The sequence below is a fragment of the Prionailurus viverrinus genome, chromosome A2, assembly GCF_022837055.1.
Source record: "Prionailurus viverrinus isolate Anna chromosome A2, UM_Priviv_1.0, whole genome shotgun sequence".
Lineage (NCBI taxonomy): Eukaryota > Metazoa > Chordata > Mammalia > Carnivora > Felidae > Prionailurus > Prionailurus viverrinus.
The window spans coordinates 54,599,220-54,884,058 of NC_062562.1; the positions used below are offsets into that span (position 1 = coordinate 54,599,220).

Sequence of the window (284,839 nt, forward strand, 5' to 3'; positions counted from 1 at the left end):
GGGGGGACCACCGTGAGCTCCATCCTTCCCTGACCCTCAGCGAGTCTCCACAGCATTCCGCTCCAGTTGCCCACAGCAGTATCCATGTCCGAAGCTGGCTTGGTTGGCAGCCTTCCCCGCTTGGTCTTACTTGGACACGCTCTCACCAGTGCACCCTGGGTCCCCTCCCAAGTCAAACGCATGCACTTGAAGCCTTGTCTCAAGGGTTTGGCTCTAAGGGAAACCAAACTGAGGGGGAAATATTTTCAAACAGGCCCAAAGGTGCTTCCGAGATCCCTCTCTCTCTGTCCCCCTGAACTGAGAACCCCTTCAGCAAAGTCCTGGAAAGGCAGCCCCGCACAGCATTAACTCCCTCCCAGCGACTCCACCGGCCAGCTGTGTTACCTCAGATAATCTACTTAAGGCATTTGGGCCTCTCCGTTTTCTCACCTGTCAAGGAGGGAGCCCTCCCTTCTTCAGCATTGTGGATTCCACGAGAGAACCCTGGACTCACCCTGGATGGACACAGGCACTGAGCAAAAGTCAATCTATGATTTAAAAAAATGTCAGGAAGCATTACCTTAATACACATGTCACAAAACTTTTTGTCAGACTCTGTTCTCATTTACTTGCTATGTAGGTCACATAGCAAGGAAATGCCTAAAATGTACCATTTAATGGCCATTTATTAAGCTCCTTTTCCCTTAGGCTAGAATGATGTTCTGGAATTATAGATTAGAAAGACCCTTGTTCCCTACTAGCTGGAAGAGAGACATATAAACAAATACTACAGTGTGAAAAGTGCTCTAAGGTGGGGACGTGGGGGTTTCGGCTGCTGGGCCCATACTTGGTTGGCCTCTGGTTGCAGACCCCTGGTTTCCCTCCAGAAGCTGCCCTTCCCCATTCTAGACCCTCCGGCTCCAGGTGTTGTGGCCATGTGACTCAGGCTGGGCCAGTCAGAGCTGTTGATCCCCTGGCCGCGGTGATTGGTTCAAGGATCAGCACGTGACCAAGCCAGACCAAGGAGACTCAGTTTTTTGTCTCAGGTGTGTCTGAAGCCACAACGCTACCACCTGCTCTTTTCCATTACACAAATCAATGAATCCTCTCCCTTGTTTTTTTTCCTAAGCCACCTGCTACCAAGAGTCATGCCCTTTGTGTCAGGTCCGTGCAACACACAAAGGAGGCTTGGGGCAGGAGGTCAGCCCCTGCATGAAAGGGTCTGGAAGGCTTCCGAAGAAAGAGACGTATGATTTACGTTTTGAGGGATAAATTGAAGTTTGTTCTTCAAGGATCAAGGCGGGGAAGGGCATTTGAGGCAGAGGAAGTGACACGGCAGTGGCACGCAAGTGGGGCCTGGGAAGCTTCAGTGTGGCTGGAATGTGGGACATAAGAAAATGAGGCGGGGTGGCGGGGGTGGGGGGTGGGCGCCCTGGTGGCTCAGTCAGTTCAGTGTCCGACTTCAGCTCAGGTCATGATCTCACGGTTTGTGAGCTCGAGCCCCGCTTTGGGCTCCACACTGACAGCATGGAGCCTGTGTGGGATTCTCTCTTCTCCCTCAATCTCTGCCCCTCACTCACTTGCACGCTCTCTCAAAAATAAATTAATTAAAAAAAATACATTTAAAATAAATTACAAAAAAAAAAAAGGAAAATGAGGCGGGGAAGTTAGATGAGGTCAGATTATAGACTGTTGAGTGCCAGTCTTGCGGGGAGGGGAGTGGGGGGGGGGGCGGGAGAGGGAGGAGGGACATTTCTCCTGTGTGTGGTAGGCAGAAAGGAGAGTGGATCAGGCCTCACTAGAGCTGTGGAGGCTTAATGCGTGTCTCTTGTCGAAAGTGCCCCCCCCCCCAAGCAGATATCTTAAGCGTTTAATATGCTAAGATTTTAGCTGGGAACACAGTGAGCAGGGGCAAGGCTGAGATCTGAAATACCTTGGAGAAGCTAATCATCTGTCCCACCTGGGCAGCGAAGATTAATAAAATGCGGGTTTAGCATTCACGCGGTAGAGGGGCGGACAGGGTAGGAGGAAGGGGAATGGGAGATGTGGGTGGCAGCTTAAGTGTCTGCTCCATACCTCCAGCACTTCCATTCTGCCCTGGGAAGACAGAGGCCGGAAGTTACTAGGCCACCCTCCTTGGAAGGTACCATGGCCTACCTTCCTTGGTGCCTCCCACTGAAGCAGGCTTCTCAGAAACCTCACCCCTACCTCAGTGGCTTCTCAAATCCACATAGTCCTCCCGATGACATTTTAGCAGTGCTTAGACATGGGTGCCTCCCATCTCCTACTGTCAATGGGAGACCCCTAAGAACCAGGACTTAGGATCTGGAGCAAAAAGTCTGAGTGGGTTGCCTAAGGCCACACAGCCCGGAGTTGACTTCAACTCCGTGTGACTCGGTGCATGATCCAGGACCAGCAGCGATATCATCTGTGAGCTTATTAGAAATCCCTGGTCCTGGCTCTGACCTACTGAGTCAGAATCTGCATTTTAACAAATCCCTAGGTGATCAAAGTTTGAAAAGCACTAGGCTGCACACTGCACAGAACTAGCCAAACAAAAAGACAGAAGAAAAATACAACAAAAACAAAAAACAAAAAACAAACTAACTTTGGTTGGATTGAAAAGAGGGAATAATAAAGAGTTGGGTTTTTTTCTCTTCCACATCTCCCAAAATGTGGTTATATTACTTTCATAATGAAAAAAACAAACACTTAAAAATTAAGAAAATCTGAAACACAAAACCACACACTGTTACAAAACTAGTAAATTAAGAAATGGTTATTTGCATTTAAAAATAGGCCCCATTTTCGGTCTGTTATTACTTTTGGTTTAATTCCTCCCTCCCTTTAAAAAAATATACTTCTGCCTCCAAAGCCAGAAGCAGAGGTGCTTCAACGGCAGGCTTGGGTGGGGGGGGTCTGGGTGGCTTAGGTCATGATCTCATGGTTCGTGGGTTCGAGCCCCGTGTCAGGCTCCGTGCTGACAGCTCAGAGCCTGGAGCCTGCTTCAGACTGTGTGTGTGTGTGTGTGTTCCTCCCGCCCCCTCTCAAAAATAAATAAAGCTTAAAAAATAAAAAAAAAAAGGGCAAGCTTGGGCCTTGCCCTCTTGGGAATGGCCAGTGTAGGGAAGGACATCTTTCTGTCTGCAAAAGGAGCTCATTGTTATAATGTAGGTCTTATCACAAGTGAAAAGAGATGAGCTTGTCTGGCTCAAATGAAATGAAAGACCATGAGTGATAGAAGCCTTAGGTGTGAATTGTGATTTACCTTTTCTCCGTGATGATCTCCCTTCATGAATGCCTTTTCTGAACACAGGATGAGGACCCTCCCCTTTCCTGAACTTCTCAAGGTTTTCAAAAGCCCCCAAACTGCTGACTTTACACTTGGCCTCTTTGCCTAGTTTCCTCTTACTCGTCCTTCAGCACTCAGCATGAATGTCACTTCTCAGGGAAGGCTTCCAAGACCCTTTGGTCCTGTACTAGGCAAAGCTCTTGATTTTAAGTGGTGGAAAAATAAAATTAAACTGACTTAAGCCAAAAACAGTGACTGTTGGTTCAGATAACAGAAAAGTCCAAGGGTAATGGCTTCAGATAGAGCTGGACTCATCCCCAGGAAGCTGCCTAACGACAGATCTCTCAACTTTCTTCTGTGGGGCTCCAGGCTCAGGTAGGCTGTCCTGGGAGGCACCTCCATGGCAGACCCAGATTTTCTACCTTTCCAGTTTAGAAACCCCAGTGCAGAGAGAACTTGCTTTCCCTAAGTGTCCTCACAAAAGTCCCAGAGTTGAATCTCATTGGCCAGATTTAGGTCATATGCAGATCTTTGACCAATCATTGAAGTGGTCAGGAAGTGGAATGCTCTGATTGGCCAGGATCATATCCCTACCCTCAGCTCATCCCCACCTGAATCACATGGGCTGATGAAAGAGAAATATGTTGGGGCACCTGGGTGGCTCAGTCGGTAAAGTGCCCAACTCTTGATTTCAGCTCAGGTCATAATCACATGGTTCATGGGATCAAGCCCTGCATGGAGCTCTGCACTGGCAATGTTGAGCCTGCTTGGGATTCTCTCTCTCCCTCCATTTCTGCCCCTAACCTGCTCTCTCTCTCTCAAAATAAATAAATAAGCATTAAAAAAAAAAAAGAAAGAGGGGGCGCCTGGATGGCTCAGTCGGTTAAGTGTCCGACTTTGGCTCAGATCATGATCTCATGGTTCGTGAGTTTGAGCCCCATGTCGGGCTCTGTGCTGACAGCTCAGAGTCTGGAGCCTGTTTCAGGTTCTGTGTCTCCCTCTCTCTCTGACCCTCCCCCGTTCATGCTCTGTCTCTCTCTGTCTCAAAAATAAAAAAAATAATAAACATTAAAAAAAATTAAAAAAAAAAAAGAAAGAGAAACATGGGCCCCAAATGAAAAGTGAGAAAATGAGGGCATGATGCTGGGTGGGCAATAACAACAGCAGGTTACAACAGACCTCCTGTTACAAATTTTCATAATACCCTGCCATTTGCCTTTATAACATAAGCTGGATTTAAAAAACTATTTGAGTTAGTTACTTGATTAATGTCTGTCTCCCTAACTATTGTGAAACACTACGGGCAAGGATTATGTGTGCTCACAGAAAATGGTATTCACAATGCCTGACATGTGGTAGGTGTTCATCAAATATTTATTGAATGAATGGACTCTCTCTAACTGCCTTAACAACAGCGAGGTTTACTTACATTCGCCAGAGGTGATTCTGGAATGCTGGTAATCAGGCTCCCCATTTTAAATCAGATTTGGCTATTGACACAGCCGAACCTCTGTTCTAGCTGTGCCCCAGGATTATCTGTGCCGTGGAAATGCTGCTCTGCAGAACTGGGGACATCTGCCATGTGGCCACTGGCAACTAGAGACTCTTGCTAGATAGTACAGCCCTGGGTGGGGGGTGTTGGCAGCAGACAGGATGGGGATAGAGGGGGAAGATTTTAAATTCTGCTGCATTTGCACCTGACATCTGAAAGTGGACTATCTCAAGCCTCACAGCCTCCTTGTATGGTAATATAATTACATCCGCTTATTTCAAGGGAGAGATTGAGGTTTAGAATAGCCCACAAGGTCTGCCGGCTCATACCCAACACACTAGCACTTAAATCTGAGTCTTCCAGACATCAGCTATGCCACTGGTTTTCTGCATGACCTTCAGCAAGTCTCTTTACCTCTGGGGGTCTCAGTTTCCTCACCTGTAAAATGCACGAGTATCCTCCCGTGAAGAGACTGATGTGAGATGATATGAATTCTTATGTGCAGAGATCATATGAATACAGTGTGCAGAAGTCTTGGGCAAATGGCGGACATTGTCTTCCCCTCCCTATAGATGTTGTTCTTTAGCTAAGTTGAATATTCCAAGTGCTTACCTAGCTGTAACTGAAGCAGAGACATGAGCTAATGGGGGAGGGCAGTAGGGGGGAGGGGCCTTCTTTGCATTCATCTAGGTAATGAAATTCACACCTGACCATAGCACATGCTTGTCACTCAGGACACAGTCCAAGAAATAGCCTGCCTAAGGGTAGCACCAGGACTTTCTTATCCTTAGGAGTCCCCATAGCAGTCCAAGAACTAGTCATGTTTGGTCCTCAGGTGATGACTTAAGTCCAGGAAATACTATCTACATGGGGCAGGTGTGGGCTTCAAGACTCATGTCACACCAGCCAGTGTCTCTTGTAATAACAGCTCCATATACAAAGCTTCCAGGGTGCCTGCAAAGGACACACCCAGTTTCAGGGGTCTTTGTATGTGGGAAAGCTCAACATTATGGCTTCCCCTCAGGCACATTCACGGTCCTTCTAGTCTGGATGCAATTCACTGGCCAAGAGCCATTTTTGACATAAGCAATGTTGCCTGGCAACACAGCCAACATTCTACCTTTTTTCTGGTTTCTAGGGTTAACAGAGCTAGTAAGTTAACCCAAGGTCAAATCTGTTCTTAAGAGAAGGAAAGAGGGGCACCTGGGTGGCTCAGTTGGTTAAGTGTCTCACTCTTGATTTTGGCTCAGGTCATGATCTCACAGTTTGTGAGTATGAGCCCCTCGTCAGGGTCTGTGCTGACAACGTGGAGCCTGTTTGGGATCCTTTCTCTCCCTCTCTTTTTGGCCCTCCCCTGCGCTCTCCCTCAAAATAAATAAAATAAACATTAAGAAAAAGAGAAGGAAAGAGTTTTGTTAACCTTTTATTCACAAATATTTACTGATATTTCCCCCATACATGTGAACACACGCGTGCACACGCGCACACACACGCACACACACACACACACACCTGCCCTATCCCTGAATTCTTTGCTCTCTCCCCATCTTCCAGTGCCATTCATTTAGTTTTAAAATTCTAAACTTTGGGGTTTCAAGTGCCAAGAATTTCAGAAGCTAAGATATTTTAGTTTGAAAAGTTAAGACTTTTGAGTTTTAGGAGTGCCTGCCTGGATGCCTCAGTCGGTTAAGTGTCTGGCTTCGGCTCAGGTCGTGATCTCATGGTTCATGAGTTCAAGCCCCGTGTCGGGCTCTGTGCTGCCAGCTCAGAACCTGGAGCCTGCTTCGGATTCTGTGTCTCCCTCTCTCTCTGCCCCTCCCCCACTCTCACTCTGTCTCTTTCTCAAAAGATAAATAAACATTAAAAAAAAAAAAAAGACCTTTGAGTTTCAAATCCCAGGAACTTTACATTCCAAGGCCACGGTTGATGAGTTTCAAATGCCATTTTGATTCTTCTGAGTGTGGCCTTTTGGGTTTCAAACATTGAAACCCTGAGTCAGAGCATAGGTTCATGTTCTAATTAATAGATTTGGGAAAAACAGATGAAGAGCCAGGTGACCTGGGCCTCAGAATATTGAACAGTTTCCTGAATTGAGGAAGAGGGGAGGAGAGGCCATGAAGAGGGATGAGATTAGCAGGGTCCACACAAGGGGCCCAACGCTGAAGGGTCTGGCTGTCCTCATCAGTACCCTGTGAGGACCATTGTTTGAAAGAGCAGCAGGAAGGACGCTGTGCCCTGAGGCATCTCTTGGCTCTATCTGACTTACCTATATGCACAGCCCCCTACTTGCCCACACCAACTGCTGTGGTGACAGTGCCTGGAGCCTAGCAAGCCACTGGTGGCCTGGAGGGAGGCCTGTGACCCTGCACTTGGGTGGTTCTGAGAAGAGCCCACCTGTGGTCTCCCCGCTGGGTGGAGCAGGGGGAAAACCCAGCCCCACCCTCCTGGAAGTCCACACCCCACAAAGATGAAGCCTTAGTTGTTGTGTGTATGAGGGAGGCAGATGGGACGTCCTAGTGAGGAACACAGTTTTTCGGTGCGACAGGGGCAAGGTCATTGATTCATTCAACAAATTGTCTTACCGCTCTGAGCACAGGTTCTGGGGCCCGACTGCCTGGGACTGCCAGTTCCGCTGCTTCCTGGGCAAGTTATTTCATTTCTTCATGCTCGGTTTCCTCACCTATAAAATGGGGACAAAACAATACCCGCTTCCTGAGGTGATTTTGAAATCTAGAAGAATTTGTATATCTAAAGAACTTACCAACGTGCCATGCAGCTAGTAACCACCCCACCAACGCTAAGTACTATTATTACTGCGCAACAGAGATTTCTCAACGCACCAGGGGTACAGGAGTGAACAAACAAAGGATCAGCCACACGGAGCTTATGTTCTAGTGAGGAGAAAGAGGATATAACCCACACAAAACCAAAATCTTTCTTTGAAAGAAAGATAAATCTAAGGCACCTCTTTTTCTCGCTGAGCTCTGGCCCCTCTGGGATACATCATGATACAACAGCAGGTGTTCCAGCACAGGCATCCAGTCGGTGCTCACTAAAAGGGGCTCCCCTCCCCGACTTGCCAGCTCTCCTTGCTGCTGCCCCAGTGCCTGGCCATGAGCTGCCCCTTCCCCGTTGGAGAACCCTGGAGCACGAATCACAGATACAAAGGAAATTCCCAGAAGCACTGTTCCCACCAACCAGATGTCCCCATGCCTTTCTCAAACAGATTAGTGTCCTAGCAACTGGAAGAGGGGGGATATGGTCTATTTGTCTCTGGAAACAGAATGGACAAAAGATATTTGTTTAAGTTCAACCTTCAGGGAAAGTCCCACAGCAGGAAAGGCATTTGGTGAAGAGAACTTTGGGTTCAGGCCACCCCCTTCGTCACCATCACCAGGTCACTGTCCTGCTTGGAGAGCCCTCAATGACTCCCTGTTGTTATCAGAGCAAATAGAATGGGACTTTTGATCTTCTCCACTAGGCTTGTTCTCTTTCTAGCCTCCCAGCCCCTCTCTTCCTCCTCTAGATTTAGGGTACCCTGTGCACCCAGAAACCTGGAGGCCCTCCTTGACCTCTCCTCCACCCTCATTCTCATATGCAAACCATCAGCATATTCTGCTGGCTCTGCCTCCGGTGTACTCTCCAATCTGTTTACTTTTGTATCAGTTACCTAGCATAACGATACCGCTGTGTAACAAACAGCCATGGACCTTAGTGCCTACAACAATAAACATGTTGTGTCTAGGATAAGCTAGAGGTAGGCTAGGCAGTTCTGCCAAACTTAGCTGGGCTCACTCATACGTCTGGGGATTGTTGGCTGGCTTGGGGGCCGGGGGGTGCATCTAAGTTGGCCGTGGCCTGGGACGACTCCACATGTCTCTCATCCTCCACCAGGCCATCCCAGTGGGTGGCAGTGGCAGAGGCACAGGGCTAGCACAAGCTCATGCCTGTTTTAGCCTCTGCTGATGCCACGTCTGCTGACATCCCATCAATCAGAGCAAGTCATGCAGCCAAGCTCAGAGTGCAGGCGCCAGGCGCTGCAATGGGTGAGGCTACAAGAGGGGTGAAGTACTAGGACTGAATGGTGCTGACTGCCCACCTTCTCTGCATCCTTGCTGGCACTGCTTTGTCTCAGGCCACTAGATCATTTCTAGACCCCTACCCAGCCTCCAACTGCCACCCCACTTTCATCCCTCTTGAAGTCCACTCCCTTGCAGAATGGACCTCACCCAGACTCCCAAAGAATCTTCTAGAAATATAAATCTGATCATGTCTCTCCCCTGCCTAAAACCTCTCTATGGCTTCCTGTTACCCTTAGGGTGAAATCCAAATGCCTTATGGGGACCTCCAGAGCCCTTGGGATAAGGCTTTGCCATTTTTTTTAGCCTCGTTGCCAACCACCAGCTCTTGCCTCCTAATCTTCCAGCTGTCAGGGCCCTCACTCAGTGCCTCATGTGTCTCATGATGGCCTTCTCCTTGTCAGTCAAATCTCAGCCTAAATGTCAGCTCTGCTGAGAGGCCTGGCCTCATCATCCTCCTGATTTGTTTTTTCCTCACCACTCATTGTATATCATATGTATTTTGACTTTTCTCCCATTTTCTTCTCCCCTTCCCATTAGAATTTAAGCTCCTGAAGGGCAGGGTCTGTGTCGCTCTTGTTGACCTTTTATGCCCTGAGGCAGTGCATAGTAGATAGTGGCTATGGACTGAATTATGTCCCCTCCACAAAATTCTTTTTTTTTAATGTTTATTTATAATCTTTGAGGTGGGGGGGGGGAGAGAGAGAACAGCAGGGGAGGGGCAGAGAGAGAGAGAGAGTGACAGAGGATTCGAAGCAGGCTCTGTGCTGACAGCAATGAGCCTGATGTTGGGCTCAAACTCATGAACCTCAAGATCATGACCTGAGCCGAGGTTGGATGCTCACCTCACTGAGCCACCCAGATGGCCCTCCCTCTACAAAATTCTTACTTCAAACCCTAACCCCAATGTGATGGTATTTGGAGGTGGGGGCTTCAGGAGGTAATTAGGGTTGGATGAGGTCATGAGGGTGAGTCTTCATGACAGATTAGTGCCCTTATGAGATGAGGTAGAAACACCAGAGCTCTCTTTCTCCATGGAAGCCATTACAGATGGCCATTAAGGGGAGAGGCCATTAAGGATGCAGTGAGAAGGTAGCCATCTCCACCCCAGGGAGAGAGCCCTCACCAGACACTGATTCCAGTGGCACCTTGATCTTGGGTTTCCAGTCTCCAGACTGTGAGAAAATAAATCTTGGTGGTTTAAGCCACCTAGACTCTGGCATTTTGTTGTGGCAGCCCTCACTGACAAAGACAATAATCACAGTGGATGAAGGTCTAACATTAGCATTTTTTATTCCAGCACTCAAGGCTCTTAATATCCTGTTCCTGCAAAGACATGAGGGAGAGGGTGGGAGGGGGGTGGAGAGCAGCTGGGGTCTGGCATTAGGCCTATCCACTGGGATGGGAGCCACAGAGAGGATGGCAGCTCCGGGGTCTGTATAGACACATTCCCCAGCTCAACATCCAGCTTAGCCAGGATGGATAAGTGACCAGTAATTTCTGAGCCCAAACCTACCCCAGGGACATCCATTCCACAGATTTCTCTTGATCAGCTTACTCTATGCCAGGGACCAAGCTAGGCCTTGGGGACCTCTTCTTCTTCATTTAGCAAATACCCACCATCTGTTCTGCACGAGCATGGGGCCAAGTGCAGGGAACACTCTTGAGGCATTTCTCTGCTAGTCTTGTCTTGTGGTGACCCATTTACCTAGCTGTCTGTGTCCCTCACTGGCCTCCCAAGGTGCTGGGTCCGTGTCTGAGAGATTCTGGCACTTGCGGGCCTGGCATACAGGAGCTGGAGAAAGGAACACTGACTGAAAGTGAAATGGACCCAAATTTGCCCTCCAAAGGCCCTCCAGAGGCAGTGAGAGTCTGATCACTAACATACAGTATGACAATGCTATCCTGGGGACAAAGCGAGCTCAGACGTGGGGACAGTGCTTATCTCACAGTGGGTATCAAATTAATATTTTGAAGTCCCCACTCTTATCTCTCATGGCCCTGCTCTGGCCAGATCTCCATCACCAAAGTGGTGCACTCCACGCGCCCCCCCCCCCCCCCCCACCGGCTTCTGTGAGTGCTAGCTGCTGACAGCTCTCAGCTGCACCTTTCCACTGAGAATGGCTTTCAGCCAACAGGAGCCTCCCTGGGGAATTTCTGGGAAGTTACATTCTTCCCATGGGATGGTGGGACGATCCCCCCTGTAGCGCTCATGCTCCAGAGCAACTTGTGGGATCAGGCTGAGGCTACACTTTTCCTGAAACCACATCCTTGAGTGATTTCTTTCCTGCCTCCTCCTGCTTCCCTCCCCCACCCCTTTCTGATTACAATTAAGCTCTCCCTAGATAAACACATGTACAAGAGTCTGGCTAAGGCTTTGCCTCAATGAAACCTAACCTAAGATAATGCATTTTCTTTCCCTCAATATACACTTTATGTGATGTAAGCCTCTTCCAGGCCTGGACTCCAAAGCCCTCTTAAACATTCCTGCCTCCTGTTTCCTTTTCCCCCAGCTTAATGTATACGACCATGTGGGGATGGTGGGGTCACTACATGGAAGAAAGTTGATCTTCGAATCACTGCTGGGAGGAGGTGGTTTTGAACTTCAAGTAAGTGAGAAATAAACTTAGATAGTGGAGCCATTATGCACTTGGGTGTCTGTCTGATACAGTGGGAAATGTTACCATAACTAATACATTTGGGTTTCAGTCATTTGTATGCCCTGGCTGATGAGGTGGAGGGAATGTGAGTTTTGGAGTTGGACAAAGTTTGGGTTCCAGCTCTGCCACACTTTACCTCTCTGAGACTCAGTTCCCTCATCTCTAAAGGAAAAAAATGCAAACCCTCATCTGAGGATGATTATAAGCATTAAATAAAATCATGCTTTCGCCCTAGTACAAACTTGCAGGGATTGATAAATGCTAGTTTTTTTCCCCAAAAGGTTCACGATCTCATCACCCCGAGTTCTAGGGGATGCGTTCACACTGTGTGTCCTAAGCCTAGGCCTAGGCCTCTCCCTGAGCAGGCTAGGCAGAAGGGCCCATGGCTAACATGGCATGATGGCTAATTTCATGCGTCGACATGACTGGCTGTAATGTGTCCACACATTTAATCAAACATCATTCCAGGTGTGTCTGTGAGGGTGTTTCTAAATGAGATTAACATTTGAATCAGTAGACTGAGTAAAGCAGGTTGCCCTCCCCAAGGTGGGCAGGTCTCATCTAACCTGTTGAAGGTCTAAATAGAATACTAGGCTGAGTAAGAAAGAATTCTTTTCCTCTCCCTGTCTTTGAGGTAGAACGTAGGTCTTCTCTTGCCTTTGGACTCAGACAGGAATTCACATCATTGGCTTGCCTTGGTCTGGACTTCTCAGCCTCCCCTGCCCATGCTCATAAATTCTTATGAGCCAATTTCTTAAATATGCATATAAGTATATATATAAGAAATTGGCTCATAAGAATAAAATCTTCACATATACACACACACACACACACACACACACACACACACACACATCCTATTGGTTCTGTTTCTCTGGAGAACCCCAACTCATTCGTATGAGGTTTTTCAACCAGCCTTCATTGCTGGCACACACATCACACACTGTCACCCATATGTGCCTCCTCCCTTTCAGTTATCTTTGTGGTCACTTCCCCAGGACAGGCCTCCTTATACTCATTTGGACCATCTCAAAAAACCCTCACTGGTCTCCCTGTTTCTGATCTTGCCTCTCCAATCTATCCTCCCCCCAAACCACAAGAATGATGTTTCTAAAGCCCACATCAGTCCATGTTATGCTTGTACTAAAAAAGTTTCTCTTTGGGGCGCCTGGGTGGCTCAGTCAGTTAAGCGGCCGACTTCGGCTCAGGTCATGATCTCACGGTCCGTGAGTTCGAGCCCCGCGTCGGGCTCTGTGCTTACAGCTTAGAGCCTGGAGCCTGTTTCGGATTCTGTGTCTCCCTCTCTCTGACCCTCCCCCATTCATGCTCTGTCTCTCTCTGTCTCAAAAATAAATAAACGTTGAAAAAAAATTAAAAAAAAAAGTTTCTCTTTGCTCACAGCTCCCAATTTTCTCATCTGTAAAATGGGAGGGTTGAGAAGATGAACTCTATGACTCCCAGATATTTGTTTTCATGATTTGGAAGTGTGGTCCTCACCCTTTGGGCTGGCAGCAAAGGTACGCTCCTCATCTGGTCTAATAGGGCTCTATTATTTTTCTCCTGTGACTCGTGTATGCAAATATTCTGCTCCATTCAAACTGTTGGGCTCTCCTGACTGTCACTGGCCATTTGGCCATGTTGCTCATGTCCTTGTAGCAGGCCAGCTCCACCTCCTGTGGAAATCTAATTCTTTTCTTTTTTAATTTATTTTTATTTTTATAAATGTTTTTAATGTTTATTTTTGAGACACACAGAGAGAGACAGAATGTGAGTTGGGGAGGGGCAGAGAAAGAGAGGGAGACACAGAATCTGAAACAGGCTCCAGGCTCTGAGCTGTCAGCACAGAGCCCGACATGGGGTTCGAACTCAGGAACGGTGAGATCACAACCTATGCTGAAGTTGGACACTTAACCAACTGAGCCTCCCAGGCTCCCCTTTTTAAATTTATTATTTTTTTAAATTTATGTATTTATTTATTTTGAGAGAGAGAGAGCATGCGCATGGGAGGGCCAGAGAGAGGGAGAGAGAGAGAATTCCAAGCAGGCTCGGACATGGGGCTCGATCTCATGAACTATGAGATCATGATCTGAGCCCATAACAAGAGTCAGACACTTAACTGACTGAACCACCCAGGAGCCCCAAAAGCTTTCCCATTCTTAAGGGCCCAGCTCAAATGCTACCTCCCTCATGAAGCCTCACCTGAATTTCAACAGGATGTGACAGGATTTCTCCCACTCTTTCAAATCCCTACTAAATTATATGGTGGAAGTCACAGTGACTCAATTAGCTGTGTTTTGTGCATTAGGCACAGCACCTGTACTTAGTAAGTACTTTAAAAATATCTATTGAGGTCAGAGGAGCCAACATGGCAGAATAGCATGGAAGTTTTTTTTTTGTCTCGGGTCCATGAAATACAGCCAGATAAACACTAAACCATCCTGCACACCTAGAAAACTGATTTGAGGATTAACACAACAATATGCACAGCCTGAACCACAGAACTCAGCAGGTACGCTGCGTGGAGAGGTGAACTGGGGAAGAGAGAAGCCGTGGAGGGCAGGTAGCTGTTTTTGTGTGTGGAGAGAGGATGGAGCTGGGGCAGGGGGGATGTATGGGAAAAACACCCCCCCCCCAAGCAGCTGGAGAGAAAATGGAAAAGTGGAAATAGCTGCAGGGACTGAACTAAAAATGGAGAAAGGAGAAAGGAGAGGGTTTAAATTCCATTAAGACTCTATAAACAGGGGGAGCACAGAGGCTGAAACTCTGCAGCTCGATACCTGGTGGTGCTCTGGTGGGAAGGGCAAATCCCCAGCAGCAGAGTGGGGTCTGGGGGACTCTTCGGGCCACAGGGGAGAGGAGGTTCCCCTGCTGGGAGGACATCTGGTAGAGGCGGTGTGGCCCCCACACAGGCAAAGGTACCAGCAGACCCCGGAGAACAACCACATTCACCGGTGCTGGAACAAGGTTGTCAAGGGCAAAGCCTGGTGCCAGATGTGTGTTGTGATTTTCCATAATCCCTGAAATGTTGCTGCTACTCGATCACGTGAACTTTTTCTGGGGCGGGCTGGCACCCAGCTGCAGTCTCTGGGCACCAGCAGCAGCACGGTCCTGTAAACGTTCCTGGGTGCGGCTGGCACCTGGCCATTGCTCAGTGAGACCCTCCCACAGAAGGTCTCAGCGGGTCAAAGCCACAGACCCTCAGAAGTGAGGGGTCAGGAAACACTGCTGCATCTGAGATAAAACTCAGGAGGGAGGTGCCGCCTGGCAACCTGATGGCTTGGTCACGGACAGTGTAAAAGCAGGCACTGAACAGAAGCTGGAGACAAAGGACAGGTGCGAGACTGCTGGTCGGGGAGAGCAGAGTTCTGATACTAGAGACTGGGTAGCCGGGGTTGCCATTTTCACCCCTCCCCATGCATGCGCATACACACCTATAAACACCACAACAATCCACCCCAGTAAGCTAAGCAGCTCCATCTAGTGGAGAATGGAGCTGTTACACTAAGCCCTGCCAAACTGGGCCAACCTCGCTCTTTATGAACACCACAAGTCTCTCCACCTGCTTAGCTTCATAGTTTGACTTCTACATGAAAAAGATGTAATTTCAATCGTATTTCAGTATGTTCACTGGTCCATCTATTAAATTTTCTTTTTTTTTTCTTTTTCGTTTCTTTTCTTCTTCTTGAATACAGAAAGAGAAAAAATTTATTTTTATTTTCAATTTTTATTAAAAATATTTTTCTTTAATTTTTTTCTACTGTATTTTTTATTTTTTGTAAAATTTTCAAATTCTATTTTACTTCCATCATTTTATTTTATTCTATCTCATTGTATTCATTTTTTTCAAACATTTTCCTTTTTTTCTTTTTATTTTCTTTTTTTTTTAAATTTTTTCTCTTTTTTTCCCTCATCTATCAAGCTCCTTTCAACAACCAGACCAAAACACACCTAGGATATGGCATCATTTATTTGATTCGTGTGTGTGTGTGTGTGTGTGTGTGTGTGTTGTTTTCAATTTTTTAATTATAATTTTTTTTACCTTATTAATTCCTTTTCTTCCTTCAAAATGATGAAATGAAGGAATTCACCCCAAAAGAAAAAGCAGGAAGAAACGACAGCAAGGCACTTAACACAGATACAACCAAGATGTCTGAACCAGAATTTAGAATCACGATAATAAGTATACTAGCTGGGGTTGAAAACAGATTAGAATCCCTTTCTGTGGTGATGAAAGTAGTAAAAGCTAGTCAGAATGAAATAAGAAATGCTATAACTGAGCTTCAATCTAGAAAGGATGCCATGGTGGCAAGGATGGGTGAGGCAGAGCAGTGAATCAGCAATATAGAGGACAAACTTATGGAGAATAATGAAGCCCCCTCAAAAAAAGAGGAAGACTAAGGCAAAAGAGCACAATTTAAGAATGAGAGAAATCGGTGACTCATTATAAAGGAAAAACATCAGAATCATAGGGGTCCCAGAAGATGAAGAGAGAGAAAAAGGGGTAGAAGTGTTATGTGAGCAAATCATAGCAGAAAACTTTCCTAACTGGGGAAAGACACAGATATCAAAATCCAGGAAGCACAGAGGACTCCCATTAGATTCAACCAAAATCGACCATCAATAAGGCATATCATAGTCAAATTCACAAAATACTCAGGCAAGGAAAGAATCGTGAAGGCAGCAAGGGAAAAGCAGTCCTTAAGCTACAAGGGAAGACAGATCAGGTTTGCAGCAGACCTATCCCCAGAAACTTGGCAGGCCAGAGAGGAGTGACAGGATACATTCAATGTGCTGAAAAGGAAAAATATGCAGCCAAGAAATTCTTTATCCAGCAAGGCTATCATTCAAAATAGAAGGAGAGAGGAAAAGTTTCCCAGACAAACAAAAAATTAAAGGAGTTCATGACCCCTAAACCAGCCCTGAAGGAAATTTTAAGGGGGACTCTCTAAGGGGACAAATGATGGGAAAAAAATAAAGACCAAAAGCAACAAAGACTAGAAAGGACCAGAGAATACCACCAGAAACTCCAACTCTACAAGAAACATAATGGCAATAAATTCATATCTTTCAGTACTCACTTTAAACATCAATGGACTAAATGCTCCAATCAAAAGACACAGGGTAACAGAACGGATAAGAAGACAAGATCCATCTACATGCTATTTACAAGAGACCCACTTTAGACCTAAAGACACCTTCAGATTGAAAGTAAGGGGATGGAGAACCATCTATCATGCTAATGGCTGACAAAAGAAAGCTGGAGTAGCCATACTTATATCAGACAATCTAGATTTAAAATTTTTTTTCAATGTTTATTTATTTTTGAGAGACAGAGAGACAGAGCATGAGTGGTGAAGGGGCAGAGAGAGAGGGAGACACAGAATCTGAAGCAGGCACCAGGCTCTGAGCCACCAGCACAGAGCTTGATGCAGGGCTTGAATTCATGAACAGCAAGATCAAGACCTGAGCCGAAGGTGGACACTCAACCAACTGAGCCACCCAGGTGCCCCCAAACAATCTAGATTTTAAAATAAAGACTGTAACAAGAGATGAAGAAGGGTATTATATCATAATTTAGGGGTCTGTCCACCAAGAAGACCTAAAAATTGTAAACACTTGTGCTCCAAATGTGGAGCACCCAAATATATAACTCAGTTAATAACACACATAAAGAAACTCATTGATAATAATACCATAATAGTAGGGGACTTCAACACCCCCACTTACAGCAATAGACATATCATCTAAACAGAAAATCAATAAGGAAATGATGGCTTTGAATGACACACTGGTCTAGATGGACTTAACAGATATATTCAGAACATTTTAATCCTAAAGCAGCAGAATATACATTCTTCTCCAGTGCAAATGGAACATTCTCCAGAATAGGTCACATACTGGGACACAAATCATCCATCAACAAATACAAAAAATTGAGATCATACCATGCATAGTTTCAGACCACAATTCTATGAAACTCGAAATCAACCACAAGAAAAATTTGGAAAAGATAACAGATACTTGGAGACTAAAGAACATCCTACTAAAGAATGAATGGGCTAACCAAGAAGTTAAAGAGGAAATTAAAAAGTACATGCAAACCAATGAAAATGATTACACGACAGCCCAAAACCTCTGGGACACAGCAAAGGTGGTCATAAGAGGGAAGGATATAGCAATCCAGGCCTTCCTAAAGAAGGAAGAAGGGTCTCAGATACACAACCTAACCTTACACCTTAACGAGCTGGAAAAAGAACAGCAAATAAAGCCCCAAACCAGCAGAAGACAGGAAATAATAAAGATTAGAGCAGAAATCAATGCTATTGAAACCAAAATAACCAGTAGAACAGATCAATGAAACCAGAAGCTGGTTCTTTGAAAGAATTAACAAAATTGATAAACCACTAGCCAGTTTTTATCAAGAAGAAAAAGGAAAGGACCCAGATAAATAAAATCAAGAATGAAAGAGGAGAGATCACAACCAACACAGCAGAAATAAAAACAATAATAAGAAAATATATGAGCAATTATATGCCAATAAAATGGGAAATAATAAATAAATAATAAATAATAAATAAATAATAATAAAATGGACAAATTCCTAGAAACATATATGCTACCAAAACTGAAACAGGAAGAAATAGGAAATTTGAACAGACCCATAACCAGTAAAGAAATCAAATTAGTAATCAAAAATCTCCCAAAAAACAAGACTCTAGGGCCAAATGGCTTTCTAGGGGAATTCTACCAAACATTTAAGGAAGAGTTAACACCTATTCTCTTGAAGCTGTTCCAAAAAATAGGAGTGAAAGGAAAACTTCCAAATTCTTTCTATGAGGCCAGCATTACCTTGATTCCAAACCAGACAAAGACCCCACTAAAAAGGAGAACTATAGACCCATTTCCCTGATGAACATGGATGCAAAAATCCTCAAAAAGATATTAGCCAACTGGATCCAACAATACCTTAAAAAAATTATTCACCATGACCAAGTGGGATTTATACCTGGGATGCAGGGCTGGTTCAATATCCATCAAACACTCAAAGTGATTCATCACATCAATAAAAGAAAGGACAAGAACCACATGATCCTCTCAATAGATGCAGAGAAATCATTTGAGAAAATACAGCATCCTTTCTTGATTAAAAACCCTGAAGAAAGTAGGGATAGAAGGATCATACTTCAAGATCATAAAAGCCATATATGAAAGACCTAATGCTGATATCCTCCTCAATGGGGAAAAACTGAGAGCTTTCCCCCTAAGGTCAGGAACATGACAGGGATGTCCACTTCACCACTATTATTCAACATAGTATTGGAAGTCTTAGCCTCAGCAATCAGACCACACAAAGAAATACAAGGCATCCAAATCGGCCAGGAGGAGGTCAAACTTTCACTCTTCCCAGATGACATGATACTCTATATAGAAAACCCAAAAGATTCCACCAAAAAACTGCTAGAACTGATCTATGAATTCAGCAAAGTCACAGGATATAAAATCAATGCACAGAAATCGGTTGCATTCCTTGCACCAATAATGAAGCAACAGAAAGAGAAATCAAGGAATCGATCCCATTTACAACTGCACCAAAACCCATGAAATACCTAGGGATAATTCTAACCAAAGAGGTGAAAAATCTATACACTGAAAACTATAGAAAGCTCATGAAATAAATTGAAGAAGACACAAACAAATGGAAAAATATTCCATTCTCCTGGATAGGAAGAACAAATATTGTTAAAATGTCAATACTACCCAAAGACATCTACATATTCAATGCAATCCCTATCAAAATAACACCAGCATTCTTCCTAGAGCTAGGACAAACAATCCTAAAATTAATATGGAACCACAAAAGATCCCAAAGAGCCAAAGCAATCTTGAAAAAGAAAACCAAAGCAGGAGGCATCACAATCCCAGACTTCACGCTGTATTACAAAGCTGTAATTATTAAGACACTATGGTACTGGCACAAGAACAGACACTGAGATCAATGGAACACAATAGAGAACCCAGAAATGGACCCACAGATGTATGGCCAACTAATCTTTAACAAAGCAGGAAAGAATATATAATGGAATAAAGACAGTCTGTTCAGCAAGTGGTGTTGGGAAAACTGGACAGCGACATGCAGAAAAATGAACCTGGATCACTTTCTTACACCATACCCCAAACTAAACTCAAAATGGATGAAAGATCTAAATCTAAGACAGGAAGCTGTCAAAATCCTCAAAGAGAAAGCAGGCAAAAACCTCTTTGACTTGGCCGCAGCAACTTCTTACTCAACATGTCTCCAGAGGCAAGGGAAACAAAAGCAGAAATGAACTATTGGGACCTCATCAAAAGAAAAAGCTTCTGCATAGCGAAGGAAACAATCAGCAAAACTAAAAGGCAACCGACAGAATGGGAGAAGATATTTGCTAACGACATATCAGAAAAAGGGTTAGTATCCAAAATCTATAAAGAACTTATCCAATTCAACACCCAAAAAACAAACAATCCAGTGAAGAAATGGACTAAAGACATGAATAGACACTTCTTCAAAGAAGACATCCAGATGGCCAACTGACACATGACAAAATGCTCAACATCACTCATCATCAGGGAAATACAATTCAAAACCACAAGGCTCGAACTCATGAACCTCAAGATCATGACCAACTGTCTGGATGCTCAACCTGCTCAGTCGACTGAGCCACCCAGGCACAGGGGCAGTCCCAACTGCTAAGCAGTTGTTGCTGTTGTCATTTTAATGTGGACATATTCTTTTTTTTTTTTTTTAACATTTATTCATTTCTCGAGAGACAGAGACAGTGCAAGCCGGGGAAGGACAGAGAATCCGAAGCAGGCTCCAGGCTCTGAACTGTCAGCACAGAGCCTGACGCAGGGCTCAGACCCACGAACAGTGAGATCATGACCTGAGCCGAAGTCTGATGCTTAACCGACTGAGTCACCCAGGCGGCCCAGTTTGATGTCTTTTTATCGATTCTGGAAAATTCTTGTCATTATCAGAACTATTGCTTCTGCTCCATGCTCTTTGTCCTCCTTTCTGCGACTCCAATTCCATATAGTTAGACCTCTTCACCACGTCCTATACATCTCTCTCCTGTGTTTTCCATGATATTTCCTCTTTATTTTTGAGCTATTTTTCTGCATATTTTTTACTGACCTATCTTCAAATTCACAGATCCTCTCTCCAAATTTGCACAATCATCTGCAAACACATTGGCTGGGTTCTCGATTTCAGTGATTGTGTTTTTCTCTTGAATTTCCAATTGGTTATTTCTTACAGATCCCAGGTCTCTGATAAAAATTCTTCATGTCTTCTTACATCTTTTGAACATATCAATCACAGTTGTTGTAAAGTCTACATCTGATAACACTCATATTTGGGTCACCTTCGGGTCTTTTTCGATCAGTTTTATTTTTTTTCATTTTGGTTTGTTTATTCATGTGTCTGGTTAAGAAAAAAAAATTTTTTTTTTTTTTTTGTCTAAATTGAACGCCAGATATTGTGCATGAGAGGATCTTCATGTTGTTACGTTTCTCCAGATAAGACATTGCCCTTTCCTGTGACAGACCTCGAGTTGGGGAATGTTGTCTTAAATCCAATCAGAGGCTATGTTGATTCAAGTCTGAGTCATGATTTTTCTAAGTCTTGGTTTACCTGTGCCTCCTCCCACCTCCCAACTTTCTCCTGGGGTTTAACCCTCATTCATCCCAACTGAAAGGTTGGGGTATATCCCACGACTCTTTGGTGCAGAGACCTCTGTGGATTCAATGAAATCATCCTTTGGGTGGGCCCCTGTAGCTGGGGAAAGGGTCAGACTTCCCACAGCATGCCCACCAACTGGTCTTTTTAACAAAAGGTTGGGGCAGGGATCAGGCCTTTGCTTTGCTGAGTAAGATGTGCAGGTTTGTGTCTGGAGCTGAACTTAAGGGATGAGAAAAGAAAGACTGATCCCGGCTCCTGCACGTTCCTCCTCAGCATTCCCCAGGCTGTGTGGGGCCTTTCCCTGAAGGTCTGTGGCTGAACTAGGTAGGTATTTAAGAAGAGTCATTTCCACATGACTCAGATGCTGGGCTGCCTGGGGCTCCCAAGCCATTGTTCTGGCCCGCACATTAGCTGCTGCTGTTTCTCAAAGGGAGCTGGGGGACATTTCCCACAATGACCACTTGGTGGTGAAGTGTGGGGAAGAAGTTGGCTTCTGGGTTTGGGGAAGGGCACAAGGAGAAGGTAAACTCTAGAGTCAGAATGCTTTCTTTCCACCCAGGAATATGATGTCTTCCCCAGCCTTGGCTGGACCATGCAGAGAACTTCAGACTCGAGGAAAGAGGAACAAGAGAAGATCCAGTTCTCACTCGGCCCTATCTCACTGAGTGGCGTTGGAGGAGTCATTGTCCCTCTCTCGACAGCATTTGTCAAGAGCTGCAGAATAAGAGGGTTGGGCTGAGGTTTCTTCCAGGTCTAGGCACCTGGGATGCCTTCCACCGAATGCCCCAGGCCCCAGACCTCCTCTCATCACAGCTGCCCTGCAAGGTTGGGGGTTATGAACCCCACTTCACAGATAGGTAAACTGACAGAGAGGTACAGTGACCCACTCAAGGTCACACAGCAAATAAGCTGTTCCCATAGGATGTAAGCTGTGTAAGAGCAACGATTTTGTGGAATGCCTTGCACGTAGTAGGTGGTCAACAAATAACCATCGAGTGAATGAAACAGTGGAGTGGAAATTTGAACGTAGGCCTGAGTGATTCTGAAGCCGTTGCTGTTTCCAGTGCTCAGTGCCGCTTCTGGGCAATCTGTCTGGAATTATCTGGATAATTTTCTTGGAAGAGGAAGGATGTATAAAAATGGAGACTACTGATTCTTTGATAGCAGTAATCAGGGAGGAGCAAAGTAAAAGCTCAGGATGTGGTGGAGGCCAACCCCAGACTCAGAGCGTGAAAAGAGAAGCGAGGCGTGAGGTCCTGTTCAGGAGCTCAGACCAGAACACAGAGGCTTTTCTGGAGCCCTGCCGGGGTCCTGCTGTAATTGCAGAGTAATTGTTAGTGGGTGATTGAACGTAACCTTCCCCCAGAGGGCTGCTTTGCACGGTGTGATTACCTTTGCACAGGGTTCTCTGAACTTTTGTGGTCTCACACTTTACTCGTAAAACAATTGGGAGCACACACCCCCAAGAGGTGTACGTACTTATAAATTGAATATATGCACCATGCTCAATCCATATATTAAATACCAGGAAATCTTAAATAAAGAGAAAGATAAGTAATGCTAGCTCCTTCCCACACCCCAATGGTTTGCTCAGCTCCCATACGTCATCAGACCAGACCGGGTTATGCTCTGCTGCCCTCCCAACCAAAGGCGGTTAGGTTCCCACGAAATGCAGTCAGAGTTGGGAGTCAAGAAGGTTCTAGTATACCAGCCCCAAGCACTCCTGGAACCGAGCATGCATGCACCCCTTCTCGCCTGAGAGCCCTGGCGGGGAGGGAGCCTGGAAGCCTGGGTGCAGCCCAGGTCCTGTCACTCCTTGGTGAGTAACCTTGGCTGAGTTCTGTCCCTGCTTTGGTTCCCACCCTACCTCCTGCACAGGGACCTGCTCAGAGGCTGTGGGGTGGGGAGCACCATAACCGAATGTGCTGGGCGGTGGGCTGGGTCTTTGAGGAGGACCCATGCCCTGGTCACCAGCGAGGTAGCAACAGGCCAGCCAGGCCTTCGAGTCAGCCGGACCTACTTCCTTAATAGGCACCCCCCTGCAGTATCTGTTGCTCAGGGGACCTCTCCCATTTCTACGGTATTAAGAGAACTAGTAATGGTATCTAACACACACAGACTCCACTATGAACCAGGCACTGAATGCTTTAACGGAGTAACCCATTACAACCGCATCAGGGAGATGTGGTCAGTATCACCATCCCCACTCTACAGATACAAAGACTGAGGTACAGTTCAGAAAGTCACCAGAGGTGCAGTTTGGAGGTGGATTTGAAACCAGGTCCCTGGTTCTGGAGTGGTCCGGGTCCTAAACCACTTGGCCACACCCCCTGTTACTCCTGCTCTTGCCTTCATTCATTAATTAGCATCTCCCCCATTCTTGGGCCTCTTCCTGTTTCTATTCTATGTTGCTCACTCGCTGTCATTCTTGTTACTTCTTCCTGTCTGTTACTCCCCAAATATTCTTCTGTTTGCACACTGTCTCTCTCAAATCTCCCTACAGTAGAAGAGCCTCTCCCATTCCTAGTGAAGTTCCTCCTGGTTGGGCTGCTATTATTTTTCTTACTACCGTTCTTTTCTTTTTTTTTTTTTTTTAAGAGCAAGAGCACTAGTGGGGAAGGGTCAGAGAGAGAGGAAGACAGAGAATCCCAAGCAGGCTCCGCACTGTCAGCTCAGAGCCTGACGTGGGGCTCAAACTCACAAACTGTGAGATTGTGACCCAAGTTGAAATCAAGAGTCAGACACTTAACCAACTGAGCCACTCAGGGGCCCCTTTCTTACTACCATTCTTTAAATTTTTTTTTTTAACGTTTATTTATTTTTGAGACAGAGAGAGACAGAGCATGAACGGGGGAGGGTCAGAGAGAGGGAGACACAGAATCTGAAACAGGCTCCAGGCTCTGAGCTGTCAGCACAGAGCCCGACGCGGGGCTCGAACTCACAGACCGCGAGATCATGACCTGAGCCGAAGTCGGCCGCTTAACCGACTGAGCCACCCAGGCGCCCCCTTACTACCATTCTTAATGTTACCTCTCCACACATTGCTTCTCTTCACTTTCTACTGCAACAACTTTTCTTTTTTTTTTTTTTAATTTTTTTTAACATTTATTTTTTTAACGTTTATTGGGAGACAGAGAGAGACAGAGCATGAGCATGGGGGTGCGGGCAGAGAGAGGAGGAGACACAGAATCCGAAACAGGCTCCAGGCTCTGAGCTGTCAGCACAGAGCCCGACGCGAGGCTCGAACCCACAAACTGCGAGATCATGACCTGAGCCGAAGTCTACTCGCAGATTCCTTGACATTCCTTCCACGAGAGGTGGTCTGTGCCACCTCCCTGGAATTTGGGAGGCTTGTGACCATTTCAAGGCTAGCCAGCAGTGGTGCTCCGTGACTTCCGAGGGGATGCGGCTACCACCTTGCGCTACAGCACACCTGCTCTGGCACACCTGTTACGACTCGGTTTCCATGAGCCCTGTGTAAGAGATTCAACTGCCCCCAGGTTTCCATGCTGCAAGGAGGCCCAGGCCACATGGAGAGGCCACTGGTAGGTACTTGGGGTGACAGTCCCAGCTGAGCCCAGCCTTTGAACCATTCCAGCTTGGGCACCAGTGAGTGAAGAAGCCTCCAGATGATTACAGTCCCAGCCTTCAAGTCTTACCTGCTGGGGCTCTGATATCATAGAGCTGAGACAGCCCCTCTGCCCTGCCCAAATTTCCTGCCCCATAGAATTCATGACCATAATACACTGGTTTTTTATGCCACTTAAGTTTAGAGTGGCCTGATTTGCAACAATGGTTAACCAGCACACTCTCCTCTCAATCAAGCCATCCATCCTCCTAAAATCCTTCTCTTTCTCTCGTGCCGCGGCCACTTCTCTCCTGTGCCCTGCTCTCCTCCCTGCCTTCCTCTGCCGGGGCCTCCTGACCTTGGCGCTGGTATCTTTGCCTCTCCCTTCAGCCATCCCAGCTCTGTCATCCTCTGAGCAGTGGGCAGTCTGGCTGTGGAGCTCATCAATCTGGGTGCAGACAGCAGTGATTCACAATTCTGCTCGCTTCCTTGTCAGAAGCTCACAGCCATTAAGACAAGTTCTGGAGTCAGCACTCCGCAGACTGGGGCCTGAGTGCGGATCTGCCCCTCCCTTGCTCTAAACCTCTGGGCCTGCGCCCTACTTACTGAAATGATGAATAATTCAGAATTAATACGGGGCTGGGATATGATGCATCTGAGGGTCTTAGGAGCATGAACAGGTGATAAATATATCAGATGGTCTGTGTGGGCAGTGCTGTCTGGTGGTGCTTGGAGCTGGGCAGATCTCGGTTTAAATGCAGTTTGGACAACTCTTGGCTGTGTGACCTTGGGTAAGACAGTTAACCTCTCTGAACGCCAGTGCCCTCCTTTGTAAAATGGGGCTAATTATACCAACCTTGCTGAAGTATTGGGGATGTAAGATCGCCTAAAAAGCATACGCTTTCCATACAAAAGGGGTACTTGTGAAAGCCAAAGTTTAGGTGGCTTTATTGATAGGGTCAAGATGGCTGGGGTTCCACCACTGAACTATCTTTTGGAATATAAGTACCTGACTCCAGCCTTACTGGACCCTGTTAGGACAATATGATGATCCTTAGTTTGCAGATGGAGAATCTGAGGCTCGAAAAAATGAGGTAATTTGCCCAAAGACCTACAATTAAAGATTGACAGACCCAGGATCCAAGCAGAAGATGCCTGTTTTCTTCCCAACACTCATGAAGGGGAGAAGGGCTCTGCACTGACCACCACATTCATATTTCACTCTGCTGATGACTAACAAGAACCTCTCCTTCTCTGAGCCAGGTGCTGGAGAGAGGGCGTCCAGGCAAATGGGCTGACTTCCTTCGTCAGGGAGGAGACAGCTTTTACTGAGGTATAGATGTTTCTTAATATTGTAAACATTTATTTAAAAAATTTAGATTAGGGGCACCTGGGTGGCTCAGGGGGTTGAGCATCAGACTTTGGCTCAGGTCATGATCTCACAGTTCATGAGTTCGAGCCCCACGTCAGGCTCTGCTGACAGCTCAGAGTCTGGAGCCTGCTTCTGATTCTGTGTCTCCCTCTCCCTCTGCCCCTCCCCTGCTCATACTCTGTCTCTCTCTCTCAAAAAATAATCTAAAATTAAATTTTTTTAATTTTAGATTATTTTTTGAACAAGTAATGCATTTCCAGGGTTCAACATTTCAAGAGGCACAAAAGGGGATTCAAGAGGCACAAAAGAGGGAGGGGATTCTCCCTCTCCCTCCTGCCCCTGGCCACATGATGCCCATTCTCCAAGGGACCAGTGTTTCCATTGGAGATAATTTTCCACATACTTGAGCAAATACGAATGCAGAGCCTTCCCTTCTACTTACTGAACATATTATAAACACTGTTCTTCATTTCACCCTTTTCCAAAGAATGTCCTCCTCCTTTTTTAGGGCAGTGCAGTACTCCTTTGACTGGATTGTACACCCCCCTCCCCTTTACCCCCCTACCCCATTCCCATAGAGAAAGCAAACTGACTTCTGAGGATGGGACCCTCCTGTGCTCCTTCCCCTGGCTATTCTTCCCAGAATCTCTGAGACCTGGTGAACTTGACGGCTACCAGACAGATGGAGGGCAACTGTGGTTAAGGTGCAGTTGACAAGGCCTACACCAAGACCACCTTCTCCCTACTGGCCTCCAGCGTGCTGTGTGTTCGCAGACAGGCCCCGCCCTCTCTGGGCCTCGCATGTCTCCTCTACAAGATGCCACCCAGAGGCCTCCCTTCCAGGGCAGGTGTGAGGACTTCTGCGGAGGGTCCTAGGCCTCTTACAGGCCCAAGGCCAGGGTGCACTCACTCACGCAGATTCACTGGTTCATACATTTATTCCTTCACTTATTTACATATTCCTTCACCCATGTATTCACTGATTAATTTTCTCATTCATCAATTCACTAACTCATTCATTCATTCGCTCACTCATTTTCTCACTTCTCTATACACCCGTTTATTCACTCATCCACTCACTTCTTCACCCATTTGTTTACGCGTTCATTGTTTCACGCATTCACTCATTGACTAATTCGTGGTGATTATCGTTATCAGGATGTGGCCCGGAGAGCCCCGAGGTGGGGAGGTGGGAAACGGGGGCGGCGAGGGCCGTGGCAAGTGGGCGGCGGGGGCGAGAGCGAGCGGGCCCCTCGGGGTCCTCCTCCAGCCTAGCTCGCCGCGCCCGCCCGCCCCCGCCTGCCGCCCCGCCCCGCCCCCAGCGCCGGGGAAAGCGCGCGCTCTCGGGGAGCGTCGCTGCTCAGCCGCGGGCTCGCGAGCCGAGCTGAGCGCCTGGCGGCCGCCGGGACACCCCCGATCCTCGGCGGCCGCCCATGCCCGCCGCGCCCCGGGCCCGCGGCCCTCCCCAGCGCTGCGCTGCGCCGCCCGGCCCGGCGGGGGCGGGGCCGGGGCCGGGGTCGGGCTGGCGAGGCGCCGGGCCGCAGGGCGGCCGCCGGGATGCGGGGCTGGCGGAGGAACCTAGCGCTCTGCCTGCAGCGGCTGCCGGACGAAGGTAGGACGCGGCTGCTGCCCAGGCCGGTGAGCACCGGCGCGGGGCGCGGAGGGCGGACCCAGCGCAGAGCTGGCCGGGGGCGCTCGCGGAGAGTGTCCGCGGGAGGCGAAGGGCGGGCGGCCGCGTCCGAGGCGCGGAGCTTGCAGGGTCACCGCAGGACACGCGGTGCGGAGCGGAGCCCTGCCGGGCAGACCTGCGGGGGCGCTCGGCAGGGCGCGTGGAGGTGGGACCCGGGGCAGGGCGGCCGCGTAAGGCTGGAGCGCAGGCTCTGAACCCTCGAGGGCGCAGCCCCCGACCCGCTCGCGAGTCTGGTTCCCGGAGCGAGCCTTGGCCGGCGCGCGACCACGTGCCTCCCGGCTCCCAGGGAGTTTGTCGGGGGTCAGAAGGTGCCGGTGCTCACCGCGGGGGACTTCGGTTCCAAACGCTGCAGTCGCCGGGACCCAACTTTCCTTCGCACGCCCGGCAGCACCCCCGCGCCGACCCTACAGTGTGCAGTTGGTCAAAGTTGCGGGGAGGCTGGAGGTGGGAAGGGGTGCGGGGTAGCGGAGAGATTCGGCCGCACTGCCCCCGACCCGGGCTTGGCCCTGCCGCAGCGCTGCGGCGCAGCCCCCTCCGCCGGGGCGCCTCCGGGGCTGCTCCACCCCTGTACCTGTTGTCTGTACCGTCCTGGCGGTGGGAAGAGGAAGAAGGACCCGCGCCCAGGCTCTGCCTCTGCTGAGGAAAGTTCGGATTCAGTGCTAATCAAGAATTGATAGAACTCTGAGTCAGGGGCAGAGTGAGGTGGGAATGGCAGTCGCCCACCCTCTTAGCGGGGGCCTAATGGCGGACTTACTGGTACCGCGTACTGTGCGCCCTGGAGCCTAACATCTGCTTCTGTGTTTAACCTTCACAGCCACCCCCTCTGGAGGGCGCTGTTATTCCTTCCACTTTACAGGTGAGGACACTGAGCCTCAGAGAGAGGAAACCTGCCCAAGGTCACACAGCCTGTAGGTGATAAAGCTGGGATGTGAACTTAAGTCTCTATGGCCGGCAAGATTTTGGTGGGCCAGGCCTCCCTTACGTCCCTCTGCAAGTTGGGCCTGGTTCAGTTCATAGGAAAGGATCCATTTCCAGCCCTGGCCATAAACCCTGTGTGGGGCGTGGGGGAGGGGAAGAGGAGGGTGACAGCTCATCCCTGCTCCTCCTGCCCTGTCCCCAGGGTTAAGTCAGATCTGTAACCTCTGCCCCACTGTGGCCCTAGGTTCTGAGGGCCTGGGAGCAGAGTCTGTGGAGTCTCGTTTAGACCCTCATCAGGCCTTAGCCGGTGTGGGCAAGACCCAGGCAGGCCCATAGCTCCGTCCAGTGGATTGGGCAGACCTTCCACTCTTAATCCAACCTGAGTTGGCATAGCCGGTGCCCAGGTTTCCTTCCCTGGGAGGAGGAAGATTGGATAAGGCTACCAACAAGGAGGAGATCTTGGAGGAGTGCCCCTATTCAATGGAGCTGCCCCCGAGGAACAGAGGAGATTAAGGAGGAAATCTTGGAGCACCTGGGTGGTTCAGTCCCTTGAGTGTCTGACTCTCAATTTCGGCTCAGGTCATGATCTCATGGTTAGTGAGTTGGAGTGTGCAACCAGTTTGGGATTCTCTCTTTCTCTCTGTCTCTGTCTCTCTCTCTCTGCCTCTCTCCTGCTCACGCGCTCTCTCTGAAAATAAATAAACATTAAAAAAAAAGAAAGAAGGAAATCTTGCAGAGCCAGTGTCCATGACCACCCTTCAGTGTGAGCTTGGCCCTTCAGGAAACAGGGCAGCTAAACCCCAGGCGTGTTCTGTGATCTTGGACAAGTCATTCCCCCTGTTCTGAGGCTCACTTTCTGTATCTGTAAGGGGAGGGCCTAACGCTCATCCTACGGGATTCCTAAGGGGATAAAATGAGGTCTCAGTCCTGGCGTAGCACATAGCCCAGGGCAGGCGAGGAAGCGGGGGCTTTGATGTCCTGAAGAAAGGATGTTGCTCCCTTGCTCCTGATCTGCACTCCCCACGCTGTGTGTGTATGTGTGTGTATGTGTGTGGGGGGTGGGGGTGGGGGGTATGGGTAAGGCACGTGGGTGGTGTGTGTGTGAGGTGTGCATGAGGTATATGGGTGTCATGTTTGAGATGCATGTGGGTGTCAATGAGGCTCGCGTGTGACATGTATGAGGCACGTGGGTCTTGTGGTCCCTACAGTCATTTTGCCTGCCACTGGCCACATCCATTGAGAGGAAGCCACTTCTTTCCTCAATGCCAGGAGGTACCCACCATTTGAGTTTTCCTTGGAAAATCTTACTTGAGATTGATCCTTGAGCTCAGCACTAAATCAGAGTGTGGCTGATGCATCTACCGGTGCTGGCAGGAAATTACTGTTTTAAAAAGACAAAATCCCTGGCTTTCTCTGGGTCATGGGAACATTGGTCCCTGTGGGCTGGGTCTCAAATGAGAGACTTTGATACATGGGTCCAGCTTGATAAGAGGCTCATGGCGAAAGGTCAGTCAAGCCCAAGAGTGACAGAGAGAGATATGCAGAGACAGGGTTGTAGACCTGTCATCCTCAGAGAAGAGCCAGCGGGAGGGACATTTTGAATAAATCCGGCTTACCTGCTTATTCTGTGGTATAATTTAAGGCCCTGGAGGAAGAAGTGTGGACTTGGAGACCGGACTCATGTCCCAGACTTAGGCCCTCTCCACTTGCCAGCTTTGTGACCTTAGGCATACTATTTACTCCTTCTGGGTTTCAGTCGTGGTTGTTGTTTTCAATCCATAAAGTGGGAAGGGTGATTTTGCAGGGTGGTCTTGAGGAATCAATGTTAATGTCTCCTAGTATAAAACCTGCATATAGTAGGTGCTCAAGAAATGCTAATCCTGTTCTTGGTCTTTTTTGATCTCTACATCTACTTTAATTTCATATTTGGGGAAATAATCTGGTGCATGAGTCAGTGGAGAACTCAGGACTCTGTGTAGATTTCTGGATTATGAGCCTTGAGGCTCTCCACTCCTAGGGTTTGGGGGATCCGATCAGGTTGTGTCTGCCACGTGGCTACTTGAATCTACCATCTGGCCTTGCCTAAGGAGGTTGGCCAAAAGCGTGGTTATGCTCCCCCCATGCTTGCACAGCACATGCATCCAGACCACTCTGCAGTTTTTGGAACCTAAAGTAGTAGTCATGTCTGTTGAAGAAAGACCTGGGCAGCCACTGGGATTGGGGAACTCTGATTCCAGCTTCATGAAGCTTCTGAGTTTGTGTGTGTGTGTGTGTGTGTGTGTGTGTGTGTGTGTGTGTGTGTGTGTTTGTGCATGTGCACGTGTGTGACTTGTGTTCTAATGAAATTCCACCTTAATGTTTGTGGTCCTGTAGACAGTAACACATTTTCTTCTATTCACTGCAGTAAATGCTTCCAGAGCTCCCCCCCCCCCACCTCCCCTCCACCACCCCTGGGCTCTGTGTGGGATCAAAAACATGAAAGCCAGTCCTCAGCTTCAAGTTGCCCCCAGTCCGTCAGATAACAAAAGTTCAAGGTGCCCAGTGCTTGGGGAACGTGAAGTTGAAAGCAGCAATTCTGAGTGGGCAGGCTGCTCAGAGGAGGGGGCTCTGCAACCCGGTGGAGGTCAGTCTTCCACTGGCAGATCCTTCCCGTGGTGTGGCCTGATTAATTTTCCTCCTTATGCCAGTCCTTTCTGCTTTCTAATGGACTCTTGGAATGTGAGCCAGGAGGGTTAATAGAAGTCATCTCGTCTTATTAGAGAGATGGGGAAATACAGAAGCAGTGAGGAGGAAATGACTTTTTATTCATTCGATAAGTATTTATTGGGCCCTGTTCTGGGGGCTGGGGCTATGGCCATGAACAAGAGAAAGACCCTGCTGTAAGGGACTTCACATTCTAGGAGGGGGAGACAGAGGACAAGGAAACATAAATAGGGATGGGACAGTTCTAGAGAGTCATTAGTGAGATGAAGAGAACGCACGAGCAGAGTAGGCGATGCCATGGGGAGTCCCAGGGGAGGGGATGTCTTCAGATAGGGCAGCCAAGGGTGGTCAGGGAAAGAAAGGCTCTCTGAAAGGTGGCTTTTGAGCTAAGACTAAAGATCAGGAGGGCTCAGGCATGCCAAGAACAGAAGGCAGATCTAGTAGCCACGGGAACAACCGGTACCAAGAAGAGGCCTGATCTGCAGGGCATAGTGTGGAGAGGACCAATTTGACCTGTTGGAGGAAGAGAAAGGAGCGAGAGAGAGGGGAGTGATAAGAGAGAAGACTTGGAGTAGCCAGATCACGAAAGGCCAGATCACTGTAGGGGAAGGAGTGTGGATTTTATTCTGTGTTGGGAGCCATTGGAAGCCTTGACCAAGGACTTGGACTGGCTCCGAGGATGAGCAAGGTTTTGAGTGATAGAGATGGCAGTGGGGAGAGGCATGCCAGGCAGAGGAATGGCATGAGTAAAGGAGCGGAGGTGGGAAAGCTGTAGGGGCTGAGGCTGCCAGACAGGCAGGAACCAAAGGCATTGAATGCCGCTCTGGGGAGCTGTCTAGGGTTCTGACAGGCGCATCTGGTATCTCTGCAATTGTGGACTTTGTGTGTGTGTGTGTGTGTGTGTGTGTGTGTGTGTGTGTGTGTGTGTATGTGTCCGTGGTACCCAGCTAGCTGATGTGTCCCTGTGCCGGTTACCTAGGAGACAACAGGAAGACGATAGGGTGGGATCTGATTGGCTACTGACTCCCGCTGCTCATCTCTCTGTCAGAACTGCAGGCAGAGGTTACAAATGGTCCATGCGGGCGTGCCAAGTGCCGGAAGGGGAGCTGTGAATGTTTGTTGCCCCGAGTTCTGTGTGTGTGTGTGTGTGTGTGTGTGTGTGTGTGTGTGTGTGTGGTTGCCAGTGAATGTGTGTGCAGCTCTTGAACAAAGCGACAGCATCTGGGGCTAATGCACTTCCTGCTGGGAAACATCTGTTCATTGCCTTAAATCAGGTAGTGGGGGCCCAGATAAATTTAAGAAGAATCAGCTAGACTTGGGAGAGGATCTTTTGTTTGGTTTTAATAACTGCAGTGTCAACCCTGGAGCTGATTTTCAACATTTCCCTGTATCGCTAAAAATGCAAATAGAGCTTTGAGTGGCGGAAGTTATGTCCCGTGACATGGACTGTGATGTCAGTTTGCAGAATCGCCTCCCCCACCCCAGCTGAAAAGGTTGGTATTAGATTGTAGGTCTGTTTTTTTTTTCCTCCTCTCTCCTTCTTTAGAACAATAATATCTTTTTCTTCTACTTTGTGGGTAAAAGGACAAGGAATCCACACTTTAACTTTGCTTGGGAAGGGGATTGGGAAACAAACAAATGAAACCCACCAAAGTGTTTCCTTTGCACCTGACTTCCTCAAACAGCAGCCCAGATAGGCTTGGGAAAACAAAATAAAACAGAAAAACAGCAACAGGAACAACAATAACAACAACGAGCTCCGAGGCTGCAGAAGACTTAGCATTCTTAGTCTCTCTTCCCCCACTCCTGCCTCCCACCTTACAGGGTTTGGCAGATGATACAGGTAGTGAAGAGGAAATGAGGATTTCCCTCCTCCCTGCTCCCTTGGTTTCTCCATACTGTGCTCAAGTTTTAACGTTCCACGTATGAGGAGCCTCCTCTGCCTGTTTGTCCTTGAGACAAAATGCCATCCTTTTTCCTATTGGAAACAAATCATACCAGACCTTTCATTCATGTCTATTTCCCATGTCTCCCTCACCATGGGTCAGAAGTGTTTTATCTGAAACACACATCTGGGGATGTTTTCTATCTGTTTACACATTATTCATATGCTCTGTTACTTACAGGAGGGGCCTCACCCTTAAATGCCTAAAGGGGCAAGACAAGTAACCCAAAAGATGAGTGAAGAAGGCCCCGGGGCCTTTGCACTTGCTGATCTGTCTCCTGGATTGATCTTTTGGCATATACACAATTCACTCACTTCATTTAGATCTGTGCAATTGTCTCCTCCTCAGAGAGGCCTTCCCTGACCATCCCATCTAAAATAGCTGCTTTTTATCCCCGTAACTTCCTTTTTCTTTCCAGCATTTTGTGCTGCCTCACCTTATATTATATCCTTGTTATATCTTCTCTCCCACTAGTATGCAAGTGCCCTGAGAGCTGTGGCTGTGTCTATCTTGTTCTTCATTTTATCCCCAGTAACCAGTACCTTGCCTGGCAATTGCTCAGTAAATATTTGCAGATGAAGGGAGTGAATTGGGTCTGGGGGACAGAGAGTGTAGACTTTATAGGAGCTTGGGCTCAGCAAGCCAGACCTGATTTTTCTAGGGAAGCTAAAAACTCAGAGTTTTACATGCCACCTACCAATTTAAAAATGTTAAACACCAATTCAGACAGACTCTGAGGGTCAAGAAGGACCTCCCTTTGGAGTAAGAGGCCTCTCATATTCAAGGCTCTTTGCCATTTGGCTGCGGTAACCTTTCTTCCCTCCTTAGTCATGCACAGACCTTGTTCTGCCCCATGTCTGAACCTTTGCTTAGGCTGCCTCTATGCCTGGAGTGCCTCTCCTCTGCCAACTTCTTCACCCAGCAAAGTACTGCTCCTCTGGCTCCAACCTCAGGCCAGACCAAGGAGCAGCTTCCTGCCGTCCCCCTCCTCCTGACATGGCAGAATTCGTCTCTCCCACCATGTTTCTGTCCTAGCCTCTTTCCTGTGGGAGCATAACTATGCTTACTCATCAGTCTCCTCTGCTAGACACAGAGGTCCCGGGGCAGGAGCCCTGTCCAGTCCCATCTGTGGGTGTGCAGTACCCAGCTCAGGGGCCGGCATACAGTAGGTGCCCACTAAGTGAGTGGGAAAATGAAATAGAGAAAGGAAGGGGGAGGCACCAGCCTTTCTGTGCACCTCATGTGAACTAGGCCCTGGGCTGACCGTGTTTGCATCCTTCACTCTCAATGGCCTGGTGACGAGGATGTTGAACTCGGGGACCCCTGTTGAGCTGAACAGCTTCTCCCTGCCTGGTAGGCAGTCCTTGCCTTGTTCCATTCTCTAAACCAGCCTCTGGGACTTTGCCTGAGTTTTGCTTTTCTTCTCTGTAAAGTGGGAGCATTAACAGCCTCTGGGAGAGCTGTCACGGGGATCCAGAGATGACACATGGGGGAGGGCTCTGCCAGCTATGGAAAGGGGCGCACTCATGTGGCGGTGACTGGCACAGTGAAGGCAATGGCCAGTTACTTCCTGGGCATGACTGTGCCTCACCTGTGTGTTCGAGGAGTCTAAGGAAATACTTATTCTTGTTTTCATACATCTTTTCATTCTGCAATTTCTTTTTGTTAAGTGTTTGTTTATTGAGAGAGAACAAGTAGGAGAGGGGCAGAGAGAGGGAGAGAGAATCCAGAGCAGGTTCCACACTGTCAGCACAGAGCCTAACGTGAGGCTTGATCTCACAAACCATGATATTCCGACCTGAGCTGAAATCAGGAGTCTGCCCCTTAACAGACTGAGCCACCCAGGTACCCCTCGTTCTGTGCTTTCATCATTAAGCCCCTACTCCATGCCAGGTACCTCTCTTTTACCATTTTACTTCCTATTCCCAGAAAGCTGACCGCCTTTAGGCCTTGTTATGGCCATCTCAACATTTGGGAGCCTGAGGCACAGAGAAGTTAAGTCACTTGCCCAAGGATGCACTGCTAGGAAGTGACAAAGCAGGATTTTTACCCCAGGAATGTCTTTGTCCCTAGCCAGGGCTCTTTCTCTGCCCCCAGACTGCTTTCTTTGGAATTTTGTTTCCAGGAGTCACAAGCAATGAGGCACTTAGAGAAGGGGCATGGAATTCTGCCTGGGGTGGGGGCATTGGTGCTGACCTCTGACCTGGGCTTTACAGAGCAAGTGTGAGTGGCCAGGTAGGAAAGCCGCAGGGAAGGGTACGTAAGGCCAAGAGATAGGTCTGTGCAAAAGTACAGAGTTGAGAAAAACCTGGTGTGACCATAGTTGTGCAGGGTGGCTGCATGTGCTGTGTGTGTGGGGAGGGTGGCACGATTCTGGCTGGAGACAGATGGTGAGGGTAGAGATGGCTACACCCTGGTCACAAATGGGTCTGGCTTGACCCTGACAGTGGCACACACACACACACACACAAAATTGGTTGTCATTAAATTTTGAGTGTGTGTGTGTGTGTGTGTGTGGGGAAATTTGACATTAAAAAAAGAAAGATATCTGCAGCTTTCTTCAGAGGATCTGGTAACCTCGGTCTTACATTTCTGCTGTGCCTTGTGGACTGGGAGTGTGCTTGCCGTACTCCCCATCTGGCCGCTGATGCATTCACTTACTTGCTCAGCCTTAGAGGTGTTTGTGTTTGAGACCTTGAACTCACCCAGTAAAGGAGTTTGAACTTCATCATCTTCAGGCAGCTGAAGCTGCTGAAGGCAGCTTTATTTTTTAAAGTTTATTTATTCTGAGAGAGAGAGAGAGAGAGAGAGAGAGAGAGAGAGCGAGCAGGGGAGGGGCAGAGAGAGGAGGACAGATCTAAAGTGGGCTCTTTGCTGACAGCAGAGAGCCCAACACAAGGCTTGAACTCATGAACGTGAGATAGCGACTTTAGCTGAAGTTGGACGCTTAACTGACCGAGTCACCCAGGTACCCCCAGCCGAAGGGTTTTAAAGCAGGAGGGTGGCATGTTCAGGAAGCACCTGCTGACTGCTGGGGGATGGGAGGCAAGGTGAGGCAGAGAGACCCCCAAAATGACCATGTTAGGAGAACTTGCTTGGTACTTATTCACACTGTCTTTGCTTCTCCTGATAACTGTGCATGGTCAGGTGATCAGCCTTATCAGAGGAGGAAATAGAAGCTACAAAAGCAGATGCCATGAAAGAAAGGATTGAAAAATTGGACTACGTAAAAATGTAGAAGTGATGTAGGATGAAAGGCACGATTGACCAGGTTCCAAGACAAGCCACAGCCCAGGAGGGAAGGTATTTACAACATACATCACAGGTGAAGACTAAGAGCCAATGTATATCAGGATCTCCTGCAAATCAATAGGAAAAGATACACGGTCTAGGAGGAACGTCATGAATTCAAGCAGGAAGTTACTAGAAGATACACAAATAGCCAGAGAGTGAATGAAAAGAAGGCCAATCTCAGCATTTTAGGGGATTATTGTACTAGCATGAGGAAAATGCTCACAGAAATAACAGCACAATATCAATTTGAAGGGGAAGTTAAAAAATTCATAGCATCTAGTGTTGGTGAGATCCTGGGGGAAGCAGAAGCTGACATATGCAGGAAGGGGAAGCATATAGGAGGGCAGTCTGACGGGTTATCTGTCAATATGGAAAATGCTTACACCCTTTGACACAGCCATTCCTTTTCTAAGTATTGCAAGTATTTTCTAGTCTAGGGAAGAATCTAGCACAGATGCATAAGGCAACACGGACACAGACGTTCACTGGGGTGTTAATAATGGAGGGGTGGTTCAGATGTCAGACTCCAACCATCTCAGTGGTCTCTCTCTAACCTGTGCTCCCATTTGCCAAGCCCCGCCTCCACCTTCAGCTGAAGGTACCTACCATTACCTGTTGGTAGCCCTACGCATACACGTTCTCTCCCTTCTTTTTACACAAATAACGGCACACTGTCTGCAGCTCTCTCTTTTATCATGAAATACGTTGTACATAACGAGGAGTGTTAAAACATTTGTGTTTTTCAAAGAGCAGCAATAGACCCCAGGTTGAGAAACAGATTGCTCCCAGCACCCAGTGCCACACGGCTCTCCAAAATATCTGTTCGGATTTATACTCCCCTTTGGGATTCATGTAATTTTACAGAAGAGAAAAGGATTTGAGGTGGGTTTGCTGGTTCAAGGTCCCAGAGCTGGACGGTGGCTTTGGTTTGGCCTGTGGCCTGTCTGCTTCACAGGGATGAGGTTGTAAGCAGGGGGACATAGGCAACAGAATGGGCCAGATGTGGCAGTGGACAGATGTGGAGGGCCGGGCCTGGATGACACTCAGGGATTCCTCCTGGCCTGGGGGGTTATGCTAGTGCCTTTCACTGAGCTGAGGGGGGAGGGGCATGCAGGGGTAGATTTTAGGGGGCTGAGTGTGAGAGATCTGCTAAGAGGCCCCTGTCCTGGAGGCCCCCAGATGGATGGCCCTGGGAGCTGGCAGCCCAGCTGGGGAACCTCATAGAGGGGTGCCCTTTGAGCAACCATTTTTCAACTGTATGAACAAATGCTTCCCTTCTCTAGTCCAGTGAGGGTAATTTATCCTAGGGAGAAAAATGAATTCTCCCAGGAAGCTTCGCTGCCAGAGACCCAGGAGCCTCAAATTTACTGCTTGCCTTCTGTGCTGATGGGACTGGGCCTCCAGATTTATGTCTGGGGGTTTATGGGCGGCTGGCTCTGGTTGGCAGGAGTCCTGGGGGACAGGCAGGGGGACAGCTGTATTTTATGGTGAGGCTGGGACCCAGGAGGGTGTAAATCACTGTGGCCTCCCAGGAGAGGCCACCTGCCTCACATGGGTGGGTGGGAAGGAGCTCAAGCTTGTCTGAGGACAGCAGAGAGGACCCTCCCTCAGAGGCCACTTTGTCCAGCTTCCCAGCTTAGGTGGGGAGACTGTGTCCAGAGAGACAGAAAGCCCGGGTCCCATGAGAGGCCAGGGTTTCCCCAGACCCGCGGGGTCAGACTCTGGTTTGAGTGGTTTGCTTTCTGCTGTTCTGCTTCTTTCAAAGATAAACCAGCCCAAACCACAGACCTCCCTCTGACTGAGTGCTGGCCGCTTGCTGGCAGTCTGTGCTGACCAAGACCTCAGTGGTCCCTGCCGTCTAGGAGCTCAGAGACTCCGCTGGTGGTCTCCAGAGTTGGGTGTGGGTGCCACACCCAGGACAGCCTCTTGAGGAAGAGGCTGGGAAAAAATATGAAGAGCTTTAGCTTACGTTTGTTTTCTATCACATTTTCGTTTTCCCTGCTTTTGTCTGTGTTTACAATGTGAGTGATATACAGATATGGTAACACGTGGGTAAGTCATAAATAATACATGTGTGTTATTGCAGAGGAATGCACAGACGTTTTTACACAAAGGGGGTGCAAGACCAGGAGGATTTGGGGACCATGCCCTGCCCACCTGCTAGACTATAGTTGTTGGAAGGACCCTGGGATCCTGGGCTGGGGTCTCCCTTGCTTGCAGGGCCGAGGGCAATATGTACTGAGCACCTACTAAGTGCTGGGCACAGGTGCACCCTTTTCTGTCAAGGCCTGGACTCCACAACAACAGTGGGGGACAAGGGTGGTGAACATCATTTTACAGACCATGAGACTGAGGCCCAGAGAAGAGAACGGATTTGCCCCATTTTGTGCCTGAGCTGGGATTCTTTTCTCAGCCCTCCTATTGACCATTTTCACAGTTCTTCCTTTTTCTGTCTCCCATTAAAAAAAATAAGGGGGCGCCTGGGTGGCTCAGTCGGTTAAGCAGCCGACTTCGGCTCAGGTCATGATCTCGCGGTCCGTGAGTTCGAGCCCCGTGTCGGGCTCTGTGCTGACAGCTCAGAGCCTGGAGCCTGTTTCAGATTCTGTGTCTCCCTCTCTCTGACCCTCCCCCATTCATGCTCTGTCTCTCTCTGTCTCAAAAATAAATAAATGTTAAAAAAAAAATTAAAAAAAAAGACGTATAGAATGTTCATTGGGTATTTAAACCATTTTAAATAATTAAACACAGCAATACCAGTTAAAAAAAAAACACATTGCAATGTCCCCCTTTCTCCATACTACAGCACTAACATGTCATGTACATACTTTTCTGGCCTCTTGCTGTCATGAAATAAAACTATTCTTAGGGCACCTGCGTGGCTCAGTCGGTTGAACATCCAGCTTCGGCTCAGGTCATGATTCACGGTCAATGAGTTCCAGCTCCGCGTCGGTCGGGCTCTGTGCTGACAGCTCGGAGCCTGGAGCCTGCTTCAGATTCTCTGTCACCCCCTCTCTCTGCCCTCCCCTGCCTACACACACACACACACACACACACACACACACACACTCTCTCTCTCTCTCTCTCTCTCTCTCTCTCTCTCTCAAAAATAAACATTAAAAAAAGAGTATCCTTTTATACTAAGTTACTTTCTCTCTGATGGAGTATGCAATTATTGTTAAATATAGACCATTTTGGAAAGATAAAAAACCAGGAAGAAAACTAAAATCATCCTCCATCAACCCACCATTCAGAGACAACTTTCCTGCATTTCCTTCCAGTCTTTTTTCCCACTGTCTACTGTCATTGAGATCATATGACATATACCATTTTATGTTTTTTTTCTTTGCTTAGTTTTGTAGGATCAGCTGCAGAATGCCACATGGGGTGTCTGTACCAGGCAGATTTTATTTACCTGCTCGCCCATGGTTGGATAATAAGGTTGTTTCCAGCATTTTGCTGTTACAAAGAAGGTTGCTGTAAGAGTCCGCTTTCCTGGGGTTGTCATCAACCTTGATGTAATTCTGCATGGGCTTTCTCCCCCTGCAGATGTTATTTCTTACACTTGTCATTTTTAATGGCCATGTAATCTCCTGGAGTGTTGCTATTCCTTATGTTCTAGGCCATTTCACCTTCTCCATATCCCACCAGGCTTCCCCACTCCCTCTGGGAAGCCAGCTCCTTCCCCAAATCCTCCCCCCACCCCCGCTCCCCCTGCCCAGCACCTTCAATGCAGGGACCCAACCTCCAGTGGGGAGGGGAGGGCTGTCATCTTGCCCACATCCCAGACATTTGCTGCCTCCCTCCTGCTTGTGTCCCGGTCCTGACACTCAGACCCTGTGTTGGCGGATGCCTTCCTTTCTTCTTTCACTCTGTGGTTGTTTAACTATGACCTACCATGTGCTAGCCACTGTTCTAAGTGCTGAGATACAGTAGTAAATGAGACAGAGTCTTTGTCTTTATGGAACAGGGGAGATAAGTCGTAAACAGGTGGAGACAAGACAAGAAAAGGGGATAAGGAGACAGGAAAAGGGGATGAGATGAAAGAGGGTGATAGGTGGTCAGGGAGGACCTCCTGGAGGAGGTGACATTTGTTCTGGGACCAGCCAAGGGAATGCCTGGGAGAGGAGGACTCCAGGTGGAAGGAACAGCAGGGGCAGAGGCCCTGGGCACATTCTGAATGTTTGAGGAACGGAGGCCAGTGTGGCTGCAGTGTCATGGGGGGAGCACGAGTGGGGCCGGCAGGCCCGGCTGGTGGAAGGAAGGTGTTCGGGTCTCCTCTGAGAGTCATGGGAAACCTCCGCAGTGCCTGGCGCACAGTAGGTGCCTGGTTGGGTTAGCTGCTCTTATTGTTGTTCCCTCTTCGTGAAGGAAGTCAAGTTGTAAGACTTGCTTGTCCCAGAGTGCACCGGGGCTGCTGCCTGGCCTCCTTCAAGTCTGACCTGTCCCCTTGCTGCAGCTCACACCTGTTCCTTCTGCACATCATAGTCCCACGCCTCACTTGGCCCCAGAAGTGGGGGTCTGGTGGGCCTGTGTTTGCTCTGAACTATCCATCTGTGTGAAATGGGCAGATTCTGCCTCCTGGGGCTATTGGGAGGTTTTGCTGGCACCTTGTGGGGGCTTATTAAGGTCAGCTCCGAAGATACTAAATTAAACATCTTAAAAAATAATATTTTATCTAGAAACCTCTATAAAGTTTGTATGAAGTGGGTGGGTGAGCCCTCTGCAGCGGCTCTGGACCTTCAAGCTCCCTGGAGGGAGGTGGCCGGTGGCCCCTATGGGAAAATCAAGAGCAATTGCATCGGATTCTGCACTTAATTTAATGAAAAGGCACTGCAGGGAGGCAGAGGCAGTGAGGCAGTTAGGGAAGGCTTGTGGGCTTGGGCAGGAGCGATTCCAGGGAGATTTATGATGCTTCATAAAAGATTCAGATCTAGGCTGAGCTTGGGCGGTGCTGGGCTCAGTGCTCTGGGCTCTGTCTCCACAGCCTGGGCGGCAGATGGTCTGAGGTTCCTGGTGGCGATGATTGCCGTGTGACCCTGGGCAAGTCATGGCCCCTCTCTGGGCTCTGCAGCACCATTTGCCATCCTGGGTTCCCTCCTCCCCCAAGATCCTGGACCCTACCCTCCTGCCCGTATCCCACCAGACCTGCATTTTACAAGCCTTTCCACACTTGGGAAATCCTCTTTCTCATAGCCTGCGTCCTCCCCTGCCCAGTTGCTTTTCCATTTTACAGAAGAGAAAATTGAGGCTCTGAGAGGTTCTCTGGTGTTCCCAGAGTCACACAGTGACTGGGGCAGGGGTGAAGTCTGTCTGGCCCTTTTAGCAGTGGAGTCAGGAGCTTCCATGGTGGGCTGGAAGGCTACTCAGGATGGAGTAGCCACACAGCCCCATGTGGAGCCTGACCTGTTGTGTTTTACTTTCCCATTTAGCAGAGAGGCGTCAGGAAAGTTAAGGGACCAGTGTGGACCCCAGGGCAACTGGCACCAGAGCTGGGAATGTAGTTACCTCCTGGTCTGGCCTTTCTCCCCGCACACTGTCGAAGTCTTTGGGGCTCCTCCGGCTTTAGCTCAACCTCTCCATTCACTTGCTGTGTGAGCCTAGGCAAGCGACCTAATATGTCTGAGCCTCCGTATCTTCATCTACAAAATGAGCATGGTAATATGCCCATCTCCCAGGCTTGCTAGGTGGAGGGAACCTGCTACTGGTAAGTGGCCTATAACAGTCCCCAGTATCCCATTTTCATAAGAAGATTATAGTTCTAGAGCTGCTCAAGCCCTGGAGAAAATCATACCAAAAAAAGGAGCCCTTTCTTTTATAGTCCCAGGGCTTGGCTGGTTGGGCCCCTCCCGAGGCAGCAGAGGAGGGAAGAAACGTATTGTAGGCTGGTGGTTGCAGATGGCAGGCAGCTAATTTATTTACCTCTTTCTAATAAATATGCACGACACATAAATAAAATATTTCGCTCGTAGTGCCCCACCCGGATCCAGGCAGGCAGAGACAGTCGGCCGTGTGGCTCTGAAGCAGGCTCTGTGGATGTGTGTGTGGAGTCTGGCAAGGGGGTTAATGAGCTGATTATTCCTTCTTTAACCTAATTTTCTGTCCCATATCCAGCAGCACCCAGAGTTCCTCATTTTGGAGGTGCTGGCCTTCTCCTCCAGACCTCCCAGCCAACACCTTTTGCTTCCCTGGAGCAGGGCAGGACTGGACTGGACTGTCCCAGGAGATAGCCAGCTCTCTATCAAGGATGCCACCAGACTGGTTCCTGTTCTGTGTGGGAGTTGGACCAGGGGATGCTCAGAACCTCTCTGGAGATGGCTTGACCACTTTGGAGGGCCTACTTTTTTCCAGTTCATGCACTGGTGCCTTGGCACGGGTCCCAGCCTCCACATCGTCCCTGCTACAGTCCGTCCTCCCCTGCGCCCCTGACCCAGCTCATCTGGGGCCCAGGAAACCCAGTAATAAGACAGAGTAACAATGCATGGAACTGCCATCCCCAGAACTGAAAGAAGAGAAGAGAGGGTGGCTGGGTGACTGTGACTCCATGAGTAGGGCAGGAGAGCAGGGGCAGCCCATGGAGTCAGAAGGACCAGGTTCCATCCCTGCTCTGCCATTTTTTCAGAGACCTTGGACAAGTTGTCTCACTTCTCTGAGTCTTTTGTCTTCATCTGTGAAATGGGCACAGCGTTGGTATTTACCTGACAAGGTTATTGTGAGGCTTGTTCTTTCATTCGCTTGACAAAATGTTTACTGAGCAGCTGCTATGTGCCAGGAACTGCCTTCGGCCCTTGGGGATACCATTAGGACAATAAGGGGATACCGTTAGGACAATAAGACCTTGTCCTAATGGACGTTCCAGTGTGCGCACCAGCCAAGCACCATGTTGGCAAGTAGATGTGCACCCTAACAGCAGGTTGTAGAATGAAAACCAATGAAGTAGAGTCAGGGCACAGAGATGGTGGAGAAGCTCTCTCAGTCGCAGTACTCAGGGAGGGCCTCTCTGGGGAGGTGACGTTTGAGCATATACTTGAACGAGGAGAAGGAGCCAGCTCTGCCAAGAACTGCACAGGCAGAGGGAATGGCACATGCAATGGCCCTGAGGTGCACACAAGTCTGGCATGTTCGGGGAAGGCCGGGGCTGCAGGCACAGTGAGATGAAGCAGGTGGGTGACACGTCTGGCACAGGTCTTGGCACAGGGCAAATTCTTGGCGGGAACTCCTTCCCGCCACCCTCCTGCTTTCTTGCTCTCCCTGGACTGCTCAAATACTCCATGTAATCCAGATGGGAGGGTCAGGTTCCTAAAACATCCAGTATGGAAGGGTTTCATGACTTGTCCAAAGACCCATTCCAAATAAGCCTCAGTCCCATGAGTAGCCTGTGGTCTCTGTGCCCAACTTGCAGCCATATTTAGCATATACAGTCAACAAAGGGCTCATATCTTGAATATATAAAGAGCTCTTATAAATCAACAAGAAAAAAACCCCAGACAACCCAGTAGCAAATTGGACAAGAGACTTGAATAAGTGCTTCATGAAGAAGATCCAAATGACCTGTAAACATATGAAAAGGTGTTCAACATCATATCACAGAGGGAAATGGAGATTAAAACCACAGGGAGATACCCAGCAGAAGGGTTGACATTAAAAAGGCTGACAATACTGAGTGTTTGCGTGGAGGAGGAACAGCAGGACTTTCGTGCACTGAGAGTGGGAGTGTAAATGTCACTTTACTAAAGATTCCCTGGAGGGATGGGGACCAGCTTATATCACACCCCAAAGAGTAACATGGAGTCACATTCACCCGGCCATCCTCTCTCTCTTCCAGCCTGTCTCCCTGGAAGCCCCAGTGCTGGGTCCCTTCTCCCACTCCTTCTCCTTCCCCTTCACAGCCTTTTCTGTGTTGCCCTGCTCATCAGCTTTGCTTCCAGGCTTGCACACCAATGTCCAAAACAGAAGCCAGGCTCTCTCAAGGCTGCTGCAGGAGGTGTTACCAGGTTACAAAGTACGGAAACCCAACCCCCACTAGCCTAAGCCAGGAAGAAACCTTAAATGCTCACATCAGCTTCAGGAAGGGCTAAATCCAGGGGCTCAAAGGATGATGTCACAGCTTGATCTTTCCATTCCTTTCCTGTCTTTTCTCTGTTCTGCTGGCTTTGCTCCAGACTCATATCATTCTACATTCTGGTGGGGAAAGAATGTACAGATGGCTCCAGCAAAAGTCCTGGGGCTGTGTCCCATTGGACAGTATTGGGTCACATGTGTGTTCCTTAGTCAGTCACTGTAGCCTAGAGAGTGGACTGCTCTGATTGGCTAAACCTGGCTCTGCCCACCTTGGAAGCAAGGTCAGCCCTGTGAAGTACATGGACAGTGGAGGAGGGGGTCTCCCCAGAACAAAATCAGAGTGTTGTTACCAGAAGAAGGAGGTCTGGATGTTGAATGGGTAGAAACAACCAATGTCCACTATGGGGGCCTCAGTTCACTTGTATGAGGAGAGAGGGCTCAGAATTTATCAGTCAGGCGTCTCCAGAAAAACAGACCCAATAGGAGATCTATCTGTCTATCTATCCATCTATCCATTTATCTATTGAAAGATTTTTTAAGAATTGGCTCACATGATTGTGGAGCTGGCTTGTATAAATCTGTGGTGTAGCTCGGGTAGGCTGGAAACTCAAGAAGGGTTTCTGTTCTGCAATCTTGAGGCAGAATTCTGTTTTTTATCTTGGGAGAACCTCTGTCTTTGCTCTTAAGGCCTTCAACTGATTGGGTGAGGCCCACCCACAGTATGGAGAGTAATCTGCTTCACTCAGAGTCAACTGATTGTGGGTGGTATTCATATCTACAAAATACCTTCATAGCAGCTTCTAGCCTGGTGTTTGACCAAACAACTGGGCACCATAGCCTAGCCAAGTTGTCACAGAGCAACAAATGTGTTTATTTAAGTTAGTATTATATGATAATGTAAAAGTGTGTTTGTCCCCTTCCCACCTAAGGCTAGGAGAACCATTCAGGGAAGGACAGGAGAGGCTACATGGCCTCAGCACAGGGAGGAGAACCTTCTGGGGCCACCAGGACCTTGGGTGTGGTTTTCAGTCCCTATCATACAGTGTTGGCTCAGCCATCTGCTCTAGGTGCTGGACTGCAGGGGTGGCCAGACCAAGCCTCTGTCCTGCAGCATCCCCAGGCTAGTGAGGAGGCAGTCCTCCCCCTGGGTCCCCTGGGCTGGTAGGGAGGCAGTCCTCCCTAGAAGATCCCCAGGCTGGTGGGGAGGCAGTTCCTGCATCCAGCATGAAGTTTCGTGGTGGGGTCAGAAGCTCTCCAAGTGCCCTGACATGAGGTGATTTGGCCACCAGCCACTGTGCTGAAAGGAGGGGCATGCCAGTCACTGATGAGAGAATCACCATAATTAACAACAGAGGAAACTGTTACATACACATGGACGAGCCCTCCGCTTCCCAGGCTGGCACAGACCACAATCCAGAGGAATGGGTGGAAGATCTTGGGGTTCCGGATGCCTCTGCCATTCCAGAGCCGTGAGTCCCCGGGAGCTGCTCCCTTCTTGGCACTGGTCTCCCAGTCAGTGGGATCCTGGAGAAGTCATATTTGATGAGGGCCGATGGCATGCCTGGTGTTCAGCCCAGGGTGAAGAGTTTTGCGGAAACTGAGACTCCAGGAGGGAAAGTACTGCTTTGCCCTAGGTTGGACAGCGGGGTTGGTGAGGGTAGGAGGCTGGGTTCCAGCCCAGGTCAGCCATGCCAGAGCTGTGGTATTCTTACTTTCATGGGGGGCAGGGAGAGGAATCCCAACAGAACCTGTACTGCTGGGATCTTGTTTTCTGTACCACCCATAGAAATAACCACAGTCCTTTCCACCTGTAAAGTAGTCTCCAGTCTGACAGAGTTCCTGCATGCCCATTGGTATGTGATAACTCATCACAGACCAGCTCTGGGAAGTTTTCAAGAATATTGTCTCAGGAACATTTAAAAAAATAGTAACTTTATCAAGGATAACTTACACACGGTAAAATACATGCATTTTCCGTGTATGGTTTGATACGTTTTGACAGAGGTATGTACCTGTGTAACCACCACCACAATTAAACACAATTGTACACATAGATAATTACACAGGTATAATTAGAGCATTCCCATCACCCCCCCAGAGTTTTCTTGTGCCCTTCTCAAATAGTTCCTGTCATCCTCTGTTCCTGCCAGACCCAGGCAGGATCTGCTTTTTGTCACTGTAACTTAGATTTGTCCTTTTTTTGAAGTTTTGTATAAATGGAATCATATAGTATACAGTTTTTGTCTCTGATGTGTTCAGCGCATTCATCGTATTTTAAGATCCATCCGGGCTGTTGTATGTGTCCGTACCTTGTTCTTTTTCTTGCTGAGTGTATCCAGGGAGTGGGTATACCCCCGTGTCTTTATCCAGTCTCTTGTACGTGGGCGTTTGGGTGGATTCTAGTTTGGGGCTGCTGTGACCCATGTACAAGTGATTGTGTGAACGTGTTTCCATTTCTCTGGGCTTATTCACTAAGTGTGGGATACTGGGTTGTTGAGTATATGTTCAACATTTTACAAGAAATAGGCCCATTTTATGGATAAGGAAATCGAGGGTCAGAGAAAGCAGCTGACCTGGGTCACTTAGTACACAAAACCAGTCCAGCTCAAAGCTCTTTTACCTTGCTAGTGACACAGCTAAGAAAGAAGAAAGAAGAAAACCCCGCATTAATTCATAAACTTTTACTGATACCTACATATACACCATTTCACTTAATCCTGACAACAATCCTGTGAAATAAATCATAATATTGTCCCCATTTCCCAGGTGAAAGACTGAGGCTCAGGGAGGTAACATGATTTGTCCGAGGATACCAGCGTGGAGTGGTATAGCTGAATCTCCAACCCAGTCCTCTGTGCTCCTGGTTGTTGCTCTGCACCAGTTAAAGATACAGAAAACAAAGACATGCTGTCCAGCCCAAGGCCATGGTGGATATTGCTAATGGATGGCCATGCTCTTTCCTGCTGACTCAGCCTCAGAGACTTTTGTTTTTTTAACACGTGACCTCATACAACCACTCATGATGGATTGGAGACAGCAAGCAAGAGAACAGTCCAAACCAGCGCAGGGTCCAGCCCTGCCTTCTAGAAGGGCTGCTCACCAGCCTGAAGCCTGAGCCAGGAGGGACCCCAAGCTCAGACTGTCTTCACCCCACAGGCCCCAGGGTGAGGATGGGGCCATTGCTCTGTTGCAGATAGTCAGAGCTGAGAGCAACTGCCTCATCCTTAGCCAGCCCAGCAGCATGGGGGCCACTGAGGGATTGAGGGACAAAGGGGCAGAGGGACCCATTAGGTACGTCCCGCTTGGAGCCCCAGCCTCACATGCACCCTTGCAAGCTGGGTTTTTATCACCAGTTCTCAGAGGCGGCAGCTGAGACCTGAGGTGGAGAAACTGACAAGAGATAGTCAGAATTTGAACCCAGCCTGCCCCAGTGCCCACACCCCCTCTGCCACATTGGCTGTTCTCCTTTTGCTGGGATTTCTCTGGCTACGGCCTAAGGGCTGGGACTGGTTTTACTTGGGCCTGGGGTGTTGTTAACTGGTCAGTATCTGTCCAGACGTCCTGTCTGCTGAGATGTATTCCGAATGACTTTTTGTTTTATTTTGATAAAGCTTTCCTGAGTAATGGAATGGACAAGCCCTGAGGTGAATGTCAAGAAGGGAAGGGCCTTCTGGGCCAGAACAACAGCCCAGAGGTGAGAATGTCCAGACTTTGACTGGAGAGGAGACAGGGCCTACCAGTCTGGATATTGACATTTTTGACTCTGCTGAGTGGTTGGGAGTTCATGGGTCTCTCTCCTTGTCCAGATCTCTCTGTCTTTGTCTCTTTTTTTTTTTTTAAGTTTATTTATTTACTTAGAGAGAGAGAGGGAGAGAGAGAGAGAGAGCATCCCCAGCAGGCTTTGCACTGTCAGCACAGAACCCCATGCAGGGCTTGAACTCACAAACTGGGAAACCATGACCTGAGCCAAAATCAAGAGTCAGACGCCCAACCAACTGAGCTACCCAGGCATCCCTGTCTCTGTGTCTGTCTGTCCCTGTCAGCCTGTCTGTCTCTGGATCTCTCTGTCTCTCTTTAGTTGTCTTTTTTTTTTGGTTACAAACATGTTTCAATTTTTCAAGGATCTCCTAAGAAAAACACAGACCATTTGCCTCTGATCTAATCTGTCATGAATATCACTGGTAGAAATAATCAACACAAAATAAAACTGACATCGGCTAAAATTGTGCACAGTAAGAATAGTTATTGACCTAAAAATTGACAGAAGAATCAAATCCCCATGCCAACACTAAGATCTACAAAAATCTGACCTGAGAGAATCTGGGTTGAGAGGAGTCACGGCCAGAATGGGAAATCCCTGGTGACAGTGGCCCACAGGCTGTAATATGTGCTATTCACAAGGGAAGTGATGAGTGAAATCTTCATTACAAATCTTAGTTAGGAAAAGACTTGATCTCAATGAAATCGACCTCAATAAAGCAGAAAATGGCAATAGAACAATGTGGCAGTGGCTTAACTACACTTTGTGGGGAATTAATCAAAGGTTTAAATGGGGTCTTCGGGGCTTATGCCAGAAAGCACTTCCTCATGTTCACCCAAGTCAGTAAAGTTAGTGTGTTTGTATTTGAGATGTCCTTGCTGTCTAATGGGGAGCCAAAGTGGACCACACCATCTGGAGAGAATATTGTGGTGCCTTGAGGTGCTCAGTAAATGCTGAGCAACTAGTGGGGTGCTTTTGATAGTCCTGTGTTGCTCGACTCTTTGTACCCTGGCCAGACAGCATCTCTAAAATACATCACTTCCTCTGACCTTTAGCAGCCCCCCACTGCTGCTAGGACCGAGTTCAGCATCCTCCCCGGTTGCCCGGTGCTGCTGGCCCTCCAGCCACATCCCTCACAGCTCTCTTCCCATGCCCTCTGGGCTCCAGCCACACTGGCCTCCTTTGCTTCCTTGGGGATAACGAGCTGAATGAGAGGTAGTGTTGCTCAGCGGATTCAAATTCAGTCTCTGCTACTTATGAGCTGTATGACCTTGTGCAGGTTTCTTATTCTCTCTGAGGCCTGGTTTCTTCCATCTGTAAAATGGGAATAATAGTACCTATATCAGAGTGTCATCATGAGGATGAACTGACTTAGTGCAGGAAAGCCTGCCCTGTGGGAGTGCTCAGGGATGTTCGCTCTTATTCCCACCTCAGGACCCTTGCCCACGTTGCTCTGTCTGCCTAGGGGGAAGAAGGGGCCTTCACTGGTTCACTCCCACTAATCCTGCAGACCTCACCCCAAGCATCTTTTCTCCAGGAAAGCCTCTCAGAATTCCGTTATGCCCTCTCTCAGTGCTGAGCTGTGCTGATCTGAGCTTGTCCGCTGCAGTGCCTGAGCCTCAGGGCCATGGGCCGGGACCTGCCCTCCTTCTGTCCCCAGCACTGCCCTGGGGTGATCTACAAATCAGGGCCCGCGGGGGAGGGTAGCCCACTCCCACCACGATGGCTGGTGGGTTGGAGACTTGTCGACACCAGCCTGTCCTGGCTGAAAAGGAGACATGACATCCACACGTCTACCTGTGTTCTGTGGCTCCTCACACACAGGGTGGGCCTGAAGGTTCCCCGGTCCAGTCCCCCAGCCTGGGCTCTGGGGAGACAGAACAGTCTTGGCAGATGCCTGAGCAGATGCCAGCTGCCTCCCTGATGGCAGCCCCTTAATCGCTTCCTCCCATCCTTTTTGTTTTCCTTAAGGGGCTGTCAGCCTGGCCTGGGGTCCGGGGTGGGCACACAACACTGCCAGTTCCCCTGCAGTGGCATCTCAGTGACTGATGAACTCCGACCCACCCTCCCTCCCGGTTTCCCCTGCATCCGGGGTAGCATCTGTAAAAAATTTTTTTAATGTTTTTATTTTATTTTTGAGGGTAGGGGAGTGGGGGAGGGGCAGAGAGAGAGAGGGAGACACCGAATCTGAAGCAGGATCCAGGCTCTGAGCTGTCTGCACAGAGCCCGACGTGGGGCTTGAACTCACCATCCATGACATCACGACCTGAGCTGAAGTCGGACTCTTAACTGAGTCACCCAGGCACCCCCAGGAGCCCACAACCACTCCTGATACAGCAAACAGCTCACAGGGCCTGTTTTTAGGGCACCAGCTTTGGCTGAGGACCCACTGTGGACCGGCCCCTGTGCTGGTGACCCGCTGGGGTCTTAACACAGATGCTCCTCACCACTCAGCAGCTGTGATGGCCAAGCTCGCTTTGAGAGGCAGGGCCTGCCAGTTGGGGGCTGGCTCTTTGGGCTTCTCACCCCAACATGCCTCAGCAGATGTGGCCCCAGAACCTTGGAAATCAGGATCCCCCGGGAGTGGAAGTGGAGGCATGTTTAAAATGCTCATCCCAAGGCCCAACCTGGACTGAGGAGTCAGCTCTGCTGGGCGTGACTAGACACACTTTTTCCGCCTTTCATTGAAAATCGTTAAACATACATGTGGGTATAAGATGGAAGTGTAGTGTAATGAATGATGAAAATCAACCACACCCTTTAACCACCCTGGTTAAGAAATAGAATATTGCCAGCCTCTTGAACGTTCCCCTCGGGTTCATCTCAAATTGTATCTTCCTCCCTCCTCCACCCTAAGGTATCCACCATCTTGACTTTTTGATTCTTCTCTTGGCTTTCTTGATGGTGTTGCTACCTTGTATATATGACTACACGGTAGAGTTTGTTTTCACCTGTTCTTAAACTTGATATAAGTGAAATCTTAGTGTTGGGGTTTCCTGAGTGGCCCAGTTAGTTAAATGTCCAACTTTGGCTCAGGTCATGATCTCATGGCTCATGAACTTGAGCCCTGCATCAGGCTCTCTGCTGTTAGCACAGAGCCTGCTTCAGATCCTCTGTCTCCCTTTCTCTCTGCCCCTCTCCTACTTGTGCTCATGCACGCTCTCTCAAAAATAAACATTAAAAAAAAATGAAATCTTAGTGTGTATCTTTCTCTGTCCAGCTTTTGTCACTCAATGTCAAGTTTTTGAGACCCATGCATTGTGCTGGTGTAGCGGCTGTATTTCCTTCCGTTTCATAAATATGCCAGTTTTTACTCATCTGTTTTACTGATGGACTTCAAGGTTGTTACCAATTTTTGACTCTTATGGAAAATGCTGCTATGAATATTCTTTTTAATTTTTTTTAAAGTTTATTTGTTTTTGAGAGATAGAGACAGAGCATGAGGAGGGGAGGGACAGAGAGAAAGGGAGACACAGAATCCGAAGCAGGCTCCAGGCTCCAGGCTCCACACTGTCGGCACAGAGCCCGACATGGGGCTCACACTCATGAACTGTGAGATCAGGACCTGAGCCGAAGTCGGATGTTTAACGACTGAGTCACCCAGGCGCCCTGAATACTCTTGAATGTGCCATTCGGGCAGTCAGGTGAGACACATTCCTATTGGGTACCCCCCCCCCCCCGCCTCCTTCAAGTGCAGTTGCTGGACCATAGCATATTCATGTTTTTAACAGCTTTATTGAGGCACATTTTCAGGTATGCATATTTAAAAATTTCAATAGATATGGCCAAACTCCTTTCCAAAGTAGTTGTACCATTTTACATTTTCAGCAGCAGTGTGTGAGAGTTCCAGTCTCTCCACAGCCTCACTAATACTTGATGTTTGTCAGACCTTTAAAAAAAATTTTTTTTTCTGTGAATTTATATTTGTATCCAGCTTCCTAGGAGATTCTCATCCACTCAGAGGGAGGTCTCAACTCTTGCTGGACATCAGAATTGTCTGATGAGCTTTAAAAATACAGACCCTGAGGCCCTGCTGGGTCATTCTGAATTAGTGTCCTCCCAGGGTTGGGGGCAGACCCATGAAGCTTGAACAAACCGTGTGCTCCCTGATGGTCCCCTACTAGGAGCTCCTGCCGCATTAGCCTCCCTGCCAGCCTTGCTGACTTGAGGTTTCAGAGACTACTCTCGATCTCCGTCTGTTGTGCTTCAGGCACTGGGCCCCTTCCTTCTGGCTGGAGGCCACGGTTTCTGTCCAGCTGCTGAATGTCTACTGTCCATGGTATACAGGGACCTCTGGGAGATTGAGGTGGGGGTAGGAGGCACTGCAGCTCTAAGAGCCCTGGTTCCCATGGCAACCTTCTTAGACCCATCCTCAGTGATAGCTTTGCCTCTTCTGTGGGCCAGCTTTAGGGAGGGGAGACCCAACAGGCACCCCTTAAGAGTAATGGGTGACACCAGAGATTACAAACTACAGGTGCCTGGCCAGGGATAACACACACACACACACACACACACACACACACACACACACACACAGAATCAGAACATCAATGCCAGCTGTTCTCAACTGGGGGTTTTGTCCCCTAGGGGCAAATGGGGACATTTTTGGTTGTCACAACTGGGGAGGGGATGTACTGGCATCTAGTGGTAGAATTCCAGGGATGCTGCTAAATATCCCCCTACAACAAAGTACCATACTGTTCAGAATGTCAGTAGTTGTAGAAGCTGAGAAACCCTGATCTAAAAAAGGTTACTTCCATTTCAGCGCGCATAAAAATTTTGTGCCATTTCAAAAGCTAAACTTTTATTTCACAGCTTTATCTTATGTTGAATTACATGTTGGGCCAGGTATCAGCTTCTTGTCACTGGCTAGTTCCTCTAAAGCAGTGCTTCTTAGACTGCCTGGTGAAAGGCCAGTATTTCCTTTTTAGTTTCAATCTATTAGAGACTGATAAATGTGAAAAATACACCAGCAATGAACTATTGGAAAATGAAACAAAACAACAAAGACATGAAAAATCCAAGCCACTGATCAGATGCTGGCATGTTGTGGCAATGGCAGATTGCTGTAACAGTCTCTGTTCTCTGTTTCTAACTTACCTGTTGCTGTCCATTAAGAAATAGTTCAAGAAAGGCCCTGGTCCACAGATTGCACTTTGTGGAGCTCTGCTCTTAATACGGCTGAGGCTGTGATTGCCTCAGACTCCCTAATCCAGGCCCCAAACAGCTCCAACACCTTCCAGAATTTCTTTGTACTCTGTGCGGCCCCCCACTCCCTCTGACTTTCTTAGGTAGCCACCTCCCCTGCTGTCTTGGCTCCCAGACCCACTGATATCACATGCTCTCTGCTGGGGACATCCCCAAATACGTCTCCTCCCTGAGGGGAGATCCGGGGCCAACTGTCAGTCAGGGTTGATTCTGTCCGCGTAACGTGTGGAGGCAGAGCTTGGCGAACAGTGCCTGGTGGGGCAAACTGGAGGCAGAGACCCCTGGGAGGCAGTGCTCCAGAGAGCGAGGCCCTAAGGTAAAGGCTAGAGTGGCAACAGGTCAGGCTTTGCTCCTAGCCAGTCCTGGGCGCAGCCCCTGGCTCTGCTGCTTACCAGTTGTGGGACCTGGGACAAGTCATTTCTCTTCAGTGAGCAATGGTCATTTCATTAACCCCCTGTTTCCCCTCCACCCTCACAGGGTGGATGTGAGGATCTGGAAGGAAGGTGCATATAAAGGTTGCATCTTGGAGCCAGATCCTAGGCAAGAGCCCCACACATACAGGAGGAGGAGGGGAAAGAGGAAGGCTTCTGGTGCTACCAGAGTGTGGCCAGGTGTGAAAATGATGGCATACTTCCACATTGGTTGGGGAATAACTGCTTCCCAAGTCCGCCTCCCCCAAGTGTCTCCAGGCCTCTCCCCCAAGACCCCTGGATCTCCCATGATCCAGCAACCAGATGGTTAATGCCTTGCCCAGAAGGGCCCTGGCCATCCTGACTGGCCAACACCATCACCCTGCCTGCATTCCCTGTGCCTCTGGGAGTCTGGTGGCTCAGAAAACATTCCCTCCTTCCTAGGCCTCAGTCTCCCATCTGTAAAGTGGGTGGGCTGCATTTTGGACCAGAAGCCCTCTTTGGCACAGTATGATTACAAGAATTCAACCTTCAGCAACTATGTCATTCAGTCTATCTCCTGGTTTCAGGGGTATTCATCTTTTTCTTCTCCTGAAGTCATAATCCCAGGCAAGCAGGCACGACTCAGTCATGGCTGTCACTCCTGAATTTGTGGCAGAGAGAAGGCCTGGAGTTCACTGTAAATGATAGAAAAAGGTGTGAGGCAAAGCTCCGAAGGTAGGGACAGTGGGGACAGCCAGGATGGAGTGAGGAGGCTCTTGCTGTGTCCCCTGCCTGGGATCCTGATGGCCCTGCTGCTGCCTGTCCGGCACTTTCCATACATTTACCCCCACAACAGCACCATTTAGTAGGTGAGGAGCTGAGGCACAGAGAGGCTAAGTGATAGGCTGAAGGTCACACAGCTAGTGAGGGCAGAGTGGGATGGGAACCTAGGTCATCTATTGTACCCTGCTCCCCACTGCCTCCCCTTGGGAGGTGTTTGAAGGTTGCTTCTGGAAATATTCCCCTGGCTACCTCCTCTCTTTCTCATCTGTCCTCACTGAACCCAACCTGGCCATCTATCATCTGTCCCTGTGACCCCCTTGATGTCCTTTGAGACATCTACTCATTCAGCTCCAGCCACACTGGCTTCCTTGATGGTCCTCAAACATTCCAGGCACAGTCCTGCCTCAGGGCCTTTGCACTGGCTGTATCCTTTGCCTCGTTTGGAGGTCTGCAGGGCTGGGTCCCCCAGTTCCTCCATTTGTGTAAAGATTTGCTCAGAGAAGTCTCTGCCCCAACAGACAATTCTCTCAGCCTACTTTATTTTTCTTCAGTGTGCTCATTTCAACTATATTCTGTTGCATATTCTGTTTACTGTCTGCCTCCCCTAGTAGAATGTAAATGTTACATGATTTATTCTCTGCTGGAGCATAAGAGCTGCTCAGCAACTCTTTGGTGGGGGAGTGAATGAATGATGGGGTACAATTGAATGCGTGGGGTCTGGGAATAAATGGTACCAGATTGTCATGACTATAACCATTATTATCTTTCTCTCAGTGCCTCTGCTGCCCAAGCCCCAGGCAGGCCCTGGTTTGGGGACAAGAAGATCCCCCTTCCCCTGATAAGAGTGGTGACCCCAGTCTGACCCCAGGTTTTCCTTGACTCTGAAGTGGCATCAGCCTGAAACTCTTGCTGTCTCCTGAGTCCCTGGATGCTACGTGACACAGTAGCCCAGAGGCATGCAGTGTCCCCAGGGAAGGCTGTGGCACTTAATAGCCTCATTAAATCTAGCCATGATGGATGGTCAGCCTCACTCAACTGGAACCCACGTGGTGGCAAGGACTTTGATTGACTTGTGGCCAGGATTCCCCTTGGAAGCTTGCTCTCTTCTTCCCTGTAAATATTTTTCAGTGTCCCAGAACAGATCAGGAGGGTACTTGGAACCAAAGGTCCCTGGTTCTAGTCCCAGCCCTGTCTCCCCAAGGCAGAGGCATTTCCTGTCTAAATGAGGACTTTTTTTTTTTTTTTGGTTATTTATTTATTGAGAGAGTGAGAGTGTGTGTGTTTGCAAGCAGGGGGAGGGGCAGAGAGAGAGGGAGAAAGAGAGTATCCCAAGCAAGCTCTCTACTGTCAGCACAGAGCCCGATGTGGGGCCAGGTCTCACCAACTATAACATCATGACCTGAGCCGAAACCAAGAGTCAGACACTTAACCGACTGAGCCACCCGGGTGGCCCATAAGTAAGGACCTTCTGAGAAGCCCCTAGTCAGTAAGGAATCCAAGCCCCGCTTGAGTCACCAGCCCCAATGGGCACATCAGTTTAGTGGGAACGGCAACCCTACTGGGAGCCCAGCACCTTGGGTTGCAGTTCTGACTGCTGTCTGGGGTCTCTGTGACCTTGAAGTTGTTTCTTCCCCTCTCTGGGCCTCAATCTCCTCACCTGCAAAGTGGAGACAAAAGCCCCTCATGTGGTACCACGCCTCTCCAAGGACGGATCCAGTCTTTGCCCCCTCCCTTTGATTCTTGCCTCAGTTTCTGAGATGTGGGTCTCACTGGCTATTGCCAAGGGGAGAAGGCGGACAGGATACCAGCATACGTACCTGTGTGTCAGGTGGATTCCCCACAGTGTGGATGGGGAGAGGAGCCCAGGGTCAGGGAGGGGTCCCACCCCATTTGCCTCTCGGTCCAGGCACCTTGACCGTCTGGCCTGCAGGGATGGCCACGTGGTGGGAAACAAGGTGGGGGGGCGCACAGACCAGCGTTGCCAGAAGTGCACCAGAGCCCGGCCGTGGGCTGCGTGTGCCCCAGTGCTCACTTTGCCACGTTTGCTGTATTGAATCACACCCACCCACACGTTCGCACGGAGACCATAACAGAGGCGTCTGTGTTGAGAAAGAACAGCAGAGCGGGTATGAGGGTGGGCTTGGGACCAGCCCTCCTGGGTTCAGGCTCAGAGCCGTGTGACCTTGGCCCTTTTCCTTGCTCCATGTGCCTTGGTCTTCACGTTCATGACACGAAGCTAATCATAGTCCCCACCTCGTGGGGTGACAGAGAAGGTTATTGTGGCAAAAGCCGGAACAGTGCCTACTGCAGAGTAAGACTTAATACACGTTGGTTATTTTTATCCCCATTTTTTCAGACCGGAAACGGCAATCTGAAAGCCAATGCCTGGCGCGTAATTAGGAGACAGGTCTTGCTCTGGGAGCCCTTAGAGGCCTCGGACCCGCATCATTTCATGAAGCTGTCACAACCACCTGGTGCCCGGGTGATGTTGTGCCCCCTTTATGGACACAGAAAAGTCCTGGGCCAGGCAGCACAGGATTTGAATCCAGCACTGTTGGCCTCTACACCTCCCCACCAGGCTGTTCTCTACCTAGGACTCGGTAGGCAGGTATGGGGGCCGAGGCCCAGGAGTCAGGGTGGGAAAGGGCGCTGGCTGGGCCTGGCACATGGAGCCTCTGTAGGGCCATAATTGTGGCATTTCTGTCACCTGTGCCCAAGGGCCCCACAATTTAATCTGCATACTCGTTAATGGTGCCTGCCCAAGCATTTGCTCCCAATTATTACGCCGTGAAGGCAGAGCCAGGAACATTAACAGGCGTGCCACCTGTTTCCTGGCAGGTGGCCCTGTTGGTGCACCTGTCAGACAGCCGCCCTGGCCCATGCCGAAAATGCTTGGTGGCATTTTATTTCTTGGCTCAGAAGTGTCTCGGAACCGTCACACAGATGGGCTGCTTCCCCTGGCTGGGTCTGAGTCTCCCGTGGGGTTGCATTCTGGCTCTTGGCCTTGGAGCGGGGGAGGGGGGGTCTGGTGAAAGTGAGGGGGTCCGGAAAAGGTAATCCCCGCTCTGCCACTTGGAAGCTGTGTGATGCCAGAGCAGTCACTTGCCCTCTCTGAATGTCAGTGCCCCATCTGTGTTACAGGCCAGCAAGGAGGCAGTGATTCTCCACCCTGGTACCCAGAAAGTTTCTGATTCAGCCTTAGTTGTTTTAAGCTCCCCAGGTGATAATCACCAGTGATAGGGTGAGGCTTGATACCTGCAGAGCCCTGAGCTCTGTGCCTGGCGTGTAGTAGGGCCCGGTAAAGGCTGTTTCCTTGTGACACAAGCCCAGCCCTTCCAGTTTATAGGACATTCTCACCTCTCGTCTCCGTAAAGCAGCCTAATGATTGTCCGAGCTCTTGGTCACTGTCTTCATTTTACCAGTGGGGAAACTGAGGCCCAGAGTGGGGAAGGGACCACACGAGAGAGTGCGGGTTCCATCTTAACTAGCCCAGGCTTTCTCGACCCCAGAGCTCTTGCTCCTGACCCAAAGAAAGGACTGTCTGCCATTCTGCCAATGTTTAACCCTGGCAGAAGACCAGAAGAAGGTGGCTGGACCTTCAGAAGCAACCAGATTCCACCCATGTTCTCACTGTTTGTGTCCCCACCCCAGTCCGGTGGCCATTGGTGATCCCTGGCCTCCAGTAGGGCCTCCTCCCTGCCTCCACCCTCCCTGCCCCCCCAGCAGCCATAGGATGGTGCTAAATCATGGCCGGACCATGCCCTTCCTCTGCTCCAAATGCTGCAATGGCTCCCACCTCCCTCAGGAAAGCCAGAGTCCTTAGGAGGCCCTGCATTATGCCCCCTTCCCCTCCCCTTGCATACCCCCTTCCTACTGCCCCCTCCATCCTGGAGCAGGCCCCCCCACTTCATGGCTGCCTCCCTCTTTTCAGCCTTTCTTTAAATGTTACCTTCTTAGTGGGGCCCTTTATGACCCCCCCTCCATTTATTTTTATTTTTTTTTTGAAATTTTTATTTACTTTTTTTTTTAAAAAAAATTTTTAATGTTTATTTTTGAGAGAGAGAGAGAGAGAGAGAGAGAGAGAGAGAGAGAGAGAGACTGTGAGCAGGGGAGGGGCAGAGAGAGAGAAGGAGACACAGAATCCGAAGCAGGCTTCAGGCTCTGTGCTGTCAGCACAGAACTCGACACAGGGCTCGAACTCACAAACTGTGAGATCATGACCTGAGCCAAAGTTGTACATTTAACCGATTGAGCCACCCAGGCGCCCCTTAAATTTTTATTTACTTCTACATGGCACATATAACACAGGAATATCCCTGGGGCATTTTAAAGGCAAAATCTCAGACTTTTTTTGTTACATGTGTATCTTCAATAGAGTTTTTCCTAAGTGTAATTATAAGAACAGCATTAACCCAACCAAATTAAGCAGAATCTCTCCACATCAGCTGATACTCAATCCTTGTGCAGTTACCCCTGTTGGCTCCCAGTGTCTTGTCACACTCAGTTTATGCAAATCTAAGGTCCCCAGATTGTATTTGGTTGATGGGTCTCAATTCTCTCTTAATCTGTAGCAACCACCTCCCCCCACCCCGGTTTTTTTCACTCTAATTATTTCTTGGGATAACCAGGTTGTTTGTCTTGTGGAAATGCCTCATGGTGTCATTTCATACATTCTTTTGTCCCCTGTACTCGCCGTCAACTTGTATTCGAGTCTAAAGCTGGATTTGGTTCAGGTCTAATTTTGTAGGCAGGAATATGTCATGGGTGGTGCTGTGGGCTTCCTTCCACATCCTATCAGGAGGTACACAATTCCAGAATGTTCCACTTTGGGTGATGCTAAGATTGGTCCAGGGGGCCAAATGCTGTCTGCTTGTCTCTCTGTCATAGGGTCTCTTTCAGCCTTCCACGGATGGTCAATGTTGCATCCTTTATTTCGTGAGGACTGCAGAAAGGTGGTTTTCCAGTTCTGTTATTTCCTCTGCACTTATTTGCTGTGGTTTTTCTGCTAAGAATGACTTTCCCTTATTAGGTCCCCCCCAAATACCATTCACACGAGAAGACAGGATAAATGCTTCATTTTTTACCTTCAATATCTGTTTATAGAATAATGAACTGGTGCCTTAACTACCTCCAAAGGGATCAGTGAGATTTTTTTTTTTTCTGAGAATCACAAGCACATGAATTTGTACACTTTGCAGTCATTATTCTTTCTGATGCTCAAAGTGACCCAGATTAAGCCGGTGGGAGCCCCCTGAACCTGGCTTCTGTGTCCCGTCGGCCTGTCCCCATCAGACTTGGAGTGTTTGCTTACTTTCTGGTGCCAGAATGTGTTCGAGGCTCATCTTGTACTATCTCCTCCCCAGTCCTGGAATCAGCCACTTCTCCGGGGGCCCTTGGGGGCCCTTTTAGTGGGAAAAGATGTTTAGAGACGGTAGTCTGGGTTCTGGGGATACTACCCCCTTACTACTTTCCCTCTGTGCCCCGATACCCCTCACCCCGCTCTATTTACTTCTAGCATGTTTCAGCTCTAACATACTGCAAATTTACTTAATTATTACATTTGTCATTTCTTCTCTGCCCGCCCCCTCCCCCCCCCCCCCGCCCCCCACCAGAATATCCATGAAGGCTTGATTTTGCCCATGGCTGTATACCTCTGGGCCTGGCACACAGAAGGTGCTTAATAAATGTTTGTTGAATGAGTGAATGGATGGATAGATGGCCCTTGTCCTCCCCCTCCCCAAGCCTGGAGAAGTAATGAAGAGGGGTCTGCCCCACCCCCACCCCTCCTCTGCCTGCAGAGCCTCAGGGCCTCTGTCTTACTTAGATGAGTAGAGCTGGGAGGCAGAAATGTCACCACTTGGCCCACAGGGAAGAAAGGGCCAGCCCCAAGAAGATTAAAGGCATGTCTGATGAGATGTTAATTTGTTTCTGGTAGCAGGCGGGTGTGGCAACAGCCCTGGCCTCTGGGGCTTTGTGAGGCTGAGAAGGAATGGAAAAGGCAGAATCTGAGGGTAGAGGCTGGTCTGCATCCCTCTGTGATCGGTGTCCTTCTCTTAGCCCATCTTTGAGTTCTGTCCGCTCATTTTTGAGAGGGTCAGATGTCCACGGCCAGCTTGGACCTGAGCTCAGGCCTCCTGACTCTCCCTCTGGGCTGATCTGGTGTTCACCCCTGGTTTCCTCTCCTCTGAGAGGTCCTGTGCTCTCCCACACTGTCCCTGTGGCTGCCATTTCTGCAAAAGGAGCCCTGTGAAAATCTGGGGGCCACAGAAGGGAGGTGCCTGGCAGGTGTGTCTGAGATAACAGACAAGCATTAAGCGCCTGGAAACCAGAACCCCAGATATCCATTCCTGACTGCGGACTCTGCTGTCTGCCAGGCCAACTGCTCGCTGGAGGCTAGGAACCCATCATGCAGCTGAGGCCTCCTTCCACTGCCTCCCTGACCGGCCCTGAAGGCAGCTTGGAGATATGAACATATCACTCCATGTTCTGTTCATCATTCCCTCATTGTGCATTTGCTGAGTGCCCGGTCTGTGCTGGAATCTGGGACTCTTAGAGGAGGGAGGCACTGGATCATCCAGGACTCTTTTGGGTCCAAGTTACAAAAAACCCAACCCAAACAGGCTTAAGCAGAGAAAGGAATTTATTGGCTAAAGTAACTGGAAAGGGATATTGCCGACTTAAGGTGTGGTGGGTTTCAGGTGCTGAGAGGACCACATCATCAGGGTGTGATCAGCCTCAGTCCTCCCTCCCCTTTCTCTCTGCCACCAGCAGCTCCAGACTGACACTGTTTTCTGTACCCACGGCCCCCTCAGGGGGGAAGGAATTTCCCTTTCTGAGTAGTTTCATCCTAAGTCCCAGAATAATCTCTCATTGGATCGACTTGGGCCATGTGCTCATTCCTGAGCCAGCCACCAGGAGTGGGGTGGGAGTGTGCCATCGCCAAGCTCTGGGTCAAGCGCTCTCCTTGGGGCGATGGGCGGTGGCGCCAGCTCTCCCCACACTGAGTGCGGGGAGCGGAGGGGCTCCCCAGGGAAAATGGGTGATACTGCTGGAAGAAGAGGAGCAGGAGGCAGAACAGCGGGGGGCCCCCGCAGATGCCAGCTGTCGGAGAGCTCACCACCTGGAGAAGCTGGCCTGCGTGAGCCTGGGGAAAGGTGTTTATTGAGCACCTACTGTGCTCTGATAAGTGGAGTCATTGTTTCCTCCCTGGGGCCCCAGGAGGTGCACATTCCTGTCCCCTGGGTTCAGATGGGAAAGAGACTCAGAGAGAAGCAGCACCTACAGTCGGGAGCCCTTAGTGTGCAGGGATCGTGTCCTCCTCAGCTCTGCTTTTGGTATAGCACCGAGCACAGAGCCAGCGAGCTTCTCAGGAGGACCTGGGTCTTCTGGGACCCAAGGAGCCACCTCCCAAATCAGCTCCGAGCGGCTGGGCTGGAGTGACTTCTGGGTGTATCCTCTGTCTTCGAGATGAGGCCTTGAACTTGGGAAGAGATGGGGAAATAAACTTACTCCTTCCCGCAGTCCTCCCTCCGGGGCTCACCACAATGCACACAGGCCCACTCATAGGGACTTTTGCCTTGTGCTCACCTCTCTTGGCTCCTTTTCTTTAGGATAAATTCTTTCCCGGGCCTCCGTGGTGGCTCACCTGCCCTGCTCATTTGCCTGAGGTACCGAGGTCCATCTCTTAAACCTGAACTCCACTTAAACTGAAGTTGGGCCTCTGCTACACCTACCAACAGCTCTCTTAATGAGAATGCTTACATGTAGTATTTATTGAGCGCTTACTGTGTGCCAGGGGTTGTTTTGGGAGCTTTATGTTTGCCCTATCTTTTTTTAATGTTTATTTATTTTTGAGAGAGAGAGAGAGAGAGAGAGAGAATGGGCAAGGGGCAGAGAGAGAGGGAGACACAGAATCCAAAGCAGGCTCCAGGCTCCGAGCTATTAGCACAGAGCCCGACGCAGGGCTTGAACCCACAAACCGCGAGATCATGACCTGAGCTGAAGTCAGATGCTTAACTGACTGAGCCACCCAAGCGGCCTTATGTTCACCCTATCTTATTTCCTCCTCACAACATATAAGGTCTTGACACACTCCTGTGATTGCTCTCCAGGCCATTTAACATCCTCAGGCTCCCTGTCCCACCCTGCCCTGAGAGCTTCCTTTCTTCATCTGACCCGTGACAGTCCTGGAGGCAGGTGAGGTGCGGTCACTGTGTCCATTTTGCAGCTGAGGAAACCAAGGGAAACTTACCTAAGGCCACACGGGCAGGGAGTTTCCAAGCTGGGTTCCATCCCCAGGTGTGTGTGTGTGACCCCAGTGTCAACGCTCTGGCTTGGCCGACCCACCTCTCTATCCATGTGTGGCTCTGGCCCGGGGGACGTCTTCACCTGTGGGGCCTGGGACACTTGCAGGGCATCCTCCAGGGTATACTGGTGACAGGAAACCCTCCTAGGCCAGGCTGCTGGATCTCACCACCCCCCCCCGCCCCCGCTGCCTCAATGCCCTCTCTGTGCATCCTTATTTATTGTACTTTCCATGTGTGCCTGAAACTACTGGGGCCATTTATCTTCTCACCAAAGGCAGCGACGGAGGTGGGGGCAGCCTCGTTCTTGGCCAGAGTTCTTGCTCTGGACTCGGACTGGCTGGGCTCCTGCCCTGGCTCTGCTGCTTAACAGTCTGCGTGGCTCTGGGCAGGGCAAAGCCGGCAGGTGCTCAGTACAGAGCCTGGCACACAGTAGAGGTTTAACAAGAGCTCCCTAACAGCCTGGCTGTGGTGGTGGCATAGTCTGGCAGCTGGTACCAGACTCTGCCACTTACATGCTGTGTGAGCCTGAGGCTGTCTTGTACCTCTCTGAGCCTCAGTTTCCTCATCTGGGAAGTGAGGATGATCCTAGGACCACCCTGGTGCACTGGAAGGCTTAACTAAGATGTGCATGGAAAGCACTGGATGCTTGACTTTCTTGTCTGACCTTAGCCGGGCCGTCACCTGGATGGATTTCCTGTCTCCACTCACACACAGGTGTTGGGCTGCATGTAGAATAACCATAATATGAATAGTTGTGTTTTATTATTTATCAAGCCCCTACTGTGTGCCAGGACTCAACTAAGTGCTCTGTGCACAGGCTCATAGAGGCCCCACTGTATGAGAGACAGGAACTGTTAGCCCCATCAGTCAGATGAGAAAACAGGCTCAGTGGGACACACTGAGCCAGGATTCGAACTCAGGTCTCCAGAGACTTGTGATCTCTGACTCCTCCCCTCACTGTTTGCTAGGTCAGAGCTTTTCTGTTCAGCAAGAGGAAGGAATACCAGATGCACTTATTGAGCTCTTGCTGAATACCCGGAGCACTCCTCGTTACTCCCATCCATTCCACTCAGTCAGCCAGCCGGGTGGATTCTCTCTGTTACAGACAAGAGTCATTGTCGGAATAAGGAGTGAAGAGGCAGGGCCTACGTCTCATCATTATGCACCAGTGACCCCATCGAATGCCTGTGCTGAGTGTAGGGGACACGGGACAGGTGGACCCTATCCTTGTTTCGGGGAGCTCCCGGTTTCAGGGGTGGGTAGTCAGCTTCAACCTAGTATGAACAGAAAGCATTGAGACCTGATAGCAAGGATTTCCAGCCATCAGGGGTCTCTGAAGTCTGAGCAGACCTTCCCAGGCAGAGAAGTTCAATGGTGCCATGCCAGATAGGACAGGCATTTGAGGTGGAGGACCCTGCAAGTGCAAAGGCCTGGGGCATCAAATAGCACCGCCTGGGGAAGGCAGAAGGAGGGGGATCTGCAGATTTTGGCAAAAGAAGGGGTAGGCAAGGTGAGCGCTTTGGGAGAAAGAAGACTGCGGTTTTGGGCCGGGTGCCCCATGAAGGTTTGCCTCAGGGTTCGGAACGCCCTGGTGCTTCACTCCCTAGCTGGGGCTGCGGTGGAGGAAGGGACTTGCTGCCACAGATGCCACTGCCGATGCCACCGCTGCTGGCTCTGGGGAGGATTATCTATTTTAGCAACTCGGGAGGGTGGAGGCTGGGAGCGCCCAGCCTCTGCCAGTTAGCACAGGCGGCTCCGGAGCGGAGCGCACAGAGGAGCGCCTGGCTCCAGGAGCGCAGGGAGGCTTGGGCAGGTCGTGTCCCTGGCCCTGGGCCCCGAGGGCCCCGAGGGGCTGATGCTGGCTGTGTCGCTCAAGTGGCGGCTGGGCGTGGTGAGGCGGCGACCCAAAGGTACTGAGTGGGGAGATGGGCAGGGGGCAGCCTGGCTGCCTGCCCAGGGGCTGGGCGGCTGGACCCGATCCGGTTGGAAGGCGGAGGCTGAGGGCTCCTGGGGACCTGGGGCCTCCTTCCCTGCCCCGTCTCTGCCTCCACCCCATCTCTGCTGGCACTGTTTGGGCTTTGCTTCCGTTCCGGGTTTCTTTCTGAATCTGTGTGTGTGTCTGGTTTCTCTCTGCCCAGCCGGCTCTGTTGCCTTCTGCACCTCTCCATCTCTCGACGGTTTGTCCCCGCACCGCCCCCACCCCCCCACCTCTTTGTCTGGCTGAGTCTCTCTGTCTCTCTGTCCATCTTTTTTTTTTTAATTGTTAATCTAGTCTCATGGACCATATTGTTTTCAAATTGTTGTCCTCTGTCTCTCCATCTTTCTCTGCCTCTGTCTCTTTCTGTTCTCTGCCTCTTACTGTCTCTCTCTTTGTCTGGTTCTCTCTCATCTTTGTTTCTTTCTGCCCCAACCTGTTTTTTCCTTGTCTTTCTCTCCCCTTCTGTCTTGTTCTTCTCTCTCTCTCTCTCTCTCTCTCTCTCTCTCTCTCATGGTCCCTATCTGCATCTGACTGTCTCTCTTCCTCTCTGCTTTCCTGTGTCACAGTCCCTTTCATTGTCCCCCTCACATGGCATGTCGCTGATGGCCTTTATTTTCCCTTCTGTTTGGGGCATGAGGTTGTCTTGGTCGAGCTGGGCCGGCAGGGTTGCTGCGTGTGTGTGTGTGTGGGGGGGGGTGGGGGCCAAGGGCTGTGTGTGGGCATTCAGGGCCGGGGGGCCGTGGGTGGAGGCAAGACTTGACCCTGGGTGACATGGAGTGTGTGCTGAGCCCCACTGTGTGCAAAGCCCCATCCTGCACAGGCGGCTCCAGGAGGGGGCCCGGGAGGGGGGAAAGGCTGAGGGGTGAGTCGGGGTCAGAGTAGTGTCCCCAGCTGGGAGTCAAGCTGCCCAAGCTGTGTGACCCTAGGTTTCATCTGTGGCTTCCCTGTGCTGCCATCTGTCCGTCGACAACATGGAGGGGAGGTGGGAGACGGTGGATTCACAGTTTTTATGTTGCCGGCCTCAGAACTAAGAATAATCATGCTGTTAATAAGAGAAACAGTCAGTGACATTAATTCAGTGCCACTGTGTGCCAGGCAATACATTCACTTAGTGATTCCTCACAACAGCCCTGCAAGGTTGGTCCCGTCCTTATCCCGATTGTGTAGACGGGGTAACAGGCACAGAAAGGGTAAGTGGCTTGCTCTAGGCTACACAGGCAACACTCAGAGGCTCTCTCAAGCCAGCTCTCCTAACTGCCATGAACATTTTCTGGACTCGGAGGAGCCTACAAACAGAGGGGCTGCCTCAGGAGTGGTCAAAGGGTAAGGTAGTAGGGTCTTTGGGGGTATCAGAGGGACTCTAGGCTCTGTACTTGCCCTCAGGCTGCTGCTGGTCTGACATGTAGAGGCCTTTGTCAGTCCCTTCCGTACAACAGAGCAGGAAAAACTTGGAGAGTATCAGGAACAGAGCTTCCTTTGGGGCTTTCCAGGGACTCCTGTGTTGGGACCGCCTCCAAGGGAGAAGTCCCCTGCCCCGTCAAGGCTGTTGTCCTCCTCTTCAGGTCCACAGACCCTGAGAACCGGGTGGGATCCTCCTAGGCTGGAGGGATAGACAGATACATCCCGGGCTGTCCTCGGGTTTTGGAGAACAGCCAACTAAATACTGTGGATCAGGCTCTGCCCCCTTGGAGGTGGAGAAAGTACTTGTATTATCCATAGCCCACCTGGATTCAAATGCTATCCCCGTTCTTCCTTCCTGTGCAGCCCACTCAGAACCTCAGTTTCCTCTTCTATACGATGGACCCAGGAAAGGCCACCCTTCAGAGATTGCAGTGATGATTGGGGAAGACTAGCGCAGAGCCTGGCACACAGTAGACACCTGGTAATTTTGAATTTCATGTAGCCACTCGCTTCCTACTCCCACCCCAGCCATATGCACACCACTGACCCCAGGGTGGTGTCTGGGACCAGCAGACCTGTAACAAAACAGAGGGGGGAGCGCACCCTAATTGGGGGCACACGGTGTGCTGGCGTGTGCCAGGCTCCTGTCTGACATCTCTCCACTTCTTTGCCGGGGGCTCTGTCAGAGGCACAGGGAACTTGTTTTCATCCATTTGTGAAAATGTAAAAGCTCAAGGGAGAAGGATTCAAGGGGGGAAGATCGGAGGAAGGGGAGGTGTTTCTTCCGTTTATGTTTCCAAAGCATTTTTTTTAATGCCTAAGGGCACATCTTCCCACTTCTAGCCGGTATTTTCTAGCAGGCCTTCCTGTCCCCTATCTTTTCTGGGTAAGACCCTTAAGTTCTTTACCCTGTGATTGTTTAAGGGTGGGGGTCTCTGGGCCTTGCGGCCAGATGAGACCCCTCCTGTGTCCCTCAGACTGGGATTTGAGGCTTTGCCCAGATTTGTGAGCTGTACTCCCCGCCCAGACCGGGACTGGAGACAGGAGGTGTTCAGTCCTGACTCAGCTTCCCCAATTTTGGTCAGGGGTCCGAGGTGAGAGGAAGCACCTAACGTGCATGCACAGATGGAAACACGGCCCTGCTCCATCTCAGACAGCCCTGACAGTGTCTGGATGTCTGCATCGGGACAGTGAGGAAACGGAGCCCTCGGGGGTGGGGAGGGGCCTGTGGCACTGGCCTGACTCTAACATGCATGTCCTGGACCCCAGTGCCTGCAGAGGACACAGACATTCCCAGGCCACTGTGCCTTCTTTCCTAGCCTGGGCATAATGATGGCATCACCCCAGAGGATTCTGGGCTATCAGATCAAGGTTTCCTATGGGGCTATGCTTGGGCCTTTGCGGGCATAAAATGGTCATGTTTGATTCAAAGAGTGAGGGATTTTGTTTGCTGTGTGTGGATGTGAGGGAGGAAGGATATACAGAGCACAGGACCTGGAGCCAACAGCCAGGGATTTATCCCAGCTGTGCAACTGGGCCTAGTGGGCCTCAGTTTTCCTGTCTGTAAAATAGAGTTAATATTAGAGCCTTCCTCCTTGGGTAGGCTGCAGGGACAACTGAGGTGAAATTTTCAGAGTGCTAGGTGTCAGGGCCCCTGAAGGAGATCACTTGCAGTTCCTGACCCAGAGGGCTTGGGGGAGGAGGAAATGATGTGTAGATGATATTGGCACTTCAGTGCGATGGGGTGGGGGCGGGGGTGGATGGGTCCACTCGGTATCTGGAGAAGAAAGAAATGCTTTTGCTTGAGGGAGGTCAAGGAAAACCCCTTCTGAATGGAGTTTTTAAGGATGAATAGGAGTTTGCCAGGCAAAGGGACTAGCTAGCACAAATATCTGAAGCTTCAAAGATCTGCCTCAGGGAGCTGAGAACTTTGTGAAGAGTGTAAAGAGAGAAGGGAGCCAGGGTGGAGGAGGCAGGAGGTTATGGAGTTGGGACTCTGTCCAGAGGTCCGTGGGAGCCATGGAAGGTCCCTGAGCAGGAGAGAGGGGAGAACAGCTTTTTGTGTTAACATAGGCTCTGGCTACAGTGCAGACTACAGGTGAGGATGCAGGGAGGGGACTAGGGTGGGGTCCAGGTGAGAGGTAGGGAGCTAGGGCTCTAGGGTAGGTGGAGTTGATGGATGTTGAGGCAGTAGACTATGCTTTGCCATTCACGATTTCAACAGGTATCTGTTAGCACCTGTTGTGTGCTAGAACTACTGTTCTAGGCCCCAGGGGGACATGCGGTAGGGAACTAGATCGACCTAAATCCGGGCCCTTGTGGAGCTGACATTCTAGCAGCGGGAAAGCAAGAAAATGTATGGCGGTGATACGTGTGTGCAGAAAAATAAAGCAGAAAGAGGGGATGGGGTATGTGGGTAGTGTGTGCGGTTTTTAGTGGTGTCTTCAGAGAGGGCCACACCGAGAAGGTGACATTAGAGCAAAGCCTTTATGGAGGTGAGGGAGGCCACATGGCTGTCCAGGGGAAGATGTGGCTGGCAGAGGCCGCAGCCAGTGCAAAGGTCCTGAGGTATGAACATGTTGGTTGTTCCCAGGCTGGCAAGGCTAGAGCAGAGGGGCTGAAGGAGGACAGAGGGTATGGGCTCAAAGAGGTTCTGAGCAAGGGCGTTATTATCTGGCCTCCCAGGCCCGGGTGAGGAGAGGGGATGTATTAGAGGAGCAGTGGGCAATTTTAGGGATAACAAGGTTATCCCAAGGTTAAGGACAGGAATCCCTCTTGCTGGCTACATGGCACCTCCTGGGCACAGGGAGGGACTGTGCCTCACCCTCCCGAGCTTTCTCTGCCTGCACCCCCTCCATGGTGCACATCTGTGATGAATTATTTACTCCTTCCTTCCCCTCTGTAATGAGGCTCTCTATCTCGCCTCCACATCCGGCTCCTGGCATTTCTCACAGTGCAGCAGCTGCATTGGGGTCGCACATCTGACTCCCAATGGGGAAGCCAGCCCCTCCCTCCAGTGCCTGAACAGCTCCCGGCTCCTAGGCCTCTGCCCTCCTCCATGCCCAGACTGGGGAGGGCACCAGAAGTTTAGATCAACTGCAGTGTCTCAGAGACCACGGATTTCTTTTTTTTATCAAGAAGGCAGAGATAAAGTGCAAACCTCTGGTCCTGTTCTTTGTTCCCCAAGCATTTATTGAGCACTTACTGTATGTCAAGTGCTATGCTGAGTACTTCACATGTACTTTCTTATTTTCACAACAACCCTGTGAGTTATGAACTAAATTGCCCCATTTTGCAGGTAAGGAAACTGAGGTCCAAAGAAGAAGTGACTTTCCAAGGTCACACAGCTAGGAAGGAGATGGTGGAATCTGTGCCCTGCCCCTGCCCCCCAGGCAGTCTGACTTCCAAGCCCAAATGTCTCACCACAGGGGCATTTCTCAGTGGTCAGTTATCTGGCCGCCCTGCCAGCAAGAAGGGACCCCTCTGTTGCATTCCCAGCATGTGGCTGCTGGTCTGTCTTCCCCAGGCTCCCTCAAGGTTCTCCGCCCTCTCTCTGCTCCCCCTGCCCCAAGACAGCCCTGTGGAGACAGCATTGGCGCCTCCCCAAGATTGCCCTTCCAGGCTAAGTGGCCCCATTTCTCAGGGTCTCTCACCCCTCCCCACCTGGTCACCATCTCTGTCCATGTCCCAGCCTGTGTGTGTCCCTCTTGCAGGGCAGAGCCCAGAGTTGAGCCCAGGCAGGGTGTGGGGAAGTCTGAGCAGGCTGGGCCCTTTCCTGATTCCGGGCAGTGAACCGTCTTGATGGCACATTCACCTTGCCCATGTCACCCACCAGAACTAGTGCCAATCTTGTCAGTTAATGTCCCAGCATTGTCTCCATTTGTCAGCTTGAATGCTCAGTCCAGTGGGACCATCTGCCTGTCTTAATTGCCCGGATAATTGTGAAAGCTGCGGGCCCTGTCTCCCTTCCTGGGGAAATGGCCTGATGGAGCAGAAAGAACATCCATTAGACAGGAGACTGAGGCTGACTCTACTTTTTGGGGTCCTTCAGCAGGTGCTTGCTCTTCCTGGCTTCAGTTTCCCTTCTGTGCCCCCTGCTGTGCTCTCCAGTGGCTGGAAGCCCCCTCACTGCCTTCCCCCCATCCACCCATTTGCTCTCCTTGGGCTGACCTTCTGTCTCCAGCCCCCACATTTCGCCGTCTTGGCCGAGGTGATGGTGACTCATAAGCAGATGTGTGGGCAGGTAGGCGGGCCAAGGGAGGCCACACACTCAGCAACCTCTCACAGCCGCACAACTGGGGCAGTGGGTCCCTGTGGGTGACCTTGGGGAAGGTCCTTGCCACTTGCTGAGTCTTGGTGCCCCGTTTGCAGAATGAGTCTGTTGAGGAAGGTTTGTTTGAGATTTGGAAAAGGTTGGGGATCCTTGAGTCTCAGACAGAGACTGGGGTGAGGGGGTCCCAGGTTAGCTGAGGTCAGAGCTGAAATAGCACCCAGGGACCACAGGTCCAACCCCGGCTCCAGCCCATACGTGCACCCCTGTTTTACACATGAGAGGGTTGAGGCCACTTTTGCTGAAGGTCACCCAAGCAGTCAGAGGTAGAGTCAGGACTTGAACCCAGGGCTCTGCTAAGGCTCCCACGGCACTACTGCTGGAGGAGGCGATGCTAACAGGCTGGGAGGGCAGTCTAGATTGTTCCTCACCACTTTGGTGTCAGGCTCATCTGGGGATAGATGGGCAAATAGGGTGGGACATCTGGTGAGTGGACAGAAGTGGGACCTAGAGGTGCCCGAGGGCATTGGGAACCCAGATGAGGCATCAGCAGCTAGAGGATCAGGGAAGGCTTCCTGGAGGAAGGGACAGCGGGCAGCCTGGGGGACTTGCAGCATTTGGCCAGGCAGGCAAGGGATGAGGGAGGGGACGTTCCTGAGGGACCATGAGTGTGAAGGCTGGGAGGTGGAAAGGGCTCAGGTTGTGTGATGTTGGGGATGGGGGTGGGCGACGCTGGAGAGGTAGGCAGCCGGTTCTGCACACGGTTTGGCAACCTCCCAGTGGTTCTTCCTAAACAGCACTGAGGGGCCGTGAGCCGTGGGAGGCCTCAGCTGGCAGGCAGCAGGCACTGGCCCAGGAATCTCAGTGTCAAGCCTTGTCCTCAAACAAGTGGCCCACCCCCAACCCTGCAGGGCCCCCCCACCCCACAACTCCCCAGTGGGAGAGCTGCTGCCCGGATCTCCTGGGATATTCATGAGCTGTGCGGGACCCTTGGGTGGGCCTTCCCAGATCATCACCCTGCCTGAGGCGCCCCATCAGCCCCTGCCTCCAGGGTTCTCTTTCAATGTTCAGGCTCACCAGGAGGCCACGAGATAAAATGAGGCTCTCACACAAAGCCCTTTTGAGAACGTGTGGCTCCCAAACTGTGATTAAGGCTTTGGAGCCAGACACCTGCATATTCCTCAGTCTCTTGCCCCTCTGGACTCTAGTTTCCTTATCTGTGGAAAGAGGTGATTATCCCAGCCTCGTGGGCCTGGTGCAGATACACTGGAGGTAAAGGCTTGCCGAAATCCATAGGGATTGAAGATGCACTTGTGAGCATGGCCCCAGAACGCTGGGATGTGTGGACAGCCACACATCCAGGGGAGGCCCTCAGGATGGGATGGTTGCTCGTGGGACCATGCGGTGGAAGCCACATCCAGATCCTGAGCGGTGGCCTCCCTCTCTTGCCAGGGCTCAGAGGCCATGGCCCGGGTCCAGACAGGGCCCCTGACTCTCTGTGGGGCAGTCCTGGGGCAGGGGGTCTGGGTGCCCCAGGGAGCCACAGGAAGCCACAGGGAGGCAGGCTCCAGCTCAGGATAATGGAGCGACTCATCCTTTGACTCTTCAGGAGTTGGGTGGCTGCTTAGGAGGTGGTGAGCTTTCCACTCGTGGAGGTATACTAACTATATCAAACAACAGAAAACGTTTCTGTGTTGATGTGTTAGAGGGGATGAATTATTGCTTTCTTTTCCAACATAGCAATCTAGAGATTATGCCTAATCACCATTTATTTTTCATTGATTTATCCTAGCACTTACTGTGTGCTGAGCTTAGCCCTGGATATAGGGTTGAAATCAATAAGCAAGATAGCCGGGGACCCCTGTTTAGTGGAAAAGAACAGGTGAGCAAATGCATCGGTGGAAAGACTGGGAGGAGGTGAAGGGGACTCACCTAGTGTGGTCAGCGTGGGCTTCTTGGTGGAGGCAGCATTTAGGTTGGGCTGTACGGATTTTCATCTTTAGATGTGGGGAGAGACTTCCAGAAGGAGGGAAAGGCCCATGTAAAGGACCCGAGGAGGGAGTACCTGATTCTGACAATCTGTCCCTTGGCCTGTACGAGCTAGGGTCCTTGGCCCAGTCCCTTCTCCTCTCTGGACCTCAGTTTCTCCTCAAATGGGAGCAGCAGGGCTTTTGAAAGATTCTGCAGTACACTAAACATCAAGTGCTTGGTATCCAGTAGGTGCTTTGTACATGTTAGACCTTTTTTTTCCTCTGGGGCATATGCATTTGGACAAGGGTAATGCTTGACCTAGAACGTGGAAGGTGGGATTCCAGGCATAGTGCTCGCCACAAGGCTGAGCCCCAGTTCAGTCTCCTACTCCACTCTGTCATTCTAGGGCACAGCTTGAGGGCGGTGCCTTCCCCTCCCACATCCTCATCAAATACAGGGGGTGTCGCTGTAATCAGGCTGCAGTGTGCAGAAGCTCCACCCGCTGCTCCTGACAGCTTGAGACCATTCTTCCCTAAGTGTCATGCATGTGGTGGCCACGGTGCAGGAATGCCCCATTCAGTGCATTCCCTCCTCCAAAGCAGGTCTCTGTGTCGTTGGGACCCAGCCCCACTTGCCGGCCCAGCCCACCTGCTCTTTTGGGTCCTCTGACCCCAGCCATACTGGTTGGTGCCTTTCCCTACATATACTGTGCACCTTTATACCTCCCGCCCTTTGCCTAGGCTGTCCCCTCTGTCTTGAATGTCGTTCCTGCCTCATCTTTGAGTGTCGGGTTCCTTTGTCCCTCGAGGCTTGGCTCAGACACCACCTCTACCAGGCAGCTTTCCCTGACTCCTCCTCTTTGGCCCCCTTTGCTATGTTTGGGCCTATAGCAGATCCTCTTTGGGTATAGTTCCTTCTGCAAGAGATGCTGATGTTCTGACATCACATGTGACGTTCTTGGCATGGAGTAGGCCCTGCGTGAGCAGTTGCTGGGCCTTGAACCTGGTCTTTTGACACCCAGCCCAGGGTTCTCCCCGGGGCAGGGCAGGGAGGAGCCGTTGCCAGGGTGGCATTGACCTCCTGAGGTTGGAATGCATAACACTGCTCTTTCCCAGGGCTAAGCCCTGACAACTTGCCCATTTATTTTTATGTTTTGCTTTTTTTAAGTTTATTTATTTATTTTGAGAGAGAGACAGAGAAAGGCAGAGAGAGAGAGGGAGAGAGAATCCCAAGCAGACCCTGTGCTGTCAGCACAGAGCTCAATTCGGGGCTCAGGCCCACAAACTGTGAGATCATGACCTGAGCTGAAACCAAGAGTCAGACGCTTAACTGACTGTGTCACCCAGGTGCCCCATGTTTTGCTCCCTTTGCTTGAAAGGCAGTGAGAGGGCAGGTGGGCAGAGTCAGAGCAGACTCTGTGGGGAGGAGCATGACGGGGGGTGGGACTGAGGTCAGCTGAGGCCCTCATCCTGTGCAGTGACTCTCTTAGCACCCAGTCCAGTTTGTTTTCTAAGGCAGTTATCCCTTTCTCCCTCTAAACTCTTCAATGGCTCCCCAGTGTCCTCAGGAGAGACGCTGGGGTTCCAGGCTTCCTGCCTCTAAGGTGCCTTTCTGCTTTCCTCCCCTCTTGTCCCCACCTCTGCCCCATGCCATCCTGACCCTGCAGCCCATTCCATCTGGCCACCATTTGGAATAAGATCACAAAAGACCCTGCTAAAAACCCTTCAGCAGCTCTCCTCATGCCCAAAGCAGAATCTTGACTCCTCGTCTACCCACCAGCCTCAGCTGCACTGGCCCCCAATGTCTCCCTTTCCCCTTCCCATCCTTCACCTCTGCCTGAACAATACCTGCCCTGAGAGGCTCCCTGACCACCCCTGCCTAGTGCTGTCCCGGCTCCCCTCAGCACCATCTCATTATGTATCTATACTTGTGTGTTTTTCTCCTTTGACCTCTGCCCCTCCCCTGAACTGGCAGCCAGAGAGGTAGGCTCTACTCATATTTTGTTCACTGCAGAAAGCTTAGGCCAAGCTTAGATTCTAGCTGGTAGTGGGTGCATGATAAATACTCTTTGAATGCGTGAGTGGCCAGAGAGACAGGGCAGGGCTGTGATCACCCTAGCTACCTCTGTGGGCCCCGTACTTGACAGTTTTCTAGGTGTTTTGTTTATTCACCGAGTTTCTCACAAGAATCCTTTGAATGGACAATCTCATCAATACTTTAGAGGAGGAACCTGAGGCTCAGGGAGGCCCTCTGCACGGTTGTGGCCTCATGTCATCTTTTCCAGGAGGGAAGCCATTGCAGGTGTCGGGAAATACAGAGGGCAAGAGGGAGCCTTAGGGAGATGCCCTACTCACAGCCAGGCCTGGGCTGGTGCCTCTTGACCCTCTCCAGTTAGGAGATTCTCAGAGACTCCCCAGGGGCAGCAGCGTGGCCCTCCCCCTCCCCCCACAGTCCTTTGTCCTTCCTGTATCTCTCTGGGCTGGGGAGAGGGCTCCTGAGTGTGCCTTTCTCAGGGGGCTTGGGGTTGGGGTGTTGGTGCAGATGGCATCAGGAGTACCTGGGTTCAGATCCCGGTTCTTCCTTCACCTTCTGTGTCAGAGCAAGGGGCTTCCCTTCTCTGGGCCCCTGCTTTTCATCGCTGAAGTGCGGGTGTTGTGGATGAAGTGAGGAAAGATGTATACAGCGTTGAAAGTCAGGCCCGGCACACAAAGTCTCTGCACCACCTGGTTCTGTGGTTCCTCTCACATCCCAGAGCCTCCCCCTTCCCTAGTCTGAGCACACGGCCTGTCGCCCGGGTCCCCTTGGCTGGCATGCCGCTGTGCCCTCCAGGGCTGGAGGAAGGCTGCGGTGAAGGGTACTGGCAACCGGCAGGTGTCTGGGGCCACAGCCTGGGAGCCGCCCACCGACGTGGCACTACCCCCCCGAAGCTCTCCCTAGCCCGCCCTGGAGTAGCTGAGGGACAGTGGGGGTGTGTGTGGAACAGTGTGGCCGGAGTGGGGACTGCAGCCAAACAGCACCTCCTAAGAGGGGGGTCACTCGTGCCTCGCCTGTGGCTGCTGGAAGGGCAGGCTGGGTCTCAGTTTCCCCAGCTGTAAAATGGGGACCCACCTCGTGGAAATGTTTACCAGCCAGGCAGCGGGCCGCGATTGTCCTGGCCTGGCCTCTGGGGTGGTTTGAGGAGAGGGGGAGGAAGAAGCAAGAGAACAGCAATAAAGGGTTTATCTGTCTTGTCTTCAAATCGCCGTCTCTGCCTCGTTCCCACCCAGACTTCATTTCCGGCTGTCCGTCGGGGAGGGTGGTGGTGTTGGCAGGCTTGGTACAGCTCCCCTGTGGTCATGGTGGACTCAGCCCCGGGGTCTGAGAGGAAAGGTGGAGGCTGGGGTCCAGGCTCCCACTCTGTGCTGGTGGGGGTCCCCAGACACGGCCCCATCTGGGTCTCGGTTTTCCGTCCCAGTTGTGGCAGTCACTGCTCCTGGGTGGGCGGGGTCCAGGGGTGCCAGGAGTCCCGAAGGGTGTCCTGCAGGGACAACCTGACACGCCAGAGAGCATCATGCCAGTGGCACCCTGTTAAGAGACACTAAGATCTGTGTCTCCCTCTCTCTCTCTGCCCCTCCCCTGTTCATGCTCTGTCTCTCTCTGTCCCAAAAATAAATAAATAAAAAAACGGAAAAAAAAAAAAAAAAAAAAAAAAAAAAGAGACACTAAGAAGGGCCCCGCAGGCCTGGCTTCGTGTAGGGAAGAGGTCATGTGTGCTGGACAGTCACAGTTTGTGCAGCCCTTCCAAGTCTCTTCACAGAAGTGACTGGCCCGGAGTCACATCATTCAAGGGTGGCAGAGCCGGAACTCGAACCTGGGTGCACCTGACCTGTGTGCTCAGCCACCTCCAAGTTCTTCCTCTCTGGTCTGTTTCACAACATTGGTATATGAGAGTCTTGGTGGGAAAGTGGACGGATAAGTGCTTTCTGACTTATTAACATGTGGTCTCCCTACCCTAGGGGGTGGGTGCTGTATGGTGAGGAAGCTGAGGTCCACAGAGGCTTGGACGCATGCCCCAGGTCACACCACAATCCATCCTCCAGTTGTCTTACAAAACCTAAGGACGTGGGGGTGTCAGGGCCTCCGCTGGCCATGGAGGGTCTGCCCACCGGCTCAGTGGCCCTGCCACCTCCCCTAGGTTGTCCAGTCTTCCTGTCTGCCCATTCACAGTGCTGGAAACATGACTGGGAGCTGCTGCCGGCCCGGATCCCTAGCAGGCCTGGCTTCTAGCCACCTTACACACCCAGCAATCTGTCCCCTTTTCCCTCTGCTTCCCTGAAGTTTGGCAGCGCTCATTGGATGAGAGGGGTCGTCTTTGGATCAGGACCGACAGCAGCTTCGCCTGCTCTCAGCTCCCAGAAGGGACCCTTGCTGCTCACTGCCAGGCCCCCCTCCCTTGTCCCTCAGGTGGTGCCGCAGGTCTGAGGTCCTTACAGAGCCTTCTCACTCCCTTGCTCTATAACCATCCTTGGCCCCCGTTGCCTACAGGATGAAAGCCAGACTCCTAACAGAGCACTTCTCAAACTTCTATGTGTCCCCTGGGGAGCTTGTTCAAATGCAGATTCTGATTCAGTGGGCCAGGGTGGGGCCTGAGAGTCTGCATGGCTGAGGAGCTCCCCTGGGAGGCCTTAGTAGACCCTTCACAGCCTGGCTCCACGTGCACTTCCTGTCTGGTCCCCTCATTTCTCACCCAGGATTGCATTCCCCGACACACACCTGCAATGGATTTTCCCTTCTTGGGCACATTCCCTCTCATCTTTCAAAGTCAGACTCAAAACGCTTCCTTGGTGGAACCCCAACAGAGCCAACTGCTCCTCATCTGCACTTCCGGAACCCTTTACTAGCCCCTGAAATCCTGAGAGGCACACAGCAGTGACTTTCATTCTTTTTTTAAAAAAATTTAAAGTTTATTTACTTATTTTAAGAGAGAGCGCAAGTCGGGGGCACAGAGAGGGAGAGAGAAAAGCAAGGCTTTTCTCGAACTCAAGCAGGGCTCGATCTCATGAAACCGTGAGATCATGACCTGAGCCAAAACCAAGAGTCCGAGGACTCTTAGGTGTGAACCTGGCTCCACCCTCATAGCTGGGAGATCTAGGGCAGGTGACTTAACCTTTGTGCCAGATATTTATTTAAACCCTGCCTTGTTCTAAAATGGACCAGCACTTGCTTCCAAACCCACTCTTGGATAAAATCAAGAGGAAAATGTGCTCAGTGGGATGGCAGGGACAGAGGGCAGAGGGAAGACACTGTTTCCCACCTGTCTCCTGGTGTCTCGGTCCCCAGCGCCTGGCACAGCGGGCATTCAGAAAAACACCGCACGGAAGCTCTCTCATAACCCACGGCATGACCTTTCCAGGAGCTTCTCATCCACAAAAGTAAATACCAAAGGAGCAGGAAGAGAGATCGCCAATCTTCATCGCTCATTTAAATGCATCTGTGTGGCGAGCAAATATTTCCTTACAAGAGGGGACGGATGTAGCTCTAAAGGCTTGTACACCATGCAGCTGGCCCCTCAGGGAGCTGTAAATAAGGGGTGAGGGGAAGAGGGTGAGAGTGTTAAGGGCGGTTCACAGGCTGAGAAGGGCCACGTTCCTGCCTGGTATGGAGCTGGGACTACCCCAAGGTGGCCCTTAGCGTCCTGCTCATGGTCATTGAGAGCTTTGTCCTGACTATTGCTGGGTACCATGGACCAACCCGAGAGCCTGCACCCCCCCCTTCCCTGCCTGGCTTGATTCTCCCAGCAAATTCCTCCCAATTCAGACCCCCCTCTCTGACCCAGTGCTCACTACCCCTTTAATGGCTGAGACCTTGGCCTCACTTCTGGCCCAGTGAGCTTGACCTGGAACCTGGACCCTGCCCCCTGGGGTACATGTGGAGTCACCCTAAGAAGAAGGCAGCCTTGGGAAGTGGGCAACGGGAAGGAACCTAGAAGAAGCCCCCAGTCCCCAACCACGGTACTGTACGTTTTCATTTACTGCAGGACACAGAACAAACTGGAGCCCCATTTGTTTCCGTGTATCCAGGAAACTCTCCATGGGAGCTGGGACCTCATCTGTGTTGCTCTCTTCTGCATTCAGCAGGAGTTAGGCATACAGGCTATTGACACCCTGTGTCCCTATCACCCACCTTTCTTCCCAGCACCTGTGTGGGGTCTGGCCCTCAGTAGGTGCCCGCATACACTGGTGGGATGGAGCGCAGAAGCAGCTGGGAGGAGGGGCCTTGTGTGTCCATCAGGGTTGGCAGAGTCAGTCCTGAGCTAGCGTGGAGGAATGTAGGAGTGTGCAGGGCTGAGGCCCAGCCGGGGCTGGAATTCTGACCAGCTGCTCCTGCCCATCAAGCCCAAGGCAGGCGGATCCTTTGCCCATCTTACTCTGTCTTCCCCAAAGGCTGGGGGAGTGCTCTATGGGGCAGGCTGCTGGGCTCATCCTCCCCGGGCCCTCCCTTACAGAAAAGGAAACTGAGGCCTGGAGGAGGTAGTTGGAATGTCAGTGGAAGAGCCCCAGGGGGCTCTGAGCTCAGAGATTTCTAACGCTGAGTCCTGCAAATGCTCTTTGGCATATGGCTGCACTTTATCTGGCTTATGTCCTGGGATTCTGTGCGAGATTCTGTTGGAATCTGCTACTTAAAAAAAAAAAAAAGTTTGGAAGGCACTGTTCCTCTTTTCTAGATGGAAAAACTGAGGCCTGGGGAGAACAGTCACTTACCAAAGTCCTAGAGCAAGTTAGGAACAGAACTGGCTCCAGGGGTCCATCTGCTTGGGGACCCAGCGGGAGGACCCAGACATGCCATCTTCAGAGATCCCCACCCAGACTCAGACCGTGGGCCCCGGGGGGTGTAGAACCACATCCAGGAGCCAGTCATACAGTGGCCGTGTCCCCTTTAAGCAGAGAGCCGCCCGCTGCAGTGGGTGGACTCGGTGCCCAGCCAGTGGGAGCCGTGAGCTTCCCTCCCACAGCCCCTCCCCGGGGAGGGTGAGGGAGGGCTGAGCAGCGTGGCTCCCGAGGGAGTTGGTGGGCAGCCGAGGAGACAATAGCAGACATGCTGTGTGGGCTCAGCCGGGAGACCCCTGGAGAGGCGGGTGAGTAATGGGAACCTGTAGGCAGAGTGATGGGACTGAACCCTCCAGAACTGCTGCCCAGAGAAGAGACAAGGATGGCCCCTCCCTGGAGACCCAGAGCCCCGAGAGAGTGCAGGGCTGGGACACCCGGCCCCCGGTGGGCCCATGAGAGGGCTGCTGTCCTGCAGCCAGGGACTGAGTCCCCCAGGCTGTCCCCTGTCCCGCACAGCAAGGGCAGCAGGCAGATCTGGAGTTCCAGAGGGCAGCCCTCAGCCCCTCAGAGGTGCCTCAGGGAGGTGCATCCCCTCTCTGCATGGGCATCAGCTGGGGGGAGTGAGCTCCCGGCCCAGAGATGTGAGAGCAGAGGCTGAGCTCAGGGTGGTGTGGAGGGAGCTCCTACAGTAGGCGGGAGGCTGCACTCCTGGCAGGAGGCAGAAGCCCCGGCCCGGCCCGGGGTCTGGCTGGGGAGCCCCGGGGTCCTGGGAATGCAGTGGGGCAGGTATCACACAGCTTCCACATTCCTAAGTGGGCCCAGGATGGGCGCTGTGGCAGGGGCTCTGGAGCAGACATGGTTGCTCCATCTGTCCGTCTGGCCGCCTGTCTTTCCAGCCTTCTCCTGCTGGGCTACCTTCCTAACCCTGCTCCTGCCCTACCCCTGACCCCAGCCCGAGCTTATCAAGAGCCGGGAACCGGTCATCCTTCACTCAGTGCTCTGGGACTACCCCTGTCAATCCCTTCCCACACTCAACATACTCTTAATGGTACCTCTTTGAAACAGTTCCGAGGGTAAGGGCTGTGGTCCTAGTGGACCAATGGAAACAGGCTCAGAGAGGGGTGGTGGCCCACCCAAGTCCCCACAGCTACAGTACAGTGTCCAAGCAGGACTAGCCCCAGATGACTTTTATGGCACAGCTACCTCCATCTTGCTTCCGAGGGCCCGGTGAACTTAGGCTCCCACCCCGCCCCCCCATGGCAAGGGGCAGGGACAGGGTCACCCCCCGGCCCCCAGATAATAACATGAATAATGTAGTTAATAGCTGTTGAGATGTTACTCTGTGCCAGGCTCTGTTCTAAGCTCTTTCTGTGCATTTTCTCATTTAATTTGCACAATACTGTGAGTTTGGTACTGTTTTTCTCTCCATTTTCCAGCTGGGGAAACTGAGGCATGGAGGTGTTAAGTGACTTGTCCAAGGCTACACAGCCAGAAGTAGCAAAGCTGGGATGTTCCCCATGTGGTCTGCCCCGGCTTCCTCCCGGTGACTACACTGTAAATGGAGGCATTGCTCCCCTGGCCTGGGTATATCTGTCCTCTTGACCTAAGGCCCAGGTGAGTGGGGTGACCTTGTCCTCCGGTGGTCAGAGCCACAAGTGCAACAGCGCCCTGGAGACCTCCCCTGGAGCACTGCCAGGGAGGTTGTCTTCCCTCACCTCATGGGCCTCATGGGCCTGTGGCCTCCACCTAGGCTCAGGTCTCAGCATTGCCTGCCTGGACCTTTGCCCCAGTCTCTTTCTTGGCCTTCCAGCCTCCACCCCACTTTCCCATCCTGCCCTAGGAGGGAACTTCCTAAAACTCAAATCTGATCACAGCTCCTTATCTTGGCATTCAAGGCTTATCTTGGCATCTCCCTGGCTTTTTCTCTTTCTGTTGACTTATTGGGCCCCCATCCTCACCACAGCAGCCCCCACCCTAGACTCCTTCCCAGGCCACAGAGCCTCTTGAGTACACCTGCCACATTTGATGTTCAGCACTAAGGCTTTTTTTTTTTTTTTTTTTTTTTTTTTTTTTTTTTTTAGAAAAGTCCAAAGGTGGAGCTTAGGTACAGTGGGATCCAGGTGCTCAGTTTACATCATTAGGACTCTGGGTCTCTGCTTTGGTTTAGGCAATCTTCATTTCCAGGCAGACTCTTTCCTTTCCTTGAGGTGCCCAGAGGGCCCCATAACCTTTGAGCTTAAGGTCAACCAGGTCAGTCGTCTCTAAGGAAAGAGAACCTGTTTCCAATAGTTCCAGCAAACATCCCAGGGCCAGCTCTTGTTGGCCCAGCTTGGATCACATGCTCACCCTTGAATAATCACTAGGCCTCTGATTGGCTGGCCAGGCCTGGTCGAGTGGCCTCCCCAGGAGCAGGGGAGACAAGGATAGCCAACAGGTGGCCACTCCATACACCCTGCACATTTTGCAGGGAAGGCTGGGCTATAAGAAGTAAGGCCACTTGCAGAGCTCCTCAGTGAGAGCCTGGCTTGGGGTTGGGGTCTGTGGAATGCACTACCCAGTGCCCTTTCTCTGTCCCCGATGGACTCCTGCCTGCACATGCCCTGGGAGCCTCGTTCACCACCCACTAACCCTAAGCCCTTGCAGAAAGAGATGTGACCAGGGTTGGGTGCACTGGAGGCCTGAATGCGGATTTTGGCAGGAAGCCCCACCCCCAGCCCTCCCAGTGTTCACTCCCCTCTGACTCCTGGCCACAAAGTGGTCTTTGTTCCCAGGGCCTGCTGGGCCTCAGTGAGTATCGCTTGGGCCTGGGAAGGCTCAGGCAGGGTATGCATGTGTGTTGTAGAGATTGGGAAGGGTAGTCCTTCTGCTGTGGCCTGGGCTGCCCACTCCTCTGAGGGGCTCTCACCATCACTGCCTGGATCCTCTGTCAGGCCTCACCTTCTACTGCATGGCAGGGGCTATGGCCATGGGGCAACCCCAGGCCCTCCACCACAGAGGCCACAGTATGGATCCAGGGAGGCCTGGATTGGCATCCTCGCTCTGCCTCTTCCAATTCTATGACTTTAAAAATCTCATGCCACCTCTTTGACCCCCCTTCTCCTACTCTGTAAGTGGGAATTGAATTCCAGATTATTTACTGAACACTTACCGTATGCCATGCTTTCCTTCCAGGACACAGCAACCAAAACACCAGCCCTCTGGAGCTGACATCCTAGTGGGCAGAGGAAGATAGTAAATGAGATCACTAAGTTTTTACAAAAGTGAGATCTGTTAGATGGTGTTGAGTGCATGAAGAAAGATACAGAGTAATGGAGGTGTGGGAGGTGGTGGTGGGGTGCAGGGTAAGTTCAAACAGGATGATTGGGGAAGATCTTCCTGAGAGGATGACATTTCCACAAGTTGCTGAAGGAGGTGAGGGAGGGAGTTTTGTAGATGTCTGGGGAAGTGCATTCTGGGCAGAGGGAACAGTCGGTGCAAAGGCCGTGGGGTGGGCACAAGTCTGGTGTGTGGAACAGCGAGAAGAGCCGGGACCTGGAGTGGAGGGAGCTGGCGGAGGGACGCGTATCATCTGGCAAAGTCAGGGAGGCCGAGGGACTGTCACTTGTGGCAGGAACTTTTGCTTTTACTCTTCACGGAGTGAAATGAGTTTTTACTGCTCTAGGCAGCCACCGCCAGGAAATAAAATGGTTTCATTGGTGACTCCCCAAGACTGTCATAGGGTAGGAGGAGGTAGGAGGCTGGAGGGGGCCCATGACTAGGAGCTTAGGAGCTGTGTAACCCTGGGTAAGTCCCTTAACCTCTCTGTGCCTCGTTTTCCTCATCTAGAACATGAGGATGATAATGGCACCCACCACATAGGATTATCGTGAGGATAAAGCGGTACTAATTTTTAAAAGTTTATTTGTTTAGTTATTTTGAGAGAGAGAGAGAGAGCAAGCAGGGGAGGGGCAGAGAGAGAGAGGGAGAGAATCCCAAGCAGCACAGAGTCCCATGCGGGGCTCGAACTCACAAACTGTGAGATCATAATCTGAGTCGAAAACCAAGAGTAGGATGCTTAACTGACTGAGCCCCACCCAGGCGCCCCTAAAGTGGTAATAATTTTAAAGTTCATAGAACATGGCTTGCGTTCAAATCTTGACCCTGCTTCTTACCATTGGAAGTCAGATAACCTCTCTGTGCCTCGGTTTCCCCCTCTGTAAATCGGGAATAATGATCATACCATCTCAGAGGGTAGTGAGGATTAAATGAGATGATGCTTATAACGTGCATAGCACAACACCCAGCACTTCATCAAAAGGAGTTGTTACCATTATTAATCTATGAAAACTTTTCTAACGAGGTCAGTAACGGGGACAGGGAGAGAACTCCCGTGTTTCATGGCTTGTGTGTACCCTATAATGTTAATTAGATTGCTCATACCAACCCATGAGGCGGGCCCTCGCCCCCCACTGTGCAGAGTAGAAGCCTGAGGCTCAGAGAGGAGAAGTGGCTGGTCCTAGATCCCTAGCCAGTGGGCAGCAAGGTTTAGAATCAGACTCTGAAGTTGGCCTAACTCCAAAGTCCGTCCTTCCTTTTTCCATCGGACCAGCCATGCCTGCAGAGGTGGGAACAGCGGAGCTGGGGCCGGTAGATCCCGGGTGGCCTGTGGGAGCAGTGAGCGGCTGCTGCCCCAGGGTCAGCAACGGGCCCCTGAGTACTGTACTTGAATGCAGTCAACGTGGGGCCCAGAGGAAAGCGGGGCCCCCCTTCTCATCAGTGCGGGGCTGGGCTGGCCCCGTTGGTGGCTGGCTGTCACGCAGTCATTTCTGTTCCCCCCAGATTGAGCCTCGGAACATGTGTTTTCTCAGTGGACCCCCTCAGAGGCCGAATGCTCCCTCCTGGAGACCCACAGAACCAAGCTCAGTAGGCCGAGTCTGCCGCCCCGCCCTCCCGCGCCCCTTTCTTGCTTAGGCGGGATCCTGGCACAGGCAGCCTGGCTAGGGGCAGACTTCCTTTGCCCTTTGTCAGAGCTCAATAGCTCCCTGGGGCCCCAGAGAGATGGGGATAATGAAGGCGAGTTAGCAAAGCTTTCAAGAGAAATAAAATAAAAAAGAAGCCCACCCACCCGCCCCTGGCTGCAGCGTGGGGCCTGGGACCAGGTGTATACCCTGCACTGGGCACTGCGTGTCCTCGCTCCCTTCTGCTCCCTGACGGGGCCAGCCCGCATCTGCCGGGACAGGCTGGCTTCGCTGCGGAAATGCATTTCCCTCTGAAGCGAGTTCTTACAGGACGAATTGACTGAAGGCAAAAGCTCATAATTGCCCATTGCTGGAAGGAGGAGACAGGAAAAAAGAAACACGCAGATAAAAATATCTCTGTTTTTATGCACGTTTCCAGCTGAAAATTGGTGGGAAAGATGTTTTTGAAAAGCCTTCATCTCTAGGCATATAATTACCAAGTCCCAGAACAAAAAAAAAAAAAAAAAAAGACAGAGCGGGAGAGAGTGAGCACGTTGTGCTAGGGAGGAGGACAAGGGTCTGAACCCCCATAGAATTTTCTATAAATAATTCCCTCAAATTCTCAAGACTGGCTTGGCTAGAGCCAGCAGTGGGGGGATACACCCCCATTTTATGGATGGAGAAATAGAGACTCAAGTCACGCAGCCAACTGAAAATTCTGGCCTTGCCTTGATTCTTGGTTTGAAGGCTGCCTCGGTTTCCCCCCACCCTGGATGCTCATGAAAGTGGGGCACTGTTGGTGAACAGGCATCAGCAAATGTTGTCGCATTTTTCATGGGTGCCTTCCTGAATATGGTACGGGGTCTTGGCTATCCAGGAGCCTCTTACCCAGCAACTGGCTGTCTTGAGTGGCCTCAGTCTCCAAGAGAGGTCATCAAGGCCACACACAAAAATGCACACGCCTTTTCTAGAGAAGAGTCTCTCAAGTCCCAGTTTATTGCCCACTGACTCTTTGCACACAGTCGTATGAATTTCAGTTCGCAGCACACCTGCCAGCCGGGAAAAGAGATGGCTCACAGCCTGAGCCCAAAGCCAGCAAAAGAATTGTAGAAGGGAGGGAATTGGGGTCACTCAGGGTTGAGACAGGTGGTCCTGACACCTCTTTCCCAAGGGGGTCATTGTGGGCCGATGTGGCCCCGTATGGTTCAGTGGAGCAAAATCTGAATATTGGGGTGTGCAAAGGGAGGAGAGGCCACGTGGAAGGCACACGTGGAGACACCCCAGGACATGGGTTTTCTCTTTCAGAGCCAACATCCTGCAGCCTCTGCTTCGGAACCCAGCAGATCCCACCGTTCCTCACTCTAGGTTTCTAGGTACTTTGTTTTTGATATCAGGGCCCAGAACACCACCTTAAACCCACTGTTGTCTCATACTCCATTCTTGGGGATCCTGCTGCACTGAATTTGGTGAACTTGACCCTCTGCTTTCCCCGTCCTTTCCTTAAGAGATAATCTCTCCCCTCCCCGCAACCGCCTCCCTGGAATCAAACCTGGAGCCGGCAAGCTTATCTCTGGTCCTCCCAGGACAGCCCAGGAGAGAGGGATTTTCCAGTGACAAGAATCTCATTTGCAGGAGATAAGGCCAATTTTAATTCTGGAATTGCCCACAATGAAATACCAGAGATGTTCGCTGTCACAGAGTTGATAGAAACCAGTCTTTTTCATTTTATTAGCTCAGAAACATCTTGTTGAATCTAAATGAAGTGCAAATTAGGGAACCGTTACAGGAGGCATTATACTTAATGGTGTGTTGCCTCAATTGGTGGTGGCTTGTATGAACAAGGGCCTGGGGGATGAGGTGGGGGCAGCTAGTAAGGAAAGCTGCTGGGGGCCCAACTGCGGGGGCCCTGGAAATGGTTTGGGGCTCACCTGCTATCTGATTTGTATTTGCCACCTTCTGGCAAGCAAAGGGAGCCTAGCCTTGGTCTGGAAAAGCAGAGCGATGGGGGAGCTGGGTAGTTTCTCAGTGGCTAGAGCTACAGGTGGTGAAGGGGCTCACCTTCCTGAGGTTCTGACTATGCTGTGACCCCAACCTCCTGCTGAACCTGACCCAGCCCCAGCTTGAGCCCCACTCTGACTCTAGAGCAGTGATTTTCAGGGGGAGGGTGTTGGGTGGGGGCACTATTGCCCCCTTAGGGGACATCTGGCAATGTCTGGAGTCATTTTTGTTGTCGTGAGTAGGGGTGGGGTGCTACTGGCATCTAGTGGTTAGAGGGCAGGGATGCTGCTAAACATGGTACAGAGCCCCCCACCATGTGGAATTATCTAGCAAAAAAAAACGTCAATAGTGCAGAGGTTGAGAAACCTGCTGTAGTTTGACTGATTCTTTTATTTTTAATGTTTATTTGTTTTTGAGAGAGAGAGGGAGACAGAACGTGAGTCGGGGAGGGGCAGAGAGAGAGGGAGACACAGAATCCCAAGTGGGCTCCGGGCTCCAAGCTGTCAGCACAGAGCCCGACGCGGGGCTCAAACTCACGAACCGTGAGATCATGACCTGAGCCGAAGTCAGACGCCCAGCTGACTGAGCCACCCAGGCTCCCCCAGTTTGACTGATTCTAGCTGAGCCCTGACCTTGGCCTAGCCTGACTCCACCCCCTGCTGAACCCTAATCTGAAAAGGACCTGGCTGGGATGGGATTTGTGGCTTCTGCCCCTTGCAGGGGCTAATTCCTCATCAACTCTGCTTCCACGTGCCTCCGCAGAGGAGTGAGAAGGGAAGATGGGTGCTGGGAGTTAGGTCTTGCCATGGCCAGAGGCTTGGGGAGAGGAGTGGCCTTCCCACAGCTGGTGAATAGCTGAGCCGGAGCCTGCACTCAGGATGGGTTGAACCCTGAGCACATCCCCTTAACACTGGGCCAGGCTGGAGCTGCCTGAATGAGGGCAGCAGGAGGGCTCTTCTTCATAGGTGGGTGGGGATGTGTGCAGGCTCACATGAGGCCTTGGAGACCCATGGGACATGTCTGGTGCTGGGAGGGGTGGCTCCCGAGTCAGCACAGGAGAGCCTGCCAGCCTGATGGTTTGCCAGTTGTCTTTGCCCATCTCAGTCTGGTGCTGAGGAAGGACCTGGAGAAGGAGTGTGAAAAAAATAACCTGGTTAAGGGGGCCGGGAATGTGGGGTGACAGGGGCAAAGGGGCCTGGGGTCAGGTCCTGGCTCTTGGCAGAAGCTTCCTTGGCCAAGAACTTTGCCCCTCTGAGTCTCAGGTTTTCTCATCTGTCAAGTGGAAGTGATGGTAACATCTCCCTCCTCCCAGGGTTACTGTTAGAAGTAAATGAGATATAGGGGATGGTGTGGATGGTTGGTGCATGATGTGTGAGCCCCCCTTCCCCCCTGCTGCCAGGGCATAGAGGAGAATCCAGAGTATGCACAGTGTCTAAGACAAACAAGTGCTGCGGAGAGGCAAGGGCTCAGGCATTATCACAGAGCAGGTAACCTGAAACCTTCCAGCTTCAAACTCTTTTGAGATGCACAGATAAACTCATAGGAAATGAAGAGGGTGCATTGGAGAGGAGATAAGGGCGGCCTTCATAACCACTTCTGTCAGTTTTGCACTGGAAGTCTGGCCAGTGCAAAAAGGCAGGTAAAAGAAATAAAAAGTATGACATTTAGAAAGAAAAAAAACCTGTCATTTTTCACAGACGACAGAAAAGCCCAGAGAACCTACAGATAAACTATTAGAATTAATACGGGAGTTTTAAAGGTCAGTATACAAAATCGACTCTGTTATTATATATCAGCAACAAATGATTAGAAAATTAAATTTGAACAACAATCCAATTTACAATAGCATTAAGACACTTCAAATATCTATGAATATATTTAATGAAAGATGTACATGGTCTTTGCCCGTGGAAGTATACAATATTCTTGGCAGAGATTAAAGAAGACAAAAATAAATGAAAGAGTAGACCATGCTCATTGATTGGAAGACCTGATATTGTAAAGATGTCAACTGTCCACAAATTGGTCTGTAAATTTAGTACATTTCTAATCAAAAAATGAAGAGAAAGCTGAAAACCAGAAGGATGCATGTAGGCTGATAAGCTTCCTTACTGGGGGGGCAGCAGGAATGAAGGTGTTTGCTGGTCTGGCAACCAAAGGCTTAGGTTTTAATAGCTTAAGGATACAGGAGATGATGTCCCTATATCTTCCCTAGTTGGAGCTCACACCCCAGCATAAAGCCAGGACCTTTAAAAAGACATACCCTCAGCGAAAGTGGGGACTTGGAAAATACCCACCCATCTACCAAAGAGAGAGAATGTCTGTCTCGGCTAGGTCTTGAGATTTGGGTTTCCGAGATGTGCCCCTGGTATCTGTTGAAGGTTGTAATTCACACTACTCCCCTGGTTCCAGAACCCCTGAGCCAATATTTCTATAAATAATGCCTTGGCAGGCACTGAGGGAAAGGAATTGCAAATTCTCTCTGGACCCTGGAGGGACCTGCCTTCAACCAGGCTGAATAAGATTCCCACAGGTGAAGCCCTACTAGACATGAACTCACAATCCAACAATTACCAAACATACAAGGAAGTAGTTCACCACGAGGGAGAGTCATCAGACATCCCAGACAGCAGAAACACCTCTCAAGAGTCTGAGATAATAGAAAATTGAGTAATAGATGAACATTGCAAAGATTTAAAATTATTAGAGACCTGTAAGGTGCACTAGATAAGGAAAGAACAATATATGACAAGGATATAAGCAAAAGAACCAAACACAACTTTCCAAAACCAAAATTGTACTCATTGAAATTAGAAACTTACTGAAGTTGGGAAAATTTGAATATGGAGTGGATTTTAATTAGTAATTTAATAATGAAGGAATTAAAAAAAATATTTATTTATTTTGGGGCACCTGGGTGGCTCAGTCGGTTGAGCGTCTGACTTCAGCTCAGGTCATTATCTCACGGTTCGTGAGTTTGAGCCCCGCGTCAGGCTCTGTGCTGACAGCTCGGAGCCTGGAGCCTCCTTCAGATTCTGTGTCTCCCTCTCTCTCTGCTCCTCCCTGGCTCACACGCTGTCTCTCTCTCAAAAAGAAATAAAGAGGGGCGCCTGGGTGGCGCAGTCGGTTAAGCGTCCGACTTCAGCCAGGTCACGATCTCGCGGTCCATGAGTTCGAGCCCCGCGTCAGGCTCTGGGCTGATGGCTCGGAGCCTGGAGCCTGTTTCCGATTCTGTGTCTCCCTCTCTCTCTGCCCCTCCCCGTTCATGCTCTGTCTCTCTCTGTCCCAAAAATAAATAAACGTTGAAAAAAAAAATTAAAAAAAAAAAAGAAATAAAGATTAAAAAAAAAATTTTTTTAATTAATTTATTTTGGGCAGAGCACAAGTGAGGGAGGGGTAGAGAGAGGGAGACAGAGAATCCGAAGCAGACTCTGTGCTGACAGGCTGACAGCAGTGAGCCTGATGTGGGGCTTGAACTCACGAACCGCAAGATCAGGACCTGAGCTGAAGTCAGACACTCAACCAACTGAGCCACCCAGACGCCCCAGAAATCATTTTAATTTTGTAAGGTGTGATAGTGATATTTTTGCTATTTAAGAAATGTGTTCCCACTTTTTTAATGCATACTGAAATATTTAGAGTGTAATTTCATCATATCTGGGGTTTGTTTTAAAGTATCTCAACATAAAAATACATGGGATAAATATGACAAAGTGTTAATAATTGTTAAAAGTAGATGTTGGGTAAAGATGATTCATTATACCAGTGGTTCTCAAACTTCAGTGTGACACAGAGTTGCCTTTGCAAAACACAAAATTATTATATCTACACAGAGGAATCTGGAATATATAAAGATTTGATAACAAGAAAACAAACAACCCAATTTAAAAATGAGCAAAAGGTTTGGATAGATATTGCACCAATGAAGATATATATGGGTGGCAAATGAGGAAAAGCGTACCACATCATAGTCATTAGGCAAGTGTGCGTTAAACCACAATAAGAAGGGCACCTGGCTGGCTCAGGCAGGGAGAGCATGTGACTCTTGATCTCAGGATTGTAAGTTTGAGCCCTCACTGGGTGTGCAGTTTACTTAAAAATAAAGTCTTTAAAAAAAACACAGTAAGAAGCCTCTACATATCTGTTAGAACGACTAAAATTAAAACAACAACAACAACAAAACAAAAAAAACCAATCCTACCTGACATTGCCAAATACTGGTGAGAATGTGAAGCAACCAGACCCCTCCTACATTACTGGTGGACCCACAAATAGTGCAGCCACCCTGAAAAGCAGGTTGGCAGTTTCACACAAAGTTAACCTCATCCTTACCATGTGACCCAGAATCCCATCCCTGGGTATTTACCCAAATGGAACAGAAAGTTATGTTCAAACAAAAATCTGTATGCAAATATTTATTATGCCCCCTGTGAAATTGCACCAAACTGGGAAGAGTGGAAACGTATTTCGGTAGGTGAATGGCTAAGCAAACAGATGCATCCCTGCAGTGGAACATCTGTCAGTAATAAAGAGGAACAAACTGGGGCTCCTGGGTGGCTCAGTTGGTTAAGCATTCGACTTCGGCTTGGGTCATGATCTCACGGTTCATGAGTTTGAGCTCCTCATTGGGCTCTGTGCTGACAGCTTAGAGCCCGGAGCCTGCTTTGAATTCTGTCTCCTTCTCCCTCTGCCCCTTCCCTGCTTGCTCTCTCTCTCTCTCTCTCTCTCAAAAATAAACATAAAAAAACTTTTTTAAATAAAAAAAGAGGAACAAACCACTGATCCATGCAAAACAGGAGTGAATCCCAAATGATTATGCTAAATAAAAGAAAGTAGACTTAACAGCCCACATACTTACTACATGATTCTATTTATATGGCATTCTAGGGAAGCCAAGAGTATATATAGAGAAAACATCAGTGGTAGTTGGGGGCTGAGGGTTGGGCAGGGACTGGTTGGTTACAAAGGGGGAAGCAAGGGAAAATTTTGGGGGTGATGGAATTATTCTAAATCTTGGTTGTGGTGGTCAGGACACATTTCCCAAAACCCAGAGAAGAGCACATGACAAAGAACTTTAATGTCTATAAAATTTAAAATATAGATGAAAATGTAAGTTAGGGTAATCTACTAAAACACGTACACATGCAGATTGCTAAACCCCCATCCTCAAAGTTTCTAATGTCCTACGTCCTAGGTGGGACCCGAGAATCTGTTGTTTCTGACCAGCTCCCAGGGGTTGCTGGTGCTGCCGGTCTAGGAGCCATGCTTTGAGAACCTCCGCATTGTACTATTCTATTTTCGTTATGTTTGAAATCTGTGAAAACTTCTTAAAGTGAGCGTTTTCTAGAATTAAAGCTAAAGGAGACAGACTTCTCGGAGAGTGTTTTCTAGAATTGAAGCTAAAGGAGAGAGACTTCCGGGAGAGTGTTTTCTAGAATTGAAGCTAAAGGGGACAGACTTCTCAGAGAGTGTTTTCTAGAATTAAAGCTAAGGGAGACAGACTTCTCGGAGAGTGTTTTCTAGAATTGAAGCTAAAGGAGAGAGACTTCCGGGAGAGTGTTTTCTAGAATTGAAGCTAAAGGAGAGAGACTTCCGGGAGAGTGTTTTCTAGAATTGAAGCTAAAGGGGACAGACTTCTCAGAGAGTGTTTTCTAGAATTGAAGCTAAAGGAGAGAGACTTCCGGGAGAGTGTTTTCTAGAATTGAAGCTAAAGGAGAGAGACTTCTGGGAGAGTGTTTTCTAGAATTGAAGCTAAAGGGGACAGACTTCTCAGAGAGTGTTTTCTAGAATTGAAGCTAAAGGAGAGAGACTTCCGGGAGAGTGTTTTCTAGAATTGAAGCTAAAGGAGAGAGACTTCCGGGAGAGTGTTTTCTAGAATTGAAGCTAAAGGGGACAGACTTCTCAGAGAGCGTTTTCTAGAATTAAAGCTAAAGGAGACAGACTTCTCGGAGAGTGTTTTCTAGAATTGAAGCTAAAGGAGACTTCTCGCGGGCTGCCAGAACATCTGAGAATGTGAACTGTAAACGATCAAGTGCAGTCCTCGTGAATGAGCGCTGAGTGGGTCCATTCGACTGAGTTTGCTCACGGTCAGCCCCGTCTCACCTGTGCCGTGGTGCCTGCATGGGAGAGAGTTGCCAGTTCTGGCAGTTGTGCAGGCACAGCCCCCGGGTGGTGGGGCCCCAAGACCTGTGCTCTAATCCAGATGGCGTGACTCCCCAGCTGTGTGACTATGGGCCTGAGTTGTCCCGCTTGGGGCCTCCGCTTCTCTATCTATACAGTGGAATGACACTCAACCACAGGATGGCTGTGAAGCCCCAGTATGTGGTGGTGTTCAGAAGAAGGTTATTCCACTCAAGGGCAGAGATGGAGCCTCCTTTGGGAGGAGAAGCCAGGAGGACCGCCCCCCCGCCCCGCCACCGCCCAGCAGATTCAGTCGGAGCCGGTGGCAGGAGGGAACCCCTTTTACAGGTCACATCCATGAAGCAGAAGAGTCCCAAGGCAGAAAGGTTTCACCTGCACGGAAATGAAAGTGGAACTCAGGGCCTTTTCTCTTTCTTGCCTGCAGATGATGGACCTTACTCCAAAGGGGGCAAGGATGCAGGAGGGACCGATGTGGCCCTGGCATGCCGCAGACAGAGCATTCCAGGTGATGAGCCTCTTCCCCTTCCCCTTTCTCTGTCCTGGAGGCACAGGTGGCTCAGAGCGGGGGGGTCAGACGGCAGTGGCTCTGCCGATAACTCACTCTGTGACCTTAGACCGGTCACTTAACTTCTCTGATCCTCTTTGTGTAAAAAGGAGATGATCTTACCCAGCATTTTGCAGCCAGGTGCTCTGTTTACCAAGTGTGGGTCTCATTTGTATTGGAGCTGGGGGCCTGGAATTGTGCCATACTGCCCACTCACCCCCCCATCTGTTGACAGAGGAGTTCCGCGGGGTCACCATGGTGGAGCTGACCAAGAAGGAAGGCAGCACGCTGGGCCTAACCATCTCAGGTGGCACCGACAAGGACGGGAAGCCCAGGGTCTCCAACCTGAGACCGGGGGGGCTCGCAGCCAGGTGAGGATTGGGCTCCGTGGGGCAGGAGGAGGCAGGCAGGGGCCAGCGGAAAAGGTACCAGGGCTGTCAGTAAAGCCATCAGTCAGTTGTTTCCAGGAGCGCCCCAGTGCTCCTTGGAGGGAGGCCTCCGGTCGGTGGTGGCTGTAATTCTAGGCCCCAGCTTCTTCTTTTCCCCTTTACTCAAGGGGCTGGCTCGACCACAGCATCCCACTCTTGCCAGGCCCTCCAAGCTTTTGCACATGCAGTTAACTTGCCAGAAGGTCTGTTCCCCACTGGCAGCCTCCTATTCATCCATCCACACTGCCTCTGGGAGGCCCCCCGTACCCCAGGCTCAGGCGGCTCCTCTGCTCTGCTCGCATGGCCCTACGTGCCAGTTCTGCACACATCACTCTGGATTTTCCTGTCGTCTGGCCTATGCGGGTCCCTTGGATCAGGAGTTCCATGAGACTTGGGGGTTAGCTTCTCTGTTGCCACCTCTCTGGGCCTCACACAGGGCAGGCATCGGTAGCGTCCAGTTGAATAGAACAGAAGATTAGTGGTTAGAAGCCAGGGTGAGCTCTAGGAAACAGCAAATAAGGAGATGATCCAGCCACTCTGTGGGCTCCTCTGAGGCTGGTCGGAGCCTTAACTATGAGGGCAACACCCCAGCAGGAGGAAAAGCAGGCAGGCCGGCATCGGGGGAAATGCCAGGCCTGGGTGTCAGACAGGTGTAGGTTAGAATCTGCACTCTCTTACTGACCCGCTGTGTGACCCTGGACGATGTCTGACCTCTCTGAGCCACTGCTTCCCCATCTGTGACATGGGGATTCGGAGATCATAAGGATTCAACCGAAGAGTGGGTGTGAATGCTGGCACCTTCACCATGCATGTGCTCTGGCCTCCTTGCTCCCAGGAGTGACCTGTTGAACGTGGGCGACTATATTCGGTCAGTGAACGGGATCCACCTGACCAGGCTCCGCCATGATGAGATCATCACCCTGCTCAAGAATGTGGGCGAGCGCGTGGTGCTGGAGGTGGAGTATGAGCTGCCCCCGCCCGGTGGGTGCCCTTGGACGGGGAACTTTCTCCACTGCCTTAGTCATGGGTAGACACAGCTGCCTCCCTGCCAGCACCTGGGTGGTGGGGACCAGCTGGGTGGGTGGGACCTGAAGACCGGCCTATGTCACACCTAGGGACTTCGGCTGCAACTGCAGTGTGGTGTCACCAGGAGGTGGCAGGGCCCTGTTTATAACCCGTTGTCATTTTTTACATGTAGCGTCCAGATTTCTTCCTCATGGCGGGGGGGGGGGGGGGGAGGATGGTTTGGGGAATGGGGACTGAAACAGTTATTACCAGCCCTACTGGTGTCTTCACCCCGCCAGCTTGCACAGAGTACAGTGGGCAAGGGTTTAGCCTAGCTCTGAATTTTCAAAGCTGGTCTAAAGTCTTAAGATTTGAATGACTGGAATTCAACCCTGGCCTGAGCCCATAGCCATGGACTCACGTCTGAGTTCTGTCGTGGTCTCTGCGTGAGCCTGGGCAGGCCTCTCTCTAAGTGGGTGTTAAGGTGAAGGGTCCCTTGAAGTCTTGCTTGTCCTACCTGTAAACTGGGGTGGGGGGAAGTTTACCCTCCCTGTAATCTCTGTCTGGTCACCCAATTCTCCCAGAATGAGCTTTGGGGATGTCTGTGGCTTGGTGATGTGACTGAGGTACTCAAAGGAGCCCTCTATTTCTCCCCAGCCCCTGAGAACAGCCCAGGGATCATCACAAAGACAGTGGACGTCTCCCTGTACAAGGAGGGCAATAGCTTTGGCTTTGTCCTCAGAGGTCAGTGTAAGAGTCATACTTGGGGCCAGTAGGTGGGAAGGAGGCTACTGCTAATTCCATGTGTGAACACATGTTTTGCTTTAATGAGGTTGTAGGGATAGGTATATGGATAGATAGGATCGCTTCTTGCTTCTGACTCTAAAGAACCCAGGGCCATTAAGTCAAATGTTAAATGGAAACATTTGCCAAGCAATGAAGGGTGCATGATTGCTGGGAGTGAGATTGAGAACAAAGTTTGGAGCTGCCTAGCAACCAGGGCAAAAAGGGAAGTAGGATGAGATCATAGGAAGGGAAGCAAGCCATTTAAGAAAGGATTTCGGTCACGTTCCCTACTTTTTGTTCCAGCTCTGGGGATTTACGGTTGGTATCTTACAAGAGGGCCCGTGAATAGAAGGGACAGGTCCTAAAACAGATTTAGTTAAGGGAGCCTGTTTAGGGGCTGAGTCGGGGCCTCTAGGCATCAGGGAAAGAGTGGGTAGATGACTGATTCCTCTTGTTGAGTTCTGTCCAGGGGGTGCCCATGAAGACGTACATAAGACCCGCCCGCTCGTCCTGACCTGTGTCCGGCCTGGCGGCCCTGCAGACAGGTGAGCCTGAACCAGAAGAAACCTTACAGCCTTTCCCTGCCCTGACTGCCCCCAGCTCCTCTGTGAAGAAGGCAGACCAGAAACCACTGTTCTCTAGATGAGCAAACTGAGGCTCAAAGAGAGGACACACCTTGTTCAGAGTCACTTGGACTTGTTGGTGGAGCAGGACTCAATGCCAAACGGGAGAGACCCCAAGATCTTTCCTCCCCAATAACCTACTGTCTCAGGGGTGGGGAGGGAAGCAAGCCTTGGTGTTATGTTGTTCTTCCCTTCCCTGGCTTTCGTTTTCCCCATCTGTGGATTGGGGCGGATACTACAGCCCCTAGGAGTTGCTGTGAGAGATTCGGGGGCCCTGTTAGCAGTGCCGCTATGGCCTCTATAACGCAGCCTCTGGAGTCCTGGCTGTGCCACCCTGCCTGGCTCTGCCTGGGCATAGCTCAGAAGGACCAGGCAGGCAGGGCCAGGAGACGAGAATGTGGGAGACGAACGTGTCCGGTTCCCAGCACCTGACCCCTGACCTCCCCAGTGGGAGAGTCTTGGCCATTTTAAGAGAAGCCTGGAACGGCCTTGTCAGAAATCTAAACCCATTCTTGGGACAGAGGCTGTGATGAGCTATTCATAGAACCTCCCAGAATAGCTTTGGCCATCTGTTGGGGCAAGCACTCCAGGGTGGAGATTTGACCCAAACCGAGGTGAACCCCCACTCAGGCCCCTCTCCCGGGGCCCCTGCTGAATTTGTTCCCAGGTGCATTTGTCACCAGGCCAGAGGAGCCTGAGTGGGGGCAGTGAGAGTGGACCTCATGACGGGCAGCATGAAGCCTCCAGACCGCCCCGCCCCTGATGCTGTGTGGCCCTGACTGGGCTGGTGTCCTTTCTGGGCACTGGCATTCTCTTGTATCCCTGGGCATCCCCACTCAGATGTTCTAGGGTTGAGCTGGGGCTATGAATTTATTAAGCACCGAGAAAGGGGGGAGCTGTCAGAGCTGGTCGCTGGTCCCAGCTATCCTTACCTGCCCGCTTCATTTATTCAGCCGCTTACCCATGGACTCCCTCCTACGTTCCCTCACTCATCATTCCGTCCCTTTCTCCTTCACCCACTGCCTGCCCCTCTCTGTCCCCCATGCCCCAGCCTTTCCCAGCACCCTCTCGGGAGGGCTGTGCACAGTGCTCATTGAGGCCGGGCTGGCTGACCAGGCCCTTCCCTGCAGGGAAGGTTCCTTGAAGGTGGGCGACAGGCTGCTCAGCGTTGATGGGATCCCGCTGCACGGGGCCAGCCACGCCACTGCCATGGCCACGCTGCAACAGTGCAGCCACGAGGCGCTCTTCCAGGTGGAGTATGATGTGGCCATCCCAGGTGAGTTGGGGGTCTGAGGACTAGGGTTGGGGCAGAAAGAGGCCCAGGGCTTGGGGCAAGGGGTAGCAGACCCAAATCCTCACCACTGCAAAGGCTCTGTGACCTTGGACCAGCACCTAGCCTCTCTGAGCCTCTCTGGGCAATAAAGATTATGTGTCAGGCATTGTTTGAGGCACTGGAGATCCAAGTGAGAGCAATACAGATGAGGCCTCTGTTCTCAGGGAGCTCACCTTCTGGTGGGGAGAGGTGGACAGTAAACAGAATAAATCAAATATGGAAGGCGTCAGATAGCAATAAGTGGCATTCTAAAAATAAAGAAAACATCAGGGAGAGGTGGGAAAGGCTAGGGGAGAGAAAGGTGATGGTGGCTGGACCAGGCTGGTTGCCTGGGAAGCATAGATAGGTTGCATTCAGGAAATATGATAAAAGTCGATTTGGTCTGATTTGCTGATGTTTGGACACAGTGGCGGGGGTTGGGCAGGGGCGTCGAGAGCACAAGGAGCTAGGTTTTGTGTTTAAACCACTGGGTGGGTTAATGGGGGTGCCGTTTTCTGAGATGGGAAAAGGTTGTAGACAAATGGCAGGCTCTCCATAAGTGGGAGCACCTTAGTGTTGTCTAGCAGAGCCGTGGGGTCAGAGCCCCTCAGAGCTGAGTTCCTGACCCTCCTCTGCTGCTGAGTGTTTGTGTGAACTTGGACAAGGCCTTTACCTCCATACGTCTCAGTTTACCCGTCTGTAAAATGGGTACAGTAATCCCTCCCCGGCAGTGGGGGTTAAATTGAGATAGCCGACTGAGGCTGGGGAGGCAAGCGTTCAATATTTGCATTTCGAACTCTTGTCTCCTTCCACGTGCCAGACACAGTGGCCAATGCTTCGGGGCCCTTGATAGTGGAGATAACCAAGACGCCTGGGTCCGCCCTGGGGATCTCGCTCACCACCGGCTCCCACCGGAACAAGTCAGTCATCACTATCGACCGCATCAAGCCGGCCAGTGTGGTGGACAGGTGAGGCACACTGGGTGCTGCCCCCGTAGTGGCCAGGGATGGACGGGGGAGAGGCCACCTTGAGCTCTCTCTGGCCAGACCAGCCTCCCCTTTCATTCTCCCGCCCGGCCAGGAGTGGGGCCCTACATGCTGGAGACCACATCCTGTCCATCGATGGCACCAGCACAGCACACTGCTCGCTTCTGGAGGCCACCAAGCTCCTGGCCAACGTGTCAGAGAAAGTGCGACTAGAGATCCTGCCAGCACCCCAAAGTCGGCGGCCCCTGAAACCGTCAGAGGCAGGTGGGTCCCCTTGGAGGGTCTCAGCCCCCAAACCTGAGGGCAGATGGGGAGGATTGCACAGGGTCCCAGAGGCCTAGGACTGTAGCCCTGGGCAGGCTAAAATTTACCGGAACAAATGTCCACTCCCATGGGGAAGCTCAGACTGTCAAGTGCAGCAGCCGAGGCTGGGCCGGTGGGGCAGAGAAACAACCTGAATGTTTGAGTGTTGACAGTCTGCTGGGGTGGGTGTCCCAAGGCTGTTTCTGTCACTCTTTGTATTAATAGAAATACAATGGCTAGACCAAGGTTGGGGACAGTCCTTCTGTGCTCTGTGCTACTCAGAGCTTAGATCTGGGGCTCAGCTTACCGTCCTCAGCAGGACCAGAGGGGGCAGCCAGTCAGTCAGGAGGACCGAGAGCCCTGCCTTTTGAGGAGTTGGGGGCTCCCAGACCAGAGCAGAGAGCTGGGTGCGAGGCAGTCCAAGAGCAGAGGAAGCAGGTGGTCTAAGAGACCAGAGGGCAGAGCTGAACTTGGGGCAGGGAAGTGCCTCTAGCATTCCAGACCTTGGGCTTTGGGTTCAAATGCCAGCGCTGCCCCAGCTGAACAGCCTCTGCATCTCTCAGCCTCCGTCGCCTCGTCCGTAAATGGGAGTGAGGACCCCACATGCACAGGCTTGGGAGAAGTTAACCGAGGTAGAGGATAGAGCACAGCCCAGGGGTGTGAATCCCAGCCTGGCACACCCGATTGATCATCTGGGAGAGAAAGAAACCCCTCAAATAAAATGCGGGAGGCAGGTGTTGGGGAGGGTCCATCTGTGTGGTCTCTGCCAGGGTCTGAAAAGGCCCCATCAAGCCACAGCCAGGGCCTGACACGGAAGGCTTTGGGGCTTGAGCTGGAGTCACATATGGAGCACCTGCTGTGGGCTGGGGCTTCCCATGGGTCACCTCCTTTCATCTAGGGACGAGTCTTGTGAGGTCAGTATTGCTGTTATTCCACTTTCCAGAGGAGGTTGAGGCAGCTGAGGCTCAGAGAGGCACCCCTGAAGTGCCTCATGAGGGCACACGGCTGCCAACAGCCCTCCTGGCCCTTGTGGGCCTCCGCTAGGTGCCAGGCACTGCTCTAAGCACGTCCTATGTGGTAGCTCGTTCACATCCTCCCCGTTATCCTGGGAGGCAGCCACTATCTTAGCCCCATTATACAGATAATGGCAGTGAGGCACAGAGGGGCCAAGTGGCCTGTCTCAAGGACCTGGCAGCTGGCTCCTGAGTTGGCTTGTGTGCCGTGCCCTCCCTGTGTGGGATGGAGGTGCTGCACAGGGGGTGGAGTCACTGGGCTGAGATAGCTGGGTTCTCACTCATCCGTCCATGGACACGTTGCACCAGGCTGGCCCCCCTGAAAGCCCCACAGCAGAAGGAAGAGCCAAGGCGGGACCTGGGGCAGTCTGGGAGGAGGCGTTGCATGGCAGCCGGTTTAGAAGATCTGGTGGGGCAGGTGGGGGAGGCAGGATCGCTGGAGTCCCGTGGGAAGCAGATGGAGGAGAGTGCAAAGACTTCATCTGGGGGTAAAGCCTGCGGAAGTTTGGAGGGCAGGGGGCGGGAAGCCAGAGCAGCTTCAGACTGCAGTGCAGGGGTGAGCAGACCTCGGCCAACTCCTCGGCCCTGGAGCATAGGTTGCCTCGAGAGCCCAGCATGGGGCAGAAACAGCCAGACCCTAGTGCCCCCATGTGCTCAGCCCCTGGCCAGGGCTGCCCAGGCCACAGCACCGCAGTAGATCCTAAAGGCGCAGGGGCCCAGTGAGGTCTGCCAGCCGCGCTGCCCAAAGCTGATGGGCCAGTTCTCAGGCTGGGCCTGCTTTCCCTCCCATCCTTGCTGCCGCCTGGCTGAGAGCTGAGCACAGTGCCTGGCACGTAGTGGGGGGGTTCAGGACACATGAGCGGCATCCGAATGAATGCCTGGCTTGGCTCTGGGGAAACTCGGGCTGTCTGGTCCTGCTCTTCTCGCTTCATCCTGCAGATGGGAGCCTGCCCTCCAGGGGGGCGTGGTGAGTCCAGACTCGCTCAGTCCCTAACACCTGCACCTCTGTCTCCTCTTCCTTGGGTCACAGTGAAGGTGCAGAGGAGCGAACAGCCACATCGCTGGGACCCCTGCGTGCTCTCCTGCCACAGCCCGCGGCCCGGCCACTGCAGGACGCCCACCTGGGCCACACCTGCCGGCCAGGACCAGAGCCGATGTAATGTGCCCATCTCACCATGGCTTGTGCATGTTTCATAGGGGAGGAAACCAAGACGCAGAGAAGTTAGGGGGTCTGCCCGGTATTACCCAGCACATTAGTGGCGACATGAGCCTGGCAGCTGGGTTTCACCAGGTCTGTGAAAACCCTGCAGTCTTTGAGGCCCAGAGTGGGAGAGACTTACCTGAGGTCACACAGCCAGTGGTTGAGGTGAAAGGGGGAGTGCGTCCCCGTGTCGCCTTGTGCTGGGGTGGCTGCCTAGCACCCACTGTGTGGCAAGGTGGCAGGCCCTTCTGGGATTCACGGGGCTGTGCTCTCATCTCCCCAGCCTTGTCCTCGACTCCCTTTTCCTCGCCGACCATGAATCATGCCTTTCCCTGCACCAACCCCAGCACCCTTCCCCGTGGATCCCACCCTATGAGCCCCCGGACCACAATGGGGCGGAGGAGGCAGCGAAGAAGGGAGCACAAGAGCTCATGTAAGTAAACCATGGGCTCTTCCCTCCGCTTTGAGCTACATGTATGCCTGATCCTGAGAGATTTGCCGAAGAATGGGGGCATTTGGGGCAGGGCCCCAGTTCTATGTTTGTGGGGTCATTAAATAGCATGAGTGGTATGCCAGACTGCCTTGGATGGTTGGGTAGGTTGTGCAGTGTACAAGGATGCACCTGATGAGTACCAGTTGCTTTGTACATTTATTATGGAAAATTCCCAGCAGGTGATAGACCTCACCATCAAAGAGGCACCTCACCTTAAAGTGCCTTGAGGAGAGGATACCTGAATCTGAAAAGCTTTCCTCTTTCAGATTTGCACAAAGGTCTTGCAGGAACTCCATTTCATTTTCTTTCGTTCTGGATTCGTTTTGATCCAAAGAGAAAGTGTGAGCGTGGTGCAGCTACGTCTTTACCGCTTCTCTGACATTTTTTAATTTTCCCTAAGACAAAGACATGTAGGCCTGAGGCTAGCCATCCAGCATGTGGTAATTTTCATGTTCAGTGTGTATGTATATATACACATATGCGTGTAGACATACACACATATATACACACACGTATAGATTTCTACTTACCTTTTGTTTATAGGCATTTCTATTTGCAATCACTGTATATGTAGTTCCCTTTTGAAATGAAGGTATAAGTATTTTAAAAAGTGAGTGAATGTAAAGACAAATAGTAGTGAATGATAATGCAGGAGACGTGTGGAAATAGCAAAAGTCACGAGAATACCAAGAATTTTGAAGTCTTTCCTGGGAAAAGTCCTTCCTTTGTTGACGTAGAGAGTTTATCCAGCCTTCTGCTCTGTGAGTTGTAGAGGCCTCCAGGAAGGATGAAAGGTTAACTGGGCCATTTGGAATTGAACCAGGTGAGGGAGAAGAGGAATACAAATCTCCTGGAAAGGAGCTAAATAGGGTTATGAGCTTCCTGGAAGCCAAGGTGAAAATGGAAACATTTCAGAGTCAGATGAGAGATTAAAATACGTCTCTACCAACCTCCTTTGTCAACCACCAAAGCTGGAGGTGTGTAGGTAAAAAGATTCAGAAATGCTGTTCATAGGCAGGGGCATGTGGAGGCTAAGGGCTCTTGGGACACCTTTACCTGTCCCTTTCCTAAGACGGATGACTAGTAAAGTATTATTATTATTATTATTATTATTATTATTGATGATAACCATTAGTTAATTAGTTAAACGTTTTGAACACCTCCTATATACCAAGCACCATTCTTGTTATTAGGGATGGAACTATGAAAATTATAGCAATACAACATATGCAACAATATAATATATTACACAGATTGTAACATGTAATATAAAGTATAACAAAATAGTAATAAAGGCATAATAGTATAATATAATTCATAATAGAATTAAATATAATAAATTATATTTAATACGTAATGCCTATTAATAATACAGATATTTTTATATCTGGAATATAAAACAATATATATTAAGTAACATAATGTATCAAACAGATATAAAATTTTCATATGACCCAGCAGTTCCACATTGATATATGCCCAAGAGAAATGAAAATATGTCATGTCTACCCAAAAACTTATACATGAATACTCGTAGCAACATTATTCATTTTAGCCAAAAGATGGAAACAACCCAGATGTCCATCAAGAGATGAATGGATAAGGGCGCCTGGGTGGGTCAGTTGGTTGAGCGTCCAACTTTTGGTTTCGGCTCAGGTCATGATCCCAGGGTTGTGGGATCGAGCCCCGCATCGGACTTCTCACTGAGCATGGAGCCTGCTTAGGATTCTCTCTCCCTCTCCCTGTGCCCCTGTCCTGCTCTCATGCACGCTCTCTCTCTCAAAAAGAGAGAGAGAGAGAGAGAGAGAGAGAGAGAGAGAGAGATGAATGGTTAAAGAAAATGTGGCATATTCATACTGTGGGATGTTATTTAGCCTTATAAAGGAGAACCTTGAAAATATTATGCTTAGTGACAGAAGCCAGACACAAAAGACCACATATTATAGGATTGCATTTACAGGGAATGTCCAGAATAGGCAAACCCATAGAGAAGAAAATAGATTAGAGGTTGCTTAGGGCCGGGAGAGATGGAAGGATCTGGAACACTAGCTAAAAGGAATGGGGTTTCTTTCTGAGATGATGAAAGGATTCTACATTTGATTGTGCTGATGGTTGTACTACGTTGTTAATATACTATAACACACTAAGTTGTACACTTTAAATTGGTGAATGCTATGTTAGGTGAATTGTATCTCAATAAAGCTGTTACCAAAAATAGCATAATACGTATTATGGTATTATACTAGCATTAGAACAACACTAACCCAACGTAACATCATAATCGTCTGTTTTACAGAGGAGTTTACAACATCACATCACACATCACAATCCTCTGTTTTACAACATGGCAGTCCCAGGAGCTGTCTCCCTTAATCCTTGTCACGGCCCTGCTGGGTGGGAATCCCCCGCTGTGCAGATGAGGAGAGCACTGCCCAGAACAGGCTGTGACTCCCTGGGCCACTCACTTGCCCGTCTGACTCCAGGTTCTTGAGCCTAGGAATGGGTTGGTTCTGGCCCGAAGGGCTCTCTGGGACTGCCCACCTGACAGCCATGCCCACCTGTCCTGTAGTGTCACTGGCCTCCAGCACAGTGGGGCCAGGGGGACAGATCGTGCACACGGAGACCACGGAGGTCATACTCTGCGGAGACCCCCTCAGCGGCTTCGGCCTCCAGCTCCAGGGTGGCATCTTTGCCACCGAGACCCTTTCTTCCCCTCCGCTCGTGCGCTTCATCGAGCCCGACAGCCCAGCAGAGAGGTGAGCCAACTTCCCCTGCCCCACTGGGCCTGCCATTCTCCAACTCAGGGCTCACAGACAGCCAGGGAAACTGAGTCACATGCCAAGCCTGGCTTCACAAGTGTATCTCGCTCCACCATCCTATCAACTCCGTCATCAGCCCCACTTTATAGATGAGGAAACTGAGGTGCAGAGAAGCTGATGCATTGCCCAGGGTCACGCAGCTTGTGAGTGCCCCAGGACTGGAACCCCTGTCTGCCTGAAGCCCGAGTCCTCTATATACATATCCTAAGGCACGCATCACCCCCCTTGGGCAGACAGAGAAGCCGAGGCCCAGCAAGTTCACTCCCTTAGCCAGAGTCACGTGCTGAATGACCTGAGGATGTACAGCTGGTATAGGGCTGAGCTGGGAGTCATACCCCGAGCCTGCCCCTGCATGGCATTCCTGTCCCCCAGGGATAACCGTGCTGGTAACAGAACTTCTTCTCTCCGCGGGGCTGCCCGGGATTCAGGTGTGGGCTGCTGCAGGTGGGAGACCGGGTCCTGTCCATCAATGGTATTGCCACCGAGGACGGGACGATGGAGGAAGCTAACCAGCTGCTGCGGGACGCGGCGCTGGCCCACAGGGTCGCACTGGAGGTCGAGTTTGATGTGGCAGGTGAGTGAGTGTCCCTACCTCCCCCCTCGCCCTTGGGGACCTTGTGCTCCCTCCTGTCCTGTGCTCTCGCCCGGTGCACGTGCTCCTCCACCCCCACCCCACCCCCCCTTGCAGCGACCCTTCTGCCTGAGCGTTGGCGGCGTGTGCCTGAGCACCAGCACCAGGAAGGCACTGGCCGGGGAGGCAGGAATTCTGCACACCAGTGGGAGCGTTGATGAGGGAGTTTTGTGCCGAAACAGGACCGAGGGAGGGCAGAGGGGGGCTGAAAACATTCCCTGCCCCTCTGCAGGGCTTAGGCAAAGAACCCCACACAAAAACTCAGTTAGACGTTCTGGTCTTGTGATTTCGACATTCTGTGACTTTGGACACTCCCTCCCACCACCCATCCTCAGCTTCCCCAACTTGAACTGGTGAATAGAGTCCTACTACAATGGATATTGTTGGGTTAGATGAGATAAATCGTGCAGAAACACCCAGCTAAGGCCCGGCACGTAGTAGGTGCTTGGTAGATTGTTACTGGGTCTGAACTGGGTTCAGCCTGGGCGCCAGCCCCAAATCTGCTCTGACCAGATGGGTTGTCTTGGGCAAATGCCAGCTCACCATGCCTCAGTTCCCTCATCTGTCAGGTGGAAGACGCAGGATGGGGTTGGGACGGTGACTTTTTGCAGTCTCTCCCAGCTGGCCTACTGGGACTCCCTGAGTCTTCTCCCTCAGGCCTCACATGAGTCCACGTGTGTTTGCCTGCAGAGTCCGTCATCCCGAGCAGCGGTACCTTCCACGTGAAGCTGCCCAAGAGGCGTGGAGTGGAGCTGGGCATCACCATTGGCTGTGAGTCCCTCCCCGCCATGCAGTCCCCACGCCGAGTGAGCCTCCTGCTGGGGGAAAGAACACACCTCCAGCCTAGAAGAGGGGGGTGCTCCAGGTGGGAGGGCTGGCTTGGGTTCCCTCTGCCTGCAACGCTCAGCTCTGTGTCCTTGGGCGACACCCTAGCCACTGGGAGCGTCAGTTTCCCATTCTGCACAATGGGAGTTTCCTGGCCATGTGGCTCTCCCAGTGGGATTAAGTGGCTTGTAAGGCACCAAACACATGGGCCAGATTGGTTTTTTATTTGTTTTTTGTTGTTGTTGTTTTTTACCTTCACATTCCCAGTAGTGGGAGGATGAAAACAGAAGAGTAGAATGCACAAGCATAGGGACCTTCAGAACCCTCCCATGGCTTCATCCTACTCTGAGTAAAAGCTGAAGTCCTCACGGCTGATGAGGCCTTTGTGATCTGGTCCTAGTGATCTCTGACTTCATCTCCTGCCATCCCTCCATCATGCCCCACCAGCCACTGCTGGCCTCCTGGTTGATCCTTGAACATACTGCTCCTTCCAGCCTCAGGGCCTTTGCACTGGCCGTTCCCTCTGCCCTCTTCCCCAGCATTTGCTCAAATGGCACCTTTGGAAGTCCTTTCCTACCACCCCGATTTACACTTGCCCTACCCTCCATGTGGCCCCTTCCATACTTTCTTTTTCTCCACAGCATGCTTTATCAGTTGACAAATTATGTACAGTTGGCCCTTGAACAACATGGGTTTGAACTGTGCAGGTCCACTTAAACGTGGATTTTTTCCGATAAATACAGTACGTCCTGTAAATGTATTTTCTCTTCCTTACGATTTTCTTTTTTTTTTTTTTAATTTTTTTTAACGTTTATTTATTTTTGAGACAGAGAGAGCCAGAGCATGAATGGGGGAGGGTCAGAGAGAGAGGGAGACACAGAATCCGAAACAGGCTCCAGGCTCTGAGCTGTCAGCACAGAGCCCGATGCGGGGCTCAAACTCACGGACCGCAAGATCATGACCTGAGCCGAAGCCGGCTGCTTAACCGACTGAGCTACCCAAACGCCCCCTTTCCTTACGATTTTCTTAACATTTTCCTTTTTCTAGCATACTTTATTTTAAGAACATAGTATGTGATACATATAACATACAAAGTACATGTTAATCAATTGTGTTATTTGTAAGGTGTCCATTCGACCGTAGGCTATTAGTAGTTAAGTTTTGGGGAGTCAAAAGTTAATATTCAACTGCATGGGGAGACAGCACCCCTAACCCCCACATAGTTCAAAGGCCAGCTGTACTTTAAAATGTTGTTGATTATCTGTGTCCCCCACCGGACTGGTAGCCCCAGGAGGGTGGGGATCTTTGTTTTGTTCACTCTCCTTCTCCCTTGCACATACATAGTAGAGATTCTAACTGTGCCCTGGGGATCCTGAAGGGAAAAACGTTGGGATAAGGGGTGGAGACACCCCCCGGCTGGCTGTAGCATTGCCACCCCCACCGCCCTGCTGAGGTGACCTCCTGGCGAGTGTCCACTCTGGCCAGGGCAGCACACACACTGGTAGGCTGACCCCAGGTCAGGCAACAGATGCTTGGACCTCATTCCCCAGGGAGATTCAGGGAGCCCCAGAGAACAGAAGACCAGGATTGCAGTCCTTGTGTGAAATGATCCTCAGTCCCCACCCTGGGCTTGACAGAGGGTGACTGCAGCTCCTTCCTTCCCCAGACTCCACAGTCAATGGAGGTGGAAGTTTAAGCACTCTGGGAGGGGAGAAGCTGCTTCCAGCCCAGGAACCTCTGGGTAGGGCTGCCAGATACAGTTGCACAAGTGGCACATGACACAAAGATGCCCATTTGAGGTAGACTTACAATTTTATTACATCAGTTGGAAGAGGTGCCCTTGTCTCATCTGCAAAGATGCCACATGGGCTAGAAGAGGCTTCTACCATCTGGTCACTAATGGGAAAACCCATCCGCCCAGATGGATTCTTTCTGCAAGAAAACTTAGCTATTCATGCAACAACCATTGTCTTAGGTCACGTTTCCCCAGAAAGAGCTTCTTAGACAGAGTTATGTTCCGGGGGTTTGCTGAGAAGGGCTCTTGGAATCACCACCTGTGCGAGGTGAAGGATGTGGGGCTGGGCAGATGGAGGAGCTGGGTTGTGATGCGACCACAGCAGGTGGCTCAGCCAATCCCACGGAGAGCCCGAGGGCCAGGAAGGCTTTGGAAGTTGTCCTGAATGAGGCTGGGAGCCAGGCCTTTGCACTTCTGTTGGACCCGGCTCTACCCAGGAGCTGCATAACCTTGGGTGAGGCTGTTCTCTTGGTCAGAGGCAGTTTCCAGAGAGGGAGCCCCCTGCGGGCCATTCAGCTAGCACTCCCTGCAGATGGGAGAAGGGAAAACTCAATTGTGGAAGGGTCACCCAGTTCCTGGGTCGTGGCCCTGTGCCAGGTGGGAGTCCCTGACACAGCCTCTGAAGGAGTTCGCAGTTTGCTGGGGGATGGGCTGAGCAGAAGGGAAAAGCGCTGATGTGGACTGAGCACCTGTTATGTGCCGGGATCCATGTTAGGTTTTGCTTTGTCTAGTTTGATCTCATGACATCTCCATGAGTTCTGTGGCATCCCCCCCATTTTACAGAGGGGAAACTGAGGCAGAAAGGGGGCTGATTTGCTCACGGTCACCCAGACAGGAAGCAGTGAGAGCAGGACATGCTCTAACTCCTGACCCCTCCAAACTCCCTGAGGCTGAGGTGGTCAAAGGTCAGATTCATGCTTCTCCCCCCGCCCGCAACAGCGACCAGCAGGAAGCGAGGAGAGCCCCTCATCATCTCTGACATCAAGAAGGGCAGCGTGGCACACAGGTAGGGCTGGCCCTGGGCACAGGGCAGGGGGAGTAATCCAGGGGGAGTAGCGTGTGCCAGCCTCTTTCTGTCCCCCACCCCTGCTCATGCAGGACCGGCACCCTTGAGCCAGGCGACAAGCTTCTGGCCATCGACAATATCCGCCTGGACAACTGCCCCATGGAGGATGCTGTGCAAATCCTGCGGCAGTGCGAGGACCTGGTGAAGCTGAAGATCCGGAAGGACGAGGACAACTCCGGTATGGCCCCTGCCCGACCCTGCCGCCTCTCGGTCCACCCCCGGATGATGCGTTCCCAGCTTGCAATTTGGGGTTCCCTCTGGCCAAGGAAGGAGGGAGGCAGGCTGCTGGTGCAGGCTCCTTGAATGAACAGATGCAGGGAGGACCCCAGCACAGATGTCTCACCATCCCTGGGGCTGCCTGGATCCTCTGCACCCAGCACAAAGCCTAGCAGAGGGGACCCCCAGGGGGCAGCAGCGAGCGGAGTGGGCGGGGCAGGGATGCCTCAATGACTGCACCCTGCAAGGGCAGTGTGTGAGTGAAGAAGTAAAAGCTGTGACACCTCTGAGGCCAGACAGGTGACAGAAGTGAGTGAACTGGACAGAAGGTAAGAAAAATGTATACAGGTTGGGGAGGCAGTAGGGAGGGGTGAGGCTTGTGGTCCCTGGAGAGCCAATCCCTTATTCAGAGAGGCAACTCCTACCCTGGGAAGTATGCTGTCTTGTGGGCAAAACTTCTAAGTTTTCTTTTTTAAAGAAAGCTGGAAATCTGGTTTCTTCTTCTCATTATTGTTATTTTGTGTCATGCATGAAATTTATATTTTAGAGTGTTGGGTTCATGGTGTTTGGGTGCCAGAAAACATTTCTGGAGGCAGAAGATGGCATCAGGGTCCCCGGGTTGTGCCATCCAAAGTCATGGCAGGAGTGAGTGGGTGAACTAACAAATGAGTGAGTGTGAGTGGGAGTGAGTAAGGACACCAAGGTGTTGGGGGCTGGGGGCATCCATCTCCTGGGTCCTGCCCCACTGCACCCCGCCCTGATAGGTGCCACCTTTGCAGATGAACAGGAGACCACAGGTGCCATTAGCTACACAGTGGAACTGAAACGTTACGGGGGTCCCCTGGGTATCACCATTTCGGGCACAGAGGAGCCTTTTGACCCCATTGTCATCTCAGGCCTCACCAAGCGTGGTCTGGCTGAGAGGTGAGCCAGGGTTCTGGGGGGGATGCATGGGGTGGGTCCAGGGACCCTCATGGGGCAGGGGTTGTGCTTTGAGAACAGCTGAAGTGGATTCTGACCTTGGTTCCAACGTTGACATTCTGGGTGACATCAGGACTGTCCCTTCCCTCTCTGAGCCTCAGTTCCACAGAGGTAGACCAGCCCCTCCCTGGCTGACCTCTCCAGCTTCAGTAGGTGCCAGATAAATGTATGCCAACTCTCCTCTCTCTCCCAGCGTGGAGATTCCTGGAGATTTCTGGAAAGTCAGCATTGTGAGCCTTTTTGGAGCACCTGCTGTGTGCCTTCAATCCTGGCACAGCATGGGGCTTTTCTGCAGGCATTATGGGCCCCCCTGCTGTCCTCTCCTCTGGGGAAGGTGTGAGAAAGAGGGTGCCCCAGGCTGGCCAGACTGGGGGGAGCAGGTGAATCTGGGGCCCAGAGGTAGAACAGGGTCCCATGGGGGTCACAGGGGGTGGTCCCAGTCTGGGCGAGATGCAGCTTTCTCCAGCCACTGAGAGGAACTGGCTGTAAAGGGAGAGACTGGGCAGGTCTGGAGGGGGCAGGCTGGGCCCCTGGGGGAGGACACAAAGCAGGAAGGGCCACGTGGTTACGGGGTGCCGCAGTGGGGGGCTGAGGAGTGTGGTTCCTGGCTCCCTGTTGGTGTCCTTGCTCCCGGGCGCCCCCTGCTGGCCCACTCCAGGGGCCAGTGTGGATGGTTCCCACCTGAAGTATGTTCATCTACTCCCACGTTTACTGGGTGCCTACTATGTGGCGGCTCATCCTGGACGCTGGGAGCACAACAGACAGTCCCCCGTGCCCTCACTGGGCTGATTTAGCTTAGTGCTGTCTAGCTGCAGTGTAATGCGAGCCACACATTTAATTATCAACTTCCCGGTAGCCATATTAGAAAAATAAAGAGAAATAAAACGAATCTTACGTATGTATTTATTTCGACACGTAATCAATATACAAATGATTAATGAGATAGTTTACACTATTTTTTAAATTGTGTCTTCAGAATCTGGTGCGTAGTTTGCCTAAGTCAAGGTGTCTCAGTTTGTGGCAGCCACGCTATGGGGCCCAGTAGCCGCAGGCGGCTGCCGAACTGGACAGACCTCCCTCCCTCACTCAGCCCGGCACCCCCCTGACTTACTCAGTCCCCTGGACTCCTGGGGAGCTTGGTGGGTGGTGCCCACCTGCAGCTGCTCTCCCTGCTCTCTCTCAGGATCCCCTTCCCCAGCCCGATTCCCAGGGATACCATTTAATTGGCCAGGCATGTGCATGTTTAGAAAAGCTCCTCAGGTAATTCTAATGGTGTCCAGGCAGAAACCCACTGGACCGGATCAATGCCTTGCCAGCCCCTTGCATCCCCTTGTGAGGTCGCCTAGGCACCCTGTGCTCATTCTCTGGGTGAGGAAGCTGAGGCCCAGGGAAAGGGAAAGGCTGTCCATGGAGAGAAGCATGAATCCCTTCCACCCATCCATCTTTCAGTTAGAATTAGGTAAAGTAAGTTTATCACTCTCATTTATGGGCTCCAGATCACGTGGTAGTTGACAGCTGCTCTGCGTGATTCAGACCGTGCTCAGAACTCATGCTTCACCCTGCTTCCAGAACCTGCCTTTACAGTCAGGCAGGATAATCCCTCCCCTCCCAAATTCTAGACTTTGCCTTCTGTTGCAGCTGGGTTTGATTGAGGTCCATCGGGCTTGTGCCTTGGGGTTCCTGAGTTCCCTGAGGGCAGACCCCCACCCTGAAGCCTCGACCGTGTCTCGTTCTCTGTCCTGTGCCCCCTCCCCAGGACTGGCGCTATCCACGTTGGGGATCGCATCCTGGCCATCAACAGCGTCAGCCTCAAGGGCCGGCCTCTGAGTGAGGCCATCCACCTCCTGCAGGTGGCTGGTGAGACTGTCACACTGAAGATCAAGAAGCAGCTAGACCGTGAGCCTCACCCCACCACCTGGGGGCCCTCAGCCCATGTGGGAACCCCTCTGTGCCCAGCCTCGTGGAATCCCCACCAAACCCCACAGAGGCGGGAAGGCATCTGGGACAGCTGAGGAGGCGGGACCCAGAAGGGTCACAGCTTGTATGGGGCAGAGTCTGGGCCTGAACCACCCACTGTCTTCATCGCCTCCTGCCTCTCACAGCTGCTCGTTATGCCTTCGGGCCGTACCTGTCCTTTCCTCAGTTTCCCCCGATTTGTACCCTGTACCTTGGCAAGCGAGGCCACTGCCCGCCATGGAAGGAGCCTTCAGGGTCTTCCTTCTGACCCGGGCCCCACTGTTGCTCACCCTGTGACCTTGGGCATGTTGTGCACACACAACGCCATGGGGGCTCCCTGAGGCCCAGCTCAGAGAACTCAGCCTCCGTTTTCCTGTCTGTGAAATGGGTTTGCCCATTGGTGCACCACCTCCCTCATATCAGGGGGCCCAGCAGCAGGCTCGGGGGGAGTGCTCAGTGCCTGTGAGTTCCCAAACCAGACTGAAGTGGGGAAACTGAGGCTCACTGAGCATCTCTGTCTCTGAGGTCAGAGGCCAGTGGCAGTGACACCCCCTTTCCATCCCAGGCCCCCTCCCACACCGCAAGTCGGGCAGCCTCAGTGAGGCCAGCGATGCAGATGAGGACCCTCCAGAGGCACTCAAAGGGGGCTTGCTGGCAGCCCGGTTCTCCCCTGCCGTGCCCAGCGTGGACAGCGCCGTGGAGTCCTGGGACAGCTCGGCCACAGAGGGGGGGTTTGGGGGCCCAGGTAACACTTCATCGCCTATAAGCAACATGCTCTCTCTGGGCCGCCCCAGCTGCCAGGCCTTTGTAGGGGCTGCTCCTTCTGCCTAATCCTTCCTCCTCCTCTCCCAGCTCCTTCCTTCAGGGACGCTTCCTGGAGGCAGACCCGCCTGGGCCACATCAGCCATTCCCAGGGCCCCTCACTGCTCAGAGCATGGACCCCAGGCCTTAACACATCTTTTGATTAGCATCCATAGCACCTCAGCTGGCTATTCAGAGTTCCCCACTCTGAGGTTAGGGACCAAGCTGGCCATACTTCTGTCTTTGTCATTCCCAGCCCAGTGCCCTGCACACGGCAGGTGCCCAATCAATGTTTATTGCATCCGTGGAGTCCTGGGCAAAAAAACCCCTTCCCACCTCATCCTGCAAGACCCAGCCTTAAAGTGGACACCTCCAGGCCACCCTCTTAGGACACGAGCTCCCCTGCCCATGCGTGTTGAGACCCATAGGTAGCTTTGGAGGTTGGGGGCATTTGACTGCAGCAGCTGGCCTTCTGGCCTCTGCAACACAGAGCCACAGGGGCTCCCCAAGGCCAAGCTCAGAGAACTAGTGGAGTGAGGCTTCTAAGTGCCCTCAGGTGGCTCCCAGCCCCTGTCCTCATTGTCTGTATATCTGCCTTCCCTGGGGTCTCAGCTTCCCCATCTCAAGTACTTGATTAGTATCTCTTAGCTTACTCCTGGGGCAGGGTCGTCAGAGCTCCCAAAGGCAGGCAGAGAGGAATGGTCAAAATAGTGAAAGTCCTTCCTGTGCAGGGGCAACTGGGCGAAGCTTGATGGAGGCGGGACAGGGTCCTGGAGCTGTGGTCATTAACTCTTCTGCTGGGTGATTCAGAGTGTTCTGGGTGGCGGCCGGGCCCTCAGGGGACTCTGGGTAGTCATGCAGGTCCAGACGGGGCAAAGACCTATCCACGGTCACCCAGCACAGCTGGAAAAGGGGCAGAAAGGAGGGTGAGCTATACCCTCTCAGACACCCCCCTCTCCACCTGCCAGGCTCCTACACTCCACAGGTGGCAGCTCGGAATGTGACCCCCCAGGAGTGGCGACCCAGCCGGCTGAGAAGCAGCCCCCCACCCACGGAGCCCCGGAGGACAAGCTACACCCCAGCCCCCACAGACGAGAGCTTCCCTGAGGAGGAGGAGGAGGAGGAGGAGGACTGGGAGCCACCAACTAGGTCTGTGGTGGCAACGCCATGAGGGAGGAGGCAGTCACGGTCTCCTGGCTAGGATGGGGAGGGTCCCTGTGCCACCGTAGGGGGGCAGCAGAGGAGTCTTGTCTGGCTCCCGAGGAGGGTCGCTTCCCAGGAGAGAGGAAACGTCGGTCAGAGCTGCCTCGGCCTGGCTGAGATGGGGATGAGGCTGTGCTGAGCAGAGGGCACTGCCATGGCAAACGTGTGGAAGGTGTTTGCCTTTCTGAAGTCTGCTAATCTCTCGTTCTCAGAAGAAAGGCAACAGACTCAGAACTTGAACCCGACCCTCCTGACTTAGCCCAGATTCCTTGACGGCCCCCCTACAAGGGCCTTCGGGTCACAGGTGCCAGCCCTGAGCTGTGGACGTGATGGGTTTTGTAGTGTTGGCTTTGAAGGGCACGTTGTCACCCCTGGAGGAGGCCCCTGCGGAGAACAGGCCCTGTGGCTGTTCCTCACTGAGCCCTAGCCACCCCTCCCACATCTGGGCTTTCAATCAGGCACTTCCTTCTGCCTACTCTCTCCTGACCAAGGCCTACTGTGCCTTGAAAACCCAGGTCCTGCCTCTGGGAAGCTTCCCTGACTTTTTCAGGCAGAAGGCATGTGAGCCTCCTCATGGCACTGGCCGCCTTGTGTCCACCTGATGCGTTCCCTGGCTGTGGTCCCTTCTGCTAAGTGCCTGGCACCCAGGAGGCATTCCTGCACACTTTGTGAAGGAACCGCCAGCTCCTTAAGAACAGGGGCGACACCTTCTTTACCTCCGTAGCCGTGAGCCCTGTGGATGGAGCCCTGGCTCAAAATATTTGTAGAAATGATTTGAATGGAGAGAATGTCCTTCAGCCTCAGTCTTCTCATCTTTAAAATGGGAAGGGCAGGAGGCAACTATCATGCATCAGCCTCCCTGAGTCTCCCTAGGAGAGAAAAGCTGGAGGGCCTTTATAAGAAAGTGCTTTGCAAATCATACTTTATAAGTGGCCAGGACTTTGTAGGCGGCAAGTGGCTTTGTGAACTATGAAGCGTGCAAGTGTGACTTGGTATTATTCTATCGCGCCTCAATTTTAGAGTGATGATGGGCTCCTACACCCTGTGACGGAAGCCGTGGGGTGGCCTAGACCCTTCCCCAGCACAGACACGCCATCTCCATCCATCTGTGTCCTTGCTGGCTCCAGCTCTGTCCCTGTCACTGTGCTATGATGCCATGTGTCTGGGTGGGGCCAGGGGCCGTCCTCTGGGGCTACACCATGGATCTCCTCTCTGTCTATCTGTCTGTCTGTCCGTCCGTCTGTCTCTCTTCCCAGGCGTCCTGTGTCACCGCTCTCCACCCCGTCTCATCTGCCCCTGTTCTAACTGGCCACCGACAGTCCTGGTCGCCCCTAACTGCGTCTTCCCCCCATTCCGTGTCACCAACCACTGCCCCGGGGCCCCAGCACTGCCACCGAGGACGCCCGCCTGCCTGCCCGCCCGCCCGCCCGCCCACCCTCTGGCCCCTTGAGCCCAACGCCGGGCCCTGGGGCCCCGAAGACTCCTCAGGCCCCAGCCCGCCTGCCCGCCCATCTGTCCACCAGGAGTTGACGCTCTCTGGTTCCTACGTTACAGCCCAGCCCCTGGCCCTGCCCGTGAGGAGGGCTTCTGGCGCATGTTCGGGGAAGCCCTCGAAGACCTGGAGTCGTGTGGTCAGTCAGAGCTGCTGAGGGAACTGGAGGTAGGGCCACCCACCCCGCAGACCTTCCTGGGGGCACCTGTGCATGGACACACTGACGGGCATGCCGTAGGAGACAAGCGTGTTGATGGGATCCTGCCTGCGTGTCATGTGTGTCATGCACTCACCCGGCACCCGCCATGTAAAGGAGTCTTCACACATGTGCGGACACATACACAAGTGTGACTGAGAACACTGTGGTGTGGCGGTTCGAGGTGTATGCACATGTGAACCTGTCTGGTATCATGTGTGCATTGGCAGCATGCGTGTGGGCATTTCAGAGCAGGTGTGTCTGAGTGTGCACAGTTAGATATGCACAGGGACAGTTTTGGTGTCTGTGTGTGCATGTGCAGTATGTGGACATGGTTGTGGGCATGCCCTGTGGAAGCACGTGGATGTCAACATCAGTGACAGCACAGGGGATCAGGGTCAGGGGAGCTGAGAAGTGACTACAGCTTTGTGTGAGGTCAACATTGCCCACAACAGAACAGGCTGCGCAGAAGGTCTAGGAAAGATCCAGCTGGGTCATTTCAGAAGCTCCTTCATACTCTGAGAGCGATAATGTAAACCTCTGCTTTACTTGTGCTTTTGGCCCTAATATTGTTGACTAGGGCCTTTTTTTTTTTTTTCTCCATCAGCCTTGCTATTTACTATGCTCCTCAGAGAACTAGTTTTTGGCTTTGTTAATTCTGTCTTGTGTTTCATTGTCTCCTATCTTACTCGTTTCTGTGTTTAACTTCTTTGTGTTTCAGTAATGATACTTTTCTTGGTTTCTTAGGTCCTTAATTTTCAGTTTCCCTTGTTTTCTACTATGGTGCATCTTAAGCTATGATTTTACCCATAAGTACTGCTTTGGCTTCATCCCACAAGTTTTGATTTGTAGTGCTTTAATTGATCATTCAGTTCCAAATATTTAAAAAATGTCTAGTACAATTTTAGTTAGACCCTTAACGTATACAGAAGTGGAGAGGTTTCTTTCTAGTATCAATTCTAGTAAATGTTTCGTGTATGCCTGCAAAACAATGTGAATTCCCTTTTTTGGGTGTAGGGTTCTCTGCACATCAAGATTGTTCATAAACTTGTTCAAATCTACATCCTGATGAAATGTTATATGCTTTATTTATCTTCGTGTGGTTTTTTGTTATTGTTAGTAGTATGATAAAATCCCATTGTGAGTAGAGATTTGGCAAATTCTTGACATTCTGTCAATTTTTGTCTATGTCAAAATTTGTCTGTCATTAAGTGCATGATGGCTATAACTTCTTGGTGAATTTTTCTTTTTGTTATTAATCAGTATCTCTATCCCTATCTGCTTTCCACTTTAAATTCCATCTTTCCCATAATAATATGGCTCCACCAGCTTTATTTTAGTAATGTTTCCTGTCTTTTTTCCAATTTCTTTATTTTCAAACTTACTATGTTACTAAGTTGTACATTTCTCATTTTAAGTGTATCTGTTGTATGCTATATATAGCTGATTGTCCCCCCAAGCCAAGGGTCTTCTTTTAAGGCAAGTTTAGTTCATTTATTCTTTTTGTGATTACTAATATAAAGTTATTTCTAGCAAAGAATTTATACTTTCTATGTATCCTACTTTCTCAATACGTCTGATCTACTATCTTAACTTTTCTTGTATTGATAAATCTCCTACTCCTGCACTCTTTCCATCATGAAAAAGGATATTTTTTATAATTTTTATTCTTTTAGTTATTATCCTTAATTCGTTTTACCTTTTTTTTATTTTAGAGAGAAAGTGAGTGTGAGCAGGGGAGATGGGCAGAGGAAGGGGGGAGAGAGAGAGAGGCAGAGAGAGAGAGAGAGAGAGAGAGAGAGAGAGAGAGAGAGAGACTCTTAAGCAGGTTCCATGCTCAGCATAGATCCTGATGAGGGACTTGATCCCATGACCCTGGGATCATGACAAGAGCAAGAGTTGGATGCTCAACCTACTGAGCCACCTAGGTGCCCCTGTTTTACTTTTTATTTATTTTTAATTTTTTTAACGTTTATTGATTTTTGAGAGAGAGAGAGAGACAGAGCGTGAGTGGGGGAGGGGCAGAGAGAGAAGGACGCACAGAATCTGAAGCAGGCTCTAGGCACTGAGCTGTCAGCACAGAGCCCGACGCGGGGCTTGAACCCATGAACCATGAGATCATGACCTGAGCCAAAGTCGGACACTTAACTGACGGAGCCACCCAGGCATCCCCCTGTTTTACTTTTAATATTGAATTTTTACATTTAATTTTTTTATTATTACAGAAACCAAACAAGTGGATGGTGCAAAATTAGATAAACAAAGTAAAATAAAAAATGAAATAAGCAGAGTAAAACATAAGAACAAAACAGTCTCATCACACATAGATTACCACTGTTACTGCTTAAGTGAGTGTGTATGTATTTTTAGGATAACAAAACCATGATGTACATGCTCTTTTATATGCTTTTTCAGTCAGCTACTCTGTTTTTCCATATATGGAAATAATCTCCTAATATATTTTCATCTCTTCTAATAGCAAGGTCATAGGTTTTCACAGTTGACCCCAAATTTCCCTTTAGGTCTGGTCTGGCTAAACTAGTCCCTAATCCATGCTTGGCACTTGGTTTTTATGCCTTTTCAGTCTCTCTTAATTTTAGTCCAGTGCCTTTTGAACGATGCTGACATAAAATTTTTGTTTATCAAGATAAAATTCACATAACATAAGATTTACATAATGTTATGGGGCCCCTGGGTGGCTCAGCTGGTTAAGCGTCCAACTTCAGCTCAGGTCATAATCTTGTGGTTTGTGAGTTTGCACCTGCGTCGGGCTCTGTGCTCACAGCTCAGAGCCTGGAGCCTGTTTCGGATTCTGTGTCTTCCTTTCTCTGCCCCTCCCCTGCTCACTCTCTCTCTCTCTCTCTCTCTCTCTCTCTCAAAAATAAATAAACATTAAAAATTTAAAAAAAAATTTACAAACCGTTCAAATGTAAATTAAATATTAAAAGTAAAAAGAATGAATTAAGGATAATCACTAGTAATTCAAGGGCTTTTATAGTGTATTCACAATGTTGTGCATACATGACCAGAACATTTCTAACATCCCAAAAAGGAGTCCCACATCTCTCAACCGCTGTTCTGGATAGTTCTTATAAATGTAGTCATGCGGTATGTGGCCTTTTTTCATTTAGCTTAATGTTGTAGAACATATCAATACTTCATGCTTTTTATGGCCACATAATATTCCGTCCCATGGATAGACCATGTTGCTGACTTTTTGAAAAGACCAGGCCCGGTGGACTTTGCCTTGAATTTTTTTACCATCTTCACTTTCCTTTTTTTTTTTTTCTTTTTTTTTTTTTTTAACAAAGTCTAATCAGTGCCTTTGTCCTCCTCCTGAATGAGACAGGCCCTGCAGAATGCTTCCATTTCCCTCCCAACTCCTCTCCCCACTTGTTTATAAAGTTGCTCAAAATTAGTTTTGTGGGATTTTAGTCAATACTCATTTACTGTTACTGGTAATTTCTGTGCTCACCATTGTTTCTCGCATTCCATGTTTTCCGTCTCAGTTCATTCTTTAAGATCTTTTAGTGAGAATCTTGAGGTGGTATAAACTCTTTTAGGTTTTGTGAGTGATTTTATCTTACTTATTTTTACCAATAGCAGGGTAGCAGAGTGGTTAAAACCTTTGACTTTGAAGGCAGACTCTGAGTTCAGATCTTAATTTCTCTTAGCCTCTGCTTCCTCACCTATAAAATGGACCAAAGGAATGGTAGAATGGTGTTTGCTTGTTTCATAGGATTGTAGAGAGCAAAATGAATTCTGTGGGGACAGTCCTTAGACTTGAGCTCGGCACAGAGTAAGTGCCATTCGGTGCCAACAATTAGTATGCTAATTGCTGGTGTGATCGAGGACCTCCCCCACCTCACCCCTGCCCACACTCAGACTGAGCCACAGGAGGCCAGGGACCAAGACTATGCTGTTCACTGTTGTGACCTTGAAGGCTGGCACATAGCAGGTGTCCATAGATGCTGACTGCAGACGGCGAGCCAACAAGCATCTGAATGAAGCTCTGTGTGTCCTCAGGCATCCATCATGACGGGCACGGTGCAGAGCGTGGCCCTTGAGGGCAGGCCTGGCCACCGGCCCTGGCGGAGGAGCCAGGAGGTACGAGCGTCCCCTGAAGAGACACAGGAGCTGCTTGTGCCGACACCCTTAGAGATGCACAAGGTGGGCACCGGGGCTGGGCACGGGAAGCCTGGATGGGTGTCCCGGGGCCGCGAGGACTCACCAGGGGCTCCCGAGGGGCTGCACCCCTCTCTGGGCTTCATTCTCCACCACCAAACACGATTTGGTATTAGACTGAGTTTTCCAAAATTCTCATCATTTGGGTGATACACACCCCCACCCCCAATGATACACACCAGGCTGCTATTAATACATTTCTTTAAGTAGACTCACTTTTTTCCCACTTAAGTTAGTGTGTGTGTAAGATCTAAAGGCATTTATATAGAATACATGTATATGTAGTTGTATGTGTGTATCTATATATATCACTTCCTTAAAGGAGAAGCCAGCCTCCCTTGCCATCTGTAGGTTACTATATAGAAAAACAGAGAAGAAACCTCTCAGCTGGTAGTCCTCAGAAGGCTCAGAGCCTCTTGGTAAATTGGGAGAGGAGCAAGTGTTAGAAGGGTGACAACCCGTTGGTACCCCACGGAGACTTTCTTCTGGGTGGAAGGGAGAGGATTGAAAAAGAACTGAGAAGGTACCCTATCCCTAACTTCCCCTTTGTGACTGGTGCTGGGAACCGGAGGATGTGCTGCCATGCAGAACGCAAGGGGGCGCTGTGGGACAAACGCAGTGAAGTGTGGGGAGCACAGCTAGGCGGCAGGCTAAGTGTGTGTCCCGCACCAAGGGCTGCTGTGAGGGGCAGGGGACAAAGGTCAAAGCTCCAGGGACCTCCTCCTCCTTCCGCTCCCAGGTGACACTGCACAAGGACCCTTTGCGGAATGACTTCGGTTTTAGCGTCTCCGATGGCCTCCTGGAGAAGGGAGTCTATGTCCACACTGTGCGCCCTGATGGGCCAGCCCAACGTGGGGGCCTCCGGCCCTTCGACAGGGTCCTTCAGGTAATGCTGGGCCGGGGGCACCATGGATAGCGTGACCTTTCTTGCCTCATGGTGGAGAAAGAACCCTGTTTCTACCCTGGCTGAAAGGCCTCAGGCAGGTCGCCTCCCCTCTCTGAGCCCCAGCTTTCTCATAGAGCAAAGGGAATGACAGGCCCAGTCCTCTAGTCAGGTTAGGTTCAGTTGTGTTGCAGTAACAACCCCAAATCTCAGTAGCTTAATGCACATGAACGTATACCTGTCCACAGTGGGCTGGCATAGGCTTAATCCACCCAGGCTGATGGGGGCTGTACCCTCTTGTAAATACCTTAGATGACGTGACTTACGAGAAGCGACTGGAACATCACACATGGGTTTTTTCCTGCCTTCACCCAGAACACCTGCTACTCCCCTTCACAGCCTATTGGCCTTCCGGAACTAGTGATGTGACCTTGCTAACTGCAAGGGAGCCTGGGAAATGTGGGCGAGCAGATCGAAAGCTCTGGGACAGGCCTGGCCCAGCCACCCTGCACCGCCTTTCCCAAGCCCCAGCTACCTTTGTTCCCATGATGTGATTTCGGCTATATCAGTGCTACATTTTTACTAAATACGTTTCCTTTCAGTGCAACTGAAATTTATTTTGAAAGGAAGCTTTTCGTGTCAATTAGGAATGAAAACCCAGCACCCCTTTGCTTGACATAAAAGATCAATCTAAAATAAAAATAAAACAGAAACAAAGCAATGTCACAAAATTCTAGGCAGGAAGCTGGGTGTGTGGTCTGCTCTTTTATGTTAAAAAAAAAAGGGAGAGAAGTGGGTGTTCGTGGAGTGGGAAGGAGGTACTGGCACCCCCTTTGGGGTTTCTCTTTGATAAAACCTAACCAGAAAGATTGAAAGAGAACTAAATGAAGGAGGACTTCCTCTCTAGGAGTGTTCTAGATGTACTCTGTACCTGGGCTGGGGCAGGGCCCACGCTTCAGGAAGTCCCACGATTCCCACCTACTTTAGCCCAGGCTCAGCTAATGCCGTTCTGTCCCCTTGGCTGTATACTGTGCAGGTCAACCACGTTCGCACGCGGGACTTCGACTGCTGCCTGGCGGTGCCACTCCTGGCCGAGGCAGGCGATGTCCTGGCACTGGTCATCAGCCGCAACCCGCTGGCGCAGAGCAGCCGAGCCCCGCGAGCACCAGGCCCCAGCAGCCCCCGGATGCTCTGAAGTCAGCATGTGGTCTGGACACCCCAGGGGCTGCCCGAGTAGACCCTGACCCCCAGACTTGTAGCTGGGCTGGAGAAGTGGCCGCTCACTTATCCATCTGTCCGTCTGGCAGGCTCTGAGCCGGGGACCGGACTCTGTGTCTATTCTCCGGTTCTGTGGTGCCTGGAGTCCCAGGCAGTGATGTCCCTGTGCCAGCTGGAGTGACGTCTAGGTCTTTCTCCATGTTGGGGCTCCAAGATGCCCAGAGGAGCCCCACTCAGTAGGGGCTGAGACAGGCTGCTCAGCTGGGAGAAGAGGGGCTGGGGAGCCCAGCTCCATGTAGGGAGTGATTTCTCCCAGCAGAGCTATGGAGCTGCCAGGGAGGAGTGAGCTCCCCATCCCAAGAGGTGAGCAAGTGGGAGCTGGATACCCCCAGTGCAGTCATGGACTGAGGTATGAAGCATCCGGGCAGTGGGTCCACACATGCTCAGGTAGTTTCCCAACAGGGGGAGAGCATTTAGGGTGTTTCTTGTTTTCTGGACCGCTTCCCACCAAGACAGATGCCACTCAGTGTGGGAGCCTAGCCCCTTCTCTTCTCCAGCATTCTGGTGTTTGGGTCTCACTGGCATCCCCACTGGAGAGACTCTGAGCTGGGATGGCTGAAGCCCAGGAAGCGTCAGCCCGCTGACTCTGAAAGCGAGTGGTTTTCTTACTTCGGCATCTCTGGTCTGAAGCCTCTGTGATTTGAGACCACAGTGCTGGGCCCTTTGGGCAAGCTCAGTGTGGCTTTGGGCTCTCAGCCCCTCCTGCTGCTTTTGTAGGGTGCACAGGCACAGATCCATATGAATACACCCCTCTCAGGCCAGGTCCCACACTGCGGGAGGGAGTCATTTGGAACAGACGACCCAGGGGTTTCCATTCATCTGCCATTCCAGTGGAGATGGGAAAACCATGGAAGTATGCCATGTTAGATGACACAGCTCCTCTTCACTATCTAAATTAGTGAAGGAGGAGAGACAGGGAGAGGGAGGCACAGAGATAGAGAGGCAGGCAGGAGAGAGATGGGCCGTTTTCTCTCATACCCAAAGGCGACAGTGTCCAAGGTGGTCATTCAAGGAAGTTTATTCCCACTTGAAATCTGGAAGCACCAGCATCCCTTAAAATCATTGTCCTCGTTTTCCACAGACCCAGAAACCCTTTTGATTTTGAGAAGGGCACGGGCGGCCTTCACCTGGTGGTCTGGGCTGGGGCCTCAGGGATGGAGGCGGGCAGGGAGGATTCAGTCAGGTCTGGGGATTTGCTTTGCTCTTAATGGGGGTCTCAGGAAAACGGGGCACCCATTCCCATCTGCATCCTCCATGCTTCCCTCCAAGGGAGGCCCCCAGAAACTCTTCCACTCAAGGGACAAGATGGGGAGTCGAGAGGCCTGTTCTTTTCACCCTGGGTTGCTGCTTGGTTGCTCCATGACCCCCTCTGGGTCTGGTCTGGCCCTTTCTGGACAATCAAGGGGTGGACAGTCTCTGAGCAGGTGCGGGCCTCCCTGTCATGGCCAGAACCAGGCCCACTGGGCACCCCACCCACTCTCTCCCTGGGGGCCTGCTTTCCCTCTCCTCCCTCCAGTTTCCCATAGCCTGCCCTTTCCTGTCTTCCCTGGAGAGCCCTTCATGCCACGGCTGGACTGTCCAATGCCTCTGCTATCTTGGATTTCTGTGTGAACATCCACCCCAGGGTGAAAGGGCACTGCCCACCCATCACAGGGGCACTGAGGAAAAGCCAAGAGCCCTCAGCTTGGGGGTGTGGGGGGTGACACAACAGAGACATGGCCACTGGCAGCCACAGCTGTGTGAACTTAGGCAAGTTGCCCAGCCTCTCTGGGCCTCTGTCAAGTGACAGGGCTAGACAGGACATACTCCCAGGGCCTGTCAGCTTGGGAAAGCTGCATCTGGCTGCAGGTGAAGGAAGATGCGTTCTGACCCGTCCAGTGCTCCCGTTTTCTCGGGCTGGAGGCCTCTGCCATTTCCCCCAGACGTATGCAACCGGGCCCGGCAGGTGGCCCCTGGCCGTGGCCGGCCTTCTCATATGCAATATTTCTTCTGGCTTCTCATGGGGATCATAGATCCCAGACTTGACATTTCCCGACACCCGTCCCCGGTGAGCATCCTGCCTGCCTATGCATTTTGGGTACAGCTCCTGTGACATGTCCCTCCCACCCTCAAAAGCTGTATTTTTCTCTGGCTGAGATTAGAGCATATTCCTTGTAAAGTATTTTTCTACATGGGGTTTTCTTAGAGCTCTCGGGAAGCACATGCCAAGGGGCTGCATTGCAAAGGCCACTGGGGTCTCTGGGGCCCACGCGTAAATCCGTTCTGCCAGGGATTGCAATGACGTGGGAGCTGGGGGTGGGGTGCCATTGGGATGATTTTTTAAATAAAGTTATTTAAATGCAACTGGACTGGGGTGTCTGCCTTTTTCTTTCTTTTTTTTGTTTTTTATTATTTTTTTGATCATAGGCTGGCAGTAGCTTCTGTTTGGATCTTAGGACATCTTACCTGTTTCATTCATTCATTCATCCATTCAAAAAGTCTGCTTGGACTATGCATTGTTTTCACCCCTGGAAAAACAACATGAACAAGACGGAGGAGGTCCTGTCTGCATGGGGCTTATAATTCTAGTGGAAAACAGACAATGAACAAGGGAGTACATTGTAAAGAATTATATCAGAATGAAAAAACAAAACAAAACAGTCATGGGGACACAGTGGAGGGTGAGAGCTTTAGCTCCGGGGTCACGGAAGGACTTCTCTGAAGAGGTATTTGTGGGGAGACCTTAAAGACAGGAGCCAACCCTGTGGAGACCGGGAAGCAGTGTCCCAGGCAGGGGGCACAAGTGCGAAGGCTCTGAGGTGGGAATGAGCTTGGTGGGTCAAGGAAGAGAAAGGAGGCCCAAAAGCAGAGTGGGGAGACCAGGTTGGAGGGTGCAGGGCCCAATGGTGAGGGCTTGGGTCTGGACTGGATTTTATCCTATCTGCAGGAGGAAGCCGCCGAGGGAGGTAAGTGGTGGGTCTGCTGCATGGAGCCACTTTATCCTGGGTGGGATCTCACTGATGTCCTGAGTCTTCACTGGGCATCCAGGGCAGGATGGGCCCAGAGGGCACAGCCAGGCCTCACTAGGGGTCCACAGCTCTGTGGGGGCAGATGAAGAGCTTCTTCCCATCAGCTATGCATGAGGGAGTGAGCCCCCATCTCTGGAGGTGTGTTTAGCCAAAGGCCAGATTGGGCACAGGGTACCTCTGTTCTCCCTAGTGCCGGGCGATAGACTCTGGGCCCTTCTGAAACAGGGAAGAGGGTGTGGACAGGGCCAGACCTAGAGAGGTACCCCTGTGCTACAGACTGGCTTCGTGCAGGCGCTTCTGTGTGCTTTTCAAGAATTCTCTGGATTCTCCTACAGCCTTCAGAGGTGGTTCTGTTAGCCCAGTGTCATAGGTGAGGAAATGTACAGAGAGGTTAAGTAACTTGCCCTAAGTCACACAAATAGTAAGGGATGGAATACAAGGATATAAATACAAGTTATGGCCAAAACACACAGGGAGGAGGGAGGTGGACAGAGGCCATCAGAAAGGCCAACAAGGGACGCCTGGGTGGCTCAGTTGGTGAGGCATCTGACTTCGGCTCGGGTCAAAATCTCACAGTTTGTGGGTCTGAGCCCACGCCGGGCTCTGTGCTGACAGCTCAGAGCCTAGAATCTGCTTCAGATTCTGTGTCTCCCCCTCTCTCTGCCCCTCCCCCACTCACGTTCTGTCTGTCTCTGTCTCAAAAATAAAAAATATATATATCAAAAAAGAAAGGCCAACAATCAGAAAAAGCTGGGGGAGTGGCATTTTATTCTAACATCATCTATAAATAATGAGTTTATATTACTGAGGGGCACCTGGGTGGCTCAGTTTAGCTGAGTGGCTCTTGGTTTTGGCTCTGGTCATGATCTCAAGCTCCATGGGATTGAGCCCCGCACTGGGGTGTTCTCTCTCTCTCTGCCCCTCCCCCACTCATACATACTTGCTCTCTCAAAATACATTAAAAAAAATGAGTTATTGAGAGATGTTTGGTCTGGCGAATTGGAGAAAAGGACCCAGGAGGCTTCCCTAAGTTTGCCCACACACTGATCTGTCCAAAATAATTGACCTGCACTATGATCCCAGCAAAGCTGAACCCCTCTCCTGGCCTCAGTTTCCCCACCTATAACAGTGAGTTGAGCACACAATTCCCAACGCAGAGGACCAAATACTTCCTGTACCAAATACTTTCTGAGGTCCTGAGGGTTCTGCCTTCTGAGGCCCCAGAGTCTGTGGCGTGATTTTTATTTGCATCCCTCTAGGGCTTACGCTCCTCCCTGTAGCCTCCCCCACTCAGGCCTGGCGGTCAGAAAGCCCGTTTGGGTGCCAGTAACTACTGGTGCATGACCTCTAATCAGCCCGAAGCCTTGATAAGGGGCAGTAGTTTATTCCAGGTGGGGAAACCGAGGCTCAGGAGACTGATGTGAGGTGTCCCAGCCATGTGGGGCGGGGTGCATGCCGGGTGGGCTTCAGTCCCCAGCATCAGGGGAACCAGCCCGGAGCAGACCCAGGACAATTCTTTCAAAGACTTGCTCTGTGCCCCTGAGTTAAGTGTACCCCTCTGTGAGCCTCTGCCTCAGTGTCTCCATAGACAATTACCACCCCCCCCACCTTTTTTTTTTTTTTTTTTTGGTAGAGAGAACACAAGCAGGACAGGAGCAGAGAGAAAGGGAGACACAGAATCTGACACTGAGCTGTCAGCACGGAGCCCAACACGGGGCTCGAACTCCCAAACCTCGAGATCATGACCTGAGCCGAAGTCAGACGCTTAACTGACTGAGCCACCCTCAGGCTCCTACAAGACCCACCTTTGATGAGCATCCTAGGGCAGAACTGAAAGCCCTTTGTAAACTGTTAAGGTGCTTGCCAAACATGAGGAAAAACAGCCTCATCAAAACAGAACCAAGGGCACCTGGGAAGCTCAGTTAAGTGTCTGACTCTTGACTTCAGCTCAGGTCATGATCCTCTCGGGTCCTGGGATTGAGCTCCCAGTCGGGCTCTGCACTGAGTGTGGAACCTGCTTGGGATTCTCTCTCTCTCTCTCTCTCTCTCTCTCTCCCAACTTGCTTGCACATGTGCACACTCTCAAAAAAAATATTAAAAAAGAAAAACACAGAACACGTGTTGGATTTTAAAAAGGAAATGTTTATTTTCATGTTATAAGGTGATTACAAACTCCTCTAAAAAAAAAGCAAAGATGAATTTAAAATATCGATATACATATTTATCTAAAAAGCAAAAGAGGAAAAGAAAAGCCCTGCAAAATACAGGGATTCATATCATAAAACATTTATACACAAAAGCTTGTATACTGCAAGACTGAATTACACACCAAGGATCTTATTCAAATACAAATTCCTCCTCAGAAGAGTCTCTCGTTGGTTGATTTTTTTTTTTACAAAAGTTTAAAATATCTTAAAAATATTTTGAAGTTTTAAAAAAAAGTCCTGATGAGCCAGACATATTTCTGGAAGGAGGCAAGACCCACGTTCTCAGCTTTCTCTTGTGCTAAATACAGAGTCACAGTTGCTAGGGATTCGAAAATTAAGTGGGTAAAAAATAAGGGTGGGGGGGGGGAGAAAGAAATGGAGCCAACATCTCAATTGGAAGCCAAATATATAACAAGATTCCTCAGGGAACTGTCAGAACACGTCTGTAGTGACACCCACCAAGAGAACAATGAAACATAGCTTCCGATTAAAACAAGAGCAGTCTGAGGGCCAGGCATTAACAGGGCGTTGGGGGCGAGGGAAATGCTGTTCTCTGGCTTCCAGGTTGCCCACACCCCTCTCTGCGTTTTGATATCTGGGATGTTGTTTGGTTTGTGCCTGTTGGATTTTTGCACCGGGCTATTTATAGCATTCACGTGGACAGCCCAGCCTGGGGCTGCCTGACATTGGGGCTCGGGGCTGGATGGGACCTCTAGCCACCTCAGGGTTTCTCTTGGGTCCCTTCCTGGCCCGTGTCTGAGGCTGGAGGGGAAGGGAGGCAGTGTCTGCCTTTAGCCCTGGCTGCCCAGAGCATTTCCCCGACCAGAGGGGCAGTGCTGGGGAGATGCTGGCTGGGTCCCGGACCACTGTGCAGTGGCACCAGATGACACAAGATCACCCTGTGCTAGGCTGAGGGTGGCTCACTCCCCTTGGACTTTGCCACCTTCTCTAGGGGTGCGCTGGGATCTGGGGTAAGAATGAGGGAGCAGAGGTACAGAGAGGGGGCCGTGTCACCCAGAAATCATCCAAGGCCACTCACTTCTCTGCCTGGGAATGTCCCTCGTGGCCTCAGGCTAAATCCTGCCTAAGGGATTCTGCCTCTTGCACACCAACCGGCTTCACTGGGCCTCAGTTTCCTCACGTGCCATAGGGAGGTCAGCTCCTAGCTCACAGAGGGCTGTTGGGTGCAGGGCCAGGGTGAACGGGTGCCACCTCTCCTACCAGAGGGAGGGCAGTCGTCGGTCCCACGGAGCCACAGCTTGAGGTCCAGTTGGCCCGAGGATGGTGAGAGGATGGGGGGTGCTGCTCTCCTCGTCCCTGAACGCTGGGGGGACAGAGCGCTTCCTTTTTCATAAAGGCTCGTCTTTGGTCTTCAGGGAGAACACTGGGGAGCTACACGCGCCACTCGTCACACACCCTTTGGAGAACCTGCAGCCAGACGGACTCCAGACAGCCCGGCTCCAGTCCCTGCTTGCCGTGCCCAGCTTCTTCCTCACAGCAGGTCTCATTTCCCCATTTTATAAGGGCGATGACCGGGGAGGCACTGACCACGCAAGACTGCCCACTGCGGGGACCGACACGGCCCATGCCAGGCCCGGCGAAGCATCTCCCTGGGCGAGATTTATCCTGAGGCCCTTACCCATTTCTGCATCCTAAAACAAGTTCTTTAACCACTTCCCTCGCTTCCCTTCCAGAGCTGGCCTGCTGGGCTATCTGCGGGCACTGGAAATTCTAAGCCATCCCAAGGCAGAGAGTGGGCGGGCTGCCTGTTCTCCAGAGACAGGAGGACCAGAGTCATGAGCTCCAATGACAGGTTTCCTTTATGAGGAGACATAGAAAAGTCACGCACCATCACACCTTGTACTCACAGAGCCAAGTTCTGCGAAAACACAAGGGCGAGGGGAGTAGACAAGAGGGTTCAATTGGAGACAGGTGCACCGGGCGATTGTCGAGGAGCGGGCTTGGGGAAAGTGGCTGACCTTCCTTCCAGGCGGGGCCTGGGGACTTGGTCTGCATGTGTCTTTGGTCTAGAATTTGGTCTGCGAATTTTATAAGAGGAGAGGCCTTTCCCAGGCCATTTCCAGAATGTTGCAATTTGCCTACCAACCCAAAATACTGTAGCCTTTCACCAGAGGGGAGACATTGTAGCCTGAAATGGCCACAAAATGCCCAGGCAGCCACAGCACGCCAGGCCCCCCTCGACCCCACGTGTCACCTGTCCCCAATCGTTGACAGTGGTTAGTTTACTAAGTTCCATGAGACAAAGGAAAACAGGTCACATTGCTACTTGGTAAAATTAGGAAAAAAAACCTGACAAAATCAAATCAGACACAGCGGCAACCATAAATACATAGAGAAACAGGAACACAGAATTGTTAACAGTTTGGAATAGGACTGGGTATTGTTTGGCAGAGTATACGCTTTGGAAACAGTGAAATGTGGATGCTTGCCAAAGAGAAGAGGTTCAGAACTGCCTCTGCTCCTCGGACCCCAGAGGCTCCTCCCCTCCCGAATCTGGGGAGAAGGTTCCAGGATTCAGAGAGCCCCTGCTCCGAAAACCCGAGGTGGACCACTCTCCACGCCCCACGAGGCCGTCACTGTAATTTGTGCGTGACAATGTGTCATATTTAGACTCTGAACTTGGAAGTGACAGTTTAAATGGCACAGTTTAGGTCCAAATGGGGGCTGGGGTGGAGACGTGTCCGTCTTGGGATTTTAAAGGTGGAGTACCTTCCCTCCTGGTTCAGAGAAGACAGGCTCTTGGGTAAGCCAGTTCTGGGGTGCCAGCCCCCTGAACAATCCCACCCTTCTAGAAAATGCCCTCTCACCTCCTCTCTTCGGTCCCCACATAGTATGTATCTAACACCAGCTACCGCAGGAGTTGTGAGGAGTTTCACCATCTCCCGAGTCACCACCAAGGGCTGCTCTTCTGCCTGAATGGGGAGGAGGGTTTGGGAGCACTTTGCCCAAGTCAAAGATCCAGGGAGGCTCCAAAAGCACTCTTGGCACTCCCAGCTAGGAGCTGGGGCAGCCCTGAGCCGGGAGCGTGTCGGGAGTTTCCCAGCCCCTGGGAGACGAGGACAGAGCTGAGCGTGGATTGCTGAGGAAAGAAAAGCACCCCTCCCTGACACCATTTCTCTCTGAACGCCTGGGCCCACACCCTTTGGTCCACTGGCTCACCCCTCGTCCCTCACCAAATACATTATGCTTCTCTCCTACAGGCAGCTGAGAGAGAGGTCAGCGGGGGGCCGGCCAGAACCTGATAGAACCCCATTAAAACGCAACAGACCCATCCGTGTGAGAGTCGGAGCCCTGAGACCGCTGGCGGCTCCCGCAATGCCGGCCTCGAACTCTAGCTGGGAAGCCGTGGGACTGCAGCCTCCCGAGGCCTCCTGAATGTCGGGGTTCCATCCTCACCAGCACCCTCTTGGGAGCTCTTACTGCCCCCGCTCCGATGAATGGTTCTGACAATCGATCTGACAGTCCTTCTGACTATCCACCCTCCATCTCAAAATAACAGCCGGGATTTTGCTCTTGGTGCAACGGTTTCTAGAGAATCAGACTTTGGCTGTAAGGCCTCACCTGTCAGCTGTAAGTCAGTCCCTTGACTGGAGGCGTTGATTCACTATTTTGGCATCTCTCTTCTTGGCTAAGACAAGTGTAATGAAACCTCTCCCTGTGGCCCTCCTTTCTCTAGCCCCTCTGGGTCAGGCCGGCTGGTGGGGCCTCCCCTCTGCTGTATGCTTCTATCTGAACCAGGCTGGGAAGGTACTACACCTTTAAAATGGGTCTCCCGTCCAGGAAAATTCCACCCTGTGTTTTTGGGGGCAGAACTTTCTGCCAGCTATACAAGCACCGAAGAATTGCTTTTGAAAACGAGATCTGTTGCTGGCAAGATCGATTCAAGTGGTAAAAGTGTATGACAATCTCTAAATGTATATATAGTTATATGTAAAAAAAAAATACAAAGAAAAATTTACCAAGTTCCCATAAAATACATCTAATTCAATATGAAAACTCTGCCTCGTCCCGGACATCCGCCGGTGGGTTTTCTTTTTTGTATAAAATATCCCCAAATCAAAACAAAAAACACATACACACGATGCCACACACACACACACACGCACGCACGCACACAGAGTAACATTTTCTGTGACAATTAAAAAAAACAATCCTAGTGCAAATAGAAAGCTCTGTAAACCTGGTCCTATGAGAATCTAATGTTAGTAAACAGCAGGGAAGCAGCCCGTCCGCCCGAGCACCCGAGAGCTCACATCATGGTCTCTACTATGATGTGGGTCGGTTTCATGAGAGCGCCGTTCACGGCCAGGCGGGAGCTGTAGGGCGTAGCTCCCTCGCGCTCCACGGCCCAGCGGTTGGGTTCCCTCGGGGTCAGCAGGTACTTGAGTCTCTGGAGAAGGAAGAGGATGGGAGCAGAGAGGAAAGTCAGGCGTCCTAGTTCCCCTCTTCACCACAGCCGTCTATCCCCTCCGAGCCCGGCCAGTTTGCTATTTGGCCTTTGGCAAACTAAGCCCCTCTCTGGACCTCCCATTTCATCCACTAGCAAATGAAGGAGTTGAACTAAGGTGCTTCTTCTAAGGTCCCTCTGGGCCCTGAATGAGGGCAGAATTCCTGTCAATAGTTTCCTTGGCCGACCCCTGCTTGCACACCTCAGGGACAGGGGGACTCATACCGCCTGGCTCCGACTTCTTTCTCCTACGAAGCTGAAATCTGCCTCCTTGTAATCCCCATCCCCAGATTTCTGCAATTTGTATGCCCGAGGTAGGAAGACGGTTATGAGCCTCCCCTGGCTTCCTACCTTCCCCAAGGAGAAACCTCTAACTCCTCAGCCACCTGTAAACTACATTTCCTGCCTTCTTGCATGGCCCTCCCGTTCTCTTGCAGGTATCTAGTTCTCCCTGCTGGGGGCTCAGAGACACTGCTCGTGTCTGAGGTCCTCAGAGAGGGACCGGAGATTGGACTTCATGAGAGTTGTCCCATCACTTTGGGACAGGACGAGTTTCATCCTTCTGTCTGGTTGCCTGATTATAGAAGCAGTGAGGGAAAGAGCCTTCCCGGGACACCCAGAAGACCCACAGCAGATTTGGGACTGGAACTCAGGGCTCCTGACCCCCAGCTTTCCCCTGCCAAGTGTCTACTCAAAGACTTAAATAGGAAGCAGCTGTGAATAAAAAATCCTCTCTTTAGACATTTACATTCAACTTACGTATATTACAATTTTTAAGCTGCTTATTAAAAGCTACCATATCTCATTTCTTTTTTTAAAAAAATGTTTTTAAACATTTATTTATTTTTGAGAGAAACAGAGACAGAGTGCCAGCTGGGGAGGGGCAGAGAGAGGTAGACACAGAATTGGAAGCAGGCTCCAGGCTCCGAGCTGTCAGCACAGAGCCCAATGCAGGGACTGAACTCACAAACCGCGAGATCATGACCTGAGCTGAAGTCAGACGCTTAACTGACTGAGCTACTCAGGTGCCCCAAGAGCTACCATATTTCACTCGAAAAATCTAAATTTAATTTCCATCTGCTCTTAAAACCTTGCAAGATCTGGCAACTAGTAACAACAGGCCAGAGCTGAGCACATGGCTGCCTGCTGCAACTTTCGATCGCCTTCTCCAGGTCCCTCCTGACCCCGAGTGAGTCCTTCCCTTGCCCAGGTTCCCCGCCTGGTTCTGGGGGAACCAGCCTGGAGGCCCCAGGGAAAGGGTAAGGGACAGAGGGCCAGCAGGAGAGCAGGCTCGGCTCCCTGTCATCATGCTGCCTCTCTATACAGCTGTAAGCCCAGAAGGTGGGACGAGAGGCAAGCAATGCCAGACAGCCACCCAGGACTCCACGTATATGGGAGGTGCGAACAGAAGGGGAGTCACCCCGGGACGGAGCTCTCAGTTTACAAGTGTGGCTCAGGGAGAAGCTCATGGCTGGGAGCGCAGACGGGAGGTCGAGGGGCACGTGACAAACAGATGGATGGTGGCTCAAATGCCTTCAGAGGACGGCGCTTTGGCTATCCACCTGGCTTGGAGGCAACCGTGAGGTGCAGGTTTGGGAAGAGGCCTCACCCACACCCTCCTCCTCCCCACCTCCACACCCTCCTTCCCTCCCCGCACCCCCCCCCCCCACCCCGCCAAAACCCATTCTCATCAAACCTCTGAACTTGGGATGGAACAATATTTTAAAATTAGGCTTTGAAGGGACACAAGTTAGTGTAAGGTGTCCCCCAGGGTTGAAATATGTGGTTGCTGTGGGCAGAGACCAATTGGAACAAACATCCAAGACTGTCTGCTCTGCCCCAATTAACCCGTTAGTTTCTGGGCAGTAGGGACATTCTGGATATTCCCAGGGAGGGGCTGGGTTTGCAAGAGGTAACGGGGGGGGGGGAGGGGGGAAAGGGACATGTGGAGGGCTCAGGACCGTAGCAATCACAGATCTGTCCCCAGACCCCGTATTTCAGGATTTTCACAAATGACAGGTCCTATCAGCATTCTGGCTGAGCGCTGGGGTCCTTCCCTGTGTCCTCTGAGAAATTACAATGGGTCCGATGCTGCAGGAACACCTCAAGGGCCCAAGGGCTATCCCAGCTCAGACAGACCCCGGCTTCGTGGCTTCATGTTTTCCTCCCAGGCACACCCTGGCCTGCTTCCTCTGTCTAGGGAAGGCTGGTGCCTTCTGCCCAGCCACCCCTCTCCCCCCACCAACACCACCTCCAAGCCATTCCTCTGCCCACAAGGAAACCGGCCCAGCCCAAGGGGGAGCCAGGGCCCCAGGACATCCTGGCTCCAGATTTTTAAGAGAATAACAATAAAAAGAGTCCAGAACAAAACAGTGTAGTCTTGGAGCTGGCCCAAGCCCAAAGGTTAAGGGAGATTCTAAGAAAAGGGTTTCTTGGAAAGAGCCCCAGTTTTTGCCACAGCCTGGAATCTGCAGTATTGTTAGAGAAATTTCTGAGGGGTTGGTGGTAAGGAGGGGACCTCGGGGTGGGAGACTGGCAGGCACAGAAGCTTGGAGGACTGAGGGCCTGTCTCAGGCAGCAGATGGGGCCACAGATCTGGGGAAGGGGACACCAGCATGGGCCGGGCTTATCCAGAACATGGCTCCAGGGTAAGAGAAGGCCTCTGGGTAGAGCTCAGGCTTCCTTCCCAGCTCCTTGTCTCCTGTCTTACTGCTTCAGCACCACGGTCCCCACTGCTCCCAGGATAAAGCCCTACCTCTTAGCCTGACATGCAAAGCTACTGTCACCTCTCAAGCTTCATCACTCACCTGCCCCCCTCAGAACATGTCATTGCTGCCCAAACGCTATCACATGTCCTTCCCTGTGAACATACCAAGCGTCACACCCTTCCACTTCTCATTCTCTGCTTGGCAAATTCCTCGCCCTGCCACAGTTCTGCTCTGAATGTCACCAGAGCCTTCGTCCATGTGAACTGTTTTTGTTCCTGTTTCCCCACATGCCTGCTGACAACCTCAACCCCTCCAGGGGGCAGGCAACGGGTTTAGGACCCAGAGAGGGCAAGCGACGTGCCCAAGGTCACACAGCAAATGGAACAGCCGACAGCCAGTGGCTGGCTTTCACCCTCTCCCTTCTCGCCCTCCCGCACCCCCCATATCCAGCCTCGGCCCCACGTGCTCACCACAAGGAACGGCCCTTCCGTCTGGCAGAGGCGGATGACCATGACCAAGGGGACGCACATCATGGAGGACAGGGCCAGGCTCCAGCCCAGCCCGATGGCCCAGGTGGGGTACACGTAGACTTTGTTGTAGGTCAGGGGTACATACTTGACGAGAGAGAAGATAAAACATCCCTGTGGAGAGAGATGGGGTAGTCAGGGGGGCCCTGGCATCAGGAGCAGGGGGCTCTAGGAGCAGGGCAGGGCCCACTCAAGGGGCCTTACGCCCTTCCTCACTCGGCTGCCTGAGGACCTCCCCTGGGGCAAACCTGACCACGTCGCTTCCCTGCTCAACACCCTTCCGTGGTCCCCCAGTGCCTTCAGGATCCAGTCCAAATCCCTCAGTCTGGCCAGCAACGTTAGCCAAGAGCTGTGCCCCTTCACCCCTCACCAGCCTGCCACCCCCTCTCCATGTCTGCACTCCAGCTGTCCCGAGATCCTTCCAGCTCCTTAGCTGCATGCCCTGGGGCCTTAGAACAGGCTGTTCTCTTGACTCGAGCCCTTACCCTCCATCCTCATTTAGCTCAAATGGTCCTGTCTTCGTCTTACGTGTCTAGGCCCTGCCCGGACTCTGTCAGGTGACCATACCTTTCCTTCCCAGAAAGCATACGGTTATAATTACTTCTTCACACATGCTCCCCCGACCTAACTGAATCGGCGAGGGCAAGCAGGACGTCTCTCTTGCTCCCCTGTTTCTCTAACACCTGGTGCAGCTCCAGATGTACACAGCAGGTGCATGATAAATGTTAGCTGCATGGGTGAAAGCCTTTCCTCCCTTCCCCCACTCACCCATCTCCATCCCTGACCCCCAGGACAGGATGCAGACCTGGGTCTTGCCCTGTGGGGGTGTGTCCAGCCCCAAGCCCAAGCCAGTGGCCAGTGGCCATCAGTATCCATGAACGGTGGGGTGCGGTGAGCTCTGAGCCCCAAAGCCTGTGCAAAGTCCACATTTCCCTGAGAAGAGCATATAAGGCTTGCTGGGAGGGCCCAGGGCTTATTTCTGGTCAAAATTATAGCATCTCATATATGACCCAGGATTGCCTTGGATGGATCCACAACGTAAAAAGGACTTAAATCTTCATTATCTAATAACTGGGGTTTGACGGGAAGACAAATCCACATAAATCAGAATTGGTGGCAGGGGAAGGGAGAGCATTAGGCTACAGATACTTTCCCGGGGACAACTACCATTTGCCTGGCCCTGTTGTTGCTTCCATCCCTAAGGGTGGGGTGTAGCTTAGATGGGGATGGGGCCCAGGAGAGCGCTGCTCTGGGCTCTCCCAGCACGAGGAAGCTTGGTACCTGCCCCTTCACATTCCTCTTTCCACCAGGGTCACCTCATCCCACCGCCTGGGGATACAGCCTACCTCTGATCTACCCCTCCCTCATCTCAGGGAGGGACGGAGTGGTGACAGGAGGTGCTCACAAACCACTGTTGAGTGAGGACAAGAACATGGGCTCTGAACCCAACTAAATTCATCTCCCACGATAAACTTGCCAGTTGTTGCGGCTGCTGGTTGCTACAGCTTATTGCATTTTGTGGGGAAAACATGCACCTCAGATGAGAAGGCCACAGCCATACTAAATGACAGCAAACCTAAGGTTGTCGGCTGTCACTCACCTCTCACTGCAGAGCCTCCTTGCCATTACAAACGGGGGAAACCAGGGCCCCAAGAGAAGGGAGGTGTACACTGCGAGTTCACGGCCGTGTTGGATTTATTCTGGCCCTGAGAGCAGGCTCACTGAGGGGAGGGCCCGTTCATCCCTCAGCACCTGGTTCCTAAACGCAAGGAACATTTCTGCCATTTGTGCGCCTCATGGCACGAGCCAAGAATGGCCTAACAGATGTCTTCCCCTGCAATTAGCTCCAAAGCTCACAAGTGGTTTCAAATAATGACAGGGAAGAAGAGGACTTCCCTTCTGCCAGAACCTCTGGGGAAAAGATTGAAATGGAGTGTCTGGGCATGCTCTAACCTGCATTCCAAGATGGCGGGCAAGGGAAACCTGGCACGGGGGTGGGGGGCGGGGGGAGAGGAATGTGGCACATCACTGCCCTTGAGTCCTGGGTGGGTACGAAGCTTCCTTGTTCTTGGGAGAGTCCAGAGCATCTCTTTGCTGGGATTTCCCCTTTCTGGACACAACTCCCACCCTGCCATGGAAACACCTCACTTCCAGTGTCCATGACCTCTCTCCATTTGACACCCTAAAGGCCCCTCAATTTGATCAGTGACCCAAACTGAGCTCATGAGCTCCAGAAGGGCTTGGAGAAAGGTTATGTGCTTTGTTGTGGACCCCCTGAATTTCTCGACACGCATGCCCCGACACACCTTCCTCTTCCGCAATGCCTTGCCTTTGCACGGCCCAGGTTGATTCCTCTGCCAGGAATGCTCTTTCTATTTTCTCTTCCTGACAAGCTCTTACTTATTCTTCAAAACTCATCTCAAGGAACTTTTGGGAGCAGCCTGCTGCCTCACCTCTCCCAGGCAGAGGTGTCACTGGGCTTGTTACAGGCCAGTGCTTGGCAGGTGCTGAGCAAAAAATGGTTCAGCAGGTGATAAGGTCAAGCCCCATGGACAAAAGGCTAGCACCCACAAGCCAGGCAGGGCAGAACTCACAACACAGAGAACTGGAGTGACCACGGCCCAGCTGTACTTCATCCAGGGCCCAGGCCGGTAGCCAATCATGTCCTCAATACCGTCATAAAGGTTATCGCTGCCTAGGAGAGATGGAGGGAGACAGAGAGTGACACTGTGCCCAACGCCAGCATCTACCCTGGGAATTGCACAGCAGGGGCTCAAGGGCCACGAGGGGGACTCGGGGGTCTGCTCAAGGTCCCTGCTGCTCAACACCACATAGATCCAAGAGTGGCAGATGTTCATCTGAAGTTATGTGAAACTCAAATGTAACTGGGCATCGTATATTTTTTTAGGCAAACTTAGGCAGCCCCCAAATCCTGGTGTGGCCAATCCAAGGTCTCAAGAGGATTAAAATAGACCATGTCTGGGTCCCAGAGCAGTAAATCATAGATAGACCCCCCTACACAGACAAATTCTGTGTTTCTCAAAACATACAGTCACACCCTGCACCTTTAGCATGGGGAGAATATGTCATGTGGCCACAACGATATTATTTCTGTACAAAAGGGGAAGCCTTGAGGGGAAAATGCCAAGTAGGGAAAGCCTTTGTGTTCAACTCAGAGTGAATTCCCCTTTGAATTCTGTTTTGGAAGCTTCTAAATACAGACACCCAAAGAAGAGACTTGAGAGAGTATATGCCAAAGTCCGTACTCACCATATATCCAGGCAATAACAAAACATTCAAAGAATGCAACCCACAAAAGGCATACACCGCTAGCTGCATAGTAGTCAAAGAGTTGAAACACATACATGCCACCCTATGAAGAAAAAAACCAGAGAAGGTTGACTTGTTATTTGGTATCCAATTCCCTTCATATATAAAGAGCTTTGACAGATCAGTAAGAAATAGAAAACCCAAGAGGAAAATGGGCACAGACTATGATGACTAGATACATGTGTAGAAAGATGCTCAACTTCATGTTTGACAGATTAGTTAACAAACACAGACACACAGGGGCGCCCAGCTGGTTCAGTCGGTGGAGCGTGCGACTCTTGATCTTGGGGTTTTGAGATCAAGCTCCGCACTGGGTGCAGAGATTACTTAAGAAAATAAAATCTTAAAACACACACAAATACACACAGGAAAATGAAAGCAAAAGATGTTTTCCTCAGTAAAAATGATGGGTTTCCGGAAGCAGGTGCTGAAAACTAACCGGGGCCAACAGAGGATACTTCAGTGAAAGCCAACTGCTCAGTGTGGAGCTGTGATCTGCCTTTGGCGCATGCGTGTGTGTGTGTGTGTGTGTGTGCGCGCGCGTGTGTGTGTGTGTGTTTCTTAAAGACATTTCTAGAGAAACAGTCATTTGCATTTCCAGTAGGAAAAAGTGGTGATGTGAAACCTGAACAGAGTTTGGGAGCAAATGCAGTGATTTGCTGGAGAATGAGGGGTGGTAGGTGGGGAGGGGGGCATAAGACAGCAGGCCCCAGGCCTATGCCAGGCTTCCATGTTTATTTTAGCGCAATAATCTTTCTTTTCTGCTGCCTCTTCTTAGACAGCTGGCCCACCTCTGCCTGAGACACTGTGCTGTTCCTGCATCTTTTTTCCCTTCTGGATGGAGCCTCCTCAGGGCCCCCGCCCACCCTCTGAACAGTGCACACTCCCTGCTGACCACACAGGCCCAGCACCGCCCCGGTGGTATCTACCAGGAGGACTGCATTTATCTTTTTGAATGTCTCCACCTCCCCTCCGGGCCTGAGAAGGGCTGTGGCACAGTCGTGGGTGAAAAGAGCTGCCATTAAAATGGATTTCGGCTGAAGCACCTCTCTCCCAGGCATCCTGGGACGAGGGAGAGACGGAGGGCAGGGGGTGGCCAAGGTGTTGCCATGGTAACAGGAGAGAGGGTTGGGAAGTCTGGGTCAACTGCTGGGTCTTGAGCTGTCTCCTGCTGCCCGAAATGTAGGCCAGGTCCCTTGGGCAGGGTGGGATCCCTGAACTGGGTGGGGCCAGGAGATAACCCATCTCGGTGCTACAGCCTAGCCACTGCCTCCACCAGTGGGAGGAGGGGCAGTACAGCCTTGGACTGGTCTTTGAAGCATGTGTAGGTCACCAAGAGCCCTGCAAGAGGAGGTCCCTCGGGCCAGGTGAGAAAGCCACCTACCTCCGTCACCATCGCCAGCCCCAGCAAGTAGCTGATGCTACATATGAAGGCGATGAAGATTTCCCGACGGAAACCCTTCCTTAGGAAGGATGGGTAAAGATCGACCAAGGACGTGATCTGTCCTTCGACTTCAACAAACTGCGGAGGAGAAGAGAGTGGTTGAGTCCCAGATGCCCAGCACCTCCCCTCTGCTCAGAGAGGAGACTCCTGGCACTCACGGAGTAGCCTGCGGGGTCAAGACCAAATGTGTGAATGTGGTCTCCTGAACTCTACCTGGGGAGCCCCGCCAGCCGGTCTAGCCACGGTGGGCCACACACAGTCCTCCAAATATCCTGCACGTCTGTGTCTTTGGTTCAGAATGCCTTTCGCTTGTCATTTAAGACTTCACTCAAGAATGACCACTTCTCTGAAGCTCATGCTGACCCTCACCTTCTCACACTTGCTGGCACATAGGTATTGGCACAAACACCTCCCCCCATCTTGGTCTTGGTCCTTTCTGACACCAAGGGCAGTGCCCCCTCGTCTCTGGGCCTGGAGTGCCCAGGTGGGCTAGGCACATGTGGTTGCTCAGTGGACACATGAAGAATGAATGGGTAACTCAGGGGAAGTCTGGACCCCCATTTCCCCATCAGATTCACACAATGGCTTTAGCTCTGTGGGGAACGTGGATCCACGAGGATATCCTGCACACCTAAGCGTCCACGTGTGTGAGCCACATGCTAACTGTGACCCCAGGAACCCGTCCCTGGGCTCCCAAAGGTAAGAAAACCCATTGAAGAGGCCCTTCCTTGGGTAATGTGCTAGGATGATTCTCAATCTTTCTAAATCTTTCTAACATATAACTTGGAGACGGAGCCAGATCATTACATGGAGAGCTGCCTCTGTTAAAATGCAGCAGGAAACTCTGTCCTGTGGACGCTTATTGTCATGGATGTAACCAGTGCCCAATGGATGGGTTCCACCCTTCTGCGGCTACTGGTCTGGGCAAAGACTCCTCCTCTACCTCTATCTTTGGGGCAGAAGCATCCGGAGCACAATCTACAAATGAAGCTTCAGGACCGAAGGGCACGTAGAAGCAGTTTACATTTGGGTGACTACTGCCAAAATGCTTTGCCAGCCAACATACCCTCCAAGGCCGGTCTGTCTCATTCCTTTAAAAGTCGAAAAGCTAAAGCCTTGACCCTTCTGTTCTTTCATCCGAGAGGCATTTGGGAAGGATGTTTCCCCAGCATTCCTACAAGAGAGATCCCACCACTTATTCCTTTGGGATGCATCACAGGAGGATCAAGGGATACAAACCGGGAGCGAATCCCTTTCATGGCTGAGAGGGGCTGGAGAAATGATCCTTTGTTGCCAGGAATTCAGGGAAAAGAGGAGCGAGAGGCTCTTGAAAGGGGCCCAAAGAGGAGGGGCTGATGTTTTGACCTCGGACTGATGTGTCAGCCACAGAGTTTTCAACTTAAATTACCACTGAATTACAGCAAACCTGCGACCCAAACATTAAGCTTCAAAAGGAGTTAAAGACAAAGGTTCTTTCCTTTTTGAGATGGGGAAATTAAAGGCAGGAAGGTCCGGTGTCACTGTGGGGCAGGGTCAACACCAGCACACGCCCCTCATTTCCAAGCTCCCTTCCATTTCTGGAGAATGCCAGCCCCAGCCCTCAGCCCTGCTCCACCGGCCTCTTCAGACCTCCCTCACTTAACAGCTATGTGACCCTGATTTCTCCAAATGTCCGTCTGTCTCCCCTGTAAAATGGGAAGGTCTTGCCTGCTCGGCAGGAAGGCGGACAAAGATGTGAAATCACAAGAGTAAGCTGGTAATTGGGTGATTGCTGCAAACCCATGTCAGGGGATGAGTGAGCTCCAGGGAGATGGGGGCCAGCTCTCTCCTCCACTGGTGCTACTTGTTATCTTATGCAAGCATCTGCCTCCACGTGCATGCCACCCCCACCCCATCTCACCAAGAAATACGCAGTGGTCCCTAAGTCAAAGAGTGCTCCCTGCAGATGCCAGACATCCTGGGGTGGGGGGGGGGCACACTCCATCAGTGAGAGGCCTCTGCCTGAGGTTGGCTATGGATCTCTGCACTTCCATGAGAGGAAGCTATTTGGGGGGAACTCCAAGATAAGGCCAGGAGGGATGAACTAGCAGGTCAGGGAATGGGTAGCCCCAGAACCAAGCCCATTCCTGAAACCAGCTGTGCGTGGCCTCGGCCGATCCCTTGTTCTTGCTCAGCCTCAGTTTTCTTGGCTCTACAGGGCAACAGTTGTACCCAGCTGTAGAGACGCTACAGATTAAAGAGTTTACATATATATATATAAACAGGACAGGGAAAGGGCCCCGGAATGGGGAGTTGTATTTAATGGGGACAGAGCTTCATTTTAGGAAGACACAAAGGTTCCGGGGGCGGGTGGCGACGATGGTCGCACAACAACATGAATGTACTTCATACCGCTGAACTGCATGCTTAAAAATGGTTCAGATGGTCCATTTCATGTTGTGTATTTTGCCACACACGTACATAAAAAGCCTGACATGAAGACTTGCCCACAGAAACACCTCGCAGGACAGCGCTCTGACTATATCACAGTGCTGGTGGGGCGTGAGGCGGTCACCAGCATCTGCAAAACCTTCCCCCCCACCATCTGCGAGCTCACATTTAGCAAATAGATGCAAAGGAGGGATTCCAACCTAGGCCATCAGACCCCTGAGACATTATGTCCTAGCTCCCTGGGTTCAAATCCTACTCATGCCCTTCGTGGGATATCAATTAGGCAGGTCATTTGAAGGGCTCTGAGCCCTGAGTTCCAGGTTCTGAGTGGAAAGGGTGCCAGCTCCCTCTGAGGCTGGCTTGGAGAGCTCACCAAGATTCCCTGAGCCCGTTGGCCACCATGAGGCCTGGCTCAGAGGTGTGCCTCGCCAGTCAGGCCCCACCTGCCTCCCAGGGAGAAAACTTAATATAAACCACCTCCACTCCCTCAGGAAGCAGCTTCCTTGGCCCAAGAGGCCCATTTTGGGCCCATGGAGACGTCACGCTTTGTCATTTATTAACCACTCTCTGTTTTTGTTTTTTGCTTTCACTTAGAGATTTGGAAGAAGTTATAAAAGCCATTTGCTTGGGGCCTCCGAAGGCCAAACTCATTAACGAGAGATGATTAATGGACTCCTCTTGCTGTTTATACCGCTCAAGCCCACCAACAACTACACAAGTATTTTGTTTTCAGTCTCCCAAATGTTTCCACTCTGTCTTCTCTGCTAATCCTGGTCCCCTTCCTGCCAAATCCTTCACTCTGTTCTTGACCTTGCTGGCAGACTGCCTCCTCTCCTCTGCCTGACCTTCTAAGACGTTCCTCCTATCTGGTTCTGAGTCCATAGGGACTCACCCTGGGCAGCGACTTTGAGGCTGCTGCCCATGGGGTGGGTGGTGAAGCCCTCTCCTGAACTGGCAGCAGACCTCTGGACCAAAGGTTTCCCATGAGGCAGCCAGATACCCAGACCACACAGAAGGCCGCAAAGTGCCTGCCTTTCAGCGATGGACCTCAGATGACGGCCCCGGGGTGGTGGCACCGTGTGCAGGACTCTGGTCTGGGCATACCACCAGCCCACCCTGCGCATCCTAACTCTCCACTCCTGGATCACGTCTGCCCTCTCAACTGTCATCTTGAGACAACCCCAAGGAAAATACACATATCTCCAAGGGAACTCTGTTTTCCAAGCACCACGTGCTGCTCTGTATCAGGCACTGTGCCTGGTACTTCATACAAGGCAATGTGGGTATAATCACACCCATTTACGAGATGAGAAAACAGGGTCTCAGCGAGGGGAGGGAATGTGCCCAATGTCATACAGCATGGGGGCTTGGAACTGTTACTCCGAAGCCAGTCTCAGCCCCTGGTTGGCTCTCACTGACACACCCCATGGAGGTCTGAGCCCTGCAGGGGCGGGACACAGGGGTTCAGAAGTGCAGGAAAATAGTGTTGGTATAGATGGAGCCGTGCCTTGGGAGGGCAGAAACTGGGCTGGCCAGAGGACAGGGTGGGCCTGAGCGAGGCTCCCCAGCGCTGGAGGATCACGGTTTCACTCTGTGGGACGCTACTCACATGCGCCAGGAATCACAGAACACCATGTGTGGTTTGGGCTTCTCTGGCTGCACTTAGGACAATCAGTGACAGCTTGGGCAGGCACTGTCGCCCCTTCCCTGAACTGCCTGCCATGTCCTGGGCCCCCGTGTGGACCCTCCACGGAACACATCATCATCATCACCACTTGGCCTTGACCTTCTATTTCCCGTCTTAAGTTTCATTTTAACCACACGCCTCAGGTATCCACTTCCCCTTGCTGGGGCCAAAGACCCGAGCTTTGGGGCAGACGTCCTCCTCCTGTTGCCCTGAGGCCTTTTCTACCCCTGGGGTCTTGGAAGAACCCTTGCTGGCTGAAGCTGGTGCAAGTCTGAGGTGAGGGCGGGAAGGGAGTGACAGTGTCACACACGGCACGATGAAGGGCACCTTCCCAGAACCACAATCCCCTGGGCACTCCCTCTGTATGGCGTCCCCTCGATCTGGACATACCTGGCTATCCAGTCCAAGCAAGAGAAGCATAATAAAAAAGAGAATGGACCAAAACGTGGGCAGCGGCATCATTGTCACAGCTTTTGGGTAGGCAATGAAGGCCAGGCCAGGACCTAAAGGGAAGAGAAAATGGGGAGGGGCAGAGGGGGAGGCACATCAGTGACCCGGCCACCCGGGGCACTGGAGCTCACACAAAGACACTCGGGACTGAGGCGGTGTCCCAAACCCCAAATGCAGGGAGGAGCCAGGTCTGAATCTGTGCCTGGGGGAAGAGCCCAGGCCTGCCTCCCTTTCGGATGGGGTGCACTGGGGCTCAGGTGGGGCCCCGTTTTAGCATCTGTCTCCTATGCAGCAGTACAAGTGGCCTCACACACCAGAATCCGGCAGACCTGGCCATTTGGGGGCGGGAGATGGGACCGAGCCTGGGACCCAGTCTGCCGGCTTGGAAAAGGAGGGCTCCCCAAACCAGAGTAACCAGGCCAACGTTTGCTGGAAGGAAGCAAAGGGGGAAAGATCTGGTTATCGGACTACTGAAGGCCCCGTTGGCAAAGAAAAGGTTTCTACTTCTGAGTTAATGACTAAAACATTGTGAAAGAATACAGAACCATGCCCTGCAGGGCAAACCTCGCTTCAGGGGTGCGTCTGTGCACCCCACTGAGCAGTATCAGAGGCAAGGCCCAAAGCTAAAGGGAGGTGTGCGCGGGGCAAGACCCCAGGCTCCGGAGACCCGAGACTTCCAGTCAGGTCTCACTCCACCTTCTCTTTATGTCACCACGCACCCCTGCAGGGACCTGCTTCCCCACCTGAGAAGGGAGGGGCATGATCCAGGAAATGACTCCCAAGGAGACTTCTCGTGCTCAGATTCTCAGATGCTGAGCCCACTTTCCTAGAAAAGGGCTTCTGGTTTCTGAGGAGGGGACTCAGACAGAATCTGGAGGCCCGGTGTGGGAGACGGGAGCCCCGCCAGCTCAGGGGGCATCTTTCTGCCTGGAAACATTCCAGAGACATAGAGAAATGTCTCCTCCTGTCTCCGGCGCGTCTGGGGGGAGAAGCCAGGGGTTAAGAACTGAGCCAGTGATTAAGACCTGTGGTTCTAAGAGGCGGCAGCAAGCAGCAAAAGAAAGGAGGCCTGAAAGGGCCCGGGCTGAAAAAATAAAGTAAGATCCACAACTTAAAAAAAAAAAAAAAATAATAATAAAATAAATAAATAAATAAATAAGGTCAAGAAATGTGAAAACAAAAAGGGCTAGAGGCCAGGATATTTAGAGCAGATATCAGAAACCAAATGACTAGCTTAAGAATGAGAAAAAAACAAAACAAAACAAAACACAACAACAACAACAACAACAAAAAAACCACCAAAAAAAAAAAAAAAACCAACCCAAAAAACCTTTAAAATAATTTGGAGCCAGAAACCGCACAGTAGGGCGTTAACCACAAATGTGGCAGGCAAGGGCGAGTCCTTCTACTGTCCAGAGTCTACTCGGGTATCCTCAGGCGGCGATGGTAGCAAATCCCACGAGAAGTGGTCCAAGGGGCGGTCCTACCAAAACCCCAAAGTCCAAGCTGCAACGGAAGCCCCATGTGCACCTCGCTGGGGCCCCCCTGGTCCCCCTACACGTCAGCTCTGGCCCGACTGGTAAGCGTCACTGCGTGTGGATTCAAGTCCAGCCGACTGCGAGACAGATGTAAAATGGGGCCCCCCAACCCCCACCCGCCACCCGCCGCCCACCTCCCGCCGCCCGCTGGGGCCTGGGGGAGGTTCTCAACACACTCGTTTCTGTATTTCAGTTTTGCCTTTCTCAAGCCAGCCTCTGGGAGAGGGTCTGAGCATCTTTCTCTAAAAGCGCACGGGGAACTATAGAGAGAGAAGTCCATGTGAAGTCACGCAGCCGCTCCGAGCACCAATGCATGCCCCTCCGCGAGCAGAGAACGCGCCGCTGCACGTGCCGTGTATACTCCGTTCGGCCAAATAATTATCTTGTTCAAATGCACTTCGCTCAATATGGTGCTTGTTAAAAGCTTATTAGAGAAATAATCACCCTTGAGGTATCTGTCAGCTGTTCAGACATCACCGTGGGGAATAAACAACAAGGTCTTTGAAGTGGACAGGAGGAAGAAAACAACTTAGGGTGATGATATATACACATATAAAAGTACCTAGTTGTCCACAGAGAAAGATCTATTTTAGATATCGAGATATACATATATATACACACACACATATATATATATACATATATATATATGCGTGTATATATATATATATCCCACCACCAATTCACTCCATGCTCCTGGCGATCACAACTGCTTTGCAAGCCCTCAACTGAAAAAAGCCGCTGCAAAGAAGCTGCAAATGGTTTCCCCCTCATCACTGGACCTGCCAAACTCCCAAGTGGGTGTGGATCTTTCTGGAATTAACTGTGTCCTCAGTCCCTGGCCTGCTTCTTGGGGCCCTTGGGGAAGGAAAGCTATGTCTGATGGTCCGACCTGGGACTGGGGGCCAGCAGAGAGATGCGTGGGCTTGCCACACTTGTCCTGCGACACTGCGGGGTGGGCGGTGGGGAGGGGGCAGAGAACATCTTTGCCAAGCAAGGATGAAAGCAGGGCCCACGGGCTCTGAGGTCAGAGAAAGTCAGAGGAGCTCAGATGCGTTCTCACACAGGGAAGACCAGAATTATCACGTGTGTCCAGGGTGAGTGGGAAGGCAGGAGGCAGAGGACGTCCTCGTGGCAGAGGGGCCTGTCCAGGAGGTGGCGGGCGCCCTGTCCAGGAGACCCCAACTCGGATCCTGATCAGCCCGAGCAAGGCCCTTGCTCTCAAGCCACTGGTCTCTTCATCTGCAGAACAGACGTCTAAATGCACAATGCTGAGGTACCCCTGACCCCCAACGGTAGGGTTCTGTGGCTGAGAAGCCAGGACGCCACCCTGTTTCCAACAAGGGCCAGGGCAATGCCATGGCAAGGGCTCTAGCTATGCCTGACTCTGGTCTGTGGTGGTCCCTGGAGTTAGGACACTAGGCTGTCCTCTGGACCTGAGAGGGGCCTCAGCCCAGGACCCTCGCCTCTCTCCATGTGGGCCCAGAGAGGTCGTGAGAAATCGAGAGGTCGGGTGCAGCAGAGGACATGTACAAAGTTACCAAACCTTCCAGGCAGCTGATGAGCACCCACCCAGTGAATGGGCAGGACAGGAGGGAGGTAGAGAAGCCACAAAGATAGCCCTTGGGGAACTCGGGAGCCTGCGGTTCCTGTTCCCATATCCAGGCCACTGCAGTTCTATGGCTGCAGTTCCAGGACTTAGCACTTCCGGCAGCAAGTCCTAGAATACTGTGGTTCTGAGGCTCTAGGATTCTAGCAACTGAAGGCTTTGTCATTTTCAGGTTCCAGAACCACCTTCCTGGAGCTCCAGGATCCCAGCCTAGGATCCCAGGCTTTGCAGAGTTCACGATTCTAAGACTTTCCTCTACTTCTGGAAGGAGCACCCCACCAACAGGGCCCCACGCCTCCAGGGGGTGACACTGTCCCCACAAACTACCCCCAAACTGGGTCTGTCACGGTCCCAGTGGGCGACCGCCATGCCCACCGTCTCTCTCCCACCCCACTGCCTACGGTGGTGGCTGACACAGGGCAGACTCCATAAATCAATAGCATCGGTGGAATGAATGAATGGGTTTGCTAGAGGGAGCGCGCTGGGAGCAAAGTGCAAAATACAGAAACCAAAGCTGAGAAGGTGGTGATGGAATGCCGACTGGTGGCTGGCTTGGGCCTGAGTTAGGAAAGTGGTTTCTGTTGCTGAAACCAGGAGTTTGCTGGGGAAGGAGAGGGAGGGAAGACCACACAAGAGTAGCTAAGTATTCCCCCAACTTAACCAACCCCCATGTTTCTGCTAGCCCCTTGGGCCAAATTGCAAAGTGCTTAAAATTTAGCTTTTGTACTCTTTGATACGTGGGGGACATCTTGGTGGGGGGGGGTCCGTTTCGGAAACCAGGCTCGTCCCCCCCCAAAGCCCCCTGGGGTCTGGCTTCATGCCTGCAGTACTTGGCTTACACACTAGGTGGCAGTGCCCACCACCACTGCCACCAATACCACCATACCTGACTCAGCCACATCAGCAATGTCCACCCCTTGCTCTTGTGCCATGAAGCCCAGGATGGAAAAAATTGCGAAGCCAGACACAAAACTGGTACCACTGTTCAGGCATCCCAGCAGCATACAGTCCCTAAGTTACACATATGTCAGGGAGCAAGTTAATTCACAACACAAGGAAGCCACGCTCCCTACTTCTTCTCTTTTTTTTCTTTAAACATCATCATTTCTAAGGTTTACCAGGCCCGCTGGCGTGACACTTGCCTGTACGAGTTGTACTTGTACTTGTTGTAGCTCCCCAGAGAGGTCATGGCCCCCAGGCAGATGGCGTAGGAGAAGAATATTTGGGTCCCGGCATCAATCCATACCTACGGGGGTTGGGGTGGGAGTGGTAAGGAGAGAGAGAAGGGGCCGTTAGGACCAGCTTCCTGGAGGGGGCAGTGCGGGCCCTGGGCACCTCAAAATGTGCAGACTCTTGACTGCAACGAGAGCATTTGTGCTGGAATCCAAGGCGTCTTTGAAGGCAATACTGAGCTGCAAGGAAGCCCAGAAGTCAAAGAAACCCCCAGTCACTGAGCGTCAGGATTAGGAGGATGGACTTTTGAAGCAGACAGATCTGAATTCCAACTATGAAATGACTGTGGGCAATAGGGACTCCCGCCTGGAGCCTCAGTTTTCACATCTGTACCATGGGCTCCACTGCCCTGACGCACAGCACTATCATGCCTATTTTCGCAAAATAGATTCAGCCCAGTGCAGGCACAGGGTAAGACCGTGAAGTCAAGGCCGCTATCGTTACCGTAACTGCTATTGTCCGGGGACCCCCGAGTTGGAACGGGGAGGATTCCCGAACGGATTATGCAGGCAAAGCTGCTCTCCAGAACTTTCCTTGAGCAGCTTCCGATGGCCACAAAACTGCCTTCCCAGCTGTCCTCTGATGTTGGCCAAGCACCCTCTCACCTAGGAGAGGGCGAGAGGGCAGTGGGGAGGAGACCCAGAGCAGCACAGGACCTTGAAGGCAACTTGAAGGTTGAGGATCCCGGGGACAAAAGGTCCTCAAATGGGCCAGTAAAACATTGTAGGGTGTTCTCCAACCTCCCGCGGTCACATGGCTGACTGCCAGGAGCCAGACGTTCAGTATCTGCCCCCTGACCTTCCAAGAGCTCATCGCCAACTCTGAATTCCGACCTCGGCCAAGGAAGCCAGAAGCGGCACTCCTGAGCCGACTCTCCCATCCCCACGAGGCAGCCCTCTCGGCCACTGCGGGCAGAGGCCAGGGGCGAGGAGGAGGCTGGCTCCTGAGACCAGCCCCCCTTACCTGGCACAAGGCCCGAAGAAGACTATAACTGGCTGGCCTCAGGAGGCCTCGACATGAAAAGATACGCCCACAGCGGGAAGGGCCCATGTGCACGGTGAACAAACTGCCACGGCCCAGCGGAAAAGTACCGGAGCCGGACGGCCCGACCAGATGCGTGTGCCCAAGAACCGCGGAAACTGGGCCGCCAGCTTCGCTTCCCCCGCACCCTGCCCTGCCTGGCCCCGGGTGGGAGGGAGAACAGGCTGCCTCCCGGTGTACCTGTGGGTCCTCCAGGCGGCTGATGTCGGGGTACAGATAAAACTTGATGCCTGCGCCTGCACCGGGCAGTGTCAGTCCACGGACCAGCAGCACCAGGAGCATGGCGAAGGGGAAGGTGGCCGTGAAGTAGACAACCTGTGAGGGACGAGAGGGATTCAGGGGGGCCCGTGGCCTCACCTGCTGCTGTCACATTCCAGCATTCCCTCCGAAGCCGAGGGTCTGGAGCTGAGCCTGCTGCTTCACTTGCTGTGTGACCTTACACATATCGTTTAACCTCTCAGGGCCTCAGTTGCCTCCCCTGTAACCTGGGTATCACAGAAGTACTCACCTCACAGATTTACTGAGATTCAATGAAAGCAATCCTATGAATATTTACTGAACATCTAGGCCCTGGAAGTAGAGCGGTGAAAAAGGCAGAAAACAAATCCCTGCCCTCACGAACAGACACTCTAGTGAGTAAAGAAGGAAAATGGAAAGTAAGAGTGTGAACTATCAAGTGTATGTGTAAAAGGCTGACCCCAGTGGTCGGCATGTGACACTCAGTACGTGTTAGCTAACATTACAACTGTTAGTACGACTCTTGTGGTTCGGGATCAGTTAAGTGTGGGTTCAAATCCCAGCTCTGTCCCCTCTCTTGCTGGGTGGCCTTGGCCATGATGCTTAACCTTTCTGGGACTGTTCCCTCATGTGTAAGTGGAGACAAAAGTAATAAAAGACCTCTGTCAAAAGCTGAGGTGAGTGCCTGGCACTTCGGTGCTCGAGAAATGGGGCCTATTGTTGACTCTGATTTTGTAGGAAGGACACGAGAACTTCTAGGAGGAGATGAAGTCTCTAAAGCCCCTTGGCCAGGAGATGGGGAAGAGCCTCCACTCCCTTGGGGCCGTGGGAGGCCCACGGCCTTCCCTGGATCACACAGCACATCCCAGGCAACCTGAGGCCAATTGGAGGTGGGGACCAGAGACGACCGAGGCTGTGCTGTGCCATTGCCAAGGGCCTGCCCTCCATATCCTCCCCTGTCCTGAGAACACTGGTCTTCAAACACCGTGCGGCTTCAGTTCTCTTAGATGGATTTCCCAATCTTTTCCTTCAACCTGAGAAGTTTCCAGGCAGGGTTTATGCCTGGGAGGGGCTCAGAGGTGCACGGCTCTGAACAGGCAGCGAACTCCTGGTACTTCCAGCAGGACACTGGCTGAATGAGGACTCCCCAGGCCCGAGCCCACTTCGTGCTCACCACACCCCCCCTAAACTGGTGTGCTGGCCACCGTGCTGACAGAGGAGGAACCGAGGCTCAACAGGGCTTGAAGACTTGCCCAGGTCATCTAAAGAGCACAGAACCTGCACCCAGGGCCCGTGGAGATTAACCACCTCGCTCTGAGCAAAGGCATGAGGTATTTCACTTTGCCGATGGAGCACATACAGAAAGGTCATGTTGACCACCTGAAATGCTAAGACGAGGTCGCAGAGCCCCTGACTCCCTCGGGACCTCAGAAAGGAACGACTATGTAGCCAATGCACCCATTTTACAGGTGAGGAAACAGACACCCAGAGAGCAGGATGAATGTATCTGTGGTGCTGGGGGGCGGGGGCAGTGCTAGGTTACTGCAGCCAGAAGTGCCCAGGTGGGGAACAGACGCCAATGGAGGGTGACAGACCCTGAACCCCACCGATCTGGCACAGGAACCCTCACTGGAGCACAGTTCTTGGATAGCCAACATCCCTTTGAGTAGAAATAACTAGAAAGGGCCTCTGGAAAAGGGCAAGAAAAAAGCTCTCAGGACCCGCCTGGCTCGGCTGCCCTCAGCCAGTACCGCCAACCAGCATTTATTGAATGCTTACTGTAAGCCTGGTACTATTCCAAGTGCAGTACCTTCTATACTTAGTTGGTCCTGCCCTACCCTAGCCCTTTGAGGTAGGTTTCAGTCCTATCTTCGTCTTTTTTTTTTTAATGGTTATTTTATTTTTGAGAGAGAGAGAGACAGACAGACAGACAGAGTGTGAGCAGGGGAGGGGCACAGAGAGAGAGAGGGGGAGACACACAATCCGAAGCAGGTTCCAGGCTCTGAGCTGTCAGGACAGAGTCCAATGCAGGGTTCCAACCCATGAGCTGTGAGATCATGACCTGAGCCGAAGTTGGGATGCTCAACCAGCTGAGCCACCCAGGCGCCCCGTGTTCATCTTGAAGGTGAGGAACTGAAGCCTTTGCTCAGAGCAAGGTGGTTAATCTCCACGGGCCCTGGGTGCAGGTCCTGTGCTCTGTAGATGACCTGGGAAAGTCCACTGCTTGCCCACACAGGTCACACAGCACTTAAGAGGCAGAGCAATAAAAAGCCCTTCTGTGGGGCGCCTGGGTGGCTCAGTTGGTTAAGTGTCCCACTCTTCTGTTTTCGGCTCAGGTCACGATCTCACAGTTGTGAGATCGAGCCCTGAGTCGGGCATCATGCTGAGCATGGAGTCTGCTTAAGATTCTTTCTTTCTCTCTCTCTCTCTCTCCCTCTCCCTCTGCCCCTCCCCTGCTCGCACTTGCCCTCTCTCTCTCTCTCTCTCAAAAAAAAAAAAAGTCCTTCCAAGTCTGGTAGTTTATTCAATCCTTCCAACGACCTGAGGAAGGCTGGACTCCCCAAGGGCACAGGTTGAACTTCAAGCTCAGTGACTGGCTTGCTGTCAGACCTTGAGCAAGCTACTGTCCCTCTCTGGGCTTCATTTCCCCACAAGCTGAAGCCCGCCAAAGTGGGAGGCTCAGGCCAGATGAGCTCTGAAGTTCCCTCCAGCCCTGCCACCCCAAGGGGAAGGGTAGAGTGGTGTGGGTCACCCAGGCTGGGGTTTGCATCCCACCTCCGCCACCTCCCAGCTGGGTGGTTTGGCCTCAGCTTCCATCTGTATGGGGAGGATTAAGGGAGCTGACCTCACCTGCCACCCTCAGGGAACCTCGGCAGTGATCCTGGTGACCCCCGGTGAAGGGCGGGCCCTACACCTGTCTCTGCAGCTCCTTCCCGGGATGCCTTTGCTCCATCAGGGCCTCAGTTTTCCCAGCAGAGAACCCTTCCAATTTCCCAAGGACCAGAAGGCAGATGCAGAGGGCGGAGGCAGGCCAGGAAGCCACAGAAGGGGTGAAAGAAAGAAACCCAGCATGGCCCCCTCCAGGCTGCTCCTCCCTTCCTGCAGACAGGCCCCCAACCAGTTCCCAACTCTGGGCCCTGCTGTGGGCCACACCCTGGGCCTGGTGAACAACAGCTGCTGACAGCATGCTGTCCCCAGAGGGCGGCCACTTCAAAGCCAGCTGGGCCCCACCAGGCTGGGCAACCAGGCTCTGGCCAGAGGGCTTTGTGTCAGGGACACAGGAAACCACCCAGGGATGGGGGTGGCTTCCCTTGTTTTCACATATTACATTTGTTTAACAAGCACTTAAGTAGCACTTACTGTGTGCCAGGCACTCTACTAAGCTTTATGTGTGTTACTCATTTAATCCTAAAGGGGTCGGTACGTGTATCACCTGCATTTTCTAGATGAGAAGACTGGCCCAGAGAGGTTGATGTCAGGTGCCTGGGGTCACAGAACTGGTAGGTGGCAGAGGTGGGACTTGATCTAGGCCAGCTGACCTCAGAGTCCCGTGTCTTTTGTGTGCTTGCGTGTTATCCCTGTCCCTCCCCCAGTCCAGACCAGGACAGCCCCACCTGATCACAGCCCCACCTAGTCACCCCACTTCATCTGCCTTTTTGGAAAGCCACCCTTGTTTTGCAGAACTCGCTGCTCTGAGGACAAGCCCCTGAGACCCATTCTCTCAACTTTTCCGTGACTCCCCCGGGATCCTCATGGGAGAGGCTGGTGCCAGCCGCCGCCAGTGGGCCTCTAGTGGTGGCCCAGCAGGCCTTGCCACGGGACGTGGTATTTTTCCACTCTTGCTGGCAAGCTCATGGTTCCTCTGAGCCCTTGATCCAAAAGTCCTGTGGCCCAACTGCCCTGGAAACTTGAGAGGACAACTCTTCCTCACTCCCCTAGAGACGGTGGAGAGAAGGTGGTCTGCAAGGCAGGAGGGAGACAGGTTAGTCTCCCACTGCCCTGAACTTCCCTTGGGGGGAAAGGCCTGGGGAACTGGGGTCCCTCAGCCCAGAGATGGAGGTCCGAGAGGTGGGGCTATGAGTCTGTGCCCAGCACCTAGGCAGGCCCTGAAGGCTTTCACAGCACCCCTGTGTGTGTGAGGGCAGCATCACGAACTCATTTCACATAAGCGGAAGGACGTGCCCAAAGTCACGCAGCCTGTGGGACTGAAACTGAGATCCCAAACCACATCTGACTCTGACTGCCACCCCTTTGTTTCTAAGAGCCAGACGGAAGAGCTGGCGATGGAAGGGTGCAGCCTCAGACCATGTCTGTGCTCCTGTCTGCCCGCGAATGTGTTCCCCTTCGGGTCCATGGCGCCGTACTTCCTGTGTGAGGGTCTAGACTTGCGTCACCTTCTTGGACCTGAGGCTCTGTGAGCAGGGACATGCCTGCCTCATGCCCCACTGCACCATCAGGCTAGCACAGGTTAGGGCAGGCAGCAGGTGACGGTTAGGGGGTGGAAGAATGCAGGGCGCCAAGCTTGGCAGCTGGGCTGTCTGGGTTCAAATTCCATCTTGTCCCAGACACCTCAGAACATTAGGATGGTTAAATGAGCTAATAAACAGCACTGAGCACAGTGCCTGGTGATGTGTGTTACACAGCATTTGCTGCCATCGTCACGGTTTGTTGAATGAATTAAGCCCCAGCATACCTGGGCCACGGCTGGGATCCTTGGAATGCCAACAATTTACAAAAAAGGGAACTGAGGCTCAGAGAGGCAAAGTGACTTGAACTTGGGTCCTGAGCTGCCCAGGCCCTCCCTCCGTCCACCCCCTCCCTACCGGACCAGTGTCAGCCACTGAAGCAGGGCCATGCCAGGATGAGGCCTGCCCTGCTGCCCATGGGCCCAGCCCCCACAGCGGCCATGAACCTGGTCTGTGGCCAGGGCTGAAAGCCATGGCTGGCGGCCGGCGGCGGGCGGGCAGGCAGGCAGGCTGTAGAGCTCAAGGAAGTCCACAGAGCCTTACTGTGTTTGTCTTGGCTTCTTTGGGCTGGCCCAGGCCCTGCTATTGTTCTGGGAGCCATGCCCGCCCCTCAGGGGCCTGGAGCTGTGTGAGGAGGAGGTTGTCTCCAGGGGTGGGGAAGGGTAGGGGACCTCTGTCAAGTCACGTCTTCAACTGGCCACAGTTGCAGCCTGGTACCCTCCGCTTTTCGCTTTGATTCTATTGTCTTGCCCGCTGTTCCTGTGAAACATCAGCTTCCTCCATCAGACTGGGGGCTCCCCATAGGTCTGGATCAGATATACCTCAGGGCCTTTGCACTGGCTGTTCTCTCTCTTTAGAATTTTTTTTTCCTCCAGATATCCACATGGCTTACCTCTCACTTCCTTCAGACCTGTGCCCCAAAGTCACCTTCTTGGTGAGCCTGCCTGGCCACCCTATTTAAAAGTATACCCCAACACTTCCTATTCCCCTTCACCACACTGTCCTTTAACCACCATACTCTAGTCACCACCTGACTCCTATATATTTCACACATTCACCTTGTCACAACCAGCAAATGTGTCAGCTCCTGGAGCACAGAGATGTCTGTCTGTCTTGCTGACCCCTGCATGTCCCCCGGCCCCATTCCTACAATAGGACCTGACGAATAGTAGAGGCACAAAATGGACAGATGCATAAGGAAACGATCATGTCTCCAGCATTGCTCAAGAACACTGCTCCATAGAAACTTCCTGAGAAAAACTCATCTCCATGTGGGGAAACGGAGGCCCACTGAAAACAGGATTGGTATTTACTGTACCATCTGAGACAAGCATCGTGCTGGCTACGTAACACTTCTTGTTTGAACCCTCGCTTCCACCCGTTCTGTAGATGAGGAAACTGGGGCTTCAAGGTGAGGCAGTACCTTTGAACAAGCCGCCTAACCTCTCCCAGCTTAGTTCCCTCACGTTTGAAGAAAGGCGGTGAGGAAGCAGCTTGCACACAAGACGGAGGAGGAGGTGGGGTGTCACAGGTGAACGCGCTCCCTGAGGCATTGTGTGGATTGCTCGAGGGGCCCTCTTCCTGCCTGTCCCGGTGGGGCAATGCTGGCCAGGGGTGCTGCGTGTGGACATTTCTGAAGCCTGGCCTGCTTCCTTTCTGGACGGGGTTTTAGGACTGCAGGATGGCTCCGAGCACAGAAACAGGCAGAGGGTGTGTGGGCTGGGCAGGCCCCCACTCCAGAATCCTTCCCATTCTGCCTCTGCCATCCTGGGCGCCTGGATCTTGCCCTGAAGGAGATGCTGGGATCCATTCAGATCCGTGATTTCACTTCAGGGGCTCTTCATCCAGAGACAACAGGGTCTTTCATTTAAATTCCGGTGCAGCAAAGGCCCCTTCTCCAAACAACTTAACCACCCACTGCCCACTGCTGTACCTCAAATGCCACCTTAACATACTCGCTTGACCTTTGGGGGCTTTTAGACCTTAAAGAGATTTTCCCCCATCGAGATGCAACTGATAGGAGGGAAATGATAGATGGGGGACATGTAAAGGCAGATGAGCCAACACCTTCACTATGGCCTAGAGCCTGGCTGAGGCACGGGCTCACACCCCTTATCATGACAGAGCCCTCTGCACTGACCTGAGATGGCAATGACCATGATGCCGGCCAGTGTCTTGGTTAATCAGGTAATGGTTTAGCTCTAACTTTAACAGGTAACATTTTAATCATAGGCTGACATTTTCATGATGGCCAATACACCAGCCCATACCTAAAACCTCAATTATAAGCTAACATTTTAATGATCAGCTACTACCTCTGTTAATAGCTAACAGTCTAGTCATCGTGTAACATATTAAATCAGCGGCGAATATTTCAGTGATGGCTAACATTCTGGTTAACAACTAACATCTTGGTTATGAGCACATGACTTAATCTTATCAGCGAAAGCTTTCCTTAATAACTAACAACTCAGTTTCCGGCTGAAATGTCACTGGTAAGATGATTCAGTGCATCGGACTTAGCAGCAAAACTCCCGGTCAGTGCTTCTCAAACCCTCAGTGAGCATTTGGATTATCCGGGGATGCTGTTCAAATGTGGGTTCTGATTCTGCAGGTGTGGGGGAGGCCCATGGGTCTGCATTGCCAGCAAGTTTGCGGGAGATGCTGCCCGTCAGGGCGCATTTTGCAGAGACAGGGTCCGTGCTGTTAGGGACTGGCTGAGAACTGACAATCAAGCTGCCAGCTCACCTTCCTTGCAGCTAACTTCACAGTTACAAAGCTAACGTCGGATATCTGCTAACAGCTACGCTTGGCCGTGGGAGCCAGTGATTATGGGAGCTTGTACAGGTGCCACAGAGCCCACTGACCAATTTTCAGGAATTGTGTTAGCTCATTGTGAAGCCCTTGGTAACTTGAAGTCAGACATGGTGAGAGTATTTCCACCATGAAGTGGGCAAATACCACAAAGCAGGGCCTGATTTTCTTTTAGGGGACTGCTCTGTCGCACACACCAGCACTTTGGTCTGGGCTCTGCGTCCAAGCGGGAGGGCCTGGGAGGGGGGTAGGTGGAAGATTCTCTGGGCTGAGGCAGGGGAGAGACAGAAACACCACTCACTTTTCCCGTGGACTTGACGCCCTTCCAGATGCAGAAGAAACAGACCAGCCAGACGAGGAGAAGGCAGAGAGCAAGGTCCCACTTCAAGGAGCCGGGGTCGTCGATTCCAGAGGACAAGCTCAGCACATTGCGCCTTCAAGCAAACAAAGCCGCAAGTTAGTCGGGCCGGCCCTGGGGCAGCGAGAGCTGAGGCTGAGGCGCCAACAGGCTGGGGTTGAAACCCCGACTCAGGCGCCATGTTTCCACAAGGCCTCTCGCCTCTCCAAGCCCTGGAATTGCCACGGGTCTTTGAAGCAGCTCCCACCCAGGCCACAGGGCTGTGGAGAAGTCAACAAGGAGGTAGATTTGGACTCTTATGTCAGGCGAACCTGGGTTCAACCCAGTCTGGCCTCAGGAAAGTTAAGTAAACCTCCAAGCCTCAGTTTCCTCATCTGTAAAATGGGTACTAATTCCTGTGGATCAATTCTTAGTAGACCCTGCTTCAGTGCCCACCGAGGGCCAAACACTGGGTTCAAACTTGGCTCTACAGTGTAAGCACTGGGCTGGTTACCCAAACTCCTGGACCTGAGTCTCCTCATTTGTGAAATGGGAATGACTACCCTCCCCCAACACTCTGTCCCATCCCTCTTATTCTATTCACCCCTGTTCCTCATCCAGATCTCCACTAAAATGTAAGCCTCACGAGGCTTCTACATGCAGCTGCACAGAACTTTATAGAGATTGGTGTTAAAAGAAAACCCACACGGGGTGCCTGGGTGGCTCAGTCGGTTGAGCGGCCAACTTCGACTCAGGTCACGATCTCGTGGTCCGTGGGTTCCAGCCCCGCGTCGGGCTCTGGGCTGATGGCTCAGAGCCTGGAGCCTGTTTCCGATTCTGTGTCTCACTCTCTCTGATCCTCCCCCATTCATGCTCTGTCTCTCTCTGTCTCAAAAATAAATAAACATTAAAAAAAAATAATAAAAAAAAATAAAAGAAAACCCACAGAAAGTACTAACTACAGGGTCCGGGTGCAACCAGCACTGGGTAAACCTGTTTCTGTCCTGGCCTTGAGACGCCCAGAGTAGGTCCTGGTACCTAAGCGATGCTGGTCTCCTCCCAACCCACAGCAGGGTTGTGAAGGTCTTGGGGGTAGGGGGGTGGGGACAGGTAGACGGTCTGAAGGCTAATCAGCTCAGAGCACCCACCCTCCCTGCCCGGCATCACACAGCAGAGGCTGGGTCCTTGGGAGTCAAGAGACTTACTGACCTGTGGAAGATGCATAGAAACACCTACTCACAGACACATCTCTGCGGGGCAGATGCCATCTGAAGTCAGGGTGGGGCAGCACGGGGTGCTGACGGCCAGAAGCCACACATTGTAATGCCAAGAAACTGTCCCCATTGTCCCGGAGCCCTGATACCGCAGCAGTGACCAAGGGCAGGCACACCGAGCCCAGGGACGTCAGCCCTGCCTGCCACTCCACCAGGGTCCCTGTCCGCTGAATCCCCGGGCTGCTGACCATGGGAGCCAGGGAGCTCGTGCTCCCCTGGGAAAAATCTGGTTCTCTCCTGTTCTAACCAAAGTTCGCTCCTGGTTTCAAGGCCACACTCAAGCAAGAGAGGCAGAGAGGGAGTGTGACTTTGTGTCCTAGGCTCTCTTCTGTAAAACGCAGGTAACAGTTCCTGCCCCCATGCTGCTGCTTGGCAAAGCATTCCAGACAATTCCCTAGCTCTCAGCCAGCCTGTGGGAAGTTTCCTGTGGTCAGGGCTCTGGGTCTCAGAATGCCTACTGGGCCAGATGTGTCATTGCTTTTCCTTCTTTTTTCCAGTGTCAACATGAGGACCTTGAATAAATCCAAGATGCCCCTCTCAATTGGCATTCAACCGAGGCCTTTCTTTGGGTCACTGCCATGGTCCCAGCACCTACAAGAGCATGTGGCACATAGTACAGCCTCGATAAATACCTGTTGAGTGAACGAACCAGGGACTCAGCTGAGGCAGCTGGCAAGTTCACATGGCACTCTGGACCAATCCATGCAGTATTACCATTAACGCACCTTAAAAGGGGGCAGCTTTCCTACCCTTTTCTTGATGAGAACCCTGACATTAAATGGCCTCCCCTCTGTCACCCACAATGGTGTGTTCATACCATCCACAAGGCCTTTTCAATTCATCTCATCTGATTCAAGGACTAAGGTCACTGGCCCCATTTTACAGATGGGGAACACCAAGGCGCGGAAGACCCAATTGCCCACAGACACACAGCCAGCAGGCGACAGTGTTACCACCCTGTACTCAAGCCTGTCTGACTCCAAAAGCCCGCACTCTGTGGACTCCCCCATGCTGCTCCTCTGGCAAACAGAGAATAGAGCCTAAACTTTAAAAAGAATCTGTCCAGTCCCTGCTATGGGCCAGGGTCACCTGAAGCCTCAGGCCAGGGGGCATCCCCGTGAGGCAGGCCGTCCGCCAGACGCATCCCGGCTGGGGCCCTGCCAAGCACGTGGATCTGGCGGCTGCAGCTGCCTGAGAATAAAAAGCCCTTCCCGCAGGCTCCAGAGCTCAGTGCCTTCAATGAAGGCCCGGGGCATGCTGGGCAGCGGCCCAAGGCTTCCTTGTGAATGGGCAGCGTCACAGGGAGAGTGCTTTTCCACCTCCACACCTTTGCACACCCTCTGCATTGCCAGCCACGCGGCCCTCGGGCTTCCAGAGAAGCCTTCCCTGCTGCCCCACAGACCACCAGAGTCCCTGTCGGTCTTGCGGCTTCTATATGTGGCTGCACCGAGTGTCACCCACGGGTGAAAAGTCTGTCTTGCCTACCAGGCTCCAAACATCCCAAGGACAAGGATCTCACAGGCAGGTACACAGTAGGTGCTCAGCTAACGCTGAGGAGGTGCCCGGCCTTTGCTGCTCTCCTAAGGGCAAGCCGACCGAGGAGCTTGAAACCCCAGAGCTCAGAATCTGACCACACCACGGCCAGCCGGTTCATGGACGCCCTTTCGACCTTCTCCCCCTCCTGTGCCGGGTAAACCCCTGGTGCCCGTGACAGACGGGAGGCTTGCTCTGGGCAGCTAGCTGCGCAGCTACGGAAGCCACAACAAACAAGGAAACTGAGTCTCCGCTGCTGGCAGCGAATTCCCTAAAGGAGCTGGCGACACCTGCAGCGACACTGTTAAAGGCACGTGCTCTTGGATCCGGCAATACTCCGTTCCTAAGACTCTCTCCTGTAATTACTCTTGCACGTGTGGCCACCGACGGGGTCCACCCCAAGCTATTCATTGCAGCAGCGTCTGCAGGGCCGACGCCTGGACGCCACCCAAATGGCCCTCAACGGGGGCTCCGCAGGGGCAGGGAAGACACACAGTGGGATGCGCCACGGCCCCTAAGACAATGGGAAAGCTCCCTGGATGCAGATAAGGAACATAAAACAAGTGAACAAAGCAAGGTGGACAGCACTGTGGCATGCTCCCTATTGTGTTCAAAAGGGAAGGGGGTGGATGTACATTTGTGCTTGACTACGCACAGACTATTTCTGGTAGGACACACAAGACGCGGTTGCAGTCGCTGCCTGTGGGGAGGGGGACCTGGTGGTGGGGACATGGGGGAGGGGCGCTCACTTGGCACTGAATACCATTTTTTCTATTTGGCTGTTTTCAGTCTGAATGTTTTTCTCGGTGAATGTTTGATGTTGTCAGAAGAAGGATTCCATGTTTTTAATAGCACCTTTATAAAAATTATTTAAAATTCTTGAAAATGTTTGTAATGGGCCACGCAGACGTTCTAGGAATGGAATGAGCATGTCTCATCCGTCAGGGGTTGTCAAAACAGAGCCCAATGTGGGCCCAGGGCCAAAGTGACCAACATCCTTTCCAAAGATATCTTTGGGTAGCCGTGGAGGCCAGAGAGTGTGTGCATCCGTTCGAACCCCTCTTTGAAGGGACCCAAGTGTGAAGGACCCTCCCCAGGCCCCCCCCCCCCCCACCGTGGGACTCCTGTGGCCTCAGCCACAAAGCAATAGATAGGGATCTGTTGGGCCTTCCCCCTGTGCTGCATGGGAGGGCTCAGGAAACTGTAGAGTGCTGTACCCCAGAGGCACGGCTGTGGTGCACTGCCCCTCGACGGTGCCTGCTAACCACCCCAGGAGACTGCACGTTACCCCAAATCTAGCCATGTCCCCAGCACTGCCACCACTCCTGTCTGGGCCCCCACTGCTCCCCAGAGCTACTTCAGCAGGCTTCCCACTTGCCTTCCTGCCTCCACTGTCACCCTGCCCCCAAGTCTGTTCTCATCAAGAAAGAATGTGTCCATACCCAAGTCAGGTCACACCCCTCCTCTGTTCCATATCCTCCCTTGGCTCCTACCTACCTGGCTAACGAGGCCCTCCCAAGCTGCCCCCATCTCTTTTTTGCCTCCCTGAATAAGGTGACCAAATAATCTTATCGTTCAGACCTATTAATAATGACAGTGGGACCACAGGTGTAAATAGGACGTGTCCGGGACAAGCTTATGTATGGTAGTCCCATCTCGAACCTCAGTACGGCCCCTTCAGCCACTATGTTCTCTGAATAGATTGAGCACATTCCTGCCTCAGGACTTTTGAACTGGTTGTTTTCCCAGCCACGTGTTACAAGACATGCCAACGCCCTCCCTGCTTCAGGTTTCTGTTCAAATGTTACTTCACTGGGGCAGCCTCTCCTGTCCATCGTATGAAAATAGCATCCCTGGTCACTCTCCTTCTCCCGCCCCGGCTTTATTTTTCATCATGGATCATCACTTTTATACTACAATCATATTTGTGTTATCTGTGTAATGTCTGGCTGTCTTACTGCAATGACACGTCCATGGAGGCAGGGCCTGTGTCTGATCACTGCTGGACCCAGAGCAGTGCCTGGCACATAGTGGGTGTCCAACAGACATTAACTGAGTAAATTAATCGTACCCATTTGGTTGATGGGGAAACTGAGGCTCAGAGAGGTTCAGGAATTCACCTGAAATTACCCAGCTAAAAATCAACCCTGGGCCTGGTTCCCTTTTTCTGATGCTGCCCTGGGGACCAGCCCCCTGTGTACCAGGTCCTACGCTGCCCTTCGCGAGGGCCCCCAGCATCCCAGGCTTCCCTTCATCTCTCATACAGAGGGAGGAGGCCCAGAGGTGAGCTGCATTCTTGTCCAAGAATAGTAATGATTCATTCCAGGGTGGGATCCAAAAAAGAATCGCCTGGACGTCTGTTTTGAGTCGGCCGCCCCGCTGCCGTCCAGCCGGCACTCAGAGATGTAAATACGTCCTCCGAGTGGGCCAAATCGTTTCCTTTTGACTGCCGGCCAGCCATTTATTGGCCATGGCTCTTCCCTGGAGACTGGCGGAGGCAACAATTATAAAAGAGCCCGTCCTCCCCGAGCATGGGGCCACACAAGGCTCTCTCCACCGCCTCCTCCTTCCGACAGCTGCAGGGGAAGATTGGCTGAGCACGGCTTGTTTGCAAATATGACTCATTTCTTTGATTCTAATAAAGCCTAATGATACGTGCTGAGCTCCCGGGGGGCTCGGGAGGAACCAGGGAGGAAGGCATGGCTCCGGCCTGATGGAGGGCATTAGGCCAGATCTGGCCCCGCCTGGCTTCCAGGGCTGGGGTGAAGCAGGACCCTTGGGACAGACAGAAGAGGACCCCAGAGCAGAGACACGCAGGACAAGGTTAAGCGGGGGCAGAAGCTCTGTTTTCCATCACAGAACAACTCAGAGTCCAATTATAATTCACAGCCAGTGTGAAATGAATGTCCCAGGGGCCCAGGTGGCTGTCACAGGGGTCTGCAAGGGCACATCTCACCAGCTCCTGCCGACAGTGGTGCTTTGGCGTTGCAGACAGGGTGGGCGTGGGGGCTCCAGGCCAAGAGAAGACCCCACGCAACCTGAGAGTGGGTCACGCAAACACATACAGCACAATTTTACCTGTGACCATGGGCTTGCGGCTGGTGGGGACACAGACACTGCAGGTGGCGTCTGGTGGCAGAGGTGAGGTCTGGGAGCTCTGCTGCCTGTCTAGCTCCCTGCGTCACTTAACCTCTCTGGTCCTCAGTGTCATCCCCAAGGAGCCGTGACTGGAGGCCCTGTCCTTAGCATATCCCTTGTCTTAGCTCTTTAAATAGAGCCAGACTGTGAAGGTGTTGAAACCATGCTGTCTCCAAGGTTTAGAGAGGTGAGGTCACTGCCCTGGGGTGCTGCAGCTGGGATGCGTGGTGGCCAGAGTCAGCCTCCCTGCTCCCGACGACCTCCTCTAGTAAAACTGGAGGGGGAGGGGCAGCTGTCAGGGATGTTCGGCAAGTTCCTTCCCTGTCCAGGGCCCATAAGGAAGTCTCAGCTTTCACAGTGCCTTCTTATCTTGATTCCTAGGCAGCTCTCATCAGGCATCGTTTGCTGAAGGCAAGGTCACCTCGAAGACCTACGTGTCTGCTGCAGGTGAGAGACGTGGAGGGAAACGATGGCTGGGGCCGGGCTTTGGCTCGAGGGACATGGAGACCAGCCTTTTGAGAGTCAGCTGGTACCAGTCACGGATACCTCCTCCATAATGCCCCAGCAAGCCTCTCCTAGTGGAAGCCGCAGAGCTGGTCACTGTAGGGCCGGTGGCTATTTTCAGGGGAAATCACAGAAGCTGTGTGTCACCCCAAAGGGAACCCAGACCCACTGATGCCTGAACCCTGTGAGGCCCTGTCTATAGTTGGTGCTTCATATATGCCCTAGTCTCTCTCCCACTACTGTGTTCCTTGAGCAGTGTCCAAAACATATTCACTCATGTCGCTCCCCTTCTCGTATACCTTCTATGGCTCCCCCTCCTAGAGAACAAAGCTCAAACTTACCGGGCTAACATTCAGAGCCTCAAACCTTCTCCTGGCCCCTTCCGTCCTACACTCCGGCCAAACTGGTGACTTTACTACTCCCAAACACTTGTGTGCGTTCAGAATGGCATGCCTCTTCGTGGGCTGTTCCTTCCACCCAGAACGTCTTTTCTCTCTCCTTTCCAGCCTAGGGAGCTCCTATTCACGCCTCAAAGCCCAGCTCATATGGCCTTTCCACTTGCAGTTGAGGAAACTAGGCCAGAGAGGGGTGGCTACCTCGCTGCTCTGGGCTACAAAGCCAAGTGGATGCAGACAAGCAATCAGTGAAAAGAATCGGCACTCGGTGGGCACTCACTGTGTTGAAACATTCTCATTTAATCCCCCCGGGCTGAGCGAGATCATAGTATCGTAAAAGCCGAGAGGGTTCTGGGCTGAGAAATGCCACATTTGGATTCACAGTTGACTGCAGAGACACAAGGGTAAGGCAGGGAGAGGAGAGTCCAGCGCTGGGGTCTGGGAGAGTGATGATGGGACTCCCATGCAGGGTGGGGGGGAGTGCAAGTGGGGAGAGGGGTCAGACTCTGGATATACTTGAAAGGGAGAGCCAAGAGCACTGCGAACTGGATGGGAGCTTTGAGGTGGGCAGGGGTTTGGGATGAATCCTACGACTTCCCTCCTCGAAGCGCCTCTCCAAAGATGAAATGCAGTGAGAGGGGCAAGTTCCCGGCACAGTGCTCACTGGAGCCGTTAGTTCTCTTTCCTCCCCCCTCTTCCACGTGCAGGAGAAGGGAGGCTCTAGAAGGCTGGGAGCCGGGCCCTTCTCACCCGTAGCACCTGGCCCAGGGCTACAGTGCACTGAAGCCCCCGGCCCCACTCACTGGCCCCAGCCTCTGCTCGTGCAGGTGGCTGGCCGGGTCTTCTCGACTAAGCCTGCATTCCAGGCTCCTGTTCTGTGGACCCCAGTCCTCCCCAGGGTTCCAAAAGAGGCTAAGCCACTTGGAGACATTCAGGTGGGCTCACAAAGCTCTGCTGGGACCCAAAGGCTGGAGTGGAAGGTGAGCACCGGGCAGGTGGCCGGCGCTCTGTGAGCGGAGCAAGTCCATCCGCATCACGTGGGCCTTCGGAAGCCGCCTGCGGGCTCCGGACATTTCTGAAGATAAATCCTGTCTCCGTGGCTTCCAGGCCAGGAAGGGCAGCTTGGGCACTCAGAATGGGGATTCTGGAAGGCAGGAGCCTTAGAACCCACAGGAGGGCCGGGTGTGGGGGATGGGCACGTGAGAAGGCATGGGAAAAACCAGACACCCTGAGGACCTCATTGCTCTTATGAGTCCTTCCCAAGAGCCCTCACGTCTACGCTAGCAGAGGGGGGAAGGAGGACAGTCCCTTTGCAATTTGGGGGGAGGGGGGGTGCATACGGGAATTTGAGAAGGGGCCATTCTTAGTCCCTCTGAAGGGCAGATCACTTGAGTTCCAAATGCCCCTAGAGGGCAGTTTTATCCACTACGAGGACACTCAATAAATTAAAATGGCCCACATTTCTCAAGCAGCTTCTCAGAGCTCAGTCTCACTCTGAGAAGCTGCACAATCTCACAGTCTGTGTCTCTGAGTGAGACTCAGAGCTGTGCACAGTCTCACTCAGTTAAGGGCAGCCCTACATCCCTGGAAGGGCAGTGCTATGATCTCCCCAAGTACAGGGGAGAACACTGGGGCCCAGAGAGGAAAAAGCACCTGTCCAAGCTAGGACCGGCAGATCAAGGGTTCGAACCCAGGCAGCCAATCCGTGCCCGAGGCAATGAGGTCCCAGCAGGTATCCAAGTGGCTGGTTGGGCACCAGTTTCCTGGGTGGGGCAGGCCGCGTGTGGTCAGGCTGTGCCAGGAACAGCTGAGAGCACACAAGGCTGTGGTTTCGGGCCCCACTCAAGTGAGAAGTTCATGGTGCCTGCATTTCTTTGTCTATAAACTCAGCTGTCTGGTGGGGGTGGCGTGGAGTGGGTGACGAATATGCTTGTAATGCCCTCTCTGTCTACAAGTGGAAAATATGTACACACAGAGAGCCCTTGTCCAAGCAGGCCTAGGGCCTTGTGAGCACAGACTGAAGGCTCGCATGTCACGACAGGGAATGGACCACCTGAGAGTGGGCCACCTGACCCTATCTTGCCTAGGATTTTCGGGCCTCAGCCCTAACACATGGCTGGGACTGGTCAGCAGGCAACCCCCTCTTCTGTGGGCCTGTTCCTGGGCCAGCTTCTAAGAGCGGGGAAGACCCTTGGAAACCCCAAAGCTGCACACAAAGAGGAGTAACATCTCATGACGATGAGGGACCACCCCCTTCCTTATTGATGTCTCCTGCCCCTGGCTCTCACCCTCCAGGTGAAGACTTATCTCAGTCATTTTCAGGACCATCAGGATCATACCAAGGTGCCAAACCCCAAGTTTAGTGGAAAATGACACACAAGTCCATTTTTGATTGGCCTCCAAACACTGGGTTCACAGGACTCCCTCGGACATCAGCAAAGAGGTGCCCAAACTTCAGGTTTCCACATTCTGCCTTTCTGCTGTCTGTCCGCTGTCTGTATTCCTGTAGGTGCTGACTACATTGTGGTAAACCATAAAAACACCCACAGCTCTCCACTCCTCTCCTGAAGAGACAGGGCCTAGCTCCTACCTCTTGAATCTGGGTTAGCCTGTGGCTTTCTTTGGCCAATGGGACATTAATGAAAATGCAGCAGAGGCTTGAAAAGAGGTCCTGTGCTGGGGCTTTCCCATTTGTTGTTTTGGAAACGCTGAGCCTCCTGTAAACAGGCCCAGGCTCAGGCTAGCCAGCTGCATGATGGACCCATATGGACCCATTGCCCCTGGCACCCCAGCCAATAGCCAGCTAATCCCCAAAAGAGCTATCCTGAGATCCTGCAGCTGACCTACCCATGAAGGAGCCCAGCAAAGGCCAGAAGAACTGCCCAGCCAAGCTCAGCCCAAACTGCCAATGAGCAGAACCATGAGCCAAATAAATGGTGGTTGTTTAAAGCTACCAAATTTGGGGGTGATTGTTACACAGCAAAAGCTAGCCAATACATATTTTCTTGCTCTATCTATTCACCTTTCCGCTTGAGTAACTCCTTCAGCTTTATACATGCATTTTTCTCTACGTGATAACAGGTTTGATGTGCTAACTATACATTTTTTCCGAAAATGCATTAAGAAAACTACATCATTTTCAGACAACAGAAGTACATATACCTGCATACGGGTGTAGGAATGATTCATTCCCCTCATTTGACAGTTAAAGAAACTGAGGCTCAGAAAGGGGCAGTGACTTGCCGAAGGTCAAACAGCCAGTAAAATGGCAGAACTGGGATTCGGTTCCAGGCCTGTCTGAGACCAAAGGCATGGATTGATGTCCAAATCTGCACCCTCCTTCCCCCACCATCCATCCCAAGACAGTGACTCCCACATCCCTGGGGAGAAGATGAGGCTGTCGTCCAGCCCCCAACCCGTGCCCTCCTCCCTCCTGCCTTCGGTGAGGCTGGCCTTACTCCCAGAACTCGGTGACGGGCGAGGTGAAGTTGTTGGTGTTGAGGGTGGCCCACAGGCTCTTGTTCTTGCGCATAGTGTCTTCCATGCACTGCGGCGTGTTCCAGCTGTGGTTACAGTGTGCCCAGGGCAGCTCCGACTGGAAGGACTGGAACAGATAGTATGTGGCCCAGGCCAGGATGATGACGTAGTATATATTCAGGAGGGACACGATCACGATGGAGGCATAGCCGATGCCTGTGGGTGTGGGCAATCAAGATGAGAATCAGGAGAGGGGCCAGACCCACCATGGCCACCTATTCAACTTCAGTATCCCCAGGGCTGGGGCCCAGATGGGCCCTTCAATAATGACCAGCAAATAGGGGCAACTGGGTGGATCAATTGGTTAAGCTTCTGACTCCGGCCCAGGTCATGATCTTGCGGTTCGTGAGTTTGAGCCCTGTGTCTGACTCTGTGCTGACAGCTTGGAGCCTGGAGCCTGCTTCCAAATCTGTGTCTCCCTCTCTCGCTGCCCCTCCCCCACTCACACACACACACACACACACACACACACACACACTCTCTCTCTCTCTCTCTCTCTGTCTCAAAAATAAATAACCATTAAAAAAATTTTTTAAAAACCTAATGACCAGCAAATATTTATAGGATGAATGGATGGCCGGATGGATGGGTGGATGGGTGAAAGAATGGATGGTCTGATAAGCAGGATGAATGGAAGGATGGATAGAGGATGGGTAGAGCAATGAATATATGGCTGGATAGATAGATGAGTAGATGGATAGATGTTTGGTTGGATAGACAGCTGAATGGATAGATCTTGGGTTGATAGATGGATGTTCAATATGTTGGAAGGATGTATGGATGGTGGCTGGTTGGAAGGTTAGGTAGATGAATGGAGGGATGAATAAGGGGATGGGTAGATGGGTAGACGGAAGGCTGGTCTAATTGACTAATGGAAGAAAGTTTACTGGATGGATGGATGGACAGGTTTATACAGATGAATGAATGGACTCACACATCCTCCCACCCCTGCCAATTATAATCATAACAGTGATTATTTTATGAATGCATAATAGGTATTAGGCATAGGAGTAAATGTTATAATAATAATAATAAAGTTACCATTAATTTGGTGCTTAGTACGTATACAAGACACTTTTACGTAGCAATGTCATTTTGTCTTCATAGTAACCCTATGAAAGTAAGCATACTATTTCCATTTTACAGATGAAGAAACTGAGGCACGAGGCGATTAAGGGACTTTCTCAGAGTCACAAGAGTTCGAGCAAGAGGAGGACATAGGACATGACATCATACAGCTCCTGAATTTGAGTGCTTATCTTCTGCATTATACGGCTGAGCAGCTGCTACATACGGATCCTTCGACAGCACAGAGAGGTGGGAACCGCTCATATGTATTGGGCAGCCACCACGGGCCGCAGCATCACAGGAATAACGCACCAACTGCCTGCCACCGTGCGTCAGGCACAGTGCCAAGTGGGCTTGCATGAGGCTCCAATATACCTCGCAAATAGTAGGTGCTCAATAAAAATTTGCTGACCCAATGAACGCCAGGCCCCGGGTGACCTTTGTCCCATACTCACCGGAGAACAAGGGGCAGATCTTTTCCCAGCAGGTGATGCCCCCTTCAGAGGTGTACTGGCCTATGATTACCTCCAGGAAAAACACAGGCAGGCCGCCGCCAAACAGGAAAATAAAATATGGTATGAGAAATGCACCTGCAGAGAGAGCAGAGTGGGATGAGGGTCAGACTGTGGCTGCCATAGGGGCCACTCCCAAGCCCTCCCGGCCAATGGAATCCAGGAGAATGAGGGAGGGGCGTGAGGGATAAAGGCCAAACTCTTGGACCTGGTTGAAAATTCTCCGGGCCTTGCCCACCTGTCCAGGGGCATCACCTTTCCAGTGTGCCTTCTCACCTGCTTCAAACCCACCAGGTGCTTTTTGAAGCCTCCAAGCCTTTGCTTAAGCTGTGCCAACGACCTGCCTGCCTTCCCCACATCCGTCCATCTCGAACACGACCTCCTCACTGAAGCCTTCGCCCATCCTTCCCCAGGCCCGCCCAGGGCAGGAAGCTGAGAAGAACCGGCTAGGAAGGATGCAGTGATGAGAAGCGAGAGGTGGGAGTCTCCAGCTGGGGGTAAGAGCCAGGGCGAGGGTTCCTACCTGGCATCCACTAATGGCTTCGGCGGGTCCATAAACCCTTTGAAACTGTGGGCAACTTGGGTCTATGTGTATGTGCTTTGTTCTGGGGAGCGTCTAGGGCACTCATCAGAGTCCCAAAGGCGCCTGAGACCTACAAAAGGTTAAGAAACCAGGATCTAAGGCAGAATTTCCCAAAAGGTGGTTCTCCTAACTTGGGCGGCAAGCCACCTGCTGCCAAGCAAGCCTCTGATTGCAGGCCGTCCCAGGCGCTGAGCAATCCCTCCCTGCCCAGTGTTCCGTAAGCCCTCTCCTTGCACCAGGGAGAAGGTCACCATCACGTGCTGCCCGACTGTGATACCTCCAACAAGAGAGGATTCTAGCTCAGAATCCTCTGAGCAGCAGCAGGTTGAAAAAAACCCAAAAAACCAAAAAACACACCAAAACCCTGAACCAAAAAACCCAAACCAGCCAACTAGCCGAACACCCATTTACATTAAAAAAAATTATCTTCAAAGGTGGTTGAAAGATACAGATTCAAGGTCTAGCTCTGGGGACACAACGTACAGCACAACGGTAGTTAACAGTCCCGTACTGTGTATTTCAAAGTTGCTGCGAGAAGAAATCTGAAGTTCTCAACCCAAGAAAAAAATGTCTAACTACGTGGGGGGATGGATGGTCACTGGAGTTACTGTCGAGATCATTTAGCAATATACACATGTATCAGTGCATTATGTCATACACCTTAAGCTAATAAATGTCACGTGTCAATTGTATCTCAAGGAAATGGGAGCAAAATTTTTAATTAAAAAAGAATATATTTTAGAATAAATTCACCGAATTTCTTTTCTTGGATACCCTTCCATCGCGGCAAATAATACTGGTTTTCCATTTATGGGGGTGGGTACAAAGCCTGCTTTTGAAGTACATTTGGATTAAGTTAGAAAAAGCCAAAGCAGGGGTGCGTGGGTGGCTCAGTGGGTTAAGCGTCTGACTTTCGCTCAGGTGATGATCTCACGGTTTGTGGGTTCGAATCCCACATTGGGCTCCATGCTGACGGCACAGAGCCCGCTTGGGATTCTTTCTCTCTCTCTTTCTCTCTCGAAATAAATAAGTAAACTTTAAGAAAAAAAAAAGGAAAAGAAAAGGCAAAGCAAAGGCACATAGATATGGGGGGATTTATGAAGGGGCCATGTGAATGCCTGAGGCCTGGGTCATATGGGTCTGGCCTCATCACCTCCCGAGAGAGAGATGGTAAAGGACTTACTTGAGGTTGCCCAGCAAGACCCTGACAGAATATCACCTGACTCCCAGTTGTGCTCATTTCTTGCCTCTGAGATGGGGTGGGAGGTAGCAGGCTGACCCAGGGGAGGTCCAGGGCTGGGGGCCTGGGAAAGCGGGGCATGGAGTGAACCCCGTGGTCCGGCCCTGCCCTCTCCTCCAATGCCACTCTGTGCCCAGTCCAGGCTTACCTCCACCATTTTTGTAGCAGAGGTACGGGAAACGCCAGACATTGCCCAAGCCAACGAAGCCACCAGCCACAGAGAGCACAAAGTCGATCTTGCTGGACCACTTCTCCCTCTGAGGGGGCTTCCCCTCTGCCTCATCTTCAGGCCGAGTGCCTGGGCTCTTCCCCGGGGATGGCTTCAAGATGTCTTTGTGAAAGTCTTTCAAACACTGCAGTTTCTCCTTGGTGGCCATATCCTCCTTGATTTCTGTAGGGGACAAAACAGAAGACAACGTGTGCTCGGTAAGGGACGGCCTGTTTGTCTTCGGCACATGCTCTCCTTTCTCACCCATGAGCTGGCTCTGATCCACCCAGGCCAGTGGCAGGGGGCCTGACATCCCCTGTCTATCCACTGCTCTGTCCTGAGTGATTTGGACCCCCTAGGTGATCAGGGACCTGAAGACTCAGGAACTGACAGGTTCCCCAGGCACCTGCTGAACAGAAGCACGGGGATCCCATGTTTGTCGTCTCCAAACGTCATGCCTCGTTCTGCACCCGGAGGCAGAGAAGCCACCCCAACGCTGGCATCATCTCCACAAAATAAGACACACGCCGGGCAAATCCAAGGTAACTTCCCGATAACAGCCTGCCTGCATTTGCTAGAAATGAACAGACACTGTCTCAAATTTCAGATTTGCCTAGAGAATGATGGCTCCCATTTCATTCAAGACCCAGCACAGTGCCTGGCCATAGGAGGTTCTCGTTCCCAGCTTTGAAAAAGCAGATTCGAAAAAGAAAGAATGGCTAAACATAAATGAATACGGAATGGAGTTTCAAGCCGGGATGGACACAGTATTTGAAAAACAAGGTTTCCATCAAAGTATGGAAAACAGATGTTTATGAAATAGGTTTGCAGTTCATTAACCAGTCACATCTCTGCGGCACACTTTGGGGCTAACAGAAGAACAGGGGCTAATGTCCATTTGCCCATCCCTCTCTAGCCACTCTGGCTTGCTCTAACCCCTGCGCCATCCAGGCTCTCTTGCCCTCTGACTCCCTGTTGGGTTCAGCAATGGAAGACCCCAGATGAGGTCCAATCTCCAAGTCCCCAGAAGCTGTTCAGGATCACACTCAGCCCACCCCGGCTTCGAGCCCACTCTAGAGGAAGTCTGCCACCAGCCAGGAAAGAACATCTTTCTCTACTTCCCAGGTCCCTGAGCCCTACCCCCCGCTGCCAGCTTGGCTTTGAGGGAAGAGCACCGCGAGTCCCAGCCCAGGGTGAGAGGGTGCCTTTGAGGGTTTACCCCCACCCGGCAGACGGCCACGGAAGGCAGCTGAGCTGGGGGAGCCAGACCTAGGGGGCCTACCCACCCCTCCCCGAGCAGAATAAAAAGTGTGACCAACTCATAGCCAAACAGCCTGGGATCCAAACGGATGGCCAACATGGAAATAACCGAGAGAAGTCAAGATTTCTAGGTTTTCTTAAAACATGCGAAGGTCATCAGGCCTCTTTGGGTTCACATTCCTCAAGGGAACAATTGGCTGGACCAGATGCGGCCCGCTCACCCGAGCACACCCTGGCCTGCTTGCCACCTGGCTCACAGGACATCTCTAGTGGGGATCTGAGTCTGCCTTAGCAAAGTGCTTAGCACTACGTACCTGACAATGTCTTGCTCAAGCCCTTGCTTCCTTGTTAACCGTCTCCACCTTGACAAGAACACAGGCTCCATGGCGACAAAGACCTGCCTTATCTACTGCTGTGCCCAAAACCTGGAGTGCAGGAGGTCGCCAGGTAAGAACGGATGTGTAAATGGTCCCCAGAGTGGGGTCTTCAAGCAGCTGTTGCCACGTCCCAGCTCTGATGCCAGCGAGTGTCTCCGCCTGGCATGGGTGGCGGTCTGGGCAGGGTGAGTTGGGGACTGCTTGAGGACCTGGGGTGTGCACAGAGGATGCCCTGGCCTGGCCCCAGCAGACAGACCCACAGGGGCCATGCTCTGAGGAGGAGAGGCACAAAAGCACAACAGAACCCCCATTTCCCCCACGCCTCCTTCCTCTCCCTGGCTCGGGGTGGGGGACCCCGATTGTTTCGCTATCTGGCCATGAGCAGACCAAGAAAAGGCTTCCTGGAGCCGCCGGGCGCTCGCTGAGCCCTTCCTCTGTCTCCTGGAGCGCAGACTGGTGGCGGCATCCGCACAGCCTTTCTTTGCCCTGCTCCCTCGGGGCGACGTGGGGGTTCGGCCAGGCGTATGGCTACTGTAAAAATAGCCCCAGCGGCCAGCATTGTTCTAGCATTAATTTGTGCAGCCCCCGATGGTTATCTGAGCAGCCCATTGTGGGCTGGCTGGATGGGAGCATAATTGGAGGATGTGGGACTCAAGTCCCTCCTAGTGAAGATGTTTTTCAGGGAATGACCCCTGAACCTCCTCACCAAGAGGGTCGGTTCCGCCCTTTCAGGCTCTCCTTGGATCTCGGGGCTACGAGGCACTTCACAAGGTCAGCCAGGCGGAGGGGGGAGGTGGCCAGCTTCTGTTCGCACAGGCAGCTGGGAACGGCGAAAGTTCTGCCCCAGTAGGATACTAGGAGCCGGGGCAGCTTCCCTGTGGCTACCCTGAGAGTCCTGGCTCTGCCCCCCAGGTCCCCAAACCCACTTGCCAGGCTGGCACTCAGAGGACCCTGCAGAAACCTGGGGGTGGGGGGCAGCAACAAGTTCCCTGAGACCCTCTGCTCCAGGCTCCTATTTCCCATGAGGAGAGACCTCCAGCCCCTTCTCCCCTCAGGACCCTGTCTTCCCAGCACCCAGCACCCGTGGCTGAGCCAGGATGTGGGCGGGGCTTGAATGGGGCACAGCTGGGGCCTGTCACGTGTCTGGCACCACGGGGGTTTCCCGTCTCCTCATCCCAAAAGCACATCCAGGGACGTGTTCTTCTGTTACGTCACCTGTCTCACCCACGGCTGCCACGAATACAAGCCCACCTGCCCTTCAGGAACACACCAGCCGGTTGCCCTGCCTCTGGCTCCCTGCCGCCAGGCCACAGTCTGTGACCTCGTCCAAGACCTACTCATGCCCTGATGAGGCCAGGCCCAGGTGCAGGCATCCCACCTCCCACTCAGGGGGCTCATTCCAAGCCCTTCTGTGGTGCCTGACCAGCCCCGTGACTGTAAAAGCCCATTGCAGCAAGACCCTTGGCTTCCGCCTCCTGTACATTCCTGGCATCCACCCACATCTCTCTGTTGCCATGGCAACCGCGGTGCTCAGGGGCCCTGACAGCTCTTGCCTGGGCATCTGCGGCAGCCTCCTCCCAGGTCTCCCTGCTGCTACACTGTCCCAGCTCCCCAAACCGTTCTCAGCGCAGCAGCTGAGGGCAACGTATAGAGCACAGCAGACCAGAACATACCCCATTACTCCTAGGAGAAAACACAAACTCCTCACCACAGCCTAGGCGCCATCTCCCCATTCTCCCTTCTCCTTGCGACACTCTTTCGTTCATCCCACTCCTCAGCTTCAGGTTCTCTACACGGCTGCTTCAAGCCCTCTGGTGGCGACCTGACCCCTGGAGGAACTGGAGTTATGAGCCCCGGCCTAGAAGCTGACAGCCATTTCCTGGCTGGGTGTCCTCGGGCAAGTTGCTCAACCTCTCCAGTCTTTCGTGGCCTCACCTGTAACGTGCGGATAATCACGCCCAGCTCATAGGGATATTGTGGAGACTCCACAGGGGAGGAGAGGAATGCATGGAAAGTACTTAGAACCGTAGTGGCAAGTAGCAAGTACTCCTTACACAGGAGTGGCTGCGTTACTGTTGTTACCGCCACAATTATTATTGGGTCCACCTTGACCTTGGGGTATGCAAGGCCTTGGTTCTACTCAAGGGGAGATCGGCGAGACCTGGGGAGGCCAAGCGACACTCCTGAGGTCATACACCTGGTAGTGACAGTAACCGTATCGCGTGCGCCGAACTTTCAGCTCTGCCGCCAATCCCTCCCCCGGCCCAGCCCAATCTCAGACAACACCTTCCCTGGAATACTTCCATCCATCTCTGCAGACTCCTGGAGGCCCAGTAATTCCCACCTGTCACCCACAACACCCTCCCCACAGTGCAGTGAGCACTTAGGAACAAGCCCCCTCCTAGGCATTCCAGCAGCCCGCTGGCTGCCAAAAGCTGTTTTCCTTGGCCCCAGGCCCAGGGCTATTTTGTAGCCGTGATACATAATTCCCCATTTTAAGAGCTTCCTCTTTGGTTATTACAGCTACAAGTGATTAGAATCGGCATTAGAATCAGCTCTGACACAGAGGCTCCAGGATTAAGGCTCCCTCCTTGCCCAGCTTAAATTCTCCTTGTCTCTGTTGCAGGGGTCAAGGCCAGAACTGGCTGTGCCTGAAGACCGACTTACAGATCACCTGGTCAGCTCTGGCAGGTCCACGGACAGATTCGACCGGGTGCCAGCGATGCCGTGGATTTATCAGATGTTCCTTTGCTTCTCCCCCATTTAAACCCACTAGAATTTTGGTACTTACACTTTGTGCTGAGCTGTCAGTAACTAGTGGTCTATTTACTCCTCAAACAGCCTTACTGTGGAAGGGAAGGGATTTCTAGTCCTGTTTTACCCATGAAGGAAGTTGAAGCTCACGTGAGAGAGTGAGTGGCCTGCTTGGGGCTATGCACACAGAAGCCGGAAGCCAGAATTCCCACCTCCACCTGCCCAATGCCTGAGGCACTGGAGCAAAGCTTAGAAGGAGGAGACCTCTGCCCTGTTTGCAGATGAAGATGCTGAGGCCAGAGGAAAAAGGCCAGATGTATAGCAGGACACAGTGGGGACTGGGTGTCCTGCCCACCTCCCATGCCCTTCCAACCCCTCTGGCCCCAGGTGCCCAGGTGCCAGCCAGCTGGACCTCGAATCAAGCTGCAGACACCGCGGTGGCTGCCTTTCCCAGCACCTGCCGCTTCAGTCCAAGGCTGTGGGGGAGAGCAAGCCCTTGCCTGAGAAGTTCTCACCCTTCCCCGGCAGAACTTGAAACGTTTCCCGTAAAAAAAAAAAAAAAAAAAAAAAAAAAAAAAAAAAAAAACAATCCCACAAGGCTCTCTGGAAGAGAACGAGGACTTCAATCTCTCATTGTCACTGACTTAACCAATCAGTGAGGTTCTATCAGGTTTTCAAAATAAGAGGGCAGGTAGGTACACTTTGCTGTTTCCTCTTTAGAAGCCCTTCCACCCACTCAGAGGCACACAGTCAGCCCCTGAGATCCATCTCTGGACAGTGAGTGTTTCTCAGCAAGCCTCTGGGGGTGAGGCAAGCAGCACCTAGGATCCCATAAGAGACCCCCTCTTGGAGGTAGAAAAATAGCAACGTCCTGTTGGGCTCACTGTGGAATTAAGCATTCTGGGGCAAGGCTTTATCCTCTCCTCCCGTTCCCCTGTCCACTCCAGAGCCAGGGTTCTGGGCTCACTGAGGCTACGATCCAGCTGCGTGACCTAGAGCAGGTAACAACCTCTCTGTGCCTCATTGGCTATAAGAACTCCCCTCCTAGGGATTAAGTAGGACGATGCCTGTAAAATGTTCAGCACAGGGTCTCTTACATGCTAAGTGATTAATAAATATTAGCTATTACTGAAGAAAACAGCTGACCACACTGGAATTTTATTAATACTGTGTGGCAGGCATCATATCCTGAGTGTTTTGAAAAGAAGAAAAAAGCAAGCTGCATTTATGAAGCATGGACTACACACACGTTTATTTAGCAGTGTGCTAAGTGCTTTGCAAGCATTTTCTCAGTTAACCCCCTCTATGGGAGCCATTTTGCTGACGAGGCCTGGAGAGGTGAAGTCACCCATCCAGAATCACACAGCAAGTAAAACGGCCGCGGAGGCTTCAAACGGCTCGCAGGTCTGCTTCAGCCTCTGTCCCATGTTCTCAAGCACTTGGCCATCTGGGATCACCTGCAAGGTGACCAAGTGAAATCAGGCCTGGTGCCTTTAAGTCCACTCCAAGCCGCTGGACTGGACACATCAGGGTAGTATGGCCACAGGACACAGATGGGGCAGGGCCCGGGGACCTGGGGAGCAGTCACTGCCCAGGGCCATAGGGAAGGGCTGGACAGGCTCATGAAGTGGCATTGACAGCCAGGACACACGGCACTCTGGACCAGAGCCTTCCTCCAGCAGGCAGGGAGAGCCTCCCAGACTTCTCTGATAAGTCTGAAGGGGCTCCTTCAAAGCACTGTGTCCACAGATTCCAGGCAAAGGACAGGTTCAGTGAGTAGCAGGGCTGGGATCAATTAGTAATGTCTGCCACGGCCATGCTCCTTAGGTACCCTCCTGACCCTAGGAAGCATTTGAAACCTAAGCACAAAAAACAAAAAACAAAAAACAGGGCACCTGGGTGGCTCAGTCGGTTAAGCGTCTGACCCTTGGTTTCAATTCGAGTCATGATCTCACAGTTCATGGGATTGAGCCCTGGGTCGGACTCTGAGCTGACAGCACAGACCCTGCTTGGGATTCTCTCTCTCCTTCTCTCCCTCTGCCCTCCCTTGCTCTCTCTCTTCTCTCCCTCTCTAAATAAATAAACACTTTTTAAGAAAATTAAGCACCCCAAACAAACCAAACAAAAAAACACGAGGTGTGTCAAGAGTGCTATTTAACCCAAGACCTTAAGGGTAGCTATTTTTGAAAAGAAAGTAGAAGTTACTCAGAGAAAGACTTTTGTTTTTGTTTTTCAGGAAAAGGTGCACCTTTAAAAGATGTAATCATTTGATTAAATCACGTGGTCTGTATCCTTCTGTCTTGTTTATCTGTCTGAATCTCAGGATAACTCATGTGACAATCTCAACAGCCTACAAGGACCTGGCCGCGAAAGACAGAGTTTGGTGGGGAGGCAGGGAGGCTTCGGGGAGGAGTAGGGCTTGCGGCAAACCGGATGGGCCGCTCTCCTGAGCTCCAGCCGCTGCATATACATTTTCTAATTTCTAAAACATGCCACGGCCCAAATACAAATATGGTTTGCCTTCTTTGCTTACGCCATTACCCCAGGTCACCTGAGGTGGCCACAGCAAAGGGCAGGGCAGGGCAGGGGGCAGGCTTGCCTGGAGATGCTGACCAGCCCGGCCTCACCGGCCCAACGGCTCCCCCGGTGAGGTCATCCAGGAAGTCTGGCATTGTTTTGCCCGGAACAAAGCTGAACAATGAGCGACCGCATTCTGGTCCTAGTGAAAGTGAATTCCGTTTGGGGAATTGTTTTTAGCATGACATCTCTGGGGACAGGGCTTGTTAATCTACCTGGGGTTCATTGTCTGCGGGCGAGTTCTCCCCTTCCCTGGTCGAGCTGGAAACCCCCCACCCCACAAAAACTCAGGTCCACCCTCAGAGACCCCTCATTTCCATTGAGAGCACCTTGCCTGGCTCATTATTAGCCCTCAACCTACGTTAAGTGTCTACCTCTCCCCGAGCTTCACAGAGGCTCCCCTTTCACAGATCAGGATGCTGAAGCTTAGGGAAGGGGAAGGTCAGGCCCAGGTCACACAGTCATGAGGCAGTAGGTCAGGATTTGACCCCAGATCCTGACTCCACACCACCCAGAGACGAGGTGACCTCTGGACAGGGACCTACCAGAACAAGTCATACCTCTGGCTCTGTGATTTGCAGAGGAAAAAGTGGGTGAGAGGGAACAGGTTTTACAGAGAACCGGCCTCTGGGACAACACTGGTGGCAGGCAGGATGTGGGCCCAATGCACAGCCACCTTGTCCTCTTCTCCTCAAAAAATGTTTACAGGTGAGAGGTCCGGGGACCGGGTCCAAATATTTTTCTTATCTCCTTAGAGGTGGCAAGCACTGACCCAAAGCCCAGAGAACCACAGGCGGTCAACAGAGAAGAACAAAAAAGAAGGCATGCAAGCTGCATGGGAGTGAGGGGGAGGGTATTAGGTGGGGGGGAGGCAGGAGGCCGGGCCAAGGGAGGGGCCGAGGGGTGGGGGCAGGATGGCCGGCGCAGCCCCCAGGCACCAGCCAAGCAGGCCACTGAGTCAGGGGAAAGAGCAGTGGACCAGGGGCCTAAAGGCTGGGTCTAGTTCTAGTTTCACTGGGTCATGCAGGCCAAGTACTGCCCCTCTGCATCTCAGAAGTCCAGGGACAAAACAGAGCAAGGGTAACCCTGGCAGGCAGTGACTGCTGAGTAAGCACTTCCTGAGAACCTACCGTACTGGGTGCCAGGCACTGCTCTGGGAACTGGGGGCATGGAGGTGAGCCCTGAGGAGCTGACGTCCCAGAAGGGGAGATCAATATTTACAACCAGGACCAGCATGTAGAAGACAGCCAAGCAGGATGAGGTGTAAGGGACAGGGACACAGGAGTCAGTGAGGCCCCTCCGAGGAGGTAAGGTTTCATAACGGCAGACGCTCACTGAGCTTTCAGGGACCTTTCAGGGACCTTTCAGGGACCTTCCAGGCACCAATGCATTTATTCCTCTCAGCAGCCTGGATGAAGCAATGAGGCCCAGAGAAGCGACGTCACTTGCCTAAAGGCACACAGCTGGGATCTGAACCCAGGCAATGGGTTTTGGGGTCCATGCTTTCAACTACACCGAAACTGAGGTCTGCATGGCAAACATCTGGGGAAATGGTGTTCTCAGAGCAGGGAATGGCGTGCTCCAAAGAGGGCCACACAGGGCATGGTAAAGGAAAAGAGAGAAGGCCAGTGTGAGACAGAGAACAAAGGGAAACAGGGGATAGGGTGACCTAGAGACGAGGCCATGTCCGGAGGCCAGGATTAAAAGCTGGGTTTATCCAGAGGCTGGTGGCAGCCCCTGGAGAATTTTGTGCTCGGTGGGGACTCAACCGTGTGGCTCCACAGCCCCTGCTTGTCCCTGACTGCCTGACCAACCCCTCCCTTCCACTCTGGGAGGGAATTCAAGGGCTCATGCTGGGCTTTTCCCTGTAAGCTACTATGAGTGGGGGACTTTCTGCCAGTGGGGGCCTATAGAACCTGGGTCCTTTATCCCTGACACCCCGGAGCCACCCATCCTGTGCCAAATACCTGCAGGACTGGCTGAAGATGACCACTGTTCTTTATGAAGAGGGATCACCCAAGGATGGGTGGCCAGAACTCCTTCCCCTTGGCCAAGGGTCACAACACCAGTGCCACAGAGAAGAAAATGTTCTTGTGAGTTGAGTCCGGACCTCAACAAGGGTGAAGCCCACGGGTTTGGGAAGAAGAGGGTCAGCCTCTGATGCTATATAATCTGAGAGAAGTGACTAACCCTTGCCAAGCAGGCACTTACCTGGGGCAGTGGGGCGGAAAAGCCCCAAATGTCCCATGCTAACTGAGCACCTACTTACACTGCTGGCCCAGGGCCACTGCAGGGGGATACGAGGTCACCTCCCTGCCCTCAAGGTGCTAATGTCCAGAGACAGAGGGGAGGGACTCGTTTTGTCAAAGTAACACAAACATTATTCTGCAAGGAGGACAGGAGTCGTGCATCTGGTCAAGGGTGAATGAGAGGAGCTTCAAGGAGCAGGTGCCTGGGACACCCTCCGGCTTGGGCCCCACACAGCCTGGCTGGACCTGGACTCCTGGGGAAAGGTGAGTATCCGGGAACAGTCCAGTCTCACGGATTCTGTCGCAGCGGGCTCAGACCCCAAATGCCACTTAGGTCGATTTTGAGCATACACCGCCAGAACTAAAGCTTAGCTAAAGGACAGAAAGCAGGGAGACAGAGGAGGGCCGCCATGGCGTCTAATGGGGGCGCTCAGGGGCCTGTTTTGGTGCACAGGGCAGTGAGTCAGCAGGCAACGGTCTCCTGGCACTGACTCACCAGCCACAGCCTGTCACTCTCCCGTCAACTTCCCCACCACCCCAGCCCTCAGCCTGGTTTTGCCGGAAGTGGGGGTGGGGTAGGGTCTACCATGATCCTGAGGCAGGCTCTGTAGAGCCCAGGATTATTTCTGGAGGCCACAAAAAAAGAGACATGAGAAACAAGAAAAGCGCAGTTTCCATTTCCGCAAACTTCCCCTTTAAAGCTATAAGAACCCTAAAGCTGCCCCCCTCTCACTGCTTGTGGAAAGCAAACAGGGCTACCCCTCCCTAGCTCTATAGAAACTGGAGAGCGACAGGATCTCAGCGACAAGGCTAGCTAAGGGCACGTCTGTGGCCCAACACCCACTCAGAGCCAGCCACCTCTAACTCCCTCACCCGGGCTCGGCCGGAAATCACATCTCCATGGAAACAGTCAAAGAACCCTCTGCGGAACAGCCTTGGGAAGTCACCTCTCTAAGCCTCAGTGTTATTGTCTGTAAGATGGGCATAATATCCCATCTACAGTGTGTGAAGACTCCTAGCTCAGTAAATGTTTGTAAACAAGGTCCCTGTTCCTCTTTTAAACACGTCTCTACTCAATGAGGAAGGACCTTCTTCCTTCCTAGCTGCACCCAAACCTCACCCTCACTTAGAAATTTAGCTCAAGGAGAGTTTGGTGCCCGGGGAACGAAGCAGCTTGAGATTTAGCAAGACAGAGGTGGCGATCAGCTAGCAATGTCTGCTGCCAGTGCCCCGGTGCCTGTGCCGTCTCGGAGCAAAGGGACTTGCTGCCTGGAATTTTCTCCGTTTATCTGGAAGTCAACTTCCGGTTGGCCTCCACCACCCACAGCCCACCTGAGATCCCCAGGGGCTCCTGAACCACACACATCTTAGGCTTTCTCACACCTCCATGCCTTGGCTCATTCTGTTCCCCTAGCCTGGCACGCTGTTCCCCAAGTATGGTACAAGCAATCCTCAGATGATCCCTTGGGACAGTGGCCCTCCAATGCCTCCCTTGGGCTCTGTGGGCCACACCACCTCTGTTCCCATGCTTACCAGCCCATATCAAAATTGTCTGCTTACCCAGGGCCAGCTTCCTGACACCCAGTATGAGGCCCGGCACTATAAATATTTGTCGGATGGAACCTTTAGGGCTCACAACTCTGGGGACACTCAGCATAGGAGTAAATATCTTCTTCATTGTAGCTATGTGTAGCAGGGCGGGGGCGGGGGGGCCCTCAACTAGGGTGAGAGAGCAAACAATAGCAGATGTTTAGGACACAGGCAGGGCTGTTGACAGAGGAAGAATGGGCCATACACAGCCTCTGCTAGACAGAGGGGGTGTGTTCCCGGCATCTGAGCACAATTCCCCCGCAAGTGGTCAAACCCCTGCAAAGCTTTGCCCTCTTTTGATAGATGAGCCCAAAATCTTCAGGAAATCAATTTTCGTTAAACAACGTGTTCTCTGAGCATCTTCCAAAAAGGGACTCTGAAGTGAATTCTCCTTGGTCTCCTAAAGGTTCGCCGGGTACTAGAGGATCCCAGTGGATCCTGCATGAAAACTGGGAGGCTCCAAATGGGGCCTTAGAGTAGTGGCACATGCGCGTGCAAGCCCACTTTTGGGATGAGCAAACCGAGGCCCCAGACACACAGCAGATCAACAGGAGCCACCAGCCTCTTTCACAGATGCGCCATCAGAGCTCAGGGGACCTCGTTTCAAAGGAGAAAGTGAGGCCAGAAGGACGTGGGATTATCCCAGCCCGCTCTTATTCCAAACCCACATGGACCGCCTCAGATCTAATTCCGTCAGGTTGGCGGCTGTTGGCACAGCAGCCGTGGCAACTTCCAGGGCTCCAAGGTGGTGCCTAAAGCAGCCAGCATTCGACTAGAAGAAAAGCTCAGCATTAAAATCCATACCAGGGATGGGGGTGGGGGGGGCTCAAGGGAGGATGCACATTTCTCAATTATGCATACCGTCTCCCAGGGCAACCCCCAGGCACCCTCTAACCTTCTCAACCTTTCACGCCCCCAGTGCTGTTCACCGAGAGCACCGTGTAGGGGATGTGGCGCTGCCTCCTCACAGCCAGCCACCCATGCAGTGACACAAAATGAGGCCACCTCATCCACTGGAAACTCCCTAGAGGCGTGCCCACTAGCTCAGCCAAGCCTGTTGCCAACTATGCAACAGCAAACCCCACTGCCCACCATGTCGCCCTCAGCTTGAGAACTATCACTGGTGGCTCCCAGCTGCTTGGAGAATAATCACTGTATTTCCCCATCAGGAACCCAAAGCTCCTTACACTTGACATTGCCCTTGTCCCCAGTCCCCACCTTATCTCTCCTCTGGTCCTGCCTGAGTCCCAGGACCTCCTTGTTTTCTCCATCATTATCCCATTCAATCCTGCACTTTGAGAGCCCGTGAGTTCTCTTATGTTTAGGTAGATCCCACCCACCCTGAAGACCTGGCCCGAGAGTCACCTCCTCCAGGAAGCCCTTCCTGTCCACCCCACTCTTTCCCCTCGCCTCCTCTGACTTGTGTCACCACACCATGCACCTGGTTCTGGGCTCTTGCTCAGACTGTGACACCCTAGACAGAGTTCAAAGTTCTCCTTGGGAAAGCCCAGTTGCTTCATCTGTAAAGCGGGCCCCCTAATCTGTAAAACCGTCCCGTGCTGAAGTCTCTGGGCCCCTGAGCAGAGTTGCTAGAAGATCCCAGGTGCCTGAACCTCAGCACGGCCTGGGGCTCTGACTGAAAATGCAGATGCCTGGCCCCTCCCCAGACCTCCTAACTGAATCTTCAAGGATATTAGACCAACCCCCCCGAGTGAATAGTAGAACCGGGTGAGGTTAGGCATAGTGGGTGCTAACAAACTGGGAGGTGCTTGGTAACATGTAAAACAAAATCAACCGATGAAAGAGACTATTACTGGCTGATGAAACTGCATGCGAGTGTGCATAGCTGTGCACACGTGTGTGCCCATGGACCGTCGGTCTCCCCTGCAAGACTATGAGCATCTGGGGTCTGGGCCTGGCTGGCTTTCACGTCTGCCAGCCCCAGTTGAGTCCAGGGATTACCCTGTAACCATGTGCCCCGACATGGTTTGCCATGACAGTTTGCCAGAGGCTCTCCTACTCCCTTTTGCCACTGCTCCTGACAGTACTCCCGGGGGACGGGCACTTTTGTCCCTATTTTACATAAGAAAACTGAAGCTCAGAGACGAAACATGATGGAGCCAAGGTTACCCAGTGAGCAAGTGACAGAATTTGAACCCAGGACAAGGCAATACTCCCTCTACTGGCTTCTTAAGTTAAAAGGCGTTTGAGAAATAAAGGTTGGGGCTGGCAGGTGGATTATCTGGGGCTCCTGGGGCAGGGAGCTGGTGGAGTAGGGGTCCTGGAGGGACAAGCACCCAGGGGGCAAAATCCAGCAGAGCAGGCCTCAGTCAGCATCTCCAAAAAGACGCAGAGTGTAGGGCACATCACCTGAGACCTGGGAACCCCTCCCCACACCTGTCACCCTGGCACAGGGGGTCACTTTTTCCCTAAACTGGAAGCAACGGGTGGGGCCTTTCCAACAGGAGAAGCACCTGTCCCTAACATGCCAGCTCTCCAAACCCAAGGAACAACCGCAGGCAAGGACCCAGGAGACCCTGGTGAGGCCCTGGCTGGGCCAGTGGCCACTGCTTGACCAAGGCAAGACCTGCCCCTCTCTGGGCTGTGGTTTCTACCAGGTGACCAGCAGACCCTGACAGCTTGCAAGGGCGGTATCCCAACCATCCGTCCCACGCGCAGGTGCGCACACACACACACACACAGACACACACACAGCCACCTCTCCTTCTGCAAAGGCAACCTGTCCACCAGAAGAAAATACACACCACAGATACACCTGTCAGCACCCCAGTTTCCTCAAATGTAGGACGAGGACAGTAATAGTACCTACCTCTTCGGGTTGCTGAGAGATTAAATGAGCTAATATGTACAGATGACTCTGCCAGAACAAAACATGAGCTATCAGGACAATGACCAAATGCAGGCATATTCTTCCTGAGACCAGTGACAGCCTGGACTCACAGCCAAGGTCCTGCTGGGCACGTCCTGTGTGCCAGGTCTGCTGGACACCTGACAGATCACCTTGCAGAGCCAGGACCAGGGTTCAAAGGCAGGCCGGTCAGTTCTGAGACGCGGGGCATCACCCTAACGCCCCTGTCTCCTCTTCCATTCCTCTTCCACAGTGGGGGGGAACCAGTGTCCCTGGGGGACACTCTCAGTATACTCGCTGACTAGGACGATGTAGGTCCTGGGGGCTGGTGGCTCCCTGGGGATCTGAGCACAGATGCGGAAACCTGTCACCTCCTGTCCCTAGCCTCGGAGTAGGGTCGGGAGAGCAGCTCAGACAGCTGCCCACAGACAGGCAGAAGATGCCCAGAGGAGCCGGCGGCCAGGCCAGCACACGAGGTGGTGTCGGCACCCCTCTGGCCCACGGGCGGCGGGGGACGTGGAAGTTACAGGGCCTGGGGCCCGACCTTGAGAGCAGATAAAACGTGTGCAGCAGGCGCTGCCGGGGAAATGGGCTGCAGAGTGGACCCAACAGCCCATGGCAGAAATGCAGACCAGCTACTGGAGCAGAGTGGCCAGGCAGCCTCCCTCCTTCCTGGTAGGCACAGCTGCGGACCTTGGGCTGCAGCTACAGAAATCAGATTCCGCGACCCCCTCAACTGCCAGGGGCCTCAAAACCCCGAAGGTCCTCGCTAGAAATCCCTGGGTACCTGAGACCCCTTAAATGGCCATCAACAAATGACAGATCAGCCCCGGATGCCAATGCCCAGTTTACAGAGGAGACTGAGGCTTGAAAAAGGAAGGGGGTTTTCCAGGAAGCTCCAAGGCTCTGCTGTGGGACCCTGAGCAGCCCTACTGGGTCTGTTTCCTCATCTGTAAAAGGTGACCAATAATGGCATCATCCTCTCAGGGCAGAGGGGCGATCACGTGAGCTGATGCAGGTAAATCACTAAGTATGGGGCCTGTGCCCAGACAGGTGCATATTAAGATGTTGTGCGTGAGGGCAAGCATTATTCATGCTGGAGCAAATCTCAGGCAACTGCCTGCTAGGAGGAAGGCAAGACCACAGCAATTATGGCAAAAAGTTTGCCAGCCCAAGAAGGATGGGCCACTCCATTCTTCAACCCCAATTGTTTTTTTGAATGTGTACTAGTTCATGAAATTCAATACCATCATCTGGTCTAATGTGCCCGTTTTACAGGTGGGGAAATTGAGGCCTAGGCATAAGAGCTTTGGTCTCTAGTGTTTCAACTCAGGTTCTAGGCCTCTGGTTGCCTTGCCCGCTCCTACTATTTGGAAGCCTAGGACCAGCTTATTTGGGGAGCTCTTACCCAGACCCAGGACATGCACAAATCCCACAAAGGTCTTTGACTCCAAGAGAAGGCCCTGCCTGTTTACCCAGCAATCTACTTCCCATCAGTCTAGGGGCCAAGAGGCTCCTTCAGGCATTGATTCTTGTTCCCACCAGGCCCCCTGAAGGACCACTCAGGTCAGAGCATCTGCTCCCTCTCCTGAGTGGACTCCCTGGACACCGTTTCCTAGGTAACTGCAGCTGTTGGGGACCTCACAGGCTTGAATCACAGAAGGCAGCTCAGGAAGGTTCTGTAAGGGGACAGAGGCCCTGTAAGCAGACAGGAACACAGGTGGACTTCCCCCAGACACTGGGAAACCGGGCTTCTCATGAAGCCTGAGAGAGTATAAAAGATGCCCAGCACGCTGGCTATGGACCTCAGAAAATCTGCTGAGGTCACAATGCCCCTTCCAACACAGCCCAGGTACCCAGAGACTGCATACTCCAGAAACATGCCACCAATTGGGAATGTCCCTAGCAGAATTAAAGCCAGAGGAGGGTCCTTTGTCATAGAACTTACTGTCTCTCTACATCAGTGCCTGGGAAGCCCTGGGCTCTCACAGCTCAGTGGGTGCATTTTCACAGGCCATTTCAGGCCCTGAAATGCACATCCCCGCTCTTCTCGATCCTCAAATACTTCCTCCAGGAAGCCTTCCCTGACCATCCCTGGTCCATCTCCTGGCAGAACAGATTGCTCAGCTGTAACCCTAGTTTCTTCCTCCTACAGTCAGAGGATGCTCTAGGACAGAGGGTGGGCCTCCTCCCTAGAGGCAGCCAATGAGGAGGACCCGGGTGTATCATTGCCATGGCAACCTATTGTTCGAATTCCAGCTGTTCTTACGTCCTGGAAACAAAAAATAGTTGTAGCTGGCACTATGTTGGGCATTTGATATAATTCTAGCTGCTAGTAATTTTTCATTTTCTACTTTAAGTTTTGTTTAAGTTTATTTATATTTGAGAGGGAGAGAGAAAGAGAGAGAGAGAGAGAGAGAGAACACCAGGAAGGGGCAGAGAGAGAGGCAGGCTCAGCACCGCCACTGTGGAGCCCAATTCAGGGCTCGAACTCACGAACTGTGAGATCATGACCTGAGCTGAAGTCGGACGCTTAACTGACTGAGCCACCGAGGTGCCCCAAGTTGGTTAGTAACTTTTTAATCATGTTAAATATTTGTATTTGCTTAGATCACTTCTCACTGATTATTGCTGCTTGCTTTCCTCCTATAATCAATGCAAAGGTAGTAAGACTTCATAACATTTTCGGAGACTCTCATAGAACAAGAAGCACACTCTAAATGCCTGAAAAGCATGGAAAATCCTCCAACTGCACACCAGTTCCAGAACTCCCTGGGTTGAGTGACCCTGCATATGCCCAGCTCAACGCCTGGCACTTGGGGGCAGTACTTTCACCCAGTCCTTACCAACCACCCTATGAGATGAGGAATCTCACCCCATCTGAGGCTCAGAGAGGCACAGGCACTTCCAGAATCCTGGGTCCTCAACCGCTGGGCCCTGGGGCATCTCCTGACTAGGACCTTTGACACCAGCAAGTCCCCCTCTGCACCTGACACCAGAGGAAACTGAGGCCAGCAGGAGGTGGGGATGTCATTCTGCAAATGAACCAGCTAGGATTAGGATCCGGGTCTCCCGAGGGAGCCCCTATCACGGGTACTGGGCCAGTCTCAATTCCAAAAGTGCAGTAACAGGGGCGCCTGGGTGGCTTAGGCAGTTGAGCGTCCGACTCTTGATTTCAGCTCAGGTCGTGATCTCACGGTTCTTGAGTTTGAGCCCCTTGTCGGGCTCCATGCTGACAGCGCAGAGCCTGCTTGTGATTCTCTCTCTTCCCCTCTCCCTGCCCCTGCCCTGCTCTCCCTGTCTCTCCCAATCTCTCTCTCTCTCTCTGAATAAACAAATACATTTTTTAAAAATGGCAGTAACAAAAACATCCACATCGCTGAGGCTTTGTGCTAAATGCTTTACAAGGACCTTCCCATTTAATTATGTATACGTGCTGGGATGACTAAATACTGGCCCCCTCAGGCCAGGAAGAACTGTTAACCATTTCAATTCATACTACCTAGAGCAATTAGGTGGCTAAAACCTGCAGGTGTGGCTAATAATAAGTGGATGGAGGAAAAGGAAGGAGTCCAAAGAGCATCATCCCTGCCCCCACCTCCTCTGAGCTCCTCTCACCCTGACCCTCCTGCAGCGTCCCATCCCCTGCAGCAGCCCAGGACTTAATCAGCTTATTCACCCTTTAGATGGCCTGGCCGATCAGAAAAAGTCTCCTTTTACTCCTTGGGGACAAGGATAGCTGAGATTTAGGCCACAACTATAAATAGTCAAGAAATCCGTCCTTTTTAATTGACTCATCTATTTATTTGGTCAATCGGTTCCTGCTGACCCCCAGATGGCTGAGTTCTACATAATTCCACCCTCGTGCTGTCCGTGGAGAGGAGGGACCCCCCTGGCCTCTCTAGCTTTGTTCTCCGAATTCCCCAACAGGCACTGCCCGCCGCAAGACCCTGTTCCCCACATACGCTCTGCCTAGTTCCACTTTTGCCTGTGCTGCGTCACCTTAAAAGATTTTAGTTGGAACCTAAGTCTGTTACTTGTCAGCTGTAAGCGGTGACCTCAGGAATGTCACTTCCCCTTGGGGCCTCAATTGCACCATCTGTAAAATGGGCCGTCTGGAATTACACAACGGAAGGTAGGAGGAAGTGCCTCTGTGCACGATTGGATTTGCGCTCAAGAGAAACGGCCTGCCCCAGGATGCGGAAGGCCAGCCACCTTTCACTTCAAGCTGTTCATCAGTAACACGGACTCCGCCCCTCCTTAGCACCCTGCAACTAAGTGCAGGGAGAGGCAGCAACAAGCCGCAGGGGCCAAAACCAAACAAACAGTTCCTCGTCCAGTGTTCTGTGTCAAATGGGCGGCCAAGTCTGCTCACCGCCAACCCTTCCCAAGGCATTTCACATGCTCCCCAAACCACGTGAGTCGTCAAAACTAGGTTAGACATCTCGTTAGAGTGGGTTTCCTCTTGGGACCTCTGGCAGCGCCTGCAATCCTCCCGCAGCCCTGTTTGGGCGAGGGCTGGGCTGGGCTGTTTGTTTTCCTGAGCAGAAGCCAGTGGTCAAAACAACTCCATAGTCGCTACCTTTGAGGTGGCACCTGGCAGCAGTACGTAAGGACTTCTGGTCCCAGGCTGACTCCCCAAAGTGAATCAAGGCCAACCACTCGGTGGGGCGTTCAGGGTCACCAGCCGAGACCTCCCATCCAGCTCCTCTCCCCTGCCCTCTGCCCCAGAGCGAAACACCGCAGCCAAGCCCCAGCCAAGCCCAGCTACTTGAAGCATCGGAGAGGCTTCCGGCTTTCCCTTTTCAGGGCTGGTGATGCCTTTCCTGTCTAGCGCCTGCCTGGCATGCTTTTGTCATTGGAGGCCTCTGGGCAAGTTTTTTGAACTCTGTTGCCCAAAGCATCTTCCAGAGACCCCACCAACCACAGCCAACCTGTGTCCTCACTGGCCTGGTGGTTCCCAGGCTGGGCAGAGTGAGGCTCGGCTCTGGGTCTCCAGGGCACGGCCAGGGCCCGCACTGCGGGAGAAGTCCAGAAGTCTCTTGATGACTGAACGAACAGACTTTCAATTCTCGGGTTTCAGATGCTTACAGGTTTTCCCCAAACTTCCCCTGACATCAAAGATTCTTGTTTGGGCCTTTCCCCCACTCAGTGGGGCTGGAAGGGGTTTGAAAATATATGAATTTCTCAAATGGACCATAAATGTCAAAAGGAAAACACAAGGTCTGCCCCGCCATGACCTCATGGAGTTGGGAGCTACTGTTATCTACATGAGATGATGCAGGGCAACAGAGCCTGTGAGGATCACTTCCCAGCGTGTTCCATGAAACCATCATGCAACAGGCCTGGCATGATGTATGCCAACTGTCCCTCGGTAAGACAGAAAGAGAAAGCTCACACTCAATTTTCATGTAATTTATAGGTTCACATGTATCTCACTAGATTGTAAGATTCTAAAAAATGGACGCTGTGTCTTTATATTTGTGTCACTAGCTCCGTCACATAGCTTATGGATATGAAATACAATAAATTTGTTTAATGTTTATTTTTAAGAGAGAGAGGGAGGGAGCACAAGTAGGGGAAGAATAGAGAAGGCAGGGGTGGGGCGGGTGGCGGGGGACAGAGGATCTGAAGTGGGTTCTGTGCAGACAGCAGAGAGCCCGATGCAGGGCTGGAACTCACAAACCACAAGATCGTGACCTGAGCCGAAGTCAGATGCTTAACCAACTGGGCCTCTCAGGTGCCCCATAAAGTTAATTTTTTAAGGAAGCTGGGGGTGGCCTTTCTCCCCAGAAGCACGCCGCATGCCCAGTCTTCAGCCACAAAGCTTTCAGGCCCAGCCACATGGGGATCAGCTGGGATCCCAGACGAGGCCAGAGATGTATGGGAGTCAGTACCTAGAAGCCGCCTCGGCCCCAGGGGCCTTCCAGAACTGCAGCTTTTCTAGTTTTGTTTCTTTTCGGAAGAGACATTCCTGGGTGTCTGGACTACTTAATGTGACTAAGTCACCCCTGAAAGCACCTCAATACGACCATTTGAAATTAATAACACACATTCATAAGACCTATTTGCGTCAAGCTTTTTGATATACCAAACTACTTTCTCCTCGTCACCAGTTAGCCTGGTGGGCACAGGGTCCCCCTTTTACAGGTGGGGCAACTGAAGCCCTGGCGAGTGGGACTGGCCAGAGGTCACACGGCCAGGAAGCTGCAGACCAGGGCCAAAAGGGTGGTTACGAGAGGAGTGCAGGCACTAGGTCTCAAGGTGCCGTGTGACCTTGGGCACGTCAGTGCGCTTCTCTGAGCCTCAGAAGGCTCATCACAAGGACGGAAGGACAGGAGGGTGGAGGCAGACAGCTGAGGGAGAAGTGGCCCGCTTCTCTCCTCCACCCAGAGACAAGACCTGGTTACGCACATGGACTGCATTCTGGAACCCCTGTTCCGCTTTGCAACCAAAGTGTTTTTTGTGATCTTCCTTCCAGCCTTGTTCCTCATTCTATCCCCACTGCCCAGCACTCTGCCTGGTATACAGCAGGTGTTCCACAAATGCTCACCATGTGAATGAACAGATGAATGCTAAGTAAGTGACTCTACTCATTCAGCTGTGAGATCCTCACAGGACAGGAGAAGGTCTGGAGGGAATAGTCCAGAAGAGAGAAGCAGGGTCCCACTGGGCAGCACCCTGTGGAAGGAGGGCAGGGCGGGCAGCCCGGGCCTGGACTAGAAGTGCACCATTCCTGTCTCCTACTCTGTCTGTGTGGCTGCAGCAACATCCCCAGGCACCCCTCCGGCCCTGGCTTTTCCACCCGTGAAACAGAGAACATCAGGACTTTGACACAGGTCTCATGGCTCAGATGAGGAAACGACTGTAAAGTTCTGGGGTGTCACTGGGGCCCAGTAAGCATCTCCACGTCAAAACCAGACCTCGTAAGTCCACCGGGCTGACCCTTCGGGTGCCTGGATGAGGACGCAGATGCCCAAGGCAGCAACGTCTCAGAGACTCACCGCCAAGAGGGCCAGGGCTGGGGCGAGAGCAGCTGCAACCAGCTCACGGGGACCGTCTGCAACTTCAAGCAGCGGTTCAACCCAGTTTGCCAGAACGGCCTGAATCAATGACGTTGCAGAGGTAAGACAGCCGGGTCGACAGAGACCGCAGAGAGGACATCCTTTGCTAAGAACATGACTCACCGTATATCTGAATTTCTACTTCAACTGGACGCCCAGTATTTTACCTAGCAACCTTATTCAGAGTGTCTGGAGGGATCCCTGTTATCACCACCACGCTCCTCCCTGCCCCCGGAATCCAGCATAAAATGTGACACCCAGGAAATAAAAGGGATCAAGTACTTGGGCCGTCTGGACTGAAAACTTCAACCCGGGTACAAATGAAATACCCTGGGACTGTAAGGGTCACATCCTCCCACAGGAATGTTCCTTTCTTGCTTCCCACTCAGAGGAAGCTTCTCACCTGGTACCTGCTCCTCTCACCTCTTCCCTGTTTCCATAGTTTTTCTAGGGCAGGTGTCTGATCCCAAAGATGTCCTATAGTCCTTACCTCACAGATGCCCTGAATACCACATCCACCTATCCTGATCTCCCAACAGACATTCCTAATCGATCATGGCATCCTTCCCACAGATCAGGAGCCAGCCTTACAGTCCTTATTAAAACATGGCCTTGGGGGCGCCTGGATGGCGCAGTCGGTTAAGCGTCCGACTTCAGCCAGGTCACGATCTCGCGGTCCATGAGCTCGAGCCCCGCGTCAGGCTCTGGGGTGATGGCTCGGAGCCTGGAGCCTGTTTCCGATGCTGTGTCTCCCTCTCTCTCTGCCCCTCCCCCGTTCATGCTCTGTTTCTCTCTGTCCCAAAAATAAATAAAAAACGTTGAAAAAAAATTAAGAAAAAAAAAAAAACATGGCCTTGGGCGGGGGGGGGGGGGGGGGCCTCTGTGGCTCAGTTGGTTGAGCGTCCGACTTTGGGTCAGGTCATGATCTCATGGTTTGTGGGTTTGGGCCCCGCATCGGGCTCTGTGCTGACAGCTCAGAGCCTGGAGTCTGCTTTGGATTCTGTGTCCCCTCTCTGCACCCCTCCCCACCATGCTCGTGCTCTGTCTCTTTCCCTCTCAAAAATAAACATTAAAAAAAATTAAAAACAAACAAGCATGGTTTCTCTCTCAGCCTCAGCAACCTAATAGACAAGAGAAAGCTCTCATGGGGTGCCTGGATGGGTCAGTCCATTGAGCATCTGACTTGATTTTAGCTCAGGTCATGATCTCGAGGTTGGTAGGTTTGAGCCCCATGTCAGGCTCTGCACTATTAGCATGGAACCTGCTTGGGATTCTCTCTCTCCCCCTCCCCTACTCTCTCTCAAAATAAATAAACTTAAAAAAAGGGGTTCCTGGGTGGCTCAGTCGGTTGAGCGGCCGACTTTGGCTCAGGTCATGATCTCGCGATCCGTGAGTTCGAGCCCCATGTCGGGCTTTGTGCTGACAGCTCAGAGCCTGGAGCCTGTTTCAGATTCTGTGTATCCCTCTCTCTGACCCTCTCCCGTTCATGCTCTGTCTCTCTCTCTGTCTCAAAAGTAAATAAACGTTAAAAAAAAAATTAAAAAAAAAAAAAAAGATTCTCTCTCCCTCCCTCCCTCTACCCCTCCCCCCCAATTGCACACCCTCTCTCTAAAATAAAAAAAAAATTAAATTAAAATTAAAAAAACAAAAAAACAAGGAAAGCTCTCATGTTGGGGATACGGTCAGGACAGGCAGGAAACCAAGAAAAGACTAGGAAGGAATCAAACAGAAGGCCACAGCAGAACTCGACCTGAAAACATAAATCAGAACGATGACCTCCTCACTGTGGCAAGAGGTAGGGAGGGAGGCATGGCCTGGTCACAACACAGCAGAGCAGATGGGGCCCACAGAGCAAGAGCTCAGGGGTGATGAAAGGAATGTGGAGAAATCTGGGGGTCAGAGAACACGTGTGCAACGTCATGTGGGAGAGCTAAGCTGGGCTGGGATGAGGAGCAGAGGAGCCATTCAAAACTGCCTCCGGCAGGGGGTCCCTGGGGGGGCTCGGTGGGTTAAGAGTCAGACTTCAGCTCAGGTCATGATCTCATGGTTCCTGAGTTGAGCATCGGGCTCTCTGCTGTCAGTGCAGAGCCTGCTTCAGATCCTCTGTGTCCCCCCTCTCTGCCCCTCCCCGACTCAAGCGTCTGCCCCACCTCTCAAAAAAATAAGTATTAAAAAAACCCCAACAAACTCTGCCTCTGGCTACTCCTAGGGATGAAGGCATAGGCATAGGGGTGAAAAACCTATTATGCAAAAGCCACTACAGACGGTGTGCCACCAAGCTGCCAGGCTGGGGTAGGGGCCAGCCGTTAAGCACGCGGTAGACCCTACGGGGCATGAGCACCGATGTCTGCTTTATAGAGATCACCCAGCCTAGGGAAGGAGACCATCACAGTAGGCACTGGCTCTTAAATGGCAGAGCTGAGATTCATGTCCAAAGCTGGGCACTGCTATCCCACGAGCTCCCCGGGAAAATGATTCCGGACCCTTGTTCTACGCATGAGGAAAAAGAGGGCCCAGAGAAGGCAAGTGACTCGTCCAAGGTCCCCCAGCAAGTTGGCGGGGACATGGGGAGATAAAGGTGGTGCCACGGGGAACCCTTTGGGAGGCTGGGTCTGAATACTGACTCAGGGCACCCTCCTTCAGGGGTGCCTCAGGGAGCCAGCCCCTCCCAACCCGAGGCTGTCTGCAGCCTTAGGAATCCAGGAGGCTCCTGCTTTTGGGAGCCTGGGTTTCTGGACTTCTTATCTGCAGGCTGAGAACAGACTAACAAATGGGAATACCTCCCAGAAACCCCACTCAGGTTTCACGTCGGCGGGCAGCTCTGCTCTCTGAAATGCCCTGCCAGTTTCTGGAAAAAACAAACAAAAAACTGTGATACTGAGATTTTTAATAAATATATATATTTGGTCTTGCCCCCCCAAAGCTGGCAGAGCTCCTAAAATCCTTGTAATTTCCCAAGTGAGGAAAGTGATAAAGGTGTCTTTTGTTATGTTAACGAGTGATTCTAGAAAGTACCTAAGGATGGGGGCTGGTTGTTAGGAGAATCCAAGGAGGGATGAGGGGGTTGGAAGTTTCAGTCCCCACCCCCTGACCTCCATGGAAAGGACAGGGGCTGGAGATAGAGTTCAATCACCAAACGGCCAATGATTTAATCCATCGCACTTAAGTAATGAAGCCTCCATAAAAATTTATTTTTATTTTATTTTGTTTTATTTTTTGAAGCCTCCATAAAAATTTAAAAGGACGGGGTTCGGAGAGCTTCCAGACTGGTGAACACATGGAGAGTTGGGCAGAGAGGCACTGGAGAGAGCATGGAAACTCAGCGCCCCTTCCCCAGACACTGCCCCACGCGTCTCTTCCATGTGCCCGTTTGGCTGTTGCTGAGTTATGTCCTTTAATAAACAGACCGCTAATCTGGTCAATAAAATGTTTCTCTGGGTTCTGCGAGCAAATTAATCAAACCCAAGGAGGAGGTTGTAGGAACCTCCGATTTATAGCCAGTTGGTCGAAAGCACAGGTATAGGTGGGAGTGGGGGCGGGGGGGCGGCCTGGGAGGACTGAATCATTAACTTGCAGAATCTGACGCTGTCTCCAGGGAGATAGTGTCAGAAGCCAGTTTAAAGGCAGGACCTCCAGCAAGTGCTGGAGAATTGCTCGGTGGTGTGGGGGGAAAAATCCCCACATGTTAGAATCATAACATCTCTCCTTGAAAAAACCCTCATCTGACCCCAGTTGGTGCTAACAGCCAAGACAGGGAAATAAACCAAGGAATCCTCTCTCCCTCCACCTGAGGCCCAAGCTTTCCCAGCATAGGTGAGGCCCAAAGAGGAGACTCCTGCTCACCCTGGTGGTCCAGAGGCCCCAGCTCCCAGCAGCTGCTGTGTGGGACCGACTACAAGCCAAAGACGTGGCTCCCTGTGCTGACACATGGCTGACCTCGAGGTGGCCATTGCCTTCTTGAGCCTCAAATTTCTCACCTGTTACATGGGGACAGTAATAACTACGCTATAAAATAATGCAAGTATTACAGATGGAAAACCTTTCTGAGAACAGCAAAGGGCTGCACATACTATTATTGCCTGTATATGCCTACGTGCAGTCACTGTGCTAAGAACTTTCATAGTTTCTCTTCCGTGATCTTCCAACCAGAGAGGAGAGCCTCTACATCATTCTACATCAGGTCTATTTTGAGAGGACTCTAGGCCCCAGAGAGGTTAAGTGACATGCCCTGGGTCACACAGCAAGGTCGAGGCCAAATTGCATTTACACCCAGAGTCACTGGACACCTGAACTGAGGTCTTAACCACACCTCCCCTCTCTCTTTTTAAAAAAAAAAAAAAATTTTTTTAACGTTTATTTATTTTTGAGACACAGAGAGATAGAGCACGAACGGGGTGGGTCAGAGAGAGAGGGAGACACAGAATCTGAAACAGGCTCCAGGCTCTGAGCTGTCAGTACAGAGCCCGACGCGGGGCTCGAACCCACAAACTGCGAGATCGTGACCTGAGCTGAAATCGGACACTTAGCCGACTGAGCCACCCAGGAGCCCCATACCTCCCCTCTCTCTAAAGGGTATATTTATCAACCTCTGAGTCTGGTCCAGTATTCATAACATACCTTGTTTATTGAATTTTTCTTTTCTTCCCCAACAGAGGAAGGCTCACACGCTGAAGCTGTTTCTCTGGGATGAGTTGTTTTAAATCCACTGCTCCCTAAAGGCCTGAAGGCAGCAGCTCCCCAGGGAGGGGGAACCGCTCCCTCCTGATGCCTCTGCGCTGTCACCGCTGATAGGCAAAGGCTTAAATTGGGGCAATCTCTCAGCATCAATGATGCGGCAACATGTGCCCAGCACTGTAAAAACGCACCCCCAGCCTAGGATAGCAATTCCAATTTTCTGAAACAGACCAATGTGTAAAGATGCCCACTCAGAGATGTTCACTGCCTTCGGTTTGGCAAGATGAAAACAGTTCTAGAGATTGGTTGCCCAACAATGTGAATATACTGAACACTACTATACTGTAGACGTAAAAATGGTTAAGATGGTTAATTTTATGTTATGTATATTTTACCACAATTAAAAATAGAAAGAAAAAAAAAGATGTTCACAGCAGAGTGGTTTACATGAAAGAGAAACTACAAACGGCCAATCTCTCATCACTAGGGGATTAATTAAATAAATGATGGTTTCCTCAAACAAATCAGAACAAATTAAGAAAGGGGGGGGTCAGCAAACCTCAGCTCCTGGGCCAAATCTAGCAGGTTACTTTTTGTAAATAAAGTTTTATTAGCATAGAACTACACCTGCTCATTTGCATATCGTCTAAGACTGCATTCTGGCTACAACCGCAGAGGCGGGACAAACTCCACTGAGATCAGTGGAGGCAAAACCACATGGCCCCGAAGCCCAAAATACATCCGATCTAACCCTTTGAAAAAAAACCCTGCTGACCCTGACTTAGAAGACCAAAGACCCAGAAAAACACTTAGAAATATGTTAAGGGGCGGGGGCGGGAAGTTGGCTCCCAAACATTGCTACACTGTGAATTCAACTTGAAAAGGAAACATTTAAATAATGTATATTTACCCACACGTTTATAAATGCACTGTTAGATGGTTATGTTTGGACGGCGGGAACAGAGATAAATTACGTTTTCTTCTTTTGACTCCTCTGTGCTCTCCAAATTTTCTGTATTAAAAATACATTACTGAGGCGCCTGGGTGGCTCAGTGGGCTCAGTGGGTCTGACTCCTGATTTCAGCTCAAGGACTTGAGATTGAGCCCCAGAGTCACGCTCCCTGCTGGGTGTGAAGCTTGCGTAAGGTTGTCTCTCTCCCCTTCTGCCCCTCACCCCTGCTCACAAGCTCGAGCATGCACGCGTGTGTGCTCTCTCTCTAAAATAGAAAAAAAAGGGGGGTGGGGCACGTGGGTGGCTCAGAGTGTTGAGCGTCCTGCTTCGGCTCAGGTCATGATCTCATGGTTCGTGGGTTCAAGCCCCGCGTCGGGCTCTGTGCTGACAGCTCGGAGCCTGGAGCCTGCTTCAGATTCTATGTCTCCCTCTCTCTCTGCCCCTCCCGTGCTCACAGTCTGTCTTTCTCGGTCTCTCAAAAAAATTTAAAAAATTAAAATAAAAACAAAAACTTGGGTCACCTGGGTGGCTCAGTCGGTTAAACATCCAACTCCCGCTAAAGTCATGAACTCATGGCTTCTGAGTTCGAGCCCCACATCGGGCTCACCACTGTCAGTGCAGAGGCTGTTTCAGATCCTCTGTCCCCCCCCCCCCCGCCCTTCCCCCACTCATGCTTGCTCTCTCAAAAAAAAAAAAAAAGATTCTCTCTCTCTCTGCTCCTCTCCCCCACTCCTGTATGTGCTCTCTTAAAGTAAAAGATAAAATTAAATTAAATTAAATTAAATTAAATTAAATTAAATTAAAAAATAAAATAAACAAGATTCTCTCTCTCCTTCTGCCCCTCAGCCCTGCTCATGTGCCTTCTCTCTCTCTCCTAGAAGAAATGATAATTATGTGGCCCAATAGAATGGCTAATGTAAAGTGACAAACATGTTGCAGTATAAATGTATCAAATCAAAATGTTTTAACACCTTAAAACTTATAGAATGTTGTGGGGCACCTGGGTGGCTCAGCTGGTTAAGTCCGATTTCGGCTCAGGTCATGATCTCACGGTTTGTGCGTTCAAGCCCCGTGTCTGGCTCTGTGCTGACAGCTCAGAGCCTGGAGCCTGTTTAGGATTCTATGTCTCCCTCCCTTCCTCTGCCCCTCCCTAGCTCATGCTCTGTGTCTCTCTCTCTCTAAAAACAAATAAACATTCAAAAAAAAAAAAAAAACCTTACAGAATGTTGTATGTCACATATATCTCAACTTTTTAAAAATGTGTCACTTTTATAATCAGGACAAACAGTGAATACCATTTTCTCACTGCCTGGGCCCCTCCAGGGAAGGGGTGATGAGGGGTCACAGGTCTGCTGGAGTTTACAACCTGGAGGGGTTGGGGGGGGGAGGGGACGGGGTGAGGGAGAAAGCCCTCTGGGAATTCTTATGGCAAGCCCAGAGAGGATTCCCCTCCGGCTAAGGTTACCACAGACACCCCAAGGGTGGATCGGATTTTCAGCTGAGGCAGGTTAAGGGCGGGTGGCTCCTGGGGATCTGTCCAGGGAGCTGAAATTAGAACATGTACTAGGGTGCTTGGGACTGACTGTTAGGCCTGTTGACTTCAAACCTCCACTGTGACGACAAAGGGGTCATCACAGGAAAGGCTGCCTGTCTTTCCAATCCTCTTGGGGGCATTTATTGCTCCATTTTACAGGTGGGGAAGCTGAGGCTCTGAGGAGTTCAGGGACTCCCCTCCCGAGGTCACACAGCTGGCAAAGGACTGAGACAGGATTTGGATCCAGGACTATCTGACTCTCCAGCTCCACGGACTTTCCACCAGATGGGTGGTGCCTGTCAGGAATGATTTTTTTTGGCCGGCTCCTTAATAACTCAGTCTGCTGAACAACTGAAAATCCTCCCTACCTCAATCATCTCCCAGCCGTGCACACCCTGTGAGGGGCTAGTGAGTAGTGATTATCACCCGTCCTCAGATGGGAACCTGGAGGCGTCAGGGAGGAGAGCCACACACCTTCGTGCCCGGTGGGGCTCCAGCTTCAGAGATGACAGTTTCTGTTCCCTGACAACACCCTCCCTCCAGATCCTGCTGCCTGCCATGTCAGATGGCCAACGAGCCCTTCCAGAAAGAGAAAACTTAGAGGGCAGCGTGGAGGAGGCGTCACACAGACCTGAGAGCAAACCCGCTTCTCAGCCTCCACTGGCTCTCCTGTGAAATGGGTTCCCACCAAGTGTGGATGGATCAGCAAACCTTGGAGGAGAGGAACGGTGACCCTTTGTTGCCTATAAAGCCACCAGACCAGATGGGGGCTGGGCCCCTTGCACAAGACTCTTTATCTGGAAGCAGAACTCAAACTCCAGCTTTGTAGCCACAGGCATCTGGCTTCCAGGCTGCCCCGGGGCTACTCATTAACCAGTGCAAGGCCTTGGGAAGGGACCAGACTGGGAGTCGGCTTCAAGCCCAGTGGGGAGGGGAGAGCAGTGCTGGATGGGGTGGATACCGGGGTCAAAAACCTGGGGTTCAAATCCTTCCTAGCTGTGTGACCTTGGTGGGGGAGAGTCAATTCACCTCTCTGCACCTCAGTTTCTGCATCTGTACAATGGAGCTAATTATCAACTCACGAGGGTTACTTTGAAGACTGCAGGAGTCTATAAAGTGCCTAGCAGTACCTGATACAGAGTAAATGTTCAGCAAATGTATCTGTCATTTTTACAAAAAGAACAACAACATCCACATCCTAAGACCGTTGTAGGATAAAATGAGCTCCTATGCATTAAACCTCTCGATGCCATATCGAGCATGCTGTTAAAGAGTTCAATAAATGTTCACGATAATTCTTAATTGACGTTTGTGACAAATATGGCAATGACTCTGGAGGCTGACATGGATGGGAACGTTTCCATTCCCACTCAGCAGCTGGCCAGGGAGGTGTCCTGAGCCCCCAGAGATACACCTGCCTGATTTTCCATGTCTGATGTCACAGCATAAAGAACAAGTCTCCAGAAGGTGAGGTGGCCTAGAGGGGGGTGGGGAGTGGATTACAGGAATGGAATAAGGTCTACCATGGGCAGCGGTGGGCCAGGGTCCTCAGGATCTTTCTCCTAGTCCTGGCTTCCTAGGGGGCCCCAAATCTACCAAACTCCAACTCGGGACCAGTGGGAGCTTGGCCAGGGCTCTACCTTCCTCCCCTCCCCCCCTTCCACCCCCAAGAGAAATTTCTGCCCAAGAAGCCAGGGTGTTCAAATTCCAGAGCAGAGTCTACCAATGGGCCATGAAATCAACTTAAAGGGTCAGGACTATCATTTTTATAAAAGAGAACGGAATATAACAGAGCCCTAAAGAGGGTGAGGATGTGAGTTATCCATGAGGCTGGTTTCACTTTCATCTGTGTGTGTACATGGGAGCTCAGTGGCATCCTGCTGTAAATCTATTTCTTACTGAACGCCATAATGAAAAAGCTTTGAAAGCCCCAATAGTAAGGATGTTTTAAACCAAGGTAAAGAAGTCATCTGCAGGAAAGTCAGGTTCCTGCCCCATTAAACCCCTTTTAAAAACACTGTGATCCTGAACTGGGGGGGGGAGGCGGGGGGGGGGGGGGGGCAGCTTCTGTAAATATGAGACAGTCAGCAAAATGTCATTAAGGTCTGTAGATTAGATAACAGAATTGTGTCAATGTTAAATGTCCTGGGGTTGATAATTGCATGTGCTTATATAAGAGAATGAGTGGCCTTGCTCTTACGAAATACATATGAAGTATTAGGGGTAAAGGGGCATCATGCCTGCAATTTATTTCCTAATGAGTCAGCAAAAAAAAAAAAAAAGGATATTAACGTGACTATTTTTATAGCATATATATAGAGATGAAGCAAACATAGCAAATGTTAACAATGGGAAAATCTAAGTGAAAGGTATACAGGAGGTCACCGTATTATCCTTGCAACTTTTCTGAGGGTTTCCAATTTTATAAAAATAAAAAGTTTAATGAAGAGACAGTCGGGATACCAGCCCCAAGTCCTGGAGCATCCTAGCTGTGCTGGGAGCCAAGCATCTCACCCTTTTACATGTGCCCGACCCCAATCCTCAGAATTCCCCATTACCACTCGCTGGCAGAGCCAGGAATGGGGTCCAGGCCAGACTCCAAAATCAGTGCTCAGCATTTGTAGGGCTACCTCCCTGGCACAGTAGGCATGCAGGCGGCCAACCTGGGCCATAAACCCACAGCCCGGAGGTGACGCGTGGACGAGGTCCTGGAGCCCTAGGGGTTCTGTTTCCTTCTCCTAGAGCCCGGAGAAGACACTGAGATCCTGAGTGCCCCATGTCGGTGAGACACCAATGCCATGAGAAGGTCAAAGGCCACTTACGTTTTGGAGGCTCCTCGGAAAGGGCTGTTGTTCTGGACCTATTACGAGAGGAAGCAAAGAAGGAAAGAAGAGAAGATCTGGTCAGGTTGTGGCTTACACGAGACCCAGAGCCTTCTTCCATGTGTGACCAACTCATACATGCTGGGAGGGGCCAGATCAACACCCAGTGGGGCCAGGGCTGGGAAAATCAGGGGCTCAGACACTCATGCATACACGCACATGCTCGCTCTCTCTTTCTCTCTCTCTCTCTCTCTCTCTCTCTCTCTCTCACACACACACACACACACACACACACACACACACACACCTCCTGGATGCAGGGCCCTTCAAACTGTCAGCAGCAAGAGCCACTGGGGCCCTGTCCCTACCCAGCAGCCTACATCCCTGGGAGCCCCGGGCCTAGCCATGGGCCCAGCTCTGTGAATGGCTGTTCCCTCTGAGCACAGAGACGTGATAAGGCAAGACAGAGGGGCTGAGGAGGCCCTGGGGGCCCCAGATTCTTGGGAGAATAGGGTAACTCAGGTAACTCATCGACTGGCTAGAGCCTCTGAGAATCATGGTGCCAAGGAAATCTGAACTTTGCTGAGCCAAACAGTCCCCAAATGTGATTGACTGACCCCAGAAGGCTTTTTTTTTTTTTTTTTTTTTTTTTTTAATAGAACACCTCCTGTTCTTTGGAACTCAGCTTAGGGAAAAATGCAAATGGGGGAGGATCACCTCTCCCTCTCCCTCTACCAGCAGAGCAGTGCTGGAAAGCTCCCTGGTTTCCTAGAATATAAAAATGCAGAAAACCAGGAAATGGCTTCTTATCAACTAAGATCTCACATTTCAGTGAACATGTAAATGAAGGGTAGAGAAGGAAAGGGGGGATGGTGGGAGGGCAGAAGAGGCCGCAGGGTGGGCAAGTCTTTCCTCACCATGCCTCAGGCCCTGCCCTTGGAGCCCCTTCCTGACAGAAACATGGCCCCAGCAGTCTATGGAGTTCCCGGTCCCCCAAATTACACAACTTCATTGCTACGTCAGGGCCCCCATGGGCTCACGTGGGTGCCCACTGTGTTCAAGGCCCTGTGGGGTAAGAATATTCAGTCAATAATTTATTAAGGGGTCCCTGGCTGCCTCAGTTGGTAGAGCATGTAACTCTTGATCTCTGGGTTGTAAGTTCGAGCCCCATGTTGTGTATAGAGATTACTTAAAAATAAAATATATTTTTAAAGATCATGGAGCACCTACTATGGGCCAGGCACTGCTTTAGGCACTGGGAACACAGCAATGAGCAAGACAGCTGAGGTCCCCGCTGTCATGGAGCCCAGAACCCCATGGAAAGGGCCAACATGCGACACAATGCCTCGGAGGCTTCCCATGGCATCGCGAAGGCTGGGTTAGATTAGTGATGCCTACCACAGGTGTAGGTGCTGTGGCGCATGTAACCTGCCATCCTGACAGCAAGGGAAGAGGGAAAGGGGGAAAGATGAAGAAGCATGTTTAACGCACAGTTATAAGCATAATGTTAAGGGAACCAGAAGAAGGAGTATAATTCTATCTGGTGTGAGACCATTGCAGTTGCGTGAGGGCAGCCCAGCTCAGGAGGAGGAGGAAAAGAGTGGCACTAAGTTCCTGTGGGGACAGCCTCCTGGCACCCATGACCCTTCTTCTTGGGACAGCCTCACATCTCTTCCACCTGGAGACCCATGCACACCCACTCTCAGCCCATAGGGCTCTGGGTGGGCATGTGAGCCAGGCCTAGCCAACCAGAGAGGCCGTGACAACTGGCTCAAGGATAAGGGCTTGACCAAGCGTGGACAATGAGAGTGATGACAGGGGCTTGTGCTAAAAATATCGTGAAAAAAGAAGGCTCTTTCGGGGCCCCTGGGTGGCTCATTCAGTTGAGTGTCTGACTCTTGATTTCAGCTCAGGTCATGATCCCAGGGTTGAGGGATCAAGCCCAGCATCAGACTCCATGCTGAGTATGGAGCCTGCTTAAGATTCTCTCTCTTCCTCTGCCCCTTTCCCCTCCTCCCACACTCTCTTAAAAAAAGAGGGGGTGGAAAAGGCTCTTTCTAGGCTGAGACGGCTATGCTGGGACAGGAGGTATCCTATGCAGTTGAGGGTAGCCCAAGGAGAATGAAGCCAACACAGAAGCCTAGGAATGGAGAGAAAGAAACGGAGGTCCAAAGACCTGGATCCCGCCATGCCTGAAGTATGACCCGGGGCTTTTCAATTAAGAGTCAGTAAATGTTCTTTCTCTTTTACATTCTTTCTTCTTCCTCTTCTTTTCTTCTTCTTTAGATTCTTTCTTCTTCTTCTTTACATTCTTTCTTTCTTCTTCTTCTCCTCCTCCTCCTCCTCCTCCTCCTCCACATTCTTCTTTACATTCTTCTTCCTCTTCTTTTCTTCTTCTTTATATTCTTTCTTCTTCTTCTTTACATTCTTTCTTTCTTCTTCTTCTTCTTCTTCTTCTCCTCCTCCTCCTCCTCTTCCTTCTTCTTCAAGTTAGTTTCAAGTGATTTCTGCAACTTGTAACTCTAAGAATCCGGCCTACGCCCTGTCTCAGATGTGCTGTATAACTTTGTGCATGCCCCTTTATCTGACATTCAGGTCATCAGAAAAGTGGGGCACAGATGAAATGAATCTGAAGTCCCCCTGCAACCCTGGTACTCTGGCCACCAAGAATGTGCAGCAAAGGGTAGGACTGACCCTCCCTGACTCCTGGGCATTTGGCCTGAGATGGAGAAATCAGCCGTTCTCAGAGTTAAGCCTTGAGGGCTTTGTTAAATCAGAGTGCTGGGCCCCACCCCCAGGGTCTGAGTCAGCAGGTCTGGGGTGAGGCTCAAGATTCTACCTTCTAACAAATTCCCAGGTGATGACGTGACTGTGCATCCTGTGACCACATTGTGAGGACCCAAACTCCAAATCTGTTCTCTTCCCAATCGCCTGGGGCAGGTGCCGGGTGCAAAAATAAAGCCCCAGCCACGCAGAAGATCTCAGCAACCTCAGCCCTCCATCAGATCCCCAGTTGCAAGGATGAACCAGTATTTAAACAATGACGCACCAGGTCCCAGCTCACGGCCCTTCCAGTGCCTATGCTTCCCGCCAGCCCTCCACCCTGGGATTCATCTAAATAATGAGGCTGTAAGACTGACAAGGAGCCTTCTTGGGTTCCGGAAGGCCCCACACTGGTCTTCCAGGAGCTGGGGGCATCCCCGGACGGCTCGTCACACCAGGCAGCAAGACCCACTTCAGACCTGATCCTGACACACTGCCTCAGGCCGCCCTGCTGTCAGCGCTGCTTGGCTGGCCCTGGGCTCTCCCTGATTTACATCCGACTTGGCTGCCTTGAAAAGCCTCCTGTGGCTTTTGGACCGTGGACACCGTTCAGTAGAAAACGGCTTCCCCATCAGCATCCTTTCCAAGGTGGCTCTGGCCCAGAGGGCCTGGCCTGGCTCAGCGGCCTCCCAGCTGTGTGACCTTGGGGGCAAGTTACCTGCGGTTTCTGGGGCTTTGACTTTTCACAAGCAAAATGGAAATCATCGTATCTCTTGTGATGGTTAGGGAGACGATGCTCACAAGGCGCACAGGGGCTGGTTGAGGAAGTAGGGCGGGCACCCAAGAGCTATGATTTACCTCCTTTATTCAAAGCATGGTCTGCAGACCAGCAGCAAGATCACCGCCGGAAGTTGGTTAGAAATGCACAACTCAGGCCCTCAACTTAGTCCTCCTGCATGGGAAGGGGCATCTTAAGCTCTCAGGTGACGTCTACAGCTTTGAGAAGCACTGCTGTTCGTTTACCATTATTATGGCTGTTGCCATATCCCAGGACAGGGCCAAGATGTAGCAACAACCCGCAGGCGGGTCAGAGGGAAGGAAGAGATGGAGGGGGAAGAAAACTTCTCCCGCGCCTCTCGGCCTCCCCACTAACAACGAGCCCCTCCACGGCTCGGGTGGGTGGGGGACCGCTGCATCCTGCGATGGGCCTTAAAGAATAGGTACCGATCACCCACTTACTTCACTCACAGGCTCGGCCAAGCTAACGTGATCCACTGAAAACATTCCAGGTCTCAGACCGAGGGCTTCCGGCGGCCGATTAGGGCTGCCCTCGGATCCTCTCTGCAGAAGGCTGACTCTTTTGCATTCAAGGAGGCAAACGGCCGTCTGCCCGGAACACCCGGCAGAGGCTGACAACAGCGGGGCTGCCTGGGAAGGTGCGTGACTCCGCCCGACGTAGGGGTGCTCTTCGCGGAGCAGGGTGGGGGCTGCCTGGATCTCCCCAGCTCCGGCCTCGAGCTGCCCCCGTGGAAACACGAAGGTCTGCGCTGGAGGGCTGTAAACACGAAGCCGGCCTTCGTGAATCTCTCGCGCGCGCGTGCGCGCCGCGCTGCCAGCCCCGTTGGATGAACACAGCGGAATGCTTCCACCTGCCCGGGGTCCCCTGGCAGCGCATTTCCATGCCTCCAGGGCCAGGCCAGACCCAAGGAAGCAGCTAGGGGGTCAGGGACGTGTTGAGGGGGTGGCCAGGTGGGACGGCAGTGTGTTCAGAGACACTAGACAACGGCCAGATGCAGCCGCAAAATAAATAAACCCTATGCTGAAAACTACTGGCTCGATTATACAACTCTGTGTGGACAACACAAAACGTGCCTGTGGTCCAGAGCTGGCCCCAGGAGACCATTTTGCAGCCACTGGTACTGTTTTTTCAGGCCTGGGGCTTGATCTGGCAACCAAAGTCTGGTGCCCCACGCCGCTGCGATCACTCATTAAACCATTTTATAGTCAGCTCCATGAGGGAGGATATGGCCATGCTTTGGTCTGAATGGCTCACCTGCCACATCCCCAGGGCCCAGAACCAATAAATATGGATGGTGATGGGTGAATATAATTTTCAAGCCCGGACCCACTCAGTTGTTTAAACTATAGGCTCTCATCTCAGAATAGATGAAATCAGCCTTCAGTTGTGTGCTGAGCACCTACTGTGTGCCAGGCCCTCTGCTGGATGCGGGAACATCTATCCCTCCCTCCCCGGCTGTGCTCTCAGTCAGATGAATGGATAAAAGGCAGCACTGCAAAGATCTGAGCTCTGTCCTACAGAGGCTCCGAGCAAGGTTAGATTATGTACACTTTGTCTCATCTGATCCTTTTTGAGTACTTACTATGTGTCAGGCACAGTTAAGGGGCTGAAGGAAAGCTTCATGAAGCAGGCAGCTTCAAGCTGGCCCTTGAAGAGGGGGAATAATAAGAGAAGGGAGAGGGGCACCTGGCTGGCTCTCAGTCTGTAGAGCATGTGACTCTTGAACTCAGGGTCTTGAGTTCAAGCCCTATGTTGGGCATGGAGCCTACTTTGAAAAAAAAGAAGGGAGGAAGGGCCTTGTGGGCTGAGGCATGGCAGAGCCAAGAGAGCCCCAGGCTCATTTTAGGAGCAGAAAACAGCCAAATCACGAGGAGAGGGGAAAAGTGGTAGCAGATGAGGGTAAACACTGGCCAGGAGCCAGATTCTGCAGGGCCTTGAATGCCAGGCTAAGGCATGTGGACCTGATTTCATACAGCACTAGGGAGCCACTGAAGGCTTTTGACAAGGAGAGTGGCATGCCCCCACAGACCGGTGCCTAGGAGGAATAGAGGCTGGCTAGAAGCCTGTTGTCTCAAGCCGTAGGGATATCCACCCAGAGAAGAGATACCAAGTGCCATCTGGTGAGAGCACGAATGTCCTTGAAATCATGGCCTGTGTCTTCCCTGAGGCCTAACTCAGCAGCCATCATCTCCAGGTGCCAACTGGCTATGGGGCAAGAGGGCAGAGCCCTCATGACCACCACCTTCCGGTGCCCTTCACCCACTAAGCATGACTCTGCTGAAATACACTTCACCTCTCCACCCCCCCCCCCCCCCCACCAGGCAACAGGCAACCTGGCCTGGGTTAGAGACTTTCTGCCAGAAAGGGGATGGTGGAACATGGCAGTGATTGGCTTAGCACTTTTATTGTGTGCAAAGAGCCGAAAAGCCGTGGGAGGGCCAGGACTCTCAGAAGTCCCCCCAGCCTCCCAGCCTCCATTTAATGGGGAGGCTAAAGCTCCAAGGGACTAGGGAGGACCCAAGTGAGCAAATCTAGAGCTCAGCCCCGGCCCTCTAGCCCTCTTGCAATTGCCTTGATTCTATTCCACAGAGCTGCCCACGGGAGCCAGGAGGTCCTGCTTTCCAGGAACCCCCATTCCAGATTCTGCTGATGTCTCTTGAGCAACCAAGTGCTAAGGAATCTTTTGGATCAGTATGGCTTCGTCCTCTCACCCCCTTTCCTATTAGCTGTGATAAAATCAGAATCTGAATTATGAATGTGGCCATCAAAAGTCTGAAACAAAGGTAAAAACCCTGCCCTTAAATTTACCTGTTTAACGTAATCACTGAATTGAGCCTGAGTCTGGGGGAAGAACTCGTTTGGGAACAATGGCCCTTTTGATAGCTGATCAGCCTCATTCAGACCTCACTCTCCAGATCCAGAAAGTGGATGGGCGGGGAGGCTTAACTCAAAGATCTCAAAGTCCCCACACTTTTCCCCCTGCCAATGGACCACTCTCCCTCAGACCTTCCATGCTTTTCCCTGCCTGGACCTGGACTTTTGCCTGCCCTTGGCATGAGCCTCTGGAACTGTTCATTAACCTCTTCCTGATACAGATCTTCTCCCCTCCTGTGAGACTGAGCCACTTGAGCACAGGGGCTGTTTTATTTACTTATCCTTGCCCTCCTGGCCTTGGCACTCAGCCTGATACGCAGTAGGTGCTCAGTAAAGCTCTGCAGTGCCGCCAGTGGAGTAAGGGGGGGGCTCTGTCTCATTCTAATTCCCTTTCCTATATCCCAGCTGTGTGAGCTGCAGCACAAGTTACTGTCCTGAGACCGGGTGAACTCATCCAGAAGATGGGATGGAGGGAAGAACCCCCAAGTCAGGCACAGGGCTTAAATGCAGGAAGGGAGACAAGGCATCTTGGGTGCTCAGTAAGTATCAATCCTTCCCACCTCAGCCTGCTGAATGGCCTCGGCCTGCTTCTTTAAGTTCAAAGTCACCGGATGGGAGCTTTTCATTCACTGAGCTGGCAGCCCTTGCGGTGACTAAGACAGGCCAGACTAGGTCAGTGATTCCCAAATGCAGACTAGCTATTCAGGGTGGCCTGGCAGGTCTGTACGTTCTGACAAATGGCGGTCCCACAATGGTCCGTTGTTTGAAGAGTGAGTGGCAGAACCAAGAACAGCACGATGCCATTTTCGATAACAACACCACAGAATGAGAGCCAGCTTGCTGGACACGTCCTAAATAGCCCCAGATCAAAGAGGACCTCAAAACCGAAGAGAAAACTGACCTAGAAAGTAATAAAAAGGAATATATATGTCCACGTAAATATCCAAGGGATTCAGTTAAAGCTGTATGCAGAGGAAAATGTGTAATCTTACCATTATCAGAGAAAGAAACAAATAAACAGAGTGAAGATTACAGTGCACTTTTTTTTTCTTTTTAAATTATCTTTAAGAATCACTTTTAGTAGGTGCGCCTGGGTGGCTCAGTCAGTTAAGCCTCCGACTTCGGCTCAGGTCATGATCTCGCGGTTCATGGGTTTGAGCCCTGCGTCGGGCTCTGTGCTGACAGCTCAGAGCCTGGAGACTGCCTCAGATTCTGTGTCTCCCTCTCTCTGCACCCCACCCCCGCCTGCTCATGCTCTGTCTCCCTCTCTCTCTCAAAAATGAATAAATGTTAGGGGAGCCTGGGTGGCTCAGTCGGTTAAGCGTCCCACTTCGTTTGGCTCAGGTCATGATCTCACGGTTCATGAGTTCGAGCCCGGCGTCAGGCTCTGTGCTGACAGCCCAGAGCCTGGAGCCTGCTTCGGATTCTGTGTCTCCCTCTCTCTCTGCCCCTCCCCCGCTCGCGCTCTCTTTCTCTCTCCTTCAAAAATAAATAAAAACATTAAAAAAAAATTTTTTTAATGAATAAATGTTAAAAAAATATTTTAAATCACTTTTAGTTGATAGTGTTTTGTACTGCTTGAGGTGTATTACTTCTGTAACTAAAAGAATCCTTTGACAGTTTCTCATAAAAGTTAACATATATCCACCCTACAACCCAGTCTCACTCCTAGAGCTATGGAAAAGATAAGCCCACTAGAAGACTTGTACAGGAATGCTCATAGCAGCTTTATTTGTAATCATCCCAAACTGGAAACACCCAAATGTCCATCAACAGGTGAATGGATAACAACAGATAAATCCATACAGTGGAATACTACTCAGCAATAAAAGGAAGCACCTTCTGATACACTCAACAGCATGGATGGATCTCAAAAACATCAAGCAGAAAGAAGCCAGACACAAAAGCATATAGACGACACAAGTCCATTGATACAAAGTTCTAGGCTTGGCCAGACTAATTTGTGGTGACAAAAATCCGAAACTAGTCGCCTCTGGGAGGGGAAGGGCACAGGACGACTAACTTTCTAGGGGAGCTGGGAATAGTCTATTACCTTGATCTGGGTGGTTAGTTACACAGGAATATAAATTTGTCGAAACGTATCCAACTGTAACAGTCTTTGCATTTCACTGCATGTAAATTATATCTTAATTCAAAAAGATTTTTTTTTTTTAAATCACATGGAAATATTTAAAATACAGATTCCCCATGGGGATCAATTCAGTGTGTCCATGCTGGGCCTGGGAATCTGAATTTATAAAAAGTAACTCAGGTCATTCTCCACCTAATTAGACTCAATGCTGCCTGACCCCTACCCCCCTATACTTCCCTTCCCTTTTATTGTTTTGAGTGATTTTTCTTGGGTATATTGGTTTTTATAAGGGAGTTCGCAGATTTGCAGAGCTTTAGAAACAGGACAGCAATTTCCATTCTTTCTCCCCTCTCTTGGACACCCCAAACCTCTGCCCCTCAGCTCAGGTTTCCAAACAAAGCCTCTGACCAGGTGAGGTGGGAAGAGAAACCCCAACGCCCTGTCCAGGGGGCAGACATTACTCACCCTAAAGACTCCTGGGCTTCATGCTTCCAGGGAGGTCAAAGCCAGTAAGTTAATGGCCTGTGTACCTATTAAACTGTATGTCCAGGCCTTCACCCTGTGTTTACAAAAAGAGCTCAGGGCAAGAGTCACTGGCACAGAAAACGCTTTGTGCCCTGACCAGCAGGGGCCCAGCTGGCCATCTTCGGTTTCCTGGACCCCAGCCTAGTTCCTCACCTACCGTCAGGGGTCTTCTGGGCTCCCGGGTTGAACTGGCTTCTCCACTGCTGCCCCCAAAGCCAGTCTGATGCTATTTCTCTCCCTGCTGCTGCCCTCAGAATAAAGCTCAAGCCCATTTACCCAGTGCCCACTCCCCTCTACCACCTGGCTCCTGCTCTCTCCAGCAGGGACCCTGCAAGGCTTATCATGATGGCTATTTCATGCCGCTGTGCCTTTGCACCTGCTATACCCCCTGCCCAGAATGCCAGCCCATACTGTTCTTGCACTCACAGAAAATGCCAGCCCTGATACCACCCCCTCCAAGAAGATGAAGTCTTCACAGCATGCCACGGATGGCGTGGTCACTGTCCTCTCTCCCTCTGGGCTACGAGAACCTTAAAAGCCAATATTCTACCCCAGATCCAGTGCCCAGCCAGAACTGACCTCAGCTAGGTTACTTAAACAACTAGATGAGGCACATTAAAAAAGCTCTCTTTGGGGTGCCTGGGTGGTTCAGTTGGTTAAGCATCTGACTCTTGATTTTGGCTCAGGTCATGGTCTCATGGTTTGTGATCGAGCCCCACATTGGGCTCTGTGCTGGCGGGCTCTGGGCTGGCATCACGGAGGCTACTTGGGATTGCCTCTCTCTCCCTCTGCTCCCCCCCCGCCCCCCCCCCTCAAAACAAACAAGCAAACAAACAAAAGAGCTCTCTTTTACACTTGAAGGCCACCCTGGGCATGTCCACATCCACAGCTCCTCCCCAGAACCCATAAATTCAAACAAACACTTGGACCAAGATAAGGTGGCCAACACAGAGGAGTGAGATATAGCCCCAAAGAATCTGACTCTTGCTTATGACCTTCTGCCGAAGAGAGTGACCAGCCTGCACCTGCGGGGGTCACCCTGGGGTTCCGAGGTCAGCCCCGTTCCCGCCCAGATCCCCACCCTGCTGTGGTGAAGCTGCACTCTGGTGCTCCCTGTATTTGTCAACTCTTTCCTATATACAGGAATGTGTCCAATGTAATTTTTTTTAATGTTTATTTTTAAGAGAGAGAGGGACAGAGAGACAGCCGCGCCAGCAAGGGAGGGGCAGAGAGAGAGGGAGACACAGAATCTGAAGCAGCTCCCGGCTCTGAGCTGTCAGCACAGAGCCTGATGCGGGGCTCGAACCTCCGAACCGTGAGATCATGACCTGAGCCGAAGTCAGACGCTCAGCCGACTGAACATCCAGGTGCCACTACAGGAATGTGTTCAATGACTCACAGGGGTCTTATTATTTCAGGAACTTTGGAAACACTTTCAGAGTACAGCTCCCAAGTCCTCTGACAGATGGACAGGCAGACAAGTTGGGAGTTAGAAAACACCATCACCAGAACCCAAACTGCCTCCTGGGGACTGACCCTTGTGTAGGAAGAGTGGCACAAAAAAGGGAGAGTGTATAACTAGGGTCAGAATTGAGGTGCCAGTGGGCCCCAGGCACCCACCCTCCAACCCTGAGGACTGAGGCATCTGTGACTCTCCTTTTCCCCAGGTCCCAGCCAGGGTCCAAGTTCAACACTTCAGCACAGCAGTGACTAAAGCTCCACAGGGCCAAAAGTCACGGCTGGCCAAGGGAAGACGCCCAAAGCCCACTCTCGTCACTATCCAATCAAGGCAAAGTCCTCTAGGCAGCTCTCAGTTTGCTGATCTCTAAAATGGGCACTTCCCACTCTGGCCTCCCGACTCTGCAAAGCAGATGTGACCCAATCACTGCAGGACAAGTGGAGAGAAGGGAGATGAATGGGGCAGAGGAGGCTGACTGCAGCTGTATCATGGGCCAGCACAAGGGTATCCCTGAAGGACAAAAGCTCAAGAGTGCACCTTGGCCCTGCCACATACCACAGTGACCTGAGACCTCGTGATACCCTCTAATCGGCAGCTACGAAGCCGAGCCCGGCTTTACAGCTTACCGCAGGCTTATTCACTCTCATCTCCCTCAATCCCCTCAAGGACGCAGCGAAGCCGGCATTGGCGTCCTTGCTGCCCAGACAGCCAAGCTGAGGTTCAAAGAGGCCAAGAGTATCTCCCAAGGTCACCTACTGACTAAGACACAGTAACTGAGGCACGGTCACTGAACTCAGCTCCCTGGGGACATGCTTCTGCCTCTCAGTCCCAGTTTACCTCATAACCAGTCGACTCCACCCATTTTACAGATGTGGAAACTGAGGCCAAGAAAAGGTTGCACAAGGTCAACCGGGGGCCGAGCCAGGCTCGAGCCCAGGCCATTCTGCCAAGCCCGCTCGGTGCTGGGTTCTCAGCCGGTGCCCTCGGGCATCCCTCTAATCCCCCTCAACACCATCCTGATTAAACTCCTTCCCCCACTCCCACCCCCGTACCTGCTCATGCCCACCCCACACTCTTCAGGATGACTCCCTGGTCGAGAGGGAGGCAGGCGGTTGCTAAGCACTCACCCGCTCTTTCTCACAAAAATAAACTCCTTCTGGCTGGGAGACTCTGGATGAGATCCCCTCCCTTCTAGCCAAGAAAAAAATTAAAAAGAAAATTTAAAACGACTTCTCCATGACATTTATTTGAACGCCAGCAGTGCCAAAGCGTGGGCCAATTTACCGAAGTCCAAATGGAGCCAGCCACGCGCCACTAACCCTCAGCCCAAAGACCCTCCGTTCAAGTGTCTGGGCAGTTACTGAGCTGATTTATTTCTCCAGGCTGGAAATGGGGGTTCGGGCTGCCTCCCAAGCCTTTGGGGCTGGTCCTAGGGGACACCAGGATCTGGCAGAGGCTAGGCAGTGACCAAAATAGCCAGGCCGGTGGCCCTGCCCAGCACACACCTCCCTCTGAAGGCCGGGGAGGGTGGCCCACAGGTCCCCCCCTCCAGTTTAGGCTGAAGCTTTGAGGCTGTCAGAGGAGGTCCCCAAGATTCTCTATCTGGCTTCCCTGGTGGGAGGGGGACGAGAGTCTCTTGCTCGAAAGAGGAACCCTCAGAAGGAAGCAGAAAAGGCTAGAGGAGGATGTGTCCTGCTGTCCCTGCCTGCTGCCCATTTGGCCCCCAGCTGTCCCTCGGGGCCTCCGTCCTGCCACGCAAGACGGCTGGACGTTGGCACCGCCACCTGCACGCCACACACGGGCAGCACCCTTGGAGCCGTGCCCCCCTATCACCTCTCCCCACTCGGTGCCTGCCCTGGAGAATCAGCTCTGGCTGTTCCGTCCTCCAGGCACGGGGGACACTCCCTCAGGTACTGCCGAGAGGACACACAAGTGCCCGCAAGCAGGGGCCCGGAGACACAGCCACACTCTGGGACACACACGTGCACAGCCAGGTACTCCGAGACACAGTCACATACACACAGGTCCACACCAGACACACACCGGGACACACAAGTGCACACATCCAAAGACACACTGACACAGCCACACTCAGGTATCAGACACACCACAACACACAGAGACGCACAACCCAAGACACAGAACAGCAGGCACACACGGAGACACACAAGTGCACACTGCTGGAGAAATGGAGCACCACCCACCCTCAGAAACACAGACACACACGGGGACATGGGGGCACAGACACCCAGTGAGACGGACACACACACACACATACACACACACACACACACACACACCTGCCGCCTGCACGAAAAGCCCAAGCCCTTTTCGCTGGCCAAACAATAACAGCCCCGCCAGCGGGTCCGAGCAGGCGACCCTCCGTCCCTCCCTCGGTGGCGAATGGGGCGCCGGAATCGGGGGCACCCGGCGGGGAGGTCGGGCCGGCTGGAGCGCAGGGATAGGGAGGGGGCTCCGCGCGCCCGGCTCCCTCTCCCTCGGGTACCTGGGGTGGCCGCGGGGCTGCGCTCGGCTGCGCTCGGCTCCACTGGCCGGGGGCTGCCCTCCTGCTCAGTCTCTGGCCCGCGGGCTCTGCGCTCCGCGCTCCTTCCCGGCTTGGCTCGGTCTCCGGGCTCGCGGTCCTCGGGGCTCGGTGCTGGCAAGCGAGCGGGGCTGCGGCCAGGGCCCGGAGCTCTGCGCTGGCGGCGGCGCGGAGGAAGCGGTAATTTATAAGCGGCTTCTTCCTGACCTCGCGTGTCTGTTGTCTGAGCAGGCAGCTCTCAGCATCACCCATCCTGCTGGGTGGAAAAATACCAGCTTGGCCGGGCCGGGGGCGGGGCCGGGGGCGGGGCCGGACGCCCAGCCCCGCCCCATATGCGGACGCACACATGCACACACACACACACACACACACACACACACGCACACGCGCGCGCGCGCACCACACACGCACGCGCGCACGGGCTCGGACAAAGAGCCCGGGCTCGCCGAGCGCGCGCGCACACACCCTCATGCAGCGCGGCGAACGTTTGGCCCACCGCTTCCCCCGTTAGAGCGCACTTCTCAAGGAAACCCTTTCCTTGCAAAAGCTGGTGCCAAGTGGTACAGCCGGTCCTCAGCCTCCTGCTGCTTCCAGAAAAAGAGCTAGAGAGCCCCGGGCCCGACCCGCCCCCTCCCTTACCCACCGCCACCACTAGCCCATCCACCTGGCTCAAAAGAGGGACCTACCGCTCATTGAGTGGCCAGGTCCCAAACCACTCCACTGCTTCCTTTTGGGCGGTCATCCAGGTTCTCCGATCTCGGTTTGCTCCTCTGAAAAATGGGCACAGTAACCCCGCCCTCGCTGCCTCCCCAGAGGCATGAGTGATCTGAAGCTGTGATATGAAGCAGTCAGCAGCTCTTTGATTCTTGGCTTTGCCCCTGCTGGGTCACTTTGGGGGGTTACTCAGGCTCTCTAAGCCTCAGTTTCCTCATCTGTAAAATGGAAACAAATATAATAGAACCTATCTCCTCTAACCGCTATGAAGACTCAAGGTTAACAGTGTAAAAATCTCAGAAAGGCACGGGCACTTAGAAAGTGCCAAGCAAGTGTCAGCTACTGTGACTATTTTTAAATGAAAATGGGGAATGTGCCATTATTCTTGTCCTTATTTGCATGAGTGGCTCCTCTGAGACCATTTTCCACACTCCTGCCCTGTGTGGGCATGAGGAGGAGTGCCGTGTGACCTCAAGCAAGGCCTTTCCCTCTCTCAATGCTCTCCACTTTCTCCTCTCACTCACTTCGTCTCTGCACCTGGGAGGCTGTGTGCAGAACACGTGGATCCTTCTACCTTTGCAACTGAGAATAAAAGAGGAAATACAGGCTCTACAGAGAGCCATCCCCCACGTCATACCTGGCCGTGTCTGGATGAGCTTCATAACACCCTCTTCCAGAACAGCCCCCAGAAGGCAGACCAGGGAAGCTGAGGAGCAGGATTGGAGAGATGACGCTTATCCTCTGCCTGGTTTTCTCATTGAGGCCCCCTGCTGTCTGCCTCCATCTTGACCTTCTAGCAGGTTACCCTCTCCCCCAGCTGCAGCTGAGCAGACATTCCATCCCCTGCCCTTCTCTGCTGTCCCCAGTCGTCCCCTCCTCCAGGAAGCACCCATCCACCCCAGGTGGCATCCACCTCCCGGCTCCTCAGCTCGGTCTTTTGAGTTCATGGTGATAGCACCCCTCTTATGGGTGAGGAAAGCAAAGCTGGAGAAGAGAACAACTGAGTCCTCACATCTCTCCCCTCCTTCCCTATGTGAGCGAGGCTCCTCTGTGAGCTGAAGGAGCAGATGGCAACCCCAAACTCCTCAGCCTCCCCGCGTGTGTCACTGCACACAGCACCAAGTAGCAGGTCATAATATGGTTAAGTGACTTTGGAGAGGAGGCTTTGACTAAGCCAAGGGGTTGAGGGGAAGGGAGGGGGGAGCAGAGGAAGCTGCTGTGGAAAAGCTTGTTGGCAAGAGTGGTTGGGCCCTAAGCCAAGGTGATATGGGCCAGCTGAGGGTCACGGAGAGTGAGCGAAGGCAGTGGAGGCCATGGGAGGAGCAGGGGGGGGGGGGATCGGGGGGGGGGGCACGTCCAGTGGAAAGCCCTTCGGATCATGCGAGCTTCAGGCAGGTCAGTATAGCACAGATGGTGCCAGCTTAGGACACACGGATGACGCTTGTCCAATCATGTATCTTCCTCCTGTAGGGCATAAGTTCCGTGAGGTTGGGACCTTGTCCTTTGTGCCCCCATTGCGTCCTGAGGCCCATCATAGGGCCTGGCACACAGCAGATACCCGATAAATGTTTGTTGCCCTCCTTCTATTTAGCAAACCCTTATACAGACGGCATGTAGTTGCACAGTTCAATGCATTTGTATATTTCAACTCATTGAATCCTGACAACCACCCTCTGAAGTACCTGCTATTAATCTCCCCCATTTACAGAAAGGAAAACTGAGCCACAGAGAAATTAAATAGCTTGTCCAAAGTCGTTCAGCTGGTTAGTCGTACAGCTGAGATTTAAACCCAAGGCGGAAGAAGAAGGGGAAGAAGAAGGGGAAGGAGGAGAAGAAGGAGGAGAAGGAGAAGGAGAGATAAGGGGAAGGGGGAGGGGAAGGAGAAGAAAAGCCAGGAAGTGCTCCAACCTCAACCCCAAGGAAAGGTGGCATAAGAGGTGGAGAAGGGCTGGTGGGGTGGGGGTGGGGTGGGGAGGGGAACTGGGGGAAGTATAGGGTGGGGTGGAGAGAGCTCCCCGTGGAGGCCAGAGACCCCCAGTTTGTATTTGCCCCTCTGCTGCTGTCCAGCTGTGTGACTGGAGTCTGCATGCCCACTCTCTGGGCACTGGTTTCCTCATCTGTGACATAGGATAGCGAGTCCTACCTCGTGGAGCCACGGTGACGAAAGGTCTCCAACTGGGGGGCCCTGTGCCGAATCTAGCTCCCAGATGGGCTTTTCTGGCTTTAAAATGTCTTGAGTTAATTGCCATGAAGAAAAACTTGGAAGATCTCACATATTAGGAATCTGAATGTCTGGTGGAAAGATTTCACATTTAGAAAATGGCAAGACGGAGCCTCCTCAAGCCATTATCTACCTGTCCACCATCCCTTGGAGCTGAGTGGCATCAGCCAGCTGCTCCCATGGGGATGTGGGATCCCCAGGGTGCCACAGTCCCCACCGGGCTAGTTCCCTCATTTATGCCACTCAGCTGGCCCTGCAGAGAGCAGACCAAGAGAAGTCTAGTGTGCTCTGTGCACCGGCCCTGCGCCTTGCCAGGGGACGGCAGCTGGAAACTCCAGGGAGAGACAGTGAACACCAAGGAGCCAAAAGCGCTGGCAGCGAGAAGGGAGCTTCAAGGAAACCCAGGCAGAGGTTTCCTTCAAAAGCCACATACTAGCCTGAAATTCCACTGGGACTGTTTTGAGAATGAAAATCGATTGCCGGAAGAGCTCATGGAGGGTATGTGGGGAAAGATGGCCAAGTTTCAGGCTTCTGTGCGCTGCCCTTAACTTAAAAGCAGTGAATGCAATTTGGAAAAGGTTCCTGATCATGCTTTTTTCAGCAACTGGCAATAATAAAAATAAAATCAATCCAGGACTTGGAACAAAACCTTTAATCCTCTGCCAGAGAATAATTTGTCTCATCTATCAGGTGACCACCGGCCAAGGAGAGCTGTTGAAATTCTCGCCGGAGGTCCAGCCATGCTGGGCCATCTGGCCAGTGCAGGGCACCCCTCTGCACCAGCCCTGCCGAGGGTGACGGGGTCAGCCTCTCAGAATGGCATTCCCTGAAGAGACAAAGGGACAGTCATGAGACTGTCGAATGGTCCCCATCCTGGGCACTTTCTCCTGGACACACCCCCTGTGTCCATACTGCTGGATGTGTATGGGTGGACCCCTGAACCATGGAGGCTTTAACAGAGCATCTGAACCTTCAGGAATCTGCTTCCCACTTATCTAACCTCCTCTTGCCTGCTTGCACATCCCAGCTTCATCTGTCTTGGGCTGTGTGACCTAGATTGAATCGTGAGAAAAAAAAAAAAATCTCTCTGTGCCTCAGTTTCCCAATTTGTTAAGCTAGGCTAATCATAGCCTCTATGCCCCAGGTTGTTGTGGGAACTAAGTGGAGAAGATTCATACAAAGCACTGAGCTTGATGCTGGGCACACAGTCCAATGTTGGGGTAACCAGAACACTCGCTGGCCTTTTCACATGCATGCCCCGAGCTTTCCCACCTTCTGGGTTTCCTCCACACTGTTCCCTTCCCCAAAACACTTTGCCCATTGTCCTCTTGGAACCTGGGGTTGAGCCAAACTTGGAGGCCCAGACCAGGAGCACCCATAAGTCAGCGATCCCTAGTACGGGGCCCAGAGCATGGAAGATCCCAGGAAATGCTTGCTGGATGTGGCCCGTGGGTGGCAAGCCTCCAAGGACTCTCTCTCCTTCCACAAGAATGTGGTAGATCTGTCCCAGGGATGAGAGGAGTGTCAAGGCAGGGGGCAGACATTCAGGGGAGGGGGTGGGTCCACGTGCATATTTATTCATCTACTAATACAGCTCCTTGGCCATCCCAGGGGACTCCTTCCTGGCTTTCTGGCTTCCTCTCCTGCCCACCAGCCCATCTCCACTCAGCAGCCAGAGGGATGCTGGGACCCTCCTCCACGGCTGGTGGGAGCATGGAATGACACAGCCACTGTGGAAAACAGTTCAGTGATTTCTTATAAGGTTAAACATCCACTTAGCCTACAGCCAGCAATTCTATGCCTAGGCATTGACCAAAGAGAAATGAAAACATACGTCCATACACAAAGACTCGTATAAGAATGTGAACGGCAGCACCATTCATAATAGCCCCAAAAACGGAAATAATCCTGGTTGCGTAACACCCACAGGAGAACGGAAAAACAGACAAACAGATGAAGGACTATGAGATGCACGAAACTGTAGGGCGGTCTCCAAAACACCAGGCTTGGTGAGAACACCACAGACCATGTGGACTTCTCAATTCAGCCAAGCAAACTTAGGGTCTTGGAAACAGGAGCAGTGATCACCTCTGGGGGTGGGGGCGGGGGCGGAGGTGGCTGGAAGGACCCCAAGAGACCCTCCTGAGGGTTGGAAAGGGGCTTTATCCTGAGCATAGGTATACCTCCCCAGCACCTGTGTGCTGTATACTTTAGATACGTGCATTTCACTCAGCTCAAAGGTCCTCAGACCCACTCCATTGTCCTTCCTGCTTTAAATGGCCCCACAGCTCTCACTGTGCTGATGGAAGCCCGCACCCCTCAGTGCCTCTGAGACCGGCCCCTCCCATCTGCACCATGCCTCTCCTTCCACCCGCTCCCGCCACACTGGTTTCCCTTCGACCTAAGCTCCTTCTGCTGTTGGGCCTTTGCTTTTGGCTGCTCCCTCACCCAGAAGGCATCCCTTCCCATTCTTTGGACCTCAGTGCCAGTGTCTCCTTCCCCAAAGACCTTCCCTGACCGCCGTGTCTCATACAGCCACCTGCCCCTCCCCACCAGCACCGTGCCGTGGGCCTGGTTTTATTTCCATCCGAACTTGGATAACAGCGTGAATGTACCTCGATCATATATATATTGGCCTGTTTCTATCTGTTTCCACATCGAGGCTGCCCACTTGACATGGGCAAGGCTGAGCCAGGCAGGTCCAGCACCACATTCCCAGGGCCTAGAACAGTGCCTGGCCCATGGTAGGTGCCCAGGGAATATTTGCTGAATGAATGAATGATGCTGTAGCTATCTACAGTTGCTGTGCACATCCATATAAGGGATCACCCCCTCCCTCCTGCACACACACACACACACACACACACACACGCACACACACACAGTGCAAAACTAACCATTTGTGCAGCTGGGGGTAAAGGGGCCAGTCAGCAAAACTGTGAATTCAGTTCCACCCCCAGGAGCTCCCTCCCCTCCCCTTCTGCCCTGGAGACATCTGGATCTAAGCCCTGAGGCATCTGGGTGTCTCAGTCTCCCCATCTCTAGTACCAAAGGTGAGCCAAGATGGCCCTAGTCCAGCCCTCCTCCAGCTGCAAAGTGCATATAGTCACCTGGGGATGTTGTTCACATGCAGATCCCACTGCATGGTCTGGGGAGGGGCCCAAGGTTCCTATTTCTCACTAGCTCCAGGCAGACACCCCTGGCCCACAGGCAACACCTTGAGTCATGAGAGTGCAGGAGAGGTTCTCAAAGTGTGTCCCCAGGCCAGTTGCAGCAAGCAGCTACAGCCCCTGTGAGAAATGCATGGTCCTAGGCAGAGCCCAGACCTCCTGATTCAGGAACTCTGGGTGGGGGGCCCAGCAGTCATGCTTCGCAAGCCCTTCAGGGGCTCCTGATACACTGCTGTGGGCAGCACTCATTCTCAACACTGGCTGCCTGTCACAGTCACCCAGAAAGCTTACAAAGTCCTGCTGTCTGAGTCCCACCCTTCGAAATCCTAATGTAATTGGGCATGAGGCTTTTAAAAAAATTAAGTTCTCCAGGCAATTTGAATGGTTCAACAGAGATGAGAATCCTTGACCTAGGGGCTGCTGGGGCCTCTGGGAGCATCACCATCTCCCAGACATACCCAGGCAGGCCTAATTCCTCTGCATTCCTGCCCGGGCCTCTCACTGGCTGCCTTCTTATATTTGGTTATTTTTCCCTCCCTCCCCAAACACAACAATTCAAAATATTCCCAGCTCCCAGACAATAAACAAAGCCAGAGAGGCGAGCTCCCTGGCTGTTTTGTTCCCACTTATGGCCTGATCCAAGGCTGGCCTGATTGGGCCCTCGGGACTGGTCATCTGAGCCAGGCAGGGTGGGCCCCAGCTCACAGGCCACCCCAGCTCTACTCCTGGAATCCCAGAATCCCTCAGCTCTGAATGGCCATAGGCACCCTCTGAGGCCACTTCCCCTGGGAAATGGAGGCTTCAGAAAGGGTGAGTGACTGGTCCCAGGACACACAGCAGTACTGAGAAGGCCTCAGTCATCTCTTGCAGTCTGGCAGGGGGAGAGAATGAAAGTTTTCTGAGCTCCTAGGCTCACAAGCATGATCTTTTCGACCCTTTCCAGTAACTGGGAGGAAGGAACCCATGTAATAGATGAGGAAACTGAATCTCAGAGATGATGAGCCACTGACTTGAGGCCACACAGTGGAGCTAGGATTCGAATCCAAGCATGCTGGACTCTAAGCTATAAGCCCTGCTCCTTTCCATAGGCCAAAGCCAAGAGAAGAGAGAGAAGCAGAGGGAGGAGGAAGAAGGTGACATCAGGGTTAGAACAAGGGTGAAGGAGATGCCTGGTTTTGGACATGTGCCCCATGACCTCAGTTGCTTAGCAGGTGAGCATAGGTGACGAGATGTGGGACAGCTGCCTGCATGGACCCTGATTTTTGATATGGATGGTCCAATGGAGCAAGAAGAAAAAACTCTTGCAATCATCACTTGGGTTATAACACTTGGTGTGAGCTAAGTTTTGTCCAGGTCCAGTTGCTTGAAGCATAGTAATAATCCTGCACAGACTTCACTTGGCTATAACTTCTATGGGATCAGAACACATACAGGCTGTGTCTGTTTGCTCATCCTTGAGAGTTTAATACGCCTGCACTACATCCATGCACTCAGCTCCTGGCCACCTGGGCATGACCTGGGGTTGCTGGGTGGGACTGGGAAGTCCTTTCCTGGAAAGAACGTAGGAGTGCAGCCCAAATCCAGACTTGGCCACCAGTGCTCTGTGACCTTGGGCAAATCACTGAACTTTTCTGGGCTCGGTTTCCTCAAACATGAAGGGAAGATGGCAGGAGGGAAAATGGCCATCCCTGAAGTCCTAATCATTAGAGATACCTCGGAATGAGACATTTTGGGTAATAATCAGGTTTTCTCTTTTCAATTCTCTTTTTACCCCTCTGATAAGCCGAGAAGTCTCAGCTAGGTGCCTGTGTATCTTCAACACCCTTTGTCATTTGCTCATGTCCTTTTTCTTTTTCTTTTCTTTTTTTTTTTAATGTTTATTTATTTTTGAGAGAGAGAGAAAGAGAGAGAGAGTGAGCGGGGAGGGGCAGAGAGACAGGGAGACACAGAATCTGAAGCAGGCTCCAGGCTCCGAGCTGTCAGCACAGAGCCTGATGTGGGGCTTGAACCCACAAACTGTGAGATGATGACCTGAACTCAAGTCAGCCACTCAACTGACCGAGCCACCCAGGCGCCCCTCATTGTCTTTATTTTTAAGGAGCCTTCTATTTATGGAAAGGATCATGGTCTTCCATTTATAGCAGTGATGGGAGGTTTACTTTTAGCAAATTGTATGCAAGTTGTTTGAAAATGAGTTCATTTGAAGGAAAAAAATGAAGCGACCAGTGATTTAGGAAGATATATCAGTTTCCTAGGGCTGCTTTAAGCAACTACCACAAACTGCTGGCTTCAAACAGCAGAAACCTGTTCTCTCACACTTCTGGAGGCCAGAGGTCAGAGATGGTGGTGCTCCCTCTGAGGCCCTGGATAGATAGTATCCTTCCTTGCCCCTTCCTAGCTTCTAGTGGTTTCCATCAATCATTGGGTTGTCCCTGCATCACTCCAACCTCTGTCTCTGCTGTTACATGACCTTCTCCGTGTGCATCCCTGATAGCCCATCCCCCTGTGTCCTAAATTCTCTCTTTTTCTTTTTTTTTTACTTAAAAAATTTATTATAGCAAAATATACATAAAATTTTCCATTTTAACCACTTAAATTCATAGTTCAGTGGCACTAAGTACCCTCACACTGCTGTGCAAGTATCACCACCATCCATCTCTGGAACTTTTTCAGCTTTCCCAGTTGGAACTCTGCACCCATTAAACAAAGCAATTCCCCATTCTGCTCTCCCAACCAGTCCTCGGCAACCACCATTCTACTCCTAGACTATTCTTTTTAATGTTTATTTATTTTGAGAGAGAGAGAGTGTGAGCAAGGGGGGGGGGCAGAGAGAGAGAGAGAGAGAGAGAGAGAGAGAGAATCCTGAGCAGAGTCCATGCTCAGCATGGAGCCGGATGCAAGGCTTGACATGGGGCTCAAACTCACAAACCGCAAGATCACAACCTGAACAGAAGTCAGACACTTGACTGACAGAGCCACCCAGGTACTCCTCCTAGACTACTTTTTGACTCAATTTCTCTTTCACGTAATAAAAGTGAGGGTCCACTGCTAACTATAGGATTGCTTTGATATATGCAGACTTTTTTGCATGTACATGATTGAGTTTATCATAAGAAAGGCAAGAGAGGGGCGCCTGGGTGGCGCAGTCGGTTAAGCGTCCGACTTCAACCAGGTCACGATCTCGCGGTCCGTGAGTTCGAGCCCCGCGTCAGGCTCTGGGCTGATGGCTCAGAGCCTGGAGCCTGCTTCCGATTCTGTATCTCCCTCTCTCTCTGCCCCTCCCCCGTTCATGCTCTGTCTCTCTCTGTCCCAAAAATAAATAAACGTTGAAAAAAAAATTTAAGAAAGGCAAGAGAGAATGGGGTTGGAGAAAGAAAGGAGACAGCTGGATAGGGATTTTCATACTGGGCCTACTATCCACAGGCCTCAGCAGCCCTGCCACCTATCTGCCCAATTGTCTCATCAAGTTGGTCTTTGGAGTCATTCCGTGTTACAGATCTGTAGGCAGGTTTCATAGCTTCCCTGCTGTCAGCACAAGGCTTTTCATAGTACTGCCACCCCTTAATGCCCTCAATGATCCCATCCATGGTGAGGATTCTGTTTAGGGTTCTGGAGGCACCTTGCACATTCCCTTCCTGTGCCATCATGGTCCTGGCAATGAACTTCAGATGTTTTGCAATGACCTTGGGATTTAACTCTTCACTCTGCAGGACCCCACATCCTCAGGAACCAGCCACCAAGAACCTAAATCCCCTCTTCTTATTAGGACACCAGTCATGTTGGATTAGGGCCACCCTAATGACCTCATCTTACATTGATTACATCCACACAGACCCTATTTCCAAACAGTCACATCCACAGGTCCTGGGAGTTAGGACTTCAACATATCTTTTTGCGGGGGGACACAGTTCGACCCATACCCAACAGGTGAGTTGTTGTAAGGAAACACTTGTACAGAGGGACCTAATGGACAAAGGTTTGGGGAACTCTGCTCCAGCCCGAAGAGCATGGGAAAGGGAGTCAGGGGGCCAGAATCCCGCCCCATCCTTGCCCTCACGATGGGAACTCCTTGGGCAATCCTGTTGTCCCCTTCTCTGAACCTCGGTTCCCTGGAGTTTTCCAGCTGGGTCCCACAGAGTCCCCGAGGAACCTGGGGAGACCTGGGGGAAGTCAGAGAGGGCAGGACTCCAGACCCCCCAGTATTAGCACCACTTTGCTCCAACTGTTATTGGGACAGTGGGGAAATCTCTTGTTTGACATAAAGGCACCAAAATAACTTGCAAGATAAGAACCCTTTATTAATTCATATATTTTTAAAATAGGGAACTCTTCACGGATTTGCGTGTCATTTTGTGCAGGGGCCATGCTAATCGTCTCTGTGTCTTCTACCTTTAGCTGAAGCGAGCACTAAAACACTTTAAAACCACTGGGCTGGTGAGTCCGAGCGACTCCTTGCACCCACTCTGATTTTAACTCATTCTCTTCCCTGGACTGGGAAGGGAGGAACAGCCACTGCTCACTGCTCGCTTTTCTCTGGGAACAGAGTGTCTATCTGCACAGATTTTGCCCTCAGGAAAGACCCCGGTCTCCAGGCTCCCCTCTGAACCCCACCAGAGAGGAAGTGGAGGAGGCAGCTCAGCCTTGGGGCCCTTCCCTCACAGGCTCCAGCCACCCGAGGGACCTTTCAGTTCCCATAATTTGTTAATTTGCTGCTGAGGGTCTTCCTGCCATGGGGGGTTTGTGCACGCTGTTCCCTCTGCTGTTCCCGCTGCTGGGGAGGTTCTTCCACCCCTTCACCTGCCTGCTGTACTCAAGCTTGGTCCCGCCTTCAGGGAAGTCTTCCCTGATCTCCCCTGACTAGTGAAGCACCCCTGCACCCCCACCCCACCACCAACACGGTTTTATAATCTCTAGGATACGGCTCATCCCTGTTGTGCATCAGACTCGCCTTAGCAGCTTTTTAAAAATACCCATTCCGGAGGATCCTGGCTAGCTCAGTCAGTGAAGCAGGCTACTCGTTTTTTTCTTTTTAATTTGTTTTTTTGAAGTTTAGTTGTTTACTTTTGAGAGAGGGAGGGAGGCAGAGAGAGAGAGAGAGAGAGAGAGAGAGAGTGCACATGCGTGCGCACCATGGGAGAGGGGCAGGGAGAGAGAGAATTCCAAGTGGGTTCTGCAGGGTTAGTGCAGAGCTCCATGCGGGGCTTGAACTCAGACCCATGAGATCATGACCTGAGCCAAAGTCGGACGCTTAACTGACTGAGCCACCTGAAGCATGAGACTCTTGATCTCCAGGTTGTGAGTTTGAGCCCCATGTTGGGTATAGAGATTACTTAAAAAAAAAAAAAAAGCCATTCCCCAGGGCTCCCCTCCTGAACTTCTGATTCCTTTGGTCTGGCGTGAGACCAAGAACCTGCATCTTAAGCAGCTCCCCAGTTCATTCTTTTTAACATTTTTTATGTTTATTTATTTTTTTAAAGAGAGAGGGAGAGAAAGAAGGGGAGGGGCAGAGAGAGAGGGGGAGACACAGAATCAGAAGCAGGCTCCAGGCTCTGACCTGTCAGCACAGAACCTGATGCGGGGCTGGAACTCACGAGCGGTGAGATCATGACCCGAGCCAAAGTCGGATACTCAAGCGACTGAGCCACCCAGGCGCCCCTCCCCAGCTCATTCTAATATGCAGCCACGGTTGAGAATCATGACTAATAATTATAATGACCCACATAATCGTAATTCCCATAGCCAGCAATTTTTTGAAAGACAAAAATCTAAAAACAAACCTGGGGGCAAAACTAGAGATTCTACAAAGCTATCTAGAAACTCTATTTAGCCCCTATAGCACTAGTCATAGCTTCACCGTAGACATATCAGTTGGGCTGCCTGGAGGGGCTGCTCCAGACCCTGTCGGGTGATATGTAACATACGGTATAGGCACTGCATCGTTCTTGCAATCCCGATCACATTTGGACTCGAGGGTTTGCAGAGAAGACTTTGGACCCTAGACTATAATTGGTGACAGCGTCACCTCTGTCTGGCCCAGAGAGAAGTCCTTGACAGTCCTGTCCTCCCGAATCCTCATCACCTGGTCCCTGTGAGGAACGCATAACCTTCAATCCCACGTTACAGAGGAGGAAACCGAGACTCACGGGCAGAGAGGTAATGCGCCCAAGGCCTCACAACCCACCCAGCACTCGGGAAGGATGGGGCTATACCCAGGCAGTCTCAGGAGCCCCAGACCTAAGGACGTCCACAGGGGAAACATTACTGAGGGCTTTGAGTTTGGGTCCTGATAGTGTGGGCGAGGACCGTGATCAGCCCTCTGATCCCCAGGACCAGCCCACGGTGCTTGGTGTCCCCGAGGGACAGGCTGGCAAAGCTAGAGTCAGGCAGCCTGGTGGGGAGGCCCTGTGCTCGTCCCTCAGAAGCCTGTACTTGGAACAGTGCCCTGCTGTTTGGCCAGGCTTCAAGCCCGAGGGATGGATTTAGTGTCCTTAATCCTCCTCTTGAGTCAAGCCCCTACTTGTCACCGGCCTGCCTGGGACCCCTCAGAGCAGCCTCTTTGGTGAGGCCTGCCTTTCCAAGCTTGAAGGCATGCGGGTCTGGATTTGTGGGAGGGGCACTGGACCTGCAGTGTAGACAGCCCCTTTGTCCCTGCCAGCCTTCTTTATATGATGAAGACTGTTTGGGACGCCTGGGTGGCTCAGTCAGTTGAGTGTCTGACTCTTGATTTCGGCTCAGGTCAAGATCCCCTGATTCGTGAGATTGAGCCCGGAGTCTAGCTCCATGCTATCAGCGAGGAGCCTGCTTGGGATTCTTTCTCTCTCTCTCTCTCTCTCTCTCTCTCTCTCTCTCTTTCTCTCTCCTTCTCTGCTCCTCCTGCCACTCACACATGTGTGCATGCTCTCTCTCACTCAAAATAAATAAGTGAACGTTTTTTTAAGAAAAGGCTGTCATTGGGAAATGACCATGATGCTTACAGCCCTCCCCACTGAGAGGTGGGGTCTGTTCCTGCTGCCCTTGAATCAAGGCTGGCCCTGTGACCTGCTCAGGTTAATCAAATATGCTGGAAGTGACACTGTGCCAGTTTGAAGTCTGGGCCTCGAGAGACCTTGCAGCTTCTGCTCCTGCTCTCTGCTCAGCTTCTGCACAGCTGCCACGTGTAAAGTCAGGGTGGCTTTCTGGCGGATGAGGCACCGTGAGGGAGTCCAGCCAGGCCAGCAGAAGAACCACTCGGTGAGCTAAGTCCGAATCACCAACCCACAGAACCGTGAGCCAAACACATCATCATCGTTTTAAGACCCTTAGTTTCGGGGGTATTTGTTAAACTGCTGATGCCGACAGCACCTTCCAGTCCAGTCCTCTCTGGGCTGCTGAGGAGTAAACAAGGTGGGTAGTGCCTACCACAGAGAGGGTGCCCACGCAATGCCAATGTTCTCTTGCTCCTCTGGCGAAATTCTTCTTAGTGGTCAAAGGTAGAAGAAAGAAGGTGAAGTCTCTTGCGGGTTTGGTGCTTTTTCTACTAATTTCATCTCACCTGAGATTGGTTCCCTTCTCCACGCCCTAGTTATAGAGGGGCTCCTGTTGGTGGTTTGGGGTTAGGTGCCCTTCATGAGAGCCCTCCTTAGGAGCGTTTTCAACCCCAGGGAATTTGTGAGAACACCCAGAGGAGGAGTATGTTAAGAGAGAAGAGAACCCCAACCTTGAAGGAGTGGTCTTCAGAAGAGGAGCTTGTAAAGGGGCCTGAAGAGGAAGGGCAGGAAGTTGAAGGGAACCAGAAGAGGGTATGTCATGGGAGTCATGACGGAGGAGGGCGTAACGGGGTGAAGGGAAGCTCAGTGAAAGAGGACTGACCAGAGGCAGTCGGATATGTCCACACGAAGATGAGCTCTGTGGTGCTGGCAAGATGGGGTTCCATGGAGCACAAGGGAAAGAAGTCGGAACACGGTGGCTCAAGGAGAAAGCCAGATGGACAGAAGGCATGGAATGTAGATGTGTCGCGTTCGCAAATAGTCTCTCACGTACGCATTTCTTCCACTTCCGTCTAGGGGCTCCTCCTGGGCTCCTAGGACTGGGGGATACGGAAATAAACACGACAGTCTGAGTTCGAGAAACGTGAGATCCACGAGAAAACACAGAGAGGGTGGGTGAATGAATAAATGAACAAGTACGCGAGTGAAATCCCCTTGGATAGAATGCCCCCGAGGGCCAGCCCTCCCCCACCCTGCCCCCGACCCAGCGCTGGGGCCCAGCACAGAGGCTCTGGAGTAGGACACCCCCAGCCGTCATAATTGCACGCTGTGTGACCTTGGGCTAGCAGCCTCACCTCTCTGGGCTTCCTCATCATCACCTGTACCGCAGAGCTGTGAGAGCTGCCCCCAGCACTATCCCATGGAGGGGGAGCTTCAGGGACAGTGGTGGGGGTATGAGGGGGCCCCCTTGGCTGGCAAGTCTCCCAGGGAGCTGTGAGTTTGATCTTTGTTTTCATAAAACACACCTGACCAGGTGAATGCCTGTGTTTTATGGAAGGGAAAAACAAAATACGGCAAAGGGTGGCGTGTGGGAGTGAGGGCAGGAAGGAAGAGAGGGGAGGGAGGGGACAGGGAGGGGATAATGGGGGCAAGGATGCTCCTTCACACTTGCTGTGTGCCAGTCCCTCCTCTCAGCTTGAGCCCTGTCAATTCATTTACTCCTCATGGCAGCCTGGCCAGACAGATGCCCTTGTCATCCCCACTTCGTCCACAGGGAAATGGAGCCATCTCCTCTCTGTGACAGACCCTGGGGAGCAGGAGCAGAACTGGAATCCTAATCGTGGCGGCCTGACTCCAGAGCAAGCAGGGAAGGGGGTGCCTGTCCCAGCAGACAGAGTCAGGGGTCAGGGTCTTGCAGGGTCAGGATCTGCAGCCTGGGCTTGGGGCCCAGAACCACCAGACTCGTGTGGGAGCCTGGCCGTCTTTGGACCTAGTGACCTCATCTGTGCAATAAAGGGCTGAGTCCTGGTCTCTTGAGCTACCCAGAAGCTCCTCTCTCGTGGTCTCTTCTTGCTCCTTACTGGGGCTTAAATGTCCGACCTGGTCAGCCCTGAGCCAGTCCCTGCCCCCTGGAGATTCCCCCCAGGAGACTCTTACCTAATGGGGAACCAAGTCCCTGACTGGGGCTCTGACCCTCTGCCCCACCCCTGACAGAACCCTCCTCACAGGCTCTGCCACCACTTGGATCCCTGGGGAAAAGCCAACGCACACGTCACTCTTACTACAGAATCTTTGGTGGCTCCCTATTGTCTCCCAAGTGATTGAACCCCTCAGCCCTGCCCTCAGGGTGCCCTAACGCTTTCCTTCCAGCTGGTCTCCCAGCTGCCTCCCCTAAGTTCTTCAGATGGGCCGCAGGCAAGGCTTCTCTTCTCTTTGGATTTTCCCATTGTGTGTCTTTGTGTAACAAGTCCTTCTGTGGGTCCACCCTCCTGTTCCCCAGGCCCAGCTGATGGCTCCTCCCGAGGCAGGTAACAGAGGCCATCAAACTGCCTTGCCACAGTGGGTTCTGTGCAATTACTCCCGAGCTCCTTGAGGCTGGGGGCCAGCCCTTTCTGCACCTCTGCACCCACAGCACTTCCCCGGCCACAACGGGAGGATCACGAGGCGGCAGGAACCCTCAGTTTCGGAAGCAACAGGAGATAAAAGTTGGTGGAAACCCAGTGTCCTGATGGGGGAATGTCAGCCAGCAGAGACTCAGGATCAAGGCCCCTGAACCCTCCCCATCTGAACGAACTCAAGAAGCCCGTGAGTCCTCCCTCTCCCACCCAGAACATTCCAGAAGACGTCAGCTGGGAGGCTTCTGGAAACTGGCGTGCCCGAGGCTGTTGTTGCCAGTTGCCCACCCCGCTACGGAAGGCTGCCGCCCTGTGCCCACTTGCATGATGCACAGAGTCGTGTCAGCCAGCAGTTAAAGGAAAGCGTCTGCTACCACAGACCTTCTGGGGTCCCCTCAGGAGGACTCTCAGGGCCCCTTCCGAGTGTGAGGTTTCCTTGAGATCGAAACCAAGCCAGCATCTCGGCTGTGCCCCGGGGGTTGGCTGTGGGTACCTGGCATCCTTCCGCCCGTTTTCTTGGCCTCCAGGAGGCTCAGCCTCCCGCTGCCCAGCCTGCACTGGGGGTCTGGGAGATGAAGGGGTCAGAGGGAGGTGGGGGTCTGGGGGATGAAGCTGTGCCAGGGCAGAGGCAGGGATGGGGGAGGCAGGAGGCAGCTCGGGATCGGGCTGGACACGGGATGGAGTCATCTGAGATGGGCCACTGCAGGTCCCGGGAGCCCTTGAGCCGGGCTGGCCCGACTCGTGGGGCTTTGGGCCGGGAGGCCCCCACACGGCACCACGTTCACAGGCCCCCGATCTCCAGACCCTCCCTTAGCTGTTTGCCATGGACAAGGCCCTTCACAAATGCTGTCCTCACAAGTGGCTGCGGGAATTCAGTGCGGTCCTCAGCACAAGGCCACTATGTAGGAACTGCTCTGACACAGGCAGTAAATGGCTATGCCCCGAAAGGCAGGAGGGAAGGGGAGGACCCCTTAGGAACAGGTGCTGTGCTAAGAAATTTCGTCCTCACAAGAGTCTCGTGAGGTGGCGTTGCCGTTGCTGTCTCACAGGGAAGGCCCAGTCACCCAGGAAGTAGAGGTTTTCTCCCCAGAGAAATAGCCCTGTGAGCCCCCAGACCCGTGAGCTCCCTCCAAGTCTTCCCTCCAGGTCCACAGCTCTGCACCAGCCTGCTCTATGGTCTCCTGGTCCCCATCTCGCCCCTCCAGTTCTCTCTTGGCTCACTCTGCGATGCTCCTGCCCCCCAGAACCTTCAGTGGCTCCTGGTTGCCAGCAGAGCAAATTACCGGCCCTCCTTTGACACTCCAGGTGGGTAAATCTGGCCCTAGCCTCCTTTTCCGTCGTTCTCCTCCATTCTCACTGCCCAAATATACCGTGTACTCTGCCCCTCCTTGCCCTTGCTCACTCACCTCCCTCTTCCTGACACTTTGTCCAGCCTCTGTTGAAATCCTCTGCACTCTCCAGGCACCACCGAGTGCTACGCTGTCCTTGAAGCCTGGCTGTGTTTCCCGGTATGATGGAACCTCTCCCCTCCTGCACCTCGGTGATGTTTCGCCCAGGAAGTCCTTGCAGCCTTTCCACTTACAGAGGATTTGGGGTTGGTCCAGCCAGGGCTAGGTAAGTCCTGCCTCCCGGATCCTCCATTTCCCCAACTGTGAAATGAGATTTGAGACCACCAGCTGCTTGCTCCCCAAGCCGGTGGGAAGTCTTACAAGAAGACGCAGAGAGATAAGGAGCCATATTATCTCTAAGTTCCAGAAACGTGCAAGGATTTCCCCTGATATTGTCTCCCCAGTAGGCATCCCCTTTCGTCTTGGCCAAGAGAACTCTGACTTTGGGGGAGGGAGTAACATGTCCCCTGGTGTGGTCCACCTTGAGTGGAATGCACAGTCCCAGCCACCTCATTCCCATAGCCGGTGACAGGTCGGGAGCATTGGCCATGTTCTGGTCAATGAGACATAAGAGAAAGTCAGCTAGGGGCTTTAAGAGAAGGATTTTCCTCCTGGAGAAAAGAAAGGGACACCTCATTGCCCGGGGTGCCTGATATCCTGTCCACCTCAGTGTCCACAAGGGAAGGTGTCACTGACATGCTGAGGGATGGCTTTGTGGAAAGTCAGAAAGTGCTGTGGTTCCCTGGGTCAGCGCTGAGCTACTGAGGCCCCTGGGATCAGGGCTGAGACCTGTGTGACAAGAACCAGCCATGTGGCAATCAAGGGAGAAGCTGTTCCAGGCAGAGGGAATAGCCAATGCCAGGCCCCAGGCAGGAAGGAAGCTTGGTGTGCTCCCATACCAGGGAGGAAGCATTGTGTGCACGTACGCGCACATGGGGAGAGGGGGAGTGTGCAGAAGATGAGATCAAAGGTTGGATGACATAGAACCTCACAGAATTTTAGATTCTATTCATTGTACCCCCAACTTTTTATTAGAAAAATGTCCTAAAACACATAACAATTGAAAGAATATAGAATGAGCACTGATATTTCCATTGGGTTCAACCACTGTGAATATTTCAGCAGTTTTGCCTTATTTTAGTATATGTATGTGTGTTTTTTTGTTTTTGTTTGGCTTAGTGTTTGATGGTAAGTTGAAGACTTCACAACTCTTAACTCCTAAGAGCAAGGATGTCCCTCTATCTAGGCACATTACCGTGATAACCAGAGAAAATGAAAACAGTTCTCTGATACTCAATTTATATTCACATTGTGCAGCAATTTTTTTTTAACTTTTGAAGTGTTTATTTATTTTTGAGAGAGAGAGAAACACAGAGAGTGAGCGGGGGAGGGGCAGAGAGAGGGAGACACAGAATCCGAAGCAGCCAGGCTCTGAGCTGTCAGCACAGAGCCCGATGCGGGCTCGAAGTCACAAACTGTGAGATTCTGACCTGAGCCGAAGTCAGACACTTAACCAACTGGGCTACCCAGGCGCCCCTGTCCTGTAAATGTTTTACATAGCTGGGTCTTCCTTCCTTCCTTTTCTAGAACCAGGATCTAATGAAGGCTTATGTGTTATACTTGATGGCTATGTCGAGTTCTTTTAAACTAGAACAGTCTCCCACCTGTTTCCCCTGACGCTGACCTTTTATAATTTTATTCATTTGATTACTTTATTAAATTGAGGTATGTCACCCATACAGCGAATGAGTCTTAAGTCTGCAGCTTGATGGAATTTGCACATAAAAATAATCACCACCCAGATCAAGCTATAGAATATTTCCATCCTCCCCAGAGTTTCCCTTGAGCTCTTTCCAGGCAATCCCTACCCCCCACCTGAGGCAAGAACAATTCTAATAGTTATCACTCCAGATTGGTTTAGGCTGTCTTAGAACTTCCTGCAGATGGACCCATATAGCACCTTCTCTCGGGTAAGGTTTCTTTTACTTAGCATGACATCTGAGAGAGTCATCGCGTTGCTGTGAACGAACCACACTTTCCTGTTGTCCCATTGAGGGCTATTTGGAGTGCATTGGTGATGATGAATAAGGCATCGACTCGCGTGAAGAGTCCGGGACGGTTGTGGTGTCTGCTGATTTCCCCATGGTGTGGCTTAATTTGTCCTTCTGTCCCCTGATTTTATATGAAATGAAACGCCTTGGAGAAGCCAGGTCAAGATTTCACAGGTAGGGCTGTGCTCCTCGTAACACATCCTACAAAAAGGCCCAAAGTGTCAGGTGGTCTTTCTGTTAGTGATTTCTAATTGGTCAGGGGGTGACCTCAGATCTTTCCATTCATAAGGTAAGTTTAGTTTTTACATCAGGGTCAGTGGAGAGTTTTGAGCAGGGGAGTGACAGGGTCTGATTCACCTCTTGTCGAGAGCACTTTGAGTTCCGTTTAGAGAATAGACTGTAGGGGGTCACAGGCAGAATCAGGGAGGCCAGTGGGGAGGCTACCCCAGCAGTCCAGGTGAGTGACGACGGTGGCAGCAGTGGAGGTGGTAAGAAATGGATTCTGAGTAGAGTCATGCTAGCCTCAGCACCTACATGTGGAGGGGCTTGGTCAAGTTTAGTTGTCTGCACTGAGCTTCGAGAAGGCAGAGACCATGGCTCATTCACCTCTGTGTACCCAGCCTAGGACCTTGCAGAGAGAATGTCCCCATCATACCTGGGTCTGCCTGAATTTGGGAGCCTGTGAGTTTTGGGGTTTGATGCTGCAATAAAAACAAAAAAACAGAACAAGAGTCTGACCTGGCTTCCCAGCAGCCCTTGCAGCAGCGTCTGATTAATAACATGCTCCACCCTCCTCCCTGAGCATCATGAATCACCAAGGATGCCCTTCTGCCTTCAGGGAGCACCATTCACAAAGCCCTAGAGTGACCATGTGGAGAACAGTCAGGTCTGCCTCCCGAGGACAGAAGCTTTCCAGCTTGGAGCCTAGGTCAAAGAGCTCTTTTCCTCCCTGAGTCTGGGGCCCAGGCATGAGGACCGGCCCCTGCACCTGACAGGCTGTCCCCAGCCACCTGGGGCAGCTCCCATCTGAAATTCTGCTTGCGCCAAGGAATATGGTGGGAGCCTAGGTTGCCTGCATTCGTGATCCATCACTGCGTAACAAATCGCCCCAAAGAACAATCGGTATTGGTCGTATCTCATGTTTTCTGTGGGTCAGGAATTCTGGGGTGGCTTAGCTGGCTGCCTCCGGCTTGCGGAGGCACCAGTGGTCTCTCATGAGGTCACTTTCAAGGGGTGAGGCTGGGAGGCTGTCATGAGAAGGCCTGACTGGGGCTGGAGGCTCTGATCTCAAGGTGGCCCCCTCACAGGGCTGTTGGTGGGAGGTCTCGGTTCCTGTGCACAGGCTTCTGCCCCCGTGGTGGCTGGCTTCCCCCAGAGGAAGTGGTCCTAGAGGAGGGCGGAAGCTGCAATATGCAATACCCTGTGACTTAACCTCGGAAGTCACACACCATCCTTTCTGCAATATCCTATCGGTTACGCAGGTCAGCCCTGTTTGGTGTGAGGGGGGGACCGCGTAAGGGTGTGCCTACCAGGAGGAAAGAATGACTGGACCCCATTGGGAGGCGCGTGGGCATTGATCAGGGAAGAACACCACCAACCTTCTGGTCTACTTGCCCGAGCTCTAGTGATCCTGCGTGCCAGGCTCTATGCCTGGCTTTGGACGTGCAGGTGTGAACGCAACAGGCCCAGCCTCTGTTAAGCAGAGAAAGAACTCCATGCATTCAGTGGATTCATTAGGGGAGCAAAGCCCCGTGGGCCACACAGGGATGAACAAAGCCACTGAGCCCGGATGGAGCCTCCTTAGCAAAGGCATCACACTCTACCCAGAGCCTCGAATACATGGCTGGATGTGCCAGGTGCACTGGGGTGAACAGCAACAACACCTAGAAGGAGAGAGAAACCTCCTTGGCCTGGAAGCAATCAGGGAAGCCCCAGGAGGAGGTGGCATTTGAGCTGGTTTTGACGTCCAGGAGAACATGAAGGTGGGGGATAGTGTCACTGAGGGGTCAGGTCAGATATGGGGCTCAGGCCCGTGACAGGGACCTCCTGAGATACCCTTCAACTTTTACTTGACAACAAAGCAATTAATCACATTCTCTATTGTGCGTCATGGCCTGTGCTGGCCACTGGAATTCAGCAGTGGATGAAACAGACCTTCTGGTGCTTAAAACTAAGATTCTGTGTCAGGAACAGAGCCTGAAGGTGACCTTGAGGTTGATACTAACAATAAAGCTACCTCCATTTCAGCCATGCGATGTACGTGCATCATCTGATTGCAGTGTGCACCATCACATCCCCATTTGACAGATGAGAGGCTCACAGCTGGAAGGACTGGCCGCGGTCCAGAGCCAAGCCTAATCCCAGGCTTTGTAAGTGGGCGTCGGGAGCCCAGACAGATACCGGTGCGCTAGCCCTCGGCCCGGCTCTCTGGAATGCTCTGGGCTGCAGGAGCTGCCTTCTCTGTCCCACTGGGAGGAGGCCTCCATGCCAGCCTAGGCCTTCACAACAGTGGGAGGAGGGTAGTACTGAGTTGTGTGGCTCAGCCTCTGTGCTCGGGGTCAACCATATGACCGATTAGTGGGGCCCATGAGTCGCGTGGGGAGGGATTTGCAGGGATTGCTGTGAAGCAAAGTGTCTCCGGGCCCGATCTCCTGCCATGGGGGGAGATGCAGAGGCCCTGAACTGCTAGTGGGCCAGTCGGGGGTTGCCCTGGCTTAGGGGCCCTGAGTCCCAGAGCCCCCATGCAGCTCTTCCCCTTTCCCACCCCCCCCCCCCCATGTTAGTGGTTAAGGCCATCCATCTCTGAAAGAGTGCCTGAGGGAGCCAGGCATTGTGCTGGGCTTTATTGCCCCTCGCAGCACTTCATGCACAGATGCTCCCCATTTCACAGATGAGGAGACTGAGCTCAGTGAGGTCACATCAGTTGTCCCAAATACAGATACAACCCCAAAGCAGGACCTGTCAAAATATACCTTCAAAATACCAGTCGGATCTGCCTCTCCTTTGCCACCATACCTGTCCACCTTCATCACTGGCCTGGACGATGCACAGATTGGACAGGTGATGTTCCTAAACATCATATTTTAACACAGCTGTACCTTGCATAAGTTCGACACTGAATGCTCTCTCTTGGACCTTGCCTTTCTCCCTCTGCAGTGAGTTTCTGAGGTCCACTGAGTCGGTATGTATAACTCACGCTCGTTCATTTTTCACTGCTGTGTAGTACTCCCCGGAAAGGCTCCAGCTTAGTCTTTTGTTCCTGACTTTACTCCCACTGGTCCAGGTGGGTGTGATTTTGGTTCCCATATTACAGATGGGAAAGCAGGCTCCCAGAGGTTAAAGAGTTCATCTGGGATTAGCCGGCTTCTAAGTGGCAGGAAAAAACCCTATTGAACACTGAATAATGTGGCTCACATACTCCTTTATCTTTGGTTTTGTGAACAAAAAGGAGAAGAGACCATGCAGCTGGACTACACCTAGGGCTATGTCACCTCTTGGGGGTGGCCGGGAGAGGAGGGGCCTTGAAATGGCATTGATTGTGAAGGTGGCCCTGTGGGCATAGACCACCCCAGCCCCAAATCCTTCTGTGGCCTCTGTCCACTGCATGGGAAGTGCATACAAACCACAGGGTAGACTGTCCTCCCTGAGGCACCTGCTGCCAGGGATGCTGAATGAGAGAGCCAGACTCGACTCTGGGCGTCAGTTTCCTCATCTGTGACTTGGGGATAACTGTTGTACCTGCTCAGAGACAGGCTTGACTACTGTTCAGGAACATCTGAGATTTAACGATCTCATGGTTCCTCTGATTCCTATTTTGTTCAAGTTCATTCATTCATTCATCCATTCAACAAGCATGTGCTGGACATGTGCCATGGCCAAGTGCTAAATGGGGTGCTGAGGACCCGACAGTGATGAAGAATTGGGAGTCAGGATGGAGCAGAGGACACAGCCGCAGCTGTGGTAGGTGAGGACCAGTCACAAATGGGGAATGGGCTATGTGAGCGTGGACCACACTGCCCTCTCTGCGGCTCTCTGGAATGGGCTTTGTGAGATGCCCAGACCCTCACTTGGCTCCAGGGAGGTGAGTCATGTCTCCCCTCCTCCGCCCTGATCCGAGCAGAGCAGCACCTCCAAGGCAAGCCTGCAAGGGCCACCAGTGAGCATCCCGGAGCCCAGAGCTGCTGGTTGCTGGCACCATCCCCGTGCTGGGCAGGCTCTAGGATGTGGCTGTGGACACAATCAGTCAGTCAGCTCATGGCCCAGACATGCAGGCACGTCATCCCAAGCACAGGGGCCAGAGGAAAACCCCCTTCGTCCTGTCTCCTTCGCTCTCCCTTCCTCACCCCCCTCCACCACTCCACTCCCAGGGGAGAGGCAGCGGCTTCCCTCAGAGTTTCCACAGCCGCCCCTGTCTGCCTACCCACCAGAGACCATCAACCCTCGGCACCTGGCACAGGCCCCCGCCCATCCTGCCAGGGGTGGCTGCTGCCAGGGGAGCCTGCCCACCCTCACGTCTTCACTCAGGCACGAGGCACTGGCTTGACACCAACGTGAACCCGACAGGAAGAGCCAATTCAGGTCACCCTCAGAGACGGCTCAGGGCTCAGGCGGGCCCCTGCTGGGAAATCTTCTCTGGGTGTCACCGAGGACCCAGGGCCCCAGCGGTCCCTTCCATCCCTACCCCTATTGGTTTATCTGTTTCGGCCCCCATTTTTTCTGCCTCCCATGTCCCCCACTGCTTTTGGAAAGACCCTGCTGTCAGTTGATTCTGGCTGAACAAGGGTCCCACCCTGGATGGAGATATGGCAAGTTGATTCAGGAGCTTGGAAACTGGGTCTGACAGCCTGGGGCTGATCTTGCTGCTGCCACTCTCGGGCTGTGGGGCCCCCGGGCATGCCGTGTGCCCTGCGTAAGCCCTGATGTGGGATCCGATGGGATGACGGAGGGGGCAGGGCCCGCACAGGGGCTGGGAAGAAGAGGTGAGTGGGCCCCCCCCCTTTGCTGGAGGGCTCGCACTCATGACTGCAGGGCAAATGCTGAAGGACAGGGGAGGGAGGGCCAGGGAGGCCAGGTGCTGAGGTTGGTATAGCTGGTAAGTGCCCGAGGGGGCAGCGAAGAGAGGGAGCCAGGGAAGTATGGGAACAGAGAGGGAGAGAAAGAGGGGAGTGAGAAAGAGGCAATCACCAAGAGAACCAGAGAGAGAGGAAGGAAGGAGGGACAAGGAGGTGGGATGACAGTCATTGGGGTGCAGACCCCGGAAGACTTCATGGAAGAAAAGGCATTTGAGCTGAGCCTAGAGGATGCCTGCCAAAGAGTTAGATTTTGGGGTGGGGCCTGGAGAGGGCCCAGTGAGAGGATGATCCAACCAAGAACACAAGGGTGAGGAGTACCGCCAGTTGGTGTCTCTCAGTGCCAGCAGGGAGGCCACTTTGAAAGGGTTCTGGCACCTGGGTCCACTGTCCCCCCCACCAAGAGCTCAGGCTTCTTCTCCTTTCCTCCTTGCCCCCACTGCCAGGGGGGCATTTCACACTTAAATAGCTGGGCTGAGAGTTTTGCCAAAATTTCCCAGAGCTAGAAGGATTTGGGGGGCAAAATCATTTCCCAGGTAGGGAAACTGAGGCACAGGGACCAGCAGTGGTGGGTGAGGGTCTAGACCTCCTGCCCCCTGGATGGCATTGTTAACAAGATCACAGCATCAGCTGGTCAGAATATCCTAAGCTCTTTCTTCCAGAGTGGACACAATAGAACTGGCATCTCTGAGAAGAGAAACAAGAGGCTGAAGCCACTTGCTGTAGTGTTAGCTGTAACAACACTAGCAAACGAGAGGAGGAGGGGATCATGGTATCCACTCTGTGCCAGGCACCGTCCTAGGCACTTAAAAGTATGAACTAATTCATATTTCACAAGAGCTCTGTGAAGCAGGTGTTATTGTCCCGATGGAATAGATGAGAAAAGGGAGGCACAGGGAGATGAATGCCAGGAACTTGACACCCAGTTGTCACCCCAGGCCACGCAGAGAGAACGCCCATGTTCCCAGGCCTCGCACCAGCAGGTCTGAGGAGAGAGGCTGAAGAGCAGGAAATGTGGGGGCTCTGAGGGGGCAGGCCAGGGAGGGGCCTGGGCCTGTAGAAATTCCCAAACGAGACCCCAGCCTCTGAAGACTGGAGGCATCACAGAGGCAGAGAGAGACAGTTGGAGAAACTGAGGCACACATGCGGCATCTGCCTCCCCGGCCACCTCTTCCTGGGTGTCCCGTGACATTCGGTTGCCCTGAAACTTCCGAGGCACTTATCCTTCAGCAAGCAATGTCCTCTGCCCTTAGCAAGTAGCCCCTCCTGTGAGCCTTGGGTTTAACTGCTACTTTGAAGTTCTGCCACTATTTTGAGAGTTTAGCAGTCTTAGGAGTTGCAGATAAAGAGAAGGGTCCCAGACCCTGGAAACTCCATGGATGGCCCACTTTTTTTTTTAAAGATATTTTTCAAGTTTATTTATTCATTTTTGAGAGAGAGAGAGAGAGAGAGCGAGCAGGGGAGAGGCAGACAGAGAGGGAGAGGGAGAATCCCAAGGCGACTCCACTCTGTCAGAGCAGAGTCCGACCCAGGGCTTGAACCCACGAAGCCTGAGATCATGACCTGAGATGGCTCACTTTTGAGTTAGTGGAGATGGAAGGCACTTCTTACCCCCTTTTACCTGCTGACTGATGTTGGGCAAGACCCAAAGGCCTCAATGATCCCAGCTGTTGGACAAGGTGGTCTCTGAGATATTTCCAGTGGGATATTCTCTGTTTGAGGGATGTTTGAATGTCTGGGTGGCAAAGAGCCATTGATATGTGCCTCATTGATCTGAGAGATGGAGAGAGACCCACAAGGACAGCAGGTACCACACAGGTAGAGAGACAGAGAACAAAATAGAGAGGGAGGTGGTGGTGTGGGAGAAGCAGATACAGCTACAGACAAAAGTACAGAGAACAGAGAAGGTGAACAGAGATGTGGGGGCAGGGGGGAGAAAAATCGGAGTGAGGGGGTGGGGAGCACAAGGAAACCCAGCCAGGCCTGCCCCTCCCTGATAGCAGGGACAAGGTCCCTCACCCAGGAGCAGCTGGATGCAGCAGCTGGAGTAGCCTTGGCCTGCCAGGCCCTCTTCCGTGCCCGCCACTTCCGGCTTGGGCCTGGCAGGGCCCTGAGGTGGGGAGAGGGGAACAGGTGGGCAATGTCAGCTGTGAACCAGCACATTTCCCCCACATCTGAGTAGGTAGATTTCAGCAAATGTTCCCTGCTGTGTGTAGGACAGAGTCACCCACTCACGCCTCTCGCTGCCCCTCTTCCTGCCCACGTTCTCTATCCTTAGGAGGCTGCTCACTGTCCCACAGCCACGTTCCACCTCTGGACCACTGCAAGGATTGTTTCTACTGCTTAGGATGCTCTGAGCCCCTGTTCCTCTTCTTGTGTAAGATGCTGTCGTGGTTAATTTTATGTGTCAGCCTGGCTGAACCACAGTGCCCCAGTATATGGCCAAACATTATTGTAGATATTTCTGTGAGAGGGTTTGGGGGTGAGATTAATATTTCAAAAGGTGGACTTTGAGTAAAGCAGATTGTCCTCCAAATGTGGGTGGGCCTCATTTAATCAGGTGAAGTCCTGAATAGAACATAAAACTGACCTCCCCTGAGTAGATTGTTTTCAGACTTGAACTGCAATATCAGCTGTTCCTGGGTCTCCAACCTGTTGCCCCACTTTGCAGATTTTGGACTTGCCAAATAATCGTAATTTATTTAAAATAAATCTCTTTTATATATACTTTCTATTGGTTCTCTTTCTTTGGAGAGCCTTGACCCATACAGACGTCCTTCAAAAGGCACCTCCTTCCTTGATTCCAAGAGTCCTCTACTTTCTCTGGTCTATTCTAGCCCTTCCTGCTGCCTCAGTTACATAGCATTTGTCACATCATGTGCCACTAAATTATAAATTGGTCTCCCTTACTGGGGAGTGAGTCCTAGACATTAGGGACTGGGGACAATTGACCAAGTCCTCAGCACAGCCCAGCACAGGGCCTAGCACAGAAGAGATATTGGCTGAGTGGCTGGATAGATGGAAAGATGGATGGGATGGGTGAACGGATGGATGGATGCAGGATTAAAGGAAGGGAGGAAATTAAGAAAGAGAGAAGGAAGGAAGGGAGGGAGCAGGGGAGGAAGAGTGGGCAAATAGGTGGATAGAGGGGCAGATGGATGGAAAGTAGAGTGATGGGTAGGTGGATGGATGTGTGGATGGATGGATGGGTAGATAGGTGGGTGGATGAATGGGTGAGTAGATGGGTGGATAGGTGGATGGATGTGTGGATGGATGGATGGGTAGATAGGTGGATGGATAGGTGGATGGATGGATGGGTGGATACATGACTGGATAGATGGATGCATGGATAAAGGGGTGGATGGATGGGTGGATGGATGGATGGTTGGTTGTATAGATAGGTAGATAGATGGGTTTTGGGTGAATGGACAGATGAGTGGGTGGAGGTGTGAATGGATGGAGGGGTGGGTTGGTGTGGATGGATGAGTGGGGTGTATGTGGATGGATGGAAGGATGAATGGGTGGGTAAGTGGATGCATAAATGAGGCAAAGCCCTTATCATCAAGAAGCCCCCAGGTGAGTAGGAGCGTTACCCTTGTTCATAACTCACTTCCTCTTCAGGCAGAAAGGCCTAGGGGTCCCAAAGAGGACCGTGCCAAAGAGGACTCTCTTAAGGAGAGTGATATTCCCTTAGTAAGTGGCAGTCCCACTCAATCCTTTCTGCAGAGGCTCTACTACGTACCAGGCCTGTGCCAGGCACAGAATAGGGCAGTGGGTGTGGGCTTCGGAATGACCCAACCTCAGACTCAGTGCTGCTGTTTGGACTTGGACAAGGTCACTTTCCCTCTCTAGGTCTCGTTTCCTCATCCAAAATGGGCATATGGAGATACCACGTCACTAGAGGGTTAAATACATATGTTCTGGAGCAAGACTGCCCGGCTCTGTCATTTGTTCGTATGTGACCTTGGGCTGGTCACATCACCATCCTATGCCTTAGTTTCCTCATATGTAAAACAGAGAGAGATTCTGGCATTGTTTTGCAGATTAAATGCATGAATATATATAAAATGCTTGGAACAGGGCTTAGCACAGAGTCATTGCTCATAAATGTTAGTCGTTAACCCACGTCACAGTGCAGTTGGAAAGAGAAAATGAAATCATGCTGGTGAATATTTGGCCGGGTGCCTGGATCATCAGAACCACTTGATAAGTTGTGTTATCCTGAATCTCCAGCATGATCCTATTTTCCACTCGGAGAAACTGAGGCTTTAAGAAGACAGGTGACTTAGCCAGGATTAGGCAACAGATCAGAGGTGGAGGCCTTGATTCGGGCGCAGGCCTGGCTGACCCGGGGCCCCGAGCTCTGTCCAGGAAGGTGGCAAGCCCGAGGCCTTGAACTATGAGTAATATTTCAGCAGGTGACAGGACAGGGCTGGCCCAAGAGGCCTCTGGGCCGGAGGCCCAGCCGGGAAAGCACGAGGCCTCTCTGGAGTGTCATACGTCACGGGGCCCGGCCAGGGCACCAGCGGAGGCTGCAATAGAGTGGCCGGGAGGAGGTGAGGACAGTGAGGCACCACAAGAGGCTTCGGGCAGGGAAGGAGCTGGTCACACATGGGGCCTGGAAGCCGGGGCGACAGGCGGGGGCTGTGGCAATGGGTGGGTGAGAGGCGCCAGCCACCCTGCCAAGGTAGCTGTGTTCGTAGAGCGTGTGACCGGGTGAATTTCTCTGTTTGTGCCAAGAGCAAAGACAGTGCCGAAAACCACCCCGCAGAAAGCAGGCTTTCCTCCCTGTTTTGGACTCACACAGATGATGACACCAGTGAACACAGCCACGGCAGGCAGAGTGCGTGCCAGGCACACAGCTCACAAAGTCACTGTGATGACCTCCGAGGAAGCAACTGTTACCGTTCCCACTTTGCAGATGCAGAAACAGCGGCACGGGGAGCTGAGTGCCCTTCCCAAGCCCACGTGGCTGGTCCCTGAGGTCTGACCAGCCTCCGCCCAGCCCACCTGCCCAGCAGCAGGTCATGCCCTCGGTTCCCACACTGTGGGATGTTCAGAGTGGAAGGGAAGATGAGTGGGAAAGAATGGGAAGGGCGTTCGGGGTGACGGTCCCAGCTCAGGGGGAGGCTGAGAGGTGAGAGTGGGCGGTGCTGGGCACAGGGCACCGCAGAAGCGTCCGGGGCCCTGCCGTTGGCGTTTAAGCCAGCCAGGGAACAACAGCGATGCATGTGATAACAGCAGCTCCATGTCTCGTCCCAGCTTTGGAGACAAGAACGGTGCTCTGCCCATTGCACGGGTGAGAGGTAGGTATCATCGCCCATTTCACAGACGAGGAGACTGAGGCATGGGTCAGGGGCAGAGGGAATCTGGGGCTTTTGGAGTCAGGGCGATGGGGAGGGCTGGTTGGGAGGAGGGTGCCGGGCCTGAGAACTGCTCCAAGTAACAGGACAAAGCCTGGGAAACCCGATCGCATGTTTACCAGCCTGGAGATGAAAGACGATGCTGCTGCCAGGGGGCTTACCAGCGAGGCAGGTAGCAGCAGGCCTCCTGGAGCAGGCAGGGCGGGCGGCCCGGGCCAGTGTTTCCCAGGCCGTGATTTCTACAACTCACCAGGTTTATCCAACCTGCTTGCTCTGCACCGGCTCCCTCTGTAAAATGTTTGCCGCGGCAGAAGGTAACCCTGACTAGGCCCTGGGCCCAGCTCTAAGCGCAAGGCTCAAAACAGCCCTCAGGCCAGGTGGGGTCCCGCTGCTTTCCTCACACGGATGGGTGAGGAGACATGGCAAGAACTGCCTGAGGGCACATGGCAACAAGGACGCAGAGCTGGAGTTTGAAGCAGGCCCACCTGGCCCCAGGGTCCCTGGGCTTACACTTCGCTGCCACTTGACACTGTTGCTTAGGTCAGCACATTTAAAAAGAAAAAGCCACGTCACACCCGAGAAATGGCTGTTGTAAACAGAAGGCACCAGAAAAACAAATACAACAAAAGACAGAATGTGGCCTTGTAATCTTCTCTAGATGCTGTGACCCGGGAGAGTTCAAAGCCAGAGACCTGCCTCTGGCTTGCTAAAAGGACAGAATACCAAGTGGCCAGAGAGGCATCCGACACACCTAGCCCTGCTCTGAATCCCCAGAGGACTGAAGACATTAGCAAAGGGAAAAGTTCTCTCCTGGGTGAGTCTCTTCTCCTTAGAGCCAGGCAAGCCTCTGTGTCTGCAGCTCTTTTAATCTCTGAGACGATGCTGAGCGTCCCCACTTAACAGGTGACAGGATGGAGGCTTCAAGGTGTTGGTCACTGACTGGAGGTTGCCCAGCCAAGCTGGGGATGAGCAGAGGCTGTCCAGCCTGCCCGGATTTCTGCTTAGACTCTTGCAAGCACTCACATCATCAGAACCTGCCCGCTCCACAGCCCCCTGCAAGGAGACCACTCCTTGCTCGGCACGGGAGGTCAGGCCGAGAAGGCCTGGCCCTGCCCTGGGTGGGCAAGGCAGGGCTGGTCCGATGGCAAGAAGCCAGTGAGGCAGGGTGGGTTCTGGGAGAGCCCATGACTGGGAGGGGGCACACACGGAATGTCACCCAGCAGAGACCCTTCACTACTCTATCCATGCTGTCTCCAAGCACCGCAGGGACCAGCCTTCCATGTGGGCCTGCCTGAGAGGCAGTGAGAACTGGCCACTTTTGGCAGATAAGGAAACCGAGGCTCAGAGTGGGGGAGTCTGCCCAGATGGCACAGAGCAGAGCCAGGATTCAGACCCAAATCCACGTGACTCCTCATTCTCTGCCCATTTCTCAGTGCAGTCCCATCCCGACAGGCAGACAGCATGAAAGATCCCTTCCTTCTGAGGCTGGAGCCTTAGATGGCCTCCACTCATTCATCCATCATTCATCAAGGACTCCCCAGGCTTGCTGTGGCCAGAGGCAAGTGCCCAGGGACACAGCAACAGGTGACACATGGCCCCCACCTGCCAATATAGCTGTCTGGTTGGGAGACGGACCCCACGCTTGACCCTCTCATGAGAGGGGGAAGCACAGACCCTGAGGAAGCCCAGGGAGGCAGCTGACTCAGCCCGGGTCAAGGAAGGTTTCCTGGAGGAGGAGAAGCCCAAGCTGAGATTGGAAGGAGGAGGAGCAGGCCTGGTCCTGAGGCTTGAGCTTTGCAGAGCACTGAGAGAGAAAGAGTATGGTTCCTCCTGGAACTCACAGACCGGTGGAAGGTAGGAAGGACATACACAGGGGAAGAAATCCAGTAACAAGACCAGCCATCCTCCCTGGGGAAAACAGGAAGGACCAGTCATCCTCCTTGGGGAAAACAGGCACCCTTCCAAGGGACTGGGAGGGATCCCAAGCCCCCTCTAACTCTGATAGCAAGTCCTCAGCGATCACCTGGCCCTGGGCTGGGCCCACAACAGGTGCCAAAACAAAGTCTCGTCACAGAGCCACCAAAGGAGAGTGCTGTCGTATGTGTCCTGCACACGAACAAGAGGGCGATGGAGGTCCAGAGAGGGCACTAGACTTGTCCAAGCTCATACGGTAGCTGACATGGGCTCATACCTGGCTCCCTCCTTTCCTTTCCTTCTTCATGAACCCCCACCCCAGTACCATCTCAAGGAGGCAGGCTGTTTCTCCACAGATCAACTGGGTACCTGCTCAGGTCCATGTGGATCTTGAAGTCTCAGGGACGAATAATAATTGATAATAGCAACAATAACGTGCTAAATGTTTTATGTGTATTACCACTCACAATACCCACAAAAACCTTATGAAGTAGATACTGTTTCCTTTTATACCTGTAAAGAGGCCCAGAGAGGTAAAGTAACTGGCCCAAGGCCCCACAGCAGGTAAGTGACAGAGCGGGATCCCAGCTCAGGCTCTGGAGCCCCTGCAGAAGCATGAGCCTCTTTGTCCTCCTCAGTCATACCAGGTTCTTAGGGATCGCCCAGTACATCAGGACAGACAGACACATCAACTCTCTAATTACGTGGAAGATGCCCCAGTGGGGGGAGAGTGGCCCAGGTGACAGGGGCCAGCCCCATCTCCAGGCATAGATGATCCCATGTCCCAAGTTGTACTTTTTCCTTAAGAACCCTGGGCCCTGAACTTCTATTTGCGTCAGAGGAGAGAAGAAACTGACGACCTTGGCCACGCTCTGCCCTTAGCCCCTGGGCAGGGCTGAGCCAGCCCCCAACCAGTGCCTGGCTCCCCACATCGGAGCACGCACCCCTTCACGCCATCCTGCTTGGCCCGAGGGTTGGCAGGCGGCGTTCTCAGCCTCCAGGTGTGCTTTGCCCACACCTGCCTCTACCAGCTTGTTGGAATGTAGGGCCCTGGCAGGGCCAGGAGGCCCAGGTGTGGTGAGCGAGGCCTGAGCTGATTGGGGAAGGGGTCTCCCGCAGGGAACTGGGGATGGCACGGGAATTAATGACCGTCGTGTTTGAATTCTGATGCTAAACTTCCTAACAGGGAAATTCTGGGCAGGTCTCTGGATCTCACAGAGTCTCAGTTTCCTCATCTGTGAGGTGGGCAGCTAATGCCACCCCCCCCTCCCCCCCCCCCCCCCCCCCCGGTTTATGCTGTGGCTGTTGAAATGAGAGAATTTGAAAAGCAACGAGCGCATGTCAATTATCATCTCAATAAAGCTGGATATTAATGAATGAATAATAATAATACCTTAATTTTTTAAAAAGCACCTAGCCAGCGCTAGACCCGTGGTCGACACCCACAAATTATGGTTCCCATCCCCATGTGAACCTGGCCTGCCTTCCAACCTCGCTGGGTGTTCACCTCCAACTAGTGGGAGTGACAGCCTAAAGCTCTGGGGTCAGGAGTCTGAAAAGCCACCTGGGATCAAGGGGAAACAGGTCACAGTTAATGATGTCTGTCAGGAACCCAGGAGAAGACAGACAGGTTATGTGTACCACAGAACTGCCACTTTCTCCTCTCCATCTTATCTTCTCTCTCTCCAATTTCTAATGGCATCTCTTGCCCAACACGTCCAGGAACCAGCCCCTTCTTACCATAGCCACTGCTGCCACCTGGCCCAGACACCATAAGCTCTCTCTTGCTTCCTCTCTTGCCCTTCAGGCTCCTCTCCCAGGCCCAGAGGGATCCTGTTCAACCCTAGTCAACCTCGCCTTCCTCTGTTCCTCTGCTTCTTTTATCCTGTGGGGTAAAAGCCGTCGTCCTCGCAGTGGTCCTCAAAGTCTGTTCGGTCTGAGCCCCGTCTGAGACTCGCTCCCCTCATCTGTTCTTCAGCTGCAGTGGCCTCCCGGTTGTTCAGCCCAAGTATAGGAATACCCTTGCCTCAGGGCCTTTGCACTTACTCCCCCCAGCCCGGAATGCTCTTCCCCCAAATACACATGACTCTGTCTCACTTTTTTGGCCTCTTGTCGGTGAGGCCTTTCCCCTATTTAAAATGGCAGCGCTTGGGTGGCGCAGTCGGTTAAGCGTCCGACTTCAGCCAGGTCACGATCTCGCGGTCCGGGAGTTCGAGCCCCGCGTCGGGCTCTGGGCTAATGGCTCAGAGCCTGGAGCCTGTTTCCGATTCTGTGTCTCCCTCTCTCTGCCCCTCCCCCGTTCATGCTCTGTCTCTCTCTGTCCCAAAAATAAAAATAAACGTTGAAAAAAAAAATTTAAAAAAAAAAAAATGGCAGCGCCTGCCTCTACCCCAACATGCTCAGTCCCTTTCCTGCTTTAGTTTTCTTTTTAGCAGTTACCACTTGTTAACATGCTGCGTATTTTCTTTATGTGTCTTTCTTATTATTTATTCCCCCCCTCCAGCTCTGCCTCTAGGCTCAAGCTCCATGCTCCAGAAATCTCTGCGCTCCCTGACTCCTGGGCCCTCGCACATGCTGTTCCCTCTGTCAGGAAGAAAATACCTCCCCCTTCTCTGCCTCTCTGTCTTGCTAATTCTTCTTCATCTTTCAGGTATCTGCTTAGTCTCTGCCCCCCAGTTTCTGGAACAGTCCAGATCAGACTGTGAGCCCTCAAGTTCAGGGGCCACATCCACTGTGTGTGTCATTGTCTCCGCAGCACTGCCTGGGGCCTGGCATACTGTGGGTCCTCAATAAATGCTCAGTGAGAGGTTCACCCACACTTGGAAGCAAAAGAGCTCATGCCTTCTGATCCTAAAATCCTTTCTCTTCCCACATTCCTGTTACTATTAACTCCTGTTACTAATAGCCTGTTACTATTCCTTTACAGAGCACTTTTGTGTTGTTATTTCCTAACTGCCCCATAAGACTAGCAGCTCAGAGGTTGCTACTAAGACTGACTCAGAGAGGTGAGGGGACATACACCAGGTGGCACAGCCTTGCCTTTCCTGGGCAAGGAGACAGATGTCAATGCCAGAGGCCCGGGAGATCCATATGGTACAACCAAAGGTCTGAAGGTGAGTGGGGTTCTGCACAGAAAACACCCAAAACAAGTATCAGTGGCTAACCCATGGGATCCGAAGGATTGCCCACATTCTGGAAGTCTGTGTTGTTTGGGCTCAACTGCTGAGAGGAAAGAGGAGACAAGGCCCAGGGTGAAAAAGAAGAGAGGAAATCTGGGCTGGTCCTGCCCATGCCAGCCCCTTACCCCTGACCCTATAATTCCCTCCTGCAACCTCTGCATGGAATGCCTACGCACCCAATCCCATCGGAACATCTTCCCAGAATGTTCCAGGCCCTTTCTGTGTTTGGAAGGGTAGATGCCAGTTAGCCCCTCTTCTCCTGATAACCTCTGGAGGACAGGAGCCTCAGCTGGCCAGGAAGAGTCAGAAAACTTCCCATCTTTCCTGCCCCAAACCTCTTGGAAATCATTTGTGGCCCATCTCACATTTTCAGTATCACAGGGGAATTTTTAAGATCACTAACCTTCAGAGCTTTCAAATTAAAAACCTGTTATGTGGCCAATGTTCCCGGTACAGACAGACATCTTCCTGCATGCTTCCTGCGTGTTACAGGCAGGGCTAACAGCTGAGCCTTCCTGACTGAGTCAGGCCCATATCAGCCACCAAGGCATGAGTCGTAAGACAGTGAAGGTCATGGACATTTGTCCCTGCACTGAGTGTCCCCGGCTGCTGTGCTTATGTAGTTGTTACATGTACCTTCCCCTCCCTCCCCCCTCCCTGGGGCAGTTCGTGTTTTCTGAGAATGGCTGCAACCAGCTCCTACTGTACAGGCTTTTCTCAGGATGTGGCTTTGACCCTCCTCACTTGGAGAGGTGAGGCCCGGTGTATTCTCTCCCCTTGAGTCTGGGTGGGCCCGCGACAAAGACAGAATGATGCTGCGTGATTTCTAGATGGAAGGACTAGGGAGCCATAGAAGATTATAACCAGATGATCACAGTGTTTTAAAATGATTTATGTGGGGGGGCACCTGGGTGGCTCACTCTGTTGAGCGTCTGACTGTGGCTCAGGTCATGATCTCTCGGTTCATGAGCTGGAGCCCCGCGTTGGGCTCTGTGCTAACAGCTCAGAGCCTGGAGCCTGCTTCGGATTCTGTGTCTCCCTCTCTCTCTGACCCTCCCCTGCTCTCACCGTGTGTGTGTGTGTCTCTCTCTCTCAAAAATAAATGAGCATAAAAATAATAAAGTGATTTATGTGGCTTCAGCTGGGTAGAGAAACCACTTGTGGGGTTGAGCCTAGAGGCAGGGTAGGAGTAAGGAATGAGCACCAGTGGGGGCCTGAACTAGGGTGGTGGCATTGGGGACAGAACGAGAGAGCCTTAGAGATGGTGTTAGGGCTGGTGGCAGCTGGTGGTTTCTCAGGGCTCCGGTTCATTTTATTCATTACTGTGGCCAGTGCAGAGGGGAGGCGGGCAGTGTATCAGTAGGTGTGCCAGCATCTGACCCAGAGGATGGCCACCTGGGATCCATCTCTGGCGGCAGGACAATGACTTTGGGTCGGAGCTGTGGGCCACATAGGATATGAATCCCTGAGGCCTGGAGCAGAGGCTGTGGGACTCGGGGTTTGCTATCCCTCTCTGACTACAATCTAATAACAGCTGTCTTTATGGAGTGCTTCCTGCATGCCAGGCGCTGGCTAAGAATGTTACATTCTTATCTCATCTAATCTCAGTAGTCTTTTTTTTTTAAATGTTTATTTATTTTTGAGAGAGAGAGAGAGAGAGAGAGAGAGAGAGAGAGAAGAGAAGAAAGAGGGGAGAGGAGAGGATTGGCTCTGAGCTGACAGCAGAGAGCCCAATGTGGGGCTCGAACTCACGAACTGTGAAATCGTGGCCTGAGCCAAAGTTGGACATTTAACGGCCTGAGCCACCCAGGCGCCCCCTCAGTAGTCTTTGAATGAGTATGAGGTAAGTGCCCATTTTAGGTGACAACACTGAGACTCAGAGAAGTTAAGCGACCAGCCCGAGGCACTCAGTTCAAAGGTGGCAGAACTGGAATTAGAACTTAAACTCTTTTAGGGGCTGTGGAATCTGCCGGCCTCTGGGAACCTGGATGAGCAACGAGGACTGATGTTTGTGGATATCAGAGGAGTTTTGGAGGGAGGACGCTGGCTTAGAAACATTTCACTGGAATGTCAGAATGAATGGGCCTGAGTCAAAGTCTGGAGAAACCAAATCCCTGAGATTTTCTTTGAAGAAATGATCCCATGCTAATAAAGGAATAAAAAGTCAGAAAGCCATGCCTGAGCTGAACCATCAGGGGAGGCAGGCGCTGAAGCCAGATCAAGGGGACATGCTGAGCCCCCAGTCCAGGCAACAGTCTGGGGTCAGCAGGGGCTCCTGGAAGAAATTCCGCCCCAAGATGTGCTGCCTTCTTGCTGATCCTTTGCAGAATTTCAGCTTTCTGGAAGCTCCCGGGCTGTGTCCGGCTGGGGTCTGGTCTTTAATGATTAAATTGCCACTGGGAGGCTGGCAGGAGCTGGCTCACCAAGGCATAGATGGTCACTCCATCCTTGCTGGGGGTGAGGTTTAGAGCTGCATGGATTGTACATGTCCCGTTGGATGTGTCTCCCCTGGACATGCTCTTCTGTCCCCAGGTCCTCTCCTGCCAACCTGGCTGTCGAGTGGATCTCCTGGGGAGCTTTATAAAACCTGATGCCCAAGCTGCACCCCAGGGTCAGCATTTTCAAAGCTCCCCAGTTGATTCCAACGTACAGCCAGTGCTGAGCACCGATGTTAAGAGCACTGCCTTTAGAGTCAGACACAACCTCTGCTTCCACGCTGGGTGAACTCTGGCTCATTCGGCAACCTCTCTGAGCCTCAGTCTCTTCTTCTTTCCATTGGGAATCGTACTCTTGTCATAGGCTAAAGGGATTAAATCATCATTTGAGTGAATCAGCTGGTACTTAGAGCTCAGAAAAAAAAAAGAAAGAAAGAAAAAGCAACTAAAATAATCATGCTCACAGCAATATCAGCCTTGCAGAGCGGAAGGGAACACTTTGGTTTGGGACTTAAAAGGAGCAGGTTCAAAAGGCGTTTCTAGAGCAGGGCTCAGAGGGTGAAGCCCATTAAGTTGAAGTCCCCTGTCAGCGTGACCTGCTTTGTATTTGCCCCCTCCACGGAAGGTTCTGAAGCGAACGCCGTTATTGTTGACATGGGCGGTTAACTCGATGCCTGTGTGGGATCTCTGTTTGGAAAACCAGCAGATCCTGCAGCGTTTGACTCACTGATGTTTCTGCATAGCTGTGGCTGTGACAACTAATCAGAACCCCCTCTGCCCCGGGCTGCAGGACAGAGGTAGGGGACGTGAGAGGGCCTGCCCACTCACCCTGTTCAAACACACACCACGTGTGAGGCGCTTTGCATACAAGTTTATGAAACAAGCATGTATCTGGCACTTAGCACTTGCCACATTCTGTTGTAAGCATCTTAAGTGCATTTCCTCTTCTGCTCCTCCAAAGGACCCTCTGCGGTCGGCACAATTAGTCTCCATTTTGCAGATGGGGAAACCGAGGCACAGACCAGTCAAGTAATTTGTCCAAACTCACACCGCTGGTAGGTGGCAGAGGCAAACAGGCCAGCTGGCTTTGCGGAGCATGTTTTCAAGGGCACCACCGTGCTGGGTCTGTTATCAGCGTATTACCTAACTCGGTCTTCAGGCTGCACGGTAAGGATGATTGCCAACACTCTATGGGGGAGGAAACTGAGGTTCGGGGCTGAAGCCACATGGTCACCCAGCCAGCAAAAGGCAGAGCCGGGATCTGGCTTAGAAACTTGTCTTTGACCATCTGTGCTTCTGGGGTGTGAGCATGAAGTCATTCCTTCATTCATTCACTTAAGCGTTCATTCATCTCTCTCTCTAATCGGCTACAGTAGGCAGTTACTGAGTACCTACTGTATACCTGGCCTTGTTCAGCATGCTGAGGAGGCAGAGGTGAGACAGGTGCTCTGTCCCCAAGGCCTTCCCTGGTGGTGGGGTAGGCAAACAAGCCACCTCCCTAGGGTTTGGAGAAGAAAGAGACCGATTCTGGCTGGAGCAGTCTGAGAGCGCAAACTCTGAGGAGGTGGTTTTCATTTGGGTATCAAGGGATGAATAGAAGTTCACGAGGAAAAGTGACCTAGACAGATAGCATGGCCAGTGTGCCGTCATGGCTGTGTGGCAGTGTGTGGTCTATTTGGCGACATCCCACAGTTCGGGGTCGCTAAGATGGTAGGGGGCATGGGGTCAATGGGATGCATTGCCTGGGGAGATAATTGCCCAGCTGTCCAGGTGAGCAGTGGACAGGGGGCTGGAGAGGGAGGGGCAGATTTAAGTTGGATGAAAGCAAGGAGGCAGACCCCTGAACTTCCCAAAGTGAACCCCACTGAAGAGTAGAGGGGGAGAAACAGACCGTGCGGGAGAGTGGAGCTCACTTCAGGGCTGGTGGGAGCGAATGGGGGTGGAGATGTGTCCCCTCTGACCAGGGCCCTGGTTGGAGGTGTGAATCACCTCAGAGATCCCGGGCACAGGTGGCAAGGAGACTGTAGGAGAGACAAACTGTGCGATTTGGAGTCTGCTGTGCTCCATCACTCCCTGGATAGGTGACCTTGGGGAAGTCACTTTTTTCTGAGCCTCAGTTTTCTCTTTTTTTTTTAAATTTTTTTTTCCAACGTTTTATTTATTTTTTTTGGGACAGAGAGAGACAGAGCATGAACGGGGGAGGGGCAGAGAGAGAGGGAGACACAGAATCGGAAACGGGCTCCAGACTCCGAGCCATCAGCCCAGAGCCTGACGCGGGGCTCGAACTCACGGACCGCGAGATCGTGACCTGGCTGAAGTCGGACGCTCAACTGACTGCGCCACCCAGGCGCCCAGTTTTCTCTTTTGTAAAATGGGAGCCTTACCATGCATGTCTGTCGACCCCGTATCTGTTGATGATGTGGCTCTGCCTGTGTCATCTTTTGGAGGGTCCTGAACCTGGCTTGGGCTTGGGCTGGGCCTTCCCCTCCAACTCCCTCCCTCATTTCCTGGATTCCACATGCTCACCTGTGCAATCCACCCCCACCGACCCCCACTGAAGGGTGCTTTCTGGGATACGTTTCTGACCTTGGCACTCACCTGCTTAACTTCTATGGCTCCCTGATGCTATTAGATAAAACAGGTCCTTAGTGCTCTGGGCCCCCAGCAAGCCAGCCCTGTCTCATCACCCACCCCTCGCTGGGCAGGAGCCCGATGCTTTAGCCACCAGGCTCATGGACCTTCTCCTAAGAGGCTGCACCATTTTCCTGCCTCTGGGCTGCAGCACATGCTGTTCCCCTGCCTGAGATGCTTATCCTCACTGTGTCTGGTGAAACTCCAATGACCCAAGTTAGCATCTGTGGAGATGAGATCTGAGGGAAGGGAACAGAGGAGTCTGGAAGAACGGGGAAAGGAGAGGCAGTAAGATATTGCCAGCACCTTTTGCCACAAGTAGTGTTCTCATCCAAGCTGGCAGCCAGACCCCAAGGCCTTGGGGGTGGGCACTAGGCCACCAGGAGGTGGAGAAGTGACCAGGCAGGACCCACAGTACAGTTTCCCAAGCTGCCAGGAATCTGGAATGTGCAGTCCCGTCTCGTCTGCGGTTGGGGAAATATTCAGCTGAAAACAAACACTCTCATTCCTGATTAAGGGCGACGTCAAGGACCCTCTGACCCAAATGAGAGAGCCCTGCCTTGGGGGTTGAGCCTGATCACATCCCTTCTCCAGGAGGCCCACCTGGACTGTGCTGTGTGATGTCTGGTCAGTCACTGCTCATCTCTGTGCTATAGAATCTATTTGCCTCCAGCTGAGGGAGGAGACAAAACCCCACAGAGAGGTCTCCACAAGCTAAAGACTTTTTTTCCAGGTTCCATTCAGGTGCTGTTTTCAAGGTATTAGAAGCATCTGGAGAGGGGGGTGCCTGGGTGGCTCAGTTGGTTAAGCGTCCGACTTCGGCTCAGGTCATGATCTCGCGGTCCGTGAGTTTGAGCCCCGCATCAGGCTCTGTGCTGACAGCTCAGAGCCTGGAGCCTGTTTCAGATTTTGTGTCTCCCTCTCTCTCTCTCTGACCCTCCCCCGTTCATGCTGTCTCCCCTGTCTCAAAAATAAATAAACATTAAAAAAATATTTTTAAAAAAAAGCATCTGGAGAGGGAAACCCTCTGAAAGCTAATAGATCCCTCGGGCAGGCCTGGCCTCTTCTAGGAGCTACATTTGATGGCATCCCTCAGTTGCCAACCACCAGGGATGGCATTTTCCAGGAGAAGCGGGGGCTCCTGAGAACTTGATGTGCAGATTCTGGAGGGACCAATCCAGAAGTGGCTTCTCCTGCTTCCCTGTCCGTGCCTGGCCTATATATTTTCCTGGGTGGGATGCTTACTTCCTGTCCAAGACTGGAACTGGCTTCTCAGGAACTGCCTTCTCCCCTGCCACCATGGGTCCCTAGACTCCTCTGCTTCCTCACTCTGCAGACAGCCCTGTGGGGTCAGCAACCAGCCCCCTGCCGCTGCCCTGCTCCTGGGCTGGTGGTCCCATTGTTCCTCCTCATTTCCTGGAGACCCCGATGGTTTTCCACCATGGCCGGGGCATCTCCATGCCTTGGCACCCAGGTTGAGCTGCGCTGGGAAGCTGGGAAAGCGTGGGGCCGGGGGATGGGTAAAGCAGGAAAGAAATGCATTTAAGGAAGCAGTTTTGAGCCTGACAGATGTGGGTTCTAATCCCAGCTGCACCATTTTCTGGCTGTGTTGCTTTGGACAGATGTCTCAAATCACCTGAGCCTCAATTTACTCATCTGTCGTATGGGGCTCTTTGCCACCCTGCCTCAGCTTCCTCTTCCCACCCTGCCCTTGAGGTAGCACTTAGCCTTATAGGATGACCCCTTCCTCCCATCATGCCATGCTCTTTCCAGTGACTGTGCTTTTGTATGTGCTGTTTCCTCTGCCTGTTATGCGGTTCCTTTTCTCAGCCTGGCCAACCCCAATTCATCCTTAAAGGAGGGCCCCCTTCCAGAGCCTTCCCTTCCTCTCTCTCAGGCAGAATGAATCTGCCCCTCCCCTGGTTGCCCACAGTTCTACAGTAGAGAGGTTTTGGAGCAGCGTAACCGGGTTCTGGGCCTTGCTGATAGTCCTATGTCCTGATCACCTAACTCTGACAAGAGGCTTTTGCAAGCTTCATTTTGCCTCATCTGAGAAAGGGGGATAAGAACTAAATTGTCGTTCTGTGCCCTTTCATGTCCTGTGACCCACGGAGGTGACCCTGGTGTGCAGGTGCAACTTTGTCGTATATGCATTTCCTGGAAAAGAAAAACAATTTGGGCCCAACCCCTGGGGCCCAAGCAGTGGAGTTACGTAAGTTCTGAAACTTATTTTTCCCTGTAATTATGACAAACTCCTGGAGCCTTGGGCAAACGGACCCTGGCCCCAGCTCTTGCTCCTGCGCTTGTTGGGACATATACCAGAATTAATTTAATTACCATCTCGGGCCTCCTTCCAGGTGGGCCCTGCCAGGGCCCCTCCCTCTGGATTTCATTAAGTCTCCCGTCAACATCACTGGCTCAGTGCTGCTGGTTTCCCTCGGAGTCAGCTGGTGGAGCCACAGGGAGGATCGGGCGCCTGCCCCGGCCCCGCGTGACGGATTTTGTTTACCCTCTTCTTCCCACAGATTCCTCCCTTAATAGCCCTGGAGCCAGGAGGCTCCCTGGCAGGGATGGGGGAGACAGGGTCTGGGTGGAGGCACTGAGGCATCTCCCCTGGTGGTGTGGGATGTACTAGGACAGCACCCGCTAAAAAAAAGCTAGGTTTTTAATGAACAGAAGAAAAATTCAGTTGGCTCCAGGGGGTCCAGATTTGGTGGGGGGAGCTAAGTGGTTTTGGAAGCTGTCTTCAATCTTTTATGTCACTAGGAATCCATGGAAGAGCTTCTAAACTTAGATGTAGGCTGAGCCCTGATCACAGTCTCAGACGGACTCCTCCCCCCAGTCATAGCCTCGTTATAAACATAGCCTCAGACATAAACTGAGCCCTGATCCTGATCATAACCTGGGCCCTGACCCTGGTCACAGATTGAGCTCTGGCTCCAGCCCTGGTTCCAGACTGAACCCCCATCCTAGCTGTAGCCTAAGGCCTGAATTTCTCCCTCAAACACGCCCTAGTTCTGTTCATAGGTTTGCCTTTGATCCTGGTCACAGACTGAAGCCTGACCCTAGTCAGAGCCTGGGCCCTGACCCTAAAAATAAACTGTGCCCTGACCTTAGTTCCAAGCTGAGCACTGTTGCTGGTCAAAACCTGGGCCTTGACTCTGGTCATAGACAGAACTGTGTTTCGGGTCATAGACTGAGCCCTAGTTCTGGCCATAGAATTAGGACTGATCCTGGTTTTACATGGAGCTCTGATGCTAACCATAGACGAATCCCTAATCCTGGTTCATGGAATGAACTAAGCCCTGATCATGACTATACACTCAAACCTGATCTTTATCCTTGTCTGATCCCAAACATTAACCCAGCTGAATCCTAACCCAAGTTATAGACTGAGTCTTCAGTTCTAACCCCAGCTCCTAACTGAGCCCTGGATCTGGTCAAAGACTGAGCCCTGCTCCTGGTTGTACACTGAGCCCTAACTTCATCCCTGGCTGCCCATTCCCCGGGCTAAGCCCTTCCCCTGGTTACACACTGAGTCCTAAGTCCAGCCCCAGGCTGAGCCCCAATCCTGCATGCGGCCAGACCACACACCAAGTCCTCAGATTCAATTGTCTCAAGACTAACCCTTTCAAAGTGTAAACCTTTCCCCTAGAAAGGAACCAGGCAGCCCATCCGTGCTCAATCCTCAATCAAGAGTTGTCCTTGAAGGAATGCATCATGGAACTAGCTCTGAGAGGCAAGAGACAGAGGGAAGCAGAAACAATTACTTTCAAAGGAGAAACGGAGGTGGGCAGCTGGCTCCCCTGGAGGAATAAAAAGGTGGAAAGAATTGGGGGCATGGTGTTGGGGGCATGGAAGCAGACTTCTCCAGGCCTCCTCTCTAGGGTCAGTGGCCTGGAGCCACTAAGGTGCCCTGTGGACAGTCATCTATCCATCCATCCATCCATCCATCCATCCTCTCATTCAATAAACCCTTGCAGAGCACCACCAATGAGCCTGACATCCATCCAGTCCTCCACACATTCCACAGGCATATATTATGTGTGGGAGAGTCCACATTCTGTTTGGTGGGGAGTGGAGAGCTTCTTAGTGGGTGTCTCCAGAGTTATAAATTACCCCCTCCCTCTTCCTCACACTGCCACACCTATTGTGAGTTCCATGGCATTGGGAAGGTACAAGTCACTTTCCCTCTCAGAGCCTCAGTTCCCCCTTCTACTAGATGGGCCGTTGTGCAGAGCAAAGGAGATGATAGTTGGAAATATACCTATACGCTAGTCAGAATAGCTAGTAACAAAAAGACAAGAAGCAAGTGTCGGTGAGGTTTTGGAGAAAAAGGAACCCTTGTGCCCTGATGGTGGGAATGTAAACTGGTGCAACCACCATGGAAAACAGTATGAAGGTTCCTCAAATTTAAAAATAGAAATACTATCACTTGTGGGTCTCAGATTCATGTTCTGTGAATGGGCGCAAGAAACATGCTGGGGAGGAGGGAGGGACGAGGACGAGGAAACTAGTGAAAATGGAAGCAGGCTGTGTGTCGGTCCCTTTTTCTGACCACCACGCATGGACTCCGAGCTCTAAACAGACAATGAAAGATCAGGCAGTGGAGGCTGGAGGCCTTCTCGGAAAACAGTCTCAGTTTTATTCCTCTGTCATAATTCCACTACTGGGTATTTACCCAAAGAAAACGAAAACACTAATGCAAAAAGATATATGTTCGTTGCAGCATTATTTACAATAGACAAGATATGGAAGCAACCCAAGTGTCCATTAATAGATGAATGGATGAAGACGTGGTGAATATGTGTGTGCGTGTATGTAGAAATATATACATAATGGAATATTAGCCATAAAAAAGAATGACATCTTGCCATTTGCAACAACATGGATGGACCTAGAGGATATTCTGTTAAGTGAAATAAATCAGAGAAAGACAAATACCATACGATTTCATTTATATGTGGAATCTAGGAAAAAACAAAACAAACAAGAACAGAGAAACAGACTCATAAATACAGGGAACAAACTGGTGGTTGCCAGGGGGAAAGGGGTGGCGGCGAGTGAAGGGGATTAACAAGTAAAAATTTCCAATTTAAAACAAAGAAGTCACAGAGATGAAAAGTACAGCATAGGGAGCACGGCCAATGATATTGCAGTAACGTTGTACATGACAGATGATGACCACAGTCACGGTGGTGAATGCTGTGTAACATATAGAATTGTTGAATCACTATGTTGTGCACCAATATAATATCTGTGCCAACCATACTCCCATCATAGTAACTAATGCTAATGCAGGATAGGCATACAGTTGGCACTTAATAAATGCTGCCCCTTCCTTGACTGCTGGGGTTGTTAAGAGGATGCTGTCACTAGTGTCACACATAAAATAGTGGTGACAGAGAATGCCCATTGGAAAGCCACTGGCTGCCAGCTGGAAGGCCGGGCTTCAGTTTCCCTATCTGTAAGCAAGAGGGTTAGACATGATAATCCCTCTATTCTAGCCACCCTCAGATGCCTTGGAGCTGAGTTTCAGGGTGAAAAGCAATGACAGCATTCAGCCCCAGACACCCTAAAACTCAGCTGCTCTGGAGGTTAATCTGCTGCAAGGCCAAGTCTAGGACAGTTGTAAATCCTGGCTTAGCAAATTCTCCCCACCCAGGGACCCACAGGCAGATGACCAGCCTAGAAGTCACCCTGATCACACTGGTCTTGACCCAGGTTCAGCAGATTTGGGTATGGCCTCAGGAAGTCACTGCTCTCTCCCCCACTCTGGGCCTCAGTTTCTCTATGCCTCATGTGGGGCAGTAGAAGAAGCTCATGGCAGGCCTCGGTGGGAATCTCATCCACCCCATAGGAGCCGGGTGACCTTGGCTAACTTAGTCTTCCCACCTGGGTGATGGAATACAATGAGGTGTCAGTTCTCTGACTGTGATTGGAAAGTGCAGAGGATGGAGACAACAGGTTCGGGCAGTGCAGAGCACATAGCAGGCGCACTATTAATGCAGGAGGTGTCATTACTACTGTGCTGTGGCAGGGATTTACATATGATGGTTCATGCGGGGGGTCTGGGGGTGTCTGGAAGCAGGGGGAGGAGGAGCAAACTGACAGAACGTGGGACCTTGTGCTGTTTTTTACCCAACGGGCTACTCTGTAAGAATTCGTTTGAAGAAAGAGATCTGAGGCTAAAAATTCTTATCACAAAAAAAGTTCAACACCACTGGGTTAGACGAACTTCCGAAGCTGACATGCTACGATTGGCAAAGGACCCAGTGGGTGCAGGGCTCTGGGCAGGCTTTTGGGGGGCCAAGGAGAGGCTCCCCCAATCTTTTGGCTGTGCTTATAGCTCTTGTGGAGTGTGAAGGGGCTGTGGACTGGGGGTGCCCCCGGTCTGTGGCATCATTGAATTTCCCCATGGTGTCCACCTATCGTGGAAGAACACCGACAGCAGCCTCTTGAAAAGCCCAACTTGGCTTCACACCGTGCTAGATGCTCTACCTTCAGTGGAACATTTAACAGGCAAATAAGATTATTAGGCAGACAAGTATGGCCACTTCTCTGCCCATCTCACAGATGGGGAGAGTGAGGCACAGAGAGGCCACACAGCTCTCCGAAGGTCATACACTGACCGAAAAGTGGAGCCTGGATGAAGGGCAGGGCTGGCAGCTTCAGAACCCTGGGGTGGCCTCCGGTCCTCTCCACCCCTGACGGCTGGAGTGAAGGTGAGCTGGATGGTCATGGCTGTCCAAGTGACCCCCAACTCATGTGTCACTCAGAGGCATTGAGCCTTGGGGGCTTGTTTATTCTGAGTTGTTTTTTTTTTTTTCTTTTTCCTTGCTGGTATTTTGTTCTACTTTATGGCCAACTCCAACTTGCCTTGGGTAAGTCAAAGGAGGATGACATTTGTGGCTGGCATTTGACCCAGGAAATGGGGGGGGGCACCTGTGTGAATGAGGAGGAAGGGAGACCAAGGTGGGATGCGGGCTCCTTGAGGCAGGGGAACTCGTGTTTACTGAGCACTTACTATGGGCCAGGCACTTAGTACCTTGCTCTCAGATGGGTATTACTGTCCCCATTGTATGGATGAGGAAACTGAGACAAGGTGGCTAGTTAGCTGCAGAGTCAAGACTGGCTTCTAGCTGTGTGTGCCTCCTGGGCCAGGGCTCTTTGCAGGGCCTGTGAGTCCCTGTGGGTCTGGAGGGACTCCTGCAGCCCTCCTCGGGTGGTCCTCAGAGGCCCTGCCTAGATGCACAGCCTTGCCAGAGGCCCTCTCCAGGCAGCGTTTCAAGACTGGCTCCTGAGCCTCACCCAGGAACCCTGGCAAACAGCACAGTCTCCCTCCTGCACAGTGGCTCTTGGTGTGCTTCTCAGGAATTCTGGGCCTGCAGCCAGATGGACCTGAGTTTGAGTCCTGGCTCCATCCCACACTGCCTGTCAGCAACTTGAGCACATCTATCATCACTTGTGGGTCTCAGTTTCACGTTCTGTGAAATGGGTGCAAGAAACATGCTGGGGAGGAGAGAGGGACGAGGAAGAGGAAACTAGTGAAAATGGAAGCAGGCTGTGTGTCCGTCCCTCTTTCTGACCATCACGCATGGACTCCAAGCTCTAGACAGACACTGAAAGATCAGGCAGTGGAGGCTGGAGGCCCTCCTGAAAAACAGAGGCTCATGCCACAGAGCCTTGGGGCCAGGTCTTACGCTGGGTGTGGGGCCAGGGGGGTGGATGAAGTGGACACCCTACTGTCAAGGAGCTCCCAGTCCCAACGGGGAGGTGGGCTGCTCCTATCCAGTGTGAGGGAGTAGGTGGACATTCCCCATAATCTAAATGGAGAGTCACATTACAGTCATCCATTCCAAGGGGGGACGTATGCCCCAATTCGTTCCACAGGGAGATTTGGGGGCCGCCTAACATGGGAGGGGGGCAGAACACCAGATTCAGCCTAACGAGGGAGGAGAACACTCCATCCATTGGAGGGGTGGACACACCCTGAATAACAAGGCAGCTGAAATCTAGTGTTTCCACAGTGGCTCAGGGTACAGGGTGGGGACGCGAGGACCCATGCATCCTCTATCATGTGACCATTTCTAAAGCACCTACTGTGTGCCTGGGTTCATGCCCGGTGCTAGACGGGACAGCCTTTGAAGGTAGTTGGGTGCTTTGGAAATAGTGATGTGGGACGCTAGGCTAAGGTTCTTTTCAGGGTCCAGAATTCAGAGGAGGGTACAAACCCCCACTACCTCCTCAGGGGGCGGCACATGTTGGCTAACCCGAGCCCCAGAATTTCTCCTTTAAAAAGTCTTTTCTTCCCACGATGCTCCCCAGGACAGGCCACCTTCCAGTCATCTGTTATGTCACACTGTATGGCATTGCCTGTCCCTTTCCGTTTAGGCACCAGACACTCAGAAGTTTGTCTTAATGATCTATTGATGCATCAAAACCATCCCCAAACTTAGTGGCTTAAAATAGCAACCACTTTATTAGCTCTGCCATCTGATCCGGGTGCAGCTGGGCACTTCTGCGGTTTTGTTTGGACTCACTCAGGCAGCTGTAGACACCTTGGGGCCGGATGGTGGAAGATGACATCCCTGAGGCCTGGTGTGGTGGCTGTTGGCCGAGCCACACGCCTCCAGGAGGCTAGCCTGGGCTTCTCCGCTGGATGCAGCTTTCCCAGAGCAAGTCTTAGTGTGCCTTGGGCATCCCTTTTTCTAAATGTCTGCTTACATCACGTTTGCTGATGTTCCGTTGGCTAAGGCAAGTTACCTGGCCAAGCCGGAGCCAGTGTGGGAGGGGGCTACACCAGGGCTAAAATCCAGGGAGGGGTGAGTCACGGGAACCACTACTGCGCCAACCTACCACCGGCTCCCCGTGCGCCGGTCTGTTCGTTTCCCTTCTCTGTGCCTTCCTCCAGGCTGTCCCCTTTACTTGCCACGCCCTACTTTGGCCAACTCCTACTTGGGTAAGTTATGTAGCTTCTTTGTGCCTTGGCCTTCTTCTCTATAAAAGGGGGCTAATGAGAGTTACTACATTTAAGAGTTATCCTGAGGTTCAGATGAGTGACTCTGTCAAAAGCACTTAGAACTGTGCCTGGCAGAGGGTACGTCCTCCAGAAATGTCTGCCCTCACTGTCACTATGATTCTCAGTATGCCTGCTCCCAGTGGTGTCGTTCAAGGCCCTGCTCGAGGAGTGTCCTCCTCCCTGAAGCCTACTGGGATTCTCTCCAGCAGAGTCCCACCCCTGGGCCCAGGCCGTCCTGGCCTGCCTTCCCCACCTACTGTGGGACTCTTGAAGAAGGGAGTCCCAGGGCCTCTGAACCATGTCATGTCATCTGCAGTTCGAGAGGCAGACAGTCCTCGTTGGCCCCATTTGACCGAAGTGGAAACTGAGGCTTCAAGGCGTGTGGTGACTTGTTAGGGTCCCACGGCGAGTGGCTGGGTGAGCTGGGAGCTGAATGCAGGTGTGACGCTAGCTTGTGTGCTCGTTCCACTTCACTGTCTGGCCCCCCTTTGAGTGTGGCTGGCTCTGGGGGCTCGGCGGAAGGCAGGCGCAGGCTCTGCGTCCTGGAGCTCCCGATCTGGGGGGAGGAGGAAGGTCCACAGACAGTTGAGAGTAGGTGTGAGTGGCCAGCGGGCTGTGGGAGCCAGAGGCGCCCCCGGTCTGCTGGGGTCAGGACCGCCTGCCCGGAAGACGTGAAATGAAATAAGGAAAAGGCGGTCAGAGAGAAACGCCCAAGGCCACAGCCAGGCAGCCACCCAGACCACACTATCACAGCCCTCTCCTCCACGGCCACATCTCCCCGGGTCTCAGGGACGTGACCCCCACCCCCATCAACCAGGGCGCACCTCCTGGGCTTGCAAGTCACTAACCAGCTTGCTCGCCCGGTGGGGTGGGACAGTCCAGCTCACCTTCCAGGCCATTTCCCTGGCCTCCCTGGTGCCAGTGTCCACATGCAGCCTCCTGGCTAAGTGAAGGAACCCCACAGCCCTGAAAGATAACACCTGCCTTAGGCCTCTCAAAGCCCAACAAAGCTAGGTGTAGAGGAGCTTACCTCCTCTGAAAGGATCTGGGCACTTGCCCAGGGAACTGGTGAGCCCATGGAAACCTGACCCACCCGTGTGTGAACAACGGCTTTCATCGGGCCATCGACATGGCCACCAACTCACTGTGTGACTTTTGGCAAGTCACGTCTTCTCTCTGAGCCTCAGAAACCCCACCTGTACAATGCAGGTGAAAAAAACAGCCTCACAGTGTTCAAAAACCACCGGGTCATTTGGCCACTATTACATATCTAGTCTGGCACGTAGTAGGTATTGCTCTGGACTGGAGAAACTGTTTTTTTTCCTTCAATATTAAAACTCATGGTAAAATACACATGACATAAAATGTGCCGTCTTAACCGTTTTTTAAGTGTGCAGTTCTGTGGCGTTAACCACAGTCCCTAATGTTGTCTGCAATCATCACCACCATCCGTCTCCGTAATTCTTTTCGTCTTGCCAAACTGAAACTCTGCACCCGGGAAACACTAACTCCCCGATCCCCCCTCCCCCCTCCAGTGCCTGGCAGCCACCATATGCTACTTTCTGTCTCTGTTGGAGAGGCTTTTAAAAATTCCAGAATCTCCCGGAGAAAGGAAGGGAGTGCCACGATGATCACTTCATGCTTTTGGTGGCAGCCAGGACTTTGGCATTTATTGCATTTATGGAGGGCTCGCGAGGAGCAGACCCGAGTGTGGGGACGCACGAGCCCTGAAGACCTGCCGTATAATCCAGTTATCACGGAACCTTGCTCGTCTTTTCATTTCCCTTCACTTTTGTTTTATAGAGCTATAATTTACATAGAGTAAAATGTATTCGTTTACTGGGGCTTCCAGAACAAGTATCACAGACCTGGGACGGGGGGACTTAAACAACAGAAGTTTACTTTCTCGCAATTCTGGAGGCTGGCAAGTTCAAGACCAAGGTGTTGGCAGAGTGGGCTTCTTCTCAGGCTTCTGTTCTCGCTGTGTCCTCACATGGTCATCCCTCTGTCTGTGTCTGTGTCCCGATCTCCTCTTCTTGTAAGGACAGCGGTCCTATTAGATTAGGACCCACCCACACGACCTCATTTTACTCCTCCCCCCCAGCTTTACTGAGGTATGACTGACAACTAAAACTGTACAAGTCCGAGGTATACAGCATAATGATTTGATATTTGTCCATGTTGTGCAATGATCACCACAGTAAAGTCCATCAACACATCCATCACCTCATAGTTACCTCTTTTTTGTGTGTGGCGAGGGACCGTCTTAGAAAATTTCAAGTATACTGTACGGGATTGTTAACTACAGTCACCAGGCTACACATTAGATCCCCCGGACGTACTCCTCTTGCAACAGAACGTTTGTGCCCTTGACTAACATCTCACCTATCCTGGACTCTCTGGACCCTGGCATCCGCCCTTCTCCTCTCTGGTGCTGTGAGTCTGACTCCTTAACACTCCACGTAAGTGAGCCCAGACGGCATTTGCCTTTCTCTGACTTATTTCACTTTGCATAATGTCCTGCAGGTCCATCCATGTTGTCGCAAATGGCAGGATTTCCTTTTTTGTGGCCAAATATTATTCTACTGTATCTATACACCACGTTTTCTTTGCCCATTCTGCCACTGAAGGAAACTTAGATTGTTCCTGTGCCTTGGCTATTGTGAAGAATGCTGCAGTGAATATGAGGGTGCATGTGTCTCTTTGAGGTAGTGATTTCATTTCCTTCGGATATACACCCAGAAGTGGGATTGCTGCATCATAGGGTAGTTCTATTTTTAATTTTTTGAGGAACTTCCATACTGGTTTCCACTGTGGCTGCATCAGTTGGCATTTCTACTATCAGTGCACAAGGATTCTCTTTTCTCCACATTTTTGTCAACGCTAGTGTTCTCTTGTCTGTTTGATGATAGCCATTCTAATGAGTGTGAGGTAATATCCCATTGTGGTTTTGATTTGCATTTCCCTGATGATGAGTGATGTTGAGCACTTTCTCATGTCCCTGTTGGCCATCAGTATGTCTTCTTTGGAAGAATGTCTATTCAGACCTCATTTTAACTTAATCACCTCCTTGAAGGCCCTCTCTCCAAGTATAGTCACATTCTGAGGGTCTGAGGGTTAGGAGCACAACATACAAATTTGGTGAGGGGGACACACAATACATATCCCTTTTAAGTTTATACTCTGCTGAGTTTTGACAAAGGCTTGTACACCCATGTAGTGAATGGTATAATCAAGATGCAAAACGTATCCGTCACCCCCCAAAACATTACCCTTCTGTCCCTTTGCAGACAATTCCCGCCTCTATCCCTCATGTCACTATCAATTTGGTTAGTCCTTTCCAGACTTTCACATAAATGGGATCACTCAATGTGTATTATTTGCAGCCTAGCCTTTCCCCCTCAGCAAAATGATTTCAGGGTTCATCCATGTTGTGCAAAGAGTAGTTGGCTCCCTTTTGTCTTTTTTTTTAAGTTTATTTATTTAAGAGAGAGAGAGAGAGAGAGAGAGAGCGCAAGCAGGGGAGGGGTAGAGAGTGAGGGAGAGAGAGAGAATCCCAAATGGGCTCTGAACTGTCAGCACAGAGCCCAAACTGGGGCTCAAACCTTGAGATCATGACCTGAGCTGAAACCAAGAGTCGGATGCTTAACCGACCGAGCCACCCAGGTGCCCCGTAGTTGATTCCCTTTTATTGTCAGTAGTGATCCTTTGTGGATGGACCACTGTGTGAGAGACATTTGGGTGGTCTCCAGGTTGGAGTTTAATAATAAAATTAAAAGTCTGGCAATATTTGAGTCTAGGTCTTTGTGTGGCCATATGTTTCCATTTCTCTTGGGTACCCACCCCCAACCAGGGGCCAGGCCACTGGACCAAATGGTGAACAGATGTTTAACTTTTATCTCTTCTCCAGGGAGATTGGGCCATCTCACACTCCCACCAGGCATGCAAGAGAGTTCTGAGGGTTCCATTTCTGCATCTACACTTGATGTGACCTGTCGCTCTGACTTGAGTTCCAAAGGGTATGTGCTGGGATGGCATGGTGGCTTAACTTGCACTTCCCTGGTGACTAGTGATGTTGAGCATCTTTTCATGTGCTTATTGGCCACCCTATATCTTTCCTTTCACCCATGTGGGTTGTCATTTTTTTTTATTGTGGTTGAAGATACCACAATAATATAAAATTCACCATTTTAACCACTTTGGGAGTGTGGTTCAGTGCCAGTAGTCCATTCACACTGCTGTGCAACCATCCCCACCATCCATCCACAGAACTTTTTACTAATTTTGTATATTTATTTTGACAGAGAGAGAGAGAGAGTGAGCATGCACAAGAGGGAGAGGGCAGGGGCACCTGGGTGGCGCAGTCGGTTGGGCGTCTGACTTCAGCCAGGTCACGATCTCGCAGTCCGTGAGTTCGAGCCCCGTGTCGGGCTCTGGGCTGATGGCTCAGAGCCTGGAGCCTGTTTCTGATACTGTGTCTCCCTCTCTCTCTGCCCCTCCCCCGTTCATGCTCTGTCTCTCTCTGTCCCAAAAATAAATAAACGTTGAAAAAAAAAATTAAAAAAAAAAAAAAAAACAAGAGGGAGAGGGAAGAAAGAGAATGAGAGAGAGAATCCCAAGCAGGTTCCATGCTGACAGTGTGGGGCCTGATGCGGGGTTCCGTCTCATGAACTGTGAGATCATGATGGAGCCGAAATCAAGAGTCAGATGCTTAACCAACTGAGCCACCCAGGCGCCCCTCCAGAACTTTGTTACCTTCCTATACTATGTCCCCATTAAACCCTAACTCTCCGTTCCCCTCCCCCCGCCTCTGCAATCACCATCCTGCTGTCTGTCTCTATGACTTTGACTCTAAGGACCTCATATAAATTAAAGTATACAGTGTCTGTCCTTTTATGAGTTTTATTTATTTCACTGAGCATAATGTCCTCAAGGTTTGTCCATGCTCTGCGTGTGTCAGAATTTCGTTCCTTTTCGAGGCTGAATATTCCGTTGTGAGAGAACGCCACATTGTGATTTGTGAGCATTGTGAGCACATGCCACATTTATCCATCGACGGACGTGTTTTAGCTATTGAGACTAATACTGAGATGAATGTTGGTGTACAAATATCCCTTAGAGTTTCTGCCTCAATAATTGGGTAGTCATTTCATTACCGAGTTAGGAAAACCTTAATTCTAAATTAATATCTTAGTTTCAATCTTAGTTACGGTTGACTGCTTTAGTGTTTCAGCCAACATCTAAGTTATCAACTAACACTTGAGTTATTCACCATCCCTAAATTTTAGCCAGTATCTGGAAGATGGGCTCACACCTTGGTGACCACTTAACTCCTTGTTTTTAAATTTTTTCAATTTTTAATTTGAGAGAGAGAGTGGCGTGAACTGGGGAGAGGGTCAGAGGGAGAGAGAAAGAGAGAATCTTACACGAGCTCCATGCTCAATGCAGAGTCAGACGAGGGGCTCGATCCCATAACTGTGAGATCACGAGCTTAGCCGAAATCAAGAATTGGACGCCCAACCAACAGAGCCACCCAAGCACCCCAAACTCCTTGCTTTTTGACTAATGTTTTAATTAGCAACTAACATCTTTGTTTTCAGCTAAACACCTTACTTCTCAGTTAACACTTCGTGATCTCTCACCATCCTCTTTCTCAGCTGATGCCTCAGTGGACATTAATGCCCTTGTTACTTCAGCCAGGACAAGACCCTGCTAAACTGGGAAAGGAAAGTGGGGGGGCCTAAGAAGCAAATGTGAAGACATTAAAGGTTCAGCCTCTGAATGACGGAGGTCCTCTGAGGACCTTCTTTACCTCACTTGAACTATAAATTGGGGAAGAGGATGAGCCCCATCTTGGTCTCTTGATGTAATCAGTGGGCATTGAGCCCCTCAATGGGTCCAGCCCCTTGTTCCATACATGTTTAATGACCGAACTGTAGGAATGTTCCCAGCTTAGTTGCCCCTCCCATCTTTGCTAGGGCACGATAAGCTAGGAGGGCCCTGAGCAATGTGAGCCTTGATATCTCCTTCCAGCAAATGGGTGGCTCCAGGCCAAGCATGTGCAAGGTTATATCTCCACGGTGAAAAAATAACTCAGGGATGAGCAGGGGTGATTTATGGGGATTGGCTATGGGAGGAGAAAAGACACACACGAGTCCAGCCTTGGAGCTCATGGGAGGGCGGGAGGGAGAGGCAGAAGTGGCCAAGCTGCCAAAGGAAGCCAGGGTGCTGGGGTCCTGGGGCCAGCTTGGACATGGCCTGGAGTTATGGAGCCAGTGGTACGGCTCCCTCGGTGGCTCCCCAGGGTCCATGGCATCAAGCCCCCCGGTCCTGTTCACACCTACTGGTCCCCTCCTACTCTCCCACAAGTCCCTGCACCCTATGATGCAATTGTGCCCAAGTGGCCCTGGTCCCAGACACTAAAAGCCATGCAAGTTCACAGCTCTGTGCCCTTGTAGTCAGTACCTGAAGCCCAGGATGCCTTTTCCTCTCTCCAACAGACCTTCTGCAGTCTTAGTGCAAATGTCCTCGCCTCTGGGGATCCTTTCCCAGGGACAAGTTCCTCTTGGTTTTTCTTGTTTGTTTGTTTGTTTGTTTGTTTTTTGTAAGAGTCTGGTTGGGTTCTAAGGCTATGTGGCTATTAATAAGATCTGATTCAGAGCCTGGTTCTTCATTAAAGTTTTTTGAGTGAATGAATGAGTGAAATAAGAGAGTAAAAGGATGAATGAATGAATGAATGAATGCATGCATGAATGAATGGATGGTGGGCACAGGGTCACATGCAATATCCAGGGATAACAGAGGCTCTGGAGTCAGAGACCTTTGCTCTCATTTGCTGACATGTCCTATGTTACTTGGAAACATCTGGAACCCAGTCCACAGGACCAAAAGTGCAGCTGGCCCTTCTATGCCTTCAGTCCTGTAGATCCAAGGGATCTGGTACTTGCTCCTTGCTCAGGCCACCATCCTGAGGCTGCATCTGGGTCAGATCTAGTTGCCCTGCCCTAGCTGAGTGGGGTGTTGGACGCCAGCATTCTCTGGCTCGAGCACTAGAAAAACAGCATCCTCTGCTGGGCCCCAACCTTGCATGACTCCCACCTCAGCCTTGTACTCATGAGCTTGACATGTGACCCCAGGTGGGTCAAATGATCTCTCTAGACTCACATCTGCTGCACTCATACATCTGCATGACCTGACCCACACTGGGCTCCCTGATCTTGTCTCCTACCCTAGCCCTATCAGCCACAGACACATCCAGCTAGATCTTACCTCAGGGCCTTTGCACTGGTTGTTTCCTCTGCCCGGAATGTTCTTCCCCCAGATTTTGTGTCTCAGCCCAAAGGTCACTTTCTCAAAGAGGCCTCTCCTGACCATCCCAGGAGTCATGAGGTCAGTCCAGCCCTGCTGTACCTTTACTCCCTGGGTGGTCTCAGTGCCTGGGAGAGGACTTCTCCTCTATTCTGGGGCCCCCAGTCTCATATCTCAAATATGCAGGGAACACAGGGCATTGGACTGCAAGATTTTAGATCCTCTATCTGCTATGGGCTGCTAGTTAAACTTTATTATAATCTGGTCTGCCATTTATTGATGCCACTAAAGGTATAGTATCAAAAGGCTGTTTTTACAGTTGGGGAAACTGGGCTCAGAAAGGGAAGTGCCTTGTCCAAGGTCACACATCAGCAAGAGGTAGAGACTGCAAATCCACACTTTGCCCACACCCTTGGCTGCCTCTCCTGGCTCAGTCTCTGCCTCCATGGCCTCCCTAACATTTGCTACTTGCTCCATAAAACAAATCCCAGACTCCAGGAAGCAAGGCATGGGGCAGCAGAGAACAGAGACTGTACCCAGGAGGAGGCTATGTGGCTATGGACCAAGGACCTGGATCAAGGTCTACCTGGATTGGCTAGACTCTGAACTGTTATTCCATTCTGTGTCTGTGTCCTTGCCCTGCTCTGGGCGAGTGGCTGCCTTGATGTGGTGCGCATAGAGTGAATTAAAGGGACCCACTCATCCCATTTGTCTGGGATAGTCCCAGCCTGAGCACTGACAGCGTGCATCCTGGCAACCTCAGTCATGGGCACATTGGGCCTGCAGGTCACTCTTGAATGAGGGGAGGGCAAGGCAGGCGAGAGGCCTGGCCCCAGCAAAGGCTGGGAGGTGGGAATGAAAGTTTGTGAGTGGAAGATATGGCTGCTTTGGCTTGTGGAAACCCTGCCGGGTCTGGGGAGCAGGGAGGAGAGGGAGGGAAGAGGAGGGATTGGCTTCCAGGGACCTCGAATGCCAAGCACAAGACGTGGGCATCAGGAACTGCAGTGACTTTTTGGAAACTGCTCCCTGAAGGAAGGGGAGCTTGAGAGAAGAAACCCAAGCCCCTGGAACTGTCTCCACCCTCAGCAAGCAGCTCTGGATGGAGGGGGTGGGGCGGGGGAAGGGGTATGACCCTCTTGCCCTGCCAGACTCCAGGCGTTGCCCGACACAGTGGGTTCTTTCTTAGAGAAGAAGAATTCGGTAACAAAACACCGAACAAAACCCCTGTGATAGCTTTTGCCTGAGGGGCTTTGCAAGGGGTGGCAGAGACAGAAGCAGGCCCGAGACAGCCACTGCTCTGGGAGGTTCTGTAACTGGAGATATTCGGCCTGCCCCAAAAGCCAGAAGCCAGGGGCTCCTGGGGGCCAGATGAACCCTGGCCTGCTCCTCCCCAGTGGGGGCGGCACATGCCTGTGGTTTGGGGTGTTGGGGGCCGAATCTGGCTGGATTCTTGGCTGTGAGCACCAGAAGCCGACGCAGCCGCCCAAGGATGTAGGGAGAAGCCCGGACAGCAGAAATGCTGACCAGACTGCCCACGACTGTGGCCTTGTGCCTTGCTCACTCTCACGATGACCCATTTCATAGAGAAGGAAACTGAGGGCCAGAAAGGGCACACAGGGTCTGTACCCGAGGCCAGCAGCAAACCTTGTCAGCAGCAAACCTTGTCTGGACCCTGTTGATGTCCCTGGGGCCTAGCTCAGGGCTGCTGAGCACAAATAGCGGGGGGGAGGGGGGGGGTAATGTGTCACCTAAGTGGGTGGCAATGTCACGCTCCCTGACCACGCCCGTGCACCTTTCTTTCAGAGCTTCTGGTAGGATCTCACAGGGACAGGCTATGCCCATAAAGCAATGTCTGAAAGTCCTTACGCAAGTCTGCTGGTTCTCAAGGCGGGGTCCCTGGACCACCAACAGCAGCTTCTGGAACTTGCTAGAAATGCACCTTTCTGGCCCCTCCTCAGACCTACAGAATCAGACACTCTGGGGTTGGGGCCCAGCGAAGGGTGTGTCATAAGCTCCTGGGATTCTGATGCTCCATCGGGCCTGGGGATGCCTGCTCAGGTCCAGTGCACGACAGGACCCTGAGGCCCAGGGCCTCCCCTTGCTCACGGCAGAGCCAAGAAACCACCCTCCTCCGACTCCACTTCTCTGAAGTACATGAACTCTTTCGCCTTCAGAGTAGCTCACTGAGGAGTTTCCCCCACGGAGACCTGAAGCTCTTTGAGGGCAGAAGCAGCATCTGATTGCCTGGTCCTTCTGGGCGTCATCATGGTGCCGGGCAGTTCCGAAGCACACGCTTATTAAACTCACTCGTTTAACGAGCTCTCTGTTACCGACTACCTGCTGCTTCCACCAGGATCTGGCGCGTTACTCCCCCTTCCTCTTGGGCACTGGCTGGCCAGCTGTGCCCCAGCCAGGATCAGCACCAGGATGGTCTAGCCCATGGTCTCCAGCCCAGCCCAGTAGTTCTCCCTTCGTCAGGGTCTCTTCCCAAACCAAGAAGACACTCGGAACTGGGGGGTGGGGTGGGGTGGTGGGGGGGAGTTGGATAAACTCAGAGATCTTTGATCCACTGCCTACCGTGTCCTCGCCTGGCACTCATACCCCTTCTGTTGACTCCCTCCCCACCCGCAGCATCTCCGCCTGTCTAGGGTGTCGCTCGGTTCTAAGGGCAACCCTTCACACTGGGACGGGAACCTGCACCTGCACTGTTCCTGGAATTATCACTTACTCTCCTGGGTTGACATCTGCCCGTCTCTCTCCACACTCCCTTTTCCAGGGCCCCGCCTGATCTCCAAAGTTCTCGTGCTAGGAGCGCGAGGGGTTTCAGACTCAGAGCTAACTCTGGACCCTAGATCGGACGAGAGAAGCTGCATGGCAGCAACGAGATTCAGCAGTGGCTGCACACTGGTGTGTGTCCCTCCTCAGGGCCCGAGTCCACGAGCATACAATAATCCCACAGCACGGGGCTCAACGGCCCCGTGACGTTCAAGCACCTCGTTCTAACGTGCCAGAGAAAGGGATTAGGCTGTGTGGGACCCAGCACAGGGGACAGAGGCTGAACGGCTCTGCCCTCACTCCTCCCTCACTGCCTGGGGTCTGGACAATTGTACCAGCCTCCACCAGGCTCCCTGCCTCCAGTCTTACCCTCTCCAATCAGTCCGCAGCACAGCTGTGACCGTAGCACGCCAGTGCCAGAGTCCCCTCTGAGAACTCTGCTCTCTCCAGGATACAGTCTGAATCCTCAGCCTGGCATTCGAGGCTCTTGACAGTCTGACCCCAGCTTGATATGGTGCCTCATTTCCCAGCAGCCCTTCGCCTGCCTTCTGACCCAGGGAATAACAGTCTCCCAAACACACCAGGCTCATCATGCCTCCAGGCAGCTGCCTTGCTGTCTCCCTTGCCTGGTATAGACCTCTCTCACGTTCTCTTCCCCCCGCCCAGCCACTCATTCAGCTCCTAACTCATTCCATGCTACTGAGTGCCTTCTCTGTGCCAGGCCCTGAGTACTCTGAGGATGAAATCTCTTTCCTGCTCTCACAAGCCTCCAGTCTGGGAGGACGGGTTGATGCAGATTCTCCAGGGAAGGGATATACCTGAGCAGGTGCTGAGTGTGTACGAGTGAATTAGGGAAGCAAGGGAGGGAAGAGCATTCCAAGCAGAGGGAGCAGCCATGCCAACTTCCATGAAGCAGGAGGCAGCAGGACAAGGCTGCCTTCACCCACGTGTCACCCGTGCAGCCTCTCAGAAGGGCCCCACGCTTGGTGTTTAAAGCTCCCCATTGCTGCCTTGAAATTCATAATAATTTTGTCTTTGAATTTGTGTATCAGGGACTTGGAGCCTCAGCTGGCATGCTGGCACGTGGTCCCACCTCCTGCCATCGCTCCAGGACATTTAAAGTCCCCGCCCGTGACCCCACTCCCAGCACCCCAGGCCCCACCCAGTGACTGACACATCTTCTGCCAGGCACTGGGGTGCTGGCAGACAGAGGGTCAGGATCACACATCCATAGCATCTCAGAGAAGGGCAAAGCAATGGGAATTCTTGCACCAAGCTGGCAGCACCAGGAGGCATCTCTAAGCTACTCTAGGGGGTCTAGGTACCCAGTACAGAAGGACATTGCCCCAGCAAGGAAGGCACAATACCCTGTGCATTGCCTCGCATAGTGGGTTGGGGTGACGGGCCGGGGAAGGGGAGATGTCTAGCTTGGTCTGCCACTCCTGTCTGGGGCACGGCATAGGTCAGGCAGCCTATGGGAGGGGCAACCTGGAAGTCAGTGGGTGCAGGAGTGCTGAGTTCGGGGGTAAAGCCCCAGGTGCAGGTGTGAGACCCCACGAGCATCTCTGCACTGAAGGGAGTGTGACATTAAGTGGCAAATACAAAACACCATGACAGAGAGAGAGAACAGACTGGAAGAAGAAAGACGGAGGAAGAATGGAAGAGGTTTATATTTTAGTCCCTTTAATGATACTTTATTCCTTTCTTTTGAATGGGAGTAAGGGGGCCTCAGATTATGCAGCCAACCCTGGAACAGGGCACATTTGAGGAACTCAGGGCGGGCGGTGTGGCTGGACAGAGGGAACTGAGCAGGGGGCACAGCACTGCACACGGGCACACGCTCGAGGCTCTTGGGAAACCATCTCCCCCAGCTGCAGTGGTCAGAGAAATTAAACCTGATTTCCCAGGCAAGAAAACAGGGCCCAGCGAGAAGGGCCTCGTCCCTGTGAAGTGGTCTGAGATCCCACTCAAGGTGCAGACCAGACCACAGGGCTTGGCGTGTCCCGGGAGGTAGGGTGGTCCTCAAACCCAGTGTTCTTTGGGTTCCAGTGATGGTGGGAGAGTGGCAGGCAGGAGAGGGTGGCACAAATAACTTGGGGTCTGAGGCCTGCTAGGTCCCCTGGCTGCCTGCCCCTCCCACCCATACCCTGGTCCCAAACACCCAACAGCCATTCCGAACTTGCCCATCAGATAAAGGCTAGTCTTACATCACATCTCTTCAGGCCCCCAGTGCTGAGGGAGCCAACAGCAGGGGTGAGTTTCAGAACAATAACAGAAGAAAGGAGGACGCTAGAGGGGGAGGTATGTTTTCCCTCTGATTTTCCTACCCCCTCCCACAAAGCCTCTGGCTGCTTGGGACCATGTTTTTCTGGTGAAGAGAGACCAACACCAGTGTCTCTCAGGCAGACATTCAACCTACCCCCACGAAGGCTGCGGGATCAAACACAGGACGCCCTGATACATTAGAATTTCAGGAAAACAATGACATATTTTTAGTATAAGTGTATCCCAGATATTTCATGGGAACCCACTTCTACTAAACAAGGATTTGTCGTTTATATGAAATTCAAGTTTAAGTGGGTTTCCTTTATTTTTATTTGCTAAATCTGGCAACTGTACTCCTACTCAGCCTGCATGCTTCACCTCCAGATGGTAACTCTGAAACTAACTTAAGTGCCCTTGAAGTTGAAGCCCAGGTGAACATTTTCAGGAAACCTCAGACAAAAGTGACTCAGAAATCACATTTCCCCATCTGTGACCCAAGGCCTGGAATGCAGAAGGCTTTGCTTGAGGTCACATAGACAGACAGCGTCCTTCCCGGATACTTGGATGGCGCTTGACCATCAAATACTCGACCTTTCAAGTGCTCCCGGGGCCACCTGGTAGGTGAGTGTAGCTGCTTTTGAATAGTCTCTGCTGCTTTCATTTTGCAGAGAAGGAGACTGAGGCCCAGGGAGGGGCAGGGTTTCCCGGGGCTCACAGGAAGTCTGATGCTAGCTAATGCAAAATTTAACTCTGACCCTAACCCACATCTCCAGCCTCTGCAGTCACTGCCCTCCTCCCCCGTCTGGCGGCTAAGGATGGGGGGGTTCAGGGAAATCCATGTGGGCTTGAACCTCAGCAGCACCTCCACTCAGGGCTGTGTGACCTTGGCCAGGTGCTTCCTTTCCCTGAGTCTCAGATTTCTCTTCTGTCAAGTGGGGATAAAGATATGCCAGCTTCATAGAGGTTGTGGCGATAGACGGGAGGGAATCCACGAAGCCAGCTCCTCCCACCCGCCTGGACCCTTAGCAGCTGGCATCCAGCTCTGACCCCGGCCTCTCTCTACCCAGGTGCACTGGCCCCTTCCCCCTGCGCTGGCTCCAGAGGACTCCCCTGACTTCAAGGCTGTGAGGTTGCTCTGGAGGGAGAGGCCCCCCAACCCCCAGAGTAGAGGCAGAGCCAGTGCAGAGGAAACCAGGAGCTCCACGGCTCTGCAGGATCTATCTCGTCTCTCATCCTCACCACCTCTTCTGTGCATTCCGCCTCTATAGTCGTCCTGCACCGAGGCTCCTGGCCAAGCCATCCCCTCTGCTTGCTATACTCTTTGCCCACCATCGCCTGACCCGCTGGGACCTCCCCTGCTTCCCCTAGACTGTCCACATCTAGCAGAACTAAAAGTGACATTCGTGGTGATGGCTGACGTTTATCTGGTCCTTAGTAGGCACCAGGTGCTGTTCGAGGAACTTCACATATACTAGCCTTAGAACATAGACTCTGTTTTCATCCTCAGTTTACAGGAGGGTCATGTGGCAGAGCCGGGACCTGAAACCAGGCGGTGCAGCTGTGGTCTGGACACCCGAGTCGGGGCTATGCTGCTTCTCTGGCACCATGATGTCCCCAGTCCCCAGCACAGGTCCAGTATGTAGTAGGCACTCAATAAATAGTCATCAAATACGTGGCCAGATGTATTGTATCAGATTCCATGTTTCCCTTTCTGAGTCTGTTCCCATGACAAAATGTTTACTCTTAAAGGTCAGGGACTGGATTGAATCTCTCTCATGACCAGAACAGAACCTAGTACACAGTAGGTATTCAATTAATGCCTGATGACTAAACAAAATGGATACATGAACCAGAAAAGATAGTTCAGGAGCCTAGAGAGACAAACAACGAGGAAGACGGCCAACAATTTTTCCTGCAAACGAGGCCACAGTGAGCAAAGCCTGGACACCAAATTCGTTCCGATGACCCTTTGTTACGCATTCAGGACAGCTGGCAGCATGAGGTGGCAAGGGGTGAGTTGCCCAATTCAAGAGGCAAGCTGTGGGGGTGAGGGCAGTAACAAGCTTGCAGAAAGCCCCCCGAGCATGTCCTGTCCAGCATGCTTCATGTTCAGCCACTTACTTGAGTTGTAAAAAAAAAAAACAGCTTTATTGAGATATAATCATATGCCATAAAATCCATCCATTTAAAATGTGCAATTCAGTGTTTTTTAGCATAGTTACAGAATTGTGCAACTATTACCACCATCTAATTTTAGAACATTTTCATCCCTCCAAAAAAGAAACTCTGCATCCATTAGCACTCACTCCCCATCCCTATCGCCCCACTGCCAGCTCTAGGCAATCACTAAGCTACTTTCTCTGACTGACCTATTCTGCATTTTTTCATATTTGTGACTGGTTTCTTTCACTTGCATAGTCTGTTCGGTTCATCCATGCTGTGACATGTATCAGTACCATATTCCTTTTTTTTTCCCTTAAGTGTATTTATTTATTTTAAGAAAGAGAGAGAGCACAAGTGGGGCAGGGGCAGAGAGAGAGAGGGGGAGAGGGGATCCTAAGTAGGTTCCAGGTTGTCAGTGTGGAGCCCAATGTGGGGCTCGAACTCATGAACTGTGAGATCATGACCTGAGCCAAAATCAAGAGTCAGACACTCAACCGACTGAGCTGTCCAGCCTCACCAGCACCATATCCCTTTTTATTGGTGAGGAAAAGTCCATTGTGTGGCTACACTGAATTTTGTTTATCCATTAATCTATTGATGGGCACTTGACTTTTTAACTACCTTTTAACTATTGTGATTAATGCTGCTATGAATAATGATATAGGGACATATGTCTTCATTTTTATTGAGTATACAGAATGGAATTGCTGGAACATACAGTAACTGTATAGTTAACATTCTGCTCCCTTTTAATTTAGAGTAAAAATGAATAATATATATATATTTGAGAGACAGAGACAGAGACAGAGACAGAGAGAGAGAGCATGTGCATGCATGCCCAAGTTGGGGAGAGGAACAGAGGGAGAGAGGGACAGAGAGAGAGAGAGAGAGAGAGAGAGAGAATCCCAAGCAGTCTCCATGCTCAGTGCTGAGCACAATGTGGGGCTCAGTCCCACGACCCTGGGATCATGACCGGAGCCAAAAGAAATCAAGAGTCAGACGCTCAACCAACTGAGCCTCACACGCACCCCATCTTTCTTTAACAATTTAAAAATACATTCCAACACCTAAGCGTCTCTGCAGCTTCCGAAAAGGTCGGGCTAAGCCCCAAATGGGGGAATCGTGAGGGGATCGGGCATGTCAGTGAGTCACGTGAGTTCAAATCCCAGCATCATCACCGGTTGTCTGACTCTGCCCAAGTGTGCCCACCTCTCTGGACCTTGGTGTCCATGGCTGTGACAGGGAGATTTCCTACACAGTTTGAAGGGATTGTGTGAGAATCAAGTGAGATAATACGTGAAGACCATCTCGCATGCTGTAGGGTCTGGATGTGGGTCGTCATTTAATGGAGCAAATGTGTGTCTTTGTGCCTGGTGCTGGACACTGTCATTTTACAGATGGGAAGACTGAGCCCGGGAAGGACTAGGATTTTCCCAGAATTAAGGCAGGGAGGGCAGGCACAGGGGCCCCTCCCTGCCTCTCAGTCACATTTTAGGCAAAGGAGAGGTCGGGTCAGAGCATCCCTAAGTCATGCTGAAGGTTTTCACCTTGACCCCTTCTCCTCCTGCCGACTGGGACGATCAGATGTGTCCAGGGGAGGGGGTCTTTCCCTCTCTGTGCCGCGGTTTTGCCATCTGTGAAATGGTACTTCCCTCATCGGTGTCTGAGGGTTGAGTGAGGCAATAGTCGTAGAATTAAGCTCTAAAGCCTGGTGTGTATAAAGTGTTCAGCAAACAGGAGCTGCAATTTCCAGCTATTAGGAAAGACGCAGGGGCTGCATGGGGGGAAGAGTAAAATAAAGCGAGAGCCGGGAAACACCACCGTTTACAGAAATCACGCATCCAGGTGCGCCCAGCATAAAGGCTATGATGAGAAGGGCAGGCAGCAGCAAGTTGTGAGGATGTGGGGGGGCTGGCACTCTCCTACACGGCCAGTGGGGGCGGAAGGCGGTGCAGGCACTTGGAAAGCTTTGGCGGAGGCTACCGAAGCTGAGGGTACACGTACGTGCGACCCAGCCATTCACCCCGAGCTATTTACCCAACAGAGATACGTACTACGATCACCGAAAGCCTTGTTTAGGAATGTGCAGCGGTGTTTGGAACAGCTGGAAACTGGGAACCCTCCACGCACCCAACAGCGGGAGAATGGCGCTCTGTAGCAGCTCCATACGAGGCCATCACAGACAGCAAAGAGAATAGACGAGCTGGGATGAGCTCCACCCCAACTTGTGTGAGTCTCACTGACGTGCTATTGAGCAAAAGAAGCCGGGGAGTGGGGTGCCCGGTGCGTGATCCCATCGGTACAAAGTTCAAACACAGCCAAGTTGACTCTAGGGTGTTAGGAATCAGCAAAGCCGCCCTTCTTTGGGTGGGGGCGGGGGGGGGGGCACGTGGGAGCTTCTACGACACACTCATTGGATCCTGCTCCCTAATCTGGGTGACGCAGGTGTGTTCAGTTGTGAAAATTCACAAAGCTCTCTGCGTGTCATTTCTGCCCTTTTCTGTATGGGTGACTTCCTCTGAACAGGTGTCCTGGAAACTAGAAGTGTCTGCACTTTGCAAGAAGGCACACAGAGGGGCAGGCAACGCACACTGGAGGATGGTCATCTACACTGCAGATGGCGACAAATGGGAACCGAGAGGAGAAGGTAATGAAATGAGGATGGGGGGAGGGGCGGGGTGCAGCTGGCACAGGCCAATGACGGACGGGCACTGGAGCCCAAAGGCAAAAATGTTTTCATCTGAGGTATTGGATTCTAGGGGGACGGACAATTGCAACCTAAAAGAGAGAGAGAGAGAGAGAGAGAGAGAATGATTCTATGTCCAGGCCATGCTTGCTTGCCCCACCCGTCTGCCTCTGGCTCGGGGCATTTCAGTGCAGTGTTTGAGCAGTAAACACGAGTCATGATAATAATTTCAGTGCTAACACTAACGCCACCATCTCCTCAATGCTTCTGTGGGTCAGGCATGACACCAATCCCTTTGTACATCCGTTGGTTCATTTGATGGTGTGGGCAAAAGACAAGTGGGTAACATAACACCGTATTTAAAGGCATGAGTTTGGGGGCTCCTGGGTGGCTCAGTCAGTTGCATGTCTGACTTTGGCTCGGGTCACGATCTCATGGTTCGTGAGTTTGAGCCCTGCATCGGGCTCGCTGCTATCAGTGTGGAGCCTGCTTGGGATTCTCTGTCCCCCTCTCTCTGCCCCTCCCCTGCTTCTGTGCTTGCTCGCTCTCTCTCTCAAAAATAAATAAACATTTAAAACAAACTTAAAGGCATGAGTTTGGAGATCGACAACCTGTGTCCTAAACACTGGGCAGCTTCATAGCTGTGCAAAGGTGGGCATGTTGCTCAAAGGGAAAAAGAAAAGCCTCCAATTTTATCACGGTAAATGGGAACAATGAATGACAGTCCTCGACACCCAGTGCCACCCTGAGCACTGGCCAAGTGCGGCATGGTGCTTCACCGGTGAGCAGTATAGGATGGCCACTGTTATTAGTGGGGCTGTGACTTTGTTACCATTCCTATTATACGGATGGAGAAACTGAGGCTTGCAGAGGGGAGCTCAGCCACGTAGGGTCACATCAGAGTGGTGGGGCCAGGGCAGAGGCAGATGTGTCTGAACCTCTCAGCCAGCCCTCCTTCTTGGGACCACAGGGAGGATACTACCACGCTAGTCATCTCCACATGGCAGTGGTGAGAAAAGTAGCACCTGGCCTCAGCTGGCTCCTGGGACCGCTCTGAGGCCCAAGGCAACTGACCTCCTCCTGCCGTGTCCCCGAAGCTCGTTCCTATAAACCCTGGGGAGGGGTCTGCATGGTTAGGGTTTGGTCCACAGCAAGGGGCAGGCTCTGGCTGTGCACGCACTCCTTCATCCAATGACCCAGACCATGCCCCAGGCTTCCTAGAGACTCTGCCCAACTCACGGCGTCTCTCTGGGCCTCAGTTTCCCCTTCTGTAAAATGCGGTTGGGTGGTGAGAGGCACTGGCCTCTCCCGGTTTCTTTGGTTTCCTCTTACGTCCTAGGACTTTCCTAAGGAGCTGAATTCCATACTTAGCCAGTTGCAGGACCCAAACTACCGGCTGGTTGGCTTTTTGGGGACTGGACTGGAGGTTTTTGTTTTTTTTTTTTTAATTTTTTAATGTTTACTTTTGAGAGAGAGAGCACAAGCAGGGGAGGGGCACAGAGAGAGGGAGACACAGAATCTGAAGCAGGCTCCAGGCTCCGAACTGTCAGCCCAGAGCCCGACACAGAGCTCAAACTCATGAACCGTGAGATCATGACCTGAGCTGAAGCTGGATGCTTAACTGACTGAACCACCCAGGCACCCCTGGAGTTTTTATTTTCACAGAGGAGCACCCTCCTTCTCACAGGAAGCATTTACTGGCACCTCCTGAGTGGGACTGCAAAAGTCAGATGGACTCCACTAGCCTAGAGCAGAGAGGGTCACAGAGAGATAAACAGACCTACTGCGTGCCAGCACCAGGCTCGGCTCACCTGTGCTCTCTGCCTCAGCAAACATCCCCTCGCATCCCAGGGTGGGCTTGGGAGACACCTTGTGAACCCAGAGAAGGAGATGGAACTCAAGATCTAGACACAGCAGCGGGAGGCTGCTCCCCCCGCGGACTAGGTTGGGGTCTATGTTCGCAGGAAATGAGGCCACAGTTATGCTGATAGAAGGGACATCAAGGTTTCTAGCAAAAGCCAGAAGAAATACAAGTAGCTGGTGGTGGTGTCATGGTGGGGTGTGTGTGTATGTGTGCACGCACGCACATGCATTTTGGGGACTACAGGAAGAAAATTAATCCTTACGAAGGTGATCGTTTCTTTCATTTTAGACCTTTTAAATTAAAACCAGCAGCACAGCCCCCTGGCCCCAGACTGTGGGGCTGTGAACCCTGGGCTACCGCCAGCTTCCTGATCTGGAAGAGTCGCCTTGATTTTCTCCTTGCCTCACCTGGAAGGTGGTGACGATAACAGCATTCGCCTCCTACGGTCATCGGAGGATCAGAGGAGCGGATGTACTTTTAGCACAGCGTTGGGTTCCTGGCAAGGACTGTTATTAATTTAGGTCAAACAGCCTCCAAGCTTGAATGAGCACACGGCCCCCACAGAAGGATATTTATTTATGAAGGATAGATGTGCCACTGAACTAGCCTATTCTGTACACTATAAAGCACATACTCGAATGGAATTTTTAAAAAGATCACAAGTAGACACATTCTGATCTTTTCTTGGCTCACCCAGTGACTGATGCTCAGGACACCCCCTGCCCAGCCCAGAGCTGACTCTCCCCCGAGAGGGACAGCTGAGGGGGCGGGGTCAGGGGCCGATGTCCCAGACACGCCCCCCCCCCCACCAACCCGTGGGCTCTGCATTGCCTCATGAGCCCTCTAGGAGGGAAGGCGTTAGACCTCCCACAGTGCACTGATCAGGGACAGGGATGCAAGGTGGGCATTCATATTTTATTTAAACTGTAAGCCTTGCCTCCAGGTACTGTTCCAAGCATTTCACAAATATTAACTCATTTCATCCTCAGTGAGGAGAGTTTCTACACTAACTTTGTTTTAGCAGATGGGGAACTGAGGTCCAGAGGGGCTCAGTAATTTGCCCCAAGTCACATAGCTGAGAAGGAATAAAGCCAGGCTTTGGACCAGGATGTCTCCAGAGCCCACGCTCTTTCCCACGCTCACCATGGCTGACCTCACCTCTGGCTTTCCAGAAGGGGGAGTATCCATTCATAGCCAAGGCTCAGAGGGAGCCAGTGAATCTCATACTCTTGGCTTCCCCCAAGGGGCGGCGGCAACAAGCACTCTAACAACAATATAATTATCATCCCCATTTACAGATGCAGCGACTGAGGTCCGGCAAGATGTAACTAGCGGCTCCAGGCCCCCTAGCTGTTAAGTGGGGAAGTTGGGATTCAGACTCAGGTTCATGGGACTTCCAAGCTGTGCTCTTCACCGTCGGCTGAGCGGCCTCAGGAGGACTCTGTTTTGAGAAGAGCACCGGAGACGGAGTCCTGAAGACTTCGTTCTAGCCCTGACTCTGCCATTGGCTCACTGTGTTATCTCAGGCCAGTCCCCAGAGAGGGTCTCAGTTCCCCTGGGCAACCTGTGGAGAGAGGGGTTGAGCTCCTGGGTTACTTCTTGCCTTCCGCCCTGATGGTTCCCAGTGTTTTAGCAGATGGGGAACTGAGGCCATCTCACTCCCCACGGCACTCACTGCCAGAGTCCAGCAGGGAGAAGCTATTTGGGATTTAGGACCCATAAGTCCCAGAGGGCTTTCTGAGGGAGGTGAGACTTTAACCTACCCTGTGCAGGCTGGGTTGTCAGCCCATTTTACAGAGTAGGAAGCAACTGACGTGAGGTTCCACAGTGAGCAAATGGCAGTCCCTGAATTCGAAACCAGGACTATCAGAGCCCTCCTCTCCAACACAGCAGATTGGAAGAGAGGAGGCAGTCCCTACCCTAGGAACTAAGATATGAACGCCAACTTTTGGGACCCAAGGCAGAGTGTACCTGGCAAACAGGAGATGCTCAATAAAT

At 51.9% G+C, this 284,839-nt stretch overlaps 2 protein-coding genes and 1 non-coding gene across 6 annotated transcripts; 1 reads left to right on the forward strand and 2 right to left on the reverse strand.

Moving 5' to 3' along the window:
- Positions 1-27,659: 27,659 nt before the first annotated feature.
- GRIP2 (glutamate receptor interacting protein 2) lies at positions 27,660-124,043 on the forward strand. 2 transcript variants are annotated; one of them, XM_047850517.1, is made up of 24 exons: positions 27,660-27,772; positions 93,145-93,225; positions 93,500-93,635; positions 94,528-94,673; positions 95,355-95,441; positions 95,953-96,028; positions 97,237-97,382; positions 98,239-98,386; positions 98,499-98,668; positions 100,751-100,876; positions 101,205-101,354; positions 103,984-104,170; positions 104,662-104,807; positions 105,555-105,635; positions 108,424-108,490; positions 108,583-108,728; positions 109,546-109,690; positions 111,504-111,643; positions 112,269-112,448; positions 113,473-113,653; positions 115,262-115,367; positions 119,422-119,565; positions 120,320-120,466; positions 121,500-124,043. In XM_047850517.1, exons 1-24 carry the CDS (start codon positions 27,718-27,720, stop codon positions 121,656-121,658), a joined length of 3,150 nt encoding a protein of 1,049 aa, XP_047706473.1. In that variant the 5' UTR covers positions 27,660-27,717; the 3' UTR covers positions 121,659-124,043. The 2 variants fall into 2 exon arrangements, with proteins under 2 accessions (XP_047706473.1, XP_047706474.1); XM_047850518.1 differs by lacking the exon at positions 100,751-100,876.
- Positions 124,044-126,870: 2,827 nt separating this feature from the next.
- SLC6A6 (solute carrier family 6 member 6) lies at positions 126,871-215,295 on the reverse strand. 3 transcript variants are annotated; one of them, XM_047832134.1, is made up of 15 exons: positions 215,008-215,295; positions 201,990-202,027; positions 171,208-171,450; positions 169,180-169,314; positions 167,578-167,812; positions 157,240-157,372; positions 149,602-149,736; positions 148,290-148,393; positions 148,034-148,158; positions 143,941-144,053; positions 139,374-139,511; positions 137,930-138,032; positions 137,254-137,354; positions 134,603-134,773; positions 126,871-131,367 (listed from the first exon to the last, which is right to left on the reverse strand). In XM_047832134.1, the coding sequence occupies exons 3-15, from the start codon at positions 171,434-171,436 to the stop codon at positions 131,227-131,229; spliced, it is 1,863 nt and encodes a 620-aa protein (XP_047688090.1). In that variant the 5' UTR covers positions 171,437-171,450; positions 201,990-202,027; positions 215,008-215,295; the 3' UTR covers positions 126,871-131,226. The 3 variants fall into 3 exon arrangements, with proteins under 3 accessions (XP_047688090.1, XP_047688100.1, XP_047688110.1); XM_047832144.1 differs by lacking the exons at positions 201,990-202,027; positions 215,008-215,295 and adding an exon at positions 175,696-175,716; XM_047832154.1 differs by lacking the exons at positions 171,208-171,450; positions 201,990-202,027; positions 215,008-215,295 and adding an exon at positions 169,760-169,875.
- Positions 215,296-225,462: 10,167 nt separating this feature from the next.
- LOC125161360 (U6 spliceosomal RNA) lies at positions 225,463-225,565 on the reverse strand. Its single transcript, XR_007150575.1, has one exon. It is a non-coding gene; the product is annotated as a U6 spliceosomal RNA (small nuclear RNA).
- Positions 225,566-284,839: the final 59,274 nt, after the last annotated feature.

Coding starts and splice junctions, on each gene's coding strand:
- SLC6A6 (XM_047832134.1), bottom strand. CDS start 171,436: ATGGCCACCAAGGAGAAACTGCAGTGTTTGAAAGACTTTCACAAAGAC. Junction 144,054..148,033: donor TGCTGATGTGGCTGAGTCAG/GTATGGTGGTAT, acceptor TCTTCCCTTTAG/GTCCTGGCCTGGCCTTCATT. Junction 134,774..137,253: donor TCACTCCAGTTCTCTGTGTT/GTGAGTTCTGCC, acceptor CTCTCTCCACAG/GGATGTTTTATCTTCTCTCT.
- GRIP2 (XM_047850517.1), top strand. CDS start 27,718: ATGCGGGGCTGGCGGAGGAACCTAGCGCTCTGCCTGCAGCGGCTGCCG. Junction 93,636..94,527: donor CCGGGGGGGCTCGCAGCCAG/GTGAGGATTGGG, acceptor CCTTGCTCCCAG/GAGTGACCTGTTGAACGTGG. Junction 112,449..113,472: donor GGGGGGGTTTGGGGGCCCAG/GTAACACTTCAT, acceptor TCCACCTGCCAG/GCTCCTACACTCCACAGGTG.